This window comes from Neoarius graeffei, chromosome 26 (genome assembly GCF_027579695.1).
Source record: "Neoarius graeffei isolate fNeoGra1 chromosome 26, fNeoGra1.pri, whole genome shotgun sequence".
Taxonomy (NCBI): Eukaryota; Metazoa; Chordata; class Actinopteri; order Siluriformes; family Ariidae; genus Neoarius; species Neoarius graeffei.
Genome location: NC_083594.1, coordinates 38,175,923 through 38,464,280, shown reverse-complemented (window position 1 = coordinate 38,464,280; position 288,358 = coordinate 38,175,923). Strand labels below are relative to the sequence as shown.

At 41.8% G+C, this 288,358-nt stretch overlaps 4 protein-coding genes across 10 annotated transcripts; 2 read left to right on the top strand and 2 right to left on the bottom strand.

Annotated features, from left to right (window-relative positions):
• Positions 1-5,662: 5,662 nt before the first annotated feature.
• Positions 5,663-25,371, bottom strand: golt1a (golgi transport 1A). Its single transcript, XM_060909991.1, has 5 exons — positions 25,347-25,371; positions 24,798-24,889; positions 18,073-18,251; positions 5,800-5,863; positions 5,663-5,701 (listed from the first exon to the last, which is right to left on the bottom strand). The coding sequence occupies exons 1-5, from the start codon at positions 25,369-25,371 to the stop codon at positions 5,663-5,665; spliced, it is 399 nt and encodes a 132-aa protein (XP_060765974.1).
• A 50,955-nt stretch (positions 25,372-76,326) lies between these two features.
• On the bottom strand, positions 76,327-258,509 carry plekha6 (pleckstrin homology domain containing, family A member 6). 6 transcript variants are annotated; one of them, XM_060910803.1, is made up of 25 exons: positions 258,000-258,509; positions 195,708-195,791; positions 187,297-187,429; positions 181,790-181,897; positions 175,009-175,081; positions 158,259-158,359; positions 136,235-136,428; positions 135,600-136,049; positions 133,771-134,281; positions 131,621-131,707; positions 130,984-131,037; positions 125,263-125,331; positions 125,014-125,094; positions 119,571-119,720; positions 119,102-119,197; positions 99,182-99,293; positions 92,592-92,731; positions 90,715-90,784; positions 90,345-90,439; positions 89,920-90,096; positions 89,124-89,273; positions 86,599-86,732; positions 83,374-83,516; positions 82,381-82,485; positions 76,327-77,438 (listed from the first exon to the last, which is right to left on the bottom strand). In XM_060910803.1, the coding sequence occupies exons 1-24, from the start codon at positions 258,182-258,184 to the stop codon at positions 82,391-82,393; spliced, it is 3,492 nt and encodes a 1,163-aa protein (XP_060766786.1). In that variant the 5' UTR covers positions 258,185-258,509; the 3' UTR covers positions 76,327-77,438; positions 82,381-82,390. The 6 variants fall into 6 exon arrangements, with proteins under 6 accessions (XP_060766786.1, XP_060766787.1, XP_060766789.1 ...); XM_060910804.1 differs by having other exon boundaries at positions 92,592-92,728; positions 258,000-258,508; XM_060910806.1 differs by having other exon boundaries at positions 136,235-136,350; positions 258,000-258,508.
• Positions 99,937-113,255, top strand: LOC132873980 (uncharacterized). 2 transcript variants are annotated; one of them, XM_060909824.1, is made up of 6 exons: positions 99,937-100,554; positions 103,381-103,492; positions 105,668-106,088; positions 108,457-108,617; positions 108,849-108,990; positions 113,005-113,255. In XM_060909824.1, exons 2-5 carry the CDS (start codon positions 103,467-103,469, stop codon positions 108,925-108,927), a joined length of 687 nt encoding a protein of 228 aa, XP_060765807.1. In that variant the 5' UTR covers positions 99,937-100,554; positions 103,381-103,466; the 3' UTR covers positions 108,928-108,990; positions 113,005-113,255. The 2 variants fall into 2 exon arrangements, with proteins under 2 accessions (XP_060765807.1, XP_060765808.1); XM_060909825.1 differs by lacking the exon at positions 113,005-113,255 and adding an exon at positions 110,924-111,141.
• Positions 113,295-117,884, top strand: LOC132873915 (histone-lysine N-methyltransferase 2B-like). Its single transcript, XM_060909741.1, has 7 exons — positions 113,295-113,529; positions 113,903-114,042; positions 114,215-114,319; positions 115,967-116,050; positions 116,547-116,749; positions 117,051-117,210; positions 117,743-117,884. The coding sequence occupies exons 1-7, from the start codon at positions 113,462-113,464 to the stop codon at positions 117,880-117,882; spliced, it is 900 nt and encodes a 299-aa protein (XP_060765724.1). The 5' UTR covers positions 113,295-113,461; the 3' UTR covers positions 117,883-117,884.
• Positions 258,510-288,358: the final 29,849 nt, after the last annotated feature.

Here is a 288,358-nt window from a genome sequence, read left to right as displayed (position 1 = left end):
ATAAGTGATGATGATCATTCTGTATTTAACTTGAAAATAATTAATTCTCTAAAAAAAACCCACAACCATTAAAATATACTGTTCACAGATATTATGCTAACTCTGTGCAATGAAATTAGATCTGTTAAAGATAAAACCCTAAACACCAAATACATATCTCACGACCAGTACCCACATATCTGACAAATCTGAATGAATGTGATGATGTGCAGATTAAATTTGCGAACCAATATATTGCTTTTTTCATTTTTCATATTTAAAAATGTGTTTTTATATTATTATGCCTTTTATGATTGATGAAAATTTTAATACCACACATACAGTATGACAAATCAGCTTGCTGTTATTATGATTATTGAGATCTTTCCTCTTTCAGATGGTCCACTCTGCACAAACATAACAGTTAATGACTAGAAGGGCACTCAGTAAAGTGCATACCTCTGTCAAGCCATATATTCAGATTTGTATTAAAACCTAATCAATTGTTCCTTGGTCTATGGCTCACCTTTTCTCAAAATGTCATCAAAATCTGTTCAATACTTTTTGCGTTACATTGGGAACAAACAAACAAACAAATGGAGGTGAAAATATGACCTCCTCCAACAAAGCTGATGGAGGTAATAAAAATGCACACATAGGATTTTATCAAAGATTATAAAGTTTATTGGATTTTATCCTTATTCATGACATCCCACTACAAGTTGCTATCAAAATAGACAAATCAGACAAAGTGAGAGATGTTCAAGCGTAATATAATTAAGAATTCAGCAGAAAATGACAATAATCATATCATGGTAGCAGAATCCATTCTGTAGCCAAAACCTGATCTCACTTCCCATAGCGAAGGCCGAATGAATTGAGATTATATGATGCTAGATTCTGCCTCCTCTTAGTTTCAGGATGAGGCTTTTCAGGATGCCACCACCATGAAATACGGGGAATTCGTGCACTTAGCCATGGGTTGGACATGTCCATGGGGAGACGAAATGAGAGTTTGGATGCCAGAGGTTCAGCTGTGGGCTGTGCGGCGATTCTCAGCAAAACTTTGAGCACTCGCTCCTCAGGAGCCACATCTACAGAAAAAAAGGAAGTGACTTAGGCGTAAGAAACATTTCAGGTATCAAGGACACTACAGTTTAAGGCATATCCTAAAAAACATAGTATGCTTTAATCTATTTGCTGTTATATCATTGTATTATTTATGTACACTCACTGAACAATGTATTATTATTCTATTATTTATTATTGTGATCTCAGTAGCTTTGGCTTTGGCATGATTGTTGGTAACAGATGGACTGGTTTGGGTATTTCAGAAACTGCTGATCTTCTGAGATGTTTACACACAACAATTTATATACATCTTTTTCAATTAAAAAAAATAGTAATCCAGTGAGAGTCAGTTCTGTGGGTGGAAACTCCTTGTTAATGAGAGAGGTTATCTGAAAATGATCAGACTAGACTAGAGTTGAGCTGACAGGATGTCTATCATAACTGAAATAAGCACTCTTTACAACTGCGCTGAGATGGAAAGCATCTCAGAATGCACAACACTTCAAACCTTCAGGCTGATGAGCTACAACAGCAGAAGATCACATTGGGTTCCACTTGTGTCAGCCAAGAACATGAGTCTGAGGCTACAATGCGCACAGAGTCACAAAAACTGGACTGCTGAAAAATAACATGCAATAGAGGCTTTGCACCATCACGTGACCCCATAGCAATGGTAACTACACCGCCATGACAGGGGGCAAGCTTGTAGTGCTTCATTCAGCCAAGTTAGTCGTTATTGATCAGTATGGATAGGTTTTGCTGCGTTTTTGGATGTGCAAATCGTTTTGAACGATTATGTGAGGAGAAGGGGGTAGGAGGGGAAGAAAAAGGAGATGGGGAAGGGGAGGGGAAGAGAAAGGAAAGAAAAAAGGGGGTAAACGGTGGCTACTTTGAAGAATCTAAAATATGATTTTTTTAACTGCTTTTTGTTTATCACATAATTCCATATGTGTTCCATATGTTGTTGCAGAGTTTTGGTGTCTTCGGTATTATTCTGCAGTGGAGAAAATGGTCAAAATACAGAAAAACCTATGAATGAGTAAAGGTGCACAAACTTTTGACTGGTATGGTGTATATACTACAAATCACTGATGCTGTATGAATAACTTAAGGATTTAATTAGCACTTTAAAAATCTACCTCCTCCCTTTATATAATATATTATAAAAATGGGAAAGTGTAAGGATCTGAGTGACTTTGACAAGGGGCCAAGGAAGTGGTCCAAGGAAGGACATCCGGTGAACTGTCAACAGGATCATGGGTGTCGAAAGCTCATTGTTTCGCATGGGGCACAAAGGCTAGTCCATATGGTCCAGTCCCACAGAAGGGCTTCTGTGGCACAAACTGCTGAAAAAGTTAATGCTGGCTAAAACAGAAAGTTGCCAGCATTTCAAACATCAGAATGGGAAAAATTGTGATCGCTGTGACTTTCACTGTGCTATGGCTGTTGGTGCTAGATGGACTAGTTTGAGTATTTCAGAAATTGCTGATCTCCTGGGGTTTTTACACACAACAGTCTCTAGAGTTTACACAGATTGGTGAAAAAAAAATCAAGTGAGTGACAGTTCTGTGGGTGAAAACACCTTGGTGATAAGAGGTCTCATCTCATCTCATTATCTGTAGCTGCTTTATCCTGTGATAAGAGGTGTCAGAGGAAAATGGCCAGACTGTTTTAAGCTGCCCAGAATGATACAGAAACTCATATAATCACTCTGTACAACTGTGGTGAGCAGAAAAGCATCGCAGCATGCAACAGCAGAAAACCACACTGGGTTCCACTCCTGCCAGCCAAGAACATGGAACTTAGAATCAAAAACAAGTTCCTATTAAAGTGGCCGGTGTGTATGTATATGTGTGTATTTTATATATATATATATATAATAATTCATCTCATCTCATCTCATTATCTGTAGCCGCTTTATCCTGTTCTACAGGGTCGCAGGCAAGCTGGAGCCTATCCCAGCTGACTACGGGCGAAAGGCGGGGTACACCCTGGACAAGTCGCCAGGTCATCACAGGGCTGACACATAGACACAGACAACCATTCACACTCACATTCACACCTACGGTCAATTTAGAGTCACCAGTTAACCTAACCTGCATGTCTTTGGACTGTGGGGGAAACCAGAGCACCCGGAGGAAACCCACGCGGACACGGGGAGAACATGCAAACTCCACACAGAAAGGCCCTCGCCGGCCACGGGGCTCGAACCCGGACCTTCTTGCTGTGAGGCGACAGCGCTAACCACTACACCACTCTCCAAATCTCTTAATTTTCTTTTGTGTACAATCATGGTTTAGTCCCATTTTTTTATCATTTGCCTTTGCTAGGTTGCACCACAGCCAACTGGAGTGCTTTATCTAGAAGTGTGAAAACTATAGGTATATTTTAGTAGTTTTATGCGGCATCAGGAGGATCTCTGAACTCTTAGCACTAGCATTAGCTGCCTTAATGTCAGACCTAAGAGATTAAAGAAATCTTTACAAAAACTGTCGGCCTTCTTCTTCTTACACTATATCATGTTGTGTCAATTTAGATGACATAAATGATGTAGATGGCATAGATGACATAAAATATAATTCCAGGGGTCCTTTAGGTCTATCTAAGCATTATTTATCATAAATTTAAAAAAAAGTGTCTGTGTTATACCTCTTGTGGGATTGGTCACGTCAAGCGTAACTGATAACAGGAGTAGCATTGCAAGCAGGAGCATTTCTAGTAGCCTCCACAGTTTTCAGAAGGGAAATCTATACAAGGAGTCTGTGAGGAAATACAATAATCAATCTGAATAAATTAAGGTTAAACTTAATGTTTAGGAGATCAGCACTGAGGAGCATTTCAGATACAAGATGTCTTCCACTGTGATCTGAGACAGGGTGATAAGAGGGCGGAATCATATTGACTGAGTGCGTGCACCATTCTTTTGCTAATAGTTTCCTTTCCAGTATACACACACACACACACACACACACACACACACACACACACACGTGTTTGTCTGACTATTGTCCCACTGATTTCATTATTAATGCAGCTAACTAATGGTATGTGCCACCTAATTCTAACCCTGACCTTAACCCCAGTAACCAGAAAGTAAAACTAGAAAGAAAAAGTGTCAAAACCAGCTAAATTTCAGAACTCACAAATATTCCTGTCTGAGTGGGCCCTGGTTGGGCCCCACAAAGATATAAAAACATGTACACACACGCGCGGACGCGCACACACACACACTTCAAAAACAGCAAACACCATCAAAGACAATATGACGTCACATTTTCCTATCATGGTCTGAAGCTGAAAGGTTAATCCTTTAACCTGATACTGCAGCTATGATTATATGATTATGCTAAGGGGGTTTTATAATTTAATGTTATTGATATATCGGTCATCTTTTGTTACAAATTATAAAAATACAAATATTGCCTTTGAAAAATAAGATCTTAACAGTTAGTACTCAGTACAATCAGTATGTTCATGCTGAACATAATACTAAAGAGCAGGTGACAATGGAGGAAATGAATCGTTTTTATATGCATCAAACTTTTTTTTTGCTTCATTACTAATTTGATTAAACATAATAAGATAATAAGCAGCTGCAGAAATAGCATGAAATACTAATCAATAAACCCTCAATTAAACTGGTCATGACCAGTTCACCACTGCTTTCACAGTTTTTTTTTTCACTGCACCCACAGTCGTCCCCCGAACACACACACAAACTAGTAACACACACACTTTAAGAATGCAATTACACACAGATTTATAGTCAATGCAATATAAAAATAACCCTGAAGTGCCTGACATAAAAGCTTATGTTTGAGCAAAATAGTAAATAACATACCTGTTAGTACTCTGGTTGTGCAGTAAATATGGGACTCTATAATACGTGGTGAACCCCCTGCATTGCTGTCCAAAACCCTTTTTATACTCCAAATGTTCCTGCGTCATGAGTTTCCCAGCAGGCCGTTGGTGAGACCCCAGTAACACTCCTTCTGTCTTTCCCCTCTGATCCGACTGCATCTCTCAGAAGGTCCTTTCCTACCGTTCAGTGGGATTATGAAGCATCCTTATGGAATTTGCCATCTATATCTAATAATTAAATTGTATGAAAAAAATTAAATATAGTTTTAACAAACAAAAGAAAAAGGGAACACAGGGTCCACGCTGAACAAATGCTCTTCCAAAATGGAGATGAAGAACTCGACCGGGTCAACAAGCTTTCGACACTTATAGACCTTAATTTGAAAAGGAAATGAAATGCATCATCTTGTCATCATTCATAGTTAATTAACTGTACAATAGAGATGCAATATATGAATTCCTCCAATTATCCCAAAGCATTAAAATATAAAGTGCACAGGTTAAAAATAGCACTGAGTTTATTCAAAATAATACACAAATCAAAGTATACTTAAAATACTGTAGAATACAGTCCATGCAAAAGCAAATATGCATTTCACACTTGGCTGATCAGTGAGTTCATGGTGTGCTTCACAGATATGTTTTTTTGAGTCTGTTGTTCTCCAAAAGCCACCACACGCCACAGCATTGGGTCTACACTTGTATCTTGGTGTTCACATGCTTCACTGTGCCATCATCTTTGTGAGAACTCTTACACCATAGAGGAGCTGCTTCCTGAGTAATTAAATAGCTAAAGAAGAGAGTAAGAAAAAGTATTAGGCTTCTACTGTCATCAATTTCACCTTTACTGCATCAGTGCTGAATAATATTAACTCATATCCTTCTTACTGTAGTGAGGAATGGCATATTCAATACTGTTCCAAGAAATCCAAAAGCCATTGGGAAGAACGACCTAGAAAAGGACAATGTTATTCATAATTGGCTCAATCTTTACGATAACGGTGACATGTCTTGAGCAAATTAATGTCAGTGATATCAGCATGACAATGTTTGCTGACATCATACAATGGACGATTATAGATGCTTACTGTAAAGACTTAATTGTGGGTGAAAACATTTCCTCTGTTGTTACAGACAAGGCATGTGACTGAGTATGAATTCATGACAATGAATGAGCAGATAATGCTCTAAATGGATATGGATATAGATCCATGTACAAGGTGCACTATTCATTGTGGTGGCATGGTGGTATAGTGGTTAGTATTGTTGCCTCACAGCAAGAAGGTTCTGGGTTTGAGCCCAGTGGCCAATGGGGGCCTTTCTGTGTGGAGTTTGCATGTTCTCCCCGTATCTGCATGGGTTTCTTCTGGGTGCTCCGTTTTTTCCCAACAGCCCAAAGACATGCAGGTTAGGCTAATTGGTGGCTCTAAATTGACCATAGGTGTGAATGTGAGTGTGAATGGTTGTTTGTCTCTATGGTGGGGTTTACATTAGACCGTATCAGCGGATCATCAGATTAACGTTTTTAAAACGATTAGTGTGCACACAGCAACACCAATACACGATTCGCGTGCACACAGCAACACCAATACACGGATACGCTCGGCTCCGCAGGCATCCTGCGCTCCAAATCACTCCGCCCTGAACAGCGAGTGCCCTCTGGAGGGTGCGCACTCTGGCCCTGCGCAGCTCACAGAGCGCGCGAGTGTAGTGCACAAGCAGTAATTCGGGACTGAGCCGCTGTGTGTGTGATCCCAGCGCATATCACTTACCACTTGCAAGTGGAAGGATGGCAAGCCTAAAGACAATCATAACTACACAATGGGCAGTATTTGCATCAGTATTTGCAGTATTTTCATACTTTTATACTCTTTAATGAAAGGTGATACAAGGCGGAAGTCCGTGCCGTTTTTCAGCTGTCGCGTCACATGACCAACGCCAGCGAATCAGGAAGGTGGATGTCACAGTGACGTTGTCCAATGACGACGCCAGCTAGAGCTCAGCACAGCGTATCCGCGTATTCTCAATGTTTACACAGCACCGGAGCTGAGACGATCTGGATTGAATACGTGGACCCTGGCGGATTCCCGTTTCCCGGCGTTTCCAGGCGGTTTAATGTAAACGGACAGTGCATCCGCGAAGAAAATGAGACAGATACAGTCTAATGTAAACTTGGCCTATGTGTCAGCCTTGCGATGACCTGGCGACTTGTCCAGGGTGTACCCCACCTCTCGCCCATAGTCAGCTGGGATAGGCTCCAGCTTGCCTGCGACCCTGCACAGGATAAGCGGTTACAGATAATGGATGGACGGACTATTCGTTGTTTATTTATTGATTCAGAAAGTTTGTCAGAAAGGTTCACAGAGTATGTGATTGAGACTAAAGTTTTTACTGGGACTGGGATTCCATGAAACACAACTAAAAAAGTCACATGAGTGTGTGATACTTTCTTATGGTTGCAGGACAAACAAAGATCATATACAACATTTACTGATTTATCCTGAATATTGTTCATTGGTATCGTTTATCCTTCATACCTGGTGAGGGTTGTTTTTAGATTAGATTTGATTACTTTAAAAAATATATATTTTGGTAATTAGAACCGAACTACATTTATTCTCCAATATCACTGGCAGGTACAAACAAAAATAATCATTGCATGAGTGGGATTAATAAAAAGTCCTGCACACATTTCGAGTTGACAACAATTATGAACTTGAGTGATGTAGCTGAGGTTGAGGAACTGTCAGAGCCAGAATTTACACACCTTGCTGTCATTTCGACTTCTTTTCAAGGTCATAGTAATGGAGTTTTAAAAACTTCAGTTTTAAATGTAGATACAGAAACAGACATTTAGAGTGCTAAAAAGATAGCCTGATAGTGTCATTGGTTTACACACCCACTTTAGATTTGTCTGTTCATGTAGCAATTTCCCAACCAAAAGACCACAATAGCAATTAGTTACTGTTGTAGCTTTGATATTCTTTATATCACTGTGGCAGCGGGGGCGTGGTCAAGCATCGGTCTGTGACAGGAGGGTGGAGCCGGGGAAGGTGAGTGGCAGATTCGCTACACCTGACGGTAATTAACCTGTGTTTTGTGTGTGTTTTCCCAGTAAACCGCTCCCTATTTTAAGAGGCTGAGAGAGAGCAGAGGGAGCGCGACGGAGGAAAACAAGTGATGCGACCAGTCACCTCTGTTCAGTCGCAAAGCTGTTCAGGAGAGTAGCGTTTTAACGGGAACGGGGTCAGGTCTTTTGTGGAGAACCCCATGGGGATCTCAGACACCAGTAGTATGGATAGTGGAGGAGAAGACTGTGATCCTGAGGGCAATAGGACGTTTAGACCTTCCCCTACAAGGAGTAGGTCTAAACGGGATAGAGACAATCCGAGTAGATTTAGTGTTGGGAGTGATGAAGAGTCTCAGCGCCTTAAAACAAGAAGGAGTGAGTTTGTTGTAATTGTGAAATTGAAGAGTAATGCGCCCAAGACCTTGAACGCCGTGCATTTAGCTGAAAGCTTGTCGAAAGAAATGGGTGGCTTCCAGCATGCAAAATCTCTGGCTAATGGCAGGATCCTAGTGGTTTGTAATTCTAAAACGCAACAGGAGAAAGCCCTCTCTATCTCATCCCTTAGAAACTGCGATGTGGAGGTATATGTACCGGGGACTGGCACAAGGGCAAAGGGTGTAATTTATGGAGTGCCTATTGACATTACTGATGAGGAAATTCGGAACAATTCTATGGGAACAAAGATTGTTGAGGTTAGACGATTCCTAATTACTAGAAACAATGAGAAAATGCCTAGTCGAACAGTACTGCTGACATTTGACTCGGCGGTTATGCCGAGTCGTGTTGGGATTGGATTTTTGAGTTTTCAGGTGAAGCCATATATAAGGCCTCCTCTGCGGTGTTTCCATTGTCAGGGATATGGGCATGTTGCCTCTGTGTGCCGTTCGAAAAGAAAGTGTGGCAAGTGTGGGGGGGACCACAAATATGAGGAGTGCGATGCGGCTTTGATGTGCTGCCCAAATTGTGGGGAAAACCACAGTTCCGCGTATAAGGGGTGTCGGATGTATGCGACCGCTGTGGAAGTTCAGAAAGTCAGAACAATTGATAAGATATCTTATGCGGAGGCTGTAAGAAGAGTTAAAAATGCTGGTCCTGGCCATCTCCCTCAACAGCCGCCAGCTCCTAGAGCCCAAGTAACTTCCACTCCAAGTGATAACTTTGTTATTAAAAAGATGGATCTTCTGGCATTTATCTCTGACGTAATCTCAGAATTGAAGTTTTCTCGAGTGGTCAACAAGTCTGATGTGGTTCAATTAGTCTCTAAGGCTGCAATCAAATATTTGCAAGTGAACATTCTCCCTGAATCTCTGTTCCGGTTTCTTAAAGAAAGGGATGGCCGTCCTATGATGTCCCAAAGTAGCACTATGGGAGGGAATAGGTAGCTTTGATGGTTTTTAATCTTCTGCAATGGAACGCTCGTAGTTTGATTGGAAATGGGCAGGAATTTAAAAGGTTTGTCACTTCTAGTGAAATTAGTTGTCATGTTATTTGTGTCCAGGAGACCTGGCTGAAGCCATCTTTAGATTTTGTCCTGCCTGGATATGTATCTGTGCGGAAAGATAGGAAGGACAGGGTAGGTGGTGGGTGTGTAACTTTTATTAAAGTCGGCGTTGAATTCAGGGTTGTTCCAATAGAGTCTTCCCTAGAAGTACTAGTGACTGAAATTTGGAGTACTACTGGTCGTTTTTCACTGATTAATTTTTACAACCCGTGTTTACGTTTGCGCACAGTTGAGCTGGCTGATATATTAAGTCAGGTGCGCACCCCAGTTATTTGGACAGGAGATTTCAACGCGCATAATGTTTTATGGGGAAGCGGCAAGACGGATGGCAATGGGGAGGTAGTGGAAGATGTAATGTTTGATTTTAACTTAGTCTGTCTTAATGATGGACACCCCACTAGAGTGCAGCTTGGGTCGTCGACCACGTCATGCTTGGATTTGATGCTAGTTTCTGGCGAGTTGGCAGGCAAGAGTGGATGGGAAGTGTTTGATTTCAACTTAGGTAGTGACCATTTTCCTACGCTGGGAACTTTTGGACTGCAGCTTCCTGCTGAGATGATTAGGACAGATGGGAGGCTCAACTTTTTCAAAGCGGACTGGGAAAAGTTCGAAACTGTATGCGATACTCTCCTTCCAAGCATACAAAATGAGTCAATAGACCAGTGGAACTCTGACCTTACAGGCCTAATTTCAGCAGCAGCAGCCTCTGCTATTCCTAAGAAAGGCATAGGCCTACAGAGGAAAGCGGTCCCCTGGTGGAGCAAAGAATGTGATGAAGCTATTAAGGAAAGAAATTCTGCCTTTAGACTCCTGAGGAGGTACCCCACCGTTGACAACCTTATACAGTATAAACGCTGCAGGGCTCTGGCTAGGAGAGTCATTAAATCTGCTAAGAGGGATAGTTGGAGGGAATACTGCTCCTCTCTGTCAGGTGATACCCCTATTTCACAACTGTGGTCTACTGTGAGGAGGATGAATGGTATAGGAAAGAAGGTAGATATTCCTGTCCTGGTGGTTGGGGCTTCGACTGCTATGACTCCTGCAGAGAAGGCCAACCTTTTAGTGGAATCATTCAGGAAGGTTCACAGCTTTGATAATGTAGACCAGGAAAGCCGGGACATGATGAACCAGTCTGTGGGTGGGTTTGTGTACTCCCATGAATTAATGTCTGATGATTTTAATGTTTTCTTTTCTTTAGATGAGTTAAAGAGAGCTATAGCGGCAGGCAGGAAGACGGCCCCTGGCATGGATAACCTACATTACGAATTACTCAAACATGTTTCTGATGCCCTCCTGGATGAATTACTCAGTCTCATGAATGACATATGGAGGCAAGGTAGACTACCAAAGTCATGGAAACACGCAGTGGTCATCCCGGTGTTGAAGCCTGGGAAGGATCCCAGCTCCCCTTCTTCGTACAGGCCTATCGCCCTTACATCGGTTTTATGCAAGGTTATGGAACGAATGGTGACAGACAGGTTGGTCCATTTTTTAGAATCTAAGGGGGCATTGGCAGAGTATCAAAGTGGATTTAGAAAGGGGAGGAGTACCATGGACAATGTGATTGCCTTAGACTATGAGATCAAAAGAGCATTTGCTAATAAGGAGTCTCTTATCAGTGTCTTTCTGGACATAGAGAAGGCGTACGACATGCTGTGGAGGGAGGGCCTTCTTGTGAAGCTTTCTAGATATGGTGTAAGTGGTAGGATGTTTGGGTGGATTAGAAATTTCCTGGAGGAGCGAACAATTCAGGTGAGGGTAGGGCAAGTCTTGTCAGATGTAGTCTCTATTGACAATGGAACTCCGCAGGGGAGTGTGATTAGCCCTGTTTTGTTCAATGTAATGATTAACGATATGTTTTTAGATCTAAACCAAGGTACTGGGAAGAGTTTGTATGCGGATGATGGGGCTCTCTGGGTCAAGGGTAGAAACATTCCCTTCATTACAAATAAGATGCAGGAAGAGCTGAATACTGTGGTTAAGTGGGCTAGGAAATGGGGGTTTAAAATATCTGTGGCCAAATCTAAATTTGTAGTTTTCAGCCGTAGCAAGAAAAAGTGGAACATTTCTTTGTCCCTTTATGATTCTTCTATAGAGAAAGTGGATAGTTTTAAATATTTGGGAGTATGGTTGGATAGTAAATTGACCTGGAACGTTCATGTTTCTAAAGTGATTACAAAAACTAGCAAAGTGTTAAATGTTATGAGGTGTTTGTCTGGATTTTCATGGGGGGCTGAAAAGGGCACTTTACTAACTATTTATCAGGCTATGATAAGATCTATCTTTGACTATGGGTGCCAGGTATATGGTGCGGCTGCAATTTCTGTCTTAAAGAGGCTAGATGTCATTCAATTTAAGGCCCTTAGAGTCTGTTGTGGGGCATTTGCCTCCACATCGACCTCTGCTCTTCTGGTTGAAACAGGTGAGAAGCCTTTGATGGTGAGAAGAGTTCAGCTTTCTCTGCACTATTGGAATAGGCTCAGGGAGAAGTTTGCTATCTGCCCCACAAGCCACATACTCATGGATTGTTATGAATTTGCCTCTGACCAGATGAGAAGCCATCCATTCCTTAGACAATGTATGATATGGGCCAAAGATTATAACTTATTGGATATGGTCCCAGTTAAGAGTTCCTATTGGGGATCAGTACCTGTGTGGCTCCTTCCCTCCTTCCAAATTGATTTTAAGTTGCACAAGGATAAACATGATGAGGAGATTGAATTTTCTAAGGACTCTGTTCAGGAGCATATTCAACATAACTGGAATCTGCATTTGCAGATTTATACTGATGGATCTAAAGATCCCGAGTCAGGGAGAGTGAGTTGTGCGTTTTATGTTCCACAGCTAGATTTAAAATGCGGGTATAGAATAAGTGATAATATGTCTGTGTTTACAGCGGAGGCTTTGGGTATTTTAAAAGCCCTTCAATGGGTATTGGAGGCACGGCCTAAAAACGTGATTATTTGCTCTGACTCTTCATCAGTCTTACACTGTATTGAAACATACTCTTCAAATGCTCGCCCTGATCTAATCTCAGACATTCTATTGTTGCTGAATAATCTCCATAAGAGTGGCTGTGTTGTTTCTTTCCTGTGGGTCCCCGCCCATATGGGTATTAAGGGGAATGAACTAGTCGATCAGTGTGCAAAAGACAGCTTGAAAGAGGACACAATTTCTGTGTCGGTTAGCCCAGGTCGAACTGAACTAAGGAGTAAACTCATGGAGGAAGTGTTCCAGACATGGCAGCTCCAGTGGGACAGAGATGTGAAAGGGAGACACTTGTATGCAATTCAGCCTTCTGTAAGCTCCCAGTGTACTTTAACTGGAGTTAGGTCTCAGCAAGTAGTGCTGACACGTCTTAGATTAGGGCATTGTGCCCTAAACTCCAATCTATATCTGATTAATAAACACAGAGATGGATTGTGCGACAAATGCAGAGTTCCTGAGACAATTTCTCATGTTTTGTTAGAATGTGTGCAATACAGTGTGCATAGACGTACGTTTTTTAACAACCTCTCCGGCCTTGGTGTTACCACTGTCTCTCTCCCTGTTTTGCTTCAGTTGAAGGATTATAAAGTTACCTCCATCCTGATTGGGTTTTTAAAAGCCTCTGGGCTTTATTCCAGAATCTAAGAGTCTGACATGGTAGTGGACTTGATTATCCTGTAGGTGGCGGTAATACACCAGTTGGTGTCTAATCTGCCATATTAAACTCCGAAGAAGAAGAAGAAGAGGGAGCGCGACCCGGGAGTGGAGGCTGAGAGTGTCTGTGTGCTGCGAGTTCTTTTTAGACTGAAAAGTTTATGAATAAAATACGCTGTTACTACCTCCAAACGTTGTCCTGCCGTCCTCTGTGCTCCACCCACGCATTGTCCGCGCTACAGTGGTGCTGAAACCCGGGAAAAGGTGGAGCACCAGTGCTACAGCTCCATGGAATCCTCCCCGTTCGCGGACTTGGTCCACGCCCTCGCCACGGCTCAGCAGAGCCAGCACCAGGCACTCGTCACGCTCCGAACGGAGCAGGAGCGCCGCTTCGAAGCCCTGGTGCTGGCTCAACAGGAAGATCGAGAGGCGTTCCGGCGGCTCCTCGCGTCGGCGGGGTCCACCAGCGCCCCGGCCGCGGGCCCGTCTCCCCTCACTGTGACCAAGATGGGCCCGCAGGACGACCCCGAGGCTTTCATCACCTTGTTCGAGCAGGTCGCCGAAGCCTCGGGGTGGCCGATGGAGCAGCGCGCGGCGCGCCTCCTCCCCCTCCTGACTGGAGAGGCGCAGCTGGCCGCATTACAGCTCCCCGCCGACCGCCGGCTGGCCTACGCTGACCTTCGCCGGGCCGTCCTCCAGCGCGTGGGGCGCACGCCGGAGCAGCAGCGCCAGCGCTTCCGCGCGCTGCGGATGGAGGAAGCCGGCAGCCCGTTCGCGTTTGGCCAGCAGCTCCGGGACGCCTGCTGGCGGTGGCTGAGGGCCGAAGATTGCGACGCCGAGGGAATCATCGACCAGGTGGCGCTGGAACAGTTCGTTGCCCGCTTACCAGCCGGAACCGCGGAGTGGGTCCAGTGCCACCGCCCGGCGTCGCTGGATCAGGCCGTAGGACTGGCGGAGGATCATCTGGCGGCTGTACCGGCGGCAGGACAACGGATGACATCGTCTTCTGTCTCCTCTTCTCTCTCTCTATCTTCCCCCCCTCCTCCCGTGTCCCGTCCTCGCCCCGTTCCCCCACCACGGAGGCGGGGGCCGGCCCCACCCCAGCCGGCCCGCCGCACCCGTGGTGCCCTCCCGTTTCTCCCTTCTGTGTCTGTCTCTCCCCCCCCTCAGGTGAGTGAGCCCCAGAACACAGTTGCAGAGGGGAGGCCCGGGCCGGTTTGCTGGCGCTGCGGGGAACCGGGCCACCTGCAGCAACAATGTGCAGCGATGGAGGTGGGGGCGGTGGTGCGGATCCCCGACGCGCCAGAGGCTGCCCTCGATCGGGCCGGAGCGTATCGCATACCGGTAAGTGTACAAGGGGCTACATATCAGGCGTTGGTGGATTCAGGCTGCAATCAGACCTCGATCCGCCAAAGCCTGGTGCAAGACGAGGCATTGGGGGGAGCACAAGGGGTGAAGGTGTTGTGTGTGCACGGGGATATTCACAGCTACCCGTTGGTGTCAGTCCACATATATTTTAGAGGGGAAAAATCTATAGTGAAGGCGGCGGTTAATCCTCGCCTTACCCACTCTTTGATCTTGGGGACCGATTGGCCGGGATTTCGGGGTTTAATGGCACGCCTAGTAAAGAGTGGGTCCTGCCGGTTGATGGGGGAGGGTCCCGGTGTCGCTTTGGCTGGAGCGGCGGTCGCAGAGCCGTCTACGTCACCTCTGCGACAGGGGGAGGAGCCGCCGGCCCCTCCTCTTTCTATTGGGGAATCCCTCGTGGATTTCCCACTGGAACAATCGCGAGACGAGACTCTGCGACACGCGTTTGACCAAGTGAGAGTAATCGATGGTCAAACGCTCCAGCCGAACGCCACCCCGTCCTTCCCCTATTTTTCCATTTTGAAGGATAGATTATATCGAGTGACGCAGGACACTCAGACGAAAGAGCGAGTCACCCAGTTATTAATTCCAAAGAGCCGCCGGGAATTGGTATTCCAGGCGGCCCACTTTAATCCCATGGCTGGACACCTCGGGCAGGATAAGACACTCGCCCGGATAATGGCCCGATTCTATTGGCCGGGGATTCGCGGCGACGTCCGTAAGTGGTGTACGGCGTGCCGCGAATGCCAGTTAGTAAATCCAGCGGCCATTCCAAAAGCGCCCTTGCGCCCCCTACCATTAATCGAGACCCCGTTCGAAAGAATTGGGATGGATCTCGTTGGGCCATTAGATCGGTCAACACGAGGGTACCGCTTTATATTAGTCCTGGTGGACTATGCAACGCGATACCCGGAAGCGGTGCCTCTTCGCAATATCTCAGCACGCAGTATTGCAGAGGCCCTCTTCCACGTCATCTCCCGGGTTGGAATCCCGAAAGAGATTCTGACTGACCAAGGCACCTCGTTTATGTCACGAACACTGAGCGAACTGTATGGGCTACTAGGTATTAAGCCGATCCGCACCAGCGTTTATCACCCACAGACGGACGGTTTAGTTGAACGGTTCAATCGCACCCTCAAGAATATTATTAAAAAATTCGTAAGTGAGGACGCACGTAACTGGGATAAGTGGCTCGAACCCTTGTTGTTTGCAGTGCGAGAGGTCCCCCAAGCCTCCACGGGGTTTTCCCCGTTTGAATTATTATACGGGCGTAAGCCGCGCGGCATCTTAGATGTACTGCGGGAAAATTGGGAGGAGGGACCTTCACAGAGCAAAAACGAAATTCAGTACGTTATGGATCTGCGCGCAAAACTCCACACGCTCACCCACCTAACTCAGGAGAATTTGCGGCAGGCCCAGGAACGGCAAGTCCGCCTGTACAACAAGGGCACGCGCCTTAGAGAGTTCACTCCGGGAGAGAAGGTACTCGTCCTGTTGCCCACGTCGAGCTCCAAATTAATCGCCAAGTGGCAAGGACCCTTTGAGGTCACACGGCGAGTCGGGGACGTCGACTACGAGGTTAGGCGAACGGACAGGGAGGGGGCGCTACAGATCTACCACCTCAATCTGCTGAAACTCTGGAATGAGGAGGTCCCCGTGGCGTTGGTGTCGGTAGTTCCGGAGAAGGCGGAGCTGGGGCCGGAGGTCCCCAAAGGGTCATTGGCATCACGTACCTCTCCGGTCCCCTGCGGAGACCACCTCTCCCCGACCCAACTCGCGGAGGTCGCCCAGTTGCAGGCCGAGTTTTCGGATGTGTTCTCGCCCCTGCCCGGTCGCACGAACCTCATAGAACACCACATAGAGACGCCCCCGGGGGTGGTAGTGCGTAGCCGCCCTTATAGACTACCCGAACACAAAAAAAAGGTGGTTCGGGAAGAACTTCAGGCCATGCTCGAAATGGGCATCGTCGAGGAGTCCCACAGTGACTGGAGCAGCCCAGTGGTCTTGGTTCCCAAGGCCGACGGGTCGGTCCGGTTCTGTGTGGACTATAGAAAAGTCAACGCGGTGTCTAAATTCGACGCATACCCAATGCCTCGTATTGATGAGCTGCTCGATCGACTAGGCACGGCTCGCTTTTACTCGACACTGGATTTGACGAAGGGATATTGGCAGATCCCCTTGACTCCATTATCCCGAGAGAAAACGGCCTTTTCCACACCGTTCGGCTTACACCAGTTCGTCACACTTCCATTTGGGCTGTTTGGGGCGCCCGCTACGTTTCAGCGGCTGATGGACCGGGTCCTCCGGCCGCACGCCACCTATGCGGCCGCGTACCTAGACGACATCATCATTTATAGCAATGACTGGCAGCGGCACCTGCAACACCTGAGGGCCGTCCTTAGGTCGCTGAGGCGGGCGGGACTCACTGCCAACCCGAAGAAGTGTGCGATTGGGCGGGTGGAAGTACGGTATCTGGGCTTCCACTTGGGCAACGGGCAGGTGCGTCCCCAAATTAATAAGACTGCAGCGATTGCGGCCTGCCCGAGGCCCAAGACCAAAAAGGGGGTGAGACAGTTCCTGGGGCTGGCTGGCTACTATCGTAGGTTTATACCTAATTATTCGGACGTCACCAGCCCGCTGACTGACCTCACTAAAAAGGGGGCACCAGATCCGGTCCAGTGGACGGAGCAGTGCCAGCGGGCTTTCTCTGAGGTAAAGGCTGCACTGTGTGGGGGGCCACTCTTACACTCCCCTGACTTCTCTCTCCCTTTTTTGTTGCAGACGGATGCGTCGGACAGAGGGCTGGGGGCCGTTTTGTCCCAGCAGGTGGAGGGGGAGGACCGCCCAGTCCTATACATCAGCCGCAAGCTGTCAGTGCGTGAGGGGCGCTACAGCACCATTGAGAAGGAGTGCCTGGCGATCAAGTGGGCGGTCCTCGCCCTCCGTTACTACCTGCTGGGGCGCTCTTTCACCCTCTGTTCGGACCACGCGCCCCTCCAGTGGCTCCACCGCATGAAGGATGCCAACGCGCGGATCACCCGTTGGTATCTGGCACTCCAACCCTTCAACTTCAAGGTGGTCCACAGGCCGGGGGCGCAGATGGTCGTGGCGGACTTCCTCTCCCGTCAAGGGGGGGGGGGAGTCGGCTGCGGGCCGGACGGGCGCCCGGCCTGAGTCGGGCGGTGGGGGTATGTGGCAGCGGGGGCGTGGTCAAGCATCGGTCTGTGACAGGAGGGTGGAGCCGGGGAAGGTGAGTGGCAGATTCGCTACACCTGACGGTAATTAACCTGTGTTTTGTGTGTGTTTTCCCAGTAAACCGCTCCCTATTTTAAGAGGCTGAGAGAGAGCAGAGGGAGCGCGACCCGGGAGTGGAGGCTGAGAGTGTGTCTGTGTGCTGCGAGTTCTTTTTAGACTGAAAAGTTTATGAATAAAATACGCTGTTACTACCTCCAAACGTTGTCCTGCCGTCCTCTGTGCTCCACCCACGCATTGTCCGCGCTACAATCACTTTTTTAAAAATCAAATATTTTGCTTAATGTATGTGCTGTGATAATGTATAAATGAACCAAATCTTACTCACTTAAACAGAAGCACAAAGCCATAACTCTCCACAAGCATGCCTATGCGTGGCCATCGGAGTACCACTAAAGCCACACCACCCAGGAAAAAAGAGGAGGCTCTCAGCTTTTGCCTCTGGAAGAAGAAGTGAGCTGTTCTCTTCAGGCCAATGATGAAGGCCAAACCAGTCAGGAACAAGATCTGAGAAAAGTTGCAGATCATAGCAAAAAAAAAAAAACACATTTGTGTGCTCAGTGATATACCACTTACTATAGATTGTGGATGTGTTTCCATTTTGGTGCTTTTGGACTTGGGTGCAGCATTGAACACTATTGTCCATGATATTTTAATGGACATGCTTTATAAGATGGTCAAGGTAGACATGTTCTTGTCTGGTTTAGAATGATAGTAGTTTGTGAGTGAAAATAGAGAATCCAAATCTTATACAAGTACTGATCAGATGATTGTTCTCCCTTTATATCTATCCTTTTAGACATCATTCACAAAGATAATATCAGCTAATAGCAAGCTAAGAAAGTATTATGCCATTATATTTGTCAGTTCATTCAGATTCATCAGCAGAGCAACACAAAATGGAAGACTGAGTAACAGTGATAAAGTTTGAATGAATAGAACCTTCTTTCTTCTAAATTTAAACAATACAGAACAAAGTGATACTGGGTACTGCCAAACTCTGCCGTGATATGATTGATTTCACCCTGGAGGCTTAATAGGTTTTGTTGTTGTTGTTGTTATTGTTGTTTTCAAAACCAAAAGCTGTGATTGAGAAGCTTGGTGTAACCATATACTAGTGCATCTTAAACAATTAGAATAACATGGTTTTTTTTGGTAATTTGATTCAAAAAGGTAAATGTTCATGTACTCAATATTCATAAGTAAAGTGAAATATCTCAAGCCTTTTTTTGTTTTAATTTTGATTTTTTTATGGCTTATAGCTCATGAAAATCAGAAATCAAGTATCTCAAATTATTAGAATATTTCCTAAGATCAATCAAAAAAGGATTTACAATTCTGAAATGTCCAACTTCTGAAAAGTATGTTCATATATTCCAAGCTTGGGGGTCCTTTACCACAAATTACTGCATCAAGTTTTAAATTGATAATGTCGAGGAAACTCAACAGCTTCCACTTGAGGTGCCTCAGATGTATTCTACATATCCGGATGGCAGGACAAGGTGCCCAACACAGAGGTCTTGAAACACGCCAAGATGAGCAGCATGTTCGCTATTCTCAGCGAGAGGCATCTTCGTTGGTTCGGCCACGTCAGGAGAATGGACTCAGGCCGCATTCCCAAAGACTTGATGTACGGCGTGCTGGCAGAGGGTTCACGACAGGTGGGACGACCATGCCTGCGCTACAAAGATGTCTGCAAGAAAGACATGAAACTGTCTTGTCTTGTTGCAGTTGTTGTCGGCATCCTTCTGTCTACAAGAGGCGATGGTGTAGCATCCAGATATGTTTTTATCTGCATCTTTGTGACTAGCTGTGCAGTCCAATCCATGAATGACAGTCTCTGCTGCATTTGCTGCAGATGAACAGTGATGCCTGCTGAGGTTGTCATTTTCTCTCCTTCCTTCTTGCTCTCTTTTCCTCAAGGTTTTCGTTTCTTGTCTCCTCTGCTCTCTGTACACCCTTTCTGATGGCAAGGTGCCAAGCTGCACGGTCATCTGCACATTGACGGAAGGATGCTGACAACAACTGCATCAATGCAGTGTGGCATAGAGGCGATCAGCCTGTGGCACTGCTGAGGTGTTACTGAAGCCCAGGTTGCTTTGATAGTGGCCTTCAGCTTGTCTGAACTTTTGGACCAGGTGTTTATCATCTTCATCTTGACAATACCCCATAGATTCTCTATGGGGTTCAGGTCAGGCAAGTTGGCTGACCAATCAAGCTCAATATCATGGCCAGCATACCAGTTGGTAGTAATTTTGGCACTATGGGGAGTTGCTAATTCCTGCTGGAAAAAGAAATTGACATCTCCATAAAGCTTGTCAACAGATGGAAGCATGAAGTGCTCTAAAATCTTCTGGTAGATGGCTGTGTTGACTTTGGAGTTGATAAAACAAAGTGGACCAAAACCAGCAGATGACATGGGACCCTAAATCATGACAGACTGTGGAAACTTAACATTGGACTTCAAACACCTTGGATTCTGTGCCTCTCTACTCTTCCTCCAGACTCTAGGACCTTGATTTCCAAATGAAATACAAAATTTACTTTCATCTGAAAAGAGGACTTTGGACCACTGAGCAACAGTCCAGTTCTTTCTCTCCTTAGCCCAGGTAAGACGCTTCTGACGTTGTCTCTGGTTCAGGAGTGGCTTGAGATTAGGAATACGACAGTTGTAGCCCCTCTCCTATAAACATCTGTGTGTGGTGGCTCCTGATGTACTGACACCAGCCTCAGTCCACTCTTTGTGAAGTTCTCCCAAGTTCTTGAATTGACTTTTCTTGACAATCCTCTTGAGGCTCTGGCCATCCCTGTTGTTTGTGCACCTTTTCCAGCCAGCCATTTCAGCAGTGACCTTCTATGACTTATCCTCCTTGTGAATTGTGCTGATGATCATCTTCTGGACAACTGTCACGTCAGCAGTCTTCTCCATGATTGCAGTTGTGTGTATTGAACTAGACCGAGAGATGCACAGTATTTATATTGTTTTACTCAGACTCGAAATCAAATATTCTAATATTTATATCCATCCATCCATCCATTTTCTGTAGCTGCTTATCCTGTCCTGCAGGGTCACAGGCAAGCTGGAGCCTATCCCAGCTGACTATGGGCGAGAGGTGGGGTACACCCTGGACAAGTCGCCAGGTCATCGCAGGGCTGACACATACGGTAGACACAGACAACCATTCACACTCACATTCACACCTACGGTCAATTTAGAGCCACCGATTAGCCTAACCTGCATGCCTTTGGACTGTGGGGGAAAACGGAGCACCCGGAGGAAACCCACGCAGACACGGGGAGAGCATGCAAACTCCACACAGAAAGGCCCCTCGTCAGCCGCTGGGCTCGAACCCAGGACCTTCTTGCTGTGAGTTGACAATGCTAACCACTACACCACTGTGCCGCCTAATATTTATTTTTTTTTTAGCTGCAGGCCGTAATTATCAAAATTAAAAGAGAAAAATGCTTGAAACATTTTATTTTATGTGTAATGAGTCTAGAATATATTACTGTAACAACTCTCTGACTTTGGGGGAACAGAGGAACTGGGAGCAGGCTTCAGAACAGGTGTGTTCTTTTTATGTTCACATTTTTCAATGACTGGTAATACACACACACACACACACACACACACACACACACACGCGCGCGCAACAGGGTGTCACAGCTTCCATACACACAGACACACAGGTTAATAGACAGCTAGCAATTAGACACAGGTGCACCTCATCACATCTTACCTACTGGTTCAACCTGACTCCTCACCGTTCACAGCCAACGCTCGACCACGCCCCCCACCACAATTACATTTTCACCTTCTTAAGTAACTGATGAAAAATATTCAAGTTTTTCACGATATTCTAATTTTTTGAGATGCACTAATATGTTGGTTTATCAATTGATTCCCATGTAAGTAACATTTCTGAGACCCAGGCAAACTAAGAACTATGGTCAAGCAACATGATGCTGAGAAACTATGCATGTTTTCATAACATTTAGATCGGACTATTGGAACATGTTGCTGGCTCGGTGCCCTGCTACCTCTTTAGGAAAGCTTTGGCTAGTTCAGATTAGTTATCTATCCATATCCTTACAAGGAAATGTGAAAGTACAGTATTCCAGTCCTATTCCAGTTACTCTAGCTGCCTAATAGTTTCGTTATAATGTTACATGGCTTCAATTCATGGATGATGTCATGAGGTAAATTAAACTTATAATAACAGTTTTCTAAAAATAAAGCCGAATTATGTTAAAGAATGCATTCAGGTTTTGATTCTGATTCCTGGGGGTAGAGTTACTGTTAATCTTGAAGATTGAGACAACATTAGACGCCAGACAACATTCAGACTACTAGCTCTATAACACTTTTAAATCCAGATGCAAGCATTTTTCAGCTTGGTCTATTCTTAGCCCTTTTCTTTTAACAGGATGATGCAACCCAATATCACAGCTCACACCACAATATCTGCTTACTACATCACACTATGTGTAGAAAAATATTGAAATTAATACAGTATTTATGTTTTAAACCCAATAAACTACTACAATTGATTAGCTCAGTTTCTTCACCTTTGAGCTTATTTTTGGTTTAGTTCTTGCATTAGAGGTGTATGCAGAACTGTTTTTTTTTTTTATCTCACTCACTGGTCAGAGATTTACAGTATGTATTTCATGTGTTGTGAACAATTCATTTATTCATTCATTCACTCGTTCAGCATGCACACTACCAGAAATAGGGGTACAATAGGAGTCCATTTCTGTCCCCCAAGGTACAATCTACACTAATGTACCCCCCAGGGCTCATTATTGGACCTCAAGGAAACTATTTGTACCTTTTTAGGGTTAAGAAGGTGCATATATGTTCTCAAGCAGTTCATAAAGTGTACAAATAAGTACATTAGAGGGTACTGCCCCAGTGACAAGCTGTTGTACCCCTAAAGGTACTTTATTTTCTAAGAGTGTACTTTATCCTGCTCAGTGTGGCAGTGGATCTGGAGTCTATCCTGGGAACATGTGGATGGGACACTACATGTGTACACACAGTAAAACACTCATTTACATCATTGGGCAATGTTTTGTTTGTTTTTTTGTTTTGCCATGTCCAATCCACCTACTAGCACATTTTTAGTAGGCTTGAAGAAAATACAGAACCCAGATGAAACCCACATTGACATAAATCAATTATTTCCATTAAATATGGGGCTTCAGCTTTGTGCTAATTTGCATTATTAACCGTATATTTACTTCATATTTTCACATCAAAGTACAGTGGTGCTTGAAAGTTTGTGAGCCCTTTAGAATTTTCTATATTTCTGCATAAATATGATCTAAAACATCATCAGATTTTCACACAAGTCCTAAAAGTAGATAAAGAAAACCCAGTTAAACAAATGAGACAAAAATATAAACTTGGCCCTTTATTTATTGAGGAAAAGTATCCAATATTACATATCTGTGAGTGGCAAAAGTATCTGAACCTTTGCTTTCAGTATCTGGTGTGACCCCCTTGTACAGCAATAACTGCAACTAAACGTTTCCAGTAACTGTTGATCAGTCCTGCACATCAGCTTGGAGGAATTTTAGCCCATTCCTCCATACAGAATAGCTTCAACTCTGGGATGTTGGTGGGTTTGCTCACATGAACTGCTTGCTTCAGGTCCTTCCACAACATTTCAATTGGATTAAGGTCAAGACTTGGCCAGCCATTCCAAAACATTAACTTTATTCTTCTTTAACCATTCTTTGCTAGAATGACTTGTGTGCTTAGGGTCATTGTCTTGCTGCATGACCCACCTTCTCTTGAGATTCAGTTCATGGACAGATGTCCTGACATTTTCCTTTAGAATTTGCTGGTATAATTCAAAATTCATTATTCCATCAATGATGGCAAACTGTCCTGGCCCAGATGCAGCAAAACAAGCCCAAACCATGATACTACCACCACCATGTTTCACAGATGGGATAAGGTTCTTATGCTGGAATGCAGTGTTTTCCTTTCTTCAAACATAATGCTTCTCATTTAAACCAAAAAGTTCTATTTTGGTCTCATGCATCCACAAAATTTTCCAATAGCCTTCTGGCTTGTCCACGTGATCTTTAGCAAACTGCAGACGAGCAGCAATGTTCTTTTTGGAGAGCAGTGGCTTTCTCCTTGCAACCCTGCCATGCACACCATTGTTGTTCAGTGTTCTCCTGTTGGTGGACTCATGAACATTAACATTAGCCAATGTGAGAGAGGCCTTCAGTTGCTTAGAAGTTACCCTGTGGTCCTTTGTGACCTCGCCGACTATTACATGCCTTACTCTTGGAGTGATCTTTGTTGGTCAACCACTCCTGGGGAGGGTAACAATGGTCTTGAATTTCCTCCATTTGTACACAATCTGTCTGACTGTGGATTTGTGGAGTCCAAACTCTTTAGAGATGGTTTTGTAACCTTTTCCAGCCTGATGAGCATCAACAACGCTTTTTCTGAGATCCTCAGGAATCTCCTTTGTTCGTGCTATAATACACTTCCACAAACATGTGAAGATTAGACTTTGATAGATCCCTGTTCTTTAAATAAAATAGGGTGCCTACTCACACCTGATTGTCATCTCATTGATTGAAAACACCTGACTCTAATTTCACCTTCAAATTAACTGCTAATCCTAGAGGTTCACATACTTTTGCCACTCACAGATATGTAATATTGGATCATATTCCTCAATAAATAAATGACCAAGTATAATATTTTTGTCTCATTTGTTTAACTGGGTTCTTTTTATCTACTTTTAGGACTTGTGTGAAAATCTGATGTTTTAGGTCATATTTATGCAGAAATATAAAAAATTCTAAAGGGTTCACAAACTTTCAAGCACAACTGTATATCATTATACCAGCTTATTCTCACACAGATATACACATTTTAAATTTTATTAAAATATAAATATTGGGGAAAATGTTTCATTTTTTTTAAAGTTCATTTTAAACCACATATATGTTTTACTGTGTGTCTTGCTTTTATGATAGGAGTGTTCAGTCTGAGGTTACATTAAAAAGAATAAAAGTACTTACATTACCAAATGCCAGCAAGACAGAGTCAAAGTACAGCAAAACTCCAAAGAGTAGGAAGAACATGCCGAAGCCTGACAAACCCACGCCGATCTCTACAGTAACATTAGGAAACGTGGAAGGGGGGTTTAGGGGGAACACAATATTCAAATGAAACACAATACTTTAGTATTCTTCCAATAATATTCTGTTTTCTACAGATGTAAGAAAGGCATGTTATTGTCCAGTTGTGATTACTATCAGTGTTTTACTGAGATACAAAGACCTTGAAAATCAAAGTTTGTCTCAATTACATGTACTCTCACCTCATTTGAAAGTGTTTGTGTTAAAATTACTTAAAAATACCAAACTCTTTTATATGTCTTTATTTATCATAGCATATAAGTATAGTATCGTAGAATAAAGAGAACTTTACTTTACTGCTGAACTACTGAACTGCTACTTCAGCTAAATTGGACAGTATGTATTTACTTCTACTCACACACCAAGCACACTACACACACAGTGTACACACTCTCCTAAAATTATGAACTTAATAAAAAGGGCACTCACTCTGAAACTCTGAGATTGTGACCATGATGCTCTCCTCTTTTCCCTTTCCTTAATGATTTGCTCACCTCTTCAGTTCCTCATTGGCCCTTACATGTGCCTCTCTCGTCAGTCTGACCTTTGAACTCTGATGTCAGACAATATGTAGTAAACATTAACCAGGCCAAGAAGAATGATGAAATACGAATGAGACAAATGAAAAGACAGATGAATGTTAATGATTCTAATGTCAACTAGTTAATATACAGTGGCGCTTGAAAGTTTGTGAACCGTTCAGAGTTTTCTATCTGTGAGTGGCTAAAGTATGTGAACCTTTGCATTCAGTATCTGTTATGACCCATTTGTTCAGTAATAACTGCAAATAAATGTTTCTGCTAACTGTTGAACAGTACTGCAGATCAGCCTGGAGGAACTTTAGCCCATTCCTCTGTACAGAACACCTTCAACTCTGGGATGTTGGTGGGTTTCCTCATATGAACTTCTCGCACAATTTTTTTCTATTGGATTAAGGTCAGGAATTGGCCATTCCAAAATATTAACTTCATTTTTCTTTTATCATTCTGATAGATATATCTGTTTCTCATGCTTGAAACTGGTACAGGCTGTTCTGATTGCTACATGTTTTGCTTAGTTAAACATGAGATTTATCTTCGCTCGCACATCTGCTCTTTGCTTATTTACGTTTATTCTATCTCATGATGTACTGTTCCATCACCCATTTATGTTACCTTGCCATACATAGATAATTTAGCTTCATCATACAGTGACCAGATGTCCTGGTTTGTCAAGGACTATTCCAGTTTCGAGCTGGGTGTCCCGAGTCCTGACAAATATCTGTAAAACACTAAAATGTCCCAGTTATCAACGTTCACAAACAAATTATCCTGGATTTCACCACAATTAAAGTAATATTAATAATATTATACTTTTTTTCATCACTCACATGTACATTTGTCATGTTCTGTCCCACTAATTATGCCCTAACTCAATCAAAAAACATAAACAAAGCACCACACATCTGAACTCAACACTGGTTTGTCTGTATGTCTGTCAATCAGTGGCTATTGCTATGACGCTTATGGCTCAGTATGATAGAGTCTGTAGTAATGGTTTGCTATCATGCTGAAGAGAAAGTCAGTCTTTTCTAAAGACCTCCAGAGAACTAACCTGTTTCTTCGTGAAGTAGCTGGTGTGAAAGTGCTGCATTCTGCACACATTGCAAGTGCACATTTTTGGTCTCACACAGTGGAAAAGCTAACATAAAAGATTAAGATGGCCAAACATAAGCGGTGGCTACAAGCAGGAAGTAGCACTGTTGCAGCCTACTTCAGTGGGTCAAATGCCAGGGACAGTGAACAGGGACCCTTGTCTACCATCTGGTATTCTTCTTAAAGGTATCTTCTTTTTTAAAGGCTCTTTTGTGGTTTGCTGCTAGCAAGGTGCAATAGTGGTTTGATGTTTTAACATTTTATTTTTTTGTAAACTTGCCATTTTTAAGCTGATTCTGTGAAACTTGTGGAGCTGACAGCAGCAATAAAACTCATTTGACCAGCTGGTGACATTGTGTTGTGAGGATGTAAGTTAAAGTTATTTTTATGGTATAAAAATTGTGAAAAAAATGGTTTTAGTTATTTATAGGCTATTTGAAGATATTTGTTCATTGTTTTGTTGAAAAAAAAAGAAAAGCTGGCAGCCAGCGCTTGTGCACACTTTGAAATATGCACACTTATGTTTTGAATGGTATTTGAATATCAATAAATGTCATATTACACAAGTGCAATCCTTGTGTTTTGTGTTTACTATAGTGTTATGATATAGTGTTACAACCCCCTGTGCCCCGACTGCTTGAACACTTAAACATGTGTAGCCTGTGTTCAATCCTGGGCATCAAGTGACAGGACAAGATTACAAGTCTCGAGGTCTTGGACCGTGCTGAAATAACCAGCATCGAAGCCATGATCCTGAAAGCGCAACTGAGATGGACAGGGCACGTCATTTGCATGGATGACCACCGGATCACAAAACACTTCCTCTATGGCAAACTTTGCCAAGGCAAAAGGAAACAAGGAAGGCCAGTGAAATGCTTCAAAAACTGTGTCAAGGCTAACATCGCTTATGCTAGCACAGCCTCAAAGCAGCTGGAGGAGTGTATGCAGGATCAATCCAACTGGCGTGCCCTGACACACCTTGCCTAGGAAAACTTTGAAGATAACCGGCGAGACATCATCACCGTGGCATGTGCTAGGAGAAAGGCGGCAGCTGAGGCACCCAGTGATTCAGCACAGTTTTCCTGCCCTCACTGCAGACGTACATGCAGATCCCGCATCGGACTCCAGAGCCATCTGCGAGTCCACACCCGCACATAGATGTCATCATCGGATCTGACGGACCACCCATCATTATATAGTGTTACGACCCCCTGTGCCCCCTTCAGGTCCTTCCCTGTTAGTGCATGGGCAGGGCTGGACCTGGTTAAGCTGATTAATATATTGAGTGCACCTGTACTTGGGGTGTAGCTATAAAAGGGGTTCTCCTCTCTCTCTCTCGAGGGGGGCATTTTTAGGCACCTAATTTGATTTTCCTTTTACACTGGCATTTTGCTTACTTTTCCCTTTTTCTCCCCCACATGTTTATCTCACTATCTCTTTTTCTCTGTTTCCCCCATTGGTCCATATACTGACATATTCATTACATTCATTGCACCCACTCAGACACATTATTATATTCACTTATGTTCCCCTAGACATACGGTATTTTTTTTGCTTTCTTTTCTAATAAATTATCAGTTTGGTTTAAAGGAACAGTCCACCATACTTCCATAATGAAATATGCTCTTATCTGAATTGAGACGAGCTGCTCCATACCTCTCCGAGCTTTGTGCGACCTCCCAGTCAGTCAGACGCAGTCAGACGTGCTGTCACTCCTGTTAGCAATGTAGCTAGGCTCAGCATGGCCAATGGTATTTTTTGGGGCTGTAGTTTGATGCGACCAAACTCTTCCGCGTTTTTCCTGTTTACATAGGTTTATATGACCAGTGATATGAAAAAAGTTCAGTTACACAAATTGAAACGTAGCGATTTTCTATGCTATGGAAAGTCCGCACTATAATGACAGGCGTACTAACACCTTCTGCGCGCTTTGGCAGCGCATTGATATCTGAGCTCCATATCAATGCGCTGCCGAAACGCGCAGAAGGTGTTAGTACGCCTGTCATTATAGTGCGGACTTTCCATAGCATAGAAAATCGCTATGTTTCAATTTGTGTAACTGAACTTTTTTCATATCACTGGTCATATAAACCTATGTAAACAGGAAAAACGCGGAAGAGTTTGGTCGCATCAAACTACAGCCCCAAAAAATACCATTGGCCATGCTGAGCCTAGCTACATTGCTAACAGGAGTGACAGCGCGTCTGACTGCGTCTGACTGACTGGGAGGTCGCGCAAAGCTCGGAGAGGTACGGAGCAGCTCGTCTCAATTCAGATAAGAGCATATTTCATTATGGAAGTACGGTGGACTGTTCCTTTAAACTTATGCTTGTCATGTCCCTTTATTATGTTGTGGTGTGAAACGAGCCCACCATAACATAATTGTGGGGGCTCATCTGGGATTAGAAGGTGAAAACGAGATCATAGACTTGCAGCATCCAGGTGAGAACATCTTTTGGTCGTTTTAGCCAGTTAGCTCATCAGTCTCTAGTAAGGAAGAGTGCTCCAGCTGGGCTCTGCCTTTCCATCAGAGCACTTTGTTATTTTGCCTTTGTTATTTTAGTTTGTTGTTTTTGGTGGTAATCCTGGTCGGGAATCATGTATTCCTGTTGGGGGCACACTTTTGTGCAGTTTTTACACTGCAACGAAGTTTAGCATCAACCAGCCACCCCGAGGCCAGCACACCCCTGAACACTAGCTAGATAAGTTAGCTTCGTTTATAGGATATCCAGGTCAACAGAGCACTGTTTAATCACACGCAGTCAGATAATGGCGGTGACCAGCTGGCGGTTTCACTTCAATGAATGTGGAGCATTTTGATCTGTGCTTGTGGATTAGGTAAGTTAGACTTTTTGTCAGTTTCTGGTTCGCATTCACTGTGTTACTTGTAGTTGCATTTTGCTTTGTTACTGAACATATTGTGATCTATTTATAGGTTGAGTGATGTTCATTGTCATTTGTGTAGCCTATCTCTGGGGTGGTTTTAGGCTATACAAGCAAACGTGTACGGTAGGCTATTAAAAGTTACTGTGCTGAGAGGCAATACCTCTGCTTGGGTTTTGAATTTTGAAAGTAATGTAGCCTTTAGAGAATGTGAGTGAGATACTGACTTTGTTGGAGCAATATATTAAGTGGACTAGTATTTTGTCCTTATTGCTGGCCTATTGTGTGGAACTGGTAACACTTGATTGTGGCCTGCTCAGCCTATTCTGCATGGGGCAGAGTGTTAGTTGCCTGCGTTTTGTACCTCACTGTATGTACGCTTGTTTAGTTGGTTCTACTCAATAAAGTAAAGCCCCCCGATAGCAGAGGGTCGTTGAAACGACGTAGAGTTTTGGTCAGAATGGTCGGTTTCCGTCGTACGTCAGAAAATCAACGTTGAAACGGCGCCGTGAAACGTCGATTTCTCCGCCGTCTGAGAGGGTCGATTTATCACCGTTGAATCAACGTGGGTAAAGGTTGATCTGTCGACCGTCAGAGAAGGTTGAATATACGACGTTGAACCATCGTCACTTTTGCCGGCCAGTTTTCAACATTGGTAGGATGATCTAATTCTGGCCCGTAGCCAGGGGGGATCGGAGGGTTCGTTCGATCCCCCCCCCGCGACACCGCGCCCCGGACACACACGCCCCTCAAGATTACTCAAGATTTATTCATTTTTTTCATGTCCGATGAATATACATTGATTCACATTTAAATTTACAATATCAAATCCAGACTAATCAAAAAAGAAAAGTAGACTAAGTGAGGACGAGTTAGAAAAACGGGTTCATTTCTCCTATGTTTATGTTTACACGTTTTGTTCAGACTGCTTTACACCCCAATCCAGTGGGTGGCGGTAATGCCCCCATTAGACCCCTTTCACTGACGTCACCCGAAACCGGAAGTAAACAAACCCTGCGCCACATTGGAAGACCAACAAACTCGTGATTTGGGGGAAATAAAGGCAGCGCGCGGTATGTGAACCCATGAGGCACTTGGATCATCATAAACCTACAATGGTAAACTTTTGTGCTGTGTTAGGGTTCTAACAAAGCTGATGGGAAAGGTGAAAAGAAGTCTTTCTACAGAATACCAGCTGTGATTGAGACACAAGCAAACCAAGGAGCTTTCTGCCAGGAGACAGAGAGAGGATTTAGCTGCTTTATGCAGAGCGGATCTGAATACTTCAAGTCTATTTTGTTACTGGTAAGTCACTAGGCTAGAGTGTTGTAGAACATTTTTTTAAATGTTTACTGAATGAAAACATCCTTAATTTTATCAAATATTTTCTACTCTATATTTCATTTCTTTCTTTTGTTTTAATTTTCCTCCCTCCATCCCTCTTTGGATTTTAAATATAGTTTTTCCCCATGTCCAAATAATGAGGTAGGGTGGCATTTAGAAACCCATAGCCTACTGCTGACTTTCTTTATCAATGCTGCATCAAATTAATTTTGGTTATGTTTTTCTGTTTCCATGTACAGGTCTGCGCCGCAGGAGGAATAGGCCACAATTATAAATAAATCATAAAATGTTTCTAAGAACTTGTTCAAGTGTGTTCTGTTCCTTATAAATGTTAAAAGTTATGCCTCATTAGATAGCTTGACAAACATTAGGAGAGGTGCATTGTTGCATGCATTTTTATATCCTGTTGTACATTAAACAGGATGTAGCCTACGCACATTGATATAAATGAAGTTTCAGTTTCATGGTTGAAGTATGCATGTGTGTGTTCATCCTAGGCAAGAGCCCCGATGCTTTGTTAGCTAGTTTAATTTAGCCTGTTTTGCTTAATTTGTAGCCTTCCTGTTGTACATAAAACAGGAAGTAAAGTTGGATGAATCATCGCCGAAAATTCAACTATAAATCGACCGAAATACGTAGTTGAATAAAGGGTGAAAGGGGGTCTATTCTCTGTCGACCACCAGCCACTTTTCAACGTCGTTTCAATGCAAACTCGTATGAGCAAAGCGGTGTTGAATCAACGTCGGTGATCGACGGTGATTCGACGGCGTATAGGTCGAAGAACATGCCGATGATTCCACGTCGAATCAACGACCCTCTGCTATCTGGGCCAGCATTAAGTTAGCTTTAGTGGTATTGGTACTTACTGGGGGAATAGGTAACCTAACACTTAAAGGGCTGATGACATGAACATGACTCTATGCAATTTCTTAAATAAACTATACAACATGGCAAACATGTTAGATTTCTGTTATAATTGCATGAAAAGAAGCTGTTGTTACACGAATATCCAACTTTTAATTGCACAGCACAAGAAAACTGGGTCCGTGGCTCGCGGCCATGTTGTGACGTCAGCGGAAGAACACGCTGCGGTTCACTGGCTGTTCTACTCTGGTTCTACTCAATGGAAATGGCACATGAAAACGCCGGTGAACTCTCTAGTGCTAGCTCTTCCTCTGCTGGGAGTCTAGAATTGTGTTGATCTCTTCCGAATAGAATCTATGATAGCCTACCCTCTTTACCCTTTGCCTCTCATTGCTAGGCGGCAGTTACATGAAAGCCGCAAGCTTTCACAAGCAAATACATGACTGATATCACGCCGACTTTATGATTACATTTATGATTATCATGTAGAATCTATAGCTCTACGTACCTTTATCTTATGTCATTTCACAACACATGTTCTGACAGGAGGACTGTCTTTGGATCTGGCATAGCTACTAGTAGACCCCCTCCGGAATACTGGCAGTGTTGCCAGATTGGGAGGTTTCCCGCCCAGTTGGGCGGTTTCAAGTGCATTTTGGTGGGTTTTGAACATATTTTGGGCTGGAAAACTTCAGCAGTATCTGGCAACAGATACTGCTGACATTTTCCAGCCCAAAATATGTTCAAAACCCACCAAAATGCACTTGAAACCGCCCAACTGGGCGGGAAACCTCCCAATCTGGCAACACTGTGTAGTAACACACGTTTGTGCTGAACTGAACACCCAAGAGATTCTTTTAAGCTGGGAAGGGTGTCAAAACAATCCAAATCGAAGTGTTCAGAGCACAGGACGGATGTTGGTGAGGGCTCCCACTTGTCACGAGTGCGCCTGACTTGCTTCACCCACTTCGCATGCAGCTCGGGATCTCTGGGAAACTTGAATAAACTTACCCCATCCTTGTGGTTTTTGGAGCAAAAGCCAGCAACACAACGCGAAGACATAACTATATAATGTCTAATAAAAATACTAATAATGATAAACTGAACACCTGCCGCATCAACAACAAACTGGTAAGTTAGGAGGAAGGTTCTTTCGCTGACGTCATATAGCTCCTCCTCCTCCTTCGTCTCCTGGGTGCTGCAGCCCCGTCAAATTTGCCCAGATAGCCGCGTTTTTTATCATAACTTGTAAAATAGGCGCCTTCGTGAATTAATATATGGATCATCGGGAATTACTTTTTATGTTATAAAACATTGCCAAAGATGTCAAAAACGTGTCATCAGCACTTTAACTACTAGTTTGTGCCCTGTGTTAGTGGTGTTTGTCTGGTACTGCCAGCCCTTCTGAAGAGTTGCTGTTAAATCTAACTAAAGATCAACTCTGGCAAGTGGCTGAGCATTATGAGTTACTCATAACAGCTTAGGAGAAGAAACTAAAAGATACTCTGTTCATTGTGATTAAAAACCAGCTTGTTTTAAAAGGGGTGCTTAAAGAAGCAGAGGCTTCATCAGACAAACTTCTTTAACTTAAAAAAACAGAAGACAGAGAGATAGATGCGAGGGCACTTAAAGAGAAGGAACTGGAGGCTGAGTGAGAGATTGAGCTTCACAAACTTGAACATCAATTAGAAATCATGCGTATGGAATGCAAACATGAATGTGAAGAACATGCATTTGCCCTCAAAAAGCTTGAGTTAGAGATGGCCCTTAAACAAGGCCAGTCTCCTCATCCTATATCAGGTTCTTCAACTTCCTCAGGTTCCCAACAGCCTGTATTTGATGTGGGTAAAAACATCCAGCTTCTTCCACCCTTCTTAGAGAAGGATGTGGATAGATATTTTGTCCACACCCTTAACTGGCCTTAAGGAGTGTGGTCTCTGATGCTTCAATGTGTTTTTACAGGAAAGGTGCAGGAGGTGTTTTCAGCTTTGAGTATGGAGCAAACTACCCAGTATGATGTGGTGAAAGCCACAATTTTACATGCCTATGAACTGGTACCTGAAGCCTATCGCCAGAGGTTCAGGAATGCAAGAAAGTCAGAGCAGCAGACTTTCATAGAGTTTGCTAGAGAGGAGAACCCCTTTTATAGCTACACCCCAGGTACAGGTGCACTCAATATATTAAATCAGCTTAACCAGGCCCAGCCCTGCCCATGCACTTACAGGGAAGAACCTGAAGGGGGCACAAGGAGTCATAACAATAGTTTTCAAATAAGCTATGTTTTTGTGGATGATGTTGAAGGGTGCCTGGATGCCTCCCTGGGGAGGTGTTCCAGGCATGTCCCCCCGGCAGGAGGCCCCGGGGAAGACCCAGGACACGCTGGAGGGACTGTGTCTCTCGGCTGGCCTGGGAACGCCTCGGTGTTCTTCCTGAGGAGCTGGCTGAGGTGTATGGGGAGAGGGAAGTTTGGGTTTCCATGCTCAGACTGCTGCTTCCGCGACCCGGCTCCGGATAAGCGGAAGAAAATGAGATGAGATGAGATGAGATATGTTGAAGGGTGCAGTCACTAGGTGTGCTAAGCGCTGAAATGATTGTCCCTCATCCTTATGAAAATGCCAATGGTGCACGCATAAGTTCATACATGTGCACATGCATGAACATGTGGTACAATTAAGGGTCCTGGTTTGGGGGTTTGAAAATGTGGTCACCCTACTTCATCAATCACATCATATGGCTACAACACATCCTTGAATGTGGATTAAATACTCATCATAATAAACTATGAAACAATAAACTATGAAAGTCAAGTTAAGTCAAGTCAGTTTATTTGTATCGCACTTTCAACAACATTGTCACAAAACAGCTTTACAGAAAAATAAAAGACTTTAACTATATAAACTAATTGTATCCCTAATAAATTTATTAATCCCTGATGAGCAAGCCTGAGACAATGGTGGCAAGAAAAAACTCCTTCAGATGACACAAGGAAGAAACCTTGAGAGGAACCAGACTCAAAAGGGAACCCATCCTCATTTGGGTGATAACAAATAGCATGATTATAAATAACTTGCTTCAATAACTGTGTCCAGTATAGTCACAAAGTTAAATTGTATAACTAGCAAATTCATTATAGTTTTAACATGAAGTCTACTTTGCTGAAGTTATAAACTGTTCATTGATGGACACTTGAGTGCAAAACTGTTCATGACAACTGCAGTTCTAAAGTTATCATGACAACTGTAGTCCTCAGCCATCATAGCAAAAATGTAAGTGTCCAGAGCCATCTTCTAAGTGTCTTTCAACTGTCCATATGGGGCCATCCTCCACGGGAGTGATGTGATGAGACTTCTGCCAGAAACATCTCTGAACACCTGTGTCTGCATCAGTGACTATTGCTCCTGGATATCTGTGAGGCAGAATCTCCTGGACAGCAGAGGTCTACATTCCTAAATCATACTTTGTCAATTCAACCTCCTTCAGTACAAACAGATCAAACACTATCAGTTTTCTGGGAGTCCATCTCCAGGATCTCCACATGGAAGGTAAGAGATTTTTTTTCATTTAGTACATTGGGCTCTCTTCTTCCATTTGTAGATCTGAAATTTGGTTATACCAATCGCACACATACACAGATCATATAAATAGTCCAGGCACTCACACAGCTTTAAGGCTACTGATGAACTGTAGGTGCTAAAGAAGGCAACTGGACATGCTTGAAATCCTTGAAGACTTTCACCTCTCACTGCCTCTCACCACCCACTGTAACACAAATTTGGGGGTCATTAGGACCTTTTATTACAGGGCTCAAAATATTCCTACAACAGTAAAGGGAAAAGAGAAGGGACAAAAACACATCAAGGAAGCACTTCAGAAGTGTGGGTATCCCAACTGGGCTTTCATCAAGACCAGGAAAAGAAACATAATGGAAAGGGAAGAAAACAGCAACAAACGCAAGAACATTGTCATTCCCTACAGTTCTGGACCATCTGAGAAACTCAGGAAGATCTTCTACAAACACAACATCCCTGTACACTTCAGACCCAGTAACACTCTGAGGCAGAAACTGGTCTACCCTAAGGACAGAATATCCAGACACAAACAGGACAACATAGTGTACATAATTCAATGCAGTGAGGAATGCACAGACCTGTACATTAGGGAAATGAAACAACTGCTTCACAAGCGCATGGCTCAACATAGGAGAACCAGTTCCTCAGGCTAGGACTCTGCAGTCTATCTTCATCTCAATAACAAAGGACATTCATTTCAGGACTGCAATGTATGCATTTTAGCCAGAGAAGACCGTTGGTTTGAAAGAGGAGTAAAAGAAGCCATCTTCAGCAACCTGGAGCAACCATCACTGAACACAGGAGGTGGTCTGAGACACCATTTATCAGCCACCTACAATGTAGTCCTTGGCACCCTTCCCAGAAAACTGAATACACATCCACACCAAGACACAGCTGACTTCAGTGACTCACATGATAGCAGAGAGAGCCAACAACCCACAGATAACCCCAATGACCCTCTAGGCTGCTAACACCATTCACACCTGGCCTCCATTGACCCTAACACCTACGGGATGACTGAGAGGGTCAACAACCCGTGTGACCTCAATGACTCTCCTTAGGGTTGCTCTTGGTCCACGAGAGGATAAATACCTGGAACTCCCCACTAGTCAGACAGAACTGAAGAAGTCTTTTGGATGAAAGGTGAAACTTCTTCAAAGATTTCAAGCAAGTCCAGTTGCCTTCTTTAGCACTTATGGTTTACAATGACCTGGATGACTGAGAGCCTTCACAGACAAGGTTACTGATGGTAAACCTATATCATACACCTCTCTTGTTGCAGATCTTTTGGAAGCATGTTCCCTCCCGAAACAACTGTCTATTGTCAAAACCAAAGGTCATGTCTCTGGTGACTCTTCTGAGGCCTGTGGAACCACTTAGTAGACCAAGTCGTGAAGTGGGCAGCCAAAGAGGGCCAATATTTCCCATATATTTCTGAATCACCCATTTATTCAATGTTTTGTCATTTTTCTTTGTCTCATGACAGTCTTGACGTAGCTTTACTACAGACTCAGGCTTCTGAGGCCGACTTGACTGTGACAGCGAGGATGTGGTTGAGCATCGGTTGTGAACGGCAAGAAGTTGGGTTGAATCAGCAGGTAACATGTGACAAGTTATACCTGTGTCTAGTTCTTCTTCTTCTTTTGGCCACAGCGGATCTTTCGTTTCCATTGCTCCCTGTCTTCCGCATCCTTCTCTACCACACCTGCCACTTTCATGTCCTCTCTCACCATATACATGTATCTCCTCTTTGGTCTTCCTCGTTTTCATTTGCCTGGCAGCTCCATCCTCAACATTCTCCTTCCCACATGCTCTGCATCTCTTCTCAGGATGTGCCCATACCATCTCAGTCTTATCTCTCTTAGCTTAATTCCCAAGCTCTCCACATGTGCTGTCCCTCTGATGTGCTTGTTCATTATCCTGTCCAACCTCGTCACTCTCATCGCAAACCTTAACATCCTTAACTCCGCCACCTCCAACTTTGCCTCCTGTCTCTTTGTTAAGGGTACGGTCTCCAATCCATACATCACAGCTGGTCTGACTACTGTCTTATACATCTTACCTTTCACTTTTGCTGGGACTTTCCTATCACAAATGACTCCCGAAATCCTTCTCCAACTGCTCCACCCTGCCTGCACTCTCTTTCTCACCTCACTATCGCAGCCCCCATTTTCCTGCACAGTTGACCCCAGGTACTTGAATTCACCAACTTTCTTTATGTCTACTTCTTGCATCTTCACTACACTCTCATCCCCATTCTCATTGATGCACATGTATTCTGTTTTGCTACTGCTCACCTTCATTCCTCTTCATTCCAATGCATACCTCCATCTCTCCAAACCCAACTCAATCTGCTTTCTACTTTCACCACACATCACAATATCATCCGCAAACATCATGTTCCATGGTGACTCTTGCCTCACTTCATCCGTCAAGCTATCCATCACTATGGCAAACAAGAAAGGACTCAAAGCAGATCCTTGATGGAGTCCCACCTTCACCCTGAACCATTCAGTCATTCCAACTGCACACCTCACTGCTGTTTCACTGTTCTCATACATGTCTTGCACCACTCTAATATACTTCTCATTTCACTCCACTCTTTCTCATACAATACCATAACTCATCTCTCGGCACTCTATCGTATGCCTTCTCCAGGTCTACAAACACACAATGTAGCTTTCTCTGGCCTTCTCTGTACTTCTCCATTAACATTCTTAAAGCAAAAATTGCATCTGACGTACTCTTCCTTGGCATAAACCCATACTGCTGTTCACAGATTGCTATCTCTCTTCTCAATCTCGCCTCCAATACCCTTTCCCATAGCTTCATGGTGTGGCTCATCAATTTTATTCCTCTGTAATTACTGCAGCTCTGTACATCTCCCTTATTCTTGTATATTGGGACTAGCACACTCTTTCTCCATTCATTTGGGATCTTCTCATTATCTAGGATCTTATTAAACAATCTCGTTAGGAACTCCACAGCCGTCTCACCCAAACATCTCCAAGCCTCAATCAGGATACCATCCGGTCTGAATGCTTTCCCAGTCTTCATTCTTTTCATGGCTGCCCTCACTTCATCCTTACTAACCAACTCTGCTTCCTGATTTGCTGTCTCCAATGAATCTGACCTTTTCTCTCTTGGAGTCTCCTCATTTAATAAATCCTCAAAGTACTCTTTCCACCTTCTTAATACACTCTCTTTGTTTGTCAGCACATTTCCATTTACATCTTTCATCACTCTTACCTGCTTTACATCCCTCACTTCCCTGTTTCTCTGCCTAGCTAGTCTGTACAGTTCTTTCTCTCCTTCTTTGGTCTCCAGTCTTTCATACAACTCCTGGTATGCATCTGCTTCTGCCTTCGCTACCGCTCTTTTTGCCTTCTGTCTCGTCTCTCTGTATAACCGCCTGCTTTCCTCGTCTCTCTGATCATCCCAATTCTTCTTTGCTAGTCTCTTCTCTTTTATAATTTCCTGCACTTCTTTGTTCCACCACCATGTCTCCTTGTCTTCCTTCCTCCTTCCCAATGACCACCCTAGCACCTTCCTTGCTGCCTCTCTTACTAGTACAGCAGTAGTATTCCAATCTTCTGGCAGACTTCCATGACCACTCAATGCTCATCTCATTTCTTCCCTAAACTCCGTCTGATGTTCAACCTCTTTTAGTTTCCACCACTTAATCTTCGGCTCCACTATTTCATGCTTCCTCTTTTTTACTTTCAAGCTCATCCTGCACATGACCACTTGATGTTGTCTAGCTACACTCTCCACTGCCATCACTTTACAGTCTCCAATCTCCTTCAGGTTACCCCTTCTGCAGAGTATGTAGTCCACCTGTGTAGATCTTCCTCCACTCTTAAATGTCACCCTGTGCTGCTCTTTCTTCTTGAAGTATATATTGACTATTGCCAAATTCACCCTCTTTGAAAAATCAACCACCATTTGCCTTTCCACATTTCTCTCTCTTACACCATATCTGCCCATCATGTCCTCATCTCCTCTGTTTCCCTCACTGACATGTCTGTTGAAATCTGCTCCTATCAGCACGCGCTCCTCCCTCGGTACACTTTCTACCGCTTCATCCATCTTTTCCCAGAAAGGCTCTTTCTCTTCATTCTCACATCCAACCTGTGGGGCATACGCACACACAACATTGATTACCACTCCTTGAATCTCCAACTTCATGCCCATCCCTCTGACACCCTCTTCACATCAATCACACTGTTGACCAACTCTTCCCTCAAAACAATACCAGCACCATTTCTCTTTCCATCGACTCCATAATAAAACAACTTGCATCCATCTCCAATGTTCTTGGCCTTGCTTCCTTTCCACCTCATCTCCTGCACACACAAAATGTCCAACTTCCTCCTTTCCATCATACCTGCTAACTCTCTCGCTCTGCCAGTCAATGTTCCCACATTCAGTGTTCCTACCCTCAATTCTAAGTTCCTTCCCTTCCATCTTTCACGCTCTTTCCTAACACGCCTCCCCCCTCTCTTTCTCCTTCTCCGTTTTGGCACAACAGTAGCACACTTTCCACCAGCACCCTGTTGACCAACAGTACCAGAGGTGGAATTTGTTAACCCGGGCCCCGACCGATCCGGTATGGTATTTCTCTTTTCATTCCGCATGTTAGATTTGGCACAGTTTTACACCGGATGCCCTTCCTGATGCAGTCCTCTCCAATTTATCCAGGCTTGGGACCGGCACCAAGAGTATGCTTATGCATCCCCAGTGGCTGGATTATACCTGTGTCTAATTACTGGCTGAATATTAATGTGTGTCTCTGAGTGTCCTTCAGATGGCCAGTAATGAGAGAGAGAGAGAGAGAGAGAGAGAGAGAGAGAGAGAGAGAGAGAGCTGTGTTCCCCAACATGGGTGGTGTGTGTGTGTGTGTATGAGAGAAGTTACTTAAAAGTAAAAATAGAAAAATAACAAAACACACCTTGAACTGTCACACTTGTCTCCCATTTCCTCATTACCCCAGCATAAAAAGTTGTTAAACTGGTGCCAAAACCCAGGAGTGAAGAACAAACACCACCATGGAGGTCAACCAGTCAGGGAGCTCCTCCAGATACTCACCAACAACCTCCAGTGCAAGCACAAAGACCTCATCATGCTGTCCATCAAAGAGGGGCAACACTTCCGGGCCCTGCTTGAGGTCCAGGTGGAGGACCGGCAGGTGATCCAGAGCTTGGTCCAGTCAGCAAGTATTCTAGTGGTTGCTCCTGCTGCCAGCATGCCCATTCAGCTGGTCAAAATGGGGCTGCAGGATGAACCTGAAGCCTTCACTGAACTGTTTGTGCTTGTTGCGGAGGCAAGCTTGTGGCCAACCTCACACTCGGTGGCCCGCTTATTGCCACTCCTGTTGGGGGAAGCCCAGCTCACGGCTTGGCAGCTCCCAGCCACCAGCATGCTGGAATACCCATAACTGAAGCAATCTATACTGCAGCGGATTGGCTATGGCCCAGAAGAGCATCACCAGCACTTCTGGATGCTGCCATACAGCAAAGAAGGCTGTCTGTTTGCTTTTGTGCAACAGCCGTGAGATGCATGTCGATGGTGGTTGCTGGCAAGCAAGTGCAAACTCAAGGACATCATTGGTCACATAATACTGGAGCAGGTCATTGCATAACTGCCAAGCGAGACATTGATGTGGATCCAGCGTTGCTGTGCGGCATCCCTACAGGAGGCAGTCTGGCTGGCAGAGGACCACCTGATGGCGTTTCCAGGAGCAGGTGCTCCTAAGCTCCTCTTTCTCCCTCTCCCCCTCCCTCTCCTTGACCCTACCCTACCCCAGCCCTATAGAAATGGGGGCCAACTCCCTAGAAACCTGCTCCCCACACTCGTGTCTTTCTTCATGTCTCCTCACCCATTTCTCCTTCTGTGTCTGTGCTGCTGTGAACCCTCTCTCTTTTCTCAACAAGTGGACCCATCCATGCCCACCAAAATCAGGAGTAAGTCCATGCAGGTCTGTTGGCACAGCAGGAAGACTGGGATTTCCCTGAATTAGCATTTCTACAAAGAGGCAGGGATTCTGATTTGCATTCCTGATGCACCACAGGCTTCCCCCGATTGAGCAGGAATCTACCACATCTCTGTGAGTATGCAAGGTGGTACACATCAGGCTTTGGTGGATTCCAGGTGTAATCAGACCTCCATGCATCAAAGCCTGATTCAATGCAGGGCACTAGGAAATGCATGGGTGGTGAAGGTGAGGTGTGTACATGGGAATGTTCAAACATATCTGCTAATACCCATCACTGTTTATTTCTGGTGAGAAAAGCATAGTGTGGAGGTGGCAGTTAGCCCAAGCCTCACTCACATACTTCTCTTGGGGACAGATTGGCCAGGGTTTACAACACTAATAAAAGAGTTGCTCGTGGATGTCACAAGGGGATCCTGCAGCAATGTTGGCTAGGGAGGGGCATCTGTATCAGCTCTGCATTATGATAACATGGAGAGTGGGGAGGGCACCGCCCCTCCTCCCTCTTTGGGAAATGCTTCCAGGGATTTCCCACTGGAGCAGATGTGAAACGAGACTCTGAGGCACATTTGACCAAGTGAAAGTAATTGATGGTCAAAATCTCCAGTCTAATGTTGTACTTTCCTACCCATATTTTGCAGTGATTAAGGATAGGCTATATCAAGTGATGCAGGACACTCAGAATAAAGAAGAGACAACACAGTTGTTGGTCCCAAAGAGCCGTAAGGAACTTTTATTCCATGTGACTCATCATACTCCTATGGCTGGGCATTTAGGTCAGGATAAGACAATAAATTAGCTCATGGCTTGCTTCTATTGTTCAAGGATTCACACCGATGTCTGCAGGTGCTGTGCAGCTTATCATGAATGCCAACTGGTGAACCCAACAGCTATTCCAAAAGTGCCATTGCACTTATTACCATTAATCAAGATCCCCTTCAAAAGAATTGGCACGGATCTCAGAATTGGCACTGAAGCAGTATCTCTTCGCTTCTCATTGCCCAAACTCAGAAAGTTGTTACAGCAGTATTTTCCTTTCTCCAAACATAATGCATCTCATTTAAACCAAAATATTCTATTTTTGTCTTATCCATCCAGGAAACATTTCCAATAGACCCTTTGTGCATGACATCATGCATCACATGATAATTTCTCCTGGGGGACAACCAGACACCATCTTTCCTATAAGAAAGGCATAATCTGGCTTAAATATGGTTCCTTTTATGCACTGTTTTTGGTTGTTTCAATTGTTTAAATAGAGAAAATGATAAAAGGTATTATCGTCTACCTGGAATTTTGTCTTGAACTTCTGATTGTGGCTTAGCACTTGTGACTTGGGCATTTCTTTAGAAAGGAATATCTCTGATCCAGGAGTAGGAGATTTTTTCACAGCAGTAAGAAGAACCCAGTATGCCTTTTTTATCTATAACTGTCCGTGAATCCCTTAGTTTCACTCCAGATTCGATAACCCACAACAACGATGCTATGTGAGGACAATTATCTCTGAGGCCTGCCATACAGTCACAGTGTGTGCCCACAATCTTGCCATTTTCTTCACTCACAATCCATGGCTGCCATTATGTAAAGAGCTAGTGAAACCGTCTCTGACTATTTTCGAAGTTTAAAGGCCAATGGGTGGTCAAGATACCTTCAGAAAGTTGCTCTTTAGGGTGGGATCCTTACACACGAGTAAAGAAGGATTTTTTTCTATGAGTTCAAAAATTATACATCTGTTGAGTTCCCTGACATCTCAAACTACCTGGTGTTACAGACATTGTTTTACACAGACAAACAGATGAAAACCTGGAAGACCATGGAGGTGTATAACTTTTTGTATGTGGCTGGGTTAAAGATCTGGAGATCAAGACACTACAAGATAAATCCTGCATCATTTTTCCCTGGCATTTTAGTAGGCATTTTCAGGCTTTTTGTACACATCTTTGTGGTGATTGCTAGGACTCTACAAGTTTTAGTATCAGGTGTAAACAAACCACAGCTGCTTGATTCTCAATCCTCCTTGCTTTTCTCTTCCAGCAAACAATAAGCTTTTTATTATTATTAAAACAGAGAAAATGCAGTGAGAAGGTACCTTCCAACATCTATGTAGGTAAAGCTAGACCACAAATCTACATCACCCCAATCGTTTCAAGAAATTTTGTATGGCTCATAACCACTAATAAACTCTAATTTCCACGTATATCTATTCTTTGCTTTATTCTGACCTAGATTATCTAAGTAATCCATAGTAAAGCTGTTTTAGCTATGGTTTTCTTCAAACTACAGACATCCGACATCTTCAATATCTCTTGTCTTCAATATGTAAACAATGTTCATTTGTCTCCCAGGACAAGGGTAACAACGGCTGCTAATGTAAGTGTGGCGTCAGTGCAAGGGGTCTATGACCCTTGCAACCCTGCCATGCACTCCATTGTTGTTCAGGGTTCTGCTGATGGTGGACCCATTAACATTAACATTAACATTCATCAATGTGAGACAGGACTTTAGTTGCTTAGAAGTTATCCTGGTTTTCTTTGTGACTTTATGGACAATTAGATGCCTTGCTCTTGGAGTGATCTTTGTTGCTCTTGGCGAGGGTAACAGTGATTTTGAATCTGACTGTGGATTGATGTAGTCCAAACTATTTACAGATTGTTTTGCAATCTTTTCCAGTCTCCTGAGCCTCAGCAACTCTTTTTCATTGGTCCTCAGAAATCTCCTTTGTTTGTGCCATAATACACTTCCACAAGCATGTGTTGTGAAGTTAAGACTTTGATAGATTGCTGTTCTTTAAATAAAACAGGGCAAACACTCACAACTGATCATCACCACACTGATCAAAAACATCTGACTCTAATTTCACATTCAAATTAACTGCTAATCCTCGAGGTTCACATACTTTTGCCACACTGATACGTAATATTGGATCATCTTCAATGTATTGTCTTATTTGTTTAACTGTGTTATCTTTATCTACTTTAAGGACTTTTGTGAAAACCTGAAGATGTTTTAGATCATAATTATGCAGAAATATAGAAAATTCTCAAGGGTTCACAAACTTTCAAGCACCACTGTAGCACAACACAATAACACATTCTCTGTTTCAATTTTGTTGGGACTTGTGCCAAAAGAATCATCTTGCACTTTAATTAACAACAGTGCTGTTATTAATATTGCTAATAGCCTACTGCTAATTTGCGCTTCAAAGCAAGCTTCCTGAAAGTGTCCAAAAGAAAGATTGTAGTGCAATTATGCATTTTTGGAAGAGCACAATCTCCTGACCACAGCACTCTGTATACACTCAGCAGCACCAATAAGTGCCTGATTAAATGTTACAAAACAAGTATGATTTGTAAAGAGTTTGTTTTTTTTCCCTGAAACTTTTCATGGAAACTTCTCAGCATGGTGCATTGCACTTAATTAATGAGGACAATACAGTTTAGTAAACGACAAAACCAAATAATTAAAAAAGATGGCAGAAACAACTCATTTACGGAAAGCTTTTGCTGAGGTTGAACACGGTAGATGGTTTTGGGCTCATACTCTAGTTTTCAGCCATTTCTCATTTACAGTCAACCCCATAATTGTTGGCACCCTTCAAGAGAATGGGCAAAAGTGATTCTATAACAAAACATTGCATACAATGATTCAAATTTTCCAATTAAACAGTTAGCCTCACAGAAAAAAAGAAACTCCCCCAGATGGAATAATTTCAGAGTTTCACTGGTTATGATGTTTTGTCAAGTTTCATAATCAACTATTAGAAACCACCTCCGTAATTACAAGCTGTTAGCAGGGGTTGCTCAAAAAAAAAAAATCCCTGCCTGAAAGCAATGCAGGAAAAAAAAACATCTGAACATCACCAAAAGCCATATTATACTACTTAAGAGTCCCCATATACCGTAGTTAGGCTTAAAATAATGCTCATTGCTTCTCATACAGTGAGTATTTCTCATTTTCATTAAGCATTTTTATTAAGTGTCATCTTTATTGTGTGTGTGACAATATTTATGTGGCAGCCTGAGAAAGCCCTTCATATGTTTTTGTTTTGTTTTTTTCCACAAGAGTGAGGTCCAAATATCTGAGACCACATTGAAAATCTGGGAATTTTTTTTTTTCATTTAAAATAGGTAATAAACTGAAGGTTATATTTTATATCCTGAATAGTTAATATTCAAGATCCTGCACTATTTCTAGGTCCTTATTCAAATGTAAGCAAATTTGTGATTTTGACCATATTAAATGCAAAAGGTCAGATTTTCCATGTCTAATCTCTTCTACTGAAGCATGTATTCAGACGATACTGATGATTTTGCACAAACTTGTGAAGTCCATGCCAGCTCAAGTGCACCCTGATATTAAAACAAAACATACCAAATACTATGGAACACAAATACATTTAAATATTTCAAAGCTTCTACTTTTCACTCAAGTTGTTGTCAATAATATAATTTGTGTTTTGCATGTATCTCAACCAAGGTCCGGGTTCGAGTCCCATGGCCGGCGAGGGCCTTTTTGTGTGGAATTTGCATGTTCTCCCCATGTCCGCATGGGTTTCCTCCGGGTGCTCCAGTTTCCCCCACATTCCAAAGACATGCAGGTTAGGTTAACTGGTGACTCTAAATTGACCATAGGTGTGAATGTGAGTGTGAATGGTTGTCTGTGCCTATGTGTCAGCCCTGTGATGACCTGGCGACTTGTCCAGGGTGTACCCCGCCTTTCGCCCGTAGTCAGTTGGGATAGGCTCCAGCTTGCCTGCGACCCTGTAGAACAGGATAAAGCAGCTAGAGATAATGAGATGAGATGTATCTCAACCATGAGTAATGTTATAAGTAACATTAAAAGTCAAAAGGGAGAAAATTGCATTTAAAAATTTGATAAGCAAACACACCAATTGCTTAAACACAACTGTTCTTTATTGATTTAATTTGCATTTAATTTAATATTATAAATAAGGTATACAAATTATAATAATAACCATTAAAATTATATCTATCTGTATATCAGCCTCTGTTCATAGCTTGCAGACTATTCAGACATCCCTCCCATCCCACAATCATCCCATCCTTGAAATAACCTAATCTTGTCATGAGCCAGCTGGGAACATTTAGGTCCTGATCCGATCTTTTACTCCATTCCTTGGTTTTTCCCTGAGCCTTCCCCATGTTGCGGGGTCAACCTATGGAAGTTAGACTACCCTCTAACCACCAGGGCACTCAATGGCACTGAACTCAGTCCTGTCTCCCACATCACAGAGCCGCTCATTCTTAAGATCTTGGGGAACCATGTGGAGTCTGTTTCTTTCTTTGCCATGAATAATTCTCATGAGTCTATTGTTCTTGGTCTTCCTTGGTTCCACCTGCACAACCCCTACCTGAATTGGAATAACAGTACAGTCCTCTCTTGGAGCACCCGCTGCTTGGCCATCTGCCAGTCCTCTGCCAAGATTCCCCTCACCTCCCAAGTCTCCAGTCCTGATGAGTTCATCAGCCTTTCCAATGTCCCCATGGAATACCAGGACCTTAGTCAGGTGTTCAGTAAGGCCTGGTCCACCTCTCTCTCTCCTCATCGACCTTACAATTGTGCTATTGATCTGTTTCCTGGTACCACTCCCATAAGCTGGCACCCAGGTTTGCTGGCCCTTTTCCGATTTCCAAAGTTATCAACCCCACTACTGTCAGGCTGATGTTAGCTAGGTCCATGCATCGTGTTCACCCTTCCTTCCATGTCTCTCAACTAAGATCCCTGGTCTCCAGCTCCCTCTCCCCTCCCTCCAAGACTCCTCCCCCTCAGATCCATCAATGGAGGCAAGGCCTACACCGTCAAGAAGTTGCTAAAGGCCCATCAGTGAGGTCAGGGGTTGCAGTACCTGGTTGATTGGAAGGGATTTGGCCCAGAGGAGAGGTGTTGGGTCCCAGCATGCTTCATCTTGGACCCCTCACTCATTAGGTACTTCCACCGCAAGAACCCAGAGGCCCCGTCTGGGATGCCCGGAGGCATCCGTCAGGAGGGTACTGTCACAAGCCAGCTAGGAACATCTAGGTCCTTATCCGATCTTTTACTCCATTCACTGGTTTTCCCCTGAGCCTTGCCCATGCTGCTGCCAGCACACCTGTCTCTCATCAGCTCATCCACGGTTCTATATTATACCACTTGGATATTCATTCGGCACAGGATTGTCTTCACCTCAGGATATGTTTTTTCGCCCTTTTCCCCAGTTTTGTATTGTATTACTTTGTTACTTTGCTGTGCTCTGTGGGATTACTTTGCTCTTTCTGTGGAGTACTTCACCTCTTGTTTTGGGACTGTGAGCGCGCTTGTTCTGACTTGGAAGCACTCTGAACTTTTGAACTTTGCTTTTGCACTGAGAGTTCTTTTCCTGCTGTGGGGCTGTGCCCTGGACTCTGTTATGTTTTTGCCTCTGTGCTCATCTGTCAGCCTGTCACTAGTCTCTGTTTTTTTTCCCTCTCTAATTACCTGTTCCCGTATTTTGCCTGTCGGCTGTTACCCTCCTCCAGTCCATCATGATCAGGATTAAAGTCCAGCCCTCTTCAATCCAGTGCATGCAAGTCTGCTTTTGGGTCTAGTCAGCACCTATTGCCTTTTGGTCGTGACAAATCTAATACACTAGTGCATCTCAAAAAAATTAGAATATTGTGAAAAAGTTCATTTATTGTCATAATTTAATTCAAAAAAGTAAATATTTACCTACTCAATATCCATTACATATACTGTGAAATATTTCAAGTCTCTTTTATTTTAATTTTTATTATTATGGCTTATAGCTCATGAAAAGCAGAAATCCAGTATCTCAAATTATTAGAACATTTCATTTTGAGTTTGAGTAATACAGTATAAATACAGGATATTATACAGTTGTATGAAGATATTAAGTTTAGCTTTAAGTAGTAAATATATTCACGAGTGAGCAAAGCAAACAAGTGATATATTTTTCAACACGAGAAGATAAACTTCATCTTTTTGTCACTGTATAATGTTCTTTATATTATATAGACATGTCCAAAAAATACGCAAGTTAATCAAAAGAATTTTAATTCAGTCAGGAGCGCTTTCATCAAAGAACTTTATGTACATTTGCAATATTTGCAACAAGTTGTATTTCGTGGGTGGCTCTGTTCTGGGACCTTCATGCTCTTCTACTGTACATGCATACGTGGAAAGCCCTTCCATATGCCTACACGGAAAGGCTAAAGCAGGTAGAGCAGCAGCAAAACCTGCACCCTCTGGGGTACAGAACAGAGCAGGCATCAATGACAACAAATATGACATTGATTAAGGTTGGAATATGAGACCTCCCTGCCCTTCCATGTGCCTACATGGAAAGGCCAAAACAGGGAGAGCAGCAGCAAAGACTGTTTCTATTAGAAGGTCTGTATAAGAACCTAAGCACCCACCCCTTAATTATGTGATATCACACACACACACACACACACACACACACACACACACACACACACACACACACACACACCTAATTCATCTGAAGAGAATAGACTTGTGCAAAAAGCAACAGAGTGGTTCCTTTCAAAGAAAAGAAGGATAAAGGGGAAGATAGAACATGTAAAAAAAAAAACCTGAATCAAGTTCAGTACCTGATATCCCTACAGACACTGTTATAGAAGCTTTAGGATTAGATCAATACTCAGATTGTTCAGAAATTGAAGAATGAATTAAAAAGAAATTTGACTCTACAAAACTTATATATTTTTGATGTTTACAAAATCAAGTTATTGTAACTGTTACTTGATTTTGTAAACATCAAAAATATATAAAGTTTTGTACTGTCAATTTTCTTTTTGATTCATGACTATAGCAGTTCTGTTAACATTTTTAGTATTGATTACCATCACTTCAGACTCTATTTTGCTGTTTACAATAAATTGGAAATTCCCCCTCAAATGCCTTGAAACTATGTCTCAGATATCCTCAGTTTTCCATTTTTCTTGCCTATGGTTCACGATGAAGGGCTTCAGCCTTTTTAATTGTACCCTCCTATTTTCTGCCTCATACCCTTTTATTCCCCTAGACTTTGAGACCACTGGTAGCATAGCTAGTGAGTTTATACAGAAAGCCTGAGCAGCTGTGCAATAACATTTATTGTTTAATCTAGCACAGTTTGAATGAACGGGGGCAGGTCAGGCTGGATGGCGCTGCTTCCAGGTACAGTGGGTGAAATTTTTTTAATTCCAGTAGGACAAAGAATTGGCCATTTGTTGTCCAAGCCTGGAATATGGGCTGTTCAAATGATGAAATTACCCAATGCAGAGGACCATGTGAGGCACATCATGAATCCATTAATAAATGGAACTGAGGAGTGCCCTTTGTTAATGATGTTTACAGCTGCCTCATTGTCACAAAAACAGGATTTGCTTTATCGACCAGTGTTTACCCCACCGAAGACGAGCTACATGATTGGATATCTTTCCATTAAAGCAGTGGAAGAAGTGTTAGCTTGCAAGGATGACAGTTCTTTTGGCCATGTATCAGCAAACTGCTGGTTATAGAAACACCCCCCCCCCCCCCCCCAACAAATAGAAGGGGATACATCTCTGAACAACTTAATTGCTAATGGAGATTCCAGGTTTTCATTTTAGAAAAGATATCATTCCATTTACCCGACAGAGGGAGACCAGAACTGGAGTTCAGATCTGCAGCCTGCATCCAAGCCCATCCTATCATGGAGTTCTCTACAGATTTAGAGAGGTCGAGAAGCCTGGATATAAAGTAACATCCCTGGGGAGTAACACACATTGCATAATTAAGATGCCCAAACATATAAGCAATTCCCTTTTTGAAATGGTTATTGCCTCCTGCACTTCTCATGACCTCACTGATGTGACTTGATTTTTCCGAGAGGCAGTGAAGCTTGTGTCAGGTTGCTGTCTAAGGTGATGCCTAGAAGTTCTAGTTTGGAGAGGGCCTGATGTTTTCTCTTCAGATAGAGGAATACCCAATTTTGTAAAGGTATGTTTGAGCGCTGAGATACATTGGTCTGGCTTTGAATTGGGCAGTCCACTAGCAAAAGTCATCTAAGAGGTGAAGCATGAAAAGCAGTTTATAGTTGTTAAAGAGGGTCCAGCAAAGAGCCTCTGATGAGGTGTCAAATATTTTTGGGCTGCTGCAACAACCAAAGGTGAGTTTGACTTAGAAATACATCCTATCTCTCCATTTAGCCAAATAAATGCCAATGCAAAGGGTGTAAGGCATGACTTGAATGAGACTATTGAATGAGACTGTTTCATCATTATGAGGAGCAGATAAATCAATTATTAGGTGGGGTTTGTTTCCTCCTCTCTCACCCCAAAATATTTATGGGGAGGTATATTAATAAACAAGCCAGGGCCTAGATCTAGCATATTTTATGGTGTTTAGCCTCATGTACATTCAGTACATAACAAATATACTGCTAGTTGAACCAAGCCTCAGGGCTAATAAACTATATCACATCCAAAGCCCACATCCAGATATACATTTTAACGTTGCACAGAGCTTTCACACTAACCTGATATAAAATGCTCTCCATACACACACACACACACACACACACACACACACACACACACACAGGAATGGTCTTATCATTCAGTCTTCCCATTTAACTGCAGCTCAGCATTTTTCTAGTCTTTCTGGGCTTGCTGGGAAGTGGTGAAAAGTTAAACCAGGCTTATCTCCACATCTGTTGTTACATCCAAAAGCACTACAGATCTCTGGCATTGTTCTTTGAGATGTAATTTCTACAGGTTTATCTGTGGATGCACTGAATTTGGCTTACAATAACTCATGTATATACATGAAAATTGACCAAGATGGCGGTGTGTGAACAACACGAGGCTCAGCGTCTCTCCTGATTTTGTGAATTAGCGGTGTTTAATCTGCTCCTTACTGGACTGTTCATTCAGTATAGCACTGCTTTAACAGCTTGCAGCAGACAGGAGCTCTTGGACATTGGATCACGAAACTCTGACAGTTTTATCACCAATCTTCGACTCATCCCGGAGATCTCCAGAACACCAGAGGCTGCTCACTCTTTCCAGGCGGGCGGAAGTGCTCGCAGACGATGTCAGGACCGTAAACAAAGGTGGGGTAAGTGAGGGGGGCTATGAGCCAAGCTCAGGCTAACACCACATCTGCTCCCTTTACCCAGCATTTTCCTTGCTAATGTCTGGTCTCTGGAGAATAAAATGGATGAACTACGACTCTGCATCACCAACAATAAATGGATTATGGACTCCAACATCATGATCTTTACAGAGACATGGCTAAACAGCAGTTTTCTGGACAGTGCTATTGAGTTAGCAGGATGCCACACTCACCATGCAGATAGGACTGCAGATGGCTCTGGTAAAACCAGAGGCGGAGGTTTATGTGTTTATATAAATAAAGCTTGGTGTACAAATGTAACAGGGGGCCTGTCATCTTTTTGTGTGTAGTGGTGTGCATCACGTGTGTGGCATAAAATGTAAACATTGTAGTTTAATGAATGTGTGCAGCAATTGCAAAAAGAAAAACCCTAAGTGGTGTTTCATAAACCTTGTGACAAATTTGTAGTGGTGTTGCTGTTGAAGCACAATTCTAGTTTTCATCTGTGTGTACTGATTTGTAGATTGGCTTACCAATTACCTGGCTTGCCTTCGTTTCGTGGTTCATTACCGCTGATTGTTTTCCCTTTCCCTTGTTTCAGCCCAGCCAATCCGTGAACCTCATGCTTGATTGGATGCTGCATAAAAGTCACACAACAGAACCAATCAGCAGACTCTGTACAGGGAGCACTGGAATCCTAAGCGTCCTGGTAGCAGTGGAGTGGCATCTTTTTGTCTGCCTGGGTTTGCCTCCTGTTTCTGCTGTTTTGTTTTGCCATGTTTCCTGGCTACAGGTCCTTTTTTTCACTCGGGGAATTATTCCACCAGATACACGGATTCCTGTGCTTCCTTGTCTTAAGGCTTCCTGACCTCCGGAGGTGATTTGTGTATGTATGTGGAATGTCTAGCTGGCCTATCAGAGCAATTATTCAGCGCAGTGTGAGTAGGCATAGTAAGATTGATATATTCCTTCCCCGTGTGGACATGTGTTTTAAATTGGTGGTTTGATTCATGTATTTCTAGGCTAGTGGAGCACCCACTGCCTTTTGTTGTGAACTTGAACCTTTTTTTTGTTTTTTACTTTTGAATGTAAATAAATGTTCAACTTTATTCCATTTGAGTTTCTTGCCCAGCCACAAGCTTAAACGAACTTGGTGTGCCTGTAATTTTAGTAGTAAATATTGCCCCTTCAGGTCTGGTGTAGTTGGCTATCTGTTATCCATTCTTCCTGTTTCAACTTGAAGGGGCCTACATCTTTTGGTGTAGTCAGCAGGATCTTTAAGTTTTAGTGGCTGGGTAAAAATAATACACAAAACCATTATTTTTTGACAATGTCTACAGGAAACTCTAATCAGGATGGTGATGGAGCATCCTCCTCCCATTCTTCAACTGCAGCAGCCATGTCCACTCTAACGACTCCAATGTTTGTCTTCCCATGGTTTTCAGGCTCATCTGGGATGTCTAAATTCACTGGTGAAAAGACGGGTGCAGCATTTACACAGTGGAAGGACAACCTGATTTCAATGTTCCGAATCCAGAGCATCCCCCCCAATATGCAGAAAGAGCTTGTTCTCAGTTTATTAGAAGGCGAGGCCTGGTGCCAAGTGATGATATTGTCTGAAAATAAGACACTGTAGATAAGCTGTTTGATCATTTGGGTAAATTGTATGGTGATAAAATGCCTGCCTCTGTCTTACGTTCTATGTATTTTAATTGTAGACAAGAAAGCAGGGAATCTGTTCATGCCTTTTCGCTTCGTTTGCAGGAGCTCTTCCAGCATCTGAAAAGGAAAGATGGGGGGAGTCTGGTGAGAGAGGATGTGCTGCTAAGAGACCAGTTTATTGATGGTCAGAGGGATGTGGTGCTGCGGTGTGAGTTGAGGACAAAGTTGCTTCTTAACCCCAATATTAGTTTTGCAGAGATTCAGCAGGAGGCCATTGTTCGAGCCGAGGCCTATAGGGAGGAGGAAGTTGCTGCTCATGTATACCACGCTGAACAGGTCAGGCCTATAACTTCATCTGATGTAATATTGACAAAAGTGAAGGATGAACTACAGAAAGAGATTATGGGCGAAATTAAAACAACAAATGGCAACTCTTTCCCAGGGTATTCTACAGGAATTGCGGACTGAAATTAAGCCATGGGGGTAAAATGTATGTGGCCCCCAGCTGTCTCCCCCCCCCCCCCTTGCAGCCTTGGGGGTCAGAGCCCTCTGTGTCTAACTACCCTTTTGTCCAGTCATATTCCCAACAGGCCCCGATGCCTCCTGTGTAGATGCCACCCCAAGCTTGGCCCCAGTGGCAAGGACCCTCTTGCGGGCAGCATCGAGAGAGGTCTCACTCTGCTCCACAACTGAGGCAGACCAGCAACCCAACACCCCGGGGCAGGGTTATCTGCCATCATTGCAAACAGCCGGGACACATTGAGCGGCTTTGTACAGAGCCAGCCCCCGCTCCACAGACAGCTTTAAACTCCACCACCCAGCTGTATTGGACTGACCGGCTGGGTTCGAGAGGAGCAGTCCCCGAGATGCCCATGGTCTGGTTGGTGACACCCCCATTATTTATGCTGTGATGGATGGAATTCAGGTACCCTGTATGTTAGATACGGGTTCCCAGGTAACCATGATGAAACAGTTTTTTTTTTTTTTCCTCCATCACTTCGGGCAACAGGGAACAAAACTAAAAGATGCCTCCTCATGACTGGCTATTCGGGCAGCAAACGGGCTGTCAGTACCATATATTGGTTATGCCCATTTTGAGGTGTGTATAGGTAGTGTCAGACTTCCAAGCTGTGGTGTTGATAGTAAATGACAATTGTCTGTCTGGGCCGCTGGGCCTTTTAGGTATGAATGTCATCCAGGATTGCTGGGATCACCTGTTTAAAGGACCAGGCTCGGGGGCCCAACCAGCACCACTGCAAGCAACAACAACCGGCCAGGAGGCATGGTGTCGTACGCTGAAGATGGTGGAAGAGGGGGAACGCTTTGCCTCACCGGATGGCCGAGTTGGGTATGTGAGGCTGACAAACAGGCACCCTGTCAAAATCCCTGCTAACAGTGAAGTTCTCCTTTGTGGCAGGACCCGGCCTGGACCAAGGAGGGAGGACTATGACTGTATCATCGAGCCAATGTGTGTCCATCCTGGAGTGAGCTCTGCGAGGATCCTGGCCACAGTAAGGAGGGGGCATGTGATGGTTAAACTGCGTAACATCAGATTAGATCCAGTCTATGTCTATCGTAATCAGTGGGTGGGGGAGGTCTGGTATGTTCAACCCACAGATGCTGTGCTCCAGCCTGAGGTGAACATGTTTTGGGTGGGACAGCAGACCGTTGAAGTCCGTCTCCAACAGGGTCAGATGCCAACCCCAGATGTGCCAACACCAGAGGTGGAATTCGACCTAACAGGGGTTCACCTGTCTTTTGATCAGCAGGCCCAGCTCAAAGCTGCTCTTGTGAGGTACCACTCTGTTTTTGCCACTTCTGATGAAGATTGTGGCCGGACAGGTGTGGTTCAACACCATATTGATACAGGCCAGGCTCCCCCTGTACGTTAACAATAGACAAATCCCCCCACATTTGTACCAGGATGTACAGGTGCTTCTCCAAGGTATGCTAGAGGGTGGTATCATCCGAAAGAGCACAAGTCCATGGGCAGCACCCATTGTGCTGGTGAGAAAGAAAAGTGGCAAAATCAGATTCTGCGTTGATTATCGCAAACTCAACTCAGTCACCCACAAAGATGCCTATCCCCTGCCCAGAATTGAAGAGACACTGACGACCCTGAAAAAAGCCAGATATTTCAGCACCCTAGATCTTGCCAGTGGTTACTGGCAGGTGGAGGTGGCCCCTGGGGATAGGGAGAAAACGGCATTCATAACCCCAGTGGGCCTCTTTCAATTTGAGCATATGCCCTTTGGGCTTTGTAATGCACCTGCAACTTTTCAGCGGTTGATGGAGGCCTGTTTGGGGGATATGAATGCCGAGGCACTCTTGATATACCTTGATGTGATTGTTTTTGCAGATGATTTTGCCACTCACTTGAAGGCCGTTTTTGCCAGACTGATGCAATATGGATTAAAGCTTAAACCAGCCAAGTGCTCTCTCTTGAGGTCTAGTGTGCAGTTCCTGGGACATGTGGTAACCAGTGAGGGTGTGTCACCTGATCCAGAAAAGGTGGCCACGGTGCAATCTTGGAAGCCCCCCACCTCAGTGATAGAGCTGCGAGGTTTCCTAGGCTTCATTGGCTATTATCACCGATTCATCGAAGGGTTCTCCCACATTGCTGCCCCGTTGCATGGTCTCCTTGTGAGAATCAGCCCTAAAGCCAAGAAGCCTCAACTCGGCCCCTGGACGGACACCTGCGAGCTTGCCTTTAACACCTTAAAGGACAAATTGACCACTGCCCCTGTACTTGCATTTGCAGATTTTACTCTCCCATTTAACCTTTACACTGATGCGAGTTTATACGGGTTGGGTGCAGTTCTCACTCAAGGAGATGGGGGTAAAGAATGAGTGATAGCCTTTGCCAGCCGTAGCCTTAGTCCCTCCGAGGAAAAACAATGCAAATTATAGCTCCTTTAAATTAGAATTTCTAGCTCTAAAATGGGCAGTTACTGAAAAGTTTAAGGAGTACCTCCTTGGGGTGACCTTTAGGGTGTATACTGACAACCCCTTATGTCACTATCGCACCACTACTCTGGGGGCTGTTGAACAGAGATGGGCTGCTAAGCTTGACAACTTTAACTTTTCCCTTTGTTATAGACCTGGATGAGTCAACGGAAATGCCAACGCCTTGTCTCGCAGGACAGATCTGGCCCCTGAGAAAGATGTTCCTGAGGATGATGGCACAGAGGTCCCCATTTTCCATCAGCAGCCTGAACCTCCTAGTTGCCAGGCAGTCATGGCCAAATACTCTGGCAGTGTGGTGGAGTCATTGGTCTCTGACCGATCTATGAGCCAGTGGCAGCAAGAGCAGTGGAGTGATCCTGTTGTGTCTGGTGTGCTCTTTTACCTTTCCAGGCAGAGGAAGCCAGATGCTGCAGAACGGCTCCAAGAAGAGGCTGGGGTGCTGAGCCTCCTGAAGCAGTGGGACCGGCTGACTGTCCGAGATGGTGTCTTGTGGCGCTGTTACCAGGAGGCCAGGAGATCAGGTACCAACTTATCTTGCCTGCAGATCAGAGGATGGAGGTGTGGCACTGGTGCCATGAGAAGGCTGGACACTTTGGGCCAGATAAAACTATCTCCCTGATCCGTAGTAGGTTCTTCTGGGTGGGCTTGGGTGCAGATGTGAAGCGGTGGTGTGGTGCCTGCCCACGCTGTGTGCTCCATAAAAAATCAGTCCAATCCACAAGAGCCCTTTTGGTACCTGTTGAGACCTCTTACCCCATGCAAATTGTTTCTGTTGATTTCCTAAAGGTGGACTGTTCATCCAGTGGGCTGTATAACATCCTGGTTGCGGTTGATCACTTTACAAAGTTTGCTTGGGCTATGCCCACGGTTGACCAAACTGCTGTAACTATAGCGAGGGCATTGTGGCGGCATGTCTTCCAGCAATTTGGGCCACCTAATCAACTGCATTCAGATCAGGGTGCAAATTTTAGCTCCAATCTGATACAGGAACTGTGTAAGCTGTATGGGGTTCAAAAAAGTCAGACTACACCATATCATCCTTCTGGAAATGGGGCATGTGAGCGATTTAATCGCACTTTGATTCAGTTGTTGGGCACAATGGCAGATGAACAGAAGAGCCATTGGCCAGAATATATAGCAGAGCTTGTGTTTCTATATAACAATACTGTTCATAGTTCTACAGGCTGCACACCCTTCTACATGATGTATGGTCGTCTTCCACTCGACCTTGCTCTGGGTACAGGGGCCGCCCAGACCGCAGAGCCTTCGGACAGTTGGGTGCAGCGGCACTTTGAGCGCTTGCAGTATGCTCATCAGTGTGCACAGAGCCACTTGCAGTGATCCAATGCCCAACAGAAGCAACAGTATGACCCTATAGCCACAGGGTGTCCTCTCCTTCCAGGTGAGAGAGTGTTGGTAAAACGTCTAGGTCTAAGAGCCTGTGGCAAGCTGATAGACTTTTGGGAGGAGTCCCCCTATATTGTGGTGAGACAACCTAATTCTCAGAAACCAGTTTACGTGGTGCACCCCTTTCATGGGGGTGGGGCTGAAAGAGTCCTGCATAGAAACCTGTTACACCCCTGTAGCCTCGACCTGGGCAAGCCAGGCCCACTTGAACATGCAGAATTGACTGATGCTCCTTCCAGAATGCCATGGGTATTGTTTGTGCCTGAAACAGGATCCCCAGAAGACGTGCCAGGCTGGGTGGCCAACCATCATGAAGACCCTACCGGATCCAGGCCAACAGATGACCCAGGGGAAGGAGGGACAATAAGAGGTCAGACAATGAGAGGCCAAGCACAGAACTCAGACCAACCCTTGATGCAGCCAGATGATGACCTACGATGGTCTACTCGACCTACAAGGGGAGTACCGCCAATACGTTTTATGTTCACTGAATAAGGGGGCAGTAGTTAAACCTTGGGGGTGGCAGTCGTGGGACTCGACTACAAAAAGAGGGGGGGGGGGGTAACAGGGGGCCTGTCATCTTTTTGTGTGTAGTGGTGTGCATCATGTGTGTGGCATAAAATGTAAGCACTGTAGTTTAATGAATGTGCAGCAATTGCAAAAAAAACCCCTAAGTGGTGTTTCATAAACCTTGTGACAAATTTGTAGTGGTGTTGCTGTTGAAGCACAATTCTAGTTTTCATCTGTGTGTACTGATTTGTAGATTGGCTTACCAATTACCTGGCTTGCCTTTGTTTCGTGGTTTATTACCGCTGATTGTTTTCCCTTTCCCTCGTTTCAGCCCAGCCAACCCGTGAACCTCATGCTTGATTGGATGCTGCATAAGTCACACAACAGGAACAATCAGCAGACTCTGTACAGGGGGCACTGGAATCCTAAGCGTCCTGGTAGCAGTGGAATGGCATCTCTTTGTCTGCCTGGGTTTGCCTCCTGTTCCTGCTGTTTTGTTTTGCCATGTTTCCTGGCTACAGGTCCTTTTTTCACTCGGGGAATTATTCCACCAGATACATGGATTCCTGTGCTTCCTTGCCTTGTTTTAAGGCTTCCTGACCTCCGGAGGTGATTTGTGTATGTGGAATGTCTAGCTGGCCTATCAGAGCAATTCAGCACAGTGTGAGTAGGCATTGTAAGATTGATACGTATATTCCTTCCCCGTGTGGACATGTGTGTGTTGTTAAATTGGTTGTTTGATTCATGTATTTATAGGCTAGTGGAATGCCCACTGCCTTTTGTTGTGAACTTGAACCTCTTTTTTTTTTTTTTACTTTTGAATGTAAATAAATGTTCAACTTTATTCCATTTTTGAGTGTTTCTTACCCAGCCACAAGCTTAAACAAACTTACTGTGCCTGTAATTTTAGTAAATATTGCCCCTTCAGGTCTGGCGTAGTTGGCTATATATTATCCATTCTTCCTGTTTCAACTTGAAGGGGCCTACACAAACTGTTATTGCTGAGAGACACTACTCACCTTATGTGGAGTTTCTCATGGTTAAATGTAGACCTTTTTATCTTCCAAGACAACTCATATCAGTTATAGTTACTGCTGTTTATACACCACCAGATGCTAATGCTAAGCTTGCAATGGGAGAACTGCATGCAGCCATTAGCAAACAGCAGAAAATGCACCCAGAGGCTGCCTTTATTTTTGCAGGTGACTTTTTAATCACTCCAACTTGAAAACAGTACTTCCCAGACTGCATCAATATGTTACCTGCCACACAAGAGGAAATAAGACACTGGACCATGTTTACTCCAATGTAGCTGGAGCTTACAAAGTTACACCCCTCCCCTACATAGGACAGTCAGACCACCTTTCTGTTTCTCACCCCTAAGTAGTTACCACTCATCCAGTGTGTGAAACCCACAGTGAGGACAATAAAAGTGTGGCCAGAGGGGACAGACTCTGTGCTGCAGGACCAGTTCAAACACACAGACTGGAATATGTTTGCCATTCAAGCAACCGGTCACTCCCACATAGACATTGAGAGCTACGCTTCCTCTGTACTGAACTACATCTCCATCACCATAGACAATGTCACCACCCAGAAATTGATCACCTTGTACCCAAATCAGAAACCCTGGATGAACAGAGATGTCCATCTACTGCTGAAAGCCCACAACACTGCCTTCAGATCAGGAGATGTACAAGTCTACAGTACAGCCAGAGCTGACCTGAAGTGTGGCATCAAGAAGGCCAAGCACTACTACAAAGTTGAGGAGCACTCCTCAAACTCCAACCCCCGATGTATGTGGCAAGGCATTCAGGTCATCAGTAACTACAAGTCCAACAACCCTTCCCTCCCATCCTCTATCTCCTTTCTCAATGGGCTCAACAATTTCTATGCTCAGTTTGAGGAGGACAACTAGGAGCCTGCATCCAGGGCAAGGCTAACTATAGACCACCAACCACTAACACTTTCCCCCACTGATGTCAAAGCAGTGCTGAGCAGGATCAATCCATGCAAAGCTGCAGGCCCTGATGGCATCCCTAGACGTGTGCTCAGAGCATGTGCTGGGGAGCTGGCAAACTTATTCAACATGTCTTTGGCCCATGCTGTTCCGACCTGCTTCAAGATCACCTCCATCATGCCAGTACCAAAACACTCCACTCCAGCATGTCTCAATGACTACTGCCCAGTAGCACTCACCCCCATCATTACAAGTGTTTACAGCAGCGGGTCCTAGCACATCTCAAATCCTGTCTTCCCCCACCCTGGATCCCCACCAATTTGCCTATTGCAAGAACAGGAGCACAGAAGATAGTCTCCATAGCACTACACTGTCCTCTTGCACCTGGACAATGGCAACACATACACCAGAATGCTGTTCATAGACTTCAGTTCAGCATTTAACACTGTCATCCCTTCTAAGCTCATCACCAAACTCACAGATCTGGGCATCAGTGCTCCCATCTGCAACTGGTTGTTGGATTTTCTAACTAACAGGCCCCAACATGTTCATTTAGACCATCACTGTTCCTCCATCCTCATCCTAAACACCAGCGTACCACAAGGCTGTGTGATGAGCCTGTTCCTCTACTCCCTCTTTACTCATGACTGCAGACCTGTACATTACACTAACACCATCAAGTTTGCAGATGACACCACAGTGATAGGCCTCATCAAGGACAACAATGAGTCAGCCTACAAGGAGGAGGTGGACCGCCTGGCTGTGTGGTGCAGCGAGAACAACGTGCTGCTCAATACCAATAAGACCAAGGAGCTCATTGTGGATGTCAGGAGGAATGCTGACACACACACACCCATCCATATCAACGGTGCAGCAGTGGAGCGTGTGACCAGCTTCAAACTTCTGGGGATCCACATCTCGCAGGACCTCACCTGGACAACCAACTGCTCCAATCTAGTCAAGAAGGCTCACCAGTGTCTCTTTCTTGAGGACTTAAGAAAACCATCTCTCTTCAAACATCCTGGTGAACTTCTATTGCTGTACTATCGAGAGCATTCTAACCAACTGTATTACACTCTGGTATGGGAACTGCTCTGTTTCGGACCGGAAGGCACTGCAGAAGGTGGTGAAAATCGCCCAGCGTGTCGTGGGAGCCTCAATTCCTGCTATTGTGGACATCTACAGGAAGTGACGTCTCAGGAGAGCTATAAACCTCTACAAAGACTCCTGCCACCCAGCACACAAACTATGCACTCTCCTGCCCTCTGGAAGGTGCTACAGGAGCCTTCGGATCAAAACCAGCAGGTTCAGGAACAGTTTTATACCTTCAGCTGTCTCACTTCTGAACTCTGCCCCCCCCCCACACACACACACACACACACACACAAACACACTCACTAACCCCCCCCCGACCAAACTGAACTGACTTCACTGCACCATTACCATCACTGCACTATTACCATTTGCACTACTGTTTATTCATACCACATTTTGTATATACTGCAAATATCATATAATTATACCATTCCATACCCTGTCATTTCTGTACATTTATATTTGTATATTACACTTATGTTATTTACTGTTATGCACTTCTGGTTAGATGCAATCTGCATTTCGTTGCCTTGTACAGTGGGGCAAAAAAGTATTTAGTCAGTCACCAATTGTGCAAGTTCTCCCACTTAAAAAGATGAGAGAGGCCTGTAATTTTCATCATAGGTATACCTCAATTATGAGAGACAAAATGAGAAATCCAGAAAATCACTGATTTTTAAAGAATTTATTTGCAAATTATGGTGGAAAATAAGTATTTGATCAATAACAAAAGTTCATCTCAATACTTTATATACCCTTTGTTGGCAATGACAGAGGTCAAATGTTTTCTGTAAGTCTTCACAAGGTTTTCACACACTGTTGCTGGTATTTTGGCCCATTCCTCCATGCAGATCTCCTCTAGAGCAGTGATGTTTTGGGGCTGTCGCTGGGCAACACAGACTTTCAACTCCCTCCAAAGATTTTCTATGGGATTGAGATCTGGAGACTGGCTAGGCCACTCCAGGACCTTGAAATGCTTCTTACGAAGCCACTCCTTCGTTGTCCAGGTGGTGTGTTTGGGATCATTGTCATGCTGAAAGACCCAGCCATGTTTCATCTTCAATGCCCTTGCTGATGGAAGGAGGTTTTCACTCAAAATCTCACGATACATGGCCCCATTCACTCTTTCCTTTACACAGATCAGTCGTCCTGGTCCCTTTGCAGAAAAACAGCCCCAAAGCATGATGTTTCCACCCCCATGCTTCACAGTAGGTATGGTGTTCTTTGGATACAACTCAGCATTCTTTCTCCTCCAAACACAGCAAGTTGAGTTTTTACCAAAAAGTTCTATTTTGGTTTCATCTGACCATATGACAGTCTCCCAATCCTCTTCTGGATCATCTAAATGCTCTCTAGCAAACTTCAGACGGGCCTGGACATGTACTGGCTTAAGCAGGGGGACATGTCTGGCACTGCAGGATTTGAGTCCCTGGTGGCGTAGTGTGTTACTGATGGTAGCCTTTGTTAATTTGGTCCCAGCTCTCTGCAGGTCATTCACTAGGTCCCCCAGTGTGGTTCCTGGATTTTTGCTCACAGTTCTTGTGATCATTTTGACCCCACGGGGTGAGATCTTGCGTGGAGCCCCAGATCAAGGGAGAGTATCAGTGGTCTTGTATGTCTTCCATTTTCTAATAATTGCTCCCACAGTTGATTTCTTCACACCAAGCTGCTTACCTATTGCAGATTCAGTCTTCCCAGCCTGGTGCAGGTCTACAATTTTGTTTCTGGTGTCCTTTGACAGCTCTTTGGTCTTGGCCATAGTGGAGTTTGGAGTGTGACTGTTTGAGGTTGTGGACAGGTGTCTTTTATACTGATAACGAGTTCAAACAGGTGCCATTAATACAGGTAACGAGTGGAGGACAGAGGAGCCTCTTAAAGAAGTTACAGGTCTGTGAGAGCCAGAAATCTTGCTTGTTTGTAGGTGACCAAATACTTATTTTACTGAGGAATTTACCAATTAATTCATTAAAAATCCTACAATGTGATTTCCTGGATTCTTTCCCCCCATTCTGTCTCTCATAGTTGAAATGTACCTATGATGAAAATTACAGGCCTCTCTCATCTTTTTAAGTGGGAGAACTTGCACAATTGGTGGCTGACTAAATACTTTTTTGCCCCTGTGTGTGTGTGTGTGTGTGTGTGTGTGTGTATATATATATATATATATATATATATATATATATATACACACACACACACACACACACACACACACACACACACACACACACGGGCAAAAAAGTATTTAGTCAGCCACCAATTGTGCAAGTTCTCCCACTTAAAAAGATGAGAGAGGCCTGTAATTTTCATCATAGGTACATTTCAACTATGAGAGACAGAATGGGGGGAAAGAATCCAGGAAATCACATTGTAGGATTTTTAATGAATTAATTGGTAAATTCCTCAGTAAAATAAGTATTTGGTCACCTACAAACAAGCAAGATTTCTGGCTCTCACAGACCTGTAACTTCTTTAAGAGGCTCCTCTGTCCTCCACTCGTTACCTGTATTAATGGCACCTGTTTGAACTCGTTATCAGTATAAAAGACACCTGTCCACAACCTCAAACAGTCACACTCCAAACTCCACTATGGCCAAGACCAAAGAGTTGTCAAAGGACACCAGAAACAAAATTGTAGACCTGCACCTGGCTGGGAAGACTGAATCTGCAATAGGTAAGCAGCTTGGTGTGAAGAAATCAACTGTGGGAGCAATTATTAGAAAATGGAAGACATACAAGACCACTGATAATCTCCCTCGATCTGGGGCTCCACGCAAGATCTCACCCCGTGGGGTCAAAATGATCACAAGAATGGTGAGCAAAAATCCCAGAACCACACGGGGGGACCTAGTGAATGACCTGCAGAGAGCTGGGACCAAATTAATAAAGGCTACCATCAGTAACACCACGCCGCCAGGGACTCAGATCCTGCAGTGCCAGACATGTCCCCCTGCTTAAGCCAGTACATGTCCAGGCCCGTCTGAAGTTTGCTAGAGAGCATTTGGATGATCCAGAAGAGGATTGGGAGACTGTCATATGGTCAGATGAAACCAAAATAGAACTTTTTGGTAAAAACTCAACTTGTAATGTTTGGAGGAGAAAGAATGCTGAGTTGCATCCAAAGAACACCATACCTACTGTGAAGCATGGGGGTGGAAACATCATGCTTTGGGGCTGTTTTTCTGCAAAGGGACCAGGACGACTGATCCGTGTAAAGGAAAGAATGAATGGGGCCATGTATCGTGAGATTTTGAGTGAAAACCTCCTTCCATCAGCAAGGGCATTGAAGATGAAATGTGGCTGGGTCTTTCAGCATGACAATGATCCAAAACACACCGCCCGGGCAACGAAGGAGTGGCTTCGTAAGAAGCATTTCAAGGTCCTGGAGTGGCCTAGCCAGTCTCCAGATCTCAATCCCATAGAAAATCTTTGGAGGGAGTTGAAAGTCCGTGTTGCCCAGCGACAGCCCCAAAACGTCACTGCTCTAGAGGAGATCTGCATGGAGGAATGGGCCAAAATACCAGCAACAGTGTGTGAAAACCTTGTGAAGACTTACAGAAAATGTTTGACCTCTGTCATTGCCAACAAAGGGTATATAACAAAGTACTGAGATGAACTTTTGTTATTGACCAAATACTTATTTTCCACCATAATTTGCAAATAAATTCTTTAAAAATCAGACAATGTGATTTTTTTTTTTTTTTCTGGATTTTTTTTTCCTCATTTTGTCTCTCATAGTTGAGGTATACCTATGATGAAAATTACAGGCCTCTCATCTTTTTAAGTGGGAGAACTTGCACAATTGGTGACTGACTAAATACTTTTTTGCCCCACTGTATATACACACACACACACACACACACACACACACACACACGTATGTCTGTGTGTATGCGTTATACAACCCTGATTCCAAAAAAGTTGGGACAAAGTACAAATTGTAAATAAAAACGGAATGCAATAATTTACAAATCTCAAAAACTGATATTGTATTCACAATAGAACATAGACAACATATCAAATGTCGAAAGTGAGACATTTTGAAATGTCATGCCAAATATTGGCTCATTTGAAATTTCATGACAGCAACACATCTCAAAAAAGTTGGGACGGGGCAATAAGAGGCTGGAAAAGTTAAAGGTACAAAAAAGGAACAGCTCGAGGATCAAATTGCAACTCATTCGGTCAATTGGCAATAGGTCATTAACATGACTGGGTATAAAAAGAATATCTTAGAGTGGCAGCGGCTCTCAGAAGTAAAGATGGGAAGAGGATCACCAATCCCCCTAATTCTGCGCCGACAAATAGTGGAGCAATATCAGAAAGGAGTTCGATAGTGTAAAATTGCAAAGAGTTTGAACATATCATCTACAGTGCATAATATCATCAAAAGATTCAGAGAATCTGGAAGAATCTCTGTGCCTAAGGGTCAAGGCCAGAAAACCGTACTGGGTGCCCGTGATCTTCGGGCCCTTAGACGGCACTGCATCACATACAGGCATGCTTCTGTATTGGAAATCACAAAATGGGCTCAGGAATGTTTCCAGAGAACATTATCTGTGAACACAATTCACCATGCCATCCACCCTTGCCAGCTAAAATTCTATAGTTCAAAGAAGAAGCCATATCTAAACGTGATCCAGAAGCGCAGACGTCTTCTCTGGGCCAAGGCTCATTTAAAATGGACTGTGGCAAAGTGGAAAACTGTTCTGTGGTCAGACAAATCAAAATTTGAAATTCTTTATGGAAATCAGGGACGCCGTGTCATTCGGACTAAAGAGCAGACGACCCAAGTTGTTATCGGCGCTCAGTTCAGAAGCCTGCATCTCTGATGGTATGGGGTTGCATTAGTGCATGTGGCATGGGCAGCTTACACATCTGGTAAGACACCATCAATGCTGAAAGGTATATCCAGGTTCTAGAGCAACATATGCTCCCATCCAGACGACGTCTCTTTCAGGGAAGACCTTGCATTTTCCAACATGACAATGCCAAACCACATACTGCATCAATTACAGCATCATGGCTGCGTAGAAGAAGGGTCCGGGTACTGAACTGGCCAGCCTGCAGTCCAGATCTTATACCAATAGAAAACATTTGGCGCATCATAAAATGGAAGATATGACAAAAAAGACCTAAGACAGTTGAGCAACTAGAATCCTACATTAGACAAGAATGGGTTAACATTCCTATCCCTAAACTTGAGCAACTTGTCTCCTCAGTCCCCAGACGTTTACAGACTGTTGTAAAGAGAAAAGGGGATGTCTCACAGTGGCAAACATGGCCTTGTCCCAACTTTTTTGAGATGTGTTGTTGTCATGAAATTTAAAATCACCTAATTTTTCTCTTTAAATGATACATTTTCTCAGTTTAAACATTTGATATGTCATCTATGTTCTATTCTGAATAAAATATGGAATTTTGAAACTTCCACATCATGACATTCCGTTTTTATTTACAATTTGTACTTTGTCCCAACTTTTTTGGAATCGGGGTTGTGTGTAATATATATGCACACATATACATACACACACAGTGGTGCTTGAAAGTTTGTGAACCCTTTAGAATTTTCTGTTTCTACATAAATATGACCTAAAACATCATCAGATTTTCAAACAAGTCCAAAAAGTAGGTAAAGAGAATCCAGTTAAACAAAGGAGACAAAAATATTACACTTGATCATTTATTTATTGAGGAAAATGATCCAACATTATATATCTGTGAGTGGCAAAAGTATGTGTGAACCTTTGCTTTCAGTATCTGGTGTGACCCCCAGATACTGAAAAACTAGTTCATGCTTTCGTTACCTCCAGGTTGGATTATTGTAATGCCTTACTGTCTGGATGTTCCAATAAGTGCATAAACAAGTTCCAGTTAGTTCAAAATGCAGCAGCAAGAGTCCTTACTAGAACTAGAAAATATGACCACATCACCCCTATCTTATCCACACTGCATTGGCTCCCAATCAAATTTCGTATTGATTATAAAGTACTACTATTGACTTTTAAAGCACTAAATGGTCTCGCACCACAGTACCTGAGTGAACTTCTGCTCCTCTATGACCCGCCACGCCTACTTAGATCAAAAGGTGCAGGCTATCTGCTGGTACCTCGTATAGTGAAGGCAACATCAGGGGGCAGAGCCTTTTCTTACAAAGCCCCACAGTTATGGAACAGCCTTCCAAGTAGTGTTCGGGAATCAGACACAGTCTCAGTGTTTAAGTCTAGGCTGAAAATATATCTGTTTAGTCAAGCCTTTTGTTAATGGTGTTTATGAGGTAAAGGTGTAGATCTGGAGGGTCCTCAGACATAGTGTTTTGGTAAACTGGGATGTATGGATGCTGTCAGTCCCCACTTGCTTGCTCACTTGAGTTTGTTGATGGTGTAGTGGCTGGCTGCTTTATGTCCTGGGGCTCCCTCATGCCTGTGTTACCTTCTGGCTCTCCCCTTTTAGTTATGCTGTCATAGTTAGTTGCCGGAGTCCCTGCTTGTACTCGGTGCAATATGTATACGGTTCCTACTTATTCAGGTGACATTGGGCATACTTAACAACCTGTGTTTTCTCTCCCCCTCTCTTCCCCTCCCCCCAAATCTGTCCCTCTGAGTTACATGTTGGTCCTGGGATCGAGATGCTGACCTCTTCTGCTCCTCGGACCTGCTTGATCCATCCTGGTGCCCTGTGTCTGGTTGGAGTCTCATTGCATCACTCCTGTAGAGGACGGCCCCATGAAGACAGTTGAAAGTCACACTTGAAGGATGCTCTGGACTCTTACAGTAATGCTTTTATGGCTGACTACAGTTGACTTGCTAACTTTAGGACTGCAGTTGTCATGAACAGTTTTGCACTCAAGTTTCCATCAAGGAAGAGTTTATAACATCAATGAAACTGACTTCTTGTTAAAACTGTTAATATTATAGTCATGCTGTCTGTTGTTGCCCAAATGAGGATGGGTTCCCTTTTGAGTCTGGTTCCTCTCGAGGTTTCTTCCTCATGTCGTCTGAGGGAGTTTTTCCTTGCTGCCGTCGCCACCGGCTTGCTCATTGGGGATAGATTACAGATAAAATTAGCTCATGTTTTAAGTCGTTCAAATTGTGTAAAGCTGCTTTGCGACAATGTTTATTGTTAAAAGCACTATACAAATAAACTTGACTTGACCCCCTTGTGCAGCAATAACTGCAACTCAAAGTTTCCAGTAACTGTTGATCAGTCGTGCACATCGGCTTGGAGGAATTTTAGCCCATTCCTCCATAAAGAACAGCTTCAACTCTGGGATGTTGGTGGGTTTCCTCATATGAACTGCTCACTTCAGGTCCTTCCACAATATTTCAATTGGATTCGGGTCAGGACTTTGACTTGGCCATTCCAAAACATTAACTTTATTCTTCTTTAACCATTCTTTGGTAGAACGACTTGTGTGCTTACAGGTAGGGTCGTTGTCTTGCTGCATGACCCACCTTCTCTTGAGATTCAGTTCATGGACAGATGTCCTGACATTTTCCTTTAGAGTTCGCTGGTATAATTCAGAATTCATTGTTCCATCAATGATGGCAAGCCGTCCTGGCCCAGATGCAGTAAAACAGGCCCAAACCATACTACCACCACCATGTTTCACAGATGGGATAAGGTTCTTATGCTGCAATGCAGTGTTTTTCCTTTCTCCAAACATAATGCTTCTCATTTAAACCAAAAAGTTCTATTTTGGTCTCATCTGTCCACAAAACATTTTTCCAATAGCCTTCTGGCTTGTCCACGTGATCTTTAGCAAACTGCAGATGAGCAGCAATGTTCTTTTTGGAGAGCAGTGGCTTTCTTCTTGCAACCCTGCCATGCACACCATTGTTGTTCAGTGTTCTCCTAATGGTGGACTCATGAACATTAACATTAGCCAATGTGAGAGAGGCTTTCAGTTGCTTAGAAGTTACCCTGGGGTCCTTTGTGACCTCGCCGACTATTACACACCTTGCTCTTGGAGTGATCTTTGTTGGTCGACCAGTCCTGGGGAGGGTAACAATGGTCTTGAATTTCCTCCATTTGTACACAATCTGACTGTGGATTGGTGGAGTCCAAACTCTTTAGAGATGGTTTTGTAACCTTTTCCAGCCTGATGAGCATCAACAATGCTTTTTCTGAGGTCCTCAGAAATCTCCTTTGTTCGTGCCATGATACACTTCCAAAAACATGCATTTTGAAGATCAGACTTTGATAGATCCCTGTTCTTTAAATAAAACAGGGTGCCCACTCACACCTGATTGTCATCCCATTGATTGAAAACACCTGACTCTAATTTCACCTTCAAATTTACTGTTAATCCTAGAGGTTCACACATACCTGTCAACCCTCCCGTTTTTTCCAGGAAATCCCTTATTTTGACTTATTTCCCGCTGTCTTCCCGTTTTTTTTATTTTCCTGAAAATATCCCGTATTTTGACATTATATAAAAGTCCTGTATTTTCACAATATAAAAAAGTCGGTAGGTCCAGAATTCATGACGTGCCTCTGACAGGAGTTTACAGCAGGAAGTCGGGCCATGAATTCATGCCCCCGCCCTCTCAGGCATCAGTAATTACAGAACTACATCTGGAGGCGAGGCTGAACAAGTGATTAGGTCCAGTGTTGCCAGATTGGGAGGTTTCCCGCCCAAGTTGGGCGGTTTCAAGTGCATTTTGGCGGGTTTTGAACATATTTTGGGCGGAAAACGTCAGCAGTATCTGGCAACACTGATTAGGTCTGAGCTGAAGATGGCGATGCTAATAGCTAAGAAAAACATTAGCCTCTCTTTCTTTGATGATTTCAACAAGTGCGTGGCTGGAATGTTCCCAGACTCTTCCATCGCAAAGAAATTTTCCATGGGGAAAACGAAAGCCTCCCAAATAATCAAAGGTAAGCTACACATGTTTACATTAAGTATGTTTTGGCTAAGACCTCATAAATAGCCTAGTGTAAACTAATTGGTGTATTAACTGTTTTATCCACTCATTGTCTATTTTATTTTCTATCTGAAACTTAACCATTTTAAATCACTCTTGGTTTAATATTTTATATTACTCTTTATTACTCTATCTATCTATCTATCTATCTATCTATCTATCTATCTATCTATCTATCTATCTAGTGTTCCGAGGCCATGACTATGGTAAAACCATAATAAATTGCAATGGAATTGAATTTATTGACTGGTTATATAATGACCTTTCTTATTTTAACATAAGATACGTATTTTAGCCCTTAATTTGGGAAATAACTGGTACCACTGAAAGCAAATAAAAATAAATGCATAGTTTATTCACAAATGCACTCTATAAACCATAAGCATATTGAGTTTGGGTCTTGGCTATCACCAACATGCACCAGAGTACAGGAAATCACAAATACTAGATAGAAAATTGCCCCCCATTCAACTACACACCCACTTTTGGTGAAGGGTATGACTTTCCGAAATTTTCCCTTATTTTGAGTTAAAAATCTGGGAAATATCCCTTTTTTTCAAACCTCAAAGTTGACAGGTATGGGTTCACATACTTTTGCCACTCACAGATATGTAACATTGGATCATTTTCCTCAATAAATAAATGACCAAGTATAATATTTTTGTCTCATTTGTTTAACTAGGTTCTGGGTTGTTTTACAGTCAGGGTACAAAGTTTGTGTCACAGGGGTCCAAAATTCAAATAAAAAAAAAAAAAAACAACTATCAAATCTGCACTTTTGGAAATTAATATACATATGAACATAGGCATGTGTAATAGTTTGTATTATAACAAGATTAAGTGTAGCTTTAAGCAGGGCTGGGAGAAACAAATGAAGTGATTCTCGGAGAGGACTTTTTTTTGACAATTCAGAATCCACTACTTCCATAGTGCTTTTAAATATAAGTCTGTAAGCTTTGTGTTAGTTGTCTCTAATATTTATGTCCCAATATCTTGACCACATTTTAGGATGAAAATAATCATTTTAGATATGTTATTTTATATTGAAAAATTAGCTGTCTCGGAGAGGACATTTTTTTGACACAATTACATACTAATTTGATCAAAATAGTCTGAAAACTTACTGGCATTCAATATTAAAACTTAACTATGTTTCCAATGATATGGAACCAAATATTTATTTTATGGTATAAAGAATGATTTAAGTGCATCCCTTTTGGAGCTACCTGTGGTCAAAAAAGCACTTTTTCTAAATGACACGAGTAATTTTGCTAAATGTGACATATATTGCCATACATTCACCAAAAATAACGTTATCACCAATTTTTTTTTTTTTTGCATGGTTAAGAGCTATCACAGGGCGACAATAAACAACCAAGTTTATTTAGTCAAGCCTTTTGATATTGAAGATAATAAGTGTTAAATGTGATTTTTAGCTTGCGTACCCTGATTGTAAAACAACCCTTCTCTTTATCTACTTTTAGGACTTGTGTGAAAATCTGATGATGTTTTAGGTCATATTTATGCAGAAATATAGAAAATTCTAAAGGGTTCACAAACTTTCAAGCACCACTGTATACACATACATACATACATACATACATACATACATACACACACACACACATATATATATGCAAGCATCATTTATCAGGTTGCATTTAAATATTTATACCATTAGATATTTGTTTGTGTTTAACTGTGACCAGGGAATTGTTTGTGGCAGTAGAATGGGGGTTAGTTTGCCTCAGGGTCACGTTTTTGGTATAATATCTCTCATAAGTCAAGATCTGTTATATGATCTACAATAATATACAGTGTGTCAGATCTGTTACATGTGCAACCCCATGAAAGTCCATGAGTGCTCACTGAATGGCTGATGAAAGTAAAAATGATGTAACATGTTATAGCCTTCACAGTCACCAGAACTCAACCCGATTCATCACCTATGAGAAGTTTTGGAGTGTCATGTTCAACAGCATGCTTTAACGCCATCACCATTATACCAATTGATGAGGGAATATCTTTTGGAAGAGTGGTGTGCATCACTCCAGTACTGTTACAGAGACTTGTAGAATTTATGCCAAGGCACACTTAAACTCTTCTGGCAGCTTGTGGTAGGCCCAACACATTACTAAGACACTTTTGGGTGGGTTTTTTCCCTTTAATTTGTCACCTTTCTGCATGTCAGTCTATGTTATTAAAAATTTCTTTGACAGAAATGTTTGTGTTCATTTGGCAACTTTGCCAGTTATACATCGAAAAATGAGTTTAAATCTGCTAAAATGGTAAAAATCAGCAGCCAAAAGGATACTGGCACATGTGCAAATGTAAACAGGGAGATAGTTCTTTGACTCATAATACTTTCAGCAAAACTGAATGTTGAATGTAGAGTGGATTTTCGAAGATTGCACTTTGTAATCATCAGGGCAGTGGTGTCTAAGCGGTTAAAGGTCTGGGTTACTGATCAGAAGGTTGGGCTCATTTGGGTCATATTCTGGCTATCCTGTGCTCTGACACCAATTTTCTAACAAGCTGGGATATGTGAAGAAAATAATTTCACAGTGCTCTAATATATACAGTATGTGACAAATAAAGGCTTTGGCTTGGCTCTTCATTTGAATGCGGAAGAGCACAGACTTACTTGCACTCTAAAAGTGCCCTCTAGTGTACATCAGTGTACATTATACAATATCTGCTGCTAAGGCTAAATTCAGAAAGTGCCTTAATCCTTTCAGGCATAGTTTCCACACTTAGGGACCGTCAGTTTAAGGTTGTCTCATCTCATTATCTCTAGCCACTTTATTCTGTTCTACAGGGTCGCAGGCAAGCTGGAGCCTATCCCAGCTGACTACGGGCGAAAGGCGGGGTACACCCTGGACAAGTCGCCAGGTCATCACAGGGCTGACACATAGACACAGACAACCATTCACACTCACATTCACACCTACGGTCAATTTAGAGTCACCAGTTAACCTAACCTGCATGTCTTTCAACTGTGAGGGAAACCGGAGCACCCGGAGGAAACCCACGAGGGCATGGGGAGAACATGCAAACTCCACACAGAAAGGCCCTCACTGGCCACGGGGCTCAAACCCGGACCTTCTTGCTGTGAGGCGACAGTGCTAACCACTACACCACCGTGCCGCCCAGTTTAAGGTTGTTTTAAAGGAAAATATAAAATGTAAATAATATTCAAAACACTTGAAATCATTACTGTCATGAAACAAATTATTATCCTGATTTCTGTTACAATCTAGACTATTTGCTATTCTTTTAAGTCGAGTCAATTTTATTTGTATAGAACTTAACAATAGACATTGCCACAAAGCAGCTTTACAGAAATATATGAATTCCATATATAAGTTTTAAAAATATGAATTTATAAATTTGTCCCTAATGAGCAAGCCTGAGGTGATGGTGGCAAGGATAAACTCATTGAGATGACATGAGGAAAAAACATTGAGAAGAATCAGAAGGGAACCCATCCTCATTTGGGTGATAATGGATAGTGTGATTATAAATAACTCACTTCTATAACCGTGTGCTATATGATAGCTTCTTCTTCTTTTGGCTGCTCCCATTATGGGCAGCCACAGCAGATCATCATGATCTCCATGTGTGATTTGGCATAGGTTTTACATTGGATGCTCTTCCTGACACAACCCTCCCCAATCTATCCAGACTTGGGACCAGCACTCAGTATGCACTGGCTTGTGCAACCCCAGTGGCTGGGTATTTTATCTAATCTGCATGTCTTTTACTTGAGGGGGAAACCAGAGTACCCAGGGGAAACCCATGCAGACATGCAAACTCAACACAGAAGGGCCTCTGTCGGCCATGAGGTTCGAACCAGAACCTTCTTCTTGTAATGTGACAGTGCTAACCACTGCACCACCATGCTGTTGTGTGCTATATGATAGCACTGGATAAAAATGCAACTGTGTAACCATGAAATTCATTATAGTTTAGGCATGAAGTCTATTTTGTTGAAGTTATCAACTATTCATTGATGGAGACTTGAATGCAAAACTGTTCATGACAATTGCAGTTTTATCATGGCAATTGTAGTCCTACGCCATCGTAGCAAAACTGTTTATTAATTGTACAGAGCCATCTTCTAAGTGTATCTTTAGACTGTCCATATGGGGCCATCCTCCACAGGAGCAATGTGATGAGACTCCAGCCTGAAGTAGGGCATCAGGGTGGATCAGGGGCTGTACATATGGGGCCTTGTAGCTTATGGGAGCTTTTACCTTTTCATATCTTTACAAACTTTTTCACAAAATCAAAAAAGCATATTTTTCTGCCAGACACAAATAAACACCTCAACACTTAAAAAAACAAAACATTTTTTGTAAAATGAAAGATAAGATTTTTTTAAGGCTACAAAATCAGCTGCAACATGGAACAGTCCTAAACTGTGTAAATTTTGTCATACTGCTATAAAGTATGTTTTTCAAATTGTAATAATGTATTTTTTTTGTATGATGTCATTTTTCAGTAAAAGAAACATCTAAGCAATCTAGATACATTACAAATCATGTCACTGCAGATTATCAGTATGATTTAATTATAAGTAGTATTTAATTATCTTTTGTTATTGGCAAAACAAAATCAAGCGAGTCTTTGTTATGCAATCATCCATCCATCCATTATCTGTAACCGCTTATCCTGTCCTACAGGGTCACAGGCAAGTTGGAGCCTATCCCAGCTGACTATGGGCAAGAGGCAGGGTACACCCTGGACAAGTCGCCAGGTCATCACAGGGCTGACACAGACACAGACAACCATTCACACTCACATTCACACCTACGGTCAATTTAGAGTCACCAGTTAACCTAACCTGCATGTCTTTGCCCACACGGACATGGGGAGAGCATGCAAACTCCACACAGAAAGGCCCTCGCCGGCTGCTGGGCTCGAACCCAGGACCTTCTTGCTGTGAGGTGACAGTGCTAACCACTACACCACCGTGCCGCCCTGTTATGCAATCAAATAAATGAATATTCTCAAACAAACAATATTGTAAAGATCTCTCCTCAATATGAAAATTCTTATTTACGATGTACAAAAGAACCATGCACAAACACACCCAAAATCACTTTTAAATACATTCACTTTATTGCATGAGGGCATTTCTAAAGCAAGCATATGGACTGTAAGGATTTGCATAGTTCAAGCATTTTTTTTCCTGTATTTTACTCAAAGTAGCAACAGTAACTGTTAGGCAGATTATATTTGGTTTGGAAATATATACAGAGACCAATGTTTAGTCCATTTTTAGCCTTATTTGCTACATTTTTAATTCAAATATTAAATACCTCTGCTGTGACTGTTTTGATTCCCAACACATTTCATCTTGTTACATAAAAAATAAAGTTCTTAAAAATTATCTTTAACTAAGGCGTCCAAAACAATGCTTTAGAGTAACAAAATAAAGACATGCCAGCCTTGAACCTGCCATGAAAAATGCAAAACACTTGATTCTTTGTTAGAAATGTAACCGAACAGACTTCATCTTATTCATTAAATATCCATGTGCTTAGAAAAATACGTACTGCATTTGGATGACATTATTTGTCCCTTTCTTTGAAATAATAAAAATAGAACTTCTGTATTTTTGGATGACTTTTTTTTTTAGCTTTGTGAAACTGATGATCCAATTTTGGGTCATAAATCATGTTTATCTCTATTCCTGCTATCAGATGATTCAGTTATGCACCGCATGTGCTAATGAGTTCAAATTATGTGCACTCAAAATCCAAAAGTCTTAGATTTAATGCTAGTGGTGACTTTAAAAAAAAAAAAAAAACACAAAAGAAAAAAACCACACATACTCAAAAAAAAAAAAAAAAAACCCAGATGATGGTTAAATGACTTAAACATTGTGTCTGGTTTCATTGTGTCTTATGATGTCTTATGCTTAAGTACCAAAATGCTGAATCAAAACACAAAACAAAGGACACATAGAGTTTGGCAAATCATTCATCACTTTGCAATGCACTATAATCTAGCTGCTCTTTTCTCCTTGTCAGTTTTCGTCAGTGATACAAAAATACTCTTTAACTCATCGTCAAACAGGATCCATATTTACACAACGAATATAAGACGAATGAAATACCCAATGGCACAGTGTTACACTACTGGGCTCCATATTCACAGGGGTTTTATGGGCTGTAATTTTGCACATTTTACATATTAAGATGCAAGCCACTGTCCCCCTCCCTCCTACAACACACGCTGTTTAACTAGCAGACTTACAGTTCTAAGGGCACTTTTCGACAGTAATTCTATAGCCTACTAATTAAAATTAATTGTAATCATTTTACCTACACACAGGCATTTTGGGTATCATGTTTGGTAACTAAAATCCTACAAATGAAGCATTATTTCAAAGATCCACATGGCTTTGTTTACAAATTAAATTTTATATATATATATATATATATATATATATATATATATATATATATATATATATATATATATATATATATATATATATATATATATACACTGTCTATAGATATACTGTATATGCTGTGTTTATTGATACATAAGGAACCTGTGGTGCAAACACTCTAAGGTACTCTAAGGTACTGGACTATTGATGATTGGGATCCAGTGTTCCCATCAAGCCCTATTATTTAGCATAAAGTGTATATATAGCAAAAAGAGGATTTATGGAGTCACAGTGAGTCTTGATCTCCTTTGAAAAGAGGGAATGAAGAGAATGAGGAAAGACGTGCCCATGCAAGTGCTTCACACCGAAATGCTCTCTTCTGACTGTATTTTATCTGTCAGCTTCTTGGGGTCCCTTTTCACTGTAGCCAGAATGTGACATCAGTCTATGGTCTATGGTCACTGGATGAGTCTGGAGGTGCTCGTAGCAGAGTGAAACGCAGATCTAGATGTTAAGCTTTTATGAAGTTAGTCTTCAGTCTCTCTGTGGTCGAGTACTGATGTGCTGATTTGGTCAACTTCCTCTTATCGTTGGTCTGGGTCCTGCTACTTCCTGTCTCTATTCCTGCGCTTCCTTGCTCCACTTGCTGTGACGCTGCATCTGTCTCCTCTCCCTCTCGGACCATCACTTTTTCTACTGTAACACTGTATCTTGTTATCCATCTCTGTTCCTCGGCCGTCACTCTGTTACTGACGTACTCATGTCTTCACTTGTACCTGGCCAGTCTTTTCAGGATTAGTATGACACTCACCGTAGTCATTACAGAGTAGATAGTTTTGTGTAAACAAATCTCACTTTCTGGCTAGTTTGCAGCTTTCGTTATGTTACAATATCTGTTGTTTCCATCGTACAGTCCTGCCATTAGGTCCTACATGGAAGGGCTTACACGAGAGAGAAGCATGTGACTGAGAGCGAGAGAGGTCCACCGTGGGAATGTTACCTCTGTACCGCATCTCTGAGATTACACCCTTGAATCTCCAACTTCCAAACATTTTGTAGTATTTCCTCCTCCTATTGTGTCAGTAACTGAGATAAATACACAGTTTGGGGGAGATGGGACAATGTAAGTGATTTTTTGTGTGTCTTTTGTTTGCTGTTCTCAGAAGGGTTCACCATCGAACTTGACAGCAGCCAGTGCTTGAGCTAAAATAGTTGAGCAAAAAAAGAAATGAGACTGAGAATGACAATCAGAAACTGAAGTGCTAGCATTATATTTAATATAAAACCACTTAGTTCCAGTTAAACATCTTACTACTATCATAGAATAGCAAAGAAAAACCTCCTGAGAGGCAGCAAAAACTCCCTGATCATCGCACAAAACACTTGTACAACTGTGCATCCATGCAATTATCCAATCAGCTAATCATGCGGCCACAGCACAATGCATAAAATCATGCAAGAGATTCAGTTGATGTTCAAAAATATTCCGTTGGATGTTTCAGTGTGATTTCAGTGACTATTACATGAGTGTTAATGCCAGAAGGTTTGAGTATTTCAGAAACTGCTGAGCTCCTGGGATTTTCACACACACAACAGTCTCGAGAGTTTAATGGTGTGAAAAAGATCCAATGAGTAGCAGTTGCACAGCAGACATGCCTTTTTGATGAGAGATCAGAGGAGAATGGCCAGACTGGTAACTCAAACAAGCACTCTTTACAGCCGTGGTGAGCAGAAAAGCATCTACAGCAGATGGGTTCCAATAGCAGAAGAACACATTGATGTTTCCACCTACAAAACTGCATTTTTTTAAACATTATTCTGTGTAAACTCAAGAGATGACTGTGTGTGAAAATCCCAGGAGCTCATCAATTTCTGAAATACTCAAACCAGTGTATCTGGCATCAACAACCATGCCACAGTCAAAGTCACTGAGGTCCAATTTCTGCATTCTGCTGTTTGATATACACATTAACGGGATCTTTTGACTTGCATCTGCAGCCACATGATTGGCTGATTAGACAATCACATGAATGCACAGGTGTACAAGTGGCAGGTATATCAGTTTATTTAATGAACACGCCTCACTAAGAACATCTACAACTAAAAGTGAAGTGGTGGCTCAGGGTTACGGCTTTAGGCTACTGATTGGAAGGTTGCGAATTCACAACCTTTACATGGGAAATAAGTTCACAGTCATCTGAATCAGTCCTGTACCTTGGTTTCACTAGAATACAGTGTCTTGCAAAAGTATTCATCCCTCTTAGTGTTTGCCCTGTTTTCTTGTATTACAAGCTGGAATTATGGATTTTGGGGGGGTTAGCACCATTTGATTTACACAACATGCCTACCACTTTAAAGGTGCAAATTGTTGTTTTATTGTGACACAAACAATAATTAAGATGAAAAAAACAGAAATCTGGAGTGTGCATAGGTATTCACCCCCTTTCATATGAAACCCCTAAAAAAGAGCTGGTCCAACCAATTCACTTCATAAAGTCATATAATTAGTTGATTAAGCTCCACCTGTGTGCAGTAAAAGTGTCACATGATCTTTCACATGATGTCTGTAGAAATCAACCTGTTCTGGAAAGACACTTACTCTGCAACACTACTAAGCCAGTAACATGAAAACCAAGGAGCACTCCAAACAAAGTTGTGGAGAAAGATGGATCAGTTTTGGGTTAAAAAAAAAAATCCAAAACTTTGAATATCCCATGAAGCAGCATTAAATCCATTATAGCAAAATGGAAAGAACATGGCACCACTACAAACCTGATGACAAGAGAAGGCCGCCCACCAAAACTCACAGACCAGGCAAGGAGGGCATTAATCAGAGATGCAACAAAGACACCAAAGATAACACTGAAGGAGCTAAAAGATCCACAGTGGAGATGGGAGTATCTGTCCATAGGACTATTTTAAGTCATACATTCCACAGAGCGGGGCTTTATGGAAGAATGGCCAGAAAAAGCCATTGCTTAAAGAAAAAAAACAAGAAAACACGCTTGGAGATTGCCCAACAGCATGTGGCAGACTCCCCAAACACATGGAAGAAGATTCTCTGGTCAAATGAGACTAAAATTGATCTTTTTGGACATCATGGGAAATGCCATGTGTGGCACAAACCCAACACCCTGAGAGCACCATTCCTACAGTGAAGCATGGTGGTGGCAGCATCATGCTATGGGGATATTTTTCATCTGCTGGGACAGGAAAGCTCGTCAGGATTGAAGGAAAGATGGATGGCACTAAATATAGGGAAATTCTGGAGGAAAGCCTGTTTGAGTCAGCCAGAGGTTTGAGACTGGGACGAAGGTCCACGTTCCAGCAGGACAATGACCCTAAACATACTTCTAAAGCTACCCTGGAGTGGTTTAAAGGGAAACATTTAAATGTCTTGGAATGGCCTAGTCAAAGTCCAGACCTCAATTCAATTGAGAATCTGTGGCATAACTTGAAGATTCCTGTACACCAATGCAACCTATCTAACTTGAAGGAGTTGGAGCAGTTTTGCCTTGAGGAATGGGCAAAAATCCCAGTGGCTAGATGTGCTAAGCTAATAGAGACATACCTCAAGAGACTTGCAGCTATAATTGCAGTAAAAGGTGGCTCTACAAAGTATTGACTTTTTTTTTGGGGGGGGGGGGGGGGGGGGGATTTGAACACCCAGACACTCCAGATTTCTGTTTTTCATCTTATTTATTGTTTGTGTCACAATAAAACAACAATTTACACCTTTAAAGTTGTAGGCATGTTGTGTAAATCAAATGGTCCTAACCCTCCAAAAATCCATTTTAATTCCATCGTGCATGGGCACCGCCGGGGGGGAAAGGTTAGAACAATTCTAGGGGCCCAGCACTGCCATGGGGCCCTTTAAGGGGCTGATAATATGCTTTTAATTATTTTAATAAAACTTTTGAAATAACAACAATGCAATATTCCATCTGGTAAAATGAGCTAATTGAACAAGGTTGTCTATTTCTTGAGTTCTTCAACATATTGTCATTTAACCCTCCCCCTTTTGCGAAATGGTACGGTCCAGTTCTGGTAGAAGCACGATGCGTTAAATCTGTGTGCTGATCAGTGCAACGCTACTTGCTGCTGTGTCGCGGTGCAGCAGCCAGCCAGCCAGCAGTGGAGTGCGTACAGTCTATGATCGCTAAATATGAAGAGTGGCTGTCAAAAACGTAAAGAAAGGCAGCTGAAAGCTGAGAGGGACCGGAGAGGCAGGCAACTGGTCACTCAGTTTTTCCCAAAGAAAGGTAGCTATCGCTCACATGTGTGTTCAAAATATTAGCAAATGGTAAATGAACAGTATGAACGTGGTTGGATTAGCCTATCAAGAGAACACTTTTACAGTTTGTAGAGTGACATTTTTTCCATTTTTTTCCGAAGCCTCGGCGCCTAGACTTGGGTATTTAAATCTTTACTGTACGAGTAGTGTAAATATTGTTCATCATGTTTACATTTGGATTGGTTGATATTGCTGGTAAGAATCTATCTTGAATATTGAATATTTTATTGTTCATGGATATCTGAATATTTGCTTTGACAATAAATGAGTGCTGCCTAAAAGAAAGCATAAACTCTCAGTGGATTTCTTGCAGTGCATTATGTTGTATGAAATAACTGTTGCCTAGTTATTAATCAAGGCAGGAAATTGTGATTACTGATGTTTTCTGGAACTCTCTGGCACTGAAGTAGCCTATAAATAATGTATATCTTATAAATCCATACAGATACAGTGATGCATGCAAGTTGTGTCAACACATGAATGAATGAACTCCATACTAAGTAGCCCAATTTTGCACACTTGAATGAAGAAGAGTTCAAAGCAGTGTGTTAAATAATGTTGGTTATGTTTATTTACAGTCAACTCAATAATAACTGCTGCATCATTCACCATTTTATTTCCTTTTTTCTTTTTATGTATGGGCTTATATTGGCCTGAATTATGTCTGGGCTTATACTGCCATCTACTGGTCAAACAATATAAAAGTGTAAATTAGAAAACAAGGTCAAAAACTCCTGGTCCATGGAGGGGCAACCAATAGTCTAACTCTGCTTACGCTCAAATTTCTGTCTAGACACACTTTGCTTTGAACATATTCCCTTTTTGCAGAACAGTACACACAGCTTTCTACCTAACACATCTACCTAACACAAAATACCTATGGGATTTCCATAGGTATTTTGATGCTGGGTAGAAAACTTTTTCTATGATTTATTAGCAGTCACATCACACATTTCACTACCAATTGTCCTAGCACAAGGAGGCATGTGGCAAAATCTTGAATTTTCATTTGTGATTGTAAATGCACCAGAATTAGTCACTGACCAGTTTTCATCTAGTCCCTGGTAGGTTAATACATAAAATGTAATAACAAAGTAACAAACTCAAGGTCCATGGGCTATCAAAAGTCAAATAATGACAATAGTGCAATTGTGACGAGGGTGGGCAAAGTTGGGGGGCCCAAAATTCTAATCTTTCATGGGGCCCAAAATTTCTGGCGGCGCCCCTGCCATCATGTAATGCGACAAAACAGGACAAACACCAAGGGGGTTGAATACTTTTACAAGACACTATATATAAGTGCATCTGTGATGTAGAGTTGAACATAGTTTCAGTTGAAGCAATTACTTCTTATCTTTGTTGGAAAACATCACTTACTACAGTATTTTGCAATATTAACAGAATTTGCCAGCTCTCTTTCCCTTTCCTTTTTGGTAGCTGTACTTTGGTGTACTGAAAGTTTGAGAGAAGCTCCACTGAAAATAAAAATGTAAGCGCAAAGCAAGGCCAAAAGGAGCACTCTAACCCTGCATTCCAATACTGTTTTATCATTGTAATGAAAATAATTATCTTGGAAGTTTGTGTAATATACTTGTAACAAGCTCACACAGTAATAGATTTGTATGTAGTAGTAAATCTCTGGATAGAAAAAAAATTACTATATAAAACCTAGACTGTAGGCAATCAAATTGTTTCTTTTAAAATATCAGGTATTTTGCTGATAATCATCGGCCAAGTGTAAACTGCATTGGGAAGAGCATTAAAACAGTACTGGAGCATGGGGACTATACAGGAAGAAGGAAAGTGAATAAAAAAAGGGCGAGGGGCCTTTGTACAGTGAGTGGAACTCACCTTCACACACTCACACCTTCATGATGTGGGAGGAGTCAGAGAAGCCAGAGGAAGGGGGAGGGGCCAGGTTGGTTGGGGAGGCGGGGGGACTCGGGGTGATCTGGGCTGCAATGCAATGGAACGAAATGATGGAAAAATTCACACACGCTAAGTAGATAAATAAATAAATAATAACAACAGGAAAGGGTTGTGGAACAGCGAGGTAGTCTGCCTTGTTCTCAAATGACCACAAGGAAGACTGTGGAATGAAAAGAGCATGATATAAAAAGCTCCAGAAATTGAAAGAAAACTATAAAGAAAATGCTGGATCACACAGTCAGAACTCAGGATCCTGAGAGATTCAGCATCAGCATGAATGAAGACAAATGGTATTTACTATACGATACAAATCAAACACATGTTTAACATAAAAACAGCTCAAATAAGAAATTATATGACGCAGCAAAATGAGAGGTGCTTCTCTCCAATTATTTCTCTGTGACAAGCTTGAATCATGATCTCTAACTTTACCTAACAATACCTTAAATGGTCTTGTGTGTATGCACACATGATGTGGGGGGGGGGTTTGTATATGAGAAATAAATAGCTTAAGAAAAGTCTCTTTCACTTATAAAACATTGAGCTCTTCACTTGTTCTGATTTGACAGTATATTCAGTTCTGTATGGGAAGAGACAATACTTCAGAGCAGAGGTTACAGAAATCCATATTTTTGTACAAAATACCTTATTTGTACAAAATTCTTTACTGAATGAACATTAAGCCTGTATTATACAGTGTATATATATATTTTTCCCCATTTATTTTATCTTGCATTTATATTCTTTAGAGCACTGCTCTAAGTGTAATGTGCCACCTTAGCTCTGAAGTATGAGTTTTAAGACAGTGAGGGACAGTGAGAGTGGACAGGGTTGGTGATCGACACGAAGGGTCAAATAGGGGTCAGAGGTCAGAAAGGGGTTGCCCAGGCTCCTCAGGATGACAGGCTTCCTCACCAGAGAGCAGGCGGGAGCGGCGGGAGGCCTCAGCAGCCAAAGCGCAGGAGATCTCGATGCGTTTCTCCTCTTCCTGCAGCTTCTGCTCAGGGTTAGCCTGGATTTCTGCAGGACCGTCCAACACCGGGACAACATTCTGCAGGCTGGGGAGGCACACAGAGCTGGTTTGTCAACATTTGTGATTATCATCTGTCATTTTTTCAATTGTGTCTTACAATCGCAACATTTTGTATGTCCCGACCCCCTATAAATTAGTATTTTGCAATCTACTCATCTTTCACGAGTACATTTTTTTCAAAAATGTCCTAATAAAAAGACTAGGCAAAAAAGACTAGCTAAAGAGGATGGTACAGTGGTGTAATGGTTAGCACTGTTGCCTCACAGCAAGAAGGTTCTGGGTTCGAGGCCAGTGGCCAACGGGGGCCCTTCTGTGCGAAGTTTGCATGTTCTCCCCGTGTCGGCGTGGGTTCCCTCCAGGTGCTCCAGTTTCCCCCACAGTCCAAAGACATGTGGTTAGGGTGGCCTTTGGCTGAGGTGCCCTTGAGCGAGGCACCAAATCCCCAACTGCTCCCTGGGCGCTGTAGCATGGTTGCCCACTGCTCTGGGTATGTGTGTGTGCTCATTGTTCATGTGTGTATTCACTTCTTCAGATGGGTTAAATGCAGAGAGGAATTTCACAAGTGTACGTGTGACGAATAAAGTAGTGGTTCTAAATATGCACTCACCGCCCACTTTATCAGGAACACCTGTACACCTACAATCATGCAGTTACTGAATCAGTCAATCACATTAAACATGAGAATGAAGAAAATGTGTGATCTCTGTAACACTGATTGTGGTATGGCTGCTGATACCAGAAGTACGGGTTTGAATATTTCAGAAACTTCTGATCTCCTGGGAATTTCACACAAAACAGCCTCCAGAGTTTTCAAAGAATGGTGTGAAAAACAAAAAAACATTGAGTGAGTTTTCTGGGTGGAAATGTCTTGTTAATAAGAGAGGTCATGAAAAACAAAATTTGAGCAGAAGAATGCAGGTTCGGGCGGCGCGGTGGTGTAGTGGTTAGCGCTGTTGCCTCACAGCAAGAAGGTCCGGGTTCGAGCCCCGTGGCCGGCGAGGGCCTTTCTGTGTGGAGTTTGCATGTTCTCCCCGTGTCTGCGTGGGTTTCCTCCGGGTGCTCCGGTTTCCCCCACAGTCCAAAGACATGCAGGTTAGGTTAACTGGTGACTCTAAATTGACCGTAGGTGTGAATGTGAGTGTGAATGGTTGTCTGTGTCTATGTGTCAGCCCTGTGATGACCTGGCAACTTGTCCAGGGTGTACCCCGCCTTTCGCCCGTAGTCAGCTGGGATAGGATCCGGCTTGCCTGCGACCCTGTAGAACAGGATAAAGTGGCTAGAGATAATGAGATGAGATGAGAATGCAGGTTCGCTGCTGCATTCAAGACTGTTTTGCGTATGTGATGTCTGTTCCACACAACGTGATTGGTTGATGCTTTTATTCACAGTGCATAAGATCTGCGAGTGCACAAAGCAGACTGAGCACAAGTAGGGGCTATTTGAAAGGGAGGACAGGTTTTTTCGAGCAAGAACAGGGCAAATTTGCACGAGAGCAGGGTCTATTGGAGAGATAGAGGGGGGAAACATTGTAAAATCTGAAAATGAAATGAATAAATCTTGCTCTCAAATTGAAGATCATGCTCTTGATTAAAGATAGGACTAAAACTCCATAGAAAAATAGCTGCTCAGGTCCCAGATATGAGTGACATCAGTGCAAGGCAGAGGCTCGCTGCTACATGCAAGGCTGTTTTGCCTGTGTCACCCAATGTCTGTTCTGCACAACATGATGCTTTTATTCACAGTGCAAAAGCTAAAAAAAAAAAAAAAATCGACCTCTGTTCGAAAAAATATATGTCTCTTTTTGCTGTGAAATATTCACGGTCTGTGTGAAAGTACTCATGACAAAAACAAGAGGTTTGAAGAAATATGTCAACGTGTGAATTAATCACATGAAGAAAAAAAAACAAACGCCTCGGTGTGCCTTAACTGAAGACCTTGAGCTGTATTGGCATGATACAGGTGTTCCTAGTAAAGTGGATGATGAGTGTAGAACCAATCGCTTCTAGCGAACACTGTGGTGAACAAAGACTAAATATGGAATTACTCTAGAATGCAGTGCAAGTTGTAAATTGCACATTGCATTCCTGGGTTAGACGTTACATGCAGCGTTACTCTACTATGTTAAGAAACCAACCCACACCCATCTGAAGCTAAAATAAGAACCACACCACAACTTAACATGAAATCACAACTAAATGTAGCATTTTAAACAATCCAAGCCTGTCCAGTGTTGTAGTCGAGTCACTAAACCTCGAGTCCGAGTCAAATCCAAGTCATTAAAAAAAAAAATTCGAATCGAGTCCGAGTCGAGTCCACTATTGAGCCGAGTCGAGTCCGAGAACAAGATTCCAACCGCACCATTTAATGGTGGCTATTTTAGCGCCATTAACATTAGTTTGTTTCTGAACGTAATGTATGAACAGGTGAATGTGCATTCTCTTTGTCAGGGAGTGCGAAGTATTCTGTCAGAGATGGTTGGGAGACGGATGTAAATGCAAAAGGTGTGTTTATTAATACAAGTGAAGACAGGAAAACAATCCAGAACGGCAGGCAAAATTGTAAACAGTGAAACAGATCGAGCGAGACACAAACAGGCTATCGTAGACTCGGCAGAATCAAAGACGAAAAACAGGAAATCAGGGATCAGGAAACTAAACAAGGAAATAAGGCTCAGTAATGTGTCAGCAATGCGACTCAATACTTCGTAAAGTAATTGTGTTTTCAAAGTTTTGATATAGGCACACTGATTGTGCCTTAATCCTGTGCAGATGCAAGTCGTTTACGGTGCGTGTGCGAGAATCGGCTTCGCGCACGTGCTGTCCGGAGTGCCTCATGTATCTGATGCACGCGTGAAGGCGTGCAGGTGTGACTCTCCAATTTATGAGTCCGAATGCAGTTAATGCACGAGTCCAAGTCTGAATCATCAGTGCTCAAATCCAGGTCAAGTCACGAGTCCTTAAAATTAGGGCACGAGTCGGACTCGAGTCCGAGTCCTGGACTTGAGGACTACAAGGCTGAGCCTGTCTAACATACTAGTCAACCTACAGTGCTCCAAATCACTGCTATACAGAACACCGGTGCGTAACCAATAAAAAGCAGGAACCTACTTTGATTTGGCAATGAGCGTCTTTATCCGTTCCACCTTCTTCTGTTTCTCTCTCTCCTCCTCTGGGCTGAGTGGCATGCTGGGCTCAATCTCCAGGTACCGCTCTGGAATTAACACTTTTTCTGGGGCAGACAGCTAAAAAAAATGGTAACAAACACCTATCAATATCTCACAAAGACACCTCTGCCCAGTGGTTGCAGGCTGCTTTCAGTCAGCTCTGAACCATCTGATGATGATTTAAACCAGGTCTATTCCACTGGGACTGTAATCCAGGCTTATTAAATTGGGCCTATAAATGTTGGGTAAATTGGAAGAGCATGTGGGTTACAAGTAATACTTGAATTAAAAGAATAAATTAGAAAATTTTGTGAGGCTACTCGCTTTGATTGCTCAATAAACACTAGTTTAACAACTGATCAAGTAGAAGGTCACTTGAGCTTGATAATAGTGTTAATGTTAAATGATGATATCAAAAACATACAGATGGGTGGAACTAAAGTCTGGAAAATAATAGTATCACCTATATTTGGCCCATGTCTATGCTTTTGGTCATTCAGTAAGAACAGGCATGCTGTTAATAAACACGAAACAATTCAATACATTTTTCTCATCTACAAGAAAACTTTATTTATTTATGAGAAATAAGTAACAAAAGTATTCGCAAATTCATTATTTTGTCATTCTCTTTGCTATAGGCTAAATCCTAATGATATACAATGTATTGTAAAAGTATTCATCCCCCTTGGTGTTTGTCCTGTTTTGTCACATTACAAACTGGAATTATAATGGATTTTTGGGTGGTTAGCACCAACATGCCTACAATTTTAAAGGTGTAAATTATTTTATTATAATTTTTTTGTGACACAAACAAGAATTAAGATATTAAAAAAAAAACAGAAATTTGGAGTGTGCATAGGTATTCATTCCCCAAAGTCAATACTTTGTAGAGCCACCTTTTGCTGCAATTACAGCTGCAATTCTCTTGGGGTATGTCTCTATTAGCTTAGCACATCTAGCCACTGGGATCTTTGCCCATTCCTCAAGGCAAAACTGTTCCAACTCCTTCAAGTTAGATGGGTTGCGTTGGTGTACATCAATCTTCAAGTTATGCCACAAATTCTCCATTGGATTGAGGTCTGGGCTTTGACGAGGCCATTCCAAGACATTTAACTGTTTCCCTTTAAACCACTCCAGTGTAGCTTTAGCAGTATGTTTAGGATCATTGTCCTGCTGGAACATGAACCTTCGTCCCAGTTTCAAACCTCTGGCAAACTCAAATCAGTTTTTCTCCAGACTTGCCCTGTACTTAGTACCAACCATCTTTCCTTCAATACTGATGAATGAATGCAGATTAAAAAAATCCCTACAGTATGAAGCTGCCACCACCATGCTTCACTGTAGGATTGGTCTTCTCAGGGTGATGAGAAGTGTTGGGCTTGTGCCACACATGGCATTTCCCATGATGGCTAAAAAGTTCAATTTTAGTCTTATCTGGCTAGACAGTCTTCTTCCATGTGTTTGGGGAGTCTGCCACATGCTGTTGGGCAAACTCCAAACGTGTTTTCTTATTTTTTCTTTAAGCAATGGCTTTTTCTGGCCACTCTTCCATAAAGCCCCGCTCTGTGGAATGTATGGCTTAAAGTAGTCCTATGGACAGATACTCCCATCTCCGCTGTGGATCTTTGCAGTTCCTTCAGTGTTATCTTTGGTGTCTTTGTTGCATCTCTGATTAATGCCCTCCTTGCCTGGTCTGTGAGTTTTGGTGGGCGGCCTTCTCTTGTCAGGTTTGTAGTGGTGCCATATTCTTTCCATTTTGCTGTAATGGATTTAATGGTGCTCTGTGGGATATTCAAAGTTTGGGATTTTTTTTTATAACCCAACCCTGATCTATACTTTTCCACAACTTTGTCTCTGACCTGTTTGGAGGCTCCTTGGTTCTCATGTTGCTTGCTTAGTAGTGTTGTAACGTCAGGGTCCTTCCAGAACAGGTTGGTTTATCCAGACATCATGTGACAGATCATGTGACACTTTGATTGCACACAGGTGGATCTTAATCAACTAATTATGTGACTTATGAAGTGAATTGGTTAGACCAGCTCTTATTTAGGGGTTTCATACGAAAGGGGGTGAATACCTATGCACACTCCAGATCTCTGGGTTTTTTTTTTCATGTTAATTATTGTTTGTGTCACAATAAAAAATAACAAATTGCACCTTTAAAGTGTTAGGCATGTTGTGTAAATCAAATGGTGCTAACCCTCCAAAATTCCATTTTAATTCCAGCTTGTAATGCAACAAAACAGGACAAACACCAAGGGGGGGATACTTTTGCAAGACACTGTAAAAGTGTTTGGTGGTTGCTACAACAACAACAATAATCATAATAATAATAATAATAATAATAATAATAATAATAATAATACCCCCAACTTCCGTTAAAATTTTAAAGTAGTCAGGATTTGGTCTATGTCCCACTGCTTGAGTAAGCATGTTCTGAACTTGCAAAAAGAAAGTACTATACTTTACCTCTTTGCTGATATCCAGATCATAATTCTCAGGCTCCACCTGTCTCCGTAGGCGAGCAATTTCTTCCCTTGGAGACTCCACACCTTCCCCTCGTACAGCAGCCTCCAGGTCCTTTATGTCCACCTCATGGGCAGTCAATCTTCTTCTTACCTACAAGAAACCCAGTTAACATTCGCATATAATCAAAATTAAATTGCTGTGTCTGAGCTTTCTGTTGGACACCTATTTGCCAGCATTATGTAAATAAAATATACTGTCATAATATCTGTGTTAATAAACTTTCTCCATTGCTTCAGTCACCAAGGGGATTTATCAATATATTCATCAATTTTCAAGCTTATACCACTCATACAGACATCATTACATACCACTCCAAAACATATCAAATGACCAAGATGATCAAATACCTTAAATTAATAAATCAGATTTTGCCATGAACATTTCCAGGAGAAATGTGTTAACAGTGCTATAATAATCTTTGCAACAGCTGTTGATGCTGTTACATTTGCTAAATCCCACACAATAGATAAGAGACCTTCACTGCTATTGTCCATGTTGAGAGAGAGAGAGAGATTCTCAACCTAAGATCTTCTACAAGATCTTCAACCTAAGAACTACGATCTTAAAAAGACCACAGCTGACATGATAATTTGGTCTCCATGATGACCTGTAAATAAACAAACTACATAGAAAAATTTAATATAACAAGGATCTAATGTTTTATGTAGCTTGGATGCCTGATAAACCACTGTCCATCTGAACAGAGGGTAATGATGAAGTGTAAAGAGATACTAACCACTCTATAGTTGACAGAAGGTTTGAGGCCATCCAAGTTCTGGTTGTTGGACAGATTAAGGCTGCGTCTCTTGTCTCTGACTGAACTGCTCTGGTTCCGACGTATCCTCTCATTCTGCTCCTCTATGCTCATCTTAGACTTTACTTCTGTCGGGAAAACAGCGCTCTTCGGCCTCTCCTAGAAATGACCAAGGATAATGATCACATTTAATTTCATTTTAATTTTCAAGATAGTTTTCAGAACTGTATAGACCAAGTAGCTCTCTAATCTAACCAAGAACTGTAATCGAACCTTCCAATTCCGAGTTACAGTTTAATTTGAGCTATGATTGTCCTTGCCAACAATCATTAATGATAATTTGTTAATTTATATTAATACATAATGAGATTTATTATGATCATCTGGACATGGCACTAATGACTCACCCTGGAGATGTGACCATTAGGCACTTTCCCATTCCTCTTATGGGCACCATCCTTGTCATCTGTGGGAGATTTGGTCCTGGGTGGGACAATACCAACTGCACACCAAAAAGATATGTAGCATATATTAGCAATGTTGTTTATGTTATTTGTATATTAAAACAGCATATATAACCCTATATCAGTTATTCATCTTAAAGCATATTATTCAATAACCACACTGATTATTCCTGAACAGTTATGAAACTCATAGGAAAAGATATGTAATTATGAGAGTGTGGTAATGTATGTAAGTCTGGGAGAATAAAAACCATTGCTGCATCTTTAGATATGGAATTCAACTGAATAAATTCAGAATAAAGCTTCTCTCGACCTTTATTGCCTTGTTTGTCTTGCTCCAAGTCGTAATCGTTGGTCTTTTCCTCGAATGAACTGTAGTTGTGCTGGACAAGAAAGCAAAATAAATTTAAACATTCATGACAAAAAAATAGAAGCAAATGTGGTCATCTGATCATCTCAGAATACTACATAAGTCCAGACACGAACACACTGCATGGAACCGGTGACATAAGAATTACTGTAGAGCGAATTGCTTTGATGAGTGAGAGTATCTAACTGAATAGGGCAGCGCCACTGTAGCAACAGGAGGAACCACTCTTTATAACAGCAAGCATAGAAATACTGAGGGGAGAGAAACTGATGGAAAGTGAAAAGGTAAGTATTAGAGATGAAGGGGATGAACTGTAGCAAGAGGATGATGATGATGTGAACATTGATTGTAAATGATGAAAGGGTTGCTGAAATGACACGATCTGAGGGACTGACTATACTCAGGGGTTTGGATATGACATGGCTCTGGTGTTAGGGACAGGGGGCTGTGTTATATTTTTTACAGATGATTTTTCTACTCTGAGATACCTTTCGGCTGTGAGTGTCTTTGTCTTCTTTATAGCTGTCCATGCCACGTGGCCAGGCATTGCTGTTGAAAGGGAGGGGAGGGACAGGGGGCATGATCATGGTGGGGTCCAGGGGCTGGTAAGACTTAGGGAGTGGGGGCCGTGGAGGACCAATCTCCTGAAATGGGAAGGAAGGATAGAAAAGAGAGAGAGAGAGAGAGAGAGAGAGAGAGAGAGAGAGAGAGAGAGAGAGAGAGAGAGAGAGAGAGAAAATAATATAGCCCAAGAAAGACAGGGAAAGACAAAAAGGATAAGAGGGAGGGAAAGTATACAGCTGTGCATCAGGAGGAGTTACTCAGGCAGGCAGAGAGCAGAGAGGTACACTGGATTTTTTTATTTTTTATGCAGTGAAGCATTTCACTAAAAGGCATACACTTTGCATCAGCATAAACTGGCCTGCACACAACACATACTATGAACATTCACTCCTAAAAAGTCTGTCTTTGAGACATTATAATGATATTCTGCCTGAATAAACAAGACCATTTTAAGTTTAGAACATGTAACATTCTTTTTGTCATAGAATGAAATGTGCAGATCAGTTTGCTCTAAATGGATCATTTAAGGCTCCTTAGAAATCAACAAAAGGTGAGACCAGTGATGAGCATCTACAAACATGGAGTTGCCTACAAAATAAAAATCTAGTATTTATACACAAGCAGGAATGGCAGAAAGCCTAGAGCTATGACAAAAACAAGGGCACAGCCATTGAGAAGATGGGTAATATCTTGTTAGAGCACTAATTGAGGTTTGTGGTTGATTGCGTTATATAAAGAAAGCTTTAAAAGGTTAATATAAATGTAAATTTGCAGCAGAACATTACGGCAGAGGTTTGACTTAAGCAATACCGATTATATTTCAGATTAAGATCCAACCGAGAAGTTACTTAATGGTAGTTCAACAAATGACATGGGCTTTAATCCCATCACTGAGTTAATTTAACAATGTAGCACTGCTTTTGTATCATATATGTGGAAGTCTGGATGGTCACTGTCACTGTGTCTGAATTTTGGGGTAAAAATGCTATAACTTTACCTGTAGGTGAAATGTGTGCAAAAGATTAAATATATTCTGTTCAAGAAAGACTAATAAAAAAAAACGTGAAGTTGTTCCAGTCCAGCACACATGTACATTATGAATAAATTAGTGCTGTGCTAAGTGAAAAATAAGTTCCTGCATTAGCTTGTGGTCATTTGTATACCATTATTCTACATAAATAATGAATCTTTATAGTACTGTGCTGCAAATTTGTTGTTGCATTATGTACCTACGGGTTATATTTTTAGTGGCTTACCTCTGTTGCCAGTTGTTTTGTGGGTGAACTCTGGGAGCCAGGTACAGGTGAGAAAGGGCTGAGGGGGCTGGTTAGACTCACAGAGCTTAGTGGGCTCGCGGGACTGTTTGTACTGAAGGAACCTGATGCTGCACTGGCTGCTGAACACAAACAACAGTTAAACCCAAGCTGTTCAGATGGCCAGTTTAATAGGAACACCTGCAGCCCTGCTTATTCATGCCAATAAGCCAATCATGTGGCAGCAACATATGGGGTTTCTTAAACCTTCACCTATTCAGTTTCAGTGAGCTTGTGTCTGCCCACTGTAGCCTCAGATTTCTGATTTTAGCTGAAAGGGGTGGAATCCCATGTGTTCTTCTTCTGTTGCAGCCCATTCACCTCAAAGTTCAATTTGTTGTGTGTTGTGAGATGCTTTTCTGCTAGCAGTGGTTGTAAAGAGTGGTTATTTGAGTTACCACTGAGTTACCACTGTAGCCTTCCTGTTAGTTCAAACCAGTCTGGCCATTCTTCTCTGATCTCTCTCAACAGCATGGCAGTGCTGCTCACTGGACATTTTTGCACCATTCTATTTGAACTCTAGAGACTGTTGTGCATGAAAATCCCAGGAAATCAGCAGTTTTTGAAATGCTCAAACCAGCCCATCAGGCACCAACGAACATGCTATGATCAAAGTCAGTGAAATCACAATTTTTTCCCTATTCTGATTTTTTATTTTATGCATTGCACTGGTGCCATATGATGCCAATTACATAATGGCATGCATGAACAGGTGTACAGGTGTTCCGATTAAAATAATGTATGTATATACAGTATGTATGTATGTATGTATGTATGTATGTATGTATGTATGTATGTATGTATGTATGTCTGCATGCATGTCTGCATTTATTATGTATTTAAGATGCATACAGCATACATTTTAATAGAAAACAAAAACAAGAATTTGGATTACAACATTTATTTTGGGTTTTCTGAAATCAATGCAGGGACAACATTATACATACAGGGTCACAAAATTACATATGCCCACTTTATTATTTCAGTGTTGCTGAAAGTTCCAAAATACCTTAACATGCTGAGGCCAAGGCCTCTTAACTTCCTGTTAGTGATCATGATTGACTACAGCTTGTAGCTTCTTTGTTCCATCATAAAAAGAGAGTTTGTTTGACAGCACTCATTGGACTGACCAACACACAGTACAATGGGAAAGTCCAAGGAGCTCAGTGCAGATCTGAGAACGAGGATCACAGATTTACACAACTCGGGAATGTCTCATGGAGCCATTTCTAAGCAACTCCAAGACCATCAGTTCAAACAATTGTGTGTGCAGACATGGACAAATTTGTTGGTACCCCTCCATGAAAAAAATAACCCACAACTATCTCTGAAATAACTTGAAACTGACAAAAGTTAATGGCATCCGTCATTGTTTATTCCATGTTTAACACAAATTAGACTTTGCTTTTGATTCAACTGCATATTTTACATAACAAAACAAATGAAAATGGCATGGACAAAAATGATGGTGCCCTTAACTTAATATTTTGTTGCACTACCTTTAAGCGATCTCTCTAGCTCTCAATATGACTTTTGCATCTGCCAACAGATAGTTTGGCTCACTCTTCCTGAGTAAACTGCTCTCACTGTCTCAGGTTTGAAGGGCACCTTCTCCACACTACATGTTTCAACTCATTCTTGAGATGTTCGATAGCATTCAGATCAGGGCTCATAGAAGGCCACTTCAGAATAGTCCGATGTTTTGTTCTTCATTTTTGGGTGCTTTTAGCTGTGTATTTTGGGTCTTTATCCTGTTGGAGGACCCATGACCTGCGACTGAGACAGAGCTTTCTGACACTGGGTAGTACGTTTCACTCCAGAGTGCCTTTATAGTCTTGACATTACATTGTGCCCTGCAGATTCAAGGCACACCATGCCAAACACAGCAAAGCAGCCCCAAATCATAACCAAGCCTCCTCTGTGTTTCACAGTAGGTATGGTGTTCTTTTCTTTGGAAGTTTCATTTTTTTCTTCTGTGGACATAGAGCTGATGTGACTTGCCAATAAGCTTGAATTTTGTCTCATCTGTCCAAAGTACATGCTCCAAGAAGCATTGTGGCTTGTTGGTATCAAGTCAAAGAGTCCCATATACGTTTTCGTATGTACGTTGGGGAGTGCCTGTTAGAGAACACACTCTGTCTAGGCCGTCGGCATGGTGAGGTAGGGTGGCCAGTTCCTTTCCTTGCCACCTTTAACCTCCCCAGTGTTTCCACCAGGTCCCCATTCACTGCTGGGTGGACAGGAGGCGAGCCCCAAATCACCGTCCGAGGCGAGGCTCGAACCAGGGACCGTTCGCTTACTGGTCAAGCGCTCTAACCACTTGGCCACCTCGCCTCCTTGTTGGTATGCATTTTAATAAATTCAAGTCTGGCTCTTTTTAACTTTTTCTTTCAATAATGGAGTCCTTCTATTGAGCCCACAGTCGCTCAAAAAGTGACGAATGGTGCAATCAGACATTGATGTACCTTGACCTTGGAGTTCAACTTTTATCTCTTTGGAAGTTGCTCTTTGTCTACCATTGGCACAATCCTTCTGTTCAATTTGTGGTCAGTTTTCCTCTTACAGCTGTGTCCAGGAAGGTTGGCTACAGTCCCATGGAACTTAAACTTCTTAATAATATTTGCACCTGTAGTCACAGGAACATCAAGCTGCTTGGAGATGGTCTTATAGTCTTTGCTTTTAACATGGTTGTCTATAATTTTCTTTCTGATCTCCTCAAACAACTTTCTTCTTTCCTTTCTCTGGTCCATGTTCAATGGTCACACACGGCGATACCAAACGGTAGTGTGACAACTTTTCTTGATTTAAATAGACTGAATGATTGATTGCAAGATTGAAGACACCTTTGATACTAATTAAAGGTCCCATGGCATGAAATTTTCACTTTCTGAGGTTTTTTAACGTTAAAATGAGTTCCTCTGACCTTCTTAAGTCACCCCAGTGGCTAGAAATTTCATAATGTGTAAACCAAACTATGCCCAACATTTGAGAATGGCGTGTCAAAACGGCGCATTGATAAACTCTTCCCTTGCCTACGTCAGCAAGGGAGATGATCCCCACGCCCCCCCTCTGGATTCCCACCCACTGTATGGATTGCCCGCCCAACTCAAAAGTTGCTGTTTGTCCTACCAAGCCTACTGCGCATGCGCGAAGCCTACTGCGCATGCGCAGAACACATGACTACATTTTGTAGTGAGGAGCCCATAGAAGACACAACATGGAAATTGCGCTGTACATGGATGTGACAACACAGAAAGGAGTCTGTTTTTACTGCCGACGGGAGAGCCCCTGAAGACGCAGTGGCTTAATTTTATTTACTTCAATAATACGCCGTCGAGTCTACCTAAGACGGTGTATGTTTGTCAGAAGCATTTTCCTGATGAATGTTTCCACAACTTGGGACAGTAGGGCAGGTTTTGCACATCAACTGTCACTGAAGCCTGGGTCTGTGCCAAGCATCCCTGCCGCATCAGCAACAAACACCGAACAAGTAAGTGTATAACTGGTCGTTTTGCCGTGTTTTAAAATCGGTGCGTTAGCCTAGCAATGGCTACATTAGCTGTGCAGCTAACCGCTTCCTGCAGTTAGCCAGGTACATGGGCTTGAGTTGTACCATTTTTTTAGACAGGGCGGACGAACCAGGGCATTCGCCCGCCTGGCTGTGCCCGACGAGGAGCGCTCTCGGCCGGCTTGGGAGGCAGACGGCAGCCCCTCCTGGAAGTGCAGTTTTACCATGGGCCTCATGCGGAAAAAAATGACAAAGTCCCACTGCTCAGTTTTACCATGGGCCTCAGGTGGGAAAAAATGACAAAGTCCCAGTTTTACCATGGGCTCGAGTTGTACCATTTTTTTAGACAGGGCGGACGGACCAGGGCATTCGCCCGCCTGGCCGTGCCCGACGAGGAGCGCTCTCAGCCGGCTTGGGAGGCAGATGGCAGCCCCTCCCCCCATGGCACGCCCCCACCGTCTACCCTTCCCCGCCTCCTGCTTCTCATTAGCAAAACGACGCACTGGGAAAAGCGCTGAAATGGGGCTTTCTCCCAGGAGGCTATATCTACGTACCGAGGGTTCATTTCGAGAAAGGCTGCGGATATAACATCTGGAAGCCTCCATGAGCCCGTTTAAAGCATCAACAAACCACCATGCCATGGGCCCTTTAAGGCTAAACAGTTAGTTTGAAATACCACTATAATTCAATTATTTATCATCTTTTCTAGGAGTAACAACAAATCTGTCCAGGGTATTTTATAATATCTTTGTAAAATAAACAAATAATTTCTTTTTACACTTTTTTTGTGTTATTCTATGACATACCAAAGGCATGCAGGTATACATGAGAAAATTGCTTTTAATTTCATTACTTTTCAGGAAGAATAAAGCATTGTTTCACTGAGCTGTAAGGGTACCAACAAATTTGTCCATGTCTGAATGAAAGTAATGTGGCACGGTGGTGTAGTGGTTAGCACTGTTGCCTCACAGCAAGAAGGTTCTAGGTTTGAGCCCAGTGGCCAATGGGGGCCTTTTTGTGTGGAGTTTGCATGTTCTCTCCATGTCTGCATGGGTTTCCTCCGGGTGCTCCAATTTCCCCCACAGTCCAAACACATGCAGGTTAGGCTAACTGGTGGCTCTAAATTGACCGTAGGTATGAATGTGAGTGTGAATGGTTATTTGTCTGTATGTGTCAGCCCTGTGATGATCTGGCAACTTGTCCAGGGTGTACCCTGCCTCTCACCCATAGTCATCTGGGATAGGCTCCAGTTTGCACACGACCCTGCACAGGATAAGCGGTTATGGATAATGGATGGATGGATAGATGGATAAAACCACAAGTTATTGGGAGGTGTAGCCACTTTGCCAAGCCACTTTGCTGAAAAAAAAAAACCAATCTGTCACCCTCAGATGAGAGGAAATTGGTTCGGATGGTCAGGAACCACCAAGGCACAGGCATGCCATGAACTGAAAGCTGCTGAACACCAGTTTTACTGTCTACAGTCAAGTGAGTTTTATATTGCCATGGACTGACAGGCTGCCATCCAAGAAAGAAGCTTCTGCTCCAAAATTGACACCTTCAAGCTTGACTAAAGTTTGCAGCTGGCCCCATGGATAAAGAAAAGCCTTCTGAAGGAAAGTTTTATGGTCATATGAGAAAAAATTGAGTTATTTTGCCACAGTGACCAGAGATACAGAGGAACACTAACTAACAGAGTAACTGTGCAGCATGGTGTTGGTAGCATCATGCTCTGGGGCCGTTTTATTGGCAGTAATATTGGTGCATTGCACAAAGTGGATGGAATAATGAAGAAGAGCCACCTGAGAAATCTTCAGCTTAACCTCAAACCATCAGAAACTTGGACACAAATGGGTGTTCCAACAGGACAATTATCCCAAATACACATCAAGGCTGGCTGTGGAATGGATAAAGCAGACTAAGGCCAAGTTTACATTAGACTGTATCTGTCTCATTTTCTTCGCGGATGCACTGTCCGTTTACATTAAAACGCCTGGAAACGCCGGGAAACGGGAATTCGCCAGGGTCCACGTATTCAATCCAGATCGTGTCTGGTCCGGTGCTGTATAAACATTGAGAATACGCGGATACGCTGTGCTGAGCTCTAGCTGGCATCGTCATTGGACAACGTCACTGTGACATCCACCTTCCTGATTCGCTGGCGTTGGTCATGTGATGCGACTGCTGAAAAACGGCGCGGACTTCCGCCTTGTATCACCTTTCATTAAAGAGTATAAAAGTATGAAAATACTGCAAATACTGATGCAAATACTGCCCATTGTGTAGTTATGATTGTCTTTAGGCTTGCCATCCTTCCACTTGCAAGTGGTAAGTGACGCGCATGCCCGACATGCACTGAGATCACACACACAGCGGCTCAGTCCCGAATCACAGCTCGTGCGCTCCACTCGCGCGCTCTGTGAGCTGCGCAGGGCCGGAGTGCGCACCCTCCAGAGGGCACTCGCTGTTCAGGGCGGAGTGATTTGGAGCGCAGGATGCCTGCGGAGCCGAGCGTATCCGTGTATTGGTGTTGCTGTGTGCACACTAATCGTTTTAAAAACGTTAATCTGATGATCCGCTGATACGGTCTAATGTAAACCCCACCTAAAATTAAGCTTAAAACAAGTCCTGACCTCAACCCTATCCAAAATATGGGGACTTAAAAATCAGGTCCATGCCAGTAGACTCATAAATTTAATTGAACTCTACCAATTCCGCCAAGTGGTCAAATGTCCAACCAGAATTCTGCCAGAAGCTTGTTGATGGCTAACAAAAGTCTCTGGTAAAGATGAAACTTGCTAAGGAACATTTAACCAAATATTAGGTGTTTCGTATGTATAATTTTGACCCTGTGTTGATTTCAGAAAATCTAAAAATTTATTAAAACTTGTGCACTTTTTCTATTAAAGATGCTTGTTGTACAATCATTCTGCCACAGAAAAAGAACAGTTCAATGAAATCACTGAAAGCCCTGTATGCAGCTGTATGCATATAAAATGTATGTAGCATAAACATAGAACCTGACCTCTGTGCTTAGCTGTGTCTGTGCCTCGAGAGGGATTGTTCTTGTGCAGCCCCTCGAGCACATCCTGAACCCTCCAGAACTCTTTTTGCAAGTGTCGGTGGACCAGCTCGTTCTGGAGAAACAAAGGAGAACATTTAGAAGATGAGAGGCATATTAATTTAAGTAGTTATATTATTCTCTCTCTCTCTCTCTCTCTCTCTCACACACACACACACACACACACACACACACTTTTTAAAATGTTACCAACTTTTTTTGTTCTCTACTCTGGTTTTTAAATCAAATGGCTACCCAGCAAACAAGCCCGTACGGGGCCCGTGTGGGCTTTCCTCGGGCAGTGTGGGCTAGGGCCAGCCCTAACCTAGCCCACACAGGGCCAGCGAGGGCTTGCCCACGTCAGAACCCCAGCCACGGGCTAGCTGTGGGCTGCCCGCAATTACCCGATTGCCCCAGGAATACCACTACTGGCCCAATGCGGGCTAGCCCATTTGGGCCCATATGTCGTTTCTTAATTGGGCCGATGCGGGCTTTCTGTGGGCAGCCCACAGGCGAATCGTTTGTAAAGCCATTGTTTACATTTTGACACATTCCATCACAGACAAGAAGCAGAATACAGACTGACTTATGATTTTACATAGCATAGCAGCTACATCGATTGTTTTGCAAGTTTAACTATGTCGACTGTTCCCTGCAAACACGTACAGTTGGGGCCCACATGGGTCTCATCTGGGCTAGTTGGGCTTCGGGTAGGCATGGGCTTCGAGTGGGCTTTGTTGCTGGGCCCCACATGGGCAATGGGTGGGCATTGAATGGGCTAAATTAACATGGGCAATAGGTGGGCTTTGTTGTTGGGCCCCACATGGGCAGTTGGTGGGCATTAAATGGGCTATTTAGCATGGGCAATAAGTGGGCTTTGTTGTTGGAGCCCATATGGGCAATGGGTGGGCATTGAATGGGCTAAATTAAGCATGGGCAGTAAGTGGGCTCCAGCAAGGCTCCATTTCAATTCAATTCAAAAACACAAGAATTTTACTCCCACACCTCTAAGATGCCATAACATAATATAAACAATACAACGTTAATTACAATTGAAAATAAAATTTCTCAATTTTAGAGCATAAAAGATAAAGTTTGCTAAAGCACACATATTCCGAGCACAACAAAGTTTGCAATAACTGAAAAGAAAGCAGGCATATTCCAGTGCAACTCCTGCAGGATAACCAAAGCAAGAAGCAATGCAAACTGGGAAATCTCCACCCCCTGTGAAATGGATACATTTCGCGCAGTTTCTGCTGCTTGCTGACTGACTGGCTTTTGTCTCTGCTGCCTGTGAAGAGAAGAGTGCACGCACGAGTTGGATCACTTAACAAAAGGTTGGTAAAATCTTTCTGCATGATACGAGTGTATTTTGGCAATAACTATGCTATTTTTGCAACTATGTTTTCACTGCATCATGTTAACCAAAAGGACAGGAACTAACTGGCTTTAAGTTAATGTAAATGAATGAGGTGCTGTTGTTAGCTAACTTTGGTAATCAAGCCTGGTGAAACTTTGGATATTGATTCCGATCTTTAAGTCAGTATCAAGCTATTTTCGTGGTTACTATCTTCAGTAAGGAAGATAAGCTGTGAAATTCGTGAAGGTCAGCGATATTTTCAAGGCTAGATGATCGGGGCTCCCATTAGCAATGCTTGTACTGATTCTCCACTTTTACAGTATGGCCGACCTCAAAGACCCTTTTCACGTGACGTCACGACAAACGCGGCTGCCATTTTGGACATGTACAACCAGTAGTTTACCACAGCCAACATTGAGGAACGGCAGCAAAGAAAGTGTTTATTTTCAGCAAGACTTCCATCATGCCACTATATTGTTGTGCACCTGGATGTAGTAACCATCAACAAACAAGGCAAGGCTTATCATTTTATCGGATCCCGGTAGTTGCTGACTGACGGAGAAGATGGATAGCGGCATACCGGCGCTTGTGTAGTGACCACTTTGTTGGAGGTAAGACGAATAAAATTAGCCAGAAAAGGCATTACATTGCTGTTAACATTCTGTGGCGGCGAGTGTGTAACCAAATAGGCTAAAATAACCCATTGTAACCTCTTTGTTCTTCTGTAGTAGCTATTAGCTAACGGCATTAGCTAGCGTTGTGTTCCTTTGCTGTTGGTAGACTGTAGGACAGATCAGAGGCAGTGTCCTACTAACAGCGCTTAATTTGAGGGGGAGCAAGCCGGAGCGCGCTCCGGAACCTCGGGCATTGGCTCCGGCAGCTATTTACACTGGATCCGGTGATCCGACACCTCTTTTGACTATGTAACAAAAAAAAAAATTTAAATAAAAAAATGCAAGTTTATTTAGTGTTAATGTCTGATTTTGATATCTGTCTTGTTGGTGATTTCCCTCATGAAACGACATCCACAAAATATCTGCAGATGAACTTAATTTGCAGTGTTATTACAAAACATGCCCAGAAGCGCAGCGCCGCCCCCTTTTTTTCCGCACCGGAGCCGCTCATCCTCTGTGCTCCGGGACCTCCCACTTTACAAATTAAGCACTGCCTACAAATAAGTGTTCAAAATAAGAGGAACATGTATTTGTCTCTTAAATCCAGGCCGTTCCCTGTAATCTGTCACAACGGTTGGAGAAAGTAATGGCAAATAGCGAGTGCACAAGCCATAAAACGTAAACTGTACACAGCGCCAGGGCAGTGTGATGGTATGTCTACTTTTAGATTGTGTTAGCTGATCAATGAACACACTCGTCACTCGACGAGTTTCACGTCTTTACGACGGATATTTAAATGTGTGTTAGGTATTATTGTTGCAGTCTAAGCAGTCATTGTAGCAGCTAGATGAGCGAGAACCGAAAGGGTCTGTGCCATAAACCGTTATTTCTGTACGGCGTTGCTAATGTGTCGTTACTGTTGTTATTTCTCCCTCTGCTCGCCCTGTAAATGCCCTAAGTCGCTGGATAGCGAAGGTGTTTTCTGCATCTCGCTCCTTTTTCTTGTATGTTCTCCGTTTGTCGCCTAGTCTTCACCAACGACCTTGACTGACTGACTGACTGAGCGCAGGAACATGAATAGCATACTCGACGCACATTGGACACATGAACATAATTCGCCTTTGGCTAAGTCCCGCCCCCTTGGGTTACAGTTGCAAGAATTTGCGCTGTCAAAAACTGTAGACCTCTGTCGGACCTTTTTTTGCGCTGTGATTGGTCAATCAACATTCTAGTGTGGGCCTTAGCCAAAGGTGAATTAACAGGCAGTCTTTCCAACACTGAGCATATATTTTAAGGGAAAAAAAAATTAACAGAATTGTCAACAGTTACTTAAACCTTCATTGCTTAGTCTCTGAAGCAGGTAGTTAGATGTATTTTATTAAAAGATATGATAGAAATCTTGTCATCACTGTAGAATAGATGCATAAATTAAATACATTGTTGGGGCCTTTAAATGGAGACATTACAATGGCATAATAAAGATGATTGTCATGTCCTAGATAGTTGTCATATTTTGGGCAGTGGGGTTTTCATTAAAGCCCAAAACTTTATGAACTCAAAAAAATATTCTTAACAATGTATAACCACATCCAGTGGTATAGTTATTAAGATACTAATCCTACACTATCAATGACTTCTTAGTTTTATTAGATTCTGAATTACTGCTGGTTTGACCAATCTATAAACTGATCAAGGGGAGTTGCTCTACAGTTTGATACAAAAAAATTCAATAGTGTTAAAAAGCATGCAAGAACTCATTTTCCATCTTAAAGGTGCTGTGTGTAATATCTTTAGTAGTTTGTTTCCAGAATTCATGCTGCCCATTCACAAATGTTACCTTTTTCACAAATACTTACCATCACCATCAAATTCTATGTAGTCATTATGACTGGGAAAATTGCACTTTTCGTACATGAAAAATGGGATCTTCTCCATGTGTGCCATTTTGGATTTCCAGAAATGGGAATTTTTAGCAGTAAAACTTACTGTATTTTGGTCATACTAGCAAATATTAAGTATATAAGTAAGTATAATAATTATATAAGTAAATATTCATGGCATCACATTTTCAATGAACAGAGTAGTTGCAATACCTACTTTGGCCACAATGTTACACACTGCACCTTTTAAAATGTTATCTGAAAGTAATTGCCTGATTTATGATTTACTGATTTATCTGTCTCCCACAGCAACATATGAAAGTGCACATGCAAAATTATTGCAAGAGGAACGTAGACATACTGACGTAAGCACAGAGCCTGAGTGTTCGGACGGTATGGGCCGGGGGAAGCGAAAAAAGCGGTGAGTCTATTTGAATTTTATATATATAATATGGTATATACACAGTGTTTACTGTATATTAACTAAGTCGGCGTGTCGTCACTGTCGCGTTGCCAAAGTACTGCTACAGTGCCTATACAAAGTCTACACACCCCTGTTCAAATGTCAAGTTTTTGTGATGTAAAAAAATAACAAAGACAAATAATTTCACAACCTTTTTCACATTTAATAAAAATGATAACATGTACAATGCAATTGAGAAACAAACTCCAAACTTTAAATGGAAAATATAGAAAATAAAAAACTTGAATTAATATGGTTGCATAAATATGCACAGCCTTATACTAATGCATTGTCTTAACATCGTTGGCTTTTATTACAGCACTCAGACTTTTTGACATGGTGTCTATCAGCATAGCACATCTTGATGTGGCAATATTAGCCCACTGTTCTTTGCAAAGGTACTCCAAATCTCACACATCGCAAGTGCATGCCCTGTGCACAGTCCTCTTCACATTACCTGACAGATGTTCAATGGGATTCAGGTCTGAACTCTGTCTGGGCCATTCCAAAACCTCAATCTTATTGTGGTGAGGCCATTCTTTTGTTGATTTTAGGTGTGTGTTCGTGTGTAATTGTTGTTCTGAAAGGTTAAGAAGTTCTTCATCTTCAACATTATAACAGGGAGATGAAGGTTTTGTGCCACTACCACTGCCAATGTGGAGCTGTCCATAATTCCCTCCTCCCTGACTAAGGCCCCAGTTCCAGCTAAAGAAAAACAGTCACAAAGCATGATGTTTCCACCACCATGCTTCACTCTAGGCATGGGGTTATTTGGGTGATGTACAGTGTTGTTTTTGCACCAAACATACCTTTTGAAATTATGTCCAAAATGTTCAACCTTGGTTTCATCAGACCATAGCACATTTTCCCATATGCTTTTGGGACATTAAAGATGTCTTTTTGCAAAATGTACTCCACCAAGGGTGAACATTTTGGATATAATTCCAAAAGAATATTTGGCCAAAACACCACCCAAATAACACCATACCTACAGTGAAGTATGGTAGTGGCAGCATCATGCTTTTGTACTGTTTTATTCAGCTGGAACTGGGGCCTTAGTCAGGGAGGAGAGAATTATGAACAGGTCCAAATTACAGTCAGTATTGCCGCAAAACCTTCAGCCCTGTTAGAAAGTTGAATATGAAGAAAAACTTAATCCTTCAGACGACAAGTACCCTACACACATTCCTAAATCAACAAAAGAATAGGTTTCACCAGAATGAAATTGAAGTTTTGGAATGGCCCAGCCAGAGTTCAGACCTAGATCCCATCAGATTTGGAGTACTTTTGCCAAAAGAAATTGACAAATTTTGCCAAATCAACATGTGCCATGCCGATAGACTCCTACCCAAAAAGTCTGAGTGCTGTAATAAAAGCCAAAGGTGCTAAAACAATGTATTAGTTTGACAGTGTGCATGTTTATGCAACCATGTTTATTTAAGTTTTTTATTTTCTACATTTTTCCTTTAAAGCTTTGCGTTTGTTTTTCAATTGCATTGTACAGGTAATAATTTATAGTAAAGATGGAACAAGTTGTGAAATTATGTCATTCTGTCATTTTTTTTTTTTACATAACAAAAACCTGGCATTTCAACAGGAGTGTGTAGACTTTCAATATCCACTGTATATTGAAATTGGGGAGATATTTACATTAAGGCCCTATGGGAGGAACATGATGATTAATTTAGCTTAATGTCATCAAACAGTTCGCAAATTGTAATATTGCTGCCTCCCAAAACATGAGTAGTATGTAGTATTGCTGCCTCCCGCCAATGGGGACATAAACGGCACATGCAGTGATTTTTCAATGCCAATCAAGTCCTAATTTTTGTAGATGTCACTTCTTACCATGTCCCAACAACTTACCTTCATGTTCATTCATTACCACTTCACATAATTTAACATAACACTATTCAAATTGCTTTCAAATAAGACACCTAACCTACGATTCTCCTGTGGTTCCCCCAAATGAGTATGGTGGGCGCCTGATTTTGGTGCAAACATGAGAAATGCCCGGATGCCTGACTTAGTGAATTCCTTTATAAATATAAGCTAATGCTTTAGTTGAAGTAGTTACAGTTTAACTGAAATGCTCTAACTTATTGATTGTGCTTGATTATAATATATGTTTAGGCCAGTTGTCATGTCCAGCGAAGATGAGGAGAATGATGACATCCATCCTCTTCCTCCTCCACCCGGGGCTCTGCGAACGCCTCCACCTCTTCCTCCTCCACCCGGGGCTCTGCGAACGCCTCCACCTCTTCAGCGTGCACCCGGGGCTCTGCGAACGCCTGCAGAGACGCCTGCAGCTGCCGAGTCTTTCATCCCAAGACAAAATATTCGGGATGGCATGTTTCAGCATATTTTGAGACTACTGGAGGACCTGAAAGACGCTCAAGTGGAACATGGGAGAATTCTCCAGGCCCTCGTGCAAAATCGTCAAAACATGCCTGACCTAATTCGCACCACTCCTGAAGGTTTCCCCCTAAAGACAATTACTGATCTAATGTCCATGGAGGAGAAACTGCAAGACCCCACCTTCATGGCAGAACTGGTATGTATTTTAAATGTACTGTATGTGAACTGAATCTATCTGTTGCTTCCTGTAGCCTATGAACGGCTGTTATTTAACATGCAAAAGCCCAATTGTTTTAAAAATGGCTACACCAATAGCATACTGCAGCTTACATTCGTATGACATGAACTTTATCCACACGGCTTTCCCTGTCCATAATAACCACGTAGCGACTGCAGAAAACTTTTAAGGAAGTAGCAGGACATACGTAAAGTGGCTGTGGCTACTGCCAGTGGTGGTGGAGCAACTGGGTTTGTGAGACTCACAAGCGCGAGGGGAGGGGTTCAGGGGGGGACGAATCAGGCACTATATGCACAGCGCAAACCTGGAAAACTGAGGTTAAATACTTTTTTATATTTTTTATTTTTTCTTCGAGGAAAGTTTACTTATGGTGATGTAAAAAAAAGTGTTAACATATTACACTTTGGCCTAGATCAGGCCTATTCAATTGGCGGCCCGCTTCAAAAATTTAACAGCATTCGCGAGTCTCCAGAACAAACATACATTTTAAACTCTCGCTTACACTAGTTAGTTTGCCTCCCTTTCTAATTTCCAATCCGTTTTACATTCTTAATATGCTTATTTGCATTCTTAAACAAATCTTTTCAATTAATGTCGTTGGAAGAGTGTCGGGCGTTGCGATGTGCAGTAACAAGCGTCTCGCGTCATGCCAAAGCAGCACTGTAGTACAAGGTGCGTGCGTTTGTGATGTGTCTGAAATCAGTCCATAAACAAATGTTGACTAGGCAAACAATCTCCCATCTTCAATAATGAGACTGAGCTAGCACCACGTCCATGGTTGCTGTGGAAGAGTCCACTGGAAAATTATTTATGGGGCATCGGACAACGGAGATACACAGATTTGACAACCGACTTCAAAGATTAAACACGGAGGTGGCATCTAGCAGTTTCGTAGGACTACTTTATGGGTAAAGAAATTAAACCTCCAAAGTCGATCAAAACGACATGCCAATGATGACCATTGCACAATAAGCGTGAGCATTTGAGATGTGTTTGTGGAATGTCCGTATCGTACACGTGAACGAAAAAAGTGTGAGCGTCAAGTTGGGAGGGAAATACAGTTACGAGACCAGCCTGGCTTTGTGATCGCGTTGACGAGACAATGGGCACATCCACGCTTGTAGTAAGCTAGAGTCCGGTAAAAAAAAATATTTGTGAACGCAGCTTCGCAGACTTGACAACTCACTTCAAAGGTCCTTCAAAAAGGATGGGGTGTGTCTGCAGTAGTGTTCATATGGCTAAAGGTTACAGTTGGTCACTCAGAATGCACGTAACGTTAACGTTCCATATCAAGTTCCGATGTGCCCGGTCACTAATCAATTAATTATTTCAAGATCGCTTGCAGTTATGTAGGCCTATGCTACTGCAAAAATCCTCTGTAGCCTGCTGTACACATCTTCCTCCCACGATTTTTCCCCTGGTGGTGTTTTATCACAACCACATATTCACTTAAGAGGACAGATAATTTCTGTTTGGTAAATTTGTGGGGTCAGATAACAGTAAAGTTATTGAACTTGCAATACTGGGATGTACTCTGTCCAAAATATTGCAATAAAGAACAATGCACGAATTGCATTGCACAATGTATATTTTTTTTTCCCCTTCAGTTTACTGCAGTAATGTAGCAACAGCTTTGATATTGCAGGACAACAAATGATCTTGTGTTGTGATTCTCTGGCTTGTCTTTTAAGGCTACATTGAACATTCAATGTTAAGATAATATTTAGATAGTTTTTACTGGTTGAAAATTGCTATTGCCAGTTGTTAGTGACCGCTGAACATGTGCGGCCCAGCTTAAGTTCTTGGTTTCAAAATGTGGCCCGAATGAAATTCTAATTGAATAGCCCTGGCCTTGATGAAATGAAATAAATTAGATAAAGATACGAAATTGTATGGACTGGTTTCAATACAACTTTTGAACAATACAATGTTTGAACATGTTTGTGGAGCTTTCCATTCATCAAGATCATGTTAGTCAAGAGTTAAAATTCATGACTGGATGTTGTAACTTGAACAACAATTCGGTTACTCGTGGTGGCTTTGCTGGCTGGCGGCATGATTATAACTTGCATCAAAAAATCGCTTTGTGGGGGCTCTTCGCATTGTAAACATTACGTTTTCTGAGTATCAATACAGACTGCTTTGAATTGGTGGCCCCAGGTCTAGCTTAATGAAACGCAACTCACTAACAGTGAATTTTATATGAAACTTCTAAAGTGTGCTCATATCCATGTATCTGGCAGTGCTTCCATATTGAGAAGTTTACTCCAGTGAGCAATATAGATTAACCTGCCTAGTGCCTTGTATTGTGTTTGTTACCCCTCAGATTGCAGCTGTGGCTGACATTGGAGGGGCCACTGTTGACGGGGCCACCCGCCGTATGATGGCCTTCCTCCTTGAACACAAGTTTTCAAGAGGGTTCAACTTCTTGGGAAGAAATGGCAAGAGGGGCTTCAAGCCCCTCAAGCTGTTTGAAGTCGTTTTATGGTAGGTGGACAATACAGTATTACAAATATAGAGAATACCAATCATGCAACTACAGGTGTGTAAGGGTGGGCATAGGTCATGTCTGGGGTAGTTAAGAAGTCGACGGTTCTTGTTTTATTTTTATTTAACTGAATGACACACCCCCTACCATTTAATATGCAGACATGAAACGCGATATTTGGCTGAGAGTTGTCACATGATGTAAGTCACTGCTATATTTGTGTCTTGCAGGAGCCTTGAAGAAGAACACGATGACTCGTACCATCACAAGGAAGGATGCGGAGAAGGCAGTCCCCAAATGGCTCATTAGGGCTAGGGACAGGGGGGGGAATAGACAGGCCCGTCAGGCCAGAGTAGCAGCTCCTCCAGAAATGTAATTTTTTTTCTTTTTTTTTTTCTTTCACGCATACATGCGTGCACGCACGCACGCGCGCGCACACACCACACACACACACATAAATGCAGACACACATGCAGACATGCAGATACACGCGCGCACACACACACACCTTTTATCGGCCCACCTTTTTGGCAGGGAGCCAGGAGTGGGAGTCTGCATTAACAGCTCCTCCGACTGTACTTTTTCTTTCTTTTTTAAAATTAAAGCTTGTTAACCACATTCTCAAGAGTCAGTGTTATGTTTCAGTTTTTAAGATATTGGCACGCAAAACATGTATTTAGAGTTGTTAGCAGTTGAAGTAAATGTATTTGTTATTGCTGTTTGTGTAAAGAACTGTACTATGGGCTGACTGTAATAGGCCCACACAATACCTGAAAGGGTAAAATAAGGGACCCATAATGAGCCCGCATGGGACAACTCCGTGTGGGACCCAGATGGGAGAAACCTGGGTTGCCCAAGTAGGTTTTAGCTAGGGCCCATATGAAACCCACTTTTAGCCCAACTGGGCTTGCCCACATGGGGCCACCGCATAACCCTTGGCCAAAACCGACTGGAGCCCAGCTGGGCAGCCCACATTCAACCCATGTGGGACCCACATGGGTGTGTCGTGCGGGACCCAGATGGGAGAAACCTGGGTTGCCGAAGTAGGTTTTAGCTAGGGCCCATATGAAACCCACTTTTAGCCCAACTGGGCTTGCCCACATGGGGCCACCGCATAACCCTTGGCCAAAACCGACTGGAGCCCAGCTGGGCAGCCCACATTCAACCCATGTGGGACCCACATGGGAGAAACCTGGGTTGCCCAAGTAGGTTTTAGCTAGGGCCCATATGAAACCCACTTTTAGCCCAACTGGGCTTGCCCACATGGGGCCACCGCATAACCCTTGGCCAAAACTGACTGGAGCCCAGCTGGGCAGCCCACATTCAACCCATGTGGGACCCAGATGGGAGAAACCTGGGTTGCCCAAGTAGGTTTTAGCTAGGGCCCATATGAAACCCACTTTTAGCCCAACTGGGCTTGCCCACATGGGGCCACCGCATAACCCTTGGCCAAAACTGACTGGAGCCCAGCTGGGCAGCCCACATTCAACCCATGTGGGACCCAGATGGGAGAAACCTGGGTTGCCCAAGTAGGTTTTAGCTAGGGCCCATATGAAACCCACTTTTAGCCCAACTGGGCTTGCCCACATGGGGCCACCGCATAACCCTTGGCCAAAACCGACTGGAGCCCAGCTGGGCAGCCCACATTCAACCCATGTGGGACCCACATGGGTGTGTTGGCAGGGTAGGCTCGTGTCTGACTGTCGCCAACATAATCCTGCCCAAGAATGAGATGCACGACGCACTAAGCACTGACTGTACACTTCAACCTCGCGCCAGATGATGATGCGTCATACCTGATCTAACCAATCGCACATTTCCCTGATCCCCAGTAGCAAGAAGTGGAACTTGCGCACTCAAGCAAGCAGTGCAAAAAGTGCCACCAACAGTGAAAAAACATTTTCGGTCACCAGCATTCTCCATACAAAACAGATATGCATGTTGACCGAATATTTAACCCCTTACATTCCAGGGATTATTCAACAATGGTTTTAAATTGCTAAGGCCGAACCACAAAGGAGATATTCATGAAAAAACCTCAGCCGTCCCACTTTACCAGTGGTCCCACTTTACCAATGTTCACCCCAGTGTATAACCTATATATAAGTATATTGTATACTAGTAGGCCAAGCTAGCACACAGACAGAAATAGGCTGTTTTAAACACGATGTGAATCTCAATTGAAATTATGAAAAGTGCATTAAACATAAATGTTGTCATATTACAGTGTATGTCTGAAGGAATGGGATTGGAATGGTGCTGCCTATGATGATAGTCCTATAGCCCAAATTTGATCTGCTTACAGGAACATGGCATCCAGGAGTTATTGGACTAAACGCAGACGCACATTAAGAATCCTTCAGTCTTTTGAGTCACATTCTGACAATGGAGGAGATATTTTGGATGCTGTTGACCGTGACATCAGTCAGGCCCCGAATGACAGTGCTGAGGAGGAAGACGATGTTTTCATGGACTGCACAAGTTCATTTGATGACTGTAACGATAAGAGAGTTGATGGCATGACCTCAGATGGTGACTATGAAGACAGTGACTCGGAGGATGTTTGTGAAACTGATGAAGATAGTGAAGATGAATGTTCAAAATTGACAAATGTTCTTTGTGACTGGGCTCTGAGGAACAATGTGCCACAGAACACCTTTTCTGATCTTCTTAGTGTGCTACAGGAGTTCCATCCAAGCCTGCCAAAGCAAGCTCGAACCCTGCTAAAAACAGCTAAAATAGCAGCCAATGTAAAGAACATAAAAGGAGGGGAGTATTTACACATTGGCATTCTCAAATACCTCCAGACAATCGCAACAGATGCTCTCCACAATGTTAGTGAGATGATTAATTTACAAGTTAATGTGGATGGTTTGCCATTATATAAGAGCTCAGCTTTGCAGTTGTGGCCAATCTTGGGCAAAGTGCCATTTGATAAGGATCCCTTTGTCATTGGAATGTTTTGTGGCAAGACAAAGCCTCTAGATTTAGAGGAATATTTGCATGATTTTGTGGAGGAGGTAGCACAGCTTGAGAAGGGGTTTCACATGGCTGGAAAGACCTTCTTTTTAAGAATTGACTGTTTCGTCTGTGACGCTCCCGCGAGGTCATTTCTAAAAAACATCAAAGGGCACAATGGGTATTTTGGATGTGAGCGTTGCACTCAAGAGGGAGTCTATGTCCACAACCATATGACTTTCCCTGAGAAGACAGCTGTGCCTCGCACAGATGACCAGTTTTTGAGAAAAGTGGATGAGGACCACCACAAGGGCGACTCCCCCCTTACTCGAATTAATCTAGGCATGATAACAATGTTCATCCTGGATTACATGCATCTTGTTTGTCTAGGCGTCACTCGAAAACTGATGCGTTTTTGGATGAAAGGAGATTTGTCGTGTAGGCTGGGTTCTCAGGCAGTGATGGCGATCTCTGCAAGACTGGTACAGCTAAGACAACACATCCCAATTGAATTTCAAAGAAAGCCAAGAAGTTTGTCAGAAATTGACAGATGGAAAGCAACTGAATACCGCCAGTTCCTTCTTTATACAGGCCCAATTGTTTTGCAAGGCATCCTTCCATCTTCCCAATACACCAATTTCCTAAATCTCTCCATTGCCATGTACCTCATGCTCTCCCCTGCTCTCTGCAAATACTATTGTGACTTTGCTGACGCTCTAATGTCTCATTTTTTGAATGAATTTGAACAATTATACGGAGCAAATGAATTGGTGTACAATGTGCATAATTTATGCCATCTAGCTGATGATGTAAGGAGATATGGAGCATTGGATGGAGTATCAGCCTTTCCATTTGAAAACTATATGAGGAAATTAAAAAAAGTTTGCAGGAAACCCCAATTTGTCTTACAACAACTACACCAGCACATCACATTGGAAAGAGCCTTTATGAAACCCAGAAAACTCAAAGACAATACTGAAAATCAAACATACATGTGGACCAACAATTGCCACCTTGCCTCACTGCACCCAATACAGAAAGGCGGTTTTTGAACTTTTCAGTGTTGCCACAACTGTTGGTGACAACTGTGTCATGGCTCAAGGCAATCTGGGACTTGTACAGAACATACTCTGCGATGAGAGAACACAAAAAACGTACATCATTTTTAGGAGGTTTTTGAAACTAGAGTCACTGTTCTTCAGCCCCATGGACTCAAAGGACATTGGCTTTTATAAAGCCAGTAATCTAGAAAATACAGATCAAATGTATCGCTTGTCAGATGTCACCCAAAAGTATGTTTTGATACCAATGACATCAGAGTGGGCAGCCATTCTTCTCCTCCACAGTAATTAGCCACCCCCCCACCCCCACCTGACAGTTTTTTTTTTTTTTATCTTTTTTTTATTATTATTATTTTTTTACTTTCAGGCCAATCATGTATTTTGTTGTGGAGTTCCTTGACAACTCTGTTGGGATTGTAAGCAACAGCTGGACTAATGGTGACAATTCGATGACCTTCTGGCCACCTTATGCAGATCCAAATAAATTTAAAATGGCTCTATTAACACATGCAGTCCCTGGACCAGCGTGGACCACCCACACCATCACAGTTTTGGGCACTGCAGGTAGGACTCTCCTTTTTTCAAGAATTGAAAATAATGCTGAATGCAAACATTAATCTGAACAGTTTGTAATTTCTTTTTCCCCTTAATGGTTGGTGAAAAGTTTATTCTCACTTAAAAAACAGTTTATCCATTTTTCCACAGGGTTACAACAGGAATGTCAGAAGCAGTGATGCCTGATGAATTGATATGGTATATAAATTTGGGTCTGACAAACTTTTGCCTTTACAGATGACTATGAAAAGGCGAGAAAAAAGGCCAAAATGGCAGAAACACATTTAGCTGTCGCCAGTGAGCCTGAGGAGTTGGAGAGATGCCAGCGTTCAAGACAGTAAGTTTGAGTTGTGCCACTGTAGAAGACATTGGGTTAAATTGTGCCAATTATTGAAGTAGATGATGATAATTCTGTCAGGACCATTAAAGTCTGAACACTCTTTATTGAAAAGTTATGAATTAGATTTGGTTAGGCTTTGTTCAGAGGAGCACCGTGAAAAAGCAACCAACCAATTTAAGATTTGGAGAGCAAACATTCCCCTCATTAATTTAAGCAATAAGCCACGAGAGGCCGTGGGTTTACGCTTGATTTACAACGGCTGGGGAGTTGGAGCACGACGCCTATGCCATGTTATTCACAACAAGGAGCTGGGTAGGTAAATTATGAATGAGAAAACAAACAACTAAAGTTATCCTGTTTCTTTGTGCAGACCAACGAAACGTTACATCACCCTGCCTGAGCCTGGACCAAGTAGACCATTGCCACCAGTTCCACCAGCAGCGATGAACCTGACTCTTATGAGCCCACCCCCACCACCTTCACCAGTGAGGCAGCCATCATTGTCCTCATGTAGGTTATGCACATTTACACATTTTCCCCATAAACTCTAGGCCTATAAATCTCCCTCATGCACACACAAAGAAATGTCTTCTTTAATATCTGTGTGAATGACTGTAGTCGCATCAAAAGACAATTCTCTGAGGCACAGTGTAACAGAAACTTTTTTTTCTCATCTTTGCAGCAAGTTCACACTCAGGCCAAGCCCATCACATGGACACCCAGCTGTTGAGCCCACCTCAACCCCTCCCAATTCACCCCCCTTTGAGGCAGCCATCATCATCCTCAAGTAGGCATTATTTACAACTTTTTCCCATACCCCACGCCCCAACACACACACACACACACACACTCAAAAGATATGTATCATCTTGTTTAGTGTGACTGACTGCAACCACGTCAAAAACAATTTTGTTTGACACACATGCAGCGCTCGAAACTAACGGTGTCCCGATGTCCCGGGGACCATAAAAAATGTCATCGGGACACAAAATTATCATATCTGGGACAATGGAAAAAAAATAGATCTAGAAAAAAAGTTCTACATTAAAGGTGCAGTACAAGATTTTGGAATAACGGTTCCCGCAAGCCATATTTTGAAAAGAAACACTCCCACCCCCCGCGTCTGCACCCCTCCTCCCCCTTATAAAGCCTGAGAAATTCCGGCTTTATAATGGGCGTCTATTGCGTTACACACCAGTGGAGCTCGTTAAGTTAGAGTGTAGAGAGCTTGGAAAAATAGCTCAGACTTTCTCATTTAAACTGTGTTTTCAGCCCCAATTTTCACTCCACACACACAATTTTCTCAAAAGTAGTAGCCACACTTGTCCTGATTCACACAATGTGTCTACCTGAGCGATAGGATTTACTGTTTTTGAATGAGAAGCCTTAAAGTAACGAGAGCACAGCCGCGCAGCCTCATAGACTCCCATTATAAACGTGGCAGAAAAGTCACTCGTTTTTAACTCGCTCTAGTGACCTCATTTTTTACACTACAGACAAAAAAAAATTACATCCGTGTGTTCAGGAGAGCCTTGTGGCGCTCACTGTGAAAGAATTTTGTGAACATCTCCTTCCGTTTTCGTGTAAATCCCCGTTGTTTGGAAGGAGCGCTCTGAGAGAATCCTGCGCTCTGTGTGACACTCTGCTCGCTCTCACACACACACACAGAAGGGCCGGGCTAGTCGCGGGCTTCAGTCTGATTGACGTGTCAGTATCCAATCATTTTGAGGTGGTACCTCGATATGATTGGATGGCGTTTTTCCTTTATTTTACACTGTAGACTGGATTAAAATATTTCGTTTTTTGGGTCAAACCTTCTATTGTACTGCTTGCAACATGGGTGTGCATTTCATCCATTGATGGTATGGCTGATGGCTTTCAAAACATCTCTGAATGGGGCAACAGGTATATTACATAAAAATGGATAATGGTAATGGTGAAAATTATAAGTTGGCCTTATATATGCCAACAGATATTCAAGGTATAAGTAGATGAAACAAACATAAAAGGGGTCTTATTTTCAGCTAAAGTGTACTGCAGATGTAGGGAGTTGAAACATTTTCTGAATGAGCTAGTTGGCCCCTTTTAAATAAACGGGTATCTATTCATACAGTGAGATCGCCAAAGTTTAATAAACTGAAAATGCAATAACTAATTTTGAAGTAGATGATGTATTGGACATGTGTCGCTTGTGTTTTGTGACTTATTGTAAAAATGATATAGAGGGTTCAAAATCGTATAGTTACAAATATAATAGAAACTTCATATGATAATATTAACCACTGGTTATTTCAGAGAGGAAAAAAATGGGGACACTATTGCTTCCATTCGGGACAATACAACACAGAATTCGGGACCACTGGGGGACACAAAGAAAAAAAGTTAATTTCGAGCCCTGCACACATGTGTAACAGTTTTTTTCTCATCTTTGCAGGAAATCCATCTGAACAAGTGGACGACCAACTTAGTCCACCCCTCCCTATTTACCCACCTGCAAGGCAGCCATCATTATCCTCAGGTAGGTTATGCAGATATACCTTAAGTGTTCAACTGGTATTGAGTCCAAAACTTTTACTGCTATTGCATCCATCAAGCCACTTAAATGTCCCTATAGCTGTCTATATCAGACTTAACTTGGATTGAGAATTGAGCTCTGATGGACAGTGAAGCAGTGACTGAAGTTATTTTGGATGTAGACAGTTCTAAAAATAGAAATGGTTTGATGGATTCAAGATCAGTTAGGAGTTTGGAGAAAACTGGAGGGTCTTTTTTATTGCATATTCATCCGTTTGTACACATTTTATATTTTTCCCCTTACATTCTGTATTATTTATCATAGCTCATTGAAAATTGGTGTTCATTCGTCTATTCGCATTTGGATACAAAGCAAAAGACATAAATCATGATACCTTTTGAAAAATCTTTAGAAAACATGTTAGCATGATAGCACTATCCTGACTGTAAGCTTCTCTCAAGCACAAAAGCCACTCAGTTCAGTGTCTTTTTCCTTTCAGGCCTTGAGAGATATTTGGTCTCTACGCTGGAGGAGATTAAGGATAGGCTGTCTGCATTGGAGCGGACGGTGACAATGTTGGCCAGATCAGGCAGCAACAAACACGCAAAGCTGCCAGACAACTTGGAGCTACCTCTCCAGAACTTCCAGGACCTCAATGGACTGGAGGAAAAACTGGAGGACAGCCCCTACCAAAAAGAATTGGTATGTATATTGGTTTCTAAGTTGCAGCCCCTTTAAGTTCTTTGAAAAGGTATTATAGTAAAGGTCTGAGGCGAATTCCTCTCTATGATCAAGAAGTTATAAGTGATGATATATGGAGTTACCTTAACTGATGGCGTGTGTTATGATGCTTTTGAAAAATGTGCACAAGTGGGACTTTTGATTCAGTAGTTTGTGTTGTATCAGCTTGTTTTTTTATGTCCACATTAAATCTATGAAAATGGCTTATAATGTCCATTATTGTGGGAGCAGATGAGCTAATCTTTACTTTTCTTTCCTTTAGACTGCTTATCTGGGGACAATTGGTGGTGCCACTGTCCAGGCCACAACCAGGAGGGTCCTGGCCACCGTTTTCGGCCATTCATTGGCCATGACCATCAATTGGAATGGGTGCAATGACAAAAGGGCATTCCGGGACCTAAAATTAAAGAGGGTAGTTGTAGGTAAGTTTTTTTTTTTTTTTTTAATCTCCTACGATAAAATTGGCTGATCATCACTCTTTGACTGGCACTTAAGACACTGGATTCTCTTCATCTACAAATTGGATTCCAAAGTGAAATTTTATTTTGTGAATAACAACAAAATAATTTGCCGTCACATTTTTAAAAATCTGTTGCATGTATCAAATAAATGAATACATATTTCCCACGAAACAATATTTTTTCCTCCATCTTATGTGTAGATTGAATGTTTAAAAAGTGTTTTGTTTTATTCACAAAAATTCCAATTGTCCCAACTTTTTAGAATCTGTCCTGTACAATGTGCATTTTAAGTAATTCCTACTGTGCTTGTTCTCTGTTTATCTAGCACCCTGGTCCATATTGCACTCACTCTTCCAGTTTTAAACTAAACAAACTGCTAAAATTACACGCTGGACCTTTGAAATGAACTTCAAATCAAATATATCAAAAGTGCTGATTTTGCAAATAACCAAACATTCCTCTTATCTTGAAAACATTTTGCCCATCTATACAGATGCTGTTAGGAGAGGCTCAATGGACTCCCCACCAGCAGCACAGATTGAGGACGAGGTGAAGGTGTGGTTCCGGAATGCCCGAGATAGGGCGGGTGGCCGTAGGCAGCGGTACATTCGAGTTGCAGCACAGGACGTTTAATGTGTGTGTGTGTGTGTGTGCGCGCGCGTGTGTGTGTTAGTGGTGGAAGATATTCTTTACTTTTGAATGACAACCTCACTGGGATGTTAACCTATATACGCACCTGTCAATTTACAGAGGTGTGCAAAAGCGTTTGATGAACTGTATGTATTTGTTCAAATTTATTTATTTATTTATTCATTCATTTATTTATGTGAAATTATTTATTAAAACTTGGACTCTGAAATTTTGGCTATTTCACATTTTTTAAACATTATTATGTATTGTCAAACACAATAAATAATAAACACTATAGAAATTACTATTCAAACACACACACATTTTGATATTGATATTGTATAGGTCTAGGAAGGACAAAGTATTTATCAAGTCAATTATAGAATTCTTTAAATAATCTATACATTTTTTAAGTTTTTGTGTGCACACATTGTAGAATGAAATATAAATATTAATATATATAAAAATATCAATGTGTGTTTTCTGCGGGCCAGGAGAGGGCTATGCTTAGGGCAGAGTGAGGGCAGCCCATTCAGGACCTGTGTGGGCTTATTTAGGGCTAGGTGTGGGCTGCCCGTATGGGGCCCATACTGAGGGGCCAGTACTTTGCCAATGAGCAAAGCCTCACGGGCCCTGTGCGGGCAGCCCGCAGGGGGCCCCTAATATGGCCCATGGTGGGCCCAAAGGGGGCCTGCACGGGCTTGCTTGCTGGGTAACCAGTTACTCAGCCCATGTAATCCTTTCATTCGAAACTAGTTTTATTACAATTGTGAGACATGGAAATGCATTATTTATGGCTTCCTGGAAATTAATGTTTTCTCATCAATTAGTAATGAGAATTTCATATGCTAATAAATAATTAATAATATGCAGAATGTCCATGAACTGTGAAGTTATCTTTTTTCAATTCTCCAAAAAAAGAAATGTGTAATTAATAGACCTCTACGATTACGTTTCATTTCTATCAAGGTCAGCTTGCTGGTGTATCTTTTGTATGATTGCATTTGCTGTTCTTTTTAACACTAATCATACTGGAGCTGCTGTTGAACGTAATCACTCACTAAAATTAAACTCTCATTTTCCTGCAGTATCGCATATCATTAATGCATAGGTCATTGAACAGAGATTAAATGAGCATGTGCTCATGGCTCGGCCTTAAAGAGAACAAAGACCAGATGTCATTAGTATGAATTTAGTAATGATCCTGATGCTGATGATGTACCTGTCCTCCAGAATTCAGCTGCTCCCATAGGTCACCATGTATAGCATTTACTTCATCCTCCAGAACTTCAAACTCCATTTTAGAGGTGGTCATAGCCTAAGAAAACAAGAAATGACACTGGTTAACAACTGTTGGGTTTGACACTCACTAACAGTCCATGATGTAAGATTATCTGAGTAGACAGAGCTCATTTTCCCTAAATTTGTATACTACATGAAAATGGCCATTTGCTTACTACATGTTGCAAGCACTGTAATCCCGACAACCATAAAAATCCATATATAGCTATTCTTTTTGCATATTAGATCAGAATTGCGGTGTCAAAGATCAGGTTTAAACAGTTTAAAAGGCAGTTTTTCTCTGCTTTAACGTGTCTGATTCAAAATGAAAGGCTTGATAATTAACTTTTTTTAAAGCAATACTCCGTGACACTGAGAGTTTTACAAAGCTATTTTAGAGCACAGCTTACACTGGATGCCTGAGAGAGCTCCCCTCGAACATTGATGAGCTGATTCTGTAAGCTCTCCTTCTTCAGCTGCAGTTTCTCCATGGCCAGTGGCTGAGTCCTGCACAGCTCCATGTCCTGATGTGTGGCCACCAGCGTGGCCTCCAAGTTCTCCTGCAAAGTTTGAAACACAGTGCAAGAAGGATGACACAGTGGCTTTCACAATATAGCAATGCATGTGCGACTAAACCAGACTAATCGCTCAAGTGTGCATACACAGATATGACTAAAAAGTGTTCATCTTGTTATACAGGTCTGAATGATATAATATTAATAACATAAATATAAGTTATGTTAATGTTTTTTGTTATAGTAAAAGAAAAATCCACCATGAACAACTTGCATATGAATCCTTATGTAATTGACATGTGATCTTCTGTAGTGAAATGAGTTTCTGGCTTCAATTTTTTCTCAACATGTTTATCTACAAACCCCATTTCCAGAAAAGTTGGGGTATTTTCCAAAATGCAGTAAAAACAAAAATCTGTAATTTGTTAATTCATCTCATCTCATTATCTCTAGCCGCTTTATCCTTCTACAGGGTCCCAGGCAAGCTGGAGCCTATCCCAGCTGACTACGGGCGAAAGGCGGGGTACACCCTGGACAAGTCGCCAGGTCATCACAGGGCTGACACATAGACACAGACAACCATTCACACTCACATTCGCACCTACGGTCAATTTAGAGTCACCAGTTAGCCTAACCTGCATGTCTTTGGACTGTGGGGGAAACCGGAGCACCCGGAGGAAACCCACCCGGACAACATGCAAACTCCGCACAGAAAGGCCCTCGCCGGCCACGGGGCTCGAACCCGGACCTTCTTGCTGTGAGGCGACAGCGCTAACCACTACACCACCATGCTGCCCTTGTTAATTCATGCAAACCTTTATTTATCTGACAAAAGTACAAAGAAAAACTTTTCAATAGTTTTACTGACCAACTTTAGTTGTATTTTTTAAATATAAACAAAGTTAGAATTTGATACCTGCAACACACTCAAGAAAGTTGGGAATGAGGCATTGTTTCCATTGTGTTACATCACCTTACCTTTTAATAACACTTTTTAATTGTATGGGATCTGAGGATACTAATTGATACCTTTCTGTTTTAGCCAGCATGAACTTTTTCAGCAGTTTGTGCTAAAGTAGCTCTTCTGTGGAATTGGACAATATGGGCAAGCCTTCGTGCTCCATGCGAATAAAGAATTTGGGGAGCAACTTTTAATTTATTTTGGGTTTTCTGAAATCAACGCAGGGACAAAATTATACATACAGGGTCACACAATTACATATGCCCACATAGATGATTAATTCAATGGTGCTGAAAGTTTCAAAATATCTTAACATGCTGAGGCTAAGGCCTCTTAACTTCCTGTTAGTGATCATGATTGACTTCAGCTTATAGCTTGAATTGGACAATATGGGCAAGCCTTCATGCTCCAAGTGAATCAATGAGCCTTCGACACCCACTAGGGTTTGGGAGGAGGCACGGCCACCCTTGTAAATTTGCTGGCCCCCACTGCCACTCCCCTCCCCCTGGCCAAACCAGTCGCATAATATTTATTTATTTAGTGACGTCCTTGAGCCAGACAGTTGCCGCCTGATCCGCTGTATGGAAGTGACTAAACATTTGAGCCTTTGATAAGAGAAAAGAGCAAGCTTCAATGATGCGTTCAAATGCAAAGCCGCTTTTGGCTCTCTGTCAGTCACTCTCCGATCCCCCTCCACCTGGCCTGCTGCTGCAGGTGCACTCATTCACTGACACTCATGGACAGCAGCAGCTGAGCTCAGCCCGTGTCTCTGGTCACTGTGGAGTTGATAGACCACTAGACTGCTAATGGGTAGCAAGTCATACAATAAGTAACAGAAGGGGGGCATGTATTCAGAAAACTCTGGCGGCTGGCTTGACCAGCTGCAGTGTTTCTGATGTTGTCGAATTAAGTTACCCAGCTAACTAATTAGCTGAGGGATAGCTAACTAATGTTAGTTGGTAGGGTGGTATAGCGTTATCTTACTAGCCATGTTTAGTCAGTGTGCTGTGCTATGTAAATTTGCAGACAGGGAAGAGAAAGTCCACAGACACTTCTTACTTTAAGAAGAAAGTTAATCCAGGTGAGACGCAGCCGACAGGGGAGCAGCAGCAGAGGAACAGCGAGGAGGATTTTCATGACCTGTGAGCACTGAATCATGTGAGTGCAGTTTTTCTGTGCTAAAGTTAATCAAGTCTGTCTTGAGAAATACAATGAGTCACGAGTGACTGAGCAATTTGGGGGTGTTAAGTGAAGAGTCAAGAAGGGCTAGAGCCATAAATCTTGATTTTGTTGATGTGTTTTCCAAAAGACACAGCAATAGGTGAATAAAGCTGTCTTAAAAAGAATATGGCTTGATAAAGCAAGGATAGGTTGTGAGTCTATCCATCCATCCATTTTGGCATATCACTACAGTGACGTGGCCACTCTGACAGCTTCAGCCATCAAAGTCTCTAATGGCCCTTTTCCACTACCCTTTTTCAGCTCACTTCAGCTCGCTTCAGCTCACTTCAGCCTGACACGGCTCGCGTTTCGACTACCAAAGAACAGCACGACTCGGCTCGCTTCAGCCCTGCTTAGCCCCTAAAACTCGCACCGTTTTGGAGTGGGGCTGAAGCGAGCCAAAGCGAGCCGAGTGAGGCTGGGGGCGTGAGCAGACACTCCCCTGTGCACTGATTGGTGAGGAGGAGTGTCCTCACATGCCCACACACGCCCCGCGAGCACGCTGGGATCTGTAAAAACCGTAAACCCGGAAGAATAATAATTACGAATTACGAGAATTTCTGAAGCCTTATGTGCCTCACCTCACCTATACACTCTTGCCAGTATCTGTTGGCGTTGTCGATGACAACAAGCCACAGCACCAAGACCAGCAACACTAACGACTCCATGTTTATTGTTTACTATTCAGGTCGTGAGACTACCGCTTAAAAGCTCACTGATGTCACTGTTTGCGCTGCTTAACGACATCACGTGACGTCCACCCACTTTCGCTAATTCCACCCAATGTGTCCACCCACTTCCAGCCAGCACGGTTCAGCGCGGTTGTAGTCGAAATGCAACTCCAACAGCCCCGCTCAGCTCGACTCAGCCCAATTCAGCACGGCACGGCTCAGCCCGACTCAGCCGCGTTTGTAGTGGAAAAGCGGCATAAGGAACATTACAGTAATGGTTTCCCATTGCCTTCTACTGGATGGATTATTATAGAGGTTTTCTCCTCTCAACCAGTCACGCTCACGGACAATTTAGAGCCACCATTTAGCCTAACCTGCATGTCTTTAGACTGTGGGGGAAACCGGAGCACCCAGAGGAAACCCACATATGCCCCTTTTCCACCAAAGCAGTTCCAGGGCTGGTTCAGGGCCAGTGCTTAGTTTGGAACCGGGTTTTCTGTTTCCACCGACAAAGAATTGGCTCTGGGGCCAGAAAAAACAGTTCCAGGCTAGCACCAACTCTCTGCTGGGCCAGAGGAAAGAACCGCTTATGTCAGTGGGGGGGGCGGAGTTGTTAAGACCAACAACAATAACAAGACCGCGAAAGATCGCCATTTTTAAGCGACGAGAAGCAACAGCTGTACAAACGCGAAGGCATCCATTATTGTTGTTGTTGTTGCCGCTGCTGCTTCTTCCGTGTTATTTTTGCTTTGATATTCACGCCAAGGTTTATGTAAACATAGCGCCGTAACTGACGTATACAGCGACGTAACTGACGTATACAGCGACGTACTGACGTGGCTCCGCTTAGCACCACGAGCTATGGAAAAGCAAACTGGTTCTCAGCTGGCTCGCAAGTTGAACGAGTTGTGAACCAGCACCAGCACTGGCCCCGAACCAGCCTTGGAACTGATTTGGTGGAAAAGGGGTAATAGACATGAGGAGAACATGCAAACTCCACACAGAAAGGAGTTTCTGCAACCGCTGGGCTCGAACCCAGAACCTTCTTGCTGTGAGGCAACAGTGCCAACCACTACATCACCATGCCGCCCCAGGTAGTGAGTAGGCTATAGTAAAATGTGCATTGGCCATGATGATGTTTATTGGTTTATTTTTCATTGTTGGGCATATATTTTTGCTTAGAAAAAAACACAGCAATCAAATAAAGCTGTATTTTTAATAATTGGAGGCCACTGTCAGGGCCATAGGCAGCATTTTAAAATCACAGAGGTCCGTGATGCGCAAAGCGCGCGCCGAAAAATGTTCGACTTATTTAAATGAGAGGGGTGAATTACATGCCACACAAGAGATCTATTCCTGAAATTACTTTTAATGGTATTTGAACTGAATATCATCAGGTTTGAAAACAAAAAATTATGTATGTGGCAAGAGTAAGAATAATTTAAGCTTGTTTAATGGTTTGATCTGGCCCAAGCAATGAGGACAAAACTGCGCTGCTTTGAAAATGTAAACTTAACAGCTTGATGAAAGTGCGCTGATGGTTACCATGAAAACCCTGTGTCTCCTGCACTGCGTTCCTCCCCCGAGTCGCGCGCTCATTTGGTTTTGTGTTCTTGGTCTCAGAGCCGCGCGCACGAAACAGACACAGAAGACAGAATCAACGTTTAACATAATTAACAATGCACTTTTTATGGAGACGTTTTAATGTTATTCTTTATTTTTTTATCCAGTTGAATATTTAGCGTACAAATGTATTTTCAGCTCTTAAAAATTACCGAGGTCCGGACCTCGGTGGCCTCATAGCTGGCTACGGCCATGGCCGCTGTGTGGTGATTTTGAACTTGAGAAGGCTTGATTCCAGTAAATGTTAACATGTATGTATAGACACATAACACATTAAAACAGGATTATTGTGGAACTCAAAATGTTAACTGTTCTGGTATTAGTCTTTGCACATCACGTAAATAGTAATATTAACTGTAAAATAAGAAACTGAAGAATATCTGTTTGCAATTCCCTAACTCTCATATTGCCATCGTTTTCAAATGGTCTATATATGACAACGGCATAATAGAATTCCTGAAATTCTGTTATGGCTTTTGGTTTTGGTGTGCCACCCCAAGATTTTCAGTTGCCCCCATCTGGCCACCCCTTTGAAAAATTTCTGGAGGTGCTCCTGCCATGACCGTGTCACCAGTTCACCAGTTTGTCTTCTTTGGACCACTTTCAGTAGGTACTAACCACTGTATATCAGGAACACCCCACAAGCTGTGCCAGTTTGGAGATGCTCAGAACCAGTCATCTAGCCATCACAATTTGGCCCTTGTCAAAGTTGCTCAGATCCTTACGCTTGCCTATTTTTCCTACTTCCAACACATCAACTTCATGAACTGACTGTTCTCTTTCTGCCATCGATGCATATTTAATTTGTTCAAGGGTGGACTTTTCCTTTAATGTCCCACAAAAGAGTAAAAACTCAAAATACCTTGTCCATTCGTAGCCGATGTATTACAGCTTCCTGCTCCTTCAGAAGCCTGCTCTGCTCAAGCAAGCGATTCAGCAGTTTCTATATGCAGAAAAATAATGCATGTCATATACAAATATGGTACAAAAATTCAATTTATGAAAATACTTGGGAGGGGGGAGAATAAAAGTAGCCTTCACAATTTAGAAACAAAATTGCATGTTTATATTTTTGAACTTGATTTGCATACAGATGAAAATCAAGTCTTACACTGGTCTCAATTTCATTGAGCTTCAGCGTGGGATGCAGGTCCCTGTAAATGTCATGCACAGGAGGCACCTAAAAGCAGAGGTCAGGAAGGTGTAAGTGGAATTGATTTTTGAGTGCTTCTTCCAACAAATTCACCAGACCCAGCACTTATAGTGTCTTGCAAAAGTATTTATCTCCCTTCATGTTTGTCCTGTTTTGTCGCATTACAAGCTAGAATTAAAATTGATTTTTTAAATTTATTTAAATTTTTTTTTTTTGGGGGGTAGCACCACTTGATTTACACAACATGCCTACAACTTTACAGGTGAAAACTGTTGTTTTATTGTCACACAAACAATAATTAAGAGGAAAAAAACCCACAGAAATCTGGAATGTGCAATAGGTATTCACCCCCCAAAGTCTTTTGCTGCAATTACAGCTGCAAGTCTCTTGAGGTATGTCTCTATTAGCTTAGCACATTTAGCCACTGGGATTTTTGCCCATTCCTCAAGGCGAAACTGCTCCAACTCCTTCAAGTTAGATGGGTTGCATTGGTGTACAGCAATCTTCAAGTTATGCCACAGATTCTCCATTGGATTGAGGTCTGGGCTTTGACTAGGCCATTCCAAGACATTTAAATGTTTCCCTTTAAACCACTCCAGTGTAGCTTTAGCAGTATGTTTAGGGTCATTGTCCTGCTGGAACATGAACCTTCATCCCAGTCTCAAACCTCTGGCTGACTCAAACAGGTTTTCCTCCAGAATTGCCCTGTATTTAGTGCCATCCATCCTTCCTTCAGTCCTGACCAGCTTTCCTGTCCCTGCAGATCAAAAACATCCCCACAGCATAATGCTGTCACCACCATGCTTCACTGTAGGAATGGTGTTCTCAGGGTGTTGGGTTTGCACCACACATGGCTGTGGCAGCGGGGGCATGGCCGAGCGTTGATCTGTGAATGGAGTGCGGAGTCAGGGAAGGTGAGTGGTTGTATCGTTACACCTGTTGTCAATTAACGTGTGTTTGTGTGTCTCTTACAGTGACGGCGCCCTATAAATGGAGAGAGAGGAGGGGAGATCGGCACCAAGAACTTGATAATAGTCTGTGTGTACGAGTGTGTGTTTGAGTGTTTGTGCTGAAAAGCAGAAATAAAAAAAAATAATAACTCAGAAGCAAACAACCGCCTGCCGTACTTCTGTGCTCCACCCACATCTGGAAATTGTCTACAATGGCATTTCCCATGATGGCCAAAAAGTTCAATTTTAGTCTCATTTGACCAGAGAATCTTTTTCCATGTGTTTGAGGAGTCTGCCACATGCTGTTGGGCAAACTCCAAATGTGTTTTCTTCAGCAGTTACTTTTTCTGGCCACTCTTCCATAAAGCCCTGCTCTGTGGAGTGTACGGCTTAAAGTGGTCCTATGGACAGATACTCCCATCTCAGCTGTGCGTCTTTACAGCTCTTTCGGTGTCTTTGTTGCATAACAGTCCTTGCCCGGTCTGTGAGTTTTGGTGGGCAGCCTTCTCTCGTCAGATTTGTAGTGATGCCATATTCTTTCCATTTTGCTATAATGTATTTAATGGTGCTCCCTGGGATATTCAAAGTTTGGGAGGTTTTTTTTTTTTTAATCACCCAACCCTGATCTATACTTCTCCACAACTTTGTCTGTGACCTGTCTGGAGGCTCCTTGGTTTTCATGTTGCTTGCTTAATAGTGTTGCAGAGTCAGGGTCCTTCCAGAACAGGTTGATTTATACAGACACTTTGATTGCACACAGGTGGATCTTAATCAACTAATTATATGACTTATGAAATGAATTGGTTGGACCAGCTCTTATTTAGGCATAATGCAACAAACAGGACAAACACTTTTGAATACTTTTGCAAGAGAGTGTAGTGCTCAAGCACTAACATTCTGATACCTATGGAAAAATAATACACTTTATGCAGCAGCACAATCCATTCTCATATGCTGTGATAATGATGAGTGTGTGGAAACATAATACAGTAGATGGTCTTAGTGTTATCTGACACACGGTGAAAGAGACATGACACATATGACTCATACACAGGACAAGTAAACAAGGGACACAATGCTCTTAAAATGGAGAATGTGACACAAAAGATATGGGCATCAAAAATGAACTGCATACACAAAAATGTGAGCAAACAAAAGGGACTTTAACAACATAAAAACAACAAGGGACACTGAAATCTGCCCTAATAGGAGCAATAAAGGAAAAATTACAATCTAAATGAAGCGCAATAGAAGTTTCTATAACACCACTGAATATCCAGCATGCCGAGTTTGGGCAGAGAGGCAGGCTTGGTGTTGGCTTTTGCTAAACTCATACCAGCTAAGGATTTATTTGTGCCTGAAAGTAGCAGTGAGAGGCTGAAATGAATCCCAGTGGTAGATCTATTAGGAATATGAAACTGAAGCCTGCCTCGTGAAGCCACTCTAATTTCTCTTACTTGTGAGAAAAACTTTGCTCTGGGGGTGGAACGATCAACCATTCGGGTTACCATCCCCATTAGGTAATCTCCCTCCATTGCCTGAGAGAAAACACACCATCATTTGCTGAGGTTTTTTTTATTGCTCATTACCAGTCAGTTAGGGAAGCCACATTCCATATAGCACAATTAAATTTTTTTTTAATGCGAGTTTCTGGGCGGCACGGTGGTGTAGTGGTTAGCGCTGTCGCTTCACAGCAAGAAGGTCCGGGTTCGAGCCCTGTGGCCGGCGAGGGCCTTTCTGTGCAGAGTTTGCATGTTGCCCGCATGGGTTTCCTCCGGGTACTCCGGTTTCCCCCACAGTCCAAAGACATGCAGGTTAGGTTAACTGGTGGCTCTAAATTGACCGTAGGTGTGAATGTGAGTGTGAATGGTCATCTGTGTCTATGTGTCAGCCCTGTGATAACCTGGCGACTTGTCCAGGGTGTACCCCGCCTTTCACTTGTAGTCAGCTGGGATAGGCTTCAGCTTGCCTGCAACCCTGTAGAACAGGATAAAGCGGCTACAGATAATGAGATGAGATGTGAGTTTCTCATTTACGTATCCACATTACTATTATTTTACTTTAAACAATAGCTAGGTTTCTATGGACTGGAAACGCATAATGCAAGTTAAAATCACCGCCCTTTTAATGTGCCATGTTTTGCAATTAAATATAGATGTCACAATATTTCCGATAATTAAAGCTAAAGCCCTGTTTAGTTGGGGTTAGTTTTACAGGGGTGGAGTTACTAAATTATTATCTGTGCATTTATGGGATTTTAGTCGCACAAATCCAAATATCCACAATGTCAGTGCATTTCCATGTCTGAGAAATAGCCCCAGGAACTATATGAGAGAGAGATAGATAGTATAAATACACAGGTGATGACAAAAAATCGCGTGCGCTGATTGGTCGAGAAATTCTGACTATTTCTCCATAATCACCTCGAGCGACTCAGCAAAATGGTGGTCAATCACTCTGTCACCGTAAGTGAGGAAGAATTACAAATTATGAAGGAAAATGCTGTTCCTAAAAGCACTAAAGATGCTACGAAGTTTGGTCTAAAACTTTTCAAAGGTCAGGTGGAATTGTTATTTATTTGATCTTTTTCAAAACAAAGTATTTTATGTGAATTGGCATGGAAAAGTGACGCAAGTCTGCACACATTACATTTGGATGCCTTTTTTGAAGTTTGAAACATTATTTTTTAATACAATTTTTTAAAATAATTACCTGTGTATTTATACTAAAACAACCATCTGCCTCAGGCTCAGTGAATACCAGTGAATAATAACTGAGATGAAGCCTTAGGTGAATAATTTTATTTATATATATATATATATATATATATATATATATATATATATATATATATATATATATACACACACACACATTTTTTCATGCATTACTGCTTACCGATCTTAATATTTTTTTAAATGTAGAAATATTTAATTTAATTATTTGTGAAGACATCTTTGCTCTACAGCATTTCACTGCATGTGCCTAAGACTTTTGCACAGTATTGTGTATGTGTGTGTGTGTGTGTGTAATAATATATATAAATGTCCCGCCATCGCATGCTCACTGCTGGCGCACCTTGAGCGGCTGCTTGCGTCCACCAACACAGAGCGCATTGCACTCGCCCTGGGACGATTGATTAGGGGACACACCTGTTGCTGTTTTGGAGCACAATCAGCACGCTCATATAAGGACGCTGTGTACAAAGAGACTTTGCAAAGTATTAGCACAAGTTCTCCATTATCACGGTCACGTTTGTTTCTAGCCACGTTTATGACTCTGGTTAATAACTCTACTTTATGACTCTGCTTTCTGTTTACTTTTGGTTTAGTTTGTGTTTTGTTACTCTGACCTTGTCTCACGTTTTGTTTTTGCAAATATCACGCCTGTTAATAAACACCTCCTTGCACTTACATCTGGCTACCGCTGAATATCATATTATATCCCTTCTCAATTGTCATGTTAATAAAGATTCTGTTATATCTTTTGCAAAAAATAATTTCAGGCAGAATAACAAAATATAGATGCTATTAAATTACCAGAGTAGAGACACTTGTGGGGGATTTAGCTAAGTTTCTGAGTTTCTAGCACATGAACAGCCTATATACAGTATATACAGTACCAGTTAAAAGTTTGGACACACCAACTCATTCATACGGTAGGTTTTTCTGTATTCTGACTCGACTAAGTAAAGAGAAACGACATCCATCATTACTTTAAGACATGAAGTGTCTTTTAATGAATAAGAATCAAGAAAAAAAAAAGTTGAATTAAAAGGTGTGTTCAAACTTTTGACTGATACTCTATCTTTAATCTCCATGTGACCTACACAAACCTTATAACAAGTGGTCAAAATAATTAGCTTTCATTAAAGATATGAGGTTAAGGTTTTCCAATTTCTGCATTTTATCACTGGCTCTATGTGAATCAATCAAGATTACTACAGACGCCCGATTTCATTATGTATCATAATAAAACCTTGTTTAAGCATAACGTTTCTATGACTTGTCTCTAATATGTCCTATATTAAAAAAGGACTAGGCTACACACACAAAAATTTCAGAGTAATAATCTAAACTCTTCCTATCCATAGATATATATTTAGCAAGTGCTCCAGGAATTTTCCGAGCATAAAGAAACATCATTATACAAATACAATTCCTTTCATTTCTTCATTTCCGTTTTGTCAAAGGGGATCATTAGCTGGTTAGTTTTATTGCTTTATTGTAAAGAGACACATAATGAGCAAAGAAAATAGTTTCACTTTAATATTGTCCGACAATATATTCAACTCCAATTTTCTGCAGAATATCAAATACCAACAATTAATATTCTCCTCTAACAGAATAAAAGTTGTCAATATTTCCAAGATATTACCAGTAATTGCCGTTTCTACACTGTATTGCTGACATAGTGCCAAAACACTTTCTCACAAAATTTCTGCACGACTGTCAGAAGAAATGTATTTAGACTTGTTTCTCATAGGATACACTTTACCTTTTTGAAATAATAAACGGGCAGTAACATAAAGAGAAAGAGTCGTTGAAACGATGTGGTAAGACAGTGAATGTGGGAGTTTGAGTGAAACAGGGTGTATGGCAGTGTAAAATATTCACACCATGTTATCTTCTACATTAGTACATTTAAGCTTATAGCAGTGTCAGTGTTCAGAGCAGTGCTGTAAAAGCAGTTGAGACATTCTGTATTGGCTGTGCTGGGTTAAGCATACCTGCTGATCGAGGTAATCCAAGTTCCTCTGAAGCTGCATGTCTAAAATGTCATCCTGAAGTAAGTAGCAGCAGCAGCAGAAACAGCAGCAGCAGCAGCAGGTGAGTCATACACAGAAGCAGCACGCAGTGTGGCCATAGCAGCAAAGCCGCACATATACATAGGGACAGAGAGACATGGAACATAGGGGACAGAAACCAACACAGAGACAGTCAGATACAGAGAAATACATAGATATACGAGACAGAAAGGAAGTAGAGAGAAGACCATAAATTAATTCAGACAAAACCACAAATAGAATATAGACATACACACACACACCAGAGGGAAAAACATATAAACACATTCAGAGAGACAAAGATGATGCCAAGGATGGACAGACAGACCCACATTGAGAGAGACAGGAGCAGAGAAAGGAACAGATCGTATTTAAGACAAAGCAGCAATACCACAAAAAATATCAAGACACAAATATGTACAAACATACAAACACGTACACAATATCAGTTGTCACTCGAGCACACCAGCAGCATAGCCAATCAAACAGGTTTGTGCAATTTAGAACACAAAAAGCTAGGGATGTGTCTATGGCAACATTAAGCATGACTAGAAAAGTGATCAGAATTACTGGAACCTACCATTTTACCATGTACAGAGGGGGAGGCTGGGTAGTTGTAATGGTAAACATTTTGGGTGAGAGAGCGTCGATCCCCAGGAAAATCATACTAAAAGAAATAGATCAGGAAAACGGATAGGTTTTAACCATGAAATATAATATGACTAAACGATTCCTAGAATCATCTGTCACTAAGTTAAGATATCTGGATATGTTTTATAAACTTGAAACTCCAAGAAACTAAGGAAAACTAAAAAAAAATTGTCGAAATCCTGTCAAATATTTACATAGTTTCAGAGACTTTTCTCCTATACCACTATAGTTCACTGCATAATCATAAAATACAGTACAGTGTCTTGCAAAAGTATTCATCCCCCTTGGTGTTTGTCCTGTTTTGACGCATTACAAGTTGGACTTAAAATTGATTTTTGGGGGGTTCACACCATTTGATTTACACAACATGCCTACCACTTTAAAGGTGCAAATTGTTGTTTTATTGTGACACAAAAAATAATTAAGATGAAATAAAAACAGAAATCTTGAGTGTGCATAAGTATTCCGCTGCCCCCAAAGTCAATACATTGTAGAACCACGTTTTGCTGCAATTACAGCTGTAAGTCTCTTGGGGTATGTCTGTATGAGCTTAGCACATCTCACCACTGGGATTTTTGCCCATTCCTCAAGGCAAAACTGCTCCAACTCCTTTAAGTTAGATGGGTTGTGTTGGCGTATAGCAATCTTCAAGTTATGCCACAGATTCTCCATTGGATTGAGGTCTGGGCTTTGACGAGGTCATTCCAAGACATTTAAATGTTTCTCTTTAAACCACTCCAGTGTAGCTTTAGCAGTATGTTTAGGGTCATTGTCCTGCTGGAATGTGAACCTTTGTCCCAGTCTCAAACCTCTGGCTGACTCAAACAGGTTTTCCTCTAGAATTGCCCTGTACTTAGTACCATCCATCTTTCCTTCAGTCCTGACCAGCTTTCCTATCCCTGCAGATGAAAAATATCCCCACAGCATGATGCTGCCACCACTATGCTTCACTGGAGGAATGGTGTTCTCAGGGCATTGGGTTTGTGCCACACATGGCATTTCCCATGATGGCCAAAAGGATCAATTTTAGTCTCACCTGACCAGATAATCTTCTTTCATTTGTTTGGGGAGTCTGCCACATGCTGTTGGGCAAACTCCAAATGTGTTTTCTTAAGCAATGGCTTTTTTCTGGCCACTCTTCCATAAAGCCCCACTCTGTGAAGTGTATGGCTTAAAGTGGTCCTGTGGATAGATACTCCCATCTCCGCTGTGGATCTTTGCAGCTCCTTCAGTGTTATGTTTAGTGGTTTTTTTTGCATCTCTGATTAATGCCCTCCTTGCCTGGTCTGTGAGTTTTGGTGGGCGGCCTTCTCTTGTCAGGTTTGTAGTGGTGCCATATTCTTTCCATTTTGCTATAATGGATTTAATGGTGCCCCCTGGGATATTCAAAGTTTGGGATATTTTTTTATAACCCAACCCTGATCTGTACTTCTCCACAACTTTGTCTCTGACCTGTTTGGAGGCTGCTTGGTTTTCATGTTGTTTGCTTAGTAGTGTTGCAGAGTCAGGGTCCTTCCAGAACAGGTTGATTTATACAGACATCATGTGACAGATCATGTGACACTTTGACTACACACAGGTGGAGCTTAATCAGTTATGAAGTGAATTGGTTGGGCCAGCTCTTATTTAGGGGTTTCATACTAAAAGGGATGAATACCTTTGCACACTTCAGATTTCTGTTTTTTCATCTTAATTATTGTTTGTGTCACAATAAAACAACAATTTTCCCCTTTAAAGTGGTAGGCATGTTGTGTAAATCAAATGGTGCTAACCCCCCAAAAATTCATTTTAATTCCAGCTTGCAATGCAACAAAACAGAGCAAACACAAAGGGGGATGAATACTTTTGCAAGACACTGTATATATAATAACATAATTCTTGTATATTTCTTCACAGCCAGGACTGCAAATAAAGATCTCACATTAATTGAAGTTTGTATGAAATGCAGGCTAAGGTTCATTTTCTATCTACCATTTTAAGTATCTCAAACAATGTGAGACTCAATTAGGCATAAAGGATAAGCCCTTGAGCTTCTTAAACCCTGGTGGAAATGCAGTTATATTTATGACTCAGATTTACCTTCGGGGAACTGAGAGATCTTCGCATGCCATAGACCGATGGATCAGCATAAACTCCCTCATCTCGGAGCCGCATGGGCATTCTGTCGAACCGGACACTGGGTGAGCGTGCTGGTGAGATGAAATTCGGTGGCCCGGGTGAGTAGGCACCTCCTGATGATGATGAAGGCGAGCGTGGCACAGAGCGTGAGCGTGGCTGCAGTGACAAACGTCTCATGGTCCCCTGGGTTGACTCTAGCTGGGTGTAATAGGCGGGGTGTGGTCCAGGAGGCCCCATCATCCACTGGGGCTCACGGGGAGGCCCAAAGAGAGCAGTATCCCTCAGTGAACGCCGCTTTTCCTCTGCTGTCCAGCGGGGTGGCATCCTGTCGTAGGCAGCTGACATGGAGCAGATGCTATCAGGCCGGATTCCTGGAGGGTACAGGGAGTACTCCTCAGGGTACGGAGGGGCACCATAATTGCCATAGTAGTCTGCTGAAATGCCTCGATTCATCATGTAATACCGTGATGGACTGTAGGGAAAGATGTAACAGCAGAACAGCACAGAGGTCATCCCATCAAATCTCATTCAGGATTCTTCCCTGAGCAGGCATGTGCTATGTTAATGATACGTTATATAGATAGTATTTGGGTTCCTGAGGTAGAGCTAGTCTCATTCAATGACAGCTGGATAAAACGGTAACTTTTTTTTTATTTTCCCAATTTTTCTCCCCAGTTTGGTCACCTACCAATTCCCACCCACCAGTCAGCTCTCCCCCATCATACAACAGTGACCAATCAGGGAGGGTGAAGGATTTTTCCAAAACGTGAAGCTAGCCAGCTGTGTCTTTTTGAACTGCAGGTAATGCTATATCACAAGACAGCACAGCACACACAGAAAATGCTATCTCCCCTCTTGTGCATACATGAAGGCCTCACAGATGTCCCTGATTGGCTAGTGTTGCTGTGATTGACAGGAGAGAGTGAGTATGCCACCCAATATGACATACGTTAAAGCTAGATGGCCTTTCAATGTCATAAAATCGGTGAAATTTAGTTCCCTTTGAAATTTGGTCATTGTGATATATGTTTATTTCTGTAATATCTAAAAAAAACTCAGGCCATTTTGTGGCTGGGAAGTTATTTAATTTGAGGGGATTCCTGAGCAAATAATGTGCATGAAATCGCTCCCTTCACAGTCAAGCAGACAGAGGAAGTCCATGTGCGCATGCGCAGGTTTACCTTCTTTTTCTTTTGGGTTTTATGGCAGCTGGCATCCACAGTGTTGCATTACTGCCATCTACAAGTTTACCTTTGACTGTGCACTGACAGTTACATCATTCTGTCACTAAACAAACAGCTGATCACACCGAGCTGCTCGCTGACCGCTGATATTTATTCGTTTGGTCCTGAGTTTCCTTTCCTTCGCAACATAACGTCTTTTCTTCTCGCTTTCCATTACTGTATTCGGTCTTTCACGTTTCATTTGGACACTCACATCCTCCATTTTTCTCTCCTGTTTCAAATTTGTATCCCAAAATGCCTTGCGTGAATGGGGAAAGCCCACCACGTGATGCATAACGTAGTATCTTGTATTGCATCATGGTGAAGCAGGAAAAAATAGCAACGAATTTAGGGCCACGTGGCCATAAATTCATTAATTGTTCTATTTTTTTTAAAAAAAGAATAAAATTGGAAGTCTGTGATTCTAATTCAGTAGCATTCGGTCCACTAAATAAAAATAACTGTATGTCAGGGAAAATTATTTTTATGACCTACACTTGAAAAATCTGAAACACAGTCTATCTTTAAGTAGAATATTATAATCATACCCCTATTGTGCTTTCATACCTCTGCAGCTCCTCCTGAGGCGTCATGCCGCGCCGCTGGTTCACCCACTGCTGCAGCTGTGTCATGGAGCTCTTCCTCTGTGCCATCCTCTCAGGTCCTGTCCTGGGCACAAAGCCCCTCCGCAGCACCATGTTCTCTTGGGGCTCGGGCTGCACCTCATGCACCTCTCTTATGTTCTCCTGGGAAGGGTAACCTGAACCATAGTTGCCCCATCCATTAGGATGGTGAGGAGGTGGGCATTCCCTCTCTCCAAGCCGGCTGTCCATATCCTTCGACACTAGTGTGGTGAGAGCCGGTATCGCTCTTCTTTCTATCCCATTTACTCCACGTTTCTCAGGCTCGTGTTGCTCAGTCCTTGAGTCCTCATCTTTTGGACAAGAACTGGTCTGTGGTGCTTGTGTCACTGGTACATGGTTCTGCTCGTCTGTAGGGACGGGCTCTGAGGTTTTTCTACAGAAAGTCAATATTGATAACACTAATAAGCATTTTACATGCTGAATGCAATCAGATAATTGATAATTTTTAAAATTGGATTTCTTCATAATTCAATTGTTTATATGAGATATTCAAGAAAACTGCAGTATACACATGAGCATAATGATTGCATGCCTGCATGTGTGCATTTGTGTGTGTACCTAGTAGGGGGTGAAATGTGGACCTTGGCTGCCTCACTCATGGCTTGGACCCACTCCTCCCTATCCTCCAAACTGTCAGTGCTGAAGTAGTATGTACGAGTTCCAGCGTGTTCTGCCTGCAAACAGAATGCAATACCGCCTTTAGCGTCCTCCTTTTCCCCCTCCATGTCTTCTTCCTCTACCTCAAACCACACCTGAAAGACAGAAAAAAAGAGATTATTACACACAACCTTCAGTCTCTTTTGTCCACACCATAAACACATACATGCAAAAAATAAAAGCGTGTGAGTCAGACCTGATAAAGGCCATGCATGTTATATGAAAAGACATTGTGAAAATATGCAATATGTAGCCTTGATTATAAATCTCTTGAATTACAGTACAGTGAAAATTGTGTTCTGTCTGTATAGCATGTAACACTATATACAGTACTGGTTAAAAACATACACAAACTAATATACAGTCATGTGAAAAAGAAAGTACACCCTCTTCCAGTTACATAGTTTTACCAATCAAGACATAACAAAAAAAAAATCATCTGATCCTTACCAGGTCCTAAAATTATGCAACTCTAACCTCAGGTGTAAAGCAACACACAACAGATTCCACTGTGTCATTATTTATTTAACAAAAAATTAAGTGAAAATGCAGAATCCATGTCTGAAAAAGTAAGTGCACCCCGTGATCCAATAGCCTGTAGAACCACTTTTTGCAGCAATAACTTGAGGCAGTTGTTTTCTGTATGATTTTATCAGTCTCTCACATCGCTGTGGAGGAATTTTAGCCCGCTCTTCTTTACAACATTACTTCAGTTCATTCATGTTCGAGGACATTTGTTTATGCACAGCTTTCTTAAGGTCTGGCCTTTCAGTTGGGTTGAGGTCTGGACTTTGATCTGGCCATTCCAACACCTTAATTCTTTTCTTTTTCAGCCATTCTGCTATAGATTTGCTGATGTGCTTGGGATCATTGTCCTGTTGCATGACCCAATTGCAGCCAAGCTTGAGCTGTTGGACAGATGGCCTCACATTTGCCTCTAGAATACTTTGGTATACAGAGGAGTTCATGGTTGATTGCAAGGTGCCCAGGCCCTGTGGCTGCAAAACAAGCCCAAATCATCACCCCTTCACCTTGATGGTTGGTATGGGGTGTTTGTGCTGTTATGCTGTGTTTGGTTTTTGCCAAACATGGTGCTGTGCATTATGGCCAAACATTTCCACTTTGGTCTCATCTGTTCAAAGGACATTGTTCCAGAAGGCTTGTGGCTTGTTCAGATGCATCTTTGCAAACCTAAGCCATGCTGCAATGTTCTTTTTAGATAGAAGAGGCTTTCTTCTGGCAACCCTTCCAAACAAGCCATACTTGCGGAGTCTTTTTCTAATTGTACTGTCATGAACTTTAACATTTAACATGCTAACTGTGGCCTGTAGAGTCCTAGATGTAGTTCTTGGGTTTTTTGCATTTTCTCTGAGCATTGCACAGTCTGACCTTGGAGTAAATTTGCTGGGACGTCCACTCCTGGGAAGATTGGCAACTGTCTTGAATGTTTTCCACTTCTGAATAATCTGCAGCAACAATTGATTCTCTAAGATCATTGCTGATGTCTTTCCTCCTTGACATTGTGTTAACATACACCTGAGTGCTCCAGACCAGCAAACTGCCAAAACTTCTGCTTTTTAAGAGGTGGCTACACTTACTGATGATCAATAAATCAAATTCATTTGATCAGCAACACCTAGCTGCTAATTGCCTTCATAATTTCTATGGAAGCAGTAAGGGTGTACTTAATGTTTCACACACTGATACTGCATTTTTGGCTTACTTTGTGTTAAATAAATAATGACAGGGTGAATATGTCATGTGTTATTGGTTATTGGTTGTATTTGTCTAATTTTAAGACCTGGTAAGGACCAGATGATTTTTTATTATGTCTTGACACTTAAAACCTAGAGTTGAAAGAGGGCGTACTTTCTTTTTCACATGACTGTACATTTTGACATGCACTTAATTAAGATGGCATGCACTGCATCCAGAATGTTTTAAGCATCCTGCAAATAGCTCTAAATGTGGTTTGGTCATGCATAGGGTTATGGATAAAAGAGGACACACACACACATACCTACGAGAGAGAGTTCATCTCTAAACAGGCACAATGGCTCGTCAGGGCTCGTCAGGGTTTGGGTGGAGGAAAAAGGAGGGAAGAGACTGGGTGAGGACAACAGGGTCAGACATGAAGGTCAGCTAGTGGTCACCTAGCAAGGTTAGGTGGCTGTATTAATGCAATATGGTTTTGTGTATGTTTCCATAAAATATTGTGTATACTGCTATCATATGAGATGAAGATGTGGGCAGGATTCCAAAGTACATTTTAAAGTTAATTGTTTTAAAATGAAAAGAAAGGTCGTCTGGATCAGCTGAGCATCTAAACATGAACAAAACATGAGGGTTAATATCCTGAAAGAAAAGGCAGTTAGTACGTTGTATTATGCAGGACTCGGCGATATGATGATTATAATATCCCAACACACTTTTTGAGATACTGTGGTATCTTGTGGATAACTTATTTTAAAGAACTTAGAACTCAACAATTAAAATTTCTCGAAACATCTGATTTTAAATATTTGAATATCTCCTGTTCTGAATGTTTAAAACTGATTTAAAACATCAAGATATATTTTTTAAGTGTCATCAAAGGGATTTGGTTTATTTTTAGATAAATGTTTTCCTGGGAATTTGTTAAGAAACCAATATATCATGCATTGTATCAAGATATAATATTTTTTGCCATATTGCTCACCCCTAATGAATAGATTTGTGACATTATTATAGTGGAGTGTTTTACAAAACAAGTTCTTGTTATAAAAGTGCATATTTAAAAACATGAAGCTACTGTGAGTTAAAGTTATAATAATACATGTAATAAATGTAATTCGGTGAAAGCACAAAGTTTAGATTAAATACATGCACGCGCATGCACACACACACACACACACACACACACACACACACACACACACACACACACACACACACAGTATATTGCAGTTCAGAGTGTGCAGCACTTGGGGGCAACAGAGTTACTTTAAACAAATGCCACATGGAAAACACCTATTTTATAAGCATATACTCTACTGTATTGCTGAGTTTCATGTGATGTCACATCCACCTCATTAGTTATTCAAAACTTTAGCTGGTGGTCTACCAAAGCTCAGTTGACAAAGCGTTTGTATAAAGAAGGTGCATTGCTCGCATGAAAAATGCCGTATACTTGTGTTGTTTTAGGTTGTTTGAATCAATCAAACCATGAAACTGATAAAAGTTCCTAAAGAGTTCCCTGTGAACTAATAAAAAAAGGGTGAATGAACACAGGATTTCAAGACGTCGAGAAAGGTGGCTTTTGAACGTCTCACTGAAATCGAAGGGAGCCAAGTGAAAGCATGCTCGAGTTTGCAGTGATCACTTGGTGAAAGGTTTGTATATCCAGTACCGGTTCACCCAATACGCACACTACGCACGTTGTGTAGGGCCCCGCAAACTCATAGAGGCCCTGTGGGGAAAAAAAAACAAAAACGTGACGACGTGACCGTCCGTTGCACTGCTCGCGCACGTCAGATTCCCAGTGCATGTTCATCAACCTAGCAAGATGAAGCGGAGTTATCCCTCGGGGAGTGAAAAAAGGAAAAAGAAACTGCATGAAAATGAACAGCGGGAACAGCAGTCAGGTAACTCTCCTCTCTGGGTGGGAGGGACAGGGCTAGTCGGTGTTTGACCTACATAACAGGGCGGTGAGCCCTGGGTGAACCCCGGACGGTCTCCGTGTGCGTCTTGCTGGCTTCTACAATTTAAGTGTTATATCAATCGTTCTGAGTGTAGTTACACCTTCACTTATACAAAATGGAAAGTAATGGATAAATATTTACTAAGATTGAATTTTGTTTGCTTGGATAGCCCACAGGCAAATATAGATGCAGATATATTAGTGAATAAATAAAACTCGTGAAATATTATGACAATGGTGCTAAATAGGCTAAATAATAATCTAAATCACCTACATTTTAAGTACAGTATCTGAAGGTAAAACAAGTGCAGCCAATTTGATGGAGCTGAATTAATAGTAGCCTTATCTATATTTTACTTCTTCAACATTGTGGTTGACTCCACAATAGCATCCATTGATGAACGATTTGAAACTCTGAACCAGGTGAAGCAGAGCATTTTTTAACATAGTTACTGGGAGACCAAATGGTCTCCAAGTGGCCAGATTTGGTCTCCTAGTCAATGCCAAACCAGCTTCACTGGGAGACCAAATTTTAAACCAAGTTATGTCTTATCATTTGGTTCAATCAGTTGCAATTAATTAACCAAGTACCATGTAAGTATACATTTAACAAGGAAAACGAAGATCTATGTTATAAGATATACACACAAGATCATGTTGGTTAAGAAAAACAAAACTAAAATTTGGTTACTGAGATGGCTGATGTCAGAATCCGATGTCATTACTGTGTAACTTTGAGTGTCTTTGACATAACATTTCTGCTTGGTAATTGCTCTTGATAGCTGTGTAGTCACTCTAGTGTGTTTGTCTGCATGGTGATTGGTGAACCACTTTGCATCACAGAATATGCCGCAGCGGTGCAGCCGCATGGACTCTGGGGCCTGTGATTGTATTGCCCAGACCAGTTGGTCTCCTAGTGGAAAATCCTTAAAAAATGCTCTGAGGTGAAGACTAAATATGGAGTAGTGCTGAACTTCAGCACTGCATGTCAGATGTCCAGTGACTCCTTAAAGGCTCAGTGTATGGAACTTGAGAAAACTCTGACCTTCAACCAAGACTGTGACATCAGTGGAGTTGATCTGGCAAACGAAATCAAGAATTTACCTGACCTACCATCAGCTAATATGACTGCCTTTGAGCTGCTTTCTTTCCTTTGAGAAAAATCTGGAGGAACTCTATCCTAACCTTTCGATAGCCCTGAGAATTGCTGTTACTCTGCCTGTGACAGTTGCCTCAGCTGAGAGGAGCTTCAGCAAGTTAAAAATGATCAAAAACTATCTGAGATCTTCCATGTCCCAGGAACATCTGAGTGGTTTAGTCATCATGAGCATCAACCATGATGTGGGGAAGCAAATATCATATGACGACATTATTGATGATTTTGCATCCAGAAAGTGCAGAAAGGGACATTTTTAATGGTGAGTAATTTGTTACACATTTAGTTTGATTTGATTTGGTCTGATTTGGTCTGTATTTATTTGGAGTTACACCAACAGGTGGCGACACTAGTGCAATATGTTTAAAGGGGGGATGAGTGGAAGCACTGGGTGTCAGGTGCGACTGTTGAACATTCTGGGGTTCAGTTAAGAGGGCCCCTTAGCAGAATTTTGCCTAGGGCCCCATGGAGGTCTGAACCGGCTCTGTGTATATCCATCTCAGCTATGTCCTTAGTGTTTTCCAAGTACTTTTCTTGCTATGTGTCGTTATTTTGCGGTACTTTTTTTAGTCACTACTGTAAGTGCTAAAGTCCCCAGCTGTTTCTTTGTATACTCCTCACAAAGTCCATATGAATGAAGGTCGTGACAAAATTCTTACCCAGCCATACAGTTTCAATGCGCCGTGATCACTTCTCCATCTTGTTTAACTAAAATCCAGGTCTTTAAAGGGGTTTCTGATGATCTTTGTGAATGATTTACCTCAGAGATCAGAGCCAACATAAGTGAGAATCAAACGAACTGTTGTTTGTTTGCACTTCAGCTTGCAGCCCTTCATTGTAAAGATGCAAATGAAAAGCTTAAAAAAATCTATTTACACAGGCAAAAACAATACAGGATTCATTCAGCGGTGACTTGATACCGAGATCCTTTACCCAGCGACATACAAAAAAATTGTAAGCCTCCATACTCTTCCATGCGTTCATCTGTTTTGCGGTGTAGAAGGAAGGATGTCTGCAACACCAGATATTTTGAGATGTCGGGGAACTCAACTGAAGGGTAGTTTTCAAGATCATATGACAAATCCTTCTTTCCCAGACTATTGGGGTCTATTCCATTGCACATAGCAATCTTCTGAATATATCTAAAGTGAGCAGTGGCTTCTAGATTACAAGCATACTCTGATAAGTTATTACTAGTTGTTTGCACTACAGCAGCTGTTTAGACCACCAGCTATTTCACTTCCAGTAAAACTGCTAAGAAAAATCAAGTGACTGAAACCCAGCAATATTTACAAAGATTTTCATCATCTAACATTAGTTTGAAATCTTTAGATCAGATAAGTGTCCATGACATGAACTCATCACATGAGTAACTCATCACTGGGTAAACATTACCTTTACTGAGGGCATGTAACGTGTATTGATGTGGCAAAAGTCCATGTTCCTTTAGCTACTGTATAACCAAGAATTCATCACCATACACCAACATCTGTGTTCTGTAGCAGTGGGTTTTTTTTCTAATAAACCAATCTTTTCTTCATAGCCAGAACATTTCTTCCATAGAAGCTCAAGACTCATCCATATCTTCTCAACCTGATTATAGATCTGTACCAAACTGAAACAGTTTCATAACTCCAAAACATATTTTCCAGAGGATTCCATGTGCATAAATGAAACCAGCCTATTGTTCCAATGTTGTGTGGGTGTGTGCCACTTATAATGCCATGGCTTTATGGCACCCAGTTAATCAGGAAATCTGAAACACAAAACTAAACCCCTGATTTTACTTAATCATGCCTACTATTGAAATTTCATCTCATTAATCTCAATCAAAACATCTATGGTTAGTCATTTGAGGGATTGTCAGCAATATACACAATGAATCACAAACTGCTATAATTACACTACCGGAATGTGGCCTTAGCAGTTATATAGAACATGAACGTATGCCAAAGACCAATGAAGTGAGCGAGGAACTTTGAGTGTCACCCAAGTAATTGCACTCCTGTACTGCTGCATAATAAGTGGTTTGGCTACACTCTAGATGACTTAGCAAGACCTAAAATAACACCACTTATACTTTCAGTACAGAATATGATGAAGCTGACTGAATTCAGACAGTATGTGGCCTGCAGTTCACTGTGCACATTCATTGCTGTTGTGAAATAATCTGCAGGTAACTTCAGCCATGGCGGTATGATGGTGTAGTGGTTAGTACTGTCGCCTCACAGCAAGAAGGTTCTGGGTTCAAGCCCAGTGGCCAACAGGGGCCTTTCTGTGTGGAGTTTGCATGTTCTCCCCGTGTCTGCGTGGGTTTCCTCCGGGTGCTCCGGTTTCCCCTACAGTCCAAAGACATGCAGCTTAGGTTAACTGGCTACTCTAAATTGCCCATTGATCAAGCTTGGAGAGGGATGGGCTCCGCCAAGTTTAAATGCCCTAGACACACCAATGATGGACTGTTTAAATGTCATCAGTGGTGCCCTTGCTGGCTATGGGACAAAGAAGAACTACTTCAGCCATAGGGACTGAAACAAAAGTCCAGTCATCCAATCAATCGGTTGGCTCAACTTCGACTAATATTTTTGAAAGACAAGCTACACATAATGCCCTGCTTACAAAGGCACTAACATGATGTAAACTACTAATATGAATCCATTAGCCTTTCTCAGTGAGCTGTGTTCCTGTGAGCTGTATGTTCCTGGCCAAAACAGAGGACCTGCTACAGAAGCACAATGATTTGTGTTTAGAAAACTAGAGACTCTGAACTCCATCCATCCATCCATCCATCCATCCATTATCCGTAACCACTTATCCTGTGCAGGGTTGCGGGCAAACTGGAGCCTATCCCAGCTGACTATGGGCATGAGGTGGGGTACACCCTGGACAAGTCGCCAGATCATCACAGGGCTGACACAGAGACAAACAACCATTCACATTCACACCTATGGTCAATTTAGAGCCACCAATTAGCCTAACCTGCATGTCTTTGGACTGTAGGGGAAACCAAAGCACCCAGAGGAAACCCACACAGACACTGGGAGAACATGCAAACTCCACACAGAAAGGCCTTCGTTGGCCACTGGACTCAAACCCAAAACCTTCTTGCTGTGAGGCAACAGTGCTAACCACGACACCACCGTGCCACCTGAACTATAACCAGTTTTTTTGGGGGGGGTTAAATGTTAATTGGTTCTGCTGCAGTGTTTATTTTGTGCTTGGTCCCATCCCAAATTACTTTGCTGGGCTCTCATCCGGATCCAGACCAGTGTCCACCAGTTGATGACCCCCTGATCTAGAGAGTCAGTCTTCCTTGTCACACTGGCTCTGTTTACATGCAGCCTAATAATCTGCTAATAACTAGACTGACAGCTCAATTGAAAAAAAATAGCTCATGCAAAAAAAAAATATATATATATCTGAATGAACAAGATGGGTAAATTTTTAATAATCCATTACACAAATGAACAATAGTCATGTAAATGCTGTGCCTAATTACTTTCACGACCAGAATGTGTTCTGCACGTGTTAGTTGTGCCTATGTTGGTTGGTGTTCTCTGGGTGCAATAAAATGGTCCTTTATTTCTTGTGTTATTACCAAACAATTAACTTGGTAATAGAAGAAGATGAGCTAAGGGATCATGCCAATGGATAATGTGTGCATTTTGTTATTTTCAGCAAGAAGAATGTCCTGGATCCTGACTGTCAAACAATTATGAAATGCTCACAAATGCCTTTTCTCTCTGTCTGTTTAATAATCATACTTGGACAACAAGTGCCACAAGAGAACCTCTCATCATCCAGAGGTCACATCCATCTTTAGAATTCAAGAGAGCAAAATTGGCAGTGTTTTCTGGGTGGGAGGGATGGCATTCTCTTTCTCCCCTGTCAATCACTTGTCAGCACTTGCCAATCTTGGGCATCTGTGAGCTTATGTATGTGCAAGGGGGTAGACAGCACTTTCCTTCAAGTGCGTTAACACAGAATGAGCAGCAGTTTGAAAGATAGCCTTCAACCTCCCAGGTTGGCAGGAATTTATGGAGAATACCTGACTGGTTGGTGGGAAAAATCTCAGGGGAGGGATGGACTTGTAAAACTTAAGACAAAAGAAATGCAATTAAAAGGAAAGCCGTGGTCTAATGGTTAGAGAAGCAGCTTCGAGATCAAAAGGTCGCCGTTTCGATTCTCTGGGCCAGCGGGAATGGCTGAAGTGCCCTTGAGCAATCTAAATCCAAGCTGTTCTGGGTATGCTGGATAAGAGCGTCTGCTAAATGCCATTAATGTAATGCAATGTATTTAATCTAAAAAGCTGAATATGTTGGCTAGAGTCACATGCTGCATGTTATGGTAAATCCTCACTCCACTCATAGACAGAACTCAAAAAGCAAATACATTATGATGTGACCAAGTATAATATTTTTGTCTCATTTGTTTAACTGGGTTCTCTTTATCTACTTTTAGGACTTGTGTGAAAATCTGATTATGTTTTTGGTCAAATTTATGCAGAAATATAGAAAATTCTAAAGGGTTCACAAACTTTCAAGCACCACTGTACATATCTGTATCATACAGAATCTGCAGTCAGAATTCATTTATTCGGATTGGTGAAAAATCTTTTCATAATCAACAAACCAAGTCCTTTTGATACTTCAAAACTTCTTGTTCATACACACACCTGTCACTTTGGGAATTACCAAACACTCCTTTGACAGTTGAAAGGTATTAGGGCTTGGAATTTGGGACTTAAATGTGACATTTTACACTTTGAGATATTGTTCTGCTTAAATGTCATGGCTTCACAGCTTTATGTTTGTTCTTCTTAAAGGTAGACTGCCGTTCAGACTTTTCAAGTTTAGGTCATAAGAAGAATTTTCCCTGACACCCAGTTATTTTTGTTTAGTGGACCAAAAGCCACTGAATTCGAATCACAGACTTCCAAATTTATGATTTTTTTTTTTTAAATAGAACAATTAATGAATTTAGGGCCACGTGGCCCTAAATTCTCCACTATTTTTTCCTGCTTCAACATGATACAATACAAGATACTACATCATGCATCACGTGGTGGGCTTTCCCTGTTTGTGCAAGGCATTGTGGGATACAAATTCGAAACAGGAAAGAAAAATGGAGGATGTGAGTGTCCGAATGAAACGTGAAGGACCGAATACAGTAATGGAAAGTGAGAAGAAAAGACGTTATGTTGCGAAGGAAAGGAAACGCAGGACCAAACTAATAAATATCAGTGGTCAGCGAGCACCTCAGTGTGATCAGCTGTTCATTTAATGACAGAATGATGTAACTGTCAGTGCACGGTCAAGGTAAACCTGTAGATGGCAGTAATGCAACACTGGATGCCAGCTGCCGTAAAACCCAAAAAGAAGAAGAAGGTAAACCTGCGCATGCGCACACGGACTTCCTCTGTCTACTTGACTGCGCAAAACGAGCAATTTCACGCACATTATTTGCTCAGGAATCCCTTCAAATTAAATAACTTCCCAGACACAGAATGGCCTTTTTTTTTTTAGATATTACAGAAATAAACATATATCACAAAGACCAAATTTCAAAGGGACCTAAATTTCACCGATTTTGTGAAATTGAAAGGCTGTCTAGCTTTAAAACGTGGCAGTCTCTTTTTCCTATTCCATACAGTCCCATATCTCACACCTCACTGACTCATTCTAAAAGACTTCACACGCACGCATGACTTCTAATGTTAGGGTGCAAATAATATAACAGGCATTTAACAAAACTGTGTAAGGAGACATGACAACCAGTGTGTCACTGACTAATGTCACACACTGAGGTCAGCTGTGTGTTGTGCTTTTGAACTGGACAGCAAAATGTGATAAAAATAGGTCGATATAAACATTTAAAATGCTAAAGAGGATATATAGTATCTAGATATTTCACTTGTCAGTCTCGTATTTTGATTATGGCTTTGAGCACCTTCATCCAAAACATACAAAATAGCCATTAACTTGCTGTCTTGTTGCTGCTCTATACATAAACACCAGATCTTAATTATAGCCAAAATGAAGACTGCAGTCATCACCAGACTGTGAAAAGAAATGTCTGATACATCTTCATTCCCTGGCGTGTGTGAGACAAGTGGTGCTTTCTCAAAAATGTGTGCTCAGTGTCTCTCACGGGAGGATCAGATAGAAACCAAGAGGGATTCCAAGCTCATATCCACCTGAGATGAGGCAGAAACAAAAAAACAGCGTTTGCGTGCAAGTGTTTTGCAAGGGAACGGAAAAATCTATATAAGCTATGTTACACAACTGTGGCTTTCCTTCAAGGTACACAGTCAGTATTATACTGACTCCCTGGAATAGTGCGGTTTTGGGCAGACTATAGCAACACACCACAAACAAAGTAGAAGATGAAGAGATGATGGCATGAAGCCTGGCCTGTTTTTTTGTTTTTTACGATGTGTGAAGCAGAATGCTGGTAATCTGAGTTGAGCCTGTTGTCTTACGCAGTGCCAAATGTTTTCTTGTTCTAATGGGACTGTCGCTGAGGAGTGTCCTTGGCAACAATAAGCACTACACTATTCATCTATTCAGCAGGAGGAAGTAAACATTTTTTTCAGAGCAAACAATCTGAAATGTTGCTGTTATTATTATTATTATTATTATTATTATTATTATTATTATTATTATCTAAAATTTGGCTGGATATATATACAATAAAACTTTATAAAAATACGAAATTGTGTTAAGAAAAAAAAATCTGAATATGTAAATATGCAAATATTTTTTGGTGACTGACCCCTTGAAAATGGTTCCTCCAGGAACGATGACGTTTCAGTTGTCAAGACAACGGAAAAACTAAAATACAAAAACAGAAAGATACGTCACAATGCTCTTGTGCACAAAACAAAATGCTCTTGTATTTGTATTTGTATTTTAGTTTTTCCGTTGTCTTGACAACTGAAATGTCATGGTTCCTGGAGGAACCATTTTCAAGGGGTCAGTCACCAAAGGGTTATTAAAATCCAAACCTATCCTAATTTGAGCTTAAAAAGTAAAAAGAGAGAGCCTCACAGCAAGAAGGTCTGGGTTCGAGCCCCGTGGCCGGCGGGGGCCTTTCTGTGTGGAGTTTGCATGTTCTCCCCGTGTCCGCGTGGGTTTCCTCCGGGTGCTCCGGTTTCCCCCACAGTCCAAAGACATGCAGGTTAGATTAACTGGTGACTCTAAATTGACCGTAGGTGTGAGTGTGAATGGTTGTCTGTGTCTATGTGTCAGCCATGTGATGACCTGGCGACTTGTCCAGGGTGTACCCCGCCTTTCGCCCGTAGTCAGCTGGGATAGGCTCCAGCTTGCCTGCGACCCTGTAGAACAGGATAAAGTGGCTAGAGATAATGAGATGAGAATGAAAACCTATCCTAATTTGAGCTTAAAAAATAAAAAAGAGAAAAAAATAGCTTCAAGTTATTCACCTATGTATAAGAGATTAACTGCATTATTATTATTATTATTACTATTATTATTACCACCTCGCCCGGGACAGAGTCCACCAGGGGGCGAGGTATTGTTTTTGGTCGGGTTTCTTTGTTTTTTTGTAAACGATATTACTGGATCAATCTTCATGAAACTTTAAGGATAGATGGGCGTTGGTCTCAAATAGAACCGCCAACATTTTGAGGGTCATCCAGTCAAGGTCACCAAAAAGGTCAAAATCATTTTTGTTGTGGCTCCTGCCTCATGTACAGGCGCTAGCCACTACGTCATCGTGCTGTAAGAGTGCAACAATCGCGCACTGCGCATGCACATACACGTGTTCTGATTAAAATGGCTAGTGAGTGTATACAATTCAGTTCACCATTCAAAATAAATAGACTAGACGAAAGAAATTGAATTCAGACATGTTTATGCTTATTACAGAGGGAAAGTGTGTTCCACTGAGCTCTAGCACCAGGCCTTTTCCAGGAAATAAGGGTTTGGGTCATGGCGACAGTGTGTGTATGTCATCCTTGGTTCAGAGGTTTCAGTTTCAAAAACTGTAAGAGGTAAGAGTAGAATAATATAAAGTACAGACACTTGGTATATTTTACTGTACTTCTGTGATTTTTAAATTGTTCATTTTTGAATTACGCTTCATTTCTGTGGCTACTGCCTCATAGACTAATGCTATATTTATTGTACGGACATGGTATCAGAAAACAATTTTATTTATAAGCAGTAGCCACATGTACCCATAGGGTACCTATTTTTTTCGTGATATCTTCCTTCATATTCATCATAAGTGCTACCGGGCAAGGTTTGTTTTGCCTGGCAACACTTGTTGTTGTTGTTGTTGTTATTATTATTATTATTATTATTATTATTATTACTTCCCAGGAAATGGCAATAGGGCATTCTTAAAAGGACAGTCTTCTGAAATGTCAATACGTTTTGGCTCCACATTTTTCATAAAACTGAAAATCTCTCCCAGTCTACAGCCATAAATAATCTCTTTTCCCTTTCCAACTGGTAGAAATCCTGTCAGACGATGATAGGTGCACTCCATCTTGAGGAAATGAACTGCAGCACGTCTGACAGAGAAAGTGACAAAGACACATAATTCTGGACAGAGAACAAGTCAGAGTCTGGAGATACTGTGAGTAGAACAGAATTTCATTAAAATTGGATTGGTTTCTTCAACTTCTGTGGCTAGGATGATAGCATATTGACTCTTTGTTCTGCAGCACATCCACTAAAGGATTTCTCAGTCTTGCGATTGTGTGTGGTAGCCTTTTCTACTACAGACCTGCTAATCCTGTCGAGAAACAATGCATCACAACATACGTTGTCAGTATAGTCCTTCCACAGCACAGGTCAGTTGTATAAGGTCGAAACTGTAATGCACATATATACAGGGTTTTACAGTAACAAGCAGGCACTTTTGGCAGTGAGGGTGCTACTGCTTGCCTGGTGATTACCGTAAAACACACACACACACACACACACACACACACACACACACACACACACACATATATATATATAAACTCCAGTTTCTACCATGCTGTTTGAACATGGCTGCACTGACTAGTACAGAAGAGCAGCACTTATAATTACTTTCTAATTAGCATTAAACATTTAAATAATATTGGCTGGCGTTGAGTGCTATATCAGATATATTCCATTCAGCTAGCATGGTATCGAACAAGTCGAAGATGAGTAGCTGAATGGAATATATCTGATATACCACAAAAAAGCCAACCAATATAATAATAATAATAATAATAATAATAATAATAATTATTATTATTATTATTATTATTATTATTATTATTATTATTATTATTATACATCCCTTTCAGGTGTTCAATGCATCTTTCTCTTTCAAAATTCTCTCAAAATCTTCCGTATCTTTCCTTCCTTTGTAACAAGGAAACCTGGCGGCCATGTTTGTTTACAAATTGTCACAGTTGCTCACTAGCCCAGAAGTTTTACATCTCTGACATGTAACATCATGTTGTCTTGATAACCATCCACCTATTATCTGTAACCGCTTATCCTGTACAGGGTCACAGGCAAGCTGGAGCCTATCCCAACTGACTATGGGCAAGAGGTGGGGTACACCCTGGACAAGTCGCCAGATCATCACAGGGCTGACACATAGAGACAAACAATCATTCACATTCACACCTATGATCAATTTAGAGCCACCAATTAGCCGAACCTGCAAGTCTTTGGACTGTAGGGGAAACCGGAGCACCCGGAGGAAACCCACGCAGACGTGGAAGAATATGCAAACTCCACACAGAAATGTCCCCACTGGCCGCTGGGCACGAACCCAGAACCTTCTTGCTGTGAGATGACAGTAATAACCACTACACCTCCTTGACAACCATGCAATATCATAAATCATATTCAACGCTCATTCTCCATTGGGTAGAGTGATACGTAGGATAAGTGATATATTAACAATATTGGGTGCTATTAAACTAAATGAATGGAACCCACTAGAAGGGAACAGAATACATGTTTTTATTCCATCAGAAAAGTGTCCTGTATGTATAATAATAAAGCATAGTGTATTCCACTTTGTTGCTGGCCTATTGAATTTTTTTTTCTTCTTTTCCTGTTTTGACCATTTTTGGCTGAATTTTTAACATTAGCCAAGTCAAACATAAATTGATAGAGTAACACCTGGTATTTACCCTGCCAGAGCGCGAGGCTATCAGCGTTGCTATCAAGCAGGAAAACACTAATGTGAGATTAGGGGAAGGGTGCAGCTTTCAGAGAGTCAAGCGATATGGCAGTGTTTAAAACACCTGCACAGTTGTCAATCATTCCAGATCCGTATATCGACTGGCTCACCTCCTGAACTGGCTTTCATGAACTGAAATATGTTTCTGTTTTGCATGTAACATGTATCAACCACATGTAAAGTTAAAGCATTTTTTAACTTTAAAGCAAGAACTTGAAATCGAACTGTGGCACGAGTGCATCATGGCTATTTTGATGGTCAGAGTTGGTCAGGTCTTTTTACGGCAACATTTTGATCGATGCTTGTCATTCATTGTGTGAATGTATGAAATCAAACCGCTAGCAAGGCTTTAGACATCTTTCATCACACTGACTGCATTTGTTATACAAGCTTCTTCCATAACTTGAACAAAAAAAAAACCATAATTTTGGTGAACTATATTTATGCCTTCTCAAAGTTGAGGAATCAAGTTCTATTAAAGGTAGGAAAAAAAACCTGCCAACCTGTTTGTTGTTGTTGTATCAATGTCCAAAATTAATCCAACAGATTTTCCCAGATCCTTGAGCTGACCCTCTTCCTTGTCAGTCTCTCAGCATGTCTGTCCCTCTTTCCACCCAGGTATATACCTTTAGTCATGCATGGTTAATGCAGCAGAAACAACAACAGATGGAGTCTGCATGGATAAATAAAACCTGGAGAGAATGACGCCACTTGATGTTTGCTCCACCTATTCCCAAATGTTACAGTGCTTACTAGCTCCTGTTGCTCCATCCAGCATCAAAAGTACTACAATTAAGACAGACCTCTGGCCTTGTGAGTAAAAAGCTGGAGACTTACAAACTCGCAGCGCAAGGCAAGGGAGTTGCTGGCCAAAATCTGCTCGATGCGCTAATGTGTTGACAACGTCATCCACACGAGTGCAAACAAGAATATAAAGGCAAGAGTAATTACTGATTACTGTGGCCAATAATGACTAGGCAACTCTGAAGGAATGATTGCATGGGTGTGTTCAGTCTCTGGCTGTCTGTCTCATGCACGTACACACCTCCTTCCTGTGTCAGAATGCTTCCTGAGAGCTGATCTATGCTGTATAAATAGACATGCCCACGTGAATGATAAAAGAGAGACATTACTCCTCTACCAGCAGCCCTAGGACATCAGTCTTAAGTGATTGGGAACAGTACAGCTAGTTCAGGCCATCACAGCCCTTCCCACTGGGCAAACATCCTGATTTCAGCAACATGAAGTGCCCTAGAATTGGTGAGATAAAACTGGGTCATTTGCTAATTATCAACCAACTTCAAATAACCATGATTTATGGTCCAGGGCATATTCCTGCCTCAAACACAGTGTTCCCAGGACAGGCTCTGGATCCAACATGACCCTGAATGGTTACTGAGGATGCACTAAGGAATGAATTAGTTTTAAATATGGCAAATTAATGTCCACTTTGGTGGAGCTTTCACAAGATTATTGGGTCACTTGGGTCTGGGTCTAACACTACAATCTGGTGTTACACCCACAGGGCTTTAAACACTGGTGATTTTCTGTAACCTGTAAACCATAATCATCATCATCCACATCTCAATCATTTTTCCACGAAAAGCCAGAAATGTAAGGATGCACAAAAACAGTGTTATATAAGGGCAGGTTACGACTCCATAATGTAACAAATCAATTGGCACCAGAAAACTGGATCTATACCTTTTGGATTGGCCACCAGTCCAATACCACAAGGTCTAGTTCTGCATATGAAACCTGTTCAAGATTGGAATCAATAGAAATTATGACAGAGACAGAAAGAGAAACAATAGTAGTTTGTTGTTCTTTATTTTTATTTCTCAACTTACACAAAGGCTCATATTTCTAAAAAAAAAAAAAAAAAAGAGTGCTCTGAGAACACAGTATCCCCTGCTGGCAACTACGCCATAACTCTGGTAAAATGCAACTGAATTGAACGAAATTGCAATATGCGTATTACCGACATATAACAAAGAATCCTGTCAAGTTTCGTGAAATTCCTCCAAAAATTGTGAGAAGAGTTGATTTCAGAAGGTGAGTACCCTTCCTGGGACGGACGGATGGACGGACATCGCCATGACATAATCCCCCTTCAGCCTTTCAGCCACCAGCGGCTAAAAATTATGAGCGAAGTTGATTTCAGAAAGCAAGCACACCTTGATGAAATTGCCAAAGTACAAGTTTGTTAATAATCAAGGGCATAACTCTCTGGTAAAATTTGCCCAAATTAAACAAAATTTCAATATGCATATAACTGTCATAACAAAGCCTTTTGCCAAGTTTGGTGAAATTCCTCCACAGATTGTGAGAGGAGTTGATTTCAGAAGAATGTACACCAGGGGTCTTCAATCCTATCCGCAAAGGGCCAGTGTGGCTGCAGGCTTTCATTCCAACCAAGCAGGAGCTACACCTGATTTCACTTGTTTAATCATTTCACCCTCGTCTCCAATCAACAATCAAGTGAGCCTCCAATTTGGCTGTAATGAAAGCCTGCAGCTACACCGGCCCTTTGCGGATAGGATTGAAGACCCCTGATGTACACCCTCATGAAATTGTCAAAGTACAAGTTATTTAATCAAGGGTCAAAACTCTGGGAAAATTTTCACAAACGAAAATAAATCGCAATATGCGTATTACCGTCATATAACAAGGCCTTTTGCCAAGCTTCGAGAAATTCGTCCAAAAGTTGTGAGAGGAGTTGATATCAGAAGGCAAGCACACCTTCATGAAATTGTAAAAGTACAAGGATGTTAATCAAGGGCTGTAACTTTGGTAAAATGTGATTGAATTGAACAAAATAACAATATACATGCTACCGACATATAACAATGCCTTTTGGCAAGTTTCGTGAAATTCCTCCAAAAATTGTGAGAGGAGTTGATTTCAGAAGGAAAACACACTCATGAAATTGTCAAACTATAATTTTGCTAATCAAGGGCTGCAACTCTGGTAAAATGTGACCCAATTTAACCAAATTACAATATGCATATTATGAATATATAACAAAGAATCCTGCCAAGTTTCATGAAATTGCTCCAAAAATTGTGAGAGGAGTTGATTTCAGAAGGTTCAGGCCTTTCTGCCAGCGGGGGATAAAAAAAAGGACTAAAAATTATTTTTTAAGGCATAACAGGAGCACAAATGAGAAATAGTTTTGTTTACTGATCAAATAACCTGCTGATTTTAAGGTTTTTATGGTTTTCTGTCCAATGTATTTTTAAGTTCATGAACACTGAGTTGAAACAGGAGTCGTTAGGAGATGATATATCCCCCCAGCCCCCACATGAAACCCCACTCTAAATTTTCCAAAGTTGAATTGGTTGCCATGGAAATACGGAAAAAATAAAAATCACGGAAATCCCAAAATGTCAAAAGGCACAACTCATCTAGCCACTTAACATAACTGTGAGGGTTCGTGAAAAAAATTTCTAATAGTTTTTGAGATATGCTCCGGAAACTAAAATGTTTAGACAGATGGACAGAGCGATAGTTATATCCCCCTGCATTATATGCTGGGGGGATAATAAAAACTCTGGGAACACGACATAGATGTATTGTTTACAATGAAAATATTAAGTGATCAAACAGTCAATCAGACAAATGAAACAAGGCAAGCACTTCTATCATGCTGGATTTGTTGCTCTTCTAAATGCAGTTGTTGTTTTTTTTATTGTCATTACACTACTATTACTGTTGTTCTGGTCCTAAATGGTAGAAATTAATTCCACCTATAACCTCGATTATTGCAGCATGTTTTGCTCAGTTCTTGTTTGTGAATGTGAAGTGGAAAAAGTCTATGATGGTGTGACACAGATTTCCATCATTGCCATCAGTCTCAAGTCAGTACAAATCAGTGTCACACAAACAAGTTGCAGCTTGTTCCCTATCAGCTCGTCACCCATGTTTTGGGACGGGACTGCATTGTGGGCCTGAACCAAAAAAACATTCTCTGCAGAAGGCTTCTAGAATCAGATCACTCCGTTGGATGCAAAAATACATTTATCAGCACTACAAATCTGGGATCTTTCAATCTTGGCCACAGGATCAGAGTTAATAACAAGGGGCTATGATTGCATTGGTCTTCTCTTCACGTGTGACTTGTTCTAACTCAATAAAGCCGGACGTCACATGCCTCACAGCTTACTGACTATGAATAATAACAACAACATCAACAGAAATCTCTGAAGTTCGATTTTTTTTTTCCGAAACCAACTGTAGTTACAAAAACAGATCCATCAGCATTTCACAGCAAGCCAGTCATTAATGAGATGGTATGATTACACATGGCTTCCTGTGCTTTTTTTTTTTATATTTGGCTTCTTCCTGCTCTGAAAAGCCGGAAGAGGGAGACAGGGAGAGGGAGCAACCACCCAGCAGTTATGCAACCCCTCTTCATTAATATTCAAACAGGGCTATTCTGGGGTGGAGGACGACGCTCTCTCTGTGTGTGTGTGTGTGTGTGTGTGTGTGTGTGTGTGTGTGTGTGTGATACTTAGATTCAACTTGTGAAGAAAAAGACAGAAAATGAAAGGGAGCATAATGATTAAAGGAGCTAAAGAAAAAAGTACAGTCAGAAAGCAGAGAGAGCAGTACAGTGTCGTGGGTGTGTACGTATATACAATGCAATGTACAGTATAATGTTTTTTGGCTTGGTAACAAAATATGCGGCCCAAACCTAAAGGAACAAAATATTCCATGAAACTGTGACAAAGCCAGCATGAAGCCTTATAAGTTACATTATACTGAAATATTACTGTCAGAAACCAGATATCCCATCTATTCAAAAACAAGGAAGTAAATCCTCACCAGCCTCAGGGCTCATCTTCAGTTCTGGTCCAACTATGATCAGACAGAAGGGACGACATTGCATTTGTATACGTGCAACCAGAGTAAGGAGCGCAAGATGCTGGAGGTGCTGCTCGAGTTATTGTTAAGGCAACCTGATTCAAGGAAGTGGTGGCAGTCAAAGCGTTTTCGATTATGCCTGGCTCTCACCTCTGTGCATGGATTAAAACCAAACACACACATAGCCAGCACACAATGTCTTGCCACATCTTGCTTAATTATTAACCTTGTGTGTAAATTAAATAAAAAAATGCTGGCTGGAGGGAGGTGACGCATCGTCTCTGGACACGTCACGATTTGTTAGCACACCTCATAAATAGAAAAGGCTCTCACAGAGATGAGAAATGTAATGACTATGAGTCAGTGCTTATTTTTAACGCACACATGATCATCTGTTACATGGCATATTATACGTAAAGGTGTGTTTCAGATGAACAATCACTTTTATACCTTCTGCAACTCCAGGAGCCATAAATCAGATTTAGGACTCCTTTCAAGGAGGCAGGAAATATCCTCAAATGGGTTTAATTGAAGCACCACCCCTTCTCCGCTTCTCCACCCCTCAGATCCTTTAAAAAAAGGCCATGTCAAAGGTCACCAACGTAGAGTTCCTGACCTCCTCCTCCTCCACTGTGGGTTGGCTAAAACTGAGAGGCCTCAAAAAAAGAAGCTTTTTCATCAGAAGTTCCTGTGAATCTGCGCAAACTCATTAGGAAGCATCTCCACCCTGCGCCTGAGGAGATCTACACAGCTCGAGGGCAAAACCAAAAACAGAACCCAATTCAAAAACAACACAGTTTTGCATTCTTCACATGCCGAGGCAACTCATGGAACACACCTGGAGTCTCGTATGACATGTCCGACAGTGATATTTCCCTGTGGATACACCATCATTGCTCCTTTACCGAAGGCAGCGGCTGTCATTATTAATCCGACACACTGCTAATAACCTGTGTTTAGTGGTTAAGCTAATAGTCAAACATCAAACACACTGTACATATTAACCCAGTTTCCCCCTCATTAATGTTTTCCCTCCGAACCACCTGACGCAGCCAAATCAACGAGCTGTCTATTAGTGTAAAATATGAATGTAGTGTAACACACTTCCATTATGAGGGCTTACTCCGAATCTGGGCGAGGAAATACTAAACTAGTACACACAGCAGCACAACAGCTCACTTGTCACTGTACACCGGGAAAACCTGTTCTGCTATAAACAGATGACAGACGAATCAAAAACAAGCCTTAGGACTTGCATCGGAGTGGAAAATTTAAATATATGATAATCATACAGACCCATATCATGGTTTTCCATACAGTATTCAATCCTAGCTAGATGTGTGTTTTCAATTATTGTGATGTTAAATGACAAAGCAGAAAGATTACATGAATAGCAATGTTCAAACTTTTTTCTTTTGAAAACAGACTTGGTAAGAAGTTTGCTTTTTGCGTAAGTAATGTAGAAATAAAAATTTAGCTTGATGTGTTTGTTTCTTAATAATCTAGTGTACCCTGTTTTAAAATGTCTAGCACATAGAGTACAGCAGTACTTAGTATAATACCGTGGTTTATAATAATAATAATAATAATAATAATAATAATAATAATAATAATAATAATAATAATAATAGAAATCACTACTTGCCTCAGATCACTATGAACCCAAAAAGCTTGCAGCCTCATCACAAAGTGTCACTTTGTCTTATTATCCTTTTCTCAACAACCTTCCACTGGGATAGTTCCTAAAACAGCTAATAAATGCTATGCTATTTTTTTATGCTTTTTTTTTTAAAGCTGCAAAAAAGAAGAAGAAGAAGAAGAAGAAGAAGAAGAAGAAGAAGTTTTCCTTGTGGAGACCAGCTAAATGAGGTCAAAACTCTTAACTATTCATGTCCTTATGGGGATATTTGGTCTCCACCAAGATATAAATACACACACACACACACACACACACACACACACACACACACAAACACACAAACCCTCGAACCTTTGACCCCATCGAAACCCCAGCATTCACTCACCTTAAAGGCGAACTTGCGGCTGATGTTGTCTGAAGCCTGGATTGATCCTATCTTAAAGCTGAGGAGAGGAAGGCTGCCCAAGACAACTTCTTCTTTCTCGTCTAAATGGCATGAAAACACACACGCACACACAAACCCCAAGAGATTAGGATTGCAAAAACACTCCTCGTAATGCACAAGGTTTTTTTAAATGCAAAAATACAATCCAACCCACAGCAAAACAGGGACCGCTGTTAATACACAAACCACGTCTGAGCCACAGTCACTTTCCACTAGGAGTTCCTCTGAGCTGCTGCAGCAATACAGTGAAGTGAGAATGGAAAAGTAAACTCCAGAGCAACTGCAGGTGAATCTCAATATAGATATCCATTTTAGTCCAGCAGTCCAGTGTTCACAAGGTGCATGCTTTCCCAGAGCAACAGCATGGAGTGACAGGGACGAGTGAGAGAGAACGAGCTGGGATCCAGGGAGCATGAACGGTTGAAGCACTTGGGTTATCTAAATAATGCAGCGCTGTGTTAATTTTTAAACGTGGGAGCGAGCGAGCGAGTGAGTGAGGCAGGCAGGCAGGAGGATTCAGGTTCAGTGCTCTCGTATTTTCCTCCTCCCTTGGTCTTCTGGGTTGAGTGCTATTGGTGCTGCTGCTGCTGTCGTGGAAATGGATGCCCTTCTGAGAGCATGCGAGAGAGCATGAATGTGTGTGTGTGTCTGTGGAGACAGAGAGAGAGAGAGAGAGACAAAGAGAGAGAGAGAGACAGAGAGAGAAAGAGAGGATGGGTGGGGAGATGATTTTGTGTGTGTGTGAGCGAGCGAGTGAGCAAGCGAGAGAGAGAGAGAGAGATTCTGGTGATTCAGTATTTCAGGATTGCTGGCATCCACCCAAGTATGTACTGTACCTGCTCCAGTCACAGGTACAAAGCAAGAGTTTGGTCACACACAGGTGACTGTGAACAAAAAAACACCCAGAACACACACACACACACACACACAATCCAGGGAGTCCACACGGATCCATTGTTTAAATGTAGTATTTTTAAAATTAACTTTTCTATGCTAGTATGCAAGTATAAAGTGTAAGCCTTGAAAGTAACTCTTAGAAAACTACTCTATTTATATTCCTTTTTCATGCCAGGACAAACAGACACATAATTAGCCAGACAGACAGACAGGTAGCTAATTAGACAGACAGACAGACAGACAGACAGACAGACAGACAGACAGACAGACAGACAGACAGACAGCTAATTAGCCAGCCAGCCAGGCAAATAGACAGACAGGTAGCTAATTAGACAGACAGACAGACAGACAGACAGACAGACAGACAGACAGAAAGGTAGCTAATTAGACAGACAGACAGACAGACAGACAGGTAGCTAATTAGACAGACAGGCAGACAGACAGATAGACAGACAGACATATGGACAGACATGTCGCTAATTAGCCAGACAGACAGACATGTAGCTAGAACAGACAGACAGCTAATTAGCCAGCCAGACAAACAGACAGACAGGGAGCTAATTAGTCAGACAGGCAGACAGACAGACAGACAGGTACAGTAGTTAATTAATCAGACAGACAGACAAACAGACAGGTAACTAATTAGCCAGCAAGCCAGACAGCCAGGCAGGCAGGTAGCTAATTAAACAGACAGAGAGAGCGACATGTAGCTAATTAGCCAGACAGACAGACAGCTAATTAGAGAGACAGACAGACAGCTAATTAGCCAGCCAGCCAGACATGTAGCTAATTAGACAGACAGACAGGCAGACAGAGAGATAGACAGACAGATGGACAGACATGTAGCTAATTAGCCAGACAGACAGACAGGTAGCTAATTAGTCAGTCAGACAGACAGACAGACAGACAGGTAGTTAATTAACCAGCCAGCCAGACAGGCAGGCAGGCAGACAGACAGACAGACAGACAGACAGGCAGGCAGACAGACAGGTAGTTAATTAAACAGACAGACAGACAGACAGACAGACAGACAGACAGACAGACAGGTAACTAATTAGCCAGCAAGCCAGACAGACAGGTAGCTAATTAGACAGACAGACAGAGAGACATGTAGCTAATTAGACAGACAGACAGACAGCTAATTAGACAGACAGACAGACAGACAGACAGCTAATTAGACAGACAGACAGGTAGCTAATTAGACAGACAGACAGACAGACAGACAGACAGACAGACAGACAGACAGCTAATTAGCCAGCCAGACAAACAGACAGACAGGCAGCTAATTAGCCAGACAGACAGGTAGCTAATTAGCCAGACAGACAGACAGACAGACAGACAGGTAGCTAATTAGCCAGCCAAACAAATTTTTCAAAACAGATTCAATTATTTAAGAAAAAAGGAGCAGGGATGTAGATGATGAATTCAAATAATTCAAACATTTAAAGAAGACTCTGTCGAATCCCATTTACATTTACTATATAATATAATGCACAATGTTATACTTAGCAAGGCCTTTAATTTGGAAAATGAACACGTTTTAAGAATCTACCCATATATATATATACACACACACACACACACACACACACACACACACACACACACAGGCTTTCAGACCAGACCACCAACTTGTTAAACCACAAACTAATTTACACTGTACTGTAGAACTCATGCACAAATCGCCTACAAGAAAAGTCAAACAAATTACTGGAATGAAAAACAACACCTACAAACCTCAGGCAGGGAGGCAAATAGAAAAAAAAAAGACTCCAGGGCCCTTTCACACATGTAGATCATACACTTTTACACACTCCTGCAATGTCACATGCAGGCTACAAACCTGTTACTTATACACGTGCACACACAATTGTAAAACAGTGTGTCAATATTTTATCAATCACTTTAATGACAAATAGCAGTTAAAACAGAAACTCTTTTAAAATGATTTTTTTTCTTTTTCAGACCATAACATGCAACATAGGGGGAGCACGGTGGTGTAGTAGTTAGTGCTGTCGCCTCAAAGCAAGAAAGTCCATGTTTGAGCCCCGTGGCCGGTGAAGGCCTTTCTGTGCGGAGTTTGCATGTTCTCCCCGTGTCCGCGTGGGTTTCCTCCGGGTGCTCCGGTTTCCCCCACAGTCCAAAGACATGCAGGTTAGGCTAACTGGTGACTCTAAATTGACCGTAGGTGTGAATGTGAGTGTGAATGGTTGTCTGTGTCTATGTGTCAGCCCTGTGATGACCTGGCGACTTGTCCAGGGTGTACCCCGCCTTTCGCCCGTAGTCAGCTGGGATAGGCTCCAGCTTGCCTGCGACCCTGTAGAAAAGGATAAAGCGGCTAGAGATAATGAGATGAGATGAGATGAGATGAGATGAGATGAGATGAGATGAGATGAGATGAGATGAGATGAGATGAGATGAGATGAGATGAGATGAGATGAGATGAGATGAGATGAGCATGCAACATGCTCTGACCAAAACTCATTTCTGGCTAAAAGCCAGGAGAAACTCATGTTGAATTTTTACCCCAGATCAGCTTTTTGGTTTCTCTCCTAATGGCTGAGTTGAGGATTCAACAAGCAAAAAACTGGCTGTGCCATCTTGAACTTCATAATATCAAGAATGTATGAAAAGCTCACCCTCCAAAATTCTACCAAATCAAAACAGCCCTCAAATAAAATGCACTGAGCACTGAGTTATGAAAATATAAACCATTTTTACATCGTTGTCAGTACTTGAACGAAAACATTTTACATTTTTGTAACTGTTTGCCATTGAATGCATCTATTTGCAAAGCTTCGCTATTCTGGATTTAATTCAATTTCAGGACGGGGCAAGCTGACTTGTTTGTGAAAGAGCGCGCACACACACACACACACACACACACACACACACACACACACACACACACACATTTCATTTCTTTCTTCTCCTTCATAGCTGGCATGCAACTCCAATCTCTACAGTGTTGACTACACTCATTACCCGTGATCTACACATCTCAAATATCCGAATCATTTTGTCACAAATTAACAAATGCCCCCCTCTTTTCCATTGTAGCTGGCAGACAGCTTTGATTTCTTCTGTGACAACCAAAGAGCTCCATTTTTCACTAACCCCCCCCCTGCTGGAATGACAATCGAGGCATTAAACTGCTCTGTCACACATTCTCCTTCCCTCTTTTCCACAGCACAGCCGGGGAGATGGAATTGGGACGATAAGGCAACACTGGGACAGACCCAGGAAATTAAAGCACATTGAAGGAGACAGCATGGACAGCAGCCAGCTTCAGTGTTTAGCTGATCAGTATTTAAGCAAAGCATAAATGACCAGTGGCGTCCCAAGAAGTCACTGAACTTATGGAAGAAAAGAAACTTCAGCCTCCTGGAGTGAGCTTCCGCTTCCATTCAGTAATTCGTTTATATAATTAAATAACTGGCTTAAGGGACAAATCAACTTGTGGAGATTGAAGAGATTGTGCAAGATGAACCAAAGCATATAAGTGAAATAAATCTCTTACTGTGAAGTCCAACTACACCCACTGTCCACTAAAAACTACAGTGTCTCTTGTTTATTTCCACTATTTTCACAAGACAGTGAGTGTAATTCCTAAATTCTTTTAACTCTGAAAGACAAAAAACAGAATCAGTGATCTGGTTCTAATCGCCACAGAAGAGAAAAGAGGAGGTGGAGAATAAAATAATTAGCCAGACAGACTCAGGCAAAGTCTACAGGTTTGAATCATGCTATCAACACAAGCCTCGCTGGACTCCCACACATAATTATAAGTCTGCTGAGCTGAATCATAAAAAAAAAAATAAAAATACGAAATGAGGGCATGAGCCCTGATCGAGCAAAAGACCATCCGTGAAACCATTAGTGGCCTAGGTCTACTTTATAACCTTAGATTAAACTGCTGTGTGAAAAATGTAAAAGTACAAACAGGAAGGTTGGAATCCTGCTGTGGTCATTAACAATACTAGTTGAATCCAGAATTATTGGTACCCATCCATCCATTATCCATAACCACTTATCCTGTGCAGAATCACGGGAAAGCTGGAGCCTATCCCAGCTGACTATGAGGCGGGGTATACCCTGGACAAGTCACCAGATCATCGCAGGGCTGACACACAGAAACAAACAACCATTCACACCTACATTCACACCTACAGTCAATTTAGAGCCACCAATTAACCTAACCTGCATGTCTTTGGACTGTGGGGGAAACCAGAGCACCCAGAGGAAACCCACGCAGACACGAGGAGAACATGCAAACTCCACACAGGAAGGCCCTCGTCGGCCGCTGGGCTCAAACCCAGAACCTTCTTGCTGTGAGGCAACAGTGCTAACCACTACACCACTGTGCTGCTGTGCAATAATCAAGCCATCTATTATATACCGCTTATCTGTCAGGGTCATGGGGGAAGCTGGAGCCAATCCCAACTGATTTCAGCTGAGAGGCTGGGTACACTTTGGGCAGATCACTAATCTAACAACCATTCATACTCACATTCACACCTATGACCAATTTAAAGTAGCCAGTTGGCCTTATCCATATGTCTTTGGGAGGAACCCAAAGCATCTGGAGGAAACTGATGCAGACATGAAGAAAACATGCAAAGTCCACAGAGAAAGGCCTAAGTTGGCCATGAGGTTCAAACTCAGAACTTGACGCAACAGTGATAACCACTGCACCACCGTACCACCATAATATTTTGAATATTTATTATAGCCAACCAGCTTTTTATTCCTAACCTCCTGGATTTGACTGATAGACCCCAGGGATCCTCAGACACCACTTTTACCCCTTTTTGACCAACAGGGGACGGGTTCTTGAACTGGTTCCATTCAGGATTCTTTGAACCTTGGTCCCAGCTAGTGAGCCAGCCCATGTTTTCACCAGTTTTGAGCAGACCCGTTGTAATCAAGAATGCATCATGAACGGAGGGCATTGCACAATTCACAATGGGAGTAAACAGTAGTATCAAGATTACGGTGCACATTGATTACCTGTGAGCATTTGTTCTTTTATTGCAGATATTTGTTTTCAGTCCATTTTTTTCTGAAGATGTATCCTTTTCTGTTGTGTTCTCCATTGCTGTGCTCCACTTCCTCTCCAAACAAATGGCATGCCCACTGATGTCATCACAGTTCGCACTGGAAAAACTAGTTATATTTTGGTTCCAGCTGGGAACCAACATTTCAGGTTCTGAACTAATTTATTTTTGATCAAAATGCTCTGAACGGTTTAAAATTTGGTGCACGAACAACAACATAACCCATTCCCTGTTGGTCAAAATGGGGTATGAGTAGTCATAAACCCAGTTTGTAGTCCACCATTACTCCCGAGCCCCTAATGCCTCATGGCCTTCTAGAGGCCACTTTGAGCTACAATTCAATGTTGAAAGAGTCACCCTCATTGGGAAAGAGTGACTTCCAGATTGTCCATGAATTCAGAGCATTCATAAAAATTTTGGCAAAAAATTCTGTTACACTGGGAAGCTTTTGGATGCAAAAACCAAAAACGTGAAGGAATTCCTTTTAACTGGAAAATGCTCTTTATGGACTTTATGCGGGTGTTAAGGCAGGCTGGAGTACTGAGTTAACAGTTTATTCCTCTTTAGTACAATCTAGATTCTTTTAAATTCAACCTCAGTTCTTAGTTAATGTTCTGAATACTGTAATTAGTAGTGCATGACAAGGTTGGTGTGATTAGCTTTGCAATTAGATTTGTGATTTAGTTTGTCAGGCTGTATTTATCATGATGACAGACAGGTCTCAGGATCATTCTTGTCCCACTAGCCTACATCTCACTGCTTTGCCCAGCAAAATTTTCCTGTGGTTTGGTTCAGTCAAATTAACAGCAGCTCAAAAATGGCAACTTTTCAACATATAGTGTCTTGTAAAAGTATTCATCCCCTTTGGTGTTTGTCCTGTTTTGTCGCATTACAAGATGGAATTAAAATGGATTTTTGGAGGGTTAGCACCATTTGATTTACACAACATGCCTACCACTTTAACGGTGCAAATTGTTTTATTGTGACACAAACAATAATTAAGATGAAAAAACAGACATCTGGAGTGTGCATAGGTATTCACCCCCTTTCATATGAAACCCCTAAATAAGAGCTGGTCCAACCAATTCACTTCATATGCCACATAATTAGCTGATTAAGATCCACCTGTGTGCAATCAAAGTGTCACATGATGTCTGTATACAGTGGTGCTTGAAAGTTTGTGAGCCCTTTAGAATTTTCTATACTTCTGCATAAATATGACCTAAAACATCATCAGATTTTCACACAAGTCCTAAAAGTAGATAAAGAGAACCCAGTTAAACAAATGAGACAAAAATATTATACTTGGTCATTTATTTATTGAGGAAAATGATCAAATATTATATATCTGTGAGTGGCAAAAGTATGTGAACCTTTGCTTTCAGTATCTGGTGTGACCCCCTTGTGCAGCAATAACTGCAACTAAATGTTTCCGGTAACTGTTGATCAGTCCTGCACACCAACTTGGAGGAATTTTAGCCCATTCCTCCGTACAGAACAGCTTCAACTCTGGGATGTTGGTGGGTTTCCTCACATGAACTGCTCACTTCAGGTCCTTCCACAACATTTCGATTGGATTAAGGTCAGGACTTTGACTTGGCCATTCCAAAACATTTAAATGTATTCTTCTGTAACCATTCTTTGGTAGAACAGCTTGTGTGCTTTGGGTCATTGTCTTGCTGCATGACCCACCTTCTCTTGAGATTCACTTCATGAACAGATGTCCTGACATTTTCCTTTAGAATTCTCTGGTATAATTCAGAATTCATTGTTCCATCAATGATGGCAAGCCATCCTGGCCCAAATGCAGCAAAACAGGCCCAAACCATGATACTACCACCACCATGTTTCACAGATGGGATAAGGTTCTCATGCTGGTATGTAGTGTTTTCCTTTCTCCAGACATAACACTTCTCATTTAAACCAAAAATTTCTATTTTGGTCTCATGTGTCCACAAAACATTTTTCCACTAGCCTTCTGGCTTGTCCACGTGCAAACTGCAGATGAGCAGCAATGTTCTTTTTGGAGAGCAGTGGCTTTCTCCTTGCAACCCTGCCATGCACACTGTTGTTGTTCAGTGGTCTCCTGATGGTGGACTCATGAACATTAACATTAGCCAATGTGAGAGAGGCCTTCAGTTGCTTAGAAATTACCCTGGGGTCCTTTGTGACCTCACTGACTATTACACACCTTGCTCTTGGAGTGATCTTTGTTGGTCGACCACTCCTGGGGAGGGCAACAATGGTCTTGAATTTCCTCCATTTGTACACAATCTGTCTGACTGTGGATTCGTGGAGTCCAAACTCTTTAGAGATGGTTTTGCAACCTTTTCCAGCCTGATGAGCATCAACAACGCTTTTTTCTGAGGTCCTCAGAAATCTCCTCTGTACGTGCCATGATACACTTCCACAAACATGTGTTGTGAAGATCAGACTTTGATAGATCCCTGTTCTTTAAATAAAAAGCCACACCTGATTGTCATCCCATTGCCCAGCCACACCTGATTGTCATCCCATTGACTGAAAACACCTGACTCTAATTTCACCTTCAAATTAACTGCTAATCCTAGAGGTTCACATAATTTTGCCACTCACAGATATGTAATATTGGATCATTTTCCTCAATAAATAAATGACCAAGTATAATATTTTTGTCTCATTTATTTAACTGGGTTCTCTTTATCTACTTTTAGGACTTGTGTGAAAATCTGATGATGTTTTAGGTCATATTTAAGAAGAAATACAGAAACTTCTAAAGGGTTCACAAACTTTCAAGCACCACTGTACCGGTAAATCAATCTGTTCTGGAAGGAACCTGACTCTGCAAAACTACTAAGCAAGCAACATGAGAACCAAGGAGCACTCCAAACAGGTCAGAGACAAAGTTGTGGAGAAGTATAGCTCAGGGTTGGGTTATAAAAAAATTAAAAATCCCAAACTTTGAATATCCCACAGAGTACCATTAAGTCCATTGTAGTAAAATGGAAAGAATATGTCACCACTACAAACCTGACAAGGCCGCCCACCAAAACTCACAGACCGGGCAAGGAGGGCATTAATCAGAGACACAACAAAGACACCAAAAATAACACTGAAGGAGCTGCAAAGATCCACAGCAGAAATGAGAGTATCTGCCCATAGGACCACTTTAAGCCATACACTCCACAGAGTGACACTTTATGGAAGAGTGGCCAGAAAAAATCATTGCTTAAGAAAACACGTTTGGAGTTTGCCCAACAGCATGTGGCAGACTCCCCAAACAAATGGAAGAAGATTCTCTGGTCAGATGAGACTAAAATTGAACATTTTGGCCATCATGGGAAATGCCATGTGTGGTGCAAACCCAACACCCTGAGAACACCATTCCTACAGTGAAGCATGGTGGTGGCAGCATCATGCTGTGGGGATATTTTTCATCTGCAGGGACAGGAAAGCTCGTCAGGACTGAAGGAAAGATGGATGGCACTAAATACAGGGGAATTCTGGAGGAAAACCTGTTTGAGTCAGCCAGAGGTTTGAGACTGGGATGAAGGTTCATGTTCCAGCAGGACAATGACCCTAAACATACTGCTAAAGCTACACTGGAGTGGTTAAAAGGGAAACATTTAAATGTCTTGGAATGGCCTAGTCAAAGTCCAGACCTCAAGCCAATTGAGAATCTGTGGCATAACTTGAAGATTGTTTTACACCAGCACAACCTATCTAACTTGAATTAATCAACTAATTATATGACTTATGAAGTTAATTGGTTGGACCAGCTCTTATTTAGGGGTTTCATATGAAAGAATCCCTATACACACTGCAGATTTCTGGGTTGTTTTTTTAAATTATTATTATTGTTTGTGTCACAATAAAACAGCAATTTGCACCTTTAAAGTGGTAGGCATGTTATGTAAATCAAATGGTGCTAACCCCTCAAAAATCCATTTTAATTCCAGCTTGTAATGCAACAAAACAGGACAAACACAAAGGCGGATGAATACTTTTGCAAGACACTGTACAGTATGTAAAAATTCAGGATCAAATTCACAGGATTCTTTCCCTTGGGGAACAGCAGCGTATGAGTTCAAACAGTCAGTATTAGGAGGGGAAGCACAGGTATTCCCATGTGTTAGAGCAGGTTTAACAAGCTCAGAGGTTTAGAGAAAAGAAAGTGTGAGGTCAGATGAAAGAGAAGAAGGATTTTGGAAGCTTTTGCCCCCTGATACCGCCATTACCACATCAACAGTGATTTATAAAGAGGGTAGGTCTGTTACAGACAAAGGGTTCTTTGGTTCATTGTTTACAAATGGATGGCTAGACCAATGTAGAAACTGAGCAGTTTCACTTTTATTGAATTTGAAGGAACATAGGACATAACAGATCAGTGTTCTGAATATGAAAACAGTGTAGAAAGCCAGACTGGAGTGACTGGAGCAAAATGTTGTGGCCTGATCTGCTCTCAGTCCAAAGCGGATAAAGGGACACAGGGGATGCCTCTCATTACCTCACTAGAAGATTTGAAAAAACGTTGCCTGTTCTGATGAAATGTGATTTCTGCTGCGACGGTACAGTCAGATTTATAGGACCCAACCTGCCTTGTGTCAACAATTCAGGCTAGTGGTGGAGGTGTGATTGTGTGAGGAATGTTTTCTTGGCACACATAGGGTTTCGCAGTACCAATCGAGCATCTGATTTGTTCATCAAGAACAATATTCACACACACACACACAGTTATAGTCCTAAAGACGAATACACCTGAGCTTTCAATCATTCTCTATAACACTTATCCATTATGAGTTGCAAATGAGCTGGAGCCAATCCCAGCTGACATTGGGATAGAAGTGGGGTACACCCTGGACAAGTCACCAGTCTATTACAGGGCTAACACAGAGACACAGACACTCGTTCACACTACATTACATTCACATCTATTGGCAATTTACAGTAGCCAGTTGCTCTAATCTGCATGTTTTTAGACTGTGGGAGGAAACCCACACAGGCATGGTAAGAACATGCAAACTTCCCAGTCAGCCGCCAGATTCAAACCCAGAACCTTCTTGCTGTGAGGCAACACTGATAACCACTGCACCAGTAAACCTTTTCTTTTTTCAAATGAAAACTGCATTTTGTTTAATAGAACTCTTGAGCACCAGGAGGCTCAACAGATTAGTTACAGAATCCTCTCATATACCCCAAAACTTTCTGTACTGACACCTCTGAACACTAAAAGGTCCACAGCAATTTATTCAATGAAAAGAATGAGCAGGTAAATGTTGAGGCAGTGAGTGTTACACTGCTGAGGATTCAGTTGACTCAGAGAAATACATAGAGAGAAAGAGAATGAGCGTTGGGAAAGCCTGGCTTACACTATCAAGCCTCCAGCTGATCCCATAGCACTCCGACCTGCATGCCAGTTTTCAGCCTACACTTCCTCTTCAGGCCCACTCATTTAACGAGTGCGCCATTAGTGCTTGCTTTAAAATATCTCACTCAAAAGACTATAATATGAATCACCAAGGCAGATTTAAATGTGTAGGCTGAGCTGCTATGTAGTGCGGGAGAGAAAAAAAATCAAACAGCAACTGAGCTGCATTGGAGATAGAAAACACACCAAGCCAAGGGGGCACTAAATAAGATCTGAATTACAACACTATGGTGAACATGTCCACAATAATGCCACATAACCACAAACGACACTTCTTAGCGATTTAATGAACATTCAGTCTCACTTCAATATAAATAATATTTGAGTGTAAAAACATCTCTATAATTGCAGAACACATTTATTTCAAGAACTAAGTACCATCATCTTTGTGTCTTGATGTGTTTTACCAATACTTGTGTCTCTCCTTTAGTTTAACCAACAGGACTGTGGTGACAAATGACTTTGTTTATATATACACACACACTGTATATATAAAGTATCATTTCTACATCATAATTTAAGCTGCAGCCACTGGACAGCAAATTTTTCATGACCATGAGTGGAAAAACTATGATTGGTAGAGGATTGGGGGAGGCGCTAGATGACATCTGTCCTCAGAGGCTGGGCTGTTCACATGACTTTCATGGTTGAGTCAAAATGAGAAGCACTTCACACACACACACACACACACACACACACACACACACACAAACCATAATCGAGATTTGTGTGAAGGCTGTCTGCGGACAGATGCTCTACAATCAGCTCATAAACCTTCAGAGTAAAATGCACATTTGACCAGCCATGACATTACCCATAAAAACATGGCTAAGTAATGCCCACTTTTAATTGCCCTTTCATCTCTTTCACTTGTGATGTGTGACTCAAATTCATATGGAGGCATGTCAGTAATCTATAGTATCATGAAACTAGTCTGAAGTTATATAATTATAAATGATAAGATATGCAATTCATTTCTGTATATTCAAATGAATCCATTCAACAAAAAGACCTATGGAAAACCGTGCATGGGAGCATCCTGGGATCTGTAGCAAGAAAAATACAAATTGAGCAGCTTAAACTAAACAGTCATTTCTGTTTCCAGTTGAGAGTATGCTGTGCGCATTTTGTCTGCCACTTCTCATCAGAGCATTTTATTTGTCTTTTTTTCCCTCCCTTTGTTTTTCTTTTTGTGTTTGTATACACTGTGTGCACAATTATTAGGCAAGTGAGTACTCTGACCCTACCATTATTTCTATGCATGTTTTCCAACCGCAAGCTAGATACACTTGAATGCTAATTGGATTTAAGCATTCTCAGGTGGTATTTATTTGTGTAATGAGGGAGGGTGTGACCTAAAGTAATTAATACCCTATATTAAGGTGTGCATAATTATTAGGCAGCTTCTTTATCTCAGGCAAAATGGGCCAAAAAAGAGATTTAACAGACACTGAAAAGACAAAAATTGTAAAATGCCTATCAGAGGGATGCAGCACTCTTGAAATAGCTAAGCTATAGAAATGTGAGCACAGAACAATCAAACGTTTTGTTGCAAATAGTCAACAGGGTCGCAAAAAATGTGTGGAGAAGAAAAGACACAAATTAACCGCAAAAGACTTGAGAAGGATTAAACATGAAGCTACCAGGAACCCATTATCCTCCAGTGCCACAATATTCTAGAACTGCAACTGACCTGGAGTGTCCAGAAAGACAAGGTGTTCGGTGCTCAGAGACATGGCCAAGGTAAGGAAGGCTGAAACACGACCACCACTAAACAAGACTCACAAGTTGAAATGTCAAGATTGGGCCAAGAAATATCTGAAGACAGATTTTCCAAAGGTTTTATGGACGGATGAAATGACAGTGACTCTGGATAGACCAGATGGATGGGCCCATAGCTGGATAACTAATGGACACAGGGCACTTTGACTCAGACACCAGCAAGGTGGTGGAGGGGTAATGGCATGGGCTGCTATTATTAAGGATGAGCTAGTTTGACCATTTCAGGTTGAAGATGGACTTAACATCAACTTCCAAACCTACTGCCAGTTTCTAAAAGATACATTCTTCAAGCAGTGGTATGGGAAGAAGTCTGCATCATTCAAGAAGGCCATGATTATTATGCAGAACAATGCACCATCACATGCACCCAAGTACTCCACTGCTTGGCGAGCCCACAAAGGCCTTAAAGATGACAAAGTAATGACATGGCCCCCTTCCTCACCTGACTTAAACCCTATTGAGTACTTGTGGCCCCTTCTTAAGCATGAGATTTACAGCGAGGGAAGACAATACACCACTCTGAATAGCATTTGGGAGGCCGTGGTTGCTCCTGCACAAAAAGTTGATCGTCAACAAATCAAAAAACTAACAGACTGGATGGAAGGCTCATGGCAGTTATTGAAAAGAAGGGTGGCTATATTGGTCACTGAATATTCTTGAAATGCTAGAAGTGTTTATTTGTTAATTCTGAGTTGTTTATTTGTTACACTGAAAATTAAAATAAACAAGTGAGATGGGAAACTTTAAGCTTTTCATTTAGTTGCATAATAATTCTGCACACTAAATGTTGCCTAATAATTCTGCACACTTATATATTCCCCTGAGAAGGCCTAAACTCCCCTTTCCTTTGTTAATCATTCTGGTTTTAGGTTTATTAACAATTTGGATTGACTGAGAGCACTGTATTTGTTCAACGATAAAATTAATCATCAGGAATACAACTTGCCTAATAATTGTGCACACAGTGTAGTTTGATGGGTTTTTTTTGTTTGTTTGTTTTGTCCGCCGGTTGTGGCGTAGGTTCCCTCCAGGCCTTGGTCCGCCATGGGTGATGCCAATGCTCCTTGCTATGGACTGCAGTTAGCTTGTTACTTTTTTAACATCAGTGCTCTATGGGGCAGCACTTCTGTGATTGGTGTGGTGTACCAAGCGAGGTTGCCCGGTGGTGTCGTGGTGGCTGTGCAAGTGGTTTGGGACATGCCAGCGCTCTGTGCAGCGATGCTTCTGTGCTCACTTTGTGGATCCATGGCACAGTGTTCGAAGCAATGTTGCCTGGCATCATCACAGCGGCTGTGCAGGCGGTGTGGAATTTATCTTCGTGTGCCTTTTGGTGGGACTGTGGTAGCTACGCCATTGGAATTACATCTTGATCCTTTTTTGGTGGAGACTGTTTTTTTTCCTAATTGTAAAGCAACCTTAGGTGTGAGAAAGGCGTGATATAAATTGAACTACGGTGGTGCTTGAAAGTTTGTGAACCCTTTAGAATTTTCTATATTTCTGCATAAATATGAACTAAAACATCATCAGATTTTCACACAAGTCCTATAAGTAGATAAAGAGAACCCAGTTAAACAAATGAGACAAAAATATTATACTTGGTCATTTATTTATTGAGGAAAATGATCCAATATTACATATGTGTAAATGGCAAAAGTATGTGAACCTCTAGGATTAACAGTTAATTTGAAGGTGAAATTAGAGTCAGATGTTTTCAATCAATGGGATGACAATCAGGTGTGGCTGGGCACGCTGTTTCATTTAAAGAACAGGGATCTATCAAAGTCTGATCTTCACAACACATGTTTGTGGAAGTGTATCATGGCATGAACAAAGGAGATTTCTGAGGACCTCAGAAAAAGCGTTGTTGATGCTCATCAGGGTGGAAAAGGTTACAAAACCATCTCTAAAGAGTTTGGACTCCACCAATCCACAGTCAGACAGACTGTGTACAAATGGAGGAAATTCAAGACCATTGTTAACCTCCCCAGGACTGGTCAACCGACAAAGATCACTCCACAAGCAAGGTGTGTAATAGTCAGCGAGGTCATAAAAGACCCCAAGGTAACTTCTAGCAACTGAAGGCCTCTCTCACATTGGCTAATGTTAAAGTTCATGAGTCCACCATCAGGAGAACACTGAATAACAATGGTGTGCATGGCAGGGTTACAAGGAGAAAGCCACTGCTTTCCAAAACGAACATTGCTGCTCATCTGCAGTTTGCTGAAGATCACATGGACAAGCCAGGAGGCTAGTGGAAAAATGTTTTGTGGACGAATGAGACTAAAATAGAAATTTTTGGTTTAAATGAGAAGTGTTATGTTTGGAGAAAGGAAAACACTGCATTCCAGTATAAGAACCTTATCCCATCTATGAAACATGGTGGTGGTAGTATCATGGTTTGGGCCTGTTTTACTGCATATGGGCCAGGACGGCTTGCCATCATTGATGGAACAATGAATTCTGAATTATACCAGAGAATTCTAAAGGAAAATGTCAGGACATCTGTCCATGAACTGCATTTCAAGAGGAGGTGGGTCACGCAGCAAGACAATGACCCTAAGCACACAAGTTGTTTTACCAAAAAATGGTTAAAGAAGAATAAAGTTAATGTTTTGGAATGACCAAGTCAAAGTCCTGACCTTAATCCAATCAAAATGTTGTGGAAGAACCTGAAGCGAGCAGTTCATGTGAGGAAACCCACCAACATCCCAGAGTTGAAACTGTTCTGTACAGAGGAATGGGCTCAAATTCCTCCAGGCTGGTGTGCAGGACTGATCAACAGTTACCAGAAACATCTAGTTGCAGTTATTGCTGCAAAAGGGGGTCACACCAGATACTGAAAGCAAAGGTTCATATACTTTTGCCACTTACAAATATGTAATATTGGGTCATTTTCCTCAATAAATAAATGACCAAGTATAGTATTTTTGTCTCATTTGTTTAACTGCGTTCTCTTTATCTACTTTTAGGACTTGTGTGAAAATCTGATGATGTTTTAGGTCATATTTATGCAGAAGTATAGAAAATTCTAAAGGGTTCACAAACTTTCAAGCACCACTGTAATTATTGTTATTATTATTATTATTATAAACATACAGTACTCATGTGTAAATTGAGCATGAAGAAGTGTACGCTCATCAATCTCTAAAGAAATAAGGATTTGTATAACAAATATTACTGTCCAATTTAGAGGACAGACCCAATGTCCAATTACATAAACAAAAGCTCAATACAACACCAATTACTTTCCTACGGTAGTGTGGTTTTCACAGAATAGCAGCATGTTAACCAAGAATCTGGACACATTAGTTGTGAATCATGCTGTCTGTTGTGTTTTATGCAAGACCAACTCTCTGAGGATGAAATGAATTCCTGCAGAACAGACAGCATCAAAGGACACTACATTCAAATGAATACAAAAAGGATCTGTTCACTTGTAGGTAAATGGCATTTGGATAATCAAATTGAGAAGGTGAGGCCACCACCAGAAATACGAATATAGAAAGATATTAGCATAACCGCACACTAAAATGCCTTCACAACCAACCTTTATAGTAGAAGAGACATCGATCTGTGAGCACAAACCAGCGCTTGTTCCACTGCTTCACACCACTGCTGGCCTGCAATAAGACCATTATAATCATTAGAATCATAGTCGAACAACAGCAACTCATTATGCTTGTGATGGATTGATGTGGTATTAGGTAGGAGGACTGAAATGTATTATCTCTCAGTAGTTTGACTATGAAACTATTACAGTTGAGCAATGCATTATATCAAGAGGTGTAATTGATGACATAGTAAGAATTATATTAAGAACACAGGCATCTAAAGACAGAAAGGCAGCTGTATTAATCATTTAAAACACTTGAATATGTTTTGCTAGTCTCTAATGCTTTACTGGGTTCATGCCAAATTTCCTCCAGATACCAAACAGTGGGCGGCACGGTGGTGTAGTGGTTAGCGCTGTCGCCTCACAGCAAGAAGGTCCTGGGTTCGAGCCCCGGGGCCGGCGAGGGCCTTTCTGTGTGGAGTTTGCATGTTCTCCCCGTGTCCGCGTGGGTTTCCTCCGGGTGCTCCGGTTTCCCCCACAGTCCAAAGACATGCAGGTTAGGTTAACTGGTGACTCTAAATTGACCATAGGTGTGAATGTGAGTGTGAATGATTGTCTGTGTCTGTGTGTCAGCCCTGTGATGACCTGGCGACTTGTCCAGGGTGTACCCCGCCTTTCGCTCGTGGTCAGCTGGGATGGGCTCCAGCTTGCCTGCGACCCTGTAGAAGGATAAAGCGGCTAGAGATAATGAGATGAGATGAGATACCAAACAGTAACCTTTATAAGAAATTTTAGAAACATTTGGGGGTATAAATGTGCATGGCTAGAAAAAGCACCTCAACACTCAGTTCACCTGCCATTACTGTCTTGAAAGCAATGGCACTATGCTCGGGGTATTCATATTTCCTGGGTATGACATTAAACTACATCCAGTGGTGAGGCCCTAAGCTGAGAGGCAAAAGGCTTTGGGGATAGTGGAGCGACCCCTTAATTGCCATCACTCCCAGGTCCACCCTGACTCGGGGTGGTAGCACCTGCTAAGGGTGCCAACTATGGCTCAAATAGCAAAACTGCCCACTGCCTTGTGAGTGGCTAGGGACAGCCAAAGGCTAAGGGAGCATACCTTGACAGAAAAGCACCAGGGGAATGCCTACCCCTTGCATGCTAAGTCTGGGCATGCCTGCACATTGTTGCTTGACTACATTGTGGAGATCCTTTCAACGAGTGTTACAGTGTCACCAGCAAGTGTTCTAGAGTGCGTAGGGCTGGTTGAGGCATTGAAAACCTCCAGGCCATCCACTGCACCCTACTCCATGTCCTGCCATCTTGACATTGTCCTGCTGCGGGAAGCCATGGATCCTGGGCGAGAGAGTGAGGTTGGTGCAGCGCAACCCACGCTCACTGAAATCCAACCGCAAGCACAAGTCATGCCTTCATCGGCGCCATCCACTATCAAATCCATCCATCACCCCCCCCCCCCCCCCCCAAGTCCTCCGGCAATGGGCGAGTGACGAACCGGCAAGTGTTGGACTGAACTGGCAGCCGTAGCCACAGACCCACACGCGAGGCAGCCCGGGCCATAGGGTCATTGTCTGGTGAATGAGGCAGCACTGGACCTTGGCAGCCACCCCAGTGTCTGAGCAGCCCTCTTCAGGAATGCACTGCTCACCTCCATGGCATGAGGAAGGGACTAGAAAAGGTGTCCCAAACATTGCCTGCCTCACAACCCTCCCTTGGCCAGCTTACCGCGGCTGGCAGGAATTCCCAACTTCCGCGGTAGAAACAAACAGAAAGTCATGAAAAACAAGGTGACTTCACTCACCTTGGGAGCCTGGAATGTGCGTACTCTCCTTGACAGAGCTTGCGCCTCTAGACCAGAGAGACGAACTGCTCTGGTTGCACATGAGCTGGCAAGATACTGGATCCAGATAGCAGCCCTGAGCGAGACCCGTCTTGCTGGTGAGGGTCAGCTGAGCTGCACTCAAAAAAAAAAACATTGGATTTACTTAACCGAGTTATGGCAACCGGTCCCACGAAACTGTGTTAATTTAGATGTATTGAATACAGTTATGTTGAATTATTCAAAACATAACTATATTCAATACATCTAAATTAACACAGTTTCGTGGGACCGGATGCCATAACTTGGTTAAGTAAATCCAATGTTTTATTTTTTTGAGTGTGGTTGGTTGAGTTGGAGCTGGTTTCACCTTCTTTTGGAGTGGGAAAGTCATGAATCTGGTGTAAGCTTTGCAGTACAAACCAGCCTTGTGAAGAAGCTGATGTCCCCTTCAAAAGGCATTAATGACAGGCTCATGACACTCCGTCTCCCACTTCCTGGCAAACACTTTGCTACCATCATAAGCGTCTATGCACCAACTTTGACTAATCCCAATGATGTGAATGCTACCATTGCTGCAGTGCCTAAGAGAGACAAACTCATCATCTTAGGGGACTTCAACGCAGATGTTGGATCTGACCATGAAACATGGCCTGGCATTATCGGCAAATACAGCATAGGAAAGTGCAACAGTAATGGTGAACTTCTGCTGGAGACATGCTCAATGCACCAACTCGTGATTACCAACTCGCTTTTCCGGCTCCCACCTCACAACAGAACATCTTGGAAACATCCACGATCGAAGCATTGGCACCTGCTGGATTACGTCCTCATGAGAAGGAGAGATAATAGATATCAGGATCACAAAAGCCATGTGTGGTGTGGAATGCTGGACAGACCACCGCCTGCTGGTCTCCAAGCTCAAGCTACATATCCAACCACCAAGATGACCCCAAGGGAAGAAAACTACGACATGGCTAAACATCACATCACTCACCAACTCCAACAACAGACAAGCTCTCTCAGATCAGCTCTCAGGAGTGCTATCCACGCTGTGACTGACCAACAATGTGGAAGAAGACTGGGCCAAGTTCAGGGACGCCATTCATGGAGCTGCTCTTACAGTGCTTCGGCCGGTATGTGTAAGCACCAGGACTGGTTTGACGAGTGTGACAGTCAAATCAATGCACTGCTCCAAGAGAAGCACCAGCTACACCAAGCCGTTCTTTTAGACCCAAACTCTCCTCAGAAGAGAGCCGCACTAACCATCATCAAGATCAAGCTTCAACGAGAACTTTGGCGCATGCAAGACTCCTGGCTCAGTACCAAAGCAGAAGAAATCCAGGGCTATGCAGACCGCAAAGATTGGAAGAATTTCTATAATGCCATAAGAGCCATCTACGGACTACCTACATCTGGAGCATCACCCATACTGACTGCAGACAGCAGCAAACTGCTCACAGAGAAAGAAGATATCCTCCATCGCTGGGCAGAGCACTTTGAAAATGTGTTGACCCATCCTTCCAGCTTTAACTTCGCTGCCATTGAGCACCTCCCTCAAGTGCCGGTGGACCATCGCCTGGATGATCTACCCTCAGAGGCAGAAGTGGTCAAGGACATCAAGGGATTATCAAGCAGGAAAGTCCCTGGACAAGATGCCATCCCTGCTGAAGTATATGCTTGTGGAGGACCAATACTCATCCACAGCCTGACTGAACTGTTCAGAAGGATGTGGCAGCAGCGCCAGATCCCACAGGATTTCAAGGACGCGTCTATTGTTCATTGCTACAAACGCAAAGGTCACCGCCACAACTGCAACAACCATTGGGACCTCTCTCTGTTGTCAATCACTGGAAAGGTTTTGGCTCATGTTATGTTGAACCGTCTGACAGTGCACCTCAAAAAGGGTCTACTACCCGAAAGCCAGTGTGGGTTCCACAGTGGTCACAGTACTGTCGACATGATCTTTGCTGCCTGCCAACTCCAGAAGAAATGTCAAGAGCAGAATGTCAGCCTGTACTCCACTTATGTGGACTTGACCAAGGCATTTGATACCGTGTGTCAAGAAGGACTCTGGAAGATCATGTCCAAATTTGGCTGCCCAGACCACTTCATCTCAATGGTCTGGGAGTTTCATGATGGTATGCAGGCATGGGTTTAAGATGATGGAGCCCACAGTGAACCATTTGCTGTGACCAACGGCATAAAGCAAGGTTGTGTCCTAGCACCCACACTTTTCAGCATCATGTTCTCAGCCATGCTCACAGATGCATTTCGTAAAAGAGACATTGGAATCAGCATCTGCTACTGGACTGACAGAGGTCTTTTCAACCTTCGAAGACTTCAGACTAAGACGAAAGTCTACATCACCTCTATCCAGGAATTTCTCTTTGCGGACGACTGTGCACTCAATGCCCTGACTGAGGAAGAGATGCAAGAAACCATGGACCACTTTGCAGCTGCATGCACAAACTTCAAACTGACCATAAACACCAAGAAGACAGAGGTGTTGTACCAACCTGCACCAGGTCAGCCATACATTGAGCCTCAGATCACCATTGGAGGTGAGCTGCTCACTACCTGCGAGAAGTTTGTGTACCTTGGTAGCACCCTGTCACACAGTGTCCACATTGACCAAGAAGTCAGCTATCGCATCTCTAAGGCAAGTGCAGCATTTGGCAGACTGCAGTCCTCTGTGTGGGATCACCATGGAATTTCTCTTAGTACAAAGCTGCAAGTCTATCAAGCAATAGTCATCACTTCACTCCTTTATGGCTGTGAAATGTCTACAGCCATCACACAAAGCAATTGAATAGGTTCCACATGCATTGCCTGCGAAAAATCATGCATGTCACATGGGAAGAGAAAATTCCAGACACAGAGATCCTAGGCAGAAGAAGAAGAAGAACTCAGATGGTCTGGTCATGTTCACCGCATGGCTGATGACCGGCTTCCCAAACGTCTACTATATGGAGAGCTGTGTGTGGGGCGTCGCTTGCAGGGTGGTCAGAGGAAAAGGTACAAAGATGCCCTCAAGGTCAATCTGAAGTGCTGCAACATCTGCCCAGAGACCTGCGAAAGTGTGGCCGCCAACCAAAGCTATTGGCATGCTGCTATCACCAATGGAGTCAAGCACTTTGAGCAACAGTGCATCCTAGAAGCGCAAGCCAAGCGCCATCAGAGAAAGAGCTGCACACGAAGCCCCATTTCATCTTCACCAAGTCATCCTCCACCCCTCACCTCATTAACATGCCCTCACTGTCATTGCACATTCTGTGCAAAGATTGGCCTCATAAGCCACCTTCGCACACACCAGCAATGAAGAATCATGGTCATCTTCGAAACCGAAGGACGAACATCATCATCATATTTCCGATGCATAGTATGTTATACATCACACTAAATGCCAACGCTACACATCATGCTTCTGATTCTGGAACTCCAACAGGTTATGTAAAAACACAGACTGGTACCCCTTTTCATCCAACAGGGAATGGGTTCCATTCTGATTTGTGCACCAAATTTTGAACCGTTCAAAACATTTCGACCAAAAATAAATTGGTTCGGAACCTGAAAAGTTGGTTCCCAACTGGAAACAAAACATAGCTGTTTTTTTCCAGCTTTGTCATGTTTCCATGACAACATCAGTGGGTATGTTATTAGTTTGGAGAGGAAGCGGAGCACAGTAATGGGGAACGCAATGGAAAAGGATTCATCTTCAGGAAAAATGGACCAAAATCAAATATCTTGCAATAAAAGAACAAAAGCTCACAGGTAATAAGTGTGCAGCGCCATCTTGCAACTACTGTTTACCCCCGTGTGAACTGTGCAACACCCTCCGTTCATGACGCATCCTTGATTATAACAGTTCTTCTCAAAACTGGTGAAAACATGGCTAGCTGGTCCCAAGGTTCAAAGAATCATGAACGGAACCAGTTCAAGAACTTGCTCCCTGTTGGTTGAAAAGGGGTATGGGAGGGCTTTATACCCATTTCTTATGTTCAGTGTAACCAATCAAAGCATAATGAGGGCTCTTATTAAAGGCAATATTCCAGGATCTCTGTTTAAAAAGGGCTAGTGAGCCACCACTGCTGACTATACACTGTATTCTTTCTGCATTTTAAGATGAGTAAGCTTAACATTGTATTAAACCCTGCACACATGTACATGTAATGTTAACATAAAACTAAAATCAATTACTTTTGCAAAAAATTGGTGAAAGCGTGAAAACAGGGCAAACGTCATATGTTGAAAGCAAAAAATCTGTTTGCTTTAAAATATCCATAATCAAGTGTCTCTGTGCCTATTCACTTACTGCAAATGAAAGCTTCATCAATGCCAAATGGAAAAACAAATCCTGTGTTCTAAATTACTTCACTAGTCTAGGGAGCCAGTATGACATGGTCAAGTCCAACATGAAACTTTATACAGTGTATGCTTAGTTCAGTTTCTCTAATCATTGAAAAAAAAAATGCACTGCAATATTATATTACTGATGCTTCCAAGTGGTGCAACCGAAAAGATCATGAGTTCGAATCTTCATGATGGCACAGCTATTTGTTGCCAGCAGCCACAGGAGGAAAATTGGCTGTGCTCTCTGGGTGAAAGGGATAGGATTACTCTCTCTCTCTCCCCTGTCAATCATAGCAACACTAGCCAATCATGGGTGGCTGTGAGTACAGGTATGTAGAAGAGAGCAGATAGCTTTTTTTCTCCGAGTGTGTTATACTGCCCTTAGTTGCTTTCACATGTCCTATGATAAAGGCAGGTGCCCAAATTGGGAAGAATAAAACATTTTTTATGACATATCATAATTGTCATCAGAAATACAAATTATACATTGCTAAATGCTGAATGCTCAGTTTAGTAGGAAATTGTTAATTATAACAACATCAATTCATTGTCTCAGTGCAATACTGCTCTCACAAATGTTACCTGTTTATGGAGCCAGCCTTGTTTGGTCACTTCAGCCTTTGGATTACGCCGCATGGAATTGGAGCGCTTCCCAAATGTAGCAGCTCTCTTAGGCGTCCGTGAAACCAGCTACATGCGGACACAGGAGAATGTTTATGCTTTGTTGAACACCACGCATAAACATAACACCACACATAGACAACGTGGTTGATGGATAATGATATTACTGGGTTGCTGTGATACGATAAATTAGCCAATGATCATTTGATCAGGGTTTTGGAGCTCGGATTTTTTTCTTGATTGGATAATTCTGTGTTTTCCCTGCTCACACATTTGACTCAGCTCACCCAGGATATTACTGAGTAAGTCAAGCCAGATGCTCGGAGTTTGTAGTTTATTAGCATGTTATACCTCGTGAATTGGCATTGCACTGTATATTAGAACAACAGGGACCCGGACAGAGAACCTCACTTTAGTGTAAATAGTGTATAAGGAATAAAACATTCACATTTATAGTATTTGGTAGACGCCCTTATCCAGAGCAACTTAAACAAGTACCCTGTTGTCTCACATACACATCTAAATTGTTTTATTCCCTTATATGACAGTGATTTGCTATCAACTGCAATTTTTAAAAAAAAATTATTAATGAATAATATGTCATTGTCATCAGAACATCATCGATATGTCATAATAATATACTTTTTAACCGCTTATAGTAACATTTAGTGTTGTGGGTCATTTGTGATTCAAATTAGTTCTTTATCACTTACATTATTACAGTGACTATATAAACACCAACTGTGCCTCACAAGCATTTGTTTTTCTTTCTAGTAAAGTTAATAATTAAAAAAAAAAGCAGATTGCCATTTTACTGAGAAAACAAGCACCGGAAGCTCATCTGTCCTGAAGACTTTCCCTCGGTGGAACTCTTACTGAGTGTTACAAAGCGCTGACTCTGCCCATAAACATCAGCTTACAGAAAATGTCACCAAGTTATCAAGTTACATGTTTTTCTTTGTTAAATAACAACACATTTTTAATCTGTTTATTAGCTTAGGTTATCATTATTGTGGAAGATATGGCATACAAGTCCCTGTGAATGAGCTGTTACTATGGCAACGGTATTGCATTAGAGCAAGCTCATTAATATAAACCTGTGATATGAATTTCAGATGAAATGACTGTCAGAGTTGCTGTTATAGAAAATGAATCCACGCGGTCAGATTCGAGAATTCAACAGAACTGTAGTATTAGGCTGTTTTTTTATTTATTTAACCTGATACTGGATTTAGTTATACAGTACACCTTCTGGGAAAATCTAGTCTAGTTAGATTATACAGTAGCAGCCAAATGTTTGTACATGCCTACCAGGAATTTAGGTTATTTCTTTTTTTATTACTTTTTTAGAATAAACTTTTTTCTAACTCAGGTGAGAGAGCCAATTCTTAAATTATAAATTCAGATAACATCATGCAAGGCATCAGTTTGACTGTTTATATTGGTTTAAGAACCAATTTAGATAAAGTATTTAAAAATGCACCTTTAATGAAAGAATATTGTTAAGACCATGAAAAATATCTTCAATTTGCCATGTCCACACTTACAGTGTCTTGCAAAAGTATTTATCCAGCCTGGTGTTTGTCCTGTTTTGTCGCATTACAAGCTAGAATTAAAATGGATTTTTGGAGGGTTAGCACCATTTGATTTACACAACATGCCTACCACTTTAAAGGTGAAAATTGTTGTTTTATTGTGACACAAACAATAATTACAGTGAAAAAAACAGAAATCTGGAGTGTGCAGAGGTATTCACCCCCCCCAAAAAAAATTAATATTATTATTTCTTAAAAACGCATATTCACATAGAAATCTCAATGCTTTTTACAGTAAAAATCATGAAAAATACTCAAAAAAAGTGATAAATATAAAGAATTATCCCCCCACCCAAAAAAAAAAATATTTATGGCAAGAAGAAAAAGATGATAAAATTATACTAGTAGCTAATAAAAAATAATCATAGTGGTTAATCACTTAAACAAAAATGTCTTTAACTTAGATTTAAAACTATCTATTGAAGGAGAGTCTTTAAGCTCAGCAGGGAGACCGTTCCAGAGCTTCGGTGCTACTACAGACAAAGCACGATCTCCATAAATTTTTGTGTATGTGCGCGGAACAGCCAAAAGATTCTTCATAGTGGACCTCAGACATCGAGTTGTAGAGTGATCGTTCAAGAGACAAGTTAGGTATTGAGGTGCAAGGCCATTACGTACTTTATACGTCAGAAACAGGATCTTGTAGATTATTCGATCTTGAACTGGGAGCCAGTGTAACCTCCTCAGAGTATCTTGGATATTATCATCAGGCTTTGGTCTGGCGACAACTCTGGCAGCAGCATTCAGGACCCGTTGAAGCTTATTGATCTCGTAAGCAGGTAAGCCATACAACAGGCTGTTACAGTGGTCCACTCTAGAGGTGACAAAAGCATGGACCAACTTTTCAGCTTGGTCTTGATCCAGATATTGTCGAATCTTAGCAATGTTACTCAAAGCCATAAAAGACGCTTTGCAACAATTAGTAATCTGACCCTTTAGAGATAGATTATGATTAAAGAGAACACCAAGGTTGCGGGCCTCAGGCTTGGGTGCTATAATTTTATCACCGACAGCAATTCCAGGTAAGGTAGAGAGTGACCGGGCAAACTTTGAGTGAATATGCAAAAGTTCAGTTTTGCCATCATTCAAAACAAGCTTATTGGCAGAACACCAGGACTTGATATCACGTATGCAGTTCTCAAGAGTGGATTGTGCAGAGTCTTGCTGATGCTTCTGGATAACACAATACAGTTGTGTATCATCAGCATACGTCATAGGCGATATTCCATGAGATATAAATATGTCTTCCAGTGGTGCAACGTAGAGGCAGAATAGGACTGGTCCAGGAACAGAACCCTGTGGGACGCCAGATTCCAGTAGATAGTTGGGCAATAAGGAACTATCAATCTTGACGCACTGAGTCCGGTTGTTAAGGTAAGAATGAAACCAAGAGATAACAGTGCCAGAGAACCCAAAATGCTTTTCAAGACGTTGGAGAAGTAGACAATGATCAATCATAAGTGTATGGCTTAAAAAGTCAATACTTTTGTAAAGCCACCTTTTGCTGCAATTACACCTGCAAGTCTCTTGGGGTATGTCTCTATTAGCTTAACATGTCTAGCCACTGGGATCTTTGCCCATTCCTCAAGGCAAAACTGCTCCAACTCCTTCAAGTTAGATGGGTTGCGTTGGTGTACAGCAATCTGCAAGTTATGCCACAGATTCTCAATTGGATTGAGGTCTGGGTTTGATTAGGCCATTCCAAGACATTTAAAGGTTTCCATTTAAACCATGGGCGGCACGGTGGTGTAGTGGTTAGCGCTGTCACCTCACAGCAAGAAGGTCCGGGTTCGAGTCCCGTGGCCGGCGAGGGCCTTTCTGTGCGGAGTTTGCATGTTCTCCCCGTGTCCGCGTGGGTTTCCTCTGGGTGCTCCAGTTTCCCCCACAGTCCAAAGACATGCAGGTTAGGTTAACTGGTGACTCTAAATTAACCGTAGGTGTGAATGTGAGTGGTTGTCTGTGTCTATGTGTCAGCCCTGTGATGACCTGGTGACTTGTCCAGGGTATACCCTGCCTTTTGCCCGTAATCAGCTGGGATAGGCTCCAGCTTGCCTGCGACCCTGTAGAACAGGATAAAGCGGTGAGAGATAATGAGATAAGATGAGACATTTAAACCACTCCAACGTAGCTTTAGCAGTATGTTTAGGGTCATTGTCCTGCTGGAACATGAACCTTCATCCCAGTCTCAAACCTCTGGCTGACTCAAACAGGTTTTCCTCCAGAATTGTCCTGTATTTAGTGCCATCCATCTTTCCTTCAGTCCTGATGAGCTTTCCTGTCCCTGCAGATGAAAAACATCCCCACAGCATGATGCTGCCACCACCATGCTTCACTGTAGGAATGGTGTTCTCAAGGTGTTGGGCTTGCACCACACATGGCATTTCCCATGATGGCCAAAAAGTTCAATTTTAATCTCATTTGAGCAGAAAATCTTCTTCCACATGTTTGGGGAGTCTGCCACATGCTGTTGGGCTAACTCCAAATGTGTTTTCTTAAGCAATGACTTTTTCTGGCCACTCTTCCATAAAGACCCACTCTGTGAAGTGTATGGCTTAAAGTGGTCCTATGGACAGATACTCTCATCTCCTCTGTGGATCTTTGCAGCTCTTTCATTGGTATCTTTGTTGCATCTCTGTTTAATGCCCTCCTTGCCCGGTCTGTGAGTTTTGCTGGGCAGCCTTCTCTTGTCAGGTTTGTAGTGGTGACATATTCTTCCCATTTGGCTATAATGGATTTAATGGTGCTCCGTGGGATATTCAAAGTTTGGGATATTTTTTTATAACCCAACCCTGAGCTATACTTCTCCACAACTTTGTCTCTGACCTGTTTGGAGTGCTCCTTGGTTTTCATGTTGCTTGCTTAGTAGTGCTGCAGAGTCAGGGTCCTTCCAGGACAGGTTGATTTATACAGACGTCATGTGACAGATCATGTGACACTTTGATTGTACACAGGTGGATCTTAATTGACTAATTATGTGACTTATGAAGTGAATTGGTTGGGACCAGCTCTTATTTAAAAGGTGTCATTCCATGACAAACCATTTAATACTTGCTCTTTTTGAAATACCATAGGTCACTCCGAGTTGCATATGCATGCTGCATGTGAAAATGTTCTTCTATCCCCATTCCCTGTATTAGCCTATGAAAGAAAATAGATGGAAAACTGAGCGAATCAGAAAAAGCCCTACGAACTTAGGTCACTTCGAAAATTAGTAGTCATGGCCTCGCCCATAACCCACTGGAGGGAGCGTCACAGTGCTGTTAGCCAATCAGAAGCAATATGTTTACATGTCATGAATATTCATGAGTAAGAGCTGAAATCCTGTCGTTCTCTCCCCACCCACTCCTCCACCAAACTAGAACAGCCTGAAGCAGGAGCACCACAGCATTTTTTTCACCAAAACCGGCTCACAGGGCATTCATTCATACTAGAGACCACCGCTCAATTAATGAAAAAACGATGCGATGACACCTTTAAGGGTTTCCATACAAAAGGGGGTGAATACCTATGCACACTTCAGATTTCTGTTTTTACATCTTAATTATTGTTTGTGTCACAATAAAAAACAATTTGCACCTTTAAAGTGGTAGGCATGTTGTTAAATCAAACTGTGTTAACCCCCCAAAAATCCATTTTAATTCCAGCTTGTAATTCAACAAAACAGGACAAACACCAATGGGGATGAATATTTTTTGCAAGACACTGTACGACTGGATTGAATCTAACGCTGAATATTGATAATCACTGAATATTTGAATTTACTCAAGACCTTTCACTGTATCTGTATTCTGAGTTTTAGCTTATTCTTCTCTGTTTTTTGATTATTTATTTAGTTAGTTAAGTTTTTTTGGCAGTGTACTGCACTATACTGACCTGTGAGTGATTCTGGGCCTCTGAGGTTGAATGAGATGCCATGCTGAGGTTGTTTGCATTGCTGTTTGCCTCAACGACGTTGTTTGTAGGCCCTCTGCTACTCGTTTTGCCATTCATGTCCAAATCTGAGCTCCTGCGCGCGCATACACACACACACACACACACACACACACACACACACACACACACACACACACACACACACAGGTACAGTGTTCCCCCTGGGTTCTGAAAAATGTTCTCCACTTTTTTCCTTGAAAAATAAAGTCAAGGACATATTTTTCACTTTTTCTTTTTTTTCTTCACTTTGTCTGTATTTTTTCTCAGTTACCGACATATCAAAGTGGACCTAATACAGGTTTACCGAACTGGTACAATTAAAATATTTGTACAGATACAGCTAGGCCTCTCCAGTCCATATAAAATTCAGACTCCACTCCAGACTCTAATAAGACAGACTCAATTTTGGGCGCCATGTGCACCATCAACCTAAAATAAGCCTCTTTAGTTTGAGCTTATTTTAGCATGGAATTATTCAAAAGCGGAATTCGGACCCCCTTTTAGCCTTTACTTCAAGAGAACACTTGATTTACAATTGAACAGAGTCTTGGAGCAACCAGCAGTGAAGGAATCCAAATTTCCCGTCAATTTATGAACCGAACACAGAATGACACAGCGCTTTACATCATACATTCGCCGCGGGGACTCAACACAACATGCCCCCTGAAACAGCTCCCTTCAGTTGCTTGCTGGCTGATAGCACTTTCACTTTGGCAGGGTTTGTTGGTTTTTTTTTTCACCAACCCTTGTATTACTGACACTGTTCGATGTACTAGGGGATGGTAGGGGCTCTGAGTGTGCCTCCCCCATGCCTGTTTCAGCCCTTAAATCATCTTCAGTGCTTGAAGAAGCCCACCCAAAAAAACGTCGTCAGCTTAAACTACACCATTGTTTGGTTCACGCAGAGATCAGAGATAATTATTCCACCACACCAGGCTGATTAAGATGCATCGCGAATGGTCAAAAGCTTGGCGCCCATTTGGTCATTATGTGTACTCAATTTTTATTGCTCACAAGCACGTGTTCATTCTTTATACTCTGGCTTCCCGCCATCTCTTCACTGGGGTTGGATTTCAGCAAACGTAGGGATTTGTGGCACGATTTCGAGAAAAGATGGTTTACGATAATGATCAAGATGACAAATACATTCGTCACCATGATGACTGCTAGTAATTTTCTCTTCGTCACTAATGACGAACGCCAGCAGGAACCTACAGGTACAAACAGTGAGCCATCAACTTTACGCAGAGATCATTCTCAACCCAATACATAGAGTGAGTGCACTGCAAAAGAGGTCGACCTAAAAAAAAATTACAGAAAGACTATGGGAAGGAGGCAGACATGCACACATGGAGCCACGTTATTTTTATCCTCCACTGGCAAAAGCACAAGGCCGCACCCCAGTGGTTGTAGTTTAAGAACAGGCGATGGTTTCGAAAGAATGTGATTTTTAGCACAGAGTCCAGAAGACAGATGGAGAAAGAAGGCAGGGAGAAAGACTTTGCAGATGCTACCCTGTCGTCGTCATTTAATTATATTGATCCCTGGTCTGAATGTTCCAAGCCCTCTCTAGAAGCCATTGATCTGCTGACCAGCAAGACAGAAAAATTTACAACAAGTCTTTGAAGCTTATAAAGCAGCTGAAACTGAAATATGAGCTTGATTAAATAGAAGCAGCTCTAACAGAGGTCGGTCATTATGGCTCAGAACGTATTCACTCAAGCAACCTGCTCAAAGTTAATCATTGGAGGAAATCTTAGGTGATGAGGATTTTATTTGTAAAGCTTTATTGTCATTATAAACTCTGGAGCAACCTGGATGCAAATACAGTCACAGGGTTTCCATTGCAGCATTACACAAAATACAGTAGAAGTGATTTTTGAAAAATGTTGAAATGGTCTGTGCGATTAACGCTGAGTTTTCTCCTCTAGTGGCTCTCCAAGACCTGATATTTAGCATTTACATCTATCACAATAACCGTGGTTGTGTTTAATTGAATATGAAAGCAATTTTGCAAAATATTGCTTTGTTGAATCATCTGAAAAATGCAAGCAGATATATTTTTTGTGATATTTGAGAGGTTTTTTTTTTTTTTAATTCACGTGTTTCTCTATTACTTGGTTTTTAGTCACAATTTCAAATTGGGCATTAACTAGGTGAATGGAAACCCAACTAGTGATAATGATTAGCTCAGTAGCACACGATCATGCCCATGCAAGAAGCTAAGTTTATTAACTTCTTGTAACTTCAAGTGAGGTGTAAAAAAAGCCACATTTGACTGACTGTGTAGACAATTAAAAGCATCAGACCCAGGGAAGGTCTGCTTTGGAGGCATTAAATTTTATTAATGTGCTACGGAAGCCCTGTATTGATCCTCAACAATGCATAAAGGATGAGCAAGGTGGAGGTGTGGTCTCCGTGCGGGATTTACAACTCTCTAAACATCAAAGATTTATGAGCCCTCTGACGAATTCAAGGAAAATTCAACATTGAGTGAATTCAAGTATGCGCTGTGGAATTTATATGAAAATAGCTCTAACAGACATTCAGATATTTGTGTATTAGCCGGGATGATATTAAATGACGCTACTGAATAAAGCATATACACATTCAGAAAAAAAAAAAAATCATGGCACAAGCTCCTATTTGACAGAGGTGACCAGTATGAAAGATGTACAGGGTCTCTGTTTGGACTTTCCATGTCACCAATTTCAATCTGGACATGCATATGCAAACCAAAGTCCCAGTTTTTATGTCTTTATGATACAGTAGATATAAAAAGTCTACACATCCCGTTAAAATGACAGGTTTTTCTGATGTAAAAAAAATGAGACGATGATAAATAATATCAAAACTTTCCCCACCTTTAACATGACCTATAACTTGTACAATTCAATTGAAAAATGAACAAATCTGTTCGGGGGAAAAACATAAAAAAAATTTTAAAAGTACAAAAAGCTGGTTGCATAAGTGTGCACACCCTTAAACTAATACTTTGTTGAAGCATCTTCTAATTTAATTACAGCATTCAGTCTTTTTGGGTACACACCCGCCATCAATTAAAATGACTGATTAACCCCAAATAAAGTTCAGACATTTACTCAGTTGCATCCTCTAGCAAAAGCCAGGGTTCACAGAGAGCTTACAAAGCATCAAAGGGATCTCACTGTTGAAAGGTATCAGTCAGGAGAAGGGGACAAAAAAAAATTTCCATGGCATTAGATATACCATGGAGCACAGTGAAGACAGTCATCAAGAAGTGGAGAAAATATGGGACAACAGTGACATTACAGAGAACTGGACATCCCTCCAAAATTGATGAAAAGACAAGACGAAAACTGGTCAGGGAGGCTGCCAAGAGGCCTACAGCAACAGTGAAATAGCTGCAGGGATTTCTGGCAAGTAATGGTTATGTACTACACGTGACAACAATCTCCTGTATTCTCCATACAGCATGTCTGGACTTTGAGGTAGGGTCAAAGAAAAACATCCAGGCCTGGCTAAATTTTGCAAAAAAATATATATCAACTCTCCCAAAAGCAAGTGGGAAAATGTATTATGGTCTGATGAAACCAAAGGTTGAACCTTTTGGCCACAATTCCAAAAGGTATGTTTGGCGCAAAAACAACACTGCACATCACCAAAGGAACACCATACCCACGGTGAAGCATGGTGGTGGCAGCATCATGTTTTGGGGTTGTTTTTCTTCAGCTGGAACAGGGGCTTTAGTCAAGGTGGAGGGAATTATGAACAGTTCTAAATACCAGTCAATTTTGGCCCAAAACCTTCAGGTGTCTGCTAGAAAGCTAAAGATGAAGAGGAATTTCATTTTTCAGCATGACAATGACCCCAAAAAAGTTTTGGAATGGCCCAGCCAGAGCCCAGACCTAAATCCAATTGAAAATCTGTGGGGTGACCTGAAGAGGGCTGTGCACAAGAGATGCCCTTGCAATCTGATAGATTTGGAGTGCTTTTGCAAGGAAGAGTGGGCAAATATTGCCAAGTTTAGATGTGGCAGGCTGATAGACTCTTACCCAAAAAGACTGAATGCTGTAAATAAATCAAAAGGTGCTTCAACAAAGTATGCGTTTAAGGGTGTGCACACTTATGCACACTTAGCCGGTGAGTGGCCTAGTGGTTAGTGTGTCCGCCTCTCGATCGGGAGATCATGAGTTCTACTCACAGTTGGGTCATACCAAAGACCATCTTAAAAATGGTGCCATCTGGCAAGGCACATCATCATCATTTCCCTTGGCATGAAATTAGCCTAGGGGCACAGCTGCTTAGAGCAGGAGAACCTCATCTCCAACATCTGCTCAAAGTCTTGTTTGTTCATCATAGTTCTTAGGGCCTGATGTTTGTCGACCCCAAGCAGTTCCTCAACCTTCTTCCAGTTTCTTCTCTTGTCAAACAAGACAACTTTCTGGATGGCGTCGTTAGCCATTCTGCACACGTGTGCTATATACTTCAGATACTGAATGTGGCAAAAATCCTCAATAGGTTGTGATTGGGTAATTTGATGGAGCTTCATATTAGAGATCTTGAAGGCCCAATCCAAGTCCCCGTCAACTAGGGATGCAGGGTCAGTTCCCTTCTTACATTGGCCTTTAGCTGGTGCATTTTTTCTTGCATAGCCCCCAGCGATCATTTTCGAAGGAACCCATTCCAGACAGCATTCACTTTCTGGAGTTCAGTACCTGATAATTCCCCCATCTGCACACTGTACAATAGGCAGGACCACACACAAGTAGTCAAGATCTTTATGCGAGTGTTGAGGTGGATTTCGCGGTCAGTCAGCATGTGCTTCAGCTCAATCCATTTTTCAAACGCCGATGCAATCCTGTGATGCAAAAACGTCAATGACTTCCCAGTGTTGGTAATGAGATGGCCAAGATAGCGGAACTGCCTCACATTCTTTATTTCTACATTGTTTACCATCAGTAGGCTTGTTCTAGATTGTATGCTTTTGTCAACATTAAAGGCCATTGTCTCTGTCTTCTTATATAACATCTGTAGACCAAATCTCGAGAAAGTCTTGTCATATACCGGTATCTCTAAGATCTTTTTTAGCTCGTCCAGGTTCTCAGAGAACACTGCAATATCGTCAGCATACATGAGTTCTAATATTCTGGTCACACCACATGATGTCTTAGTGTGAAGTTCTCAGGGAGACACTTCATTCGGTATAACAAACTCAATCCGTGCTCCAGCCTCTGGGAATTGGCTTTTGATCTCATGGTATGCACATCTCATGACAAAGTCCATATACACATTGAATATGCTTGGACTTTCAAGAGCACCTTGGTGACACCCGACATAAGTGTTGAAATAGTGGTTGGCGCTTTTTATGCAGGCCATTGTGCCGGTGTACAGAGCTTTAAGAATGGAGATCAGTTTAGGGCACCGAAGACGGATCTCCAGGACACGAAAGAGCACATCAAGTGGTACCCAGTCATACACTGCTGACGGTCGATAAAGCAAACAAAGAGTGGGTTACATTCTTTCTCTAGTATATGTTGTACAATGCGGATTGCATCATAGGTGGATCGATTGCTTCTGAATCCGAACTGCATAGGCAGTAGGATGTGTTCATAAACTGGCCTTACTCTTTGGACAACAACCATGGATAATAGCTTCGACAGTGTTGTGATGATAGACAGACCCCAGTAGTTTTCCGCTAGGGATCTCGACCCCTTCTTATGAAGGCACGTGATCGAAAAAAGCAGCCATCCTCTAGGGACCTTTACACACTCCCATATCGTTGCCATCAGCAGAACTAGATAGAGAAGGAGCTGTTTTGAGTAAGAGTATTTGAGTTGTTCGCCAAATACTCCATCAGTTCCCTGGCACCTGCCATTTTTGAACTTAGACATGCAGTCCTCTAACTCGGATGTCTCGGAGGGGATTCATCAATAGTGTCTAGGTCTTCTGGAGGTATGATATGGCGAAAGCTATTAGGGTCAACTAGCTCTGGCTGCATGATGAAATCTCTTTCATCCAAGTGTTTCGCAAAATGCTCTTTGAGTTTCTTGGACTGTATGGTCTGTTGCCTCAATTTTGAGAGTGCAGTATAGTTTTTTGCCAACCAGAATTCCTCTTCAGTGTTCCTTTGTTCACTCGCAAAGTTGATCTTATTAGCTTTGTTCTTGTAGTATGCACTTTTAAGTTGACGGCGGAGTTTGCGTACTTGCATAGACAGTTCTTTGATATCAGTTGGATGGGTTGACTTCCGTCTTTTCTCAAGCAGGATTAAGAATTCCTCATTCACTCAGGGTTTATCATTATGACCTCTGTACAGCTGTGGTATCTGTAGCTGTGCGGATAGCACTGACGATTTGTTGTTCAATCACATCAACTTCTACCGAAGACGGGGGCTGTTCAAGGATATTATCGAGGCGTCTACTATATTCAACTCTCACATCTTCAAGATCCCTAAGTGCTTGCATATTGCCTATCTGGCAAACTTCACCACTCTTCTTTCTGAAAATTTGTCTTTGTTTGCTTTTATTTGGAAGCATAGCATCAAGGACTACTATTCGATGGTCTGAATCAAACGGTACACTTGCCCTAGGGTATACTGTACAGTTCTGTGCGGCTCTTTTGATAAACCATTCTCCTAAGATGTAATCAGGACGTCTATAGTATCCTAGGTTGGATTTAAAGGACCATCTATGCATAGATGTTTTAGTGGCAAATAAGGTGTTTAGGATGTACAACTTATTGCTTCTAGCAACTTCAGTGAGCTTTGTACCACTGAAATTTGTAGGCTCATCATCATTGAAACGGCCCACAAAATTCCAGTTGTTATTTTGGTCATTTCCTATTGTCGCGTTGAAGTCACCACACACAACCAGTCTATATGATGGATGTGATTGTTTTACTGATGTTATGGCCCTGGAGAGAGTATTATAGAATGCTTCTTTAGTTGAGGCTGCATATGTCTCAGTTGGACAGTAGCAGGAGACTATAGTCAACTTAACCCCATGAACAGATATTCTAGCAAGTATGATTCTGCCTTCCATAAGGTGCTCAATATCAAAATCATCTAACAAGGGGTGCTAAAACTATCGTGACCCTGGCATTGGCCTTTCTCTGTAGCCCAGTGTATAGGACTCGCCATCCTTGGAGTATGTCATCACTGAATTCGATCTCATCCTGGCCTACAATGCAGGCTTCTTGTATCCAGCATACATCATGTTGCAAGATCTTAATCTGCATCACATGCTCTGCCAATTTAATCTCGCACTTTGCTATTCTTACATTTATCGTTCCAATCTTGACATGATGGTTATTCCTTGGCTTTCGTTTTGCTTTATGCTTCATTGCAGTTTGAAGTTGCATTGGATAGTTGATATATAACAATATACTGGATATCTGTTATTTAAAGGGAACTACTAGAATACTAATAAATAAATAGAAATATTTAATACTGATTAACAAACACAGTTGGTCGTCCTATCTAGAGGACTCAGACTTTTTTTTTTTTTTACCTTTTAATCAGCAGTTTTAGATTTGCTTTCCAACTAGGAGGGAAGAGGCTACTTCACTTCCTAGTGCCAGTGACTCCGTTAGTTCACTCAGCTGCAAAGCCGAGCTATCCAGGGTGTACCTGTCCTAATGACGGAGGTGGAGTCTGGCTTGAGTGTGATAAGCGTTTAGACTCAGGAGGGCTTACAGACACTGCCTTCTGGGCCTAGCGGATACACATCCAAGAGTTGCGCTTCAACACTCCGTATACACCGCTGCAATACAGATGTGAGTGGGGAGTCAAGCTTTCGCGGTTACCAGAGGACTAACCCCCCCACTGTAACCCTAGCTATGTAATATAGGCAAGAGGCCAAGGGCTACAAAATGGAGATCGGCGCTGCCAAACGCGCTATGAATAGTGTGGGAAGGACTTTGACACTTATGCGACCAGCTTATTGTGCGTTTTTTTATTTGTGTTTTTCCCCCTAACAGATTTGTTTGTTTTTCAATTGAATTGTACAGGTTATAGGTCACATTAAAGATGGGACAAGTTTCGAAATTATTTATCGTACTCTCATTTTTTTACATCAGAAAAACCTAATCATTTTAACGGGATGTGTACACTTTTTATATCCACTGTATTTAAAAAACAAACCAAGACATTCACAATTTCAAAGATTCTACCAAACATGATATAATTCACATTTTATAGCCCTGGGATGAAAATGCCTCATTTATCATCTTCCCTCAATCCTTTTTCCAACAAGGTCTGCATTTCTGACTATCCTCACTGTATATATAAAACCTTCACACCTGCAATTTTAGACTATTGCTTGCTTGCTTGAGTGACTGAAATTTAAAAAAAAAAATGATGGCACACTTACAGCAACTCTTTCTGAATCTGTCCGTTCCCCTCCAGACCAATATGGATCACTGGGAGCCCAGTTGGCCCGTTCGGCTCATTTTGACTGGAAAACAGAAAGCAGATGAATAGTAGTATAAATGTTTTGCAAGCTCCATGACACTTTTCCAGACTAGTCACAACAATCCTGTAAAATAGCAAAGCAGAGTCGCCCAACCTGCTTAATAATTCAACACTTATCAGTACAGTGTTACACTCAATCAATACACACCCATTGCTGTGTGTGTGTTTGTTTGACTATGGCCATAATTGTCCACAGGGTTAAACAGTCACAAATAAATATTTGAAGTGAAGCTAAACATGAAACTGGGGCAACATGAACAGCACCCTGGCTTAGAGTGTGAAGAAATGTATCATATCCAAAGTCCTGGTAGCTAACTGAATGTATCGTGCTCATGTTCTTCCTTTAACCTGACAGCCACTCACCTTCAGCCACTTTAGAGAACTCAGATAGGCTGTGCTCCAGGGACTCGTGTCCCAGTGACAAGCGCTTCAAACTTGTAAAGAACACAGCTGCTTCACTGGAATTAGTTTCTGAAGCTGCACTGCACCATGAGAAGCATAATCGTAAAAAAAAAATCATAAATCATAACTGTAAGACTGATTTATGTCAGACTAAAATGTCAGGCAATGCAACACACTGAGTGAAGTACATTTGTTTCACCATATATTACCAAAATATCCCTGTTTTTTTTTTTTTTTAATACAGGCAGCACGGTGGTGTAGTGGTTAGCACTGTCATCTCACAGCAAGAAGGTTCTGGGTTTGAGCCCAGTGGCCGACGAAGGCCTTTCTGTATGGAGTTTGTATGTTCTCCCTGTGTCTGCATGGGTTTCCTCCGGGTGCTCCGGTTTCCCCTACAGTCCAAAGACATGCAGGTTAGGCTAATTGGTGACTCTAAATTGACCGTAGGTGTGAATGTGAATGGTTTTTTGTCTCTCTGTGTCAGCCCTGCGATGATCTGGTGACTTGTCCAGGGTGTACCCCGCCTCTCACCCATAGTCAGCTGGGATAGGCTCCAGCTTGCCTGCAACCCTGCACAGGATAAGCAGCTACAGATAATGGATGTTTTTTTGTTTTTTTTTATACAGTAGTGTTGTTGCCAAAGCCTGCAATACGCAAATGAGCACAGTAACAAAATAAAGTTTTACACAGATTGTTCTACATATCTTAGAGCTTCCAGATAAGGTTAATACAGGCCAATCTTTAAAACTTGGTTTGTATTGATATGTCAAGAGGCTTGGCATGTACTCTATTAATATCACAATATGCTATATCTGGCCATATTGCACAAAGTACTTTTTTACGCTCTTTTCCAGGGAACTGAGAGGAACAATAAATTCAGCATCTGGTGAAAAAAAAATATAAACAAACATATCGAAAGCACTTTTTCACAGTTCAGTGTGTTCTGCAGCTGTTGTGCCATCAACTAAATTATTAAGCGGGAAAGAAAGTCAGCATTCTACACTCTGTATTTCAGTGTGACAGGGGAGTAGCTGGTTCAGGGTCTAAATGACCACAAAGAAGAATTTAAGTGAACTGAAGCTCTTTGGGTGACTAGAAATGTCTCACTTCCTACAAAGAATTATGCTTTAGAAAGACATGCCAAATAATACAAGCACAAGCTGCTGGGGCACTCTGCTAATTCACATACTCTCTCTCTCTCTCTCTCTCTCTCTCACACACACACACACACACACACACACACACACACACACACACACACACACACACACACAGCACATAAAGGATAACAGACAACGGTCAATAATCCAGTCACTCTAAAGGCAGATGGTCAAATCTAGAACATCAGCAGAGAACTGTGTGCATGTGTGCGTGTAAGTAAAATCTCTTAGGGTCTTGCAACTGAACTTGCCTTATCATGCATAACCCAGAAACCTATATAGAAACAGAAACAGTCCTTGCACTATGTCCAACACATAAAGGGTACAATAACATTCTCAGTAACATTCTAGTCCGCTCGTGGTTTGAAATCCATTTCCCATTTGACAACACTCATATTCTTTGGAGCACATGGTCAACACTGACACATTTAAACACACGTCTAACCACCAACACTCACACAACGCTGAGGTGCAAATGCCTGTAAGGATCTCCTACGAGCCATGGATGTCTCCATCCAGCACTGCATTGCAGTCCTGCCTGACCTCCAGCTCTGAGTTTCCAGTCATGCTGCCTCTGCAGCTGCCTGCCTCTCTCTAGCTCGCTCACTATAAACTTCCCTCTTATTCCTCTCTCTCTCTCTCTCTCTCTCTCTCTCGCTGCCGTGCTCCACCAAAGCGTCCGTGCAGTGTCACCACCTCACCTACCTGACTCGCCGGTCTGCTCGGAACTTCAGCATATTTCCTCAGATCAATTATATAACAAACACGGTGAGCACCAGATGGCCAGAGAAACAGACAGCGAGAAGAGAGAGACAGAGAGAGAGAGAGAGAGAAAGCAGCTGATGCCAGGAGCGTCTGTTGGGTGCTGGATACAATAATTGCTGTCCTCCTTTCTCTCCTTGAGAACATAGCCTCTATCGTTCTCTCATTCTCATTCTCTCTTTCTCTCCCTTTATTTGCTGTCCCTCTCGCTCTCCCTACACTGCACTCTTTGCCTTCACTGTCCCTCTTCTCCTCTCTCTATATCTCCCATGTGCTCTCCTGTTTTCCTAGAATTGTACTGCTCAGCTTGTTTGGTCCCTATGAGTGTCTATCTTTTTCTCTCCTCCTCTCTTGTCTTCATTCTGTCCCCCCCACCACCACCACCACATGACCGCCTGACACTGAATGACCCATGTGGGGCCTGAAATCAGAGGGCAAAGATGTAGACGTTCATTAAATGATGACCAACAAACCCACGGGAGAGCTATGACTGTAAAACGTGCCACGGTGGGTGCGGCAACTGAAAAGGGGGCAGGGTTTAAACCATGTTACCCTTTCAGGACCCTCCTTCTTCCTGATCTTACCCAGACACACTGTTGTTGCTTCACATTAATAAGATTAGTGCTTCGTAGAGACACATCATCATCATCATTGCGGAGCATCGAATGCAGCCATGCCTCAATGTTAGGATGATGCATCCATATAAGACATGTTTTATTCATTCTATTATAAAGGGGTTAGCTTTTATGTGCCTTTATAAATCAAGAGGTTTGTCGCTGACAAGACGGAGAAGGTAAATACTCCATTTAAATGCTGTACTTGATTTTTTAGGATCAGAGCCCAGCATTTCCCTTATTAGCATCCATAATGACTAAAAAAATGATGTAAATCTATAATAACAGACCTAATTTGTTGCAAGAAATGATACAGGTGGATTCCAGATATTTGACCATAGCACTGCTGCCATGACGTCCTGTCGCAAATTGTCTATTTTTTATATTTCTGTGAGATTAAACAAATCATTCATTCATTCATTCTTTTTCTCTGCTGTTTATCCTTGGTCATGGGTGAGCTGGAGCCAATCCCAGCGGACATTGGGCGAGAGGTGGGGTACACCCTGGACAGAGACAGACAGCCATTCACACTTACATTCACACCTATGGGCAAGTTAAAGTAACCAGTTGACCAGTGAGGAGAACATACAAACTCTACACAGAAAGGCCCCAGATGACTGGCAGGTTTGAACGAAGAACCTGCTTGCTGTGAGGTGACCGTGCCTAATGAATTTTTAGAGTAACCTTGGAACAGACAGCTGAGAGTTGACAACATACAGTTATCATATTGAACAGCTTGTTTGTTCAACTGTGTTTGCTAGAGCAGGTGTGCTTCTCGACAACAGGGAAGTAATAATATCATCAATCAGGGTTGCCAGGTTAATATCCTACAACAGAAATGTTGTTCTGGAAATCACAGACACACTGTCTGCCTTATAGTTTGCAGAAATGTCTCATCTCATCTCATTATCTCTAGCCGGTTTATCCTGTTCTACAGGGTCGCAGGCAAGCTGGAGCCTATCCCAGCTGACTACGGGCGAAAGGCGGGGTACACCCTGGACAAGTCGCCAGGTCATCACAGGGCTGACACATAGACACAGACAACCATTCACACTCACATTCACACCTACGGTCAATTTAGAGTCACCAGTTAGCCTAACCTGCATGTCTTTGGACTGTGGGGGAAACCGGAGCACCCGGAGGAAACCCATGCGGACACAGGGAGAACATGCAAACTCCACACAGAAAGGCCCTCGCCGGCCATGGGGCTCGAACCTGGACCTTCTTGCTGTGAGGCGACAGCGCTAACCACTACACCACCGTGCCGCCCTTGCAGAAATGTATTCCGCCTAATTTTGATTATTTGCTCTAAAGCAAGCTCTTGCCAGCCAAAGAGATAGCATGTGAATAATGTGATCACATGTGAAAAAGAAATAATCATGTGAGAAGTTCACATCTGAAAAATGCAGTATAGGTGAAAAAGTCCAGTGCATGTGAAAAATGTGTGAAACAGCACTTGAAGAGTTTAACGCTTGGATTGAATACTTGAGTGCAGCAGAGTAGTGTAGTGGTTAGCACTGTCGCCTCACAGCAAGAAGGTTCTGGGTTCGAGCCCAGTGGCCGATGGGGGCCTTTCTGTGTGGAGTTTGCATGTTCTCTCCGTGTCTGCGTGGGTTTCCTCCGGGTGCTCCGGTTTCTCCCACAGTCCAAAAACATGCAGGTTAGGTCAATTGGTGGCTCTAAATTGACCGTAGATGTGAATGGTTGTTTGTCTCTATGTATCAGCCCTGTGATGATCTGGTGACTTGTCCAGAGTGTACCCCGCCTCTTGCCCATAGTCAGCTGGGATAGGCTCCAGCTTGCCCACGACCCTGCACAGGATAAGTGGCTATGGATAATGGATGGATTGAATACTTGAGTCTCAGGACTGATTCTGGTCTCGTTTGGGGGCAGGGCTCATAACCACAGGCACTGTATGTTTGCATATCAAAGAATTCATTCTGATCCATGGACTCATCGTCACTCCAGCAGTGAAGAACTACACTTTTTTGATGCATGGCATGCCATCATGCAAGAATGCCTGCAAACAAAGTAAGAGTCTTCATGTAAGAGATTTGTAGCCATGCATGCTGGTATGAAATGTACATTTTCCACAATGCTCTCAGCCCAAACATACTCAACACAAAGGTATACTAATTACAGTGTAATGTACCAGTTCTATGAAAGTGTGGTTTTATATAACAGTAAGGTGTTCTGTGTCCTCCACTGACCACAATCACCCTTTCCCTGCTATCACAAAACTTGAAACAGAAAGTAATATGAGAAGTTGAACCAATCACGTTACTGCATGAAGTGCAGGTAGTTGACAGCTTCCACACGATATAGATCACACCAGGGGTCAATGGAAATAAGACATCATACTACTGTTTTCAAGAGAACCATGTGTAAGTTCTTTGGATTGCTGTCAAACTTGAAAACAGCTCTCACATTTCACTAAAGCTGAACTGCAAGCATGAAAATGAAAAAAGAAAAAGAAAACTGTTCAAGAATTTACATGGGAATCATGTGTTTTTGAAGTTCATGTGACTTTTCTCTAAGGGTGGAGGCATGCACTTCACCTATACTATGAAAACAAATTATGTTCTTCATTTCCCTCCCATGGTTCAGGTAAAGACACCACAAGTACAAAACATTTCAATGGGCAGTCATGTTGTCCATACAACCATGATTCCAAAAAAATTGGGACTCTGTGTAAACTGTAATAAAAACAGAATGCAATAATTTGCAAATCCTTTTCTGCATATATTCAACTGAATACAACACAAAGAAAGGATGTTTAATGTTCAAACTGAAACTTTATTGCTTTTTGTAAATATACACTTGTTCTGAATTTGATGCTTGTAACATCTCATTTCATCTCATTATCTCTAGCCACTTTATCCTGTTCTACAGGGTCGCAGGCAAGCTGGAGCCTATCCCAGCTGACTACGGGTGAAAGGCGGGGTACACCCTGGACAAGTCGCCAGGTCATCACAGGGCTGACACATAGACACACACAACCATTCACACTCACATTCACACCTACAGTCAATTTAGAGTCACTAGTTAACCTAACCTGCATGTCTTTGGACTGTGGGGGAAACCGGAGCACCCGGAGGAAACCCACGCGGACACGAGGAGAACATGCAAACTCCACACAGAAAGGCCCTCGCCAGCCACGGGGCTCGAACCTGGACCTTCTTGCTGTGAGGCGACAGCGCTAACCACTACACCACCGTGCCGCCCTTGCAGAAGTGTATTCCGCCTAATTTTGATTATTTGCTCTAAAGCAAGCTCTTGCCAGCCAAAGAGATAGCATGTGAATAATGTGATCACATGTGAAAAAGAAATAATCATGTGAGAAGTTCACATCTGAAAAATGCAGTATAGGTGAAAAAGTCCAGTGCATGTGAAAAATGTGTGAAACAGCACTTGAAGAGTTTAACGCTTGGATTGAATACTTGAGTGCAGCAGAGTAGTGTAGTGGTTAGCACTGTCGCCTCACAGCAAGAAGGTTCTGGGTTCGAGCCCAGTGGCCGATGGGGGCCTTTCTGTGTGGAGTTTGCATGTTCTCTCCGTGTCTGCGTGGGTTTCCTCTGGGTGCTCCGGTTTCTCCCACAGTCCAAAAACATGCAGGTTAGGTCAATTGGTGGCTCTAAATTGACCGTAGATGTGAATGGTTGTTTGTCTCTATGTATCAGCCCTGTGATGATCTGGTGACTTGTCCAGAGTGTACCCCGCCTCTTGCCCATAGTCAGCTGGGATAGGCTCCAGCTTGCCCACGACCCTGCACAGGATAAGTGGCTATGGATAATGGATGGATTGAGTACTTGAGTCTCAGGACTGATTCTGGTTTCGTTTGGGGGCAGGGCTCATAACCACAGGCACTGTATGTTTGCATATCAAAGAATTCATTCTGATCCATGGACTCATCGTCACTCCAGCAGTGAAGAACTACACTTTTTTGATGCATGGCATGCCATCATGCAAGAATGCCTGCAAACAAAGTAAGAGTCTTCATGTAAGAGATTTGTAGCCATGCATGCTGGTACGAAATGTACATTTTCCACAATGCTCTCAGCCCAAACATACTCAACACAAAGGTATACTAATTACAGTGTAATGTACCAGTTCTATGAAAGTGTGGTTTTATATAACAGTAAGGTGTTCCGTGTCCTCCACTGACCACAATCACCCTTTCCCTGCTATCACAAAACTTGAAACAGAAAGTAATATGAGAAGTTGAACCAATCACGTTACTGCATGAAGTGCAGGTAGTTGACAGCTTCCACACGATATAGATCACACCAGGGGTCAATGGAAATAAGACATCATACTACTGTTTTCAAGAGAACCATGTGTAAGTTCTTTGGATTGCTGTCAAACTTGAAAACAGCTCTCACATTTCACTAAAGCTGAACTGCAAACATGAAAATGAAAAAAGTAAAAGAAAACTGTTCAAGAATTTCACATGGGAATCATGTGTTTTTGAAGTTCATGTGACTTTTCTCTAAGGGTAGAGGCATGCACTTCACCTATACTATGAAAACAAATTATGTTCTTCATTTCCCTCCCATGGTTCAGGTAAAGACACCACAAGTACAAAACATTTCAATGGGCAGCCATGTTGTCCATACAACCATGATTCCAAAAAAATTGGGACTCTGTGTAAACTGTAATAAAAACAGAATGCAATAATTTGCAAATCCTTTTCTGCATATATTCAACTGAATACAACACAAAGAAAGGATGTTTAATGTTCAAACTGAAACTTTATTGCTTTTTGTAAATATACACTTGTTCTGAATTTGATGCTTGTAACATCTCATTTCATCTCATTATCTCTAGCCACTTTATCCTGTTCTACAGGGTCGCAGGCAAGCTGGAGCCTATCCCAGCTGACTACGGGTGAAAGGTGGGGTACACCCTGGACAAGTCGCCAGGTCATCACAGGGCTGACACATAGACACACACAACCATTCACACTCACATTCACACCTACAGTCAATTTAGAGTCACTAGTTAACCTAACCTGCATGTCTTTGGACTGTGGGGGAAACCGGAGCACCCGGAGGAAACCCACGCGGACACGGGGAGAACATGCAAACTCCGCACAGAAAGGCCCTCGCCAGCCACGGGGCTCGAACCCGGACCTTCTTGCTGTGAGGCGACAGCACTAACCACTACACCACCGTGCCGCCCTGCTTGTAACATGATTCAAAAAAGTTGGCACAGGGCATGTTTACCACACATCACCTTTTCTTTTAACAACACTCAGGTGTTTGGGAACTGAGGACACAAATTGTTGAAATTTTGAATGTGAAATTCTTTCCCATTCTTACTTGATGTACAACTTCATTTCACACATTTTCAATGGGAGGCAGGCAGGTCAGTTTAGCACCTGCACTCTTACTACAAAGCCACGCTGTTGTAACATGTCCAGAACGTGGCTTGCCATTATCTTGCTGGAATAAGCAAGGACATCCCTGAAAAAGATGTTGTCTGGATGGCAGCATATGTTGCTCCAAAACCTGTATGTACCTTCCAGCGTTAATGGTGCTTTCACAAATGTACAAGTTACCCATGCTGTGGGCACTAACACACTCTCATGCCATCATAAATGGTGGCTTTTAAACTTTGTGCTGGTAACAATCTGGATGGTCCTTTTCCTCTTTAGCCCAGAGGATACAATGTCCATGATTTCCAAAACAATTTGAAACATGGACTCGTCAGACCACAGCACACTTTTCCACTTTGCATCAATCCATCTGAAATGAGTTTGGGCCCAAATAGTTCGGTGGCATTTCCAGATGTATGGCTTTAGTTTTGAATGGTAGCTGCAGCGATAAACTGTTTACAGAGAACGGTTTTCTGAAGTGTTTCTAAGCCCATGTAGTAATATCCTTTACACAATCATGTTGGTTTTTAATGCAGTGCCATCTGAGGGATCAAAGTTCACAGGCGTTCAATGTTGGTTTTTGGTCTTGCCCCTTATGTGCAGAGATTTCTCTGAATTCACTGAATCTTTTGATATTATGGATTGTCGATAGTGAAATCCCTAAATTCCTTGTGATTCTACATTGAGAAATGTTTTTAAACTGTTGGATTATTTGCTCACATTGTTTTTTGCAAAGTGATGAACTTCGTCCCACCCTTGCTTGTGAACAACTGAGCCTTTCCAATTACCAATTGACCTGTTTACCTGTAGAATGTTCCAAACAGGTGTATTTATTCTTTTTTTTCTTGCATTTCACAAAATTCCCATTCTTTTGTTGCCCCTCTCCCAACTTTTTTGGAACACATTGCAGGCATCAAATTCAGAATGAGTGTAAATTTACAAAAAAGTAATAAAGCTTATGAGTTTGAACATGAAATAGGCAAGGCAAGGCAAGTTTATTTATATAGCACATTTCATACACAGTGGCAGTTCAATGTGCTTTACAGTAAGCAATAGAAAATAAAATTACATAAAATAAATGGGGAAGAAGAGAGAAAAAAATAATAAGAATTAAACAATAGTATAAATAAAATAATAAAATGAAGTAAAAGTTCAGTAAAAACAGCAGCATAAAATAGAATAAAAGTTAAGTAAAGTTTAAAACATGCAGAGACTGTAAAAGTTAAGTAAAGTTTAAAACATGTAAAAATGACAATATTTATCAGTTAGCAGAAAGCATCTGAGAACAGCTTGGTCTTTAGTCTAGATTTGAAGCTGCCAACAGCAGGAGCATTTTTGATGTCCTCTGGCAGTTGGTTCCATAGCTGTACTGCATAGTAGCTAAAAGCTGCTTCACCACACTTTGTTTTAACAACAGGTTTTACCAGTAAATTTTGCTGCTGCGATCTGGTAGATCTGATTGGGTTAGGCCGCTACAACATATCAGAGAGGTAATTGGGCCCTGTACCATTTAGAGATTTGTAAACCAGCAGCAATACTTTAAAGTCAATTCTATAGCTTACTGGAAGCCAGTGAAGGGACCTTAGAATTGGAGTAATGTGCTCTGTTCTTTTTGTTCGTATGAGAACCCTAGCCGCTGCATTTTGAATCACCTGAAGTCGTTTGATGGTCTTTTTTGGCAGGCCTGTGAAAAGGCCATTGCAGTAATCAACCCTACTAGAGATGAAGGCATGTATAAGTTTTTCCAGATCATTTTTTGACATAAGTCCTCTTAGTTTGGAAATGTTTTTTAGGTGATAAAATGCCGATTTAGTGATTGCTTTCGTGCGACTGTCAAAGTTTAGCTCACTGTCAATGAAAACACCAAGATTTTTAACCATATCTTTTGTTTTAATCCCCTTTGTGTCAAGAATAGTGGTAATCCTGAGTCTTTCATCTTTTTTTCCCAAATAGAATTACTTCTGTTTTATCTGTATTCAGCTGAAGAAAATTTTGTGACATTCAGTTGTTGATTTGGTCGATACACTGGTAGAGACATTTAAGGGGAGCATAATCATTAGGTGATAGAGCAAAATACATTTGGGTGTCATCTGCATAGCAGTGATACAAAATTGAGTTGTTCTTGATAATTTGTCCAAGTGGGAGCATATAAAGGTTGAATAGTAATGGTCCAAGGATCGACCCCTGGGGGACACCACAGGTCAAGGACATTGATGTTGAGGTACAATTTCCCATGGTAACAAAGAAGCTTCTATCTTTTAAGTATGATTTTAACCAATTGATAACTTTAGCAGTCAACCCAACTCAGTGTTGAAGTCGATATAGCAGTATGTTGTGATCAACAGTATCAAAAGCTGCACTGAGGTCCATTAACACCAGGACCGATGTTTTGCCTGCATCAGTATTAAGACGTATGTCATTTATAACTTTAATCAGTGTTGTTTCAGTGCTATGATTGGCACGAAATCCTGACTGAAAGTTATCAAAACAGCTATTTGATATCAAGAAGGCAGTTAATTGATTGAAGACAATTTTTTTCAAGGATTTTCCCGATGAATGGTAGATTTGACATTGGCCTGTAGTTGTTTAATACTGAAGCGTCCAGATTATTCTTTTTAAGGAGGGGCTTTACAACGGCTTTTTTCAGGGACACAGGACCAATGCCAGTCTCTAGGGATGTACAGTATTTATGATCTGAAGCACATCTGTAATTATGAGGTGAAGAACAGACTTAAAAAAGTTGGTGGGCAAAATGTCCAATTCAGATGTTGAGGAACTGAGATTTTGTACAGTTTTTTCAAGAGTCTCGTAATCAATCAAACAAAATTCTGACATTGTGTTGAAATTGTCTGTGTCACTGGTGATTGCAGCTTTTCAGTTATTTGCAACTGAGATATATTTTGAGCAATATTCTGCCATATTTTATCAATTTTACCTTTGAAGAAGGATGCAAACTCATTGCATTTATTAACTGAGAGAAGTTCAGGTACTAATTGTGGTGGGGGATTAGTTAGCTTCTCTACTGTTGAAAATAGCACACGGGCATTGTTCATATTCTTGTTGATGATGTTGGAGAAGAAAGACTGTCTTGCTTTACGAATTTCATAATTATATTTACAAAGCATCTCTTTATGGATTTGATAATGGATGTGAAGTTTAGATTTGCACCATTTTCTTTCAGTCTTCCTACATTCTGTCTTTAGCAATTTAACAGCTGGGTATTGCTTCCATGGTGCTTTCTGCTTGTCATTGACTCATTTGATTTTGAATGGAGCAATATCATCCATAATTTGGGTCATATTTAAATTAAAAATTTCCAGTAAATCATCTACAGTGTCTGACATTTTAGTTGAGATCCGTGAGAGAGCTTGATCAAAGAGAACACGTGTTGTCGTTTATGACTCTCCTACCCATAGTCATTGAGCTGTTCTGAATGTGAGGAGACATAGAAACATCAGAGAAAACACAGAAATGATCAGATAAGGCCAGGTCAACAACAGTAGTAGAAACAGTAAGACCCTTTGTGATGACGAGGTCAAGGGTATGACCACGAGAGTGGGTCGGCCCCTGTACATGTTGTACTAGGTTGAAGTTGTTAATAAGTGCAAGTAGTTCTCTGGCATAAGTGTTTTCAGGATTATCTACATGCAAGTTAAAATCCCCAGATATAATAAGACAGTCAAACTCTAAGCAAATGACTGACAACAGTTCACCAAACTCTTCCAGAAAAACTTTGGCTGAATGTCTCGGAGGCCTGTAAATAGTTAATAACAATATGTTAGGAGAGCATGTAACAAGTGCACATAAGTGTTCAAAGGATGTAAAAACACCAAGTGAGGATTGTTTACATTGAAAAGAGGCTTTGAATATATTTGCGATCCCTCCACCTTTCCTCTGTCGGGTAGCACTCATGAAATTAAAATTTGGGGAAGCTGCTTCAATAAGGGTGGTAGCACTATTTGCTTGATCCAGCCATGTTTCAGTTAGAAGCAAAAAATCAAGATTGTGTTTGCAAATAAGATCATTAATTAAAAATGACTTGTTTGAAAGTGATCTAACGTTCAGAAGAGCTAGCTTTACAGAAAGTCTAGAAGTAATATCCGCTTTGGCACTCTGATGTTGTTTTGAAACAGGAAGCAGGAAATATCTTGTCTTTGTATTATATTCAATTCAATATACATAGAAAAGAATTTGCAAATTGTTGCTTTCTGTTTTTATTTACATTTTACACAGCATCCCAACTTCTTTGGAATCAGGGTTGTTATAGAGAGTAGTAGCTATTATCCCTATCTAACTTCTGCATACCTTGTGACCTTATTGAGTCTATGCACTGTGTTGCCTTCTGATTGTATCTGTGCACAGAGGTTTTGAGTGTGACCCTGTGCAAAAGCCTCCGTCTTCCAGTGTACTTTTTATAACTTCTGCATCGACAGACGTTTATTCTGGATTAAAGCCCCAAAGTTGTAAACTCTGCCCTGACCTCAGCAACTGTACTGCATTTATATTTGCTTACAGTTTCATTCATGCAGTTGCTTTTCCAATGAATATTATGACAAATGTTCTAAGGAATGCACAACTTAAAGGAATGAGGAAGGTCATATAGGGAGTTAGTTTGTTATCAGTGCTCATGGGGTTTCACAATGAATTCTATTAATAAGCTCTCAGACAGCAGACTCACTCATAGATCACCCAGGGACAGCACAGACAATCAGTGGCTTACGATTTCTGTCAAAGTGGAAGGGTTTTTTATTTATTTATTTTTCCCCCCGTTTCTTCAAAGTAAAAGAATTGATGTCATACAGAGACTCGGGGTTTTGCTCTGGCATGTCAGCTATAAAAAAAAAAAAAATTAAAAAAGACCTATAAAATATAACCTAACCTGCATGTCTTTGGACTGTGGGGGAAACCGGAGCACCTGGAGGAAACCCACGCGGACACGGGTTAGGTTAACTGGTGACTCTAAATTGACCGTAGGTGTGAATGTGAGTGTGAATGGTTGTCTGTGTCTATGTGTCAGCCCTGTGATGACCTGGCGACTTGTCCAGGGTGTACCCCGCCTTTCGCCCGTAGTCAGCTGGGATAGGCTCCAGCTTGCCTGCGACCCTGTAGAACAGGATAAAGCGGCTACAGATAATGAGATGAGACCTATAAAATATGGCAAGAAGGGGCATGTTTACAGGAAGTGATTTGCTCCTGATAATATTTACAAATTATCCACTATTAGACAGTGATATTTTCCTGTCAATCCCAGTCTAACAAATAGCATGTCTTACTTAGTGTGACTTGGCAGAACAGGTTAGCGTATGAAAGCTTGTTTCTCTAAGCATTCCAGTTCACTATATCTGTAAGGAGATTATCTGGCACTGTGCCTACTCTTATTGTACTCCATAATCCCCATGCCACTGTTATTGAATCTTCTCCAAAATTTCCTTAAAAACATAGTAAATCACATTTGGTGTAGCACCTGATGAACCCTGATAGAGCCTTCATCATTTCTGGCAAAGGAAGCCTTTTTTTTTTGTAACAACAACACTTCTACACCTTTTTATTTCATAGAAAATCTCTGATAAAAATGGTCACAGCAAACATATTGGTGTTCTGTAAAGCTCAATAGAGATGACAAACTCTAGCGTCATCACACTGATATCAAATTCATTTACTCAACGATGGAAGATACAATATACACAGCAATGACAATATTATGTCCAATCATGCATGTGTGTGTGCATCCAAAAGTCTCTTCCCAATTCCAATTCCTGTTTCACCAAGATGGTGGTCTCTCTCTCTCACACACACACACACACACACAAACCTCACTCACAGTCACCACATCATTGCAGCCACATCCACAGAGGCAAGGCTGCTAGAGGACACAACAGACGAGTGGAGGGAGGGATGGGGGATGGAATAATTATGCACCAGTGCAGCATGGTAAGCCATTGACGACCCTAGCACGGCGACGGCTGTACTGCATAGTGACTCCACACGTGCTGCTAAACCCCACAGCTTTGATTCATTAACTGGCTCCAATCCACAAAATGTGTAATAATAGCACTGTCAGTACATTATTATTAAAAAAAAAGAAGAATTATATAAGAATAGTACAATTGTGGAAAGTAGTCTGCTAATGATTATCTCTTGCCCTTTCATGGTCATAAACAGGGTGTACATAGTTTTTGTCTGTAAATATTTCTAAATTTACATCTATGGCATCAGCAAATGACTGGTCGCCACTGCTGAACCCGATCCGGGGTTGAAGCAACCCACATTTGGATGACTTGATGGGAATTACAGCAGTAGGGTGGTCAGTCCCTTTTTTCACACACATTCACACCTATGGACAATTTAGAGTAGCCAGTGACCCTAACTGCAACTCTTTGGACTGTGAAACCCATGTGCAAAGTCCACACAGAAAGGCCCCCGTCCACCACTGGGCTTGAACCCAGGACCTTCTTGCTGTGAGGCAACAGTGCTAGCCACTCCACTACTGTGCTGCCCCAGTAAATGACTATAAAGTTGTTGTTTTTTTTTTTAAATCCTCACATTCCTGCAGAGGCGGCACGGTGGTGTAGTGGTTAGCGCTGTCGCCTCACAGCAAGAAGGTCCGGGTTCGAGCCCCGAGGCCGGCGAGGGCCTTTCTGTGTGGAGTTTGCATGTTCTCCCCGTGTCCGCGTGGGTTTCCTCCGGATGCTCCGGTTTCCCCCACAGTCCAAAGACATGCAGGTTAGGTTAACTGGTGACTCTAAATTGACCGTAGGTGTGAATGTGAGTGTGAATGGTTGTCTGTCTATGTGTCAGCCCTGTGATGACCTGGCGACTTGTCCAGGGTGTACCCCGCCTTTCGCCCATAGTCAGCTGGGATAGGCTCCAGCTTGCCTGCGACCCTGTAGAACAGGATAAAGCGGCTAGAGATAATGAGATGTATGAGACATTCCTGCAGATGATATTGATGATACTGGTTCATATCTGAAAAGCTAATCAAAACATCTCTCTTAAATTTACAAGAAATCATTTCTGGTACAAATTAAAGCAAAAACAAAGCGGCCATGTTTCAACTGAAATCCTGAACACAGTGTTCTGTATTTCAGCTGATTCCTATCAGCGATTCAGTGATATCATGGGAGTTTCTGATGTGTTGGTGAAGATGGTAATAGTAGTGCAGAACCAACCACATGAATTTCTGATGCAATGTTGCATTTATGCACTACAATACTCAGTTACAGCCAATGAAAGACGTATAAAAGAGAGTAAGCTCATATTTGGAGATATCCCAGTGTATGACTTATTTTTATTTAAGATTGCTTCTTAATACATCACTAACTCTGTTAAATGCTAGTCTAATACCCTGAATATCGCATTGCTGCTCCGTATCAGTTCTTAGCCCTTAAAGGAAAAATCCACCTTGAACGACTTGCATGTTACTCTTCATAACGACATCCAAGATTCATTTTGCAATGAAATTGCTTAAACTCTTTCACTGACATTACTACTGGTTAACAGTTTCTGACATTCGAAAAGTCGCCAATAGTGGCACCACAAGGTTTTAGTCCTCACTTCTTCATCCCCACTGTGAGTGATGCAGCAGTGCTTTAGTCCTTCAGTCTGTCCAGCTCTTTCACCTCCTCATCTGTACATTCTGCACAAACTTCCATACCTTTGCGACTGCGCTAGCAATAACAATGGGGATCATGAAAATACAGCACCGGCCAACAAATTAGCTCAAGAATCACAAACAGTTCAATGGAAACATTTAATATTTGAATACATCTGGTGAAAAGTATGGCAAATGATGATAGTATGTAATACAGGATGTCTTTGCTAACTGTTCTCAGATTTGGTTACTCTTTTATGTATATATACTGTACCTGCATAGATTTAGACCTGCTCCAGCTGTACACTGCCATCTAGTGTATGGGTGCCTGAAGTACACACACCGTTTTAATGTTCTAATAATAATGGGATCAGACAGTCAGTTGGTCATTTAAGGTTAAGGGGTTTTTTTATTTGTCATTTCAATCAGTTGGCACAGTACACAGTTAAAACGAAGCAACGTTTCTCCAGGACCATGGTGCTACTTTAAACATCACAGGACTACAATCTATAATACAACATAAAGTGCAAGAATGCAACGAGTGCAACACTGCAGACAATAAACGACACAGTAGACAGACAATAAACGGATAATAAACGACACAAACAACATAAAGTGCAGAGTCGAGTGTGCATATTGAGGTAGTATATGAAAAGGGAATAAATACATGTAAACCTTGTGTCTGAGAGAGACATTGTAAACCTTGTAAAGCAATAGTGCATTATTGTCCACTGTACAAAGATTGCAGTGTGAGCGGTATGTTCAACAGTCCGTGAGAATCAGTCCAGTCCCTCAGGGTTGAGGAGTCTGATGGCATGAGGAATTGAGGTAGTGTATGAAAAAGGGAATAAATAAATGTAAACCTTTTGTGTGTGTGTGTGTGTGTGTGTGTGTGTGTGTGTGAGAGAGAGAGAGAGAGAGACATTGTAAATGTTGTAAGCATTAGTGCATTATTGTCCACTGTGCAAAGACTGCAGTGTGAGTGGTGATTTACTCATATAATGAGTGAAGATGCCTCTTTTAGGCAAAAAAAAAACCCTTCATGTTGGCCACTAATTGCAGAAATCCAATTGCATTCTACACTGAATAAAATGAAAATATGTTTTCCCAATTCCCTTCTTCATGCTGTACAGTTCATTGCTTATAATTGCATATAATGAGTGCTTATGGTGTGAGAGAGAGAGAGAGAGAGAGAGAGAAGCCCTGTAGGCAGAGGGAAGGGAATGCCACATTAAAACCATGTGTAATTTATTACTAAAACACTCTCCTGTGTAGTCATAGAGATTCTATCTCTCAGACTCACTTAAACAGATCAATAACCCTTGGTGCAGAAAGGCAGCTGACTGAACTTGGAGTAAGCAGCCAAGTCGGTGTAGCACAACACTTTTCACATCTCGCACAATCCTGAACAGCATCTACCATCCACTTCTAACAATGCTATGCATGGGTTTGTATGAACTGCAAGAACTTTTGTAATGAATCAGTTCACTCAGTCTATAAATAATTACCATTCTACTTAACTTCAGTTCATATGGAACATTCATTTTTGTATATAATTCCACTGAGTTTCAACAAGTAGAACTCGACGCCAAGAAGTCTAGTCCTTTGTACGCCTCAAATACTCTTAAAATATACCGTGATTAGGGCGGCACAGTGGTGTAGTGGTTAGCAGTGTTGCCTCACAGCAAGAAGGTTCTGGGTTCAAGCCCAGTGGCCGATGGGGCCTTTCTATGTGTAGTTTGCATGTTTTCCCCGTGTCCGTGTGGGTTTCCTCTGAGTGCTCCAGTTTCCCCCACAGTCCAAAGACATGCAGGTTAGGCTAATCAGTGGCTCTAAATTGACTGTAGATTTAAATGGTTGTTTGTCTCTATATGTCAGCCATGCGATGATCTGGTGACTTGTCTAGGGTGTACCTCGCCCATAGTCAGCTGGGATAGGCTCCAGCTTGCCTGCAACCCTGCACAGGATAAGTGGTTACAGATAATGGATGGAATATATCATGATTATGTTTGTATCAGTGCCAAAATCAGTTCACCTTGATAAGTCCATACAAATCATGCATGTAACAACATTTTTTGAGATCTTACATCAAGATAGAATGACAGATGGACAGACTGATGGCAGAAGGCTTACATTGTTAGAAAATGGACCTCTGAGTTCCAGAACATACGCATGTAAGTAACATTAGTGTATGACAAACAGAAAGGAGGATGTTAAATGAAAAAGAGTTGCTGAGGCTCATCAGGCTGGAAAAGGTTGCAAAACAATCTGTAAATAGTTTGGACTCCACCAATCCACAGTCAGACGGATGGAGGAAATTGGTGGGTTTCACGTGATGTCATACCCACTTCATTAGTTATTCAAAACTTTAGCTGGTGGTCTACCAAAGCTCAGTTGACAAAGCGTTTGTATGAAGAAGGTGCATTGCTCGCACAAAAAATGCCTTACACCTGTATTGTTTTAGGTTGTTCGAATCAATCAAATCGTGAAACTAATAAAAGTTTCTTCATGATTCCCCATGAACTAATAAAAAAGGGTGAATGAACACAGGATTTCACAAAAAGACATCGAGAAAGGTGGCTTTTGAACCTCTCACTGAAATCAAAGGGAGCCGAGTTGAAGCATGCTCGAGTTTGCAGTGATCGCTTCGTAAAAGATTTGTATATCCCTCTCAGCTATATCCTTAGTGTTTTTCAAGTACTTTTCTTGCTGTGTTATTTTATGGTACTTTTTTTAGTCACGAAGTGCTAAAGTCCCCAACTGTTTCTTTGTTTACTCCTCACAAAGTCCATATGCATGAAGGTTGCGACAAAATTCTTACCCAGCCATACAGTTTCAATGCGCCATGATCACTTCTCAGTCTTGTTTAACTAAGATCCAGGTCTTTAAAGGGGTTTCTGATGATCTTTGTGAATGATTTACCTGAGAGATGAGTGAACACAAGTGAGAATCAAGCGAACTGTTGTTTGTTTACACTTCAACTTGCAGCGTCACATTGTAAAGACGCAAATGAAAAGCTTTAAAAAAAAACATACTTACATGGGCAAAAACAATACAGGAATCATTCAGCAGTGACTTGATACTGAGGTCCTTACCCAGCCACATACAAAAAAGTTTTAAGCCTCCATATTCTTCCACACTTTCATCTGTTTTGCGGTGTAGAAGGATGTCTACAACACCAGATAGTTTGAGCTGTCAGGGAAGTCGACTGAAGGGTAGTTTTCGAGATCGTATGACAAATCCTTCTTTCCCAGACTGTAGGGGTCGATTCCATTGCATATAGCAATCTTCTGAATATATCTAAAGCAAGCAGTGGCTTCTAGATTATGAGCATACTCGGATAAGTCATTGCTAGTTGTTTGCACTATGGCAGCCGTTTAGACCACCAGCTATTTCACGTCTGGTAAAACCGCTAAGAAAAGTCACGTGACTGAAATGCAGCAATTCAAGATCAGTTATCCTACCCAGGAGCACTCGACCAACAAAGATCACTCCAAGAGCAAGCCATGTAATAGTCCATGAGGTCACAAAGCAACCCAGAGTAACTTCAAAGCAACTAAAGGCCTCTCTCACATTGATTAATGTTAACGAGTCCACCATCAGGAGAACACTGAACAACAATGGTGTGCATGGCAGAGTTACAAGGACAAAGTCACTGTTCCCCAAAAAGAACATTGCTGCCTGACAACTACAGTTTACTAATGATCGCATGGACAAGCCAGAAGGCTATTGGAAAATGTTTGGTGGATGGATAAGACAAAAATAGAACTGTTTGGTTTAAATGAGATGCATTATGTTTGGAGAAAGGAAAACACTGCATTCCAGCATAAGAACCTCATCCCATGTGTGAAACATGGTGGTGGTGGTAGTATTATGGTTTGGGCTTGTTTTGCTGCATCTTGGCCAGAACGGTTTGCCATCATTGATGGAACAATGAATTCTGAATTATTCCAGCAAATTCAAAAGGAAAATATCAGGACATCTGTCTGTGGACTGAATCTCAAGAGAAAGTAGGTCATGCAGCAAGACAACAACCATAAGCACACAAGTCGTTCTACCAAAGAATGATTAAACAAGAGCAAAGTTAATGTTTTGGAATAGTCAAGTTAAAGTCCTGAGCTTAATCTAATAGAAATGCGGTGCAAGAAGTTCATGTGAGGAAACCCACCAACATTCCAGAGTTGAAGCTGTTCTGTGCAGAGGAATGGGCTGAAGTTCCTCTCGGCTGATATGCAGCACTGCTCAACAGTTAGCAGAAATGTTTAGTTGCAGTTATTGCTGCACAAAGGGGTCACACCAGGTACTGAATGGAAAGGTTTACATACTTTTGCCACGCAATGATATGTAATACTGGATCCATCCATGCATTATCTGTAACTGCTTATCCTGTGCACGGTCACAGGCAAGCTGGAGCCTATCGCAGCTGACTATGGGTGAGAGGCAGGGTACACCCTGGACAAGTCGCCAGATCATCACAGGGCTGACACAAAGAGACAAACCTCACATTCACACCTACGGTCAATTTAGAGCCACCAATTAGCCTAACCTGCATGTCTTTGGACTGTGGGGGAAACTGGAGCACCTGGAGGAAACCCACGCAGACACAGGGAGAACATGCAAACTCCACACAGAAAGGCCCTCATCGGCCACTGGGCTCGAACCCAGAACCCTCTTGCTGTGAGGCAACAGTGCTAACCACTACACCACCGTGCCACCCATAATACTGGATCATTTTCCTTAATCAATAAATGAATAAGTGTATTTTTTTTGTCTCATTCATTTAATTGTGTTCTCTTTATCTACTTTCAGGACTTGTGTGAAAATATGATGATGTTTTAGGGCGCATTTATGCAGAAATATAGAAAATGCAAAAGCATACACAATCTTTTAAGGACCACTGGTAGTTACCAGCTGTCACATGATTGATGATGTGAACATTCATGTCTCATCTCATCTCATTATCTCTAGCCACTTTATCCTGTTCGACAGGGTCGCAGGCAAGCTGGAGCCTATCCCAGCTGACTACGGGCGAAAGGCGGGGTACACCCTGGACAAGTCGCCAGGTCATCACAGGGCTGACACATAGACACAGACAACCATTCACACTCACGTTCACACCTACGGTCAATTTAGAGTCACCAGTTAACCTAACCTGCATGTCTTTGGACTGCGGGGGAAACCGGAGCACCCGGAGGAAACCCACGCAGACACGGGGAGAACATGCAAGCTCCACACAGAAAGGCCCTCGCCGGCCACGGGGCTCGAACCCGGACCTTCTTGCTGTGAGGCGACAGTGCTAACCACTACACCACCGTGCCACCCTGAACATTCATGTGTTTATTCTTATGCATTATTGTTTCTACAATAACAGCTCATACACAGGGTTTGTAAGGTAGACGCGCCACATAATCTCAGACTAATAATAAATAAATTTTAAAAACAACAACAGTTGTTTAACATGGTAAAATGGGTAATTGCTCATGGGGTGAAGTTTTTGATAGGAGACATTTATTTAATGTTTAGTAACGTGTAAAGCGTAGTAATGAACCTACAGTTCGAGAGTGTTCTACACACACAGACTGAACTTTACAACAGCTGCATGCATGTAAAATGGAAATAAATTGACTACGGCAGGAAAAAAAAATATTTTGGATAAAATTGTTATTGTCCGTTACACACTTATCAACCTGTGTGACTCAGTTGTGCCTTTTGAATAGAGAATAAATGAAGAGGGAACTGAGCATTAACCATTTATTGAAATTATTATGACAAGGGTGATTATAGTTATGACTACAGCTACAACTGGAATGTGCTGATTCTGTTAGCATTTGTAATTACTGTACCATCCACTATTAAAATAAAATCTTACAACATTGTTTGAAAGTCTAGAGCAAGACATTTTGCTATTTTACAAATAATACTTCAGATATTGTTTTAACAATAATAAGCACCACTGTAGCCCTGCGATGACCTGGCGACTTGTCCAGGGTGTACCCCGCCTTTCGCCCGTAGTCAGCTGGGATAGGCTCCAGCTTGCCTGCGACCCTGTAGAACAGGGTAAAGCGGCTAGAGATGATGAGATGAGATGAGATGAGATGAGATGAGATGAGCACCACTGTATAAATGATAGAGTGCAAATACAGTGGTGCTTGAAAGTTTATGAACCCTTTAGAATTTTCTATATTTCTGCATAAATATGACCTAAGGGGCGGCACGGTGGTGTAGTGGTTAGCGCTGTCGCCTCACAGCAAGAAGGTCCTGGGTTCGAGCCCCGGGGCCGGCGAGGGCCTTTCTGTGTGGAGTTTGCATGTTCTCCCCGTGTCCGCGTGGGTTTCCTCCGGGTGCTCCGGTTTCCCCCACAGTCCAAAGACATGCAGGTTAGGTTAACTGGTGACTCTAAATTGACCGTAGGTGTGAATGTGAGTGTGAATGGTTGTCTGTGTCTATGTGTCAGCCCTGTGATGACCTGGCGACTTGTCCAGGGTGTACCCCGCCTTTCGCCCGTAGTCAGCTGGGATAGGCTCCAGCTTGCCTGCGACCCTGTAGAAGGATAAAGCGGCTAGAGATAATGAGATGAGATGAGAAATATGACCTAAAACATCATCAGATTTTCACACAAGTAGATAAAGAGAACCCAGTTAAACAAATGAGACAAAAATATTATACTTGGTCATTTATTTATTGAGGAAAATGATCCAATATTACATATCTGTGAGTGGCAAAAGTATGTGAACCTCTAGGATTAGCAGTAAATTTAAAGGTGAAATTAGAGTCAGGTGTTTTCAATCAATGGGATGACAATCAGGTGTGAGTGGGCACCCTGTTTTATTTAAAGAACAGGGATCTATCAAAGTCTGATCTTCACAACACATGTTTGTGGAACTGTATCATGGCACGAACAAAGGAGATTTCTGAGGACCTCAGAAAAAGCGTTGTTTATGCACATCAGGCTGGAAAAGGTTACAGAACCATCTCTAAAGAGTTTGGACTCCACCAATCCACAGTCAGACAGATTGTGTACAAATGGAGGAAATACAAGACCATTGTTACCCTCCCCAGGAGTGGTCGACCAGCAAAGATCACTCCAAGAGCAAGGTGTGTAATAGTCATCGAGGTCACAAAAGACCCCAAGGTAACTTCTAAGCAACTGAAGGCCTCTCTCACATTGGCTAATGTTAAGGTTCATGAGTCCACCATCAGGAGAACACTGAACAACAATGGTGTGCATGGCAGGGTTGCAAGGGGAAAGCCACTGCTCTCCAAAAAGAACATTGCTGCTCATCTGCAGTTTGCAAAAGATCACGTGGACAAGCCAGAAGGTTATTGGAAAAATGTTTTGTGGACGGATGAGACCAAAATCGAACTTTTTGGTTTAAATGAGAAGCGTTATGTTTGGAGAAAGGAAAGCACTGCATTCCAGCATCAGAACCTTATCCCATCTGTGAAACATGGTGGTGTCAGTATCATGGTTTGGGCCTGTTTTACTGCATCTGGGCCAGGACAGCTTGCCATCATTGATGGAACAATGAATTCTGAATTATACCAGCGAATTCTAAAGGAAAATCTCATGACATCTGTCCATGAACTGAATCTCAAGAGAAGGTGGATCATGCAGCAAGACAGCAACCCTAAGCACACAAGTCGTTCTACCAAAGAATGGTTAAAGAGGGATAAAGTTAATGTTTTGGAATGGCCAAGTCAAAGTCCTGACCTTAATCCAATGGAAATGTTGTGGAAGGACCTGAAGCAAGCAGTTCATGTGAGGAAACCCACCAACATCCCAGAGTTGAAGCTGTTCTGTACGGAGGAATGGGCTAAAATTCCTCCAAGCCAGTGTGCAGGACTGATCAACAGTTACTGCAAACGTTTAGTTGCAGTTATTGCTGCACAAGGGGGTCACACCAGATACTGAAAGCAAAGGTTCACATACTTTTGCCACTCACAGATGTGTAATATTGGATCATTTTCCTCAATAAATAAATGACCAAGTATAATATTTTTGTCTCATTTGTTTAACTGGGTTCTCTTTATCAACTTTTAGGACTTGTGTGAAAATCTGATGATGTTTTAGGTCATATTTATGCAGAAATATAGAAAATTCTAAAGGGTTCACAAACTTTCAAGCACCACTGTAGCTCTGTAACTAGATGTCCTTGGGGTTGCTGAGACATGGAGGGCCGGGAATACCATCTAGCCCACAGTTCAGGTCGAAGTCCTTTGAGAGTAAATGCTTTGGCTTTTGCAGCATCCTGTTCCCAAAAGCTGATGTCGGGGAAAAGTCTTTACACAAAGAAGGTTTTCTTGCTTTTGTAATTTTTTAAAACTATTCTTCAGTGTCTGGACTCTTCAGGGAAAAAGAAGGTATAGTCCAACATTTAGCTAACGCTAACACTAGGCCACAAATCTACACCATCACTCCAGTCATTTAGAGGAATTTTGTACGGATCATAACCACTAATAAACTCTAATTTCCGTGTATATTTATCCTTCGCTTCTTTCTGACTAAGGTTATCCAAATAATCCGGTAGTAGAGACTTTTAGCTGTAGTTTTCTTCGGGCAACAGTAACCGACGCCGGACATCTTTGCTTGGCTTCAGTATGTTAACAGTATGTAAACAAAGTTCACTTTCCCCCAGGTCTAGGGTAGCGACGGTTGCTAAGGTAAATGTGATGTCAGTGCAAGGGATCGATAGGAAAATAATCAACTCATAATTAATCACCCCTTCAATGTGTATTTTTCCCTGGCATTCTTTCAAAATGTACTGTACAATTTGATTTAAGAGGCTGAAAACTCAAAATAGACTGAAAATCGAAATGGGATTTGGGTGGGGGGATTAAAAAGGAGTCTCTTAGGTCATATTTCTTGCAGGTTTTCAGTGAATCAGCGGTGCATCAATCTTGTGAGATGACTATATATATATATATATATATATATATATATATATATATATATATATATATATATATATATGCCATCTGACTCATCCTGATGACATCATACACAGGGGAGTGATGAGTGTCTAGTTTCTAGTTTATTGGTTTCTTTCACTTTCTTTGTCTCTTCCTAGTAAATGGAGCACTCTTTCGAGAAAAACTTCTCTCTCTCTAATATCATAAAGTAGGCAGTAGGAGCAAGCCATCTGGCATAACAATAGGCTTTATTGCTTATGAGCACATTTTTGCAATGTTTGTAAATCTAAAGATCAAAATTTTCTTCATCTCTAATCTCGAATGAGTGAAGATTCCATGATTTCAGTTAATCTCCCATTTATTTTTTCATTGTGCAATCCTGGCTTGACGGGTCTCATTATCGTGTTTGTGCACTGGGCGTGTTAAACGTATACGACAGAAACCAGCATGAAAAAAGGAAGCTCATAGAAATTAAAGTGTATTAGAAAACACACACCTGATCCTCTTTCCAAATGTCAAACAAGACTGCAATTACAGTCAACGTTGCCAAAGCAGACAAAGCAATGGCTTACTGGCATTGGTTTCTGAAGAGCAAGGAGATGGAGACATATTGATGGAGCTGCGGATGCCGCAATCATACAATCACAGCAGAGATCATCAGAGATAAAAACTAATCTGGCTGCACATAAATCATGCTGCGACAGGCGAAAATACATGCAAGTAGTAGCACACGCCTTTTCAGCATTACTGTTCATGAATTCAGATGGTTTATTTTCCATTCGCTGGCAAAAAAAAAAAAAAAACTGTGCGAGTAGTGTGTGTGCGCGTGCATGCAGGTGTGTTGTAACTATAAACCTGCATATGAAAAAGAATGAAACTTTAGCCTTGAATGGTGATTTCATTAACTGTCAGAGCTTGGCACATTATGAAAAACGGCTGAAAGAATCAGATATCATATTGATCTCTGAGGATATTTGATCTTGAAGCCTGGAGCATCTGCAGTATCAGTTGAGTCAAATGTGGGTGTTTTAACTGCACAAAATTGTTGAAACAAAACTGACTAAAAAAAAAAGATATCATAATCATCCAGTACATCTCTCTTTAAAAGTAGATGGCCTTTCGATTTCATAAAACCGGTGAAATTTAGTTCTTTGTGGCTGGGAAGTTATTTAATTTGAGGAGATTCCCTAGCAAATAATGTGCATGAAATCGCTCGCTTCACGCAGTCAAGCAGACGGGGAAGAAGTCCGGTATGCGCATGCACAGGTTTACCTTTAGGCGGCGTCTTCTTTTTCTTCTCTTGGGTTTTACGGCAGCTGGCATCCAGTGTTGCATTACTGCTATCTACAGGTTTACCTTGACCGTGCACTGACAGTTACATCATTCTGTCGCTAAACGAACAGCTGATCATACAGAGGTTCTCGCTGACTGCTGATATTTATTATGGTCCTGTGTTTCCTTTTCTTCGCAACATAACATCTTTTCTTCTCACTTTCTGTTACTGTAGTCAGTCTTCCATGTTTCATTCGCGTCCTCCATTTTGCTCTCCTGTTTCAAATTTGTATCCCATAATGCCTTGCGTGAACGGGGAAAGCCCACCACGTGATGCATGACGTAGTCTCTTGTACTGTGTCAAGGTGAAGCAAGAAATAATAGCGGAGAATTTAGGGTCACATGGCCCTAAATTCATTAATGGTTCTATTTTTTTTTTAAACTAATAAAATCGGAAGTCTATAATTCGAATTCAGTAGCTTTTGGTCCACTAAACAAAATAACTGGGTGTCAGGGAAAATTCTTTTTATGACCTACACTTGAAAAATCTGAAAGTCAGTCTACCTTTAAGAGGTTTTGCTGACCAGGTGCCAGTTTGGAAAATCTTATGAAATAAAGATACCAGTACTTATTGCTAATATACGACACTGTTCAAATTATACAAACAAGCTTGATAAAGAAAAATAAGATCTCCTTTCTTCACAGCACAAACCACATTTATAAAAGACTGCATGTGGTCTAAAAAAAAGTTTCTTGTACGTGAAGCATCAACGTATTATGTGTGTTTTGTGATCCTGCTAGTCTTCTGTTTTTCTTTCTGAATGCTGTTCAGCAGGACATGAAGTCTTGAGCAATATATACCTCAATGGGCGATGGTGTGGTTGAAACATACCAGTGAAACAAAGAAACAGTGAAGACTCCTTTCATGCACGCAAGGGCGTTAACAAAAGCTGAAGAAGAGATGGAACTAGATGGATTGGAGGATCAGGAGTAGGAATGCACTTTAAATCAAATTCAGAGATTACATTCACAACCTGGCTTCTTCAGTTCGCTGAAAGACAAGCAGTAGACTGTACTTCTAAAGGATTGGAAAATTCCCTATTCATTCCTCCACTAAATCACTACTAGAGCCTTTAATCTGAGGAATAACAGAAGGATGGAAATAAAGCTTCCTCCTTTGAACAACTATTAAACATGATTTATTCAATTAAAGATGTTCACGGATATGAGCGAAGGAATGAATCAAATTAATGAGCACCAAACTGTTAAACAAGCCATCTGCTGGAAAAGCAGATTGAAACAATGTGTTGGTGGTGTCGTTTATTATTATTATTATTATTATTATTATTATTATTATTTGTAAAAATTTTCACAGAGAAATGTGGACGATTATGCTACTGCAATAACGTGGATAAGAACTAGACTGTCATTTGAAATTATGAAATTAGTACATTTATGTATTAGAGGATCAAGAACACCATTCAGAAAATAACTAATGAAACAGTGGACGATTTTAGATTACTTTCCTCCAGAGCTGAGGTTTTGTAAAAAAAAATTTTATTATGTTTTAAACTAATTGAGGAATAATTTATGTTGTTTTTATCTTAAATGTGCAACAGGATATCTTTTGAATATTTTATATGATCAACTTCTTACATCTATTTTAAATAAATAATAATTATTTAAAAAATTATTATTATTTGTTCAAGGTTACTGTGAAGTGGCTTTCCAGTGCGCTTGAAACATGATTAGAGCAACATGATGTTTATACTTTGTAGCTGATACATGGTCTTCCTTCTCACAAGCTCAGTTTAGGTCCACTAATCCACTTCTCTTTCACACTTGCATTTGAGTACAAAAGTTTGTACACTCTTAGAAAATAATAAAAGTCATAACGCAAATTCGGTTTCAGAGATGTTCCTTCATTTGCAAAAGCCTTGATTATTAATTCAGTGGTGCTAAAAGTTCCAAAATATCTTTAAGTTGCCAAGGCCAAGGCCTCATAATGCCCTGATAATGACTGACTACAGCTAGTAGCTCCTCTGTTCCAACATAAAGAGGTTTTGTTTGACAGCAGTCATTGGATTGACCAACACAGAGTACAGTGGGAAAGTCTAAGGACCTCAGTTCAGATTTGAGAAAGAGGATCAGAGATTTACACAACTCAGGAATGTCTCTTGAAGCCATTTATAAACAACTATAGATTCCAAGGTCATCCATTCAAATAACTGTATGCAAGTACAAGTTATTGGGAGATGAAGCCACTTTGCTGGAAAAAGACCCAAACTGTCACACTCAGCTGAGAGAAAACTGGTTTGGATGGCCAAGAATAGCCCAAGAAACACCAAGGCACAGACCTGCTATGAACTGGAAGCTTTTGGAACACTGTGTACTGTCAAGCAAGTTTTACATCACCATGGACTGAGAGGCTCCTGTTCAAGAAAGAAGCCTCTGCTCCAAAATTGACACCTTCAAGCTCGATTAAAGTTTGCAGTTGACTACACAGACAAAGGAAAGACCTTCTGGAGTAAAGTTTTATGGTCAGATGAGACAAAGATTGAGTTGTTTGGCTACAATGATCAGAGGTACAGAGGAACACTGTACTAACCATTAAACATGGTGGTGGTGGCATCATGCTCTGTGGCTGTTTTGCTGCCAGTGGAACTGGATGGAACAAGAGTCGTTAGGAGATGATATATCCCCCCGACCCTCACATGAAACCCCACTCCAAATTTTCCAAAGTTGAATTGGTTGCCATGGAAATACGGAAAAAATAAAAATCACAGAAATCCCAAAATGTCAAAAGCCACAACTCCTTTAGTCACTTAACATAGCTGTCAGGTTTCATGAAAAAATTCCTAATAGTTTTTGAGTTATGCTCTGGAAACTAAAATGTTTAGAGACAGTCAGACAGATGGACAGAGAGAGTGATAGCTATATCCCCCCGCATTATATGCCAGGGGGATAATAATGAAGAAAGAGGGCTACCTCAGAATTCTTCAGCATAACCTCAAACCATCAGCTAAATGTTTGAAACTTGGACCCAGTTGGGTGTTCCAACAGGACAATGATCTCAAACACACATCAAAGCTGGTTGTGGAGTGGATAAAGCAGGCTAACATAAAGCTTACAACAAGTCCTGACCTCAACCCTATTGAAAATATGTGGGCTGTGAAAGAAAACACACAAATTTAATTAAACCCTACCAATTCTGCCAAGAAGAGCAGTCAATTATCCAATCAGAATTCTGCCAGAAGCTTGTTGATGGCTACCAAAAGCAAGGTGAAACTTGCAAAGGGACATTTAAACAAATATTAATATGTGCTGTATGTTTAGTTTTGACCCTGTGTTGATTTCAAAAAACCCAAAATGAATTAAAACTTGTGTACTTTTTTCTATTATAGATGTATATCTGTACAATTATTCTCCCGCAGAAAAAGAACAGTTCAAACAAATCACTGAAAGCCCAATATTGCCCTGCCATTCATGTCCCTGTATGTGAACGTCGGACTGCAACTGTACCACTTTTTTAAGGAAAAATCAGACTGTAGGTAAAAATATCAAGTATACCAGTTCAGTACTATCATTGCTGGTGCATTGCAGATGAAAGTTTCATTTCAGAGTTAAAATGAGCTCAGATATCCGTATATCAATGATCTGAAGTCCATGACATAAAAAGGCCTACACCAGCACAGACAGCATTCATATCTACTTAGCATAACATAGATAAGATAGGCAAATATGCCGCCTGGCTCTTAGTTGCAGGCAATTTGATACACCCATGGCTGGGATAATTATTACACGCAGTTTTGTTCAAGACATACAGTGCATACAGCGTGTACATAAGTAAAAGAAAATGCTTTGTTAGTGTGGGTGGAAAAAATCTAATTAAATCTAATCAGTTTATAGATATAATGAGTGAGAAAGAATGAAGTGGGGCAGCAACAACAACCACACACACTTCCCACTGTGCCAAAGACGAAAGAAAATCTATCTTGGCTTACAAGACTGTCAATCTAAACTGTGTAGAAAGAAAACATCTAATTCATATAGTCATTTTGTTGTTGTTTATAACTACAGCGAACTAGGCTTACAGTAATTTACAGTAATATAGTAATTCAAAGACATGCAGTTAGGTTAACATGGGGTGGCCTTGGGCTGAAGTGCCCTTGAGCAAGGTACCTAACCCCTAAATGCTCCCTGGGTGCTGTAGTATGGCTGCCCACTGCTCTGGGTGTGTGTGCGCGTGTGTTCACTGCTTCAGATGGGTTAAATGCAGAGGATGAATTTCACTGTGCTTGAGTGTGCATGTGACAAATAATAACTTCTTCTAATTTATTTTACAACTGAGACCTATTGTTCAGGTTCTCGTTCAAAAAATACATAACTTAATTCAGGAAGCCTAATTTCTAATTTGAGAATATTTACCTCCTGCTTGCAGAAATGAAATAAACTACAACAAGACTACTGTGCTCAGAAGAACCCAACTGTTCCCTGCTTTACAGTTACCAGATCATCTAGTTTTAGCAAACACAGACCCTGACAGTGTGCAATTTAAATAGCTTGGTTAGGCTAAACATGAAAACAAATGTTGATGAGTAGGAGTTGGAGTGATTCCCAAAGTTGTAATGTACCATCTGCAGATGCAAAGCATTAAAGTGTTAATGTAGTTTTAAGTGCTCTTTTGATGAGGGAACAGTGACTCAGACATAACGAGGTCATGTGGGTGTCTACAGTTTGCTTTGAGGGTAATCATGAAGTTAAAACTTTATGGTGAGCTTAGATTCAAATTTAATGATAACTTTTCAGCTAGGCAAATCTCTAATCCTCTGTGCCTCCCTCTGATGGTACAGTGGTGCTTGAAAGTTTGTGAACCCTTTAGAATTTTCTATATTTCTGCATAAATATGACCTAAAACAACATCAGATTTTCACACAAGTCCTAAAAGTAGATAAAGAGAACCCAGTTAAACAAATGAGACAAAAATATTACACTTGGTAATTTATTTATTGAGGAAAATGATCCAATATTACATATTTGTGAGTGGCAAAAGTATGTGAACCTCTAGGTTTAATTAATTTGAAGGTGAAATTAGAGTCAGGTGTTTTCAATCAATGGGATGACAATCAGGTGTGAGTGGGGACCCTGTTTTATTTAAAGAACAGGGATCTATCAAAGTCTGATCTTCACAACACATGTTTGTGGAAGTGTGTCATGGCACAAACAAAAGAGATTTCTGAGGACTTCAGAAAAAGCATTGTTGATGCTCATCAGGCTGGAAAAGGTTACAAAACCATCTCTAAAGAGATTGGACTCCACCAATCCACAGTCAGACAGATTGTGTACAAATGGAGGAAATTCAAGACCATTGTTACCCTTCCCAGGAGTGGTCGACCAACAAAGATCACTCCAAGAGCAAGGCATGTAATAGTTAGCAAGGTCACAAAGGACCCCAGGGTAATTTCTAAGCAACTGAAGGCCTCTCTAACATTGGCTAATGTTCATGTTCATGAGTCCACCATCAGGAGAACACTGAACAACAATGGTGTGCATGGCAGGGTTGCAAGAAGAAAGCCACTGCTCTCCAAAAAGAACATTGCTGCTCATCTGCAGTTTGCTAAAGATCATGTGGACAAGCCAGAAGGCTATTGGAAAAATGTTTTGTGGATGGATGAGACCAAAATAGAACTTTTTGGTTTAAATGAGAAGTGTTATGTTTGGAGAAAGGAAAACACTGCATTCCAGCATAAGAACCTTATCCCATCTGTGAAACATGGTGGTGGTAGTATCATGGTTTGGGCCTGTTTTGCTGCATCTGGGCCAGGATGGCTTGCCATCATTGATGGAACAATTAATTCTGAATTATACCAGTGAATTCTAAAAGAAAATGTCAGGACATCTGTCCATGAACTGAATCTCAAGAGAAGGTGGATCATGCAGCAAGACAACGACCCTAAGCACACAAGTTGTTCTACCAAAGAATGGTTAAAGAAGAATAAAGTTAATGTTTTGGAATGGCCAAGTCAAAGTCCTGACCTTCATCCAATTGAAATGTTGTGGAAGGACCTGAAGCAAACAGTTCATGTGAGGAAACCCACCAACATCCCAGAGTTGAAGCTGTTCTGTACGGAGGAATGGGCTAAAATTCCTCCAAGCCGGTGTGCAGGACTGATCAACAGTTACCGGAAATGTTTAGTTGCAGTTATTGCTGCACAAGGGGGGGTCACACCAGATACTGAAAACAAAGGTTCACATACTTTTGCCACTCACAGATATGTAATATTGTGTAATTTTCCTCAATAAATAAATGACCAAGTATAATATTTTTGTCTCATTTGTTTAACTGGGTTCTCTTTATCTACTTTTAGGACTTGTGTGAGAATCAGATGATGTTTTAGGTCATATTTATGCAGAAATATTGAAAATTCTAAAGGGTTCACCAACTTTCAAGCACCACTGTATATTGTAGGTCACACTGTTACAAATACTGTAGTGTGTAAACTGCAGCAGAGAAAATTGATAGCTTTAACACAGTTGCAGTATATGTGGACAAAGAAATTAAATAACTGCTTGACTTCCATTTCAGACTTAATCTGATGATGCCTCACCACCTGTCCCTGCACACTGGGTGTAAATGTTTTTATAGGTCACACATATCTAATAATTCCTGTCAGAGTTATGAATGTTTTGGACATGCAGATTTTCTTCATACTCGTGTATGTTTCTAGAAAAATTCCTATCACCTGTAAATTTGAGCTTTCACTACATGCCTGGTTTACATTTAGTTACACCCATAAAACTATAAAAGGGAAAAATTCAAAAAAAGCTGAAAATGATTACTAAATAATGAAAGAGCATATCCTAAACATGCTGCGAGTTAAATCTTCCAGCGACACAGCTCAGCCATCGCAGTGTATCAGCTAACACAGTCACATCCACTTCTTCCTGTTATGTGGTGCCATCTCTTTTGTCATAATTGAATGGCTAGTCTCATTTGTCTTAATTTATGGATTTATTTTTGATTGCTTTCTTTCACATCATTATTATGAAAGGATGATAATGAGTTGCACAAACATTTCACTAAATTGGTGTGTATCTGATTGAAATAAATAAGCTGTTTATACTTGTCAACATAACCCATATTTACATTACATATTACATTAATGGCATTTAGTAGATGCTTGTATCCAAAGTGATGTACAACATACCCAGAGCAGCCTGGGCACCAGTTGGGGGTTAGGTGCCTTGCTCAAGGGCACTTCAATCATTCCTGCTGGTCCAGGGAATCAAACCAGTGACCTTCTGGTCCCAAAGCTGCTTCTCTAACCATATTTGGGGTGTGTCACCACAAAGTGACTCCAGTGTCACAAAAGTTCATTCTGAGATATGGTGATTTGAAACAAGAGTCCATTAAAAAATGACCCACATATCGTTTTTTTCAAATTTTACCATAAATACACAATTATTTACAGCTGATTTTCTCCAAACTTGATTTTCTGCTAAGATGATGAACATTTTCGCTAATTTCTCTGGATTGACTGCACCAAATTTAATAAATGACTGCCTTTGAAAATTATCTGTAGATTTAGAATATGGATAAAACAACTTTTAATTTATCGACCAACTAGACTCATTTTGTGGTGTCACACCCCAAATAAATATGCAGTAATTAATTGTACAATATTATAATTTGAGGTCAAACAATTCATACTAACTTGGGAGCTCTCGTAGAAATGCTTTTCTGAACCAACTGGATTCTTAGGAATACCAAATATCTCATACTCCTGTGAATATAAATGGTCCTGCAAACATTTTATGGGTAAATTTGTTCATGGACTATTTGACAAATGAGCTCCACTTAATACACTGAGATTTCTGTAATGTCAAATAAAAGTTATAGAAGATTCCATGAAACAAATAAAAAAAGTTCTACTTGATTAATACTTGAGTAAAGTGATGGTTGATTGAGTCAAACTTCATCGTCTTCTGAAAGCACATACATCCTTTATTTCAGGTTCTACATCTCCCCATTTTATGATGAATGGTTTCAATCTCGCACCGATACATAACCACATTCATGGACGCACACACACCCACACACACCCACAGGGGTGTTTAAAAAGCATTCCTCAGAACAATATGTCTTTCCTATGGGCACTAAAGTCAAACTGCACTAAGGCACTCCCATAAGACAAACTGCGTGGCTTTTTGCCAGCTTGCAGTAACGAGGTGTCTTGTGCCAACACCACAGCGCTGTTACTGCAAATCAACACATATTTTGACAGCTGCCTTCACCTTAGGACTTCTCCTTCATGCACAGGCTTTCATGAAGTGATTGTTAAAAACAAATCCTAACAAGAACGTCATGCCAGTCTCGTTGAGGTGTGAAAAGACTGTCCACCTGAGCAGTCATAAAAATATTTGTTCTGCTTCCTGATGACTTCATGAAAGGGCAAACAAGACATTCTGGCAGACAGACAGGTGTGTCGGAGTTTGAAGTGTGGCAATCCGGATATTGTTGCCAGCTATTAAGTTCTGAGAACCTCCCGGATTTTGAAATAAAAAGATCGCCTACAGAAGACAGAGCTTTTCAAGACTCTTCTTCTTATTAGCTTTATCAACTTTGTTTTTGTTATGCAGTGCATACTGTTCTTGTGTTAGCATTTTTAAAGGCTGCCAAGTAGATTATTATTAAATGAGATACTCCAAGCTGCACTTGATATGCCAAAATAACATCACTTTTATATCTGTAACCTTAACATCACCCTCTCGCTGATCCCTGCACCAAACTCAGACAAAGAAATGAGTCCAATTGCATGTCCAACTCAGTATCACCAAGGCAATAGGATGGCATGAGTGTGTCTTTTTGTGAAGCTCCAGAAAAAGCAATATTTAAAAGACAGAGAGTTCTTGGATGGTCAAAGTCTTTTTCAGTATTAGCAGTTATGTTTTACAAGTGGTCCCAAGGTCAAGGTGGTCCGAATCATTTACCTAGATACAAACGTAGGCCAAGCAACAAGAGTTGTCACAATAATTCTAACGATGGTTTTTGAAATCTCAAGACCTTTCCATTCATTCTCCCATCACTCCTTGCTCTTACTGATTGGAATACCAATTTAACGACATACAAACATTGAAATAGGAGCTGCAAACTAAGTAAGGGAGCAAAGCAAAGACACAAAGCCAATTAGTTATTCACCAACATCATGAAATCTTTCGATAAATCTTTCAAACACACATAAGTCTTAAGATCTTTGTTTTGCTATCTGCTGTACATAAGCCATCTGTTTATATCCCTCACACACACACACACACACACTCCACATGGTCCCCTCTCACCCCCCATCCAGATGCAACAGCCCATAACTCACTACTACTGAATCAAGAGCAAGTGTTTACATGAGACAAACAACAAAGATGTAAAAGCCCTACCATGCTGCAACCTCATCCACCATCTCCGCTCCTTCCATCATCATATTGTTTCAATTTTTGAGACTCCCACTATTGCTTGCTTTTGCTTTTTTCCGTCTCTCACTTCCTAGCTGAAAAAAGGCAAACCAGGATCCAGGGGCGGGTATGAGTGGAATTTAAACAAGAAAAGCAAAAACAATCGCTTCTTTGCGGGTGATATCTCTCCTTTCTCCTGCAGCTGAACTCGTACATGCATATGGATTACATTCCCAGTGGAACAGCCAGCTGGATTTAAGCACCACGACCAATCCTGCTGTCTCTTTTTGTGCACACACACACACATACACACACACCCTCAGCATGGCCCCAGCCTTCTTGCGTTCCCCAACCCCAGCTCTCTACTCTAATCATTAACTCCTATAGGGTTGGGCTTCTGAGGCTTAACTCTTTCAGCAAGCTCCTATTATTCATACACTAAATTACTCAACAGAGTTAAGATTTAAACCCAGACTCTTCCTCTATCAAACCATTCACCTGCAGTACAAAGTTGAAGAAGCTAATGAACCAGAGAAGACTCCAAAACATCACATAGCACAATTCACCCAAGACTTCAGCCAGTTGGATGAGATTTCTTCATGGAATGTAGGAAGTTTTCCAGCTCTGAGCAAAGTCTATATATCTCTGTGGGTGGTAGAAAAGGGCAACTGGACTTGCTTGAAGATTCTTGAAAACGTTTCACCTCTCGTCCAAAAGGCTTCCTCAGTTCTGTCTGACTAATAGGGAGTATCAGATATTTATCCTCTCCTGGCTCAGAATCAGAATCAGAATTCTGATGACCAGCTCATCTAAGGTGTCACTGAGGCATCATGTTGGTGTGGGTCGCTGGAGGCTGGGTGTGAATGGCGAGTCATTAGGGTGATCAAAGGATTGCCCGTTAGGGTGATCAATGGCAATCTGACTCTCTCTGTCCTCCTGTGAGTCCCCGAAAACAGCTGGGTCCTGGCGTACACCCAGCCGTCTGGGAAGAGTGTCCAAGACCACCTTGTAGATGGTTGACAAATGATGTCTTAGACCCCCACCTCTGTTCAGTGATGGCCGTTCCAGGTTTACAAAAATGGCTTCTTTGACTCCTCGCTCATACCAACGATCCTCTCTGGCTAAAATGCGTACGTCACAATCCCGAAATGAGTGTCCTTCATTGTTAAGATGAATGTAGACAGCCGAGTCCTGGCCTGAGGAGCTGGCTCTCCTGTGTTGGGCCAAGCGCCTGTATAGCGGTTGCTTCGTCTCCCCAATATACGAATTTGTGCAATTCTCACTGCACTGAATTGCATACACTACGTTGTCCTGTTTGTGTCTGGGTATTCTGTCCTTAGGGTGGACCAGTTTCTGCTTCAGGGTGTTATTGGGTCTGAAATGTACTGGAATGTTGTGTTTGTAGAAGATCCTCCTGAGTTTCTCAGATAGACCAGAAATGTAGGGAATGACAATGTTCTTGCGTTTGTTCCTGTTATCATCCTTGTCAGTTATGTTCCTTTTTATGCTCTTTAGGAAAGCCCAGTTGGGATAACCGCAATTCTGAAGTGCTTTCTTGATATGGTTCTGCTCCTTCTCTTTTCCCTCTAATGTTGTAGGAATGTTCTGAGCCCTGTGTTGCAAGGTCCTAATGACCCCCAATTTATGTTCCAGTGGGTGGTGAGAGTCGAAAAGTAGGTACTGGTCTGTGTGTGTGGGTTTCCGGTAGACCTCGATACTAAGGCTTCTGTCTTGTCTAATGTGTACATCACAATCCAAGAAGGCTAGATTATTCCCACTGACATCCTCCCGAGTGAAGTTGATGTTGCTATCCACTGCATTGATGTGTTTCGAGAAAGCTTCCACCTCCTGGATTTTGATTTTAACCCAAGTATCATCCACGTATCTAAACCAATGGCTGGGAGCAACTCCTGCAAAAGTGGTCAAAGCTATATGTTCCACTTCCTCCATGTATAAATTAGCCACAATAGGGGACACTGGTGATCCCATGGCGCATCCATGCTTCTGTCTGTAGAAACTTTCATTAAACTGGAAATAAGTGGTAGTCAGGCAGAGGTCAAGCAGGGTGCAAATCTGATCCGTGGTGAGTTTCGTTCTATCCAGTAAGGAGCTATCCTGAAGGAATCGTTTTCTTACAGATTCGACTGCTTCTGTGGTGGGAATGCAGGTGAACAGAGAAGTGACATCGTAGGAAACCATGGTTTCATCTGAATCTAGTTTGAGGTCTGCAACTTTAGAAGCAAAATCTTGGGAATTTTTGACATGATATGGTGTATTCCCAACCAGAGGAGCCAAGATTGTGGCTAGGTGTTTAGCAATGTTATATGTGACCGAGTTTATACTGCTGATAATAGGTCTGAGAGGAGCTCCTTCTTTGTGAATCTTGGGGAGTCCGTATATGAGAGGCACGGCTTCCCCAGGGTACAATCTGTAGTAAAGAGCTCGGTTGATGGCTTGGTCCTTTTCTAGTTGTTGCAAGCAGCTAACAACTTTCTTTTTGTAACCACTTGTGGGGTCCCTCCTCAATGTTTCATAAGTGGTTGTATCACTGAGGAGACTGGTCATCCTGGAGTGGTAGTCCGCTGTGTTTAGCACCACTGTGCATCTCCCTTTGTCAGCAGGAAGGATGGTGATGTTCCGGTCTCTTTGAAGCACTGTAAGAGCCCTCCTTTCTTGGCTGGTGAGGTTGGAGGGGGGTGCTTTCGCACTGGATAGAGCAGCTGATATCTTCAGTCTAAGTTGTTCTGACTCCGTGTTGGTCAGGTTGTTGTTCCTGATGGCTGTCTCTGTGGCTGTGATGAGTTCTACTACCGGTATCCGCTCAGGTGAAACTGCAAAGTTAAGACCCTTGGATAAGACATCTCTCTCTGGTTGGGTGAGTACCCTGTTGGATAAGTTCTTCACCCATTTCTCTTCTATGTCCGGTTGTGTAGCCTGGTCAGATTTCTTCCTCCAAGTCAGACCTTCTGTCTTGCCAGAGGAGGTGGTTTTAGACAGCAATTTTTGAAATTTGCGCATCTGACGTTCCTTACCTTTGGTGTGTTGTGAAAGCTGTGCCTTCTCAGTGAGATCAGAGACTCGTTCCAAAACTTCACTGGGAAGAAGGGCTGTCAACTCCTCAAACCTCAGTTTAGTCTTGTTCTGGAGAGCATCGATGGTGAAATGTACTTGTCTCACTCTCTCATTGAGAAGCCACTTCTGGGCTTTCTGCAGGATTATCTCAGCTCTGTGTCCTTTAACCGTTGAAAATAGGCGTAGGCTAGTGGGGATAATGTTGGTTTGTCGGCATCTCAGGTTAAAACGCAGGTGGTTTCTGTAGTCTGCCAGTTTTCTGGAACACTTCTCATACTCCCGCACCAGTCGAAGGGTTCTCATCCCAAAATGCGTGGAAACATGTCTGTGAAGATTCTCAATCATCCAGGTCATAGTAAACTGTGGGTGGTAGAAAAGGGCAACTGGACTTGCTTGAAGATTCTTGAAAACGTTTCACCTCTCGTCCAAAAGGCTTCCTCAGTTCTGTCTGACTAATAGGGAGTATCAGATATTAATATCTGATACTCCCTATTAGTCAGACAGAACTGAGGAAGCCTTTTGAACGAGAGGTGAAACGTTTTCAAGAATCTTCAAGCAAGTCCAGTTGCCCTTTTCTACCACCCACAGTTTACTATGACCTGGATGATTGAGAATCTTCACAGACATCTATATATCTCTGTGTTTCAGGTTACTATCTGTATCTATATTTGAATTTAAACTTTAAACTAAAGTAGGCGTGGCCTAAACCAGAAGGGGTTTGTTTTCTTTCTCTCTCTTTTTTTTTTGCCTGAAATAATGATTTGCATGGGACTGTTTCTTGAACTCCATGCACACAGTAAATATATTTGTTTGTACCTTTATAAACAAACCAGCAGTGAAATTTAATCCACCACAACCCTGACCATGCAGTTACTAAGGATGAATGAATGGATGTATCCTGTAAAAACCTTGTTTATGTTCATGTTAATCAGGGATTGTGGCCTTTCTTTCTTCCGCAAGCTTGTTATCTGACTGCTTGACTGCATGAGAGTAAAAAAACCTCCCACGCATCTCTAGTTTGAACCAGACATGCGACCTTTCTGAAGAAAAAAACAACAAAAAAAAATCATTTGTCCCCAATTCATATCTGATTTGTATCTATTTAGAAGGCATTATCTGATCATTCCAAATAATGTATTCACATTTGGTTAAACTGTAAATGTGTTCATTGGGAATTATATATCCCCAGTTTAAATGTTTAAAATGATTCATTCATTCATCTTCAGGAAGCAATTTATTCTGATCAGGGTGGCACTGAATCTGGATTTGATCCCGGTAACACTGGGTTAAAGGTTGGAGAATTGAATTGGATGCCAGTCCATCACGCAAACACATTCACACACTCATTCACACCTGGGGCAATTTAGCTTAGCTAGTCCATCTACATCCATTCATCCATCCATCCATTACCTGTAACCACTTATCCTGTGCAGGGTGGCAGGCAAGCTGGAGCCTATCCCAGCTGACTATGGGCGAGAGGCGGGGTACACTCTGGACAAGTCGCCAGGTCATCGCAAGGCTGACACATAGGCCAAGTTTACATTAGACCATATCTGTCTCATTTTCTTCGCGGATGCACTGTCCGTTTACATTAAACCGCCTGGAAACACCGGGAAACGGGAATCCGCCAGGGTCCACGTATTCAATCCAGATCGTGTCAGCTCCGGTGCTGTGTAAACATTGAGAATACGCGGATACGCTGTGCTGAGCTCTAGCTGGCGTCGTTATTGGACAACGTCACTGTGACATCCACCTTCCTGATTCACTGGCGTTGGTCATGTGACGCGACTGCTGAAAAACGGCGCGGACTTCCGCCTTGTATCACCTTTCATTAAAGAGTATAAAAGTATGAAAATACTGCAAATACTGATGCAAATACTGCCCATTGTGTAGTTATGATTGTCTTTAGGCTTGCCATCCTTCCACTTGCAAGTGGTAAGTGATATGCGCTGGGATCACACACACAGCGGCTCAGTCCCGAATCACTGCTTGTGCACTACACTCGTGCGCTCTGTGAGTTGCGCAGGGCCGGAGTGCGCACCCTCCAGAGGGCACTCGCTGTTCAGGGCGGAGTGATTTGGAGCGCAGGATGCCTGCGGAGCCGAGCGTATCCGTGTATTGGTGTTGCTGTGTGCACGCAAATCGTGTATTGGTGTTGCTGTGTGCACACTAATCGTTTTAAAAACGTTAATCTGATGATCCGCTGATACGGTCTAATGTAAACCCCACCATAGAGACAAACAAACATTCACACTCACATTCAAGGCTATGGTCAGTTTAGAGCCACCAATTGGCCTAACCTGCATGTCTTTGGACTGTGGGGGAAACCGGAGCACCCAGAGGAAACCCACGCAGACACAAGGGAGAACATGCAAATTCCATACAGAAAGGTCCTTGTCAGCCACTGGGCTCGAATCCAGGACCTTCTTGCTGTGAGGCGACAGTGCTAACTACTACACCACCTTGCTGCCCTCCAGCTACATCCATTTTTTTTTTGGACAGTAGGAGGAACCTGGAGCACTTGGAAGAAATCCAGACAAACATGGGGAGAACATGTGAAATTGTACTTTATATAATGACCTACAAGTCAGACTGGGGATTTGGACCAGTCAAAACATGTAGAGATATTTTATTAAATGAGCCAAAACCAAATAAAGATCAATCTGAGCATGTCCTATCTACCAGCTTGATGCCTATCATCTGTATCCTGAATGCACCATCACTGAGTGTTCTCCCAATATGTGGTTCTTTCTGGGTGAGCTATAAAAAATATAGATGGCCCACACACAGTGTGAGTCAGCCCACTTGTAGCTGCCTGTTGAGTCTTGGTACACCATTAACTAACCACAGACACAACACCATCTTTTCTGTCCAACCTGCCACTGCTCCTCAGTTCCTGCTGTTTCTCTCCAGTCAAACCTCATCAGTCAAGAGACACAAGGCTCGTGTCTCTGGTCCTCACTGCCAAAACAAACTCCTCATTGGGATTGCCCCATTATTTATCCTGGCCCATCATGGCCATGTGCTCAGCATTAAGACCAATGTAACCCTAGTTTGTTTTGATAAAGTTTTTTATTCAGTTTGGCATAAAGATAGTTGTTGTTGGTTTTTTTTTTCTCTCTACAAGCTGTGAGTTCAAGACCAACAAATGTTTTGTCTAACTCATGCAATCCACATTGCTGGACAGACTCTCAGACTTGCCTTACTCAAGTATTCACACTTAAGAGCAAGGGATGAAGTCAAAACAGACTGGAACCTCCCTGAAGCCCTGAAGAATGAACTTGAACACAGAGTTCATTGACTAATTGGACACATCTCTTCTGTTGCAATCACATGAGTGCAGGAAAAGTTCACTTCATTTTTCTTCCAGGACATGGGAGGCCAGTAGTATAAAATCTGTTAAAAGATCATCCAAGTCCACATGCACCTAACTGTTTTATCCTGAGCCTTGAATGGAAGCAATGAAAATTATTTTCTTCAAAAACATTAGCAGAATAGGGTGGCATGGTGGTGTAGTGGTTAGCACTATCACCTCACAGCAAGAAGGTTCTGGGTTTGAGCCCAGTGGCCGACGGGGGCCTTTCTGTGTGGAGTTTGCATGTTCTCCCCGTGTCTGCATGGGTTTCCTCTGGGTGCTCCGGGTTTTCCTTCACAGTCCAAAGACAACTTGTCCAGGGTGTACCCTGGCTGTCGCCCATAGTTAGCTGGGATAGGCTCCAGCTTGCCCACGACCCTGCACAGGTTAAGCAGTTACGGATAATGGGTGGATGGACGGACATTAGCAGAATACTTTCAAATTAATCAGCACTGCCACATCTGATATTTTGTCAATCCTCTCCTGGAGAGAAGAACAGCACTGAGCTTATTATTCCAATCTTCAGCTGTCCAATTTTGGTGAGCCTATACTCACTGTAGCGTCAGATTCCTATTCTTAGCTAACAGGATCGAGATCCGATATGATTTTCTGCTGTTGTAGCCCATGCACCTCAAGGTTTGACATGCATTCTGACATGCTTTTCTCCTCACCACGGTTGTAAAGAGTGGTTATTTGAGTTATCAATTCCTTTTCATCAGATTAAACCAGTCTGGCCATTTTCCTCTGACCACTGTCATCAAAAAGGCATTTTCCCACGCAGAACTGACATTGTCTGGATGTTTTTTGTTTTTCACACCATTCTGTGTAAACTCCCAAGGGATCAGCAGTCTTTAATACTCACACTAGCCTGTCTGGTACCAACAACCAAGCCTCAGTCAAAGTATTTTTTCCCATATTCTTCTGTTGGATGTGAATATGAACTAAAGTCCCTGACATGTGTCTGTATGATTTTATGCACTGCACTGTTACCATGTGATTGGCTGAATAAGCAGGTGTCTAGGTGTTCCTGATGAAGTGGACGGTGAGTGTGCATGAGGTTCAGTCCTGTCATTAGCATTAAGATACTGAAAAAAGGCATCAGTATGGGGATCTCACAGGTAAGCAAACCCTGTGTTCATCTATGTTTCGGCTTTGTGGATGTCCACTTCCAACCTCAATCACACAGCATTCACTAACAAATGATATTATCATAGTAAGACATTGTGGTCACTACTAGAGGAGGAGGAGACAGAAACGGAGGAGAACTAAAAATTTCCACATGAAAATTCTGGCCTTGTTTAAAGCGTCCATTCTGTCAGAATCAGTTCTGTACACAAATCCTTACTCTCTATATAATGATGGGTGGTCTGTTCCAAATCTGTGTAAATGTGGGCTTGACAATCAGAGGAATTGTGCAAGTGACTGCTTTTTAACTGTGTAGCAAATGAGAGATGGCTTCACCCTGGCCTTTACTTTCATCTGGATCACATACTGCTATGAAATGATGAAATCATTTGAATCTTGTTTTCAGAATGCAGCCACTTCTCAGCCTTAATGAGATCATGTCTCAGGCATGCTATTACTCCGAATTTACAGTCAGGCCACTTTTGGCCCACAATAAACTTTGCCATAATTGCCATATTGATCCTTATACACCTAAACTGAATCTTATTTAGTCTGGAATCATCTGCTATCTGGGCAGTGCCTTTAAACTTTCCCCTCCTGTGATATCACCCGCTATTCCTCAGGGTCACTGGCATGTCTGGAATGTCAACATGGATGGGAGTTCTTGCTAGACACACACAGATATCCTATCCTTCAGCACAAACACAGACCCTCCACTTGCACACACACAAACACTCCACAGAAAACACAAAGTGTCTCCCGCAGATAATTCATGCCTCGTACTCGGGCTGCTCCTGTCAAATAGGGGAGAAATAGTTATATATCATAGTCTGGCCACACAGCAGCCCAAAGAATGAGGCTAAACTCCTCACAACTCCCCACAGCGCTCTTTCCAACTCTGCCTGGCCAATTAAAACATTCCTGCCCAATGGCCTTTGTTTTCACCATGGCCCATTAACGTGTAATTCACCGCTAATCTGTAAACCGAGACGATTTGAAGCAGCAGCTGTACCCTTAAAAAAATTGTTGCTTGCTCACCATTATTGCCTGATTCTGTCTGTTCAAACAGGCAGAAAAGCCAGGTATGGTCCTATTTGAACATTTTAATGAGTTTAGCACATAAGAAACATGTAAAACATTCTCACTTTGCCCCAGGCCCAACAGTCGTATCATATTATTATACAAGCTGGATCTTATTATTAAACTATTTTATCACTTTATGCAAGAAACCCCGGCATGCTGTAAACATGCAATACTGTTTGCATGTAGCAAATAAAGGAGAGAAGAATGGGCTGCATGACAGGAGGTAATGAATGAGGGGATGAAAGACAGGTGGAGATAGTGGCCATCCCTCCACAAGGGAGATTAAAGTGGAGCAGGTAGTGACATGCTTCAAGAATGGAAAGAATGTGGGCTATTTGTGGAGGACGCGTGGCATGGCTATTAGCTGGACCAAACTAGTGCCTTGAAGCCCCTTTATCTTCTGAACAGCAGGAGTGCTAATTTTGGAGTCTCTAGAGAGACTCCACTTCAAGGATGATAACAGATCAGCAGGTTAAATACATGGGGACTGCAGGAATAGCATGGAAGCCCTTCAATTTCATTTCCATCTGGTCTCTGAACAACACAAATGTCCAAGTATACAGCGTCTTGCAAAAAAGTATTCATCCCCCTTTGTGTTTGTCCTGTTTTGTCACATTACAAGCTGGAATTAAAATGGATTTTTGGAGAGTTAGCACCATTTGATTTACACAACATGCCTACCACTTTAAAGGTGAAAACTGTTGCTTTATTGTGACACAAAGAATAATTACAATGAAAAGAAAAACAGAAATCTGGAGTGTGCACAGGTATTCACCCCCTTTCATACGAAACCCCTATTTCCCACCCCAAAGTCAATACTTTTGTAAAGCCACCTTTTGCTGCAATTACAGCTGCAAGTCTCTTGGGGTATGTCTCTATTAGCTTAGCACATTTAGCCACTGGGATTTTTGCCCATTCCTCAAGGCAAAACTGCTCCAACTCCTTTAAGTTAGATGGGTTGCGTTGGTGCAATCTTCAAGTTATGCCACAGATTCACAATTGGATTGAGGTCTGGGCTATGACTAGGCCATTCCAAGACATTTAAATGTTTCCCTTTAAACCACTCCAGTGTAGCTTTAGCAGTATGTTTAGGGTCATTGTCCTGCTGGAACATGAACCTTCGTTCCAGTCTCAAACCTCTGGGCGACAGGTTTTTCTCCAGAATTGCCCTGTATTTAGTGCCATCCATCTTTCCTTCAATCCTGACGAGCTTTCCTGTCCCTGCAGATGAAAAATATCCCCACAGCATGATGCTGCCACCACCATGCTTCACTGTAGGAATGGTGTTCTCAGGGTGTTGGGTTTGCGCCACACATGGCATTTCCCATGATGGCCAAAAAGTTCAATTTTAGTCTCATCTGAACAGACGACCTTCTTCCATGTGTTTGGGGATCTGCCACATGTTGCTGGGCAAACTCCAAATGTGTTTTCTTAAGCAATGTTTTTTTTCTGGCCACTCTTCCATAAAGCCCCAGTCTGTGGAGTGTACGGCTTAAAGTGGTCCTATGGACAGATACTCCCATCTCCGCTGTGGATCTTTGCAACTCCTTCAGTGTTATCTTTGGTGTCTTTGTTGCATCTCTGATTAATGCCCTCCTTGCCTGGTCTGTGAGTTTTGGTGGGCGGCCTTCTCTTGTCAGGTTTGTAGTGGTGCCATATTCCTTCCATTTTGCTATAATGGATTTAATGGTGCTTTATGCAATCTTCAAAGTTTGGGATATTTTTTAATCATCCAACCCTGATCTATACAGCAACACAACTTTGTCTCTGACCTGTTCGGAGTAGGGATGGCGAAAACTAAAAAAAATCTTGACCGACCACCGAGCCTCATTAGCCGGTTAAAGTCGGTTAACCTATGAGTTTAAAATTCTAGAATTGGAATTATTACAGGGATGCAAACGGCGCGCCTTTTGGCGGATGCCGCCCTCTCCACGGCTGAATCGCGCAGATCCGACCTTCCTTTCCCAAGGGGGGGCGTTGGAGCGTCCGACCACAACTTCATCAAAGCAAATTCTGCATATAAGCAAATGCCGCCACAGTCCACGAAACACAGGAAGTACAAGCACGAGAAGAAAACAGCAAATCAGAAAGCCGCACGCCCGCGCAAAATTTAATGTGCACATTCTGATCTACTGATTGCGCAGCTTCCGCACAAACGCGCGCAGCCCCCCGATCCACTGCCCTCCTTTCACACCCCCCACATCTCATGGACTGCAACGGCACCTGCCTATTTAGTAATTTTAATACAGAATCCACCTTGAAATTACAATCGGACACTCCAACGCCCCCCCAAAAAAACCCAAACGGATCTGCGCGATTAAAAAAAAAAAAGTCGGCATCTGCGCCTTTAGTTTGTGTGGAGAGATATGATCTGCAATAACATGCATTGTTGGCTACAGACTGAAACATACTTTCAGAATGCACTGGCCAAGGCAGGACTAAACTCCATGTGCCTTCTAATAATTTAAAAAAAAAACAATAGGGGCGGCACGGTGGTGTAGTGGTTAGCGCTGTCGCCTCACAGCAAGAAGGTCCTGGGTTCGAGCCCCATGGCCGGCGAGGGCCTTTCTGTGTGGAGTTTGCATGTTCTCCCCATGTCCGTGTGGGTTTCCTCCGGGTGCTCCGGTTTCCCCCACAGTCCAAAGACATGCAGCTTAGGTTAACTGGTGACTCTAAATTGAGCGTAGGTGTGAATGTGAGTGTGAATGGTTGTCTGTGTCTATGTGTCAGCCCTGTGATGACCTGGCGACTTGTCCAGGGTGTACCCCGCCTTTCGCCCGTAGTCAGCTGGGATAGGCTCCAGCTTGCCTGCGACCCTGTAGAAGGATAAAGCGGCTAGAGATAACGAGATAACGAACGAAAAAAACAATAGTAATTTGTAAGCTAAAAAGCCGGTGTCTACACTTTTCTTTCACCGAGTGGCAGCTGGGCGGGACATGACTGAATGGGTGTTTTTGATTTGTCAGCTGTCTTTAACTGGGGCGGGACATGACTGAATGGGTGTTTCTGATTTGTCAGCTGTCCGCTCCAAAATCGGCAGCTTCAAAACGGTTGATTTTTTTTTAACCGACAACCAAAAAAAATTAACCGGTTGACGTTGATTCGGTCAACCACCGGTCAAACGGTCATCGGTTAACATCCCTAGTTCGGAGTGCTCCTTGGTTCTCATGTTGCTTGCTTAGTAGTGTTGCAGAGTCAGGGTCCTTCCAGAACAGGTTGATTTATACAGACATCATGTGACAGACCATGTGACACTTTGATTGCACACAGATGGATCTTAATCGACTAATTATCTGACTTATGAAGTGAATTGGTTGGACCGGCTCTTATTTAGGGGTTTCGTATGAAAGGGGGTGAATACCTGTGCACACTCCAGATTTCTGTTTTTTCATCTTAATTATTGTTTGTGTCACACTAAAACAACAATTTGCACATTTATAGTTGTAGGCATGTTGTGTAAATCAAATGGTGCTAACCCTCCAAAAATCCATTAAATTCCAGCTTGTAATGTGACAAAACAAGACAAACAGCAAGGGGGTGAGTACTTTTGCAAGACACTGTAACCATTCACTACTTCATGATATCACTGACTGAATAATTTCTAACTTCCTTAGTAATATTTGTCTCTTTTTTGTTAACAAGTACTGTGTAAGTCATATAGTCCACTACTTTTTAAGACACTGCACAGGATAGGTTCTAAATCCTTCTAAAAGCACAGGGCTACATAATGTGTAATATTTGATCGACATGAAATGTGGTGCACACAATGATTTACTACTTAATCTTCAAACAAAGCTGTGCGCTATCAGCACTTCAGGCCTCTACGAAGCTGTTTTTCTACAAAAGGCTAACATTGACACCCTGTGGCCATTTAACAGGAGGTGAAGTACTGCTAATATTGACAGGCATGGTATCACATGTACCACATTCTTTTTTTGTTTACAAAGCCAGTCCTGAACAGGAATTAAGCAACAATATAATGATTTTTGTTTGTTTGTTTGGGGGGGGATAAACAGTGCCTGATATCATACTGTACATTGCCCTGAAGGTTAGTGCTTTATGATTAGCAAATTATAATAACAGTAGGATGTTGTGATGTATTGCTTTTCACACCATGTACATGTTCACATCTGTGGTTCAAAATATGTGTAGCGTGTGTTTTAAACAGGGTGTCAACACCTGCCTACTCTCCATATGACATCCGTTGCATTGAGACAAAGATGTGATTCTATCTGAAGGACACCTCATCCGACAGGCATTTAGCTGGAGTTTTGCTCCTCCTCATGCCTTAAGCTAGACACACACAGGTATATTTAACGTGCTTGGACAAGTTAGTCACACTTTGGATAAAAGTTGGCCCCATGCATGATCTAGGATGAGCTTTCCTTCAACAAATCCTGTTGTTCGGTTAAACCACAAAAGTACTCAGGTAAGACTAAAAAGGGTATGCGCAAGTCAAACTGTCTTTACTGTCCTCTCATCATTGATTAAATATACAGTGGGATGAAATATTGTGTCTCTAGGCCACGTTACAACATTCAATACAGAGGTGCTGTACAATCTGATATAAAAAGTTAATACTAGAAAAACGAAAGAACCACGCTGAACAAAAATATAGTTTTTATTGTCTTTTTTTTTAAATCCACACTTATGTTAGCATTAGGGTTGAAGTTATATTTACAGAAATGTACTATAGTTATAGTTACTGGTGCTTCATGGTAAATATAGTACTTCATAGAATCTATGCTGAGGAGATGTTTAATAATGATGCTGACACAGTTTCAGTATGACTTATATCTTATGACAACAATCATGGTCATGGTCATAATAGTGAACATGACATGATCATTACCATGTTTTTATTTATGGTACTTATTTTTGTTACTCTTATATCAGCACTATAGTTAGAAGAAGAAGAAGAAGAAGAAGAAGCAGCCTTTGTCACATGCACACTCAAGCACAGTGAAATTTGTCCTCTGTATTTAACCCATCTGAAGCAGTGAACACACGCATGCACACACACAAGTGAGCAATGAGCACACACACATACCCGGAGCAGTGGGCAGCTATGCTAGAACACCCAGGGAGCAGTTGGGGGTTAGGTGGCTTGCTCAAGGGCACTTCAGCCCATGTTAACCTAACCGCATGTCTTTTGACTGTAGGGGAAACCAGAGCACCCAGAGGAAACCCACGCAGAGAACATGCAAACTCCACACAGAAAGGCCCCTGTTGGGCATTGGACTCGAACCCAGAACCTTCTTGAGGCAACAGTGCTAACCACTACACCACCGTTTGTTAATATACTATGGTTGAAAAACATGAATTGCTTGATGTCTGATATAGAAGAAAAACAGTTGATTTTTTCCTCAGGTTACCATGATCAAGACTTGTACAATTATAAACAAATTAACAAAACATTTTTTTTTCTATTTCAACTACATTATACACTCACTGGCCACTTTAATAGGAACTTGTTCTTGATTCTAAGATTCCTGTTCTTGGCTGGCAGGAGTGGAACCCAATGTGGTCTTCTGCTGTTGCATGCTGAGATGCTTTTCTGCTCACCACGGTTGTAAAGAGTGATTTTATGAGTTATTATATTCTTCCTGGCAGCTCAAAACAATTTGGCCATTTTCCTCTGACCTCTCTTATCAACAAGGCGTTTGTTTCCACCCACAGAACTGTCGCTCACTCTGTTTTTGCACCATTCTTTGTAAACTCTAGAGACTGTTGTGTGTGAAAACCCCAGGAGATCAGCAGTTTCTGAAATATTCAAACCAGTCCATTTGGCACCAACGCCCATGCCACAGTGAAAGTCACACTTTGAGATCACAATTTTTTCCCGTTCTGATGTTTGAAGTGAACATTAATGGAAGCTCTTGATTTGTACCTGCATGATTTTATGCCTTGTGTTGCTGTCAAGAGACTGGCTAATTAGATAACTGCATAAAACAGCAGGTGTATGGGTGTTCCTAATAAAGTGGCCAGTGAGTGTATTATCACTGTAAAGCCTTGTTTGTGTATTAAGTAAGGAATTACACACGACAGACCGGGTTGTTGTGATATGGCCCAACATGAAGTGGAAGTGGATTATTTTCATCAAACATGATGGTCTGAAGGGCGGCAGGGTGGTACAGTGGTTCTCACTGTCACCTCACAGCAAGAAGGTTCTAGGTTCAAATCTTGCAGCTAATCGGGGCCTTTCTGCGCTGAGTTTGCATGTTCTCCCTGTGCCTGTGTGGGTTTCGTCCCAGAGTCCAAAGACATATGGATTAGGTCGACTGGCTATTCTAAAATTGCCCATAGGTATGAATGGTCGTTTGTCTCTGTGTTAGCCATGTGACAAATTTGGCAACCTGACAAGGGTGTACCCTGCCTCTCACCCGAAGTCAGCTGAGATTGGCTCCAACTTCCTCCGTGACCTTGATGGATAAAAGGAATAGATAATGGATGGATGGAAATTTCTGTCATATCTGATCCACATGTCTTTGGACTGTGGGAGGAAACTGGAGCAAACCACGCAAGCACAGGGAGAACAAGAAAACTCCACACAGAAAGGCAAGCCCCAGTCGGCCGTGAGGTTGGAACCCAAAATCTGCTTGCTGTGAGGCAATAGTGATGCACACCACATGACAGAAAATGAAAATCTAAAATTCACGCTTGAGCTGACACGCTCCACTGAATTAGTGCTTTTAAGCATACAAAATGAGGGTTATGGCTCCAGGTTTTGTGCAAGGTTACATTCTTACAAATTACACCATTCTATACCAATGTAGCTGATGTACTGAATATTTAAAAGCTTTTTACTCAGGAAGTCTGTCAAAAGCATCAATGCAACCCTTCTTCTTGTGGAGTCAAACATGAACCAATGAGGACTGCCTGTGAAAAAAAAGCAGCCATATTACTACGCTCGCAGTTGATTTGATTTTTCTTTCGTTCACTCCATCACTGTCTATTGTTTTCATATATCTCTTTCTACACATCCATCACTTCCCCTTCATGAAAGGATGAGGGGGTAGGGGAACAGATGAGGAGGCTGAAGCCTGTAATTTGGCCTTGGTGTGGTCAAATTAACTATGGCCAGTAAACATGTGGTATCCTTCTAATAACATACAGTATGCCATTAGGGATTAACATGCTCCTTGTCACCTGACACTGTGATGGTATTAGGTGGCAATGAGCATGTTAATCCATTATGGCATTCTTTCTTCTTCTAGGACCTCTTCTCAAAGCACATATTAAAACATACCAAGAAAATCTCTTTACATGTGTGAAGATCTTGTATGAGGGTATGAGCTTGTGGCAGATCATGTGACCCAACTCTCTCAATTGATTTGTTTGCAATAACAATCAATGTCTATTATTAATAACATAATAACTATATAATATATGTATAACATATTAATATTATTAATAACAATCTATGCGCCTCAGAAGCATAGGCACCCCATTAAAATTGTATGTTTCCTTCTTCCTACTATTATTAGGGGACCAAGCACCAAATTATATGCTCATTGCCAGAAACAGTTTAGGACCAAGCAGAGAAGTTGCATAGGTGCTCTATTGCGTATTATTATCTCATCTCATCTCATTATCTCTAGCTGCTTTATCCTGTTCTACAGGGTCGCAGGCAAGCTGGAGCCTATCCCAGCTGACTACGGGCGAAAGGCGGGGTACACCCTGGACAAGTCGCCAGCTCATCACAGGGCTGACACATAGACACACGCAACCATTCACACTCACACCTACGGTCAATTTAGAGTCACCAGTTAACCTAACCTGCATGTCTTTGGACTGTGGGGGAAACCGGAGCACCCAGAGGAAACCCACGCGGACACGGGGAGAACATGCAAACTCCACACAGAAAGGCCCTCGCCGGCCAAGGAGCTCGAACCCGGACCTTCTTGCTGTGAGGCGACAGCGCTAACCACTACACCACCGTGCCGCCCTCTATTATTATTATTATTATTATTATTATTATTATGAAAAATCTAAAAACATCTGTTATTTTTAGATCAGGGTGAAGCACACTTAAGATTCATAGTGATGTGATAAATTAAAAGACTTATCCCCTTGTATGGCTTTCTGTATTAATTAAGGAGCTCTAGTTTTCTGTAATAGGATACTTTAAAAAGTCATGTAGACAAGATGCTGTTTCAGTAAGATGCAGAAAATGCCTGACGGGGAGACTTACAGATCAAGGCAGAGCCTCTTTAAAATAGAGAGCCCGGCAATGCAGAGAACCCACACAAGCATCCACTGAATGTATGCATAAATTACTCTTTCAGGCAAGGGTTTTTCTGGGGAGGAGTGTCCCAGTGACAGCAGTCTACCACCAACACAGATACACAAAGACACACAGCAAAAAGCCCCTCAGTCACAGAGGACAAGCAAGGTATTCTTCTCACTGAAAGCATCCGTCATCACCAAGCTCTCCGTTTACCTCAGCCAACCTGCAGGCAATGCCAAGTCTGGCCATTCAACTGCCAATTAACCAGTCTCAGGACCAGCTACACCACCTGTGCCAAACTACCAACAGTCTGGGTATTTTCAGACTGATCTTGGACCAGTCAACAATAATCAAATTGTAATATAATTATTTAATAATAATCATTTTTAAAAATCCCTCAATACTGAAACTCTGTATTGAGAAATTACTGTATTGTTATTTCTGAGTCTTTTCCCAAGAAGTGTTTTAAATTAATCAGTGAAGAAATGTTGAAAAAGAAAGGAAGAAATGTCTTAAACAAGATATACATACATACATACATACATACATACATACATTATCCATAACCACTTGTCCTGTGCAGGATCGCGGGCAAGCTGGAGACTATCCCAGCTGACTATGGGCGAGAGGCGGGGTACACCCTGGACAAGTCACCAGATCATCACAGGCCCGACACACAGAGACAAACAACCATTCACACTCACATTCAAAGCTATGGTCAGTTTAGAGCCACCAGCCTAACTTGCATGTCTTTGGATTGTGGGGGAAACCAGAGCACCCAGAGGAAACCCACGCGGACATGGGTAGAACATGCAAACTCCACACAGAAAGCCCCTGTTGGCCACTGGGCTCGAACCCAGAACCTTCTTGCTGTGAGGCGACAGTGCTAAGCACTATACTACCGTGCTGCCCTATATATATAGTGTATGTGTGTGTTTGTGTGTGTGTGCTAACCAGGATTATTTCAAGAGCCAACAATATTAAACACTATCTTGTATCTAAATAAATTACATGGAGTCATAGTAACTAAAAAACACTTAAGCAAATGGTCTGCAAGCAGAAATTTCTTTCAAATTTAATTTGTATTCTGATTTTTTTAAGTAGGCGGCACGGTGGTGTAGTGGTTAGCGCTGTCGCCTCACAGCAAGAAGGTCCTGGGTTCGAGCCCCGGGGCCGGCGAGGGCCTTTCTGTGTGGAGTTTGCATGTTCTCCCCGTGTCCGCGTGGGTTTCCTCCGGGTGCTCCGGTTTCCCCCACAGTCCAAAGACATGCAGTTAGGTTAACTGGTGACTCTAAATTGACCGTAGGTGTGAATGTGAGTGTGAATGGTTGTCTATGTGTCAGCCCTGTGATGACCTGGCGACTTGTCCAGGGTGTACCCCGCCTTTCGCCCGTAGTCAGCTGGGATAGGCTCCAGCTTGCCTGCGACCCTGTAGAAGGATAAAGCGGCTAGAGATAATGAGATGAGATGAGATGAGATTTTTTTAAGTATCAGCCAAGTACAGTAAACTACCCTCTGCATTCCAATAGTGATTTATTTCTGATATTTTACTATAACAATCTTTATATTAAAGGTGCAATGTGTTTCAATTTGGCCACCTGGCAAATTCATCCTCCACACTCTAAACAAACAGGGGGAGGTACACTACCGTTCAAAAGTTTGTGGTCACCCAGACAATTTTGTGTTTTCCATGAAAAGTCACACTTTTTTATTTACCACCATAAGTTGTAAAATTAATAGAAAATATAGTCAAGACATTTTTCTGGCCATTTTGAGCATTTAATCGACCCCACAAATGTGATGCTCCAGAAACTCAATCTGCTCAAAGGAAGGTCAGTTTTATAGCTTCTCATCTCATCTCATTATCTCTAGCCGCTTTATCCTTCTACAGGGTCGCAGGCAAGCTGGAGCCTATCCCAGCTGACTACGGGCGAAAGGTGGGGTACACCCTGGACAAGTCGCCAGGTCATCACAGGGCTGACACATAGACACAGACAACCATTCACACTCACACCTATGGTCAATTTAGAGTCACCAGTTAACCTAACCTGCACGTCTTTGGACTGTGGGGGAAACCGGAGCACCCGGAGGAAACCCACGCGGACACGGGGAGAACATGCAAACTCCGCACAGAAAGGTCCTTGCCGGCCCCGGGGCTCGAACCCAGGACCTTCTTGCTGTGAGGCGACAGCGCTAACCACTACACCACCGTGCCGCCTTTTATAGCTTCTCTAAAGAGCTAAACTGTTTTCAGCTGTGCTAACATGATTGTACAAGGGTTTTCTAATCATCCATTAGCCTTCTGAGGCAATGAGCAAACACATTGTACCATTAGAACACTGGAGTGATAGTTGCTGGAAATGGGCCTCTATACACCTATGGAGATATTGCACCAAAAACCAGACATTTGCGGCTAGAATAGTCATTTACCACATTAGCAATGTATAGAGTGTATTTCTGATTAGTTTAAAGTGATCTTCATTGAAAAGAACAGTGCTTTTTTTTTTCAAAAATAAGGAAATTTCAAAGTGACCCCAAACTTTTGAACGGTAGTGTATATCACCAGAAAGTAGGGGTGTCTACCCCGATCATAAGAAATAAGGAAACGCACAGTTTTATACGGTTCCTCCTCCCCTTCCCTTCAAACACATCACCACCACTCTCATAGAATTATCACTTACTGCCTAAAGCGTAAAGCTATTTTAGATTAGCCACTACTGGATTCATACAATCTAACTTTAGAGTCATCAGTTATTAAAAAAATTAAAAAAAAATAAGCCAACTACTAACTAACAGCAGAGCAAAAATACACAAATATGTTATCATGCTAACACAGCAACAGAATAAGGTTAGCTGTGATATAAACATTATATATAGTAGCTGTCAAAACAAAATCCAAACAAGAAGACAGAGTCATCTATATCCCCCGCCCTATATACCAACTATATACTAAGTTTCAAGATATTATTTGTCACATTTTTCAAGTTCTGCTGCAGAAAACCAACTGTACCTTTTTACACTGACCTCAGCAGCCCATGGCATAAGCCCACCAGACCTTTGGTCCATGTGAGCTAAAAATTAATTTTTTTCACATTTCTTAGTATCAAAAGGCACATATACACTACTTAATCAACACATATACCAATTTCCAAGACCATACCACTCATAGTTTTCAAGTTCTGCTCTGGAAACAAAACCTACCCCTAAGACTAACCTGAGAGACTAAGTCTGAAATTGTTTCCATGGAAACATGAAAAATTTTAATTTCTCAAATTTCTCGTTAACATGTATACCAACTTTCAAATCTGCATCATGAATAGTTTTGGATATATGCTCCGGAAACGAACATTGCTCTTAGAAACGAACATTGCTCTTAGAAACTAAGTCAAAATCTATTTTTTATGTAAAAATTTGAAAAATACTTTGTTTTTTCAAAAATCTAAAATAGCAAAAGGCACCAGTTCACATGTTGCTTGAAATGTATACAAAGTTTCATGAAGATACCTTCAGTAGTTTTAAAGATATGGCCTGGAAACGAAAACGTGACTGGATGAACAGCCGGATGGACGGACAGACAGACAGAACCTGTTTCTAAAAGGCGCATCTACATCACCTTGTTAACATGTATACCAAGTTTCAAATCCATATCATGAATAATTTTGGATTATGCTCCGGAAACGAACATTGCTCTTAGAAACTAAGTCAAAATCTATTTTTCATGTAAAAATTTCAAAAATACTTTTTTTCAAAAACCTAAAATAGCAAAAGGCACCAGTTCACATGTTGCTTGATATGTATACAAAGTTTCATTAAGATATCTTTAGTAGTTTTGAAGATATGCCCCCAAAACGAAAACATGACCAGACAGACGGACGGAACCCGTTTCTATATCCCCCGACAAACTTTGTTTGGGCGGGGGATAATTAAACACATTTAATCCAATGTTTTATATTTGTTAAGACATGTATAATAGGTATTTTATAATCATCTTCCTGTGTCATTAATATTTATGATTTTGTATCAATGTTGTTGAGAAGTGGAATATTTAACGGCCAAGATATTATTTTATTCCTGCAACCTACCTGCTGTTAGTTGCTACAATTCACCATTTTCGTGAAGACCTTCTGCCCATCATCTGAGACAAATCAACATCTATCATCTCCCAGTCCTTTTAATTGACACTGGTCTGTATTTAATATAACGATTAATCACTATATGGTTCAGCATATTTAAAGCAGATGTGGAAAAAAAACATATCTTCCATAAAGAGACATGCTGCTGATTTTTACTGCTCAGTTCCCAAGGGAAAACTGTGCAGAAAGAAATCTGCTAATAAGACTAATTAAGAGCTTCCTGTTCCAATCTAAACACAATTTAGTGACTCCCCTGTTCAAAGATTCTTGATCCAACTAGCGGGTTAATAACAAGGCTTAGTATGCTTAGTAAACACATTAGTAGTGGACTATGATGTTCTAAGACTGGAATCCAAGATCCCTATTTAGTGGTGTATCCATGGGGTATAAGTGAAAGACACTTGCACTATATTACCAAAAGAACGTGGAGACCTGACAATGACCTCATATGCAGGGGCAGATCCAGGAAAGGGAGGCTGACAACCCAGTAAGGCTGCACATCCAGGGGCCACCAGAGGCCCCCGGAAGCTCTGCAGTTTTTAAATGCCTGGAAATGCATTTTGAGCTGTCAGAGACATGTAAATGCTTGCCCCCAAAATGGCACGTGTACCATGCACATACACAGGGTATAGTGAGTACAGGAATACCCTATTAATGAATACGAGCAGTAGCCAGACAGCCAACCCGTGTGTGTGTGCAGTAAGCCTGCATCTTATCATTTTGGCTTGTGAGCATGCGTATTAACCATACCATAAACAAAAAATGATGGCGCACACCCTTTACATGTAGTCTACAGTGCAGTCCAGGAATACAGTATGTTATTATGTAGATGCACGACGTTCCCATCCCCTGTTAAAATCCAACAGGACTCACCCAGCTTGCTTTTCACTGCATTCATGTCACGCGCGAAAAAAACCTAAACGATAGGACCTATTATTAAATATTAATTTATACCATAAACTCTTCAGCTCAATCCCACATAATGATTTATTTTGTTTATTTTTTTAAACCTTATTAATTAAATGAAAAACAGTGGGCATATCTCAGTATCTGCAATACTAAAACTATATTTTTTTGGACTGGGGGGCACATGCCAGGTCCCCCCCCCCATCCGTGCCAGATATGTGGGCCTTCCCTAAACTTTTGCCACAAATTTGGAGGCACATGATAATCTAGAATGTCTTTGCAAGCTGTAGCATTATGACTTCCCTTCACTGGAACATGTTCCAACATGACAACATCCATTTGCATGGCTCAAAGTGAGATCAAGGAAGACATGTTTTGCCAAGTTTGGTTTAGAAGCACACAATTGGCCAGCACAGAACCCTGACCTCAACCCCACTGAATGCCTTTAGGATGAACTGGAACACCAACTGTGCCCCAACCCTCTTCACCCAACATCAGTGCCTGACCTCACTAATGCTCTTGTGGCCGAACGAGTCATATAATAACAGTGTAGACTCTACAGAACGGCATGGTGATGTCAGGGTCCCAGGTTCTGTGCAGGGTTTTGCATGTTTTCCCCATGTCCGTGTGCATTTGCTCCAAGTTTTCTGGTTTCCTTCCACCTCCCAAAAACATGCCAGTAAGTGGACTGGCTATGCTAAAATGATCACCTACTATGGACCATCCATCCAGGGTGTACCCAGGGTCTCATCTACTTAGTATTCCTGGGAAAGACTACAAACACAGTTGCTCCAAAGATTCTAATCCTCAGTACTGACCAAAATACCTACAATGTGAAAAGGATGATTTAGGTCAATGATGGGATGGTGAATAGGGTAGCGAGGCAGCTGCTACCCTGTGCCAACTAGTGTTTTGGTGTGAACTAGTCAGGTTGAGAGGATCAGTGGTAGTAATTTGGCTCAAATGGTCTCAGTGGTCATGCCCTTATCACTGTTATCAACAGAACTGGGATCAAATGGTGACAAACAGTAAGGTGACAACAGCACAAAAACCAATATTGGAATCTTACAACCCCGATTCCCAAAAAGTTGGGACAAAGTACAAATTGTAAATAAAAATGGAATGCAATGATGTGGAGGTTTCAAAATTCCATATTTGACGCGGTACGCGGTGGTCCGGACTACCGTTGTGGTCCGGACCACGCAGTTTTCAGGTGTGGTCCGGACCACCAAGTTCAGAAGACAAATAAAAAGTTATTTTTCACTTCCCTCGTGGCAGCTCCCGCTTTTTTACATGCGTTAGAACTGGTATCTTTTATTGCGCGTGTGTTTTACGCATGCATTTCTCTTCCGGTTTGAGAAAAAATAACAAATGATGTACGACTTTGTAAAAAAACTCGTATTAAATGACAAACACAGTATGATTTTGGTAAGTTTTTATTTATATCGTAATATAATACAGCATACGGTGAACCGGACCACAATCCAGGAAAAATAATTAATTAATGCCCTCGTTTTGTATGGAAAATACGGTGATCCGGACCACCGCGTACCGCGTCATTTTATTCAGAATAGAACATAGATGACATATCAAATGTTTAAACTGAGAAAATGTATCATTTAAAGAGAAAAATTAGGTGATTTTTAAATTTCATGACAACAACACATCTCAAAAAAGTTGGGACAAGGCCATGTTTACCACTGTGAGACATCCCCTTTTCTCTTTACAACAGTCTGTAAACGTCTGGGGACTGAGGAGACAAGTTGCTCAAGTTTAGGGATAGGAATGTTAACCCATTCTTGTCTAATGTAGGATTCTAGTTGCTCAACTGTCTTAGGTCTTTTTTGTCATATCTTCCGTTTTATGATGCGCCAAATGTTTTCTATGGGTGAAAGATCTGGACTGCAGGCTGGCCAGTTCAGTACCTGGACCCTTCTTCTACGCAGCCATGATGCTGTAATTGATGCAGTATGTGGTCTGGCATTGTCACATTGGAAAATGCAAGGTCTTCCCTGAAAGAGATGTCGTCTGGATGGGAGCATATGTTGCTCTAGAACCTGGATATACCTTTCAGCATTGATGGTGTCTTTCCAGATGTGTAAGCTGCCCATGCCACACGCACTAATGCAACCCCATACCATCAGAGATTCAGGCTTCTGAACTGAGCGCTGATAACAACTTGGGTCGTCCTTCTCCTCTTTAGTCCGAATGACACGGCATCCCTGATTTCCATAAAGAACTTCAAATTCTGATTCGTCTGACCACAGAACAGTTTTCCACTTTGCCACAGTCCATTTTAAATGAGCTTTGGCCCAGAGAAGACGTCTGCACTTCTGGATCATGTTTAGATACGGCTTCTTCTTTGAACTATAGAGTTTTAGCTGGCAACAGCGGATGGCATGGTGAATTGTGTTCACAGATAATGTTCTCTGGAAATATTCCTGAGCCCATTTTGTGATTTCCAATACAGAAGCATGCCTGTATGTGATGCAGTGCCGTCTAAGGGCCCAAAGATCACGGGCACCCAGTATGGTTTTCCGGCCTTGACCCTTACGTACAGAGATTCTTCCAGATTCTCTGAATCTTTTGATGATATTATGCACTGTAGATGATGATATGTTCAAACTCTTTGCAATTTTACACTGTTGAACTCCTTTCTGATATTGCTCCACTATTTGTCGGCGCAGAATTAGGGGGATTGGTGATCCTCTTCCCATCTTTACTTCTGTGAGCCGCTGCCACTCCAAGATGCTCTTTTTATACCCAGTCATGTTAATGACCTATTGCCAATTGACCTAATGAGTTGTAATTTGGTCCTCCAGCTGTTCCTTTTTTGTACCTTTAACTTTTCCAGCCTCTTATTGCCCCGTCCCAACTTTTTTGAGATGTGTTGCTGTCATGAAATTTCAAATGAGCCAATATTTGGCATGAAATTTCAAAATGTCTCACTTTCGACATTTGATATGTTGTCTATGTTCTATTGTGAATACAATATCAGTTTTTGAGATTTGTAAATTATTGCATTCCATTTTTATTTACAATTTGTACTTTGTCCCAACTTTTTTGGAATCGGGGTTGTAGATCACAGATTTAAAAAAAAAAAAGTGCTTAAAGAGTTAGCACTCTGAAGCCAGTGATCTAATCTCAAACAAAAGCTTGAAAGTGTTTAATGGTTCACAATTTTCTCTTGCCACATAATTCCTGGCTATAACTAAAATAGTGTGTGTTTGTTGTAGCTGCACTGACAGAATAGATAGTCTCATAACCTGGAGGTCTTGGATTCAGTCCTCACTGGGGCACTTGGAAGCTTTGCTGCAAATATCTGAGTGACAGAAATGAGTCAGCAGGAAGGAACTGATCAGTGTACCCTTGGGCAAAACTCGATGCTCATTCGAAGATTTGTCTTGCTGTAGTAACAACAAAATTACAAGGAAAACTGCAGGGATTGCTTTATCCTAGCTTTTTCCCAAGGTGAGCAGCAAGAGCAAGTGGCCAGCATTTATTAACAGCTCACAACTAGCACTTCCTATCATATAATAAACACAATCCACATGCAATAGGGTCATATATTATGATTCATTTGTTATTTGGAGCTGCATTTATTACTACTGTGTGGTTGGTGTTTTCTTTAATTGAGAACATGAGACGGTGCCTATGGACATCATGTCTATAGCACATTACAACTCACATGCACTTCATCATACATGGTTTACCTTCATGTTCCAGCCAACAGCACTGTTTATATTTCTTTGGAGTAATAAAGTAGAGGTCTGTCATTTGTGGTACCTCTGCCACTTTCTCCTTGCTTCTATGGCTAATAACCATCCACCCACCACCAACTAGCATCCTATCATTTCGCGTAAACTAAATATAACAAATAATCAGGTCGAAATGTGACACTCCTTCATGATTTTGAGATTCATAAAAATCAAAATTATGAGCGTGTATAACTTCAGGGGAAAAAAAATCATTGGTTTGTGCTAATGACAGGTTTAAAAGCAGACTGCTGGGAGCTCAGCGGTTTACAGGAACGATGTCGCACTGCTGAGTCTGGCAGAATCTCTATGAGTTGTTGTTCCCAGCATCAGAGCATCATCATTCAAGCTTATACACCTGGCTGCGCTGTCTGAAGCTGCATGACTCAAATAAATCACCTGCATTGTGCAGTAGACTTGTGATGCGTTCTGTGATTATGGTGTATGATTCAACCACCAGAACCGACTTTAGAGATAACCATAGCTATTTCAGCCCTGTTATCAAGTAGAGCTTAAGAGACACCTTCTGTTTAAGAAGATGCCTCTCAGGTGATATCATTTGCTCTGGCCAATCCAGTCTTTGAGGCTCTCCAAGGCAGTCTGTGATTTTGTTTTTGTTCTGCTCCTGCCCCCAACATAACTGACTTATGTAGTCAGTGTGTGTTCCTATAGTCCTTGACTACCTGGTACAGGTGATCTACGTAGGAGCGAGAATAGGACCAAATTTGGACCAAAAACAGAACTATGAAACTGTATCAGACTAAAGATTCCCAGGCTGTGAGAGTGAGGCAAATTGGGAACATCTGTTTCAGAAACTGAATTGTTAATTTGTTATAGAGTTGCATTGGTGGCATGAAAACATCACTGTCTAGACATCTCACAAATCCACATCATCGTGGATGAGAAAAGGAGAAAGGACAAAATAACGTGTTCACCCAATAAAAGTAACACAGTAGTCCTTGCTCTTTTTCTAAAAAGCAAAAGAAAGAGATCCTACCTTTCTGAAAGGTTTTCCCTGCATTCGTTTTCCTCACGATGTAGTTTCTTGTCTGTCTCCCTCTCTTCCTGTATGAGAATGTGGTGTGGCTCAACTAACGGAGGTGGGAGTGGGGGGGGGGGATAAGAAAGAAAAAGAGAGTGGGTGAGCAAGCAGAAGAATCGAAAGCAGAGAAGGAGAAACATGAAACCACCAATGACCCTCAAACAATCAATCCCCCCCTCTCTTTCCCGCTATTTTCCCCTTCCAGTCTCCAGATCCCTCGTAGGCTGCAAGAGTGGGGACAGACAGATTTGTTTCAGTCTAGATCGAGAGGAAAACGAGGAAATTTGATGAATGGGAAACATGTAGCCACAAAGACTGCGAGTAAAAATATGACCCATGAAATGGGTTTCCTTTTTTAAAATGCACGGGAAATTACAAGCAGGACTGCGGTGCTTTTTATTATTCCAACCTCAAGTTCTTCCAAAGTAAGCAGAGAGAAACTACCAATGCTGAATAACAGAGGGAGAAAGAATGAAAACCTAACACAGGTGGATGGAAGCAAACGTTGCTTAAGTCCATGGGAAAATTTTTTTTGTTTTTTTGCTTTTTTTGTCATGGCACAATAGGTGACAGTTAAAGCACAGATCACATGTCACTCCTGAATATTTTCATTTTTTTTCTCTTCACATGCCGAGACATGAATTTGCAATCACACAGGGGCTTAGTTCAAAACATACCTAGCTTGTTTTCTCTGCAAGTTCTACGCCAAAACATTAGACTGGAATACGTTTACAAAATCATCCTGGACATCTGATGCCAATGGACGATGAAACAACATTTGAAAGTGTGTTTATACTGAGAGGAAAGCATGCACTCAGGTTACTCACCTAACAAATACACTGCATGGCATTATGTATGCTGAACAAGCCTCATTTGCTAGTATAGTCATGAGACTTCAACAATTTACTCCTGCAAACATGCATGTGTGTAATTACTGGTGAATACTGAAAAGCCTCTGTAAGTCTTTATTAGCTTGTTATCACACATCCACAGCCTGAACCACCTGAGGGCAGGCTTCCACATTTGTTTAGACGTCTAGGCTTGCAGGGGTGAAAGGTTAAGCTTTGTCAGTCCAACTAGTACAAACTTTGTGCCACGGCAGGAAGCAATACACAGCCTCATTGCAGCTATACAGATGTGCAAAGCTACTTCATACATTACACTATGTTTGGCTCGGAGTAAAACATCTAAAAGTGTCAGGGGATGTTTTATTCAATATGACATGCACACTTCTTGTATGCAAAATTATAATGAAAAATCTGAGCAAAATTTATGTTTCAAGTAAGGGGCAGGGGTAGCATTTCTTCCTTTTCCTATGACTTGATTCATATGTGATCAATCAAAACCCTCTGCTACTTATTTCTGCATTCAAGTTCTGATGAATGTCTCATGAAATCATGTTATAATTTTCTGAAAAATTAGTACTTGTATTAACAATAACGAGTATAATCAGTGCAGCTCTTTCTGTATCTATAGAAAGTATATGCTCATTTGTCTCTTTTTCTATCTTTCATCCTCTCTCTGCTACCTGATTTGTGTTAGGGGAGCAGACCCTTAAACGTGAACACAAAGACGTCTTTCTTCAGCCAGCAGGCGCTCAGGGCTGATCTGCCGCATGGTGTTAATATAATGCTACAGCTAGAGAGATACACGTTGCAGGGAAAAGGAGACAGACAGACAGACAGACAGACAGACAGACAGAAGTGCTGGCAGATAACCAGTGAGGAAATAAAGCAACAAGCAAGACTAATGCTAACAACATACCATCCTAAACCAGTACTAACCAGTATAAACCTGACTGATCAGCATGCAAGTATAAACTGTTTTTAGCAGTGAGTGTAAGAGAGACATCCAGAAGCAGAGGAAGAAAGGGAGATAGACAGAGTTTGTGAGAGACAGACAGAAAGTGAGAAAGACAGAGATAGAGAGAAAATGTGACAGAGAGAAAGTGAGAGAGACAGCGGGAGAAAGAGATAGACAGCATTTGTGAAAGACAGAGAGACAGGGAGAGAGACAGAAAGGAAAGAGACAGAAGGAGAGAGAGACACAAAGATAGGGATACAGAGAGACAGAGATTGAGAGAGACAAAAAAAGAGAGAGAGAACCAGAGGGAGAAAGAGACAGACAGGCAGAGAGAGAGAGAGAGAGAGAGAGACAGCATTTGTGAAAGACAGAATGAGAGACAGAGAGAGAGACAGAGACAGTGAGAGAGTGACAGAAGGAGAGAGAGACAGACACAGTGGGAGAGAGAGAGAGTATGAGAGAGAGACACAAACGGATAAAGAGAAACAGAGATTAAGAGAGACAGGGACAGAAAGAAAGAGACAGACAGAAGGAGAAAGAGAGACAGAAAGTGAGAGAGAGAAAGAGGCAGACAGACGAAGATGAGGGAGAGAGACAGACAATGAGTGAGAAAGAGAGACAGAGATAGAGGGCGAAAGAGATAGATAGCATTTGTGAAAGACAGAGAGACAGGAGAGAGAGACAGAGAGTGTGAGAGAGACACAAAGATAGGGATACAGAGAGGCAGAGATTGAGAGAGACAAAAAGAAAGAGAGAGAGAAAAAGTGAGAAAGATAGACAGAAGGAGAAAGAAAGACAAAAACCAGACGGAGAAAGAGACAGACAGGCAGAGAAAGGGAGAGAGAGACAGCATTTGTGAAAGACAGAATGAGAGAGAGAGTGACAGAAGGAGAGAGAGACAGACACAGTGGGAGAGAAAGAGACAGAGTATGAGAGAGAGACACAAACATAGGGATAAAGAGAGACAGAAAGAAAGAGACAGAAAGAAGGAGAAAGTGAGAGAGAGAAAGAGACAGACAAAGACGAGGGAGAAAGAGTGACAGAGGGAGAAAGAGACAGACAAACAGAGAGTGAGACAGAGAGACCGCATTTGTGAGAGACAGACAGTCAGTGAGAGACAGTATCATGTCATCTTGTGTCACTCCAGACTGCTCCACAGAGACTATTTGACGAGTAAACTGACCTGCTAAACTGTTCACTGATTATTAATCAGAACACGTCCAGATGCATGAGCACTCACCGTACTACCCTTGAACATGAGCAGCATGGAAACACGAATCAGTTCCCAGCAGCTCAAGTAAACACAACACTCACCACTTCAATATATCAAGCCGTGGTCCAGCAAGCTACTGAAGTCTAATTAGTTCTGTAACTACTTGTGAAACACCAAAAAATAAATACATTAAAAATAAAAAATAATAAAAAACCCACAAGTGCAAAGTGTGCATCTTTATTCGAAGGGTTCAGAAACAGCCTTGACATGGCAACAAGTATCAGCCTTAAAGGATTTGACCTGTCCCATATGCTGTGTTAATCTTAAGAAGAAGTTAAATTCCTTTCTGGTTATTTAAATAACTACCCAGGACAGTAGTGATAGCCTTGGTGCTAATAATGTCACTCGAGGAAAGGAGGGTATTTAGGGTAAAGCAGCGGGTGGATGTCTGGGAGGCCACTGAACCTGAGCACAGGATTACACTAAATCTGCTGATTAGACCAGGCCACATTATCTGCTTGACTACAGACTCAGATACAGCACAGCAGAATCTGCTTTGTTTGTCTGGAAGTTACGCATATATATATATATACACACACACACACACACACACACCAGTGTTGTAGTCGAGTCACTAAACCTCGAGTCCCCAGTGTCCAAGTCATTAAAGGAAATTTCGAGTCGAGTCCACTATTGATCCAAGTCAAGTCCGAGAACAAGACTCCAACCGCAGCATTTGACGGTGGCTGTTGCTGCCTTTATATGAAACCGTCTCTGCTACTGTGTTGGACTAACGTTACTGCTTGACTGCCCCATTTTAGGCTACATCCACACGACAACGGCAACGAGATGTTATTTAAAAATATATCGCGTCCAAATGGGCAACGATCAGTAAAATATCAGGTCCATATGGCAACGCAACGCTTGCTGAAAACGATGCAATACACATGCCACACCTCTAGGGGCGCTGTAAGACGGTCCCTTCGGAGACACCAGAACAATAGAAGAAGTAAGGACGCATGCGCATAAACTATTATGCACGAGACTTCATATTAGCCACAAAGTCAGGAAAATCTGTTCGTAAAATTACATTATAATGACCAAATACAATGAAAAGTATTTTTCCAGTCTCACCTGTGAAAGGTAATCCCATGTGGTCTCGTTTGGACGGCAAACCTGTTGGTACAGTTAAACGCAGCTAATCTTTATTCTCCGCTTTGACCTATCCAATATGGCGGCGAGGATGACGTATGATTCTACGCAGAAGGCGGCGTCTTTAATGGTCCGGAATAAATTGAATGCTACACGTTGATGGATTAATTTGCTCCTCTACGCCCTTTTTGAGGAATGTATTGTAGGACTAAAACCAACATCTGAAGAGGTGAGATCGCTCCTTTTTTTTCCCTATTTTTGCTGGCGGGATTGACTCTGCCCTAAGGGCAGAGTCTCTCTCTCTCTCTCTCTCTCTCTCTCTCTCACTTTGCACCATTACACAATAAATATTCACAGTGAAAATATTTTGTAAGCGTGTTTCATGAACCAAGTTATAGGATTTGTTGACAACTCGCATCGCATCGCAATGAGAAGATCATTGGCACTACTGGTGTTAAGAATCAGACCATTTCATAAATGAATATTTTGCTGTAGAGCTGCAGTGTTTGTACAATTGCATGTTTTTGCTTCACTATTACTGTCACTATTCTGCTTCTTGCATTACTACTGTGAACTAACACTGAACATAATAATAATAATAATAATAATAATAATATCCAAGCTCGTGTTTCACTCTCACTAGTGCTCTGTAAGGCTTTTTCCTGGTGATATCCTGGTGATATTCGTTACACTTCTACCCGGCGTGAAGCACTCACAGTCATGTGGTTGTGACGTCATCGTAAACAAATCCATTCTACTCATCCAGATGACTTCACAACGGCAACGTTGCCAGATCTTTCCACTCTGGAACCCGTTCTCAAAAAGATTGCGTTTTGGGCACCCAAAACGCCGGTGCCGTGTGGACGCCAGGCCTAAACGATAAGCAATTGTATCGGAGTCACCTGAATCCGTTGCTGTGTGGACAGGGCCTTAGTTAAAGGCTACAGATAAAAAGCTTGTTCATCGCTCAGCAAGCCCCGCCCAGTATCAACAGGGCAAATAGCACGAGAGAGGGTTAACACTCGCTAGTTCATCGGTCAGCAAGCAAGCCCTGCTATCAACAGAGCAATGAACATAGCGTGCCACTTACTTCTCTGGGTGGAGTCTTGCCAAATGACAATTGAAGTTCGAGGTCGTCCCCGTCATCTCCTCGATAGTTCTTCTACATATGGAACACACAGCTGTGCATTTTTTTCCCACTGTATGAGAAGTCTGTATAAGCAAAGCAGACAATCCTGGGGCGTTCTCTCCAGGCATTTTAGCACCATTAACGTTAGTTTGTTCCTGAACATGACGTATGAGCAGGTCTCATTCTCTAGCATGAAATTAGAACAAAAATTAATGTAGATATAAATATCTTATGCCAAATTATTATGGCATGTTACAAAAAATAAAAAAAAATCAGTCCTCGTCTTCAGTTTACGAGTCTGAATGCAGTTGATGCACGAATCCAAGTCCAAGTTATCAGTTCTCAAGTCCAAGTCAAGTCACGAGTCCCTAAAATTAGGGCACGAGTCAGATTCGAGTAGTACAAGCCTGATATGTATAGATATAAAGAGAGAGAGAGCGTTACATGCACTTTGTAAACATCGTAAAAGTACCAAAACCTATACTCCACTCCTAAATCTATATTATAAGTCTGTAATAAACCATAAAATCAGAAAAAAAGCTTGTTGCATGCTAGAAGTCAATTAGCCTTAAAAAATTAATTTAGCTTTCATGGATTATCGAAGTCAACTTGGAAAGCAGTAAATCTACTGACATTCAGGTCACAGACGTAACTACAGACATATGTGCTACTTGTATTGTGTGAGATGCAAAAACAGGCTACTTCTAGGTCATTTTGTATCAAGTGCTTTTTAACCCATACAGAACCCACGTGCAGGGACCTGTGCTGAACCCACATTGTTAAAATGGAAAACCTTAGCAATTAATAAAAGGTCCCTTTATATTTTTTCAAATAACATATTTGGGGTAACTTTGGAGACCACCTTTTAAACATGGATGTGTCAGTGTAGCTTCATGGACTTTTAACGACATCCAACAGATGATGTATATGAAGTGGGAATCATTAAATTATCTGCAACACTTTTGTGTTTAAAACACTTCAGTGGTGTATTTTTTTTCTTTTGTCCTAGACTGTATTATCATGTAAGTGTAAACAATATAGTACATCAGTACACCATTTTATAATTGGACAGCAAGCACAATTTCACCAGTCCACATTTTCTATCCCATTGTTTGATTTTGGGGTTTCACTTTTTCTTCTGAAGTGATTGATTTAAAGGTGGTTGTCTAGGAACTGAAACTCAACGAATCCTGTTCTGAGAGCTCTACACAAGAAAACGGAAAACGGTTAGTGACCTCTAAAGCCTGTAAAGTAATTTTTCAGCTGCTTTACACTGTGTTTTCTGTCTCAATAATGTGCTCACAGACAAAACTGCTAAAGATTTATTTGGTCACAATATAACATCCTGTGGTCTTCGATCACTTAATATGATGTGCTTACTGCAATGAACTTATCAGATTGCTGTTATGGCAGAGCCTTGTGTATATTTTTTTTCTGGAACATGATGTCCTTGTGGGTTAAACGGCATATGTGGGAAGGCTGAATTTTCTTGTGTAAAGAAAATGGTCCAAAACAAACATGGAGATGCTAGCTTGCTGTTGACAGTAGAGGAGTACTCCGCTCCCACACCACTACTGGCACTTGAGGAAACCTGAGGCGAATGAAATCTTGCTAATGCAGGAGACAGGCACAGCAGAAAAAAAAAAAGATTTCGTCCCAGAACTGGTTATATTCATTTGTGCCTACAAGTCCAGCCAGGAACAGATTGTTGACTCAAATACTGAGGTCAAAGTTTGTTGCTCACCCTCATGAACATCACAAGGGGAGCTGAAACATGAAAAATTTCTGTTAAGAGGAGAGATACATAGATGATCACAGTTGAATCATGCACCATCAGATCAAGGACATGCACTAACAAGATGAAAAGTCTGCTTTGATTTCAGGTTGTATTTAAGACAAGTCTGAATCAGGCTTGTAGTTCTCGAGTCCGACTCATGCTCTAATTTTAAGGACTCGTGACTCAACTTGGACTTGAGCACTGATGACTCGGACTTGGACTCATGCATTAACTGCATTTGGACTCGTGAATTATAGACGAAGACTCTGATTTTTTCTTTATTTTTAACATGAAGGGGGATGAATACTTTTGCAAGGCACAGTAAAGCCTTAATTTTCATTTCACTTTCCAAAGCCATGAATACATGAATTGAAAATATAACAATTTAGATAATTTTTACATGATAAACAGTGATCCTCAGAAACAAACTGTCATGAACAGTGTAGAACTGTATAAGCAACAGATAAGATGATATCTGTAACATATTAAACAACAACAACAACAACAACAACAACAGATAGCAGCTAATCAGGTGTTCAGTTCATAGAGCAAACTATACAGTGTCTTGCAAAAGTATTCATCCCTCTTCATGTTTGTCCTATTTTGTCGCATTAAAAGTTGGAATTAAAATAGATTTTTGGCGGGTTAGCACCATTTGATTTACACAACATACCTACCACTTTAAAGGTGAAAACTGTTGTTTTATTGTGACAAAAAACATAATTAAGATGAAAAAACAGAAATCTAGAGTGTGCATAGGTATTCACCCCACCCCAAAAGTCAATATTTTATAGAGCCAGCTTTTGCTACAATTACAGCTGGAAGTCTCTTGGGTATGTCTCTATTAGCTTAGCCCATCTAGCCACTGGGATTTTTGTCCACTCCTCAAGGCAAAACTGCTCCAACCCCTTGAAGTTAGATGGGTTGCATTGGTGTACAGCAATCTGCAAGTTATGCCACAGATTCTCAATTGGATTGAGGTCTGGGCTTTGATTAGGCCATTCCAAGACATTTAAATGTTTCCCTTTAAACCACTCCAGTGTAGCTTTAGCAGTATGTTTAGGGTCATTGTCCTGCTGGAACATGAACCTTCATTCCAGTCTCAAACCTCTGGGCAACTCAAACAGGTTTTCCTCCAGAATTTCCCTGTATTTAGTGTCATCCATCTTTCCTTCAATCCTGACCAGCTTTCCTGCCCCTGCAGATGAAAAATATCCACACAGCATGATGCTGCCACCACCATGTGTCACTGTAGGAATGGTGTTCTCAGGGTGTTGGGTTTGTACCACACATGGCATTTCCCATGATGGGCAAAAAGGTCAATTTTGGTCTCATCTGACCAGAGAATCATCTTCCATGTGTTTGGGGAGTCTGCCACATGCTGTTGGGAAACTCCAAACGTGTTTTCATGCTTTTTTTTTTTTTCTGGCCACTCAATGGCTTTTTCAATGGCTTTGTTTTCTGGCCACTCTTCCATAAAGCCCCGCTTTGTGGAGTGTACAACTTAAAGGAGATACGCAGAACCATGGCCTCACTTTTTGTTTATAAATGCCTTGAGACCTCAAGAATGGCATAGGAATAGTTTTAAGCGTTAACAATAAATCTAATATACAACCCCGATTCCAAAAAAGTTGGGACAAAGTACAAATTGTAAATAAAAATGGAATGCAATGATGTGGAAGTTTCAAAATTCCATATTTTATTCAGAATAGAACATAGATGATATATCAAATGTTTAAACTGAGAAAATGTATCATTTAAAGAAAAAAATTAGGTGATTTTAAATTTCATGACAACAACACATCTCAAAAAAGTTGGGACAAGGCCATGTTTACCACTGTGAGACATCCCCTTTTCTCTTTACAACAGTCTGTAAACATCTGGGGACTGAGGAGACAAGTTGCTCAAGTTTAGGGATAGGAATGTTAACCCATTCTTGTCTAATGTAGGATTCTAGTTGCTCAACTGTCTTAGGTCTTTTTTTGTCGTATTTTCCGTTTTATGATGCGCCAAATGTTTTCTATGGGTGAAAGATCTGGACTGCAGGCTGGCCAGTTCAGTACCTGGACCCTTCTTCTACGCAGCCATGATGCTGTAATTGATGCAGTATGTGGTTTAGCATTGTCATGTTGGAAAATGCAAGGTCTTCCCTGAAAGAGACGTCGTCTGGATGGGAGCATATGTTGCTCTAGAACCTGGATATACCTTTCAGCATTGATGGTGTCTTTCCAGATGTGTAAGCTGCCCATGCCACATGCACTAATGCAACCCCATACCATCACAGATGCAGGCTTCTGAACTGAGCTCTGATAACAACTTGGGTCATCCTTCTCCTCTTTAGTCTGAATGACACGGCGTCCCTGATTTCCATAAAGAACTTCAAATTTTAATTTGTCTGACCACAGAACAGTTTTCCACTTTGCCACAGTCCATTTTAAATGAGCTTTGGCCCAGAGAAGACATCTGTGCTTCTGGATCATGTTTAGATACGGCTTCTTCTTTGAACTATAGAGTTTTAGCCGGCAACGGCGGATGGCACGGTGAATTGTGTTCACAGATAATGTTCTCTGGAAATATTCCTGAGCCCATTTTGTGATTTCCAATACAGAAGCATGCCTGTATGTGATGCAGTGCCGTCTAAGGGCCCGGAGATCACGGGCACCCAGTATGGTTTTCCGGCCTTGACCCTTACGCACAGAGATTCTTCCAGATTCTCTGAATCCTTTGATGATATTATGCACTGTAGATGATGATATGCTCAAACTCTTTGCAATTTTACACTGTCGAACTCCTTTCTGATATTGCTCCACTATTTGTCGGCGCAGAATTAGGGGGATTGGTGATCCTCTTCCCATCTTTACTTCTGAGAGCCTCTGCCACTCCAAGATGCTCTTTTTATACCCAGTCATGTTAATGACCTATTGCCAATTGACCTAATGAGTTGCAATTTGGTCCTCCAGCTGTTCCTTTTTTGTACCTTTAACTTTTCCAGCCTCTTATTGCCCCGTCCCAACTTTTTTGAGATGTGTTGCTGTCATGAAATTTCAAATGAGCCAATATTTGGCATGAAATTTCAAAATGTCTCACTTTTGACATTTGATATGTTGTCTATGTTCTATTGTGTATCAGTTTTTGAGATTTGTAAATTATTGCATTCTGTTTTTATTTACAATTTGTACTTTGTCCCAACTTTTTTGGAATCGGGGTTGTAGTAATTTTTATGAATAAAATGATTCATATAGGTAGCGGTCTGAATGAATGACCTTGACATCTGTGATGTCACAGCAGGAAGGCTATCAGTCTCATCGCCATCTTCACTATACTAAAACACAGAGCAAACTGCAACTTCAATCCTCCATTTTGAGCTAATTTATCGTCATACCATGTACGTGTTGCTGGCGGGTGCAGCAACATGACAGAAAGTGGCTTTATGTTGCATTCATGGCCCAAGAATGCTCAAACTGCAAAGATTTGAATGCATTTTGCGAGAAATTCATGGGCACATTTTACTGATGACTCGTACAAAACCTCTGATCTGTTGAGGAGCATTGGCTATAAGCCCGTATTGAAAGAGGGTGCAGTACCAACAATTAAAGGAAAAGAAAACTACAAGAAAAGGAAAGTAAGTTCAGTTGCCCCAGTTCTCTTCGAGCATGAGCCGAGCAGTAATGGCCAAGTACTCAGTATGGAGAAAATGGAGAATGAGTGGACCATTTGTCAGATTTCTCCGCTGGATATGCTTGCCTCAGCAGCAATATCTCACCCTTACGTGGAAGAAGGGAATGAACGAAGAACTGAAAGTCAGATTGTTTCAAAACAATCGGCCACAAGATCAGCCTTCAAGAAGCAAGAACACAGACGGGTAAGATGCAACTCTCATTTGGTTGCACAACAACAACAACACAATATTGTTTACCTGCATTTAGATTAATACATGTAACTTGTATTGTGTATTTAAGTTACCGGTATAAGATTATTTAATTTGCTTCAGAATGTGATTGTCTCAGTTCATCTGATTATTTAATTAGCCTTTTACATTTTGTCAGTGAAAATGCATGCATGTACATGTTGTCTAAGTTATAACACCTATCCTGTTTTAATGAGAGTCACATGAGACTGTCAGTTCAATTCCATCCAATTCTCTAGACGGCTTTGTTCTCTGGCTTTATTTCATAAGGTGGGGGCCTCCATGGCCGATGTGTTATGATCGGATTCACTTTCCAATGGTTCGAACTGATACGGTTCTATGTGTATAGCAGTAGCATGTACACACACTCCAATTGCAGGATTATCACAGTCAGATGTATTGTGTCTGAGGAATCCGAAGAATCTCCAATAAATCCAAACAAAGGGGCCATTGCAACCACTCTTGTCTGCCTTTGGTTTATAGCTGTCAAAGGCCTCGGCCTTAAAACTGGTTACCGCTGTGACATCACTCACTCAGGGCTGGCTGGCTCAGTGGGGCAGCTCGAATGCCAAATTTGCAGTCAATTTTAACTCTCAAAAATATATATTTTTTATTCCCATTTATGCAACATACAAGAGTCAAGGATGGAGATACTATCCACTCAGGAATTTATTTAAAAATAAAGGTTCTGCGTATCTCCTGTTAGGGCTGGTGGAGGTATGGTGAAGTCAGGATCCAAAAACAGAACACAGACAGTAATCCAATAAATAAGATGATTTAATACAGGGAAGAAAGGGTGTGGCAAAAGATAAACAAACAGGACGAAAAACAAATAGCAAAAATAGTCCGGGCAAAATGAGAACAAACAACTTGACAAACACATGAGACAGGCAAAGGCAAAGACAAAAAAGCTAGCGCAAAAAACCATAAACAAGAAAAGACCCTTAGTGCAAGAAACCATGAACCAGAAAAACACTAGTGCAAAAACCATGGACAAGAGAAAATCACTAGAGAGAAAAACCATGAGGAGCAAGAGAGGCACAGAAACGGCTAGAGAAGCAAACAAGCCGTTCTGGCAAAAACAGAGTCTGAGAATGGCCTTTATATAAGCAGCAGTGAAAACCAGGAAGTGAGTTCAGGGGAGAAGGAATTCCTGTCCCGGATCGGTGCTGGTGTGAGAGATCCGTAATCTCTGGAGTGAATATCCAGGGCGGAGCATGACATCTCCTTTAAAGTGGTCCGATGGACAGATACTCCCATCTCCACTGTGGACCTTTTCAGCTCCTTCAGTGTTATCTTTGGTGTCTTTGTTGCAGCTCTGATTAATGCCCTCCTTCCCCGGTCTGTGAGTTTTGGTGGGCGGCCTTCTCTTGTCAAGTTTGTAGTGGTGCCATATTCTTTCTGTTTTGCTATAATGGGTTTAATGGTGCTCTGAGGGATATTCAAAGTTTGGGATATTTTTTATAACCCAACCCTGGTCTATACGGCAACACAACTTTGTCTCTGACCTGTTTGGAGTGCTCCTTGGTTTTCATGTTGCTTGCTTAGTAGTGTTGCAGAGTCCAGAACAGGTTGATTTATACAGACATCATGTGACAGGTCATGTGACAATTTGCACACAGGTGGATCTTAATCAACTAATTATGTGACTTATGAAGTGAATTGGTTGGACCAGCTCTTATTTAGGAGTTTCATACAAAAGTGAATGAATACCTATGCACACTCCAGATTTCTGGGGTTTATTTTTCCATCTTAATTATTGTTTGTGTCACAGTAAAACAATTGGCACCTTTAAAGTGGTAGGCATGTTGTGTAAATCAAGTGGTGCTACAAAAATCCCTTTTAATTCCAGCTTGTAATGTGACAAAATAGGACAAACACTAAGAGGGATGAATACTTTTGCAAGATACTGTACATTTACACTTTAGGCCACACCAATTTGATTAGTTGGTTCTCGGAATCACCGCTTAAAGAAAATGCAAAATGAAAAAAAAATAAAATCGAAATCAAACTCCCACCAACAGAAAAACATCGTGGCTGATGGTTCAAAATACTGAAGACTGCAGGTTGAGGTCACGTGACATCGAAAACCAATCAAATCGGCCCTTTCACTTTAGATAAAGACTTGTGGAAGAAACATGCCTGTGGAGGGGAATCCTGTAAAGCCTGTGTTTGTGATTGTTAGGATATTCAGCGAACAGAAGCGTAAAATCTTTGACAGGTGTGTCGAAATTCAAGAGGGGGGAAACTTTGCACAGTTGTACTCAAGATGCCATGAGCCTGTTACCCTACGATGTGCCAACTTGTACAACAACTCTGTGGAGGTGGGTTTGATTTATATATTTCATTGATTGATGTGAGGGGCAAACAAAAAATCATTCAAAGTATTTAGCCATCAGAAGTAGCCTACTCCTGGTCAAATCTTTTTTTCTGTGCATTGTAGACGTTCAATTGACTGTAATTCAATCGTTTATTTAGCCTATCTGTTTACTGGTTTGCCTGATAAAAGACGTGCAGAGAGATGGCATTCTGACTTGTCATGCATAGTTGTTTGAGTTCCCCTTGGAGGCTTGTTTATAGACTGGTACCAAAATTCAAAAAAGTGCTTATTTAAGGAGTTAAAGGCATTTTTGAGACAAAGTCGGCAAACAGTCTTATTTTGTCAATTTGGGTGTGCCGAATTCAAATCTGCAATATGCCGAGCTCTATCTGACCTCTGTTGACCTCTAGAGGTCATTGAACTTTGGGCCTGTAAAGGTCTCAGCTGAACCCAGTTTCTCAGCTTTCTAAGGAATGAAATGTACCAAAATGATTAATGAAGTTAGCAAATGGCCTTGTTTGTTAAATGTTTGGGTGCTGAATTCATTTTTCATTTGTAAAATGACATATGACCTCTGATAACCTCAAGGTCATTAAACTTGGCCTATAGGCCTATGCATTTAACAGCATTTTTAAACTGACTTTACTCCCCCAAAAAGAATATGAACAGACAAAAAACAAATAGAAAGGAACAAATACAACATTAAATGCCAGTCCATGTACATGTGACTTACTTTTCACAATGAGAATGCCTAGGCGATCACCTTACATAACATTGCATTACATTTAGCGGTTATTGTTTATACAAAGCTACTGAAAAAAGGACAGATTCAGCAGCATACAAAATGTGGGGGCATACAGGGTATACAGGTTAATCAGGGTTAGTATATATGAGAGTTTTTTTCTTTGTTGTTTGTTCTTTGTAAAGGCTTTACCCCGTTCAAAACAAAACAAAAAACAAACAAAGAAAAAAACTCTCATATATATATACTAACCCTGATTAACCTGTATACCCTGTATGCCCCCACATTTTGTATGCTGCTGAATCTGTCCTTTTTTCAGTAGCTTTGTATAAACAATAACCGCTAAATGTAATGCAATGTTATGTAAGGTGATCGCCTAGGCATTCTCATTGTGAAAAGTAAGTCACATGTACATGGACTGGCATTTAATGTTGTATTTGTTCCTTTCTATTTGTTTTTTGTCTGTTCATATTCTTTTTGGGGGAGTAAAGTCAGTTTAAAAATGCCGTTAAATGCATAGGCCTATAGCCCAAGTTTAATGACCTTGAGGTTATCAGAGGTCATATGTCATTTTACAAATGAAAAATGAATTCAGCACCCAAACATTTAACAAACAAGGCCATTTGCTAACTTCATTAATCATTTTGGTACATTTCATTCCTTAGAAAGCTGAGAAACTGGGTTCAGCTGAGACCTTTACAGGCCCAAAGTTCAATGACCTCTAGAGGTCAACAGAGGTCAGATAGAGCTCGGCATATTGCAGATTTGAATTCGGCACACCCAAATTGACAAAATAAGACTGTTTGCCGACTTTGTCTCAAAAATGCCTTTGGGTGTCACAATTCTGGATTTTGGTACCAGTCTATTACACAAATAAAAGGAAAAAATGAAGACTGTTGTTTCAGACTTTTATTTTCAATTATCCTTAATGCATATGGGTGGAAATCTCATCTCATCTCATTATCTCTAGCCGCTCTATCCTGTTCTACAGGGTTGCAGGCAAGCTGGAGCCTATCCCAGCTGACTACGGGCGAAAGGCGGGGTACACCCTGGACAAGTCGCCAGGTCATCACAGGGCTATGGGTGGAAATAAGATAAGCTATTAAAAGAGCCATATGAAATGTGTAACAATAATGTATTGTCTTTAATAATGTACTGTCTTTGTTTTGTTTCTCTGTTATGAAAGCCCTCTATTTCCACCGCTAATTTTACCATCAGAGCATTTTTAAAAAGTTATTTTTATTTCGCTTGCTCGCTTCATATTTTTCCTGAAAAAATCCGAGAACCAACTAATTAAATTGGTGTGGCCTTAAATCATTTTGTTCCAAACCATCTCATCTCATCTCATTATCTCTAGCCGCTTTATCCTTCTACAGGGTCGCAGGCAAGCTGGAGCCTATCCCAGCTGACTACGGGCGAAAGGCGGGGTACACCCTGGACAAGTCGCCAGGTCATCACAGGGCTGACACATAGACACAGACAACCATTCACACTCACACCTACGGTCAATTTAGAATCACCAGTTAACCTAACCTGCATGTCTTTGGACTGTGGGGGAAACCGGAGCACCCGGAGGAAACCCACGCGGACACGGGGAGAACATGCAAACTCCACACAGAAAGGCCCTCGCCGGCCCCGGGGCTCGAACCCAGGACCTTCTTGCTGTGAGGCGACAGCGCTAACCACTACACCACCGTGCCGCCCTGTTCCAAACCATGAATTCTAAAATATTAGTGTATTTCCAATTTATATCTTTTCCCACAATTATTATATTTAAGTCCTGAAAGAATTCCCTTGAAGCTATATGATTAATTATAGCCCATCAAAATCTTGATCAGATTTCAGAGCTATTACTTCAGGCTTGTGAGTGCTTGTTTAAAAGCTGTATCACACATTCAAACAACAGCAAAAACTGTATCTTGTAGTTGAAAACATGACAACAGAGAAAGTACTATCCTTATTATCCTTGTTGACATACCATGATGTCCACCTTCCCTTCAGGCCAAGATCTACATAGCAACTGTGCTTATTTTGTGTAAAAATTTCGTTGTAGCTTTTCACAACAAGGGACTCATGATGATCCGTCATGTCTGGTCTCACATATTTTACACGTCTTGCAGCGGTTGTCACTCCATTGGCACTAAATACAGTCAGGTTGGAAGACACGATATATGTTACTTTTCCATTGTGAAAGATTGAGTGGGAACGAAAATGTGATAATGTGAAAATGTGTTGTTTTTACCTCATACAATAACAGGTTTCATATGTGAAATGGGCTTAACGTGATTAATGGGAGGCCCTTTTTTGCAAATTGTGCAGGTTATTTGTATAAGTACTATTTTTGTTAGGTTAACATGGGACAGCCTTGGGCTGAGGTGCCCTTGAGTGAGGCACCTAACTGCCAACTGTTCCCCAGGCGCTGTTAGCATGGCTGCCCACTGCTCTGGGTATGTGTGTTTGCTCATGTGTGTGTGTGCATGTGTGTGTTCACTGCTTCAGATGGGTTAAATGCAGATATGAATTTCACAAGCGTGTGATGAATAAAGTTGTTGTTCTTCTTTTAAAAACATCATCGACTGAGCCTTTAAAGTATGATACAGTGATGTGGAACATGCTATAAAATAAGCATGTCAAAACTGAGTAAGACATTTATAGAAACTAAACAAATGTTCTTAATCCGCTAAAGAGCACACATATACCGTATAATACAGTACCTTTCAACAGTAGTATCAAATGTATGCATAATACAATTCCCAGTCTATAAAAGGGTTAACTTGAGTGCACTAGTAAAAAGAAAGTCCCACTTCATAACTCACCAGCTTTTAAAAAGAAGTTGCTGGAGGTCGACTGTTGACCTACACCGGAAAGACAGAAGTTTTGCAGAAGAACTGTCACAATGATGGAAACTTCTTCATTTATTGCTAGCAATCCATTTGCTATAATGGTCCTAAAGACATGAGATCAGGAATGTTTTCTCATGGCCTCTAAGAGAAAGTGGTAAATCGGCACTGCTTAGGAATCACTAAGTGCCAGAGAGATGAAATACAGAGAAACACGGACTCTGTGCAAACCACATAGTAACTGAGCAGACAAATAGGTCTCCTAGTGACAACACGTCAGCTCAAGTTAAAGGGAGAAGTGAAGGCCAACAACAAAAGTCCAATAACAAGTCCAAAAGTAAGTCAGACAGAATGAGTTTCTTTGACTTGAGAAGAAAAGAAAGGAGGGACAGGGGACACGTAGTAAACCAGGTGCCATTAGCTGAGGCTTAATGGCTCATTTTTATTCAGTGGCCTTTTTTTTCTTCAAAGCATTGTAAATCTTTTACTTCTCAGAAGAGTCAGATAAACCCAGAGAAGATATTAGTAAATAAGAAGGACCATTTCTGGATCATTTCTGGGTGACAGATGATTGGTGCAGTGAGTGGGAAATGAACATTAGACAGTTCATGTGATTACAGCCTTCCTGTTTTTCTACTCATACCTGAACACACTGGTTATAAATTTAGATTGAGAAATTTAGACATTTTACATTTGCCGCCCTTTGACCTTTTGACATTATTACAACATTGATATGAACACAGAAGGGTGGTGGTGCACCAGGTGGCATTAGCTACATCTCTCTTTCTCTCTTTGCTACTCACTCCATTTTTCCTTTCGGAGCATTTGTGTCCCAACTCCCCAAACGAACCCATGTCCATGGGATATTCATATTTTATAAATCCACTTCACTATTCTTTATGTTTGTACTGTTTTTAACCCACTCTCGGTTGCTGTGCCTAGCAGAAATGTTAAAGAGAGCTTCATTTGGAAAGATTAAAAGGCTAAGCATGGCATCAAAAGTAGGGCAGCGTTAATCAGGTTCAGTCCTTAGTGATATGGGGGCTGTCTAAAACGCCATCTAGAGGAGACGCCATTTTACTGCAGTTTCAACTGGCTGTCAAACTACAGCTGAGCTCAACATGAAGCCAGTTACCTTACAAATTATGAAGGGTACCAAATTAAAGGAAAAGGCAACTTTTGTACAAAACCAGGTGTGTAATAGGAGAAAAACATATACGTAATCAATTCCGTTAATTATTTCCATTATATATCGAACATGAAAAAATATTTTTAACTTTGAAATCATGAATTGACACAGAGGAGTCGAAGTTGGAGGAGTCAGCCATTTTGAGATTGTGGGCAACTATAAACCAATCAGAATCTTTCGTTAATGCGCCTCGCTCTGATCTGTGACGTCACTGGGCCCATGAAAACAGTGTTTACAAGCAGATCACTGTGATTAGGAGTCCCGGCGGGTGGCTTGTATTCGATTCGTTTATATCCCGACCTTGTCAGCTGTCAGATTTATGTTCATGGACCCGGTAAGCTGGTAAATAATATTTATTTATTTTTTTCTTTACCAAATTCTAACAGAAAATGAGAGCGCCCGAAAGGGAAAACCGAGCTGAGCCGCTTCACGCATGCGCAGTAGGCTTGGTAGGACAAATCCAAATAGGAGTCATTCAGGATTCAGCCATGTTTTTGCTCCGTGTTTTTACTCAACCAAAGTTATACAGTATTATGAGCTTTAAGTTGCATAAATAAAACCATTTGGTGAAACTTTGAAGAAGCGATTGTACTGGTTTTTTACCTTATTACCATGAAGCACTGAAGAGTTCTTTTCAGTGGTGGGCCGCATGACGTCACGCAGTAGATCAATATGGCGGAACGCATCTTCGCTGAGCTCAGCGCAAGCCCATATTATTAAAAGTTAAAAGATACTGTTATGTGGTCTGTTCTTTCTCTATAAATTCCATGATCGATTACTTTATATATTTATCTATCTATTTGTGGTGATTTTGTACAAAAGTTGCCTTTTCCTTTTAAGGACCTTCCTTCATAGCCACCACTAGAGCATCTACATGGTCTTGGTGTACAGGGGTTTAGAAATGGCCTTGGTCTTGGTCTTTGTGGACAGGGGTTTAGAAATGGCCTTGGTCTTGGTGTACAGGGGTTTAGAAATGTGATGTTGCATGACAGTATCTTGTAGGACAGTGTTTCTCACCCACTGGGCTGCAGCCCATTAGTTATCCTATGAGAGATCCTATCCCATGAGTGTGTGTAATACGAAGACTAATAAATGTAAGTCATAAGGCTTCAAATCATATATATGGCATGAATTATTAAACTAATCATTTAATTAAAATGAAAGAAATGCTGCTGTATAAAAGGAGGACTGCTGGTCTATGCCATTGTAGTGAGCAGGTCCTAGAGTACGCCATGTATAGGACAGAACGGATAATTAGCGACAGTAGGCGAGACAATTGAAACAATTAACCATAGCAGTTTCTCTGTGTGAGGTGATAGTTAGTTTGGTTTGATTTACAAAAACATTTACACACACCTTTATTAAAGATCGATAAATGAGGCCGGCGGCACGGTGGTGTAGTGGTTAGCGCTGTCGCCTCACAGCAAGAAGGTCCTGGGTTCGAGCCCCGGGGCCGGCGAGGGCCTTTCTGTGCGGAGTTTGCATGTTCTCCCCGTGTCCGCGTGGGTTTCCTCCGGGTGCTCCGGTTTCCCCCACAGTCCAAAGACATGCAGGTTAGGTTAACTGGTGACTCTAAATTGACCGTAGGTGTGAATGTGAGTGCGAATGGTTGTCTGTGTCTATGTGTCAGCCCTGTGATGACCTGGCGACTTGTCCAGGGTGTACCCCGCCTTTCGCCCGTAGTCAGCTGGGATAGGCTCCAGCTTGCCTGCGACCCTGTAGAAGGATAAAGCGGCTAGAGATAATGAATGAATGAATGTTTGCACCAGAATAGAGCAATGCATTCAGACAACATACACAGCTAGCTATCAGCCGAGTTGCTGCAAGAGAAGCAACATTTCCTGAGGTAGCAACTGTGTTGAATAGCTTGGGTTTCAGCAATAAACTGAAAACACTGCCTCTTCAGCACCTCTGAGTGGGCTGGCATTTTCATTCTGATGGTTTTAAAAAGCATTTCATGCTGCTTTGAATATACAAATTATATTAGCAACCTCCTGAGACCTTGGATCTTCTATCTCTGTTGATGTAATTCCAGTGTAACGATGAAATATGTGACTACGTGCATTGTGAAAACATGCGATTCACATCCTGGAAATCAGCATTCTATTAATCATGCATATCATGCAATTGTAATGTTTGGACACCAGAAGTTCCCACCCATAGATTTAGAATATATAGAGAGCATACTGGTCAAATGATCACGTTCTTTCATGGAGAACCTGCACCATTACCAGGAATTGTCTGTACTTGTGAAGTGAACGGCAGCTCCAGATCGCAGAGACCAACAAACTTTATAGGTTATGGTGACACTACAACATTATAGCCATTAAAACTGGCTCATCAGTAGCTTTCAAATGACCCCAGCCTCATGCCGCCATGATCTACAGGAAAGAGATTGCGGAACTCAGGCATTTTGGCTGAATTTGGAGCTCTATTTCATTAAAAAGTACACCTCAGGCACTGCTATGGATGTTTCAGTTAATCATTTTCCCCAGGTTAGAGACTCAGTTTATCGATCACATTTTTGGGAGAATTGATCAGTTTACTGATTTATTTCTAAGATATAGTGAACTTGTACAATACAATATTAAACTTCTGTTTGTAGGATTTTGATTTTTTTTTTAGCTTTATACAGACAAATATGCACATTGTTTATCTCATCTCATCTCATTATCTCTAGCCGCTTTATCCTTCTACAGGGTCGCAGGCAAGCTGGAGCCTATCCCAGCTGACTACAGGCGAAAGGCGGGGTACACCCTGGACAAGCCGCCAGGTCATCACAGGGCTGACACATAGACAACCATTCACACTCACACCTACAGTACGGTCAATTTAGAGTCACCAGTTAACCTAACCTGCATGTCTTTGGACTGTGGGGGAAACCAGAGCACCCGGAGCAAACCCACGCGGACACGGGGAGAACATGCAAACTCCACACAGAAAGGCCCTCGCCGGCCCCGGGGCTCGAACCCAGGACCTTCTTGCTGTGAGGCGACAGTGCTAACCACTACACCACCGTGCCGCCCACATTGTTTATGACTGAGAAATAAAAATGAGTCTTTTCAGTCATAATTTTTCTTGATTAAAATTTTGTTCAAAAATATTCTGAGAATCAAATTGAATCGGATCCTGAAGCCAGTATAGTGAATCAAATCAAATGGAATCGTGACTGGACTGTATCATTACATCCCTAAATTCCACAATCAGCACATTTACACAGTCCAAGGAAGCAAAATGTAAGGTAAGGGAAGGCGCCGCTTCATGAACCTTTTTTTTTTTCTCCCCAGTTTTGGTGTTGCCAATACACCACTAGCAAATTCTCCTATCTTCCCTATCATAAAATAACCAACTACAGAGGCTGGAGTCGAACTCGTGACAAGACATGCTACATCTTTTTGAACATGCTGTGTAACAGAATTGGAGGAAAGCTCTCTCTGCATACATGAGCTCACAGCCACCTATGATTGGCTACTGTCAGTGTGATTGACAAGGCAGAGAGAGAGCATGCCATCCTCCCTACCCAGAAAGCACAGCCATCTTTGCTTTCTTGACTCTTTACCATGAATGACTGTGGCTTTGTGGTGTTCGAACTCACAATCTCCTGAAGGTCTACAGTTACCTGTTACAACATACCAGAAGGCATAGTTCACATTATCTACTTTAGATCACATGGCAGCTTAAACACACAGTATGAAGAGCTGTTGATTTCCAAGTCTTATTCGTGATTTTAGTTTGGTGGTAGAAATCTCTTCACACATGAAGCTATAAAACACAGATATTAGAAAACACAGCAGGTCTGCGACTAAACAATACATAATCGAATATTCATGATTCCAAGCTTCGCTTATACACTTATATGCCAGTATCTCCCAAGGGAACACTACACATATTGAGTCCTCAGTGACGGGGTGGGGGGGATTTTTCATGAAAGATGAGCAGAGAGAGTACATGAGTAATGCAAGGCACTGCATCTACTGTACTCACCCAAGGAGCACAGGTTATAAATCTCTCCATAGCTCCTCTAGTAATAATAAAATAATAAAAGACCCTCATGTGCTGTGGAGGACGTGGGAGCAAGTAATTTCACTGTGACAGTCTAGGATTTCACTGTCCTCAGATTTTGATATTTTGACTTTCATATAGTCAAAATATCAAATACAGATGTACAGCATACATCTTTAACTAAAAAAACATTAGAATTTGGTGCACAAGTTTTAATTTTCTTTGGGTTTTCTGAAATCAACACAGGGTCAAAAATATACATACAGCACACCTAATATTTGGCTAAAATGTCTCTTCACAAGATTCACCTTGACCAAACATTTTTGTTTACCATGAACATCCACTTTGTACAATGAACCAGTTCCACTGGCAGCAAAACAGCCCCAGAGCATGATGATCCTACCACCACCACCAGCTGGTATAGTGTCCCTCTGTACATGGTGGTCATTGTGGTCAAACAACTCAATCTTTGTCTTATCTGACCATACAGCTTTCCTCCAAAAGGCTTTTTCTTTGTCTGTGTGGTCAGCTTCAAACTTTAGTTAAAGGATATGGGACATGAAACATAAAAGCACGCTATATCAGTTTCTTTCCATTAAAATATGAATTAATTGCATCAACAAATACAAAATCATCTATTAAATTCAGCAAAATCGTTATATTCGTGATGATTATATGGCATTTCTGCTCGACTTCCGATATGCATTTTTTGCAACCGGAAGAGCCGCTGTCACGTGATCATACGTCACAAAAACTTTCAGGCACAGCACAAGCGGGTAGATGAATGGAGAAGTGGATGACAAGAAAATTGTTTTTATAGTCTTTAAAGTACATTGGACATCATACATTGGACATCATGGTGTATTATGCTGCTTATGGTTGCAATAATTCCAATGGGAAATGCCCTGGAGTAAGTTTTTTTGCATTCCCCAAGGACCCGAAGCTGAGGAAAGTGTGGGCTCACCTGCGCATGCGCAGTAGGCTGCACGCATGCGCAGTAGGCTTGGTAGGACAACTTTACAGAACACCTGTTGAAAAAAACTTTGCACCTACTGTTTCCCACAAACTGTATTTGGACCATTTCACTGAGGATTCTTTCAACATTAATACTCAGGTACTGAGCGATATTAATTCATGAAACAGGAAGCATAAGGATGAGAAAAAAAAACAGTTCAAATTGGGAAGCCGCGCACACCTGCGCCAGGCTGCACAAATGCGCGCAGCTTCCCGACCCAAACCGCCTCTCTCTCATCCTTACACTTCATGCCTCATGCTCCATGAACCAACATCGCTATTTTTTTTTAAAAATTGGATCTGCGCAATTCAGCCGTGAAAAAGGCGGCATCCGCTGAAAGGCGTGCTGTTTGCATCCCTGCACGGAGGCCAGGGGACAGGGCAGGAATATTTTTGTTGATATGAGTGATCCGGTGCGATTTCGCGACCCCCCTGTTGAAGACCTCTGCGCTAAGCGACTGAAAGCCGAGGTAAGGATTAGTATTATAATTTTGGGTGTATCAATTATTGATTATCATAATTCTGACTCGTTTCGCCATTTTGAATGTTTTCATCTCGGACTCTGGAAGCATTGTATCTCAATCAATCTCGAAAAATATCAGCAAAAAAAAAAAACTAGCTTGCAACGGACTTTAGCTAGATCTATGATGAACTTTCAATGTATGATACAAAAATAATACTTCTTTCAACAGATCATTAGCCTTTGAGCAGAATTGTTTTTAACTTACCAGGAAGTGTTATCCAGCCGACCACTTTCAGTTTCATGAGGGCTGAATGAACTCTCACTCTCAGAATCATCTGACCCGTCAGAGTAAAGACAAGATCTATGTTCATGTGAATTTCCAGCTATCGGTTCGAATTGATAAGGTCTAACTTCACGTCTCTGTGAAACATCGGGAATGTCACTATCGATGGTGTCCATTTCGGTAACCTGTTTACATTAGATTCCCAAGTGCTGGCTCCTTGGAAAGTTTTTGTGACGTCACGGGTCACGTGACCACCTAGCTCATTAACGAATCCTTGTTTTACGCTGATGTATAGAAAAACTTGAATAATGTGATGATTTTCACATTTTTGACGCCCTGTAGTGATTTAGATGGCATTTCTTATGTCCTTTATACATAATTATGCCCAGGTAAAAATCCATGTCCCATATCCTTTAAGCTTGAAGGTGTCAATTTTGGAACAGGGGGTTATTTCTTGGATAGCAGCTTCTTAGTCCATGGTGATCTGAACTGTAGACAGTGATCCATCAGCTTCCAGTTCATGGCAGGACTGTGCCTTGGTGGTTCCCAGGTTGTTGCTGACCATCCAAACCAATGCTGAGGGTGACAGTTTGGGTTTTCTTGAAGCAAAGTGTCTTGGCAAAGTGACTACACCTCACAACAACTTGGATACAATTGTTTGAACTGATCTTGGAATTTGAAGTTGTTTAGAAATGGCTCCAAGAGACATTCCGGGGTTGTGTATATCTATGATCCTCTTTCTCACATCTGCACTGAGCTCCTTGGACTTTCCCATTTTATTGTGTGTTGGTCAATCTAATGAGTGCTGGAAACAAACCCTTTTAATGAAGGCACAGAGAAGCTACCAGCTGTAGTCAATCATGATCACTAACAGGAAGTTAAGAGACCTCGGCCTTAGCAAGATAACATTGTGGAAGTTTCAGCACCTCTGAATTAATAATCTAAGTGAGCATGTATAATTTTGACCCTGTTTTGATTTCAGAAAACCCCCAAAAAATTAAAACTTGTGCACCAAATTCTACTGTTTTTTTTTAATTAAAGATGTATGCTGTACAATAATTCTGCCACAGAAAAAGAACAGTTCAAAGAAATTACTGAAAGCCCAAATATTGCCATGACATTCATATCCAAGATGACATTCATGTCACTGTATGTAAACCTCTGACCAAAACTGTATATATGGGATTTGCTATTTGCTTTGGTTTGACACTGGATATAAACAAACACTCAAAAAAAAAAAAATTGGAGGCACATGTAGGGCTGAAGGGGCATACACACAGGAAGCAATTCAATTGTCGGTCATCACTTTGTTGCCGAAAGTTTGTTGACTTTACATGGATGAATTTCTAGGACCTGAAATATCCAAGCGAAGAGCAAATCACTTTATATTTGGATGACCCTGTCGACAAACTATCAGTGACAAAGTGATGGGTATCCTTTCGCTCACACTGGTAGTCACCTCAGAGCCAAGAAGCCTTTATTTGTCGCATGTACACTCAAGCACAGACTTAAGACTTGTGGGTTAGATGCCTTGCTCAAGGTCACTTCAGCCCAACCTCAGGCCATGGCTGCCTCGTGTTAACCTAACCGCATGTCTTTGAACTGTGGAGGAAACCCACACAGACACATGGAGAACATGCAAACTCCACACAGAAAGGCCCCAGTCAGCCGCTGGGCTTGAACCCAGAACCTTCTTGCTGTGAGGCGACAGTGCTAATCACTACACCACCGTGCGGCCCCAAGTAGTTTAACTCTGTTCCCACCCACTTCGCATCACTAGCAGTTATTTCACCTGTCATCGCTATATATATATATATATATATATATATATATATATATATATATATATATCACTGAATTTCATTAACATTACATGGTCACTCATTTCCATGTTGTGGCAAATGTCTTCCTGTGTGTATACCCCTTAGCGACAAACTTCCAGCAACAAAGTGATGGGTGATGAGTGAATCGCTTTCTGTGTGTATGCACCTTAAGAATGTACAACTATGGTGATGGAAAAAGTGTAAAGAAACCTTTACCAAGTGCATGCAGAAATAAAAAAAAATGACCTGAAAACAGAAAACACAGAGCCAGTGCGGAATAAATGATTATATAATTATATAAATAACTAGCTTAAAATATGTTCTTTTTCAGGTCATTGGTCCAAATATCCAGAACAGGAGTGATACAGCTCAGTCCTTGGGCACACACTTGCTTAGTTTGGGAGCTTCCACATAAGTTGCAACCCAAAATACATGATGTGTTTGGTTCATTTCCTGCAGTCAGGATGATTCAGAGTCAAAGCACTTTCTCACTACATTCAAACTATGCTGGCGTTCACTTGGAACCAGACTTGTTCAGATGCTCTCAGACCAGCTGTCTTGGTCAGTGTGAGAAAAGGTGCTGTGTTCTTACCTGCTCAAATAATCCACATCAAGGGTGAAAAACATGCCACAGTTCCAGACAAACTAGAAAACACTGTAAAACAGTAAACACTGCATATGTGAAAGCACCCTTGTCATGCATGCTAGATCCTTCAGCATGGAAGCTTCAAAATCCTTGAAAAGGCTCCAGGCAGAAAGTCATTCAGCCCTCATTAACTGCTTTTGTCATCCATAGAAAACAAGCTCATCCTGCTTTTCAAGCAGGGCCTCAAACGTTCACATCCTGTTTTCAACACTTTTATCACACACACACACATCACATTATCTCTAGCCGCTTTATCCTTCTACAGGGTCGCAGGCAAGCTGGAGCCTATCCCAGCTGACTACGGGCGAAAGGCGGGGTACACCCTGGACAAGTCGCCAGGTCATCACAGGGCTGACACATAGACACAGACAACCATTCACACTCACATTCACACCTACGGTCAATTTAGAGTCACCAGTTAACCTAACCTGCATGTCTTTGGACTGTGGGGGAAACCGGAGCACCCGGAGGAAACCCACGCGGACACGGGGAGAACATGCAAACTCCACACAGAAAGGCCCTCGCCGGCCCCGGGGCTCGAACCCAGGACCTTCTTGCTGTGAGGCGACAGCGCTAACCACTACACCACCGTGCCGCCCACTTTTATCATGAAAATGCAAATATAAATAGTTTGCACTGGAGATGAAATGAGCTACAAGAAGTGGTGCATTAATCTAACGTGATTAGTCAGTGTGTTGTCTTGGCTGATTAAACCCCCTACTGCTTGCTTTTGAAGGATTCATCATAATTGACCTTTGAGGACCAAATCAAGCACTTACAGCTGAGCTTCCTGTGAGGAGTGTTTTCCTGTTCAATCCAGTTAAAGATCTTGCCCTCCATTTAATTAAATAGTTTCGAAGGCCTGTGGTCACTATCACTGATCGATAGTCTCAAGCAAATTAAAAACCATGTGACAAGATGTCAACATAATCTATAGCAAAAAATGTCTAGCAAGTAAAAAGAGCTAAAAAAAAAAAAAAGAAAAGAAAAAGCTGAAGTAAGTCAGTACGTGAAATACAAATCAACTTTAGGCTGTTTTCAGAGTGAAAAAAAATGTGTTCGTTCTTGTATTTAGTGTCAACACAAACAGAAGCAAATCTCTCATTTTTAATCTACTAGGGGCCCATGCATAATAAATACATCCACTACTGGTCACTAATCATTGCATCGAAATTTAATATAATTGCATTTCATTAGCAATCATAATTCCCTTCAAAAGTGCTCTAAATATCAAAATCGGGACAAAAAAAACAAAAACAAAAGAAGAAAAACACATGACAGATGAAGCACAACAATAGTACTGAGCCACTGTAAGGGTCTTTGTGTGGAGGAGGGTCTCTGAGGAGGGCAGGTGCATCCAAACAGACCCATTATCTGCCTCCACTGAATCTGAGCCCTAAAGACCTCCCCCACCCATCTATAATCCATCCATCTATCCACTGCTTCAGCTCCACTCCTCCTGTCTCTGAGAACGACAAACAAAGCCAAGTCTCTGCTTTATTAGACCATTAACATATCTTTGATTTCTTCAGTATAACTGGCTGCACTGTATGTTTAGTTTTGAGTTTATTGCCATTTGCACAAATACACTGCAGTACAGGTACATTGGAATCCTTGAGCGTTTTCCATGAAACAACATTCATCCATCCATTATCTGTAGCCGCTTATCCTGTTCTACAGGGTCGCAGGCAAGCTGGAGCCTATCCCAGCTGACTATGGGTGAGAGGCGGGGTACACCCTGGACAAGTCGCCAGGTTATCGCAGGGCTGACACACGAAACAACATACATTCTAAAAAAAATAAATACACAAGTATAACAATAACAAATAAACAGTGAGAGTACTAGATAGAGCTATGTACAGTCAGGCTGTCATTAAACTGAGTGCAACTGTATAGGAATAAATATATAAAAAAGTAATAAATATCTGTCTGAAGTGGTATTGCACATATTGGGTATTGCACAAATCGAGTGAGTATTGCACGTTTTGGTTGAGGAGGTAGAAAGAGAAGTTAGAAAATCCAGTTATATTGCACATGGAGATATTGTGTGTGTGTGTGTGTGGGGGGGGGGGGGGGGGGGGGGGAGTAATCAGTGAGGTAGTTAGCTGTCCAGAGTTTGAGTGGGTTGTGGTAAGAGGTACTTCATTCCCTCCTTAAAGGGGGACTGAAGTCATTTTTAAACTTGCTTTATTTCTTAATTAACGTGTTATTCAATTACGTTTTCGGTTTTATTAACCTATCATGACTCATACTGGCATATTATATTACACTTATCAGCCTTTTCGGTTTTTAGCCATGTTGAATGTAGTTCGTATGGTCCACGGCAGGCGTTGCTGATCCACGCAATCTTCACGAGACTTGTGCGAGACTTCAAACGTGAAGTGTCAGCGCCGCCATTTTGAAAACTGTTTACACAGCAGCCAGATCGCCATATCATTCCAATTTAGATTAATTTTGAGATTTGCCAGCTTCATCAGTGATGGAGTGTCAGTCCTGCGCGCTGTGGCGCGTGCACTTGAAGGCGTGCCTCAGGCTGCGCAGGCGCCGAATGGACTCCAGCACGCACGCCGTGAGCAAGGCACACCTGAGCTCAATTAAGGAACTATGTGTTTGCCTATTTAAGGACTATGCTGATGCATTTGCATCGCGAAGTAATATATAGATTTAGGCACTGTCTAAAAGCGGAGCTCCCATCTGTTTCTGGGTTGTAGAATTTTCTTATATCATAGCCAGTCTCTTTTGTTTTATTTCTTTACTGGCTAGCACTGGCCACTAGGCGGTGTGTATGACTGGTAATTACTAACACTGGCCTCGAGGCGGTGTGTATGACTGGTAATTACTAACACTGGCCACTAGGCAGTGTGTATGACTGGTGGTACACGTACGGACAAACCACAAAAAATCGACTCGATGGGTTTACCATTTTTTCTTAGGTATGGTGCTCTGCTGGAGCTCCGCTATTACGATACGCATTTACGCATTACCGAGCCTTTCTACCCGTTGTCTTGATTTCCTGTTTCACAATCCTTGTGCCTGTTTCTCGTTCTTGTCCTCGCTTAGCCTTTGATGTACTGTTTGCGCCTCGACTGACCCTTTTGCCTGTATTCTCGTTTTTCATCTAGCCTGCCGTTTTGGATTGTTTGCCTGTGTATATATTGTCTCACTGTATATATATTCTGCACTTTATTAAACTGTATACTTCTGCACATACATCCGCCTCCCTCGCACATGTGACATGGAGATTATTCCATATGACTTCGAACCAACGAGGAGGAGAGAAGAGTTGGAAAGACGACAGGATAAAGACTAGTCCGTCGTGCTGGTATTTACATCATTACTGTCACACAATTAAAACGTGCCAGATCAGGCGGCTGGTGGGTTTTCAAAATAATAAATACATGCATGTATTTTTGTGATAAATACGTTTTATACTGAGCGCATTTCCCACATAATCCTCACTATGGTTTGGACAGCACTACAAAATGGCGTCCCCACCATATAGTGCCCTATATAGTGAGTAGGGAGCGATTTCGGACACAGGGAAAACTTTTGGCTTGATTACGTCAGCATTCGAAGGAGGGCGCGCATGTCTTTTGACAACGCGGGCAGATGTTGGTCACTTTGATTTCCGCTGTATGTTTTACTTCCGTCCTACGATGTCTCGCACAGGTCTCAGCAAATCTCGTTTATGGCCATTGCTTTGACATATGGACTGAGATATTACATAGCATATTTCAAACACTCATAACTTGCTATAGACCCCTTTCACATGACGTCACCGCGCCGCGAGATTTTGTTAGGCGCCATATTGGAAGACCAAGTACATGCACTCACAATATAAAACAAAGTACGAGCGAGAGTAAAGTGACACGATGGATGATAATTCTGGTTATGTGAGTACATTACCAGCTGCAGAAAGGGCACGGTATGTGGAGAAACTGGCTGTGATTGATGGGTTTGACCCATATGATAAGACTCGCGGCAAGGGAGAATGGAAACATAAGGAGGACC

Excerpts from the sequence above, each read along its gene's own strand:
- golt1a (XM_060909991.1), bottom strand. The coding sequence starts at position 25,371 with ATGGTCACAATCTCAGAGTTTCAGA. Across the intron at positions 5,864-18,072 it reads GGCTTTGTGCTTCTGTTTAA|GTCGTTCTTCCCAATGGCTT; the intron begins GTGAGTAAGATT and ends GTCCTTTTCTAG. Across the intron at positions 5,702-5,799 it reads ATATGCCATTCCTCACTACA|CTATTTAATTACTCAGGAAG; the intron begins GTAAGAAGGATA and ends TCTCTTCTTTAG.
- LOC132873980 (XM_060909824.1), top strand. The coding sequence starts at position 103,467 with ATGGGCCGGGGGAAGCGAAAAAAGCG. Across the intron at positions 103,493-105,667 it reads CGGGGGAAGCGAAAAAAGCG|GCCAGTTGTCATGTCCAGCG; the intron begins GTGAGTCTATTT and ends ATATATGTTTAG. Across the intron at positions 108,618-108,848 it reads CTGTTTGAAGTCGTTTTATG|GAGCCTTGAAGAAGAACACG; the intron begins GTAGGTGGACAA and ends TGTGTCTTGCAG.
- LOC132873915 (XM_060909741.1), top strand. The coding sequence starts at position 113,462 with ATGGCAGAAACACATTTAGCTGTCGCCAGTGAGCCTGAGGAGTTGGAG. Across the intron at positions 114,043-114,214 it reads GCAGCCATCATTGTCCTCAT|CAAGTTCACACTCAGGCCAA; the intron begins GTAGGTTATGCA and ends TCATCTTTGCAG. Across the intron at positions 116,750-117,050 it reads GCCCCTACCAAAAAGAATTG|ACTGCTTATCTGGGGACAAT; the intron begins GTATGTATATTG and ends TCTTTCCTTTAG.
- plekha6 (XM_060910803.1), bottom strand. The coding sequence starts at position 258,184 with ATGTTTCTCCTTCTCTGCTTTCGATTCTTCTGCTTGCTCACCCACTCT. Across the intron at positions 125,095-125,262 it reads TCAATGAAATTGAGACCAGT|AAACTGCTGAATCGCTTGCT; the intron begins GTAAGACTTGAT and ends TTCTGCATATAG. Across the intron at positions 82,486-83,373 it reads CCGCTCCCGCCTGCTCTCTG|CCCAGATCACCCCGAGTCCC; the intron begins GTGAGGAAGCCT and ends ATTGCATTGCAG.